At 43.9% G+C, this 288,358-nt stretch overlaps 2 protein-coding genes across 2 annotated transcripts; one reads left to right on the top strand and one right to left on the bottom strand.

Moving 5' to 3' along the window:
- Positions 1 to 51,211: 51,211 nt before the first annotated feature.
- Positions 51,212 to 172,517, top strand: LOC141132845 (aldo-keto reductase family 1 member C1-like). Its single transcript, XM_073621766.1, has 9 exons — positions 51,212 to 51,369; positions 65,017 to 65,184; positions 138,655 to 138,771; positions 144,513 to 144,593; positions 148,619 to 148,741; positions 149,273 to 149,382; positions 156,448 to 156,613; positions 157,190 to 157,272; positions 172,258 to 172,517. The coding sequence occupies exons 1-9, from the start codon at positions 51,283 to 51,285 to the stop codon at positions 172,298 to 172,300; spliced, it is 978 nt and encodes a 325-aa protein (XP_073477867.1). The 5' UTR covers positions 51,212 to 51,282; the 3' UTR covers positions 172,301 to 172,517.
- A 46,518-nt stretch (positions 172,518 to 219,035) lies between these two features.
- On the bottom strand, positions 219,036 to 286,441 carry LOC141132844 (aldo-keto reductase family 1 member D1-like). The gene is made up of 9 exons (XM_073621765.1): positions 286,258 to 286,441; positions 257,446 to 257,613; positions 247,580 to 247,696; positions 240,199 to 240,276; positions 235,833 to 235,955; positions 234,326 to 234,435; positions 231,355 to 231,520; positions 222,714 to 222,796; positions 219,036 to 219,260 (listed from the first exon to the last, which is right to left on the bottom strand). The coding sequence occupies exons 1-9, from the start codon at positions 286,348 to 286,350 to the stop codon at positions 219,218 to 219,220; spliced, it is 981 nt and encodes a 326-aa protein (XP_073477866.1). The 5' UTR covers positions 286,351 to 286,441; the 3' UTR covers positions 219,036 to 219,217.
- Between the last annotated feature and the right edge of the window lie 1,917 nt (positions 286,442 to 288,358).

Genomic DNA, 288,358 nt, shown 5'->3' with positions numbered 1-288,358 from the left:
CCACAGTTAGAATCACTTTCTAGGTAACACATTTAACCCCTTGATCGCCCCCTAGTGTTAACTCCTTCCCTGCCAGTGACATTTGTACAGTAATCAATGGCTATTTATAGCACTGATCACTGAATAAATGTCAGTGGTCCCAAAATAGTGTCAAAAGTGTCCGATCTGTCCGCCACAATGTCGCAGTCCTGATAAAAACCGCCATTACTAGTAAAAAAAAAATAATAATAAAGATGCCATAAATCAATAACCTATTTTGTAGGCACTATAACTTTTGCACAAACAAATCAATATGCGCTTATTGCCATTCTTTTTTCAAAAATATGTAGAAGCATACATATCGGCCTAAACTGAGGAAAAAATTCGTTTTTTTAGATACAAAAAAAAAAATGAGATATTTATTATAGCAAAAAGTAAAAAATATTGTGTTTTTTTCTTCAAAATTGTCGCTCTTTTTTTGGTTATAGCGCAAAAAATAAAAACCGCAGAGGTGATCAAATACCACCTAAAGAAAGCTCTATTTGTGTGAAAAAAATGATCAAAATGTCATATGGGTACAGTGTTGCATGACCGCGCAAATGTCATATAAAATGTTACAGCACTGAAAGCTGAAAATTGGCCTGGGCAGGAAGGGGGTGAAAGTGTCCACTATTGAAGTGGTTGAAGAAAGTGGTGGCTGAGACCAAGAACGAGTGTAAAGCATGTTTCTATAAGTGGCTATTAGTGTCTCATCATCATTGTCCATCAGTGCCGCCTCATTAGTGCCACCTCATCAGTGCCCATCAGTGCCGCTTTATCAGTGCCGTCAGTGCAGCCTCATCAGTGAAGGAGAAAACTTACTTATTTACAAAATTTTATAACATAAACAAAGACTTTTTTTTTCTTCCAAATTTTCGGTCTTTTTTTATTTGTTTAGCAAAAAATAAAAACCCCAGTAGTGATCAAATACCACCAAAAGAAAGCTCTATTTGTGGGAGCAAAATTATAAAAATTTTGTTTGGGTACAGCGTTGCATGACCACGCAATTTTCATTTAAAATGTGACAGCACTGAAAGCTAAAAATTGGCCTGGGCAGGAAGGGGGGAAAGTGCCCGATATTGAAGTGGTTAACCACTTAAGGACCGCCTAACGCCGATTTACGTCGGCAAAGCGGCACGGGCAGGCAAAATCACGTACATGTACGTGATTTGCCTTCCGCGGGTGGGGGGTCCGATCGGACCCCCCCCCGCCGCCCGAAGCGGTCCCGTTCTGTTCCCCGGCGATCCGAGATGAGGGGGAGGCCATCCGTTCGTGGCCCCCCCCTCGCGATCGCCGCCGGCCAATGGGAACATTCCTTTGCTGCTGTATGCTAAACAGCAGCAAAGGAAATGATGTCATCTCCCCTCAGCTCGGTATTCCGTTCCAGCGCCGAGGGGAGAAGACATCAATGTAAGTGCACAACACACTACACACACAGTAGAACATGCCAGGCATACAAAACACCCCGATCCCCCCCCCGATCGCCCCCCGATCCCCCCCCCAATCACCCCCCCCCCCCTGTCACAAACTGACACCAGCAGGTTTTTTTTTTTTTTTTTTTTTTTTTTCTGATTACTGCATGGTGTCAGTTTGTGACAGTTACAGTGTTGGGACAGTTAGTATTACCCCCCTTTAGGTCTAGGGTACCCCCCTAACCCCCCCTAATAAAGTTTTAACCCCTTGATCACCCCCTGTCACCAGTGTTGCTAAGCGATCATTTTTCTGATCGCTGTATTAGTGTCACTGGTGACGCTAGTTAGGGACGTAAATATTTAGGTTCGCCGTCAGCGTTTTATAGCGTCAGGGACCCCCATATACTATCTAATAAATGTTTTAACCCCTTGATTGCCCCCTAGTTAACCCTTTCACCACTGATCACCGTATAACCGTTACAGGTGACGCTGGTTAGTTCGTTTATTTTTTATAGTGTCAGGGCACCCGCCGTTTATTACCGAATAAAGGTTTAGCCCCCTGATCGCCCGGCGGTGATATGCGTCGCCCCAGGCAGCGTCAGATTAGCGCCAGTACCGCTAACACCCACGCACGCAGCATACGCCTCCCTTAGTGGTATAGTATCTGTACGGATCAATATCTGATCCGATCAGATCTATACTAGCGTCCCCAGCAGTTTAGGGTTCCCAAAAACGCAGTGTTAGCGGGATCAGCCCAGATACCTGCTAGCACCTGCGTTTTGCCCCTCCGCCCGGCCCACCCAAGTGCAGTATCGATCGATCACTGTCCCTTACAAAACACTAAACGCATAACTGCAGCGTTCGCAGAGTCAGGCCTGATCCCTGCGATCGCTAACAGTTTTTTTGGTAGCGTTTTGGTGAACTGGCAAGCACCAGCGGCCTAGTACACCCCGGTCGTAGTCAAACCAGCACTGCAGCAACACTTGGTGACGTGGCCAGTCCCATAAGTGCAGTTCAAGCTGGTGAGGTGGCAAGCACAAGTAGTGTCCCGCTGCCACCAAGAAGACAAACACAGGCCCGTCGTGCCCATAGTGCCCTTCCTGCTGCATTCGCCAATCCTAATTGGGAACCCACCGCTTCTGCAGCGCCCGTACTTCCCCCATTCACATCCCCAATCAAATGCAGTCGGCTGCATGAGAGGCATTTTCTTTATGTCCTCCCGAGTACCCCTACCCAACGAACCCCCAAAAAAGATGTCGTGTCTGCAGCAAGCGCGGATATAGGCGTGACACCCGCTATTATTGTCCCTCCTGTCCTGACAATCCTGGTCTTTGCATTGGTGAATGTTTTGAACGCTACCATTCACTAGTTGAGTATTAGCGTAGGGTACAGCATTGCACAGACTAGGCACACTTTCACAGGGTCTCCCAAGATGCCATCGCATTTTGAGAGACCCGAACCTGGAACCGGTTACAGTTACAAAAGTTAGTTACAAAAAAAGTGTCAAAAAAAAATATATATATATAAAATAAAAAAAAATAGTTGTCGTTTTATTGATCTCTCTCTCTCTATTCTCTCTCTATTGTTCTGCTCTTTTTTACTGTATTCTATTCTGCAATGTTTTATTGTTGTTATGTTTTATCATGTTTGCTTTTCAGGTATGCAATTTTTTATACTTTACCGTTTACTGTGCTTTATTGTTAACCATTTTTTTGTCTTCAGGTACGCTATTCACGACTTTGAGTGGTTATACCAGAATGATGCCTGCAGGTTTAGGTATCATCTTGGTATCATTCTTTTCAGCCAGCGGTCGGCTTTCATGTAAAAGCAATCCTAGCGGCTAATTACCCTCTAGACTGCTTTTACAAGCCGTGGGAGGGAATGCCCCCCCCCCACCGTCTTCCGTGTTTTTCTCTGGCTCTCCTGTCTCAACAGGGAACCTGAGAATGCAGCCGGTGACTCAGCCAGCTGACCATAGAGCTGATCAGAGACCAGAGTGGCTCCAAACATCTCTATGGCCTAAGAAACCGGAAGCTACGAGCATTTTATGACTTAGATTTCGCGGGATGTAAATAGCGCCATTGGGAAATTGGGGAAGCATTTTATCACACCGATCTTGGTGTGGTCAGATGCTTTGAGGGCAGAGGAGAGATCTAGGGTCTAATAGACCCCAATTTTTTCAAAAAAGAGTACCTGTCACTACCTATTGCTATCATAGGGGATATTTACATTCCCCGAGATAACAATAAAAATGATTAAAAAAAAAAAATATGAAAGGAACAGTTTAAAAATAAGATAAAAAAAGCAGAAAAATAATAAAGAAAAAAAAAAAAAAAAAAAAAGCACCCCTGTCGCCCCCTGCTCTCGCGCTAAGGCGAACGCAATCGGCGGTCTGTCGTCAAACGTAAACAGCAATTGCACCATGCATGTGAGGTATCACCGCGAAGGTCAGATCGAGGGCAGTAATTTTTGCAGTAGACCTCCTCTGTAGATCTAAAGTGGTAACCTGTAAAGGCTTTTAAAGGCTTTTAAAAATGTATTTATTTTGTTGCCACTGCACGTTTGTGCGCAATTTTAAAGCATGTCATGTTTGGTATCCATGTACTCGGCCTAAGATCATCTTTTTTATTTCATCAAACATTTGGGCAATATAGTGTGTTTTAGTGCATTAAAATTTAAAAAAGTGTGTTTTTTCCCCAAAAAATGCGTTTGAAAAATCGCTGCGCAAATACTGTGTGAAAAAAAAAAATGAAACACCCACCATTTTAATCTGTAGGGCATTTGCTTTAAAAAAATATATAATGTTTGGGGGTTCAAAGTAATTTTTTTGCAAAAAAAAAATAACTTTTTCATGTACAATAAGTGTCAGAAAGGGCTTTGTCTTCAAGTGGTTAGAAGAGTGGGTGATGTGTGACATAAGCTTCTAAATGTTGTGCATAAAATGCCAGGACAGTTCAAAACCCCCCCAAATGACCCCATTTTGGAAAGTAGACACCCCAAGCTATTTGCTGAGAGGCATGTCGAGTCCATGGAATATGTTATATTGCGACACAAGTTGCGGGAAAGAGACACATTTTTTTTTTTTTTTTTTTTTTTTGCACAAAGTTGTCACTAAATGTTATATTGCTCAAACATGCCATGGGAATATGTGAAATTACACCCCAAAATACATTCTGCTGCTTCTCCTGAGTACGGGGATACCACATGTGTGAGACTTTTTGGGAGCCTAGCCACGTACGGGACCCCGAAAACCAAGCACCGCCTTCAGGCTTTCTAAGGGCGTGAATTTTTGATTTCACTCTTCACTGCCTATCACAGTTTCGGAGGCCATGGAAAGCCCAGGTGGCACAAACCCCCCCCAAATGACCCCATTTTGGAAAGTAGACACCCCAAGCTATTTGCTGAGAGGTATAGTGAGTATTTTGCAGACCTCACTTTTTGTCACAAAGTTTTGAAAATTGAAAAAAGAAAAAAAAAAATGTTTTTTCTTGTCTTTCTTCATTTTCAAAAACAAATGAGAGCTGCAAAATACTCACCATGCCTCTCAGCAAATAGCTTGGGGTGTCTACTTTCCAAAATGGGGTCATTTGGGGGGGTTTTGTGCCACCTGGGCATTCCATGGCCTCCGAAACTGTGATAGGCAGTGAAGAGTGAAATCAAAAATTTTCACCCTTAGAAATCCTGAAGGCGGTGATTGGTTTTCGGGGTCCCGTACGCGGCTAGGCTCCCAAAAAGTCCCACACATGTGGTATCCCCATACTCAGGAGAAGCAGCTAAATGTATTTTGGGGTGCAATTCCACATATGCCCATGGCCTGTGTGAGCAATATATCATTTAGTGACAACTTTATGCAAAAAAAAAAAAAAAAAAGTGTCACTTTCCCACAACTTGTGTCAAAATATAAAATATTCCATGGACTCAATATGCCTCTCAGCAAATAGCTTGGGGTGTCTACTTTCCAAAATGGGGTCATTTTGGGGGGTTTTGTGCCACCTGGGCATTCCATTGCCTCCGAAACTGTGATAGGTAGTGAGGAGTAAAATCAAAAATTTACACCCTTAGAAATCCTGAAGGTGGTGATTGGTTTTCGGGGCCCCGTACGCGGCTAGGCTCCCAAAAAGTCCCACACATGTGGTATCCCCATACTCAGGAGAAGCAGCTGAATGTATTTTGGGGTGCAATTCCACATAGGCCCATGGCCTGTGTGAGCAATATATCATTTAGTGACAACTTTTTGTAAATATTTTTTTTTTTTTTTTTTTTTGTCATTATTCAATCACTTGGGACAAAAAAAATAAATATTCAATGGGTTCAACATGCCTCTCAGCAATTTCCTTGGGGTGTCTACTTTCCAAAATGGGGTCACTTGGGGGGGTTTTGTACTGCCCTGCCATTTTAGCACCTCAAGAAATGACATAGGCAGTCATAAACTAAAAGCTGTGTAAATTACAGAAAATGTACCCTAGTTTGTAGACGCTATAACTTTTGCGTAAACCAATAAATATACGCTTATTGACATTTTTTTTACCAAAGACATGTGGCCGAATACATTTTGGCCTAAATGTATGACTAAAATTTAGTTTATTGGATTTTTTTTATAACAAAAAGTAGAAAATATCATTTTTTTTCAAAATTTTCGGTCTTTTTCCGTTTATAGCGCAAAAAATAAAAACCGCAGAGGTGATCAAATACCATCAAAAGAAAGCTCTATTTGTGGGAAGAAAAGGACGCAAATTTCGTTTGGGTACAGCATTGCATGACCGCGCAATTAGCAGTTAAAGCGACGCAGTGCCAAATTGGAAAAAGACCTCTGGTCCTTAGGCAGCATAATGGTCCGGGGCTCAAGTGGTTAAAAAACACATGATTATTAAATAAGATACACACAAATAAATTATTGGTTCAAATTGACCATGGCCCTTTATTATTGGTGTCCATTTTAAACCAAACCATAAATTATATGACAATTTGTTAAATATTAGAACATGAGTTACACCATATAATGACATTTAAAGGGGTTGTAAAGGTTCCTGTTTTTATACCCTAATGCATCCTATGCATTAAGGTGAAAAACACCTGGCAGCTAGCCCCCCCGTTTTACTTACCTGAACCCCTTCATTCAGTCAGCGGGATGCGCTGTCATTCTCTCAACGGCTCCCGCCTCTTGATTGGATAGATTGATAGCAGCGCAGCCATTGGCTCCCGTGCCTATAGACGCAAATGCTGGATTTGGGAGCGCGCCCGCAAAGTAACCCCCTCAGGGAAGCTCTTCTCCGAGGGGGTTATCAGATGTGGGGAGGAGCCGCGAGAGCCGCCGCGGGACCCCAGAAGAGCAGGTTCGGGGCCACTCTGTGCAAAACAAGCTGCACAGTGGAGGTAAGTATGACATGTTTGTTATTTTTTTAAAAAAAGGCCTTTACAGTCACTTTAAAGCGGAGTTCCACACAAAAATGGAACTTCCGCTTTTCGGAACCCTCCCCCCCTCCGGTGTCACATTTGGCACCTTTCAGGGGGGAGGGGGGTGCAGATACCTGTCTAAGACAGGTATTTGCACCCACTTCCGGCATAGACTCCCATGGGAGTCTATGCCTCTTCCTGTCTCTCCGCGCTGTCTCCTGGGAAACACACAGCTCCCAGGAGAGAGCGGGGACCACTTACGATGCGCAGCGCGACTCGCGCATGCGCAGTAGGGAACCGGGAAGTGAAGCCGCTTCACTTCCTGATTCCCTCACCTAGAATGGCGGCGGCAGCTGCCGAGAACCGAGCGGGTGCTCAACGTCGCCTGCCGACATCGCTGGACCCTGGGACAGGTAAGTGGCCATGTATTAAAAGTCAGCAGCTGCAGTATTTGTAGCTGCTGGCTTTTAATATTTTTTTTTTTTGACCCCCGCTTTAAGCCAGTTCTGTTCTTCTTGAAATCCAGCTCTGACTGACAATAATGACACGCAGTTCTTTTGTTTTGCAGGTCGAGCAAAACCATTATTTCACAACATGTGACCATCAAAGCAGTCAATTACAGGTAAGTATGCAAATTACTCTTAACCACTTAAGGACCGGAAGGATTTGCCCCCTTAATGACCAGAACACTTTTTACAATTTGCTACTGCACTGCTTTAACTGGTGATTGCGTGGTAATGAAATGTTGTGCCCAAACAGAATTTGTGTCCTTTTTTTCCCACAAATAGAGCTTTCTTTTGGTGGTATTACTTCTGGGATTTTTATTTTTTGCGAAATTGAACGAAAAAAAACAAAAATTATGAAAAAAATTATATTTTCTACTTTTTGTTATAAAAAAAATCCAATAAACTCAATTTAGTCATACTTTTAGGCCAAAATGTATTCAGCCACATGTCTTGGGTAAAAAAAAAAAATCAATAAGCGTATATTTATTGGTTTGTGCAAAAAGCGTCTACAAACTATGGTGCATTTTCTGGAATGTACGCAGCTTTTAGTTTATGACTACCTAGCTCATTACTTGAGGTGCTAAAATGGCAGGGCAGTACAAACCCCCCCCAAATGAGCCCATTTTGGAAAGTAGACACCCCAAGAGGCTGAGAGGCATGTTGAACCCATTGAATATTTTTTTTTCTCACAAGTGATTAAAACATGACAAAAAAAATAAAAAATTTACACAAAGTTGTCACTAAAATAAAATATTGCTCACATGCCGTGGGTATATGTGAAATTACACCCCAGAATACATTCTGTTGCCTCATCTGGGTACGTACTATGGGGATACCATATGTGTGAGACTCTTTGGGAGCCTTGCTGCATATTGGACCCCGAAAACCAATCACCGCCCTCAGGATTTCTCAGGGCGTAAATTTTTTATTTCACTCACTACCTATCACAGTTTTGGAGGCCATGAAATGGCAAGATATCACAAACCTCAACAAATGACCCCTTTTTGGAAAGTAGACACCCCAAGCTATTTGCTGAGGGGCATGTTGAGTATTTTGCAGATCTCGCTTTTCGTCACAAAGTTTTGAAAATTGGAAAAAAAAAATGTTCCTTTTATTTCTTCATTTTCAAAAACAAATGAGAGCTGCAAAATACTCACCATGCCTCTTAGCAAATACCTTGGGGTGTCTACTTTCCAAAATGAGGTAATTTGGGGGGGGGGGGTGTGCTTATCTTGACATTTCAGGGCCTCCGAAACTATGATAGGTAGTGAGGAGTAAAATTACCATTTTTTACGACCTTAGAAAGCCTGAAGGCAGGGATTGGTTTTCGGGGGTCCTGTACGCAGCTAGGCTCCCAAAAAATCTCACACATGCTCAGTCTGAGGCTGTGGAACTCAGTGTAAGTGGAACTGGTATAAGTGGTGAGTTAAAAACCAGAGGAAGAGTGAACAAGTCTCGCTTTTTGTTTGCTGGGGTGGATTTTTGGGGCTTTTCCTTTTAGTTTTTCAATCACCTTTTCTGTCACTTTTTAAATAGCTTTTTTTTTTTTTTTTCCTCTGGTTCCTTCAGGCTATTAATTAAGGGGGGTGGTTAATTGCTCACAGGTGCCTATATAACTGTGTGTAGAACTCATTCTGAGCATGCTCAGTCTGAGGCTGTGGAACTGGTATAAGTGGTGAGTTAAAAACCAGAGTTTAAAACAGGAGGTTATAACAACTGAGTGTTGTCTGAGTAGTGTGTGTGGATCGTTAGTACTTGTGTATTGTGTACTGTATACTTGAGTATTGCGAGTGCACGTAGGTCTGCGACTGTTCTGCGATTGCACGTAGGTCTGTGAGTACCTGGGTATTGTCTTGTTGTGTACCTGTGTATTGTCTTGAGTATTAGTGCCAGGAAGCTAACTGTTAGGTAATTTGGACAGGGTAAAATCCCCAAATCCTCACTAAATTTAATAGGTACGATGCCCGGCGGGTGTGGAGAGGCGACTCGGTGTACATCTTGCTGCATGTATGCGTTCCTTGATCATCCGAACGAGGACGAATACTGCTGTGCAAAATGTAAGCACATTGTTTCCCTGGAAGCCCAGGTTCTGAATCTGGGGAAGCAACTGTCAGCACTGAGAAGTCCCTCCATACTGAAGGAGAGCCAGGAACGTACACGGCAGGTGCCGGCAGGGGCCAGCACAGAGGCGGGTGGATACAAAGAGGTGCAGGCACTAGCAAAGAGTAGATGGGTGACAGTCAGGAGGGGTAGAGGGGGAAGTGCCAGGGAGGCCGATCCAGGACTGGAGCATCAAAATAAGTACGCTCCATTGAGTGACATTGGTGAAACCAGTCAGGGACCAGCACTGCTGGAGCTGAGGGACTCTCCTAGCTGCCAGGGGAAGAACTCCTCAGTGAGAGTGGGGGGGCAGCAAAGGGAAAGGAAAGACAGATTCTGGTGGTAGGGCACTCAATTCTTAGAAGGACAGAGAGAGCAATCTGTAACCAAGACCTGAAGCACCGAACAGTATGTTGTCTACCGAGCGCTCGGGTTCGGCACATCACGGATCTTGTGGACAGATTACTGGGAGGGGCTGGGGAAGACCCGGCTGTCATGGTGCACGTTGGCACCAATGACAAAGTCAGAGGCAGATGGAGTGTCCTAAAGAACGATTTTAGGGACTTAGGAGCTAAATTGAGGAAAAGGAAAAGGCAGAGGGAGATTAGGGAAGTAAACAAGTGGCTGAAGAGCTGGTGTAGTAAGGAGGGGTTTGGGTTCCTGGAGGACTGGGCCGACTTCTCAGTCGGTAACCGGTACTATAGAAGGGATGGACTGCACCTAAATGAGGAGGGTGCAGATCTGCTGGGAAGGAAGATGGCCAAAAAGTTAGAGGGGTTTTTAAACTAGGCGATAGGGGGGAGGGTCCAGAGACAGAGATAGCCAGCGCGGAAGATATTCCAGAGGGTAGTTTTGGGGGCATTAGTGGTAGGTTAACCAAAGCACAAAAACACAAGGTGAGTATAGTAGCAAGTCCTAGTTACAATCTCGAAACACCCAATATGAGGACATTATGCGACCGGTCTAAACTATGTGGCATGTTCACCAATGCCAGGAGCATGGCGGACAAGATGGGTGAACTAGAGATACTGTTGTACAAGGAGGATTTGGATTTTGTGGGAATTTCAGAGACCTGGTTCAACAGCTCTCATGATTGGCTGGCAAACATTCAAGGGTATACCCTATACCGCAAGGATAGAAAGGGTAAAAAAGGGGGAGGGGTATGCCTATATATCAAGAATAATGTACAAGCGAATGCGAGAGATGACATCACTGAGGGAGCTAGAGAGGAGGTGGAATCCTTATGGGTAGAGCTCCAAAGGGATGAAGCTAAGGGGAAAATAATACTGGGAGTATGCTATAGGCCCCCTAACCTAAGGGAGGAAGTGGAGACGGATCTCCTATCACAAACTGGATTAGCAGCAAGGATGGGAAGTGTTATCATAATGGGGGATTTTAATTATCCAGACATAGACTGGGCGGAGGGAACCGCGCATTCATTTAAGGCTCGCCAGTTCCTTAATGTCTTGCAGGACAATTTTATGGGTCAGATGGTAGACGCACCAACTAGAAATAAAACATTACTGGATCTACTGATTACTAACAATACAGACCTGATCACGGATGTGGAAATACGGGGCAATTTAGGTAACAGCGATCACAGGTCAATTAGTTTCAGTATAAATCACACAAATAGGAAACATAAAGGGAACACAAAGACACTGAATTTCAAAAGAGCCAACTTCCCTAAACTACAAACCTTGCTAAAAGGCATAAATTGGGATAAAATTTTAGGAACAAAGAATACGGAGAAGAGATGGGTTTGCTTTAAGAGCATATTAAATAAGGGCATTAGCCAATGTATCTCATTGGGTAATAAATTTAAAAGAGCGAACAAAAATCCTGGATGGCTTAACTCCAATGTAAAAATGCATATAAAAGCAAAGGAGAAGGCCTTCAAAAAATACAAGATTGAGGGATCATCCTCAGCATTCAGACTTTATAAAGAATGCAACAAGAAATGTAAGGGTGCAATTAGGACGGCTAAGATAGAACATGAAAGACACATAGCGGAGGAGAGCAAAAAAAATCCCAAGAAATTCTTTAAGTATGTAAACAGTAAAAAAGGGAGGACAGACCATATTGGCCCCATAAAGAATGAGGAAGGACATCTGGTTACAAAGGATGGGGAGATGGCGAAGGTATTGAATTTATTCTTCTCCTCAGTCTTAACGAGTGAATCGGGGGGCTTCAGTAACCAAAACTGCAGTGTTTATCCTCATGACACAACACAGGAAGCACCTCTATGGTTAACAGAGGACAGAATTAAAATTAGACTTGAGAAACTTAACATTAATAAATCACCGGGACCAGATGGCTTGCATCCGAGGGTACTTAGGGAACTCAGTCAAGAGATTGCCAGACCGTTGTTCCTAATTTTTACAGACAGTCTATTGACTGGAATGGTACCAGCTGATTGGAGAAAAGCCAATGTAGCACCAATATTTAAAAAGGGCCCAAAATACATCCCTGGGAATTACAGACCAGTTAGCCTAACATCAATAGTATGTAAACTCTTGGAGGGGATGATAAGGGACTATATACAAGATTTTAGTAATAAGAACGATATCATTAGCAGTAATCAGCATGGATTCATGAAGAATCGTTCTTGCCAAACCAATCTATTAACCTTCTATGAGGAGGTGAGTTGCCATCTAGATAAAGGAAGGCCCGTAGACGTGGTGTATCTGGATTTTGCAAAAGCATTTGACACAGTTCCCCATAAACGTTTACTGTACAAAATAAGGTCCGTTGGCATGGACCATAGGGTGAGTACATGGATTGAAAACTGGCTACAAGGGCGAGTTCAGAGGGTTGTGATAAATGGGGAGTACTCAGAATGGTCAGGGGTGGGTAGTGGGGTTCCCCAGGGTTCTGTGCTGGGACCAGTCCTATTTAATTTGTTTATAAATGACCTGGAGGATGGGATAAACAGTTCAATCTCTGTATTTGCAGATGATACTAAGCTAAGCAGGGCAATAACTTCTCCGCAGGATGTGGAAACCTTGCAAAAAGACCTGAACAAATTGATGGGGTGGGCGACCACATGCCAAATGAGGTTCAATGTAGAAAAATGTAAAATAATGCATTTGGGTGGCAAAAATATGAATGCAATCTATACACTGGGGGAGAACCTCTGGGGGAATCTAGGATGGAAAAGGACCTGGGGGTCCTAGTAGATGATAGGCTCAGCAATGGCATGCAATGCCAAGCTGCTGCTAATAAAGCAAACAGAATATTGGCATGCATTAAAAGGGGGATCAACGCAAGAGATAAAACGATAATTCTCCCACTCTACAAGTCCGGCCGCACCTGGAGTATGCTGTCCAGTTCTGGGCACCAGTCCTCAGGAAGGATGTACTGGAAATGGATCGAGTACAAAGAAGGGCAACAAAGCTAATAAAGGGTCTGGAGGATCTTAGTTATGAGGAAAGGTTGCAAGCACTGAACTTATTCTCTCTGGAGAAGAGACGCTTGAGAGGGGATATGATTTCAATTTACAAATACTGTACCGGTGACCCCACAATAGGGATAAAACTTTTTCGCAGAAGAGAGTTTAATAAGACTCGTGGCCACTCATTACAATTAGAAGAAAAGAGGTTTAACCTTAAACTACGTAGAGGGTTCTTTACTGTAAGAGCGGCAAGGATGTGGAATTCCCTTCCACAGGCGGTGGTCTCAGCGGGGAGCATTGATAGCTTCAAGAAACTATTAGATAATCACCTGAATGACCGCAACATACAGGGATATACAATGTAATACTGACACATAATCACACACATAGGTTGGACTTGATGGACTTGTGTCTTTTTTCAACCTCACCTACTATATGTAACTATGTAACTATGTGGTATCCCCACAGTCAGGAGAAGCAGCAGAATGTATTTTGGGGTGTAATTTCACATATACCCATGCCGTGTTTGAGCAATATATCCTTTAGTTTGCTAGAAAATTACTTTGAACCCCCAAACATTATATATTTTTTTTAAAGCAGAGGCCCTACAGATTAAAATGGTGGGTGAATTTTTTTTTTTTAACAAAGTATTTGCGCAGCAATTTTTTTCAAAAAACACTATTTTGAATTTTCATGCACAAAAACACACTATATTGCCCAAATGTTTGGTGAAATATAAAAGATGATCTTATGCCAAGTACATAGATACCAAAAACATCATGCTTTAAAATTACGCACACCCGTGCAGCGGCGAAAAACTAGATACCTTTTTAAAAGCCTTTACAGGTTACCACTTTAGATTTACAGAGGAGGTCTACTGCTAGAATTACTGCCCTCGATCTGACGTTCGCGGTGATACCTCACATGCATGCTGCAATTACTGTTTACATATGACACGAGACCGACACTTGCATTCACCTTTGCGCACATGCATGGGGAGACAGGGTTGCTTTAATTTTTTTTATTTTTTTTTTAAATTATTCATTTTGCTTTTTATTTTATTTTTACACTGTCACTTTTTGTTATCACAGTAAATGTAAATATCCCCTATAAAAGCAATATGTCTTTTTAAAAAAAATTGGGGTCTATTAGACTCTACATCTCTCCTCAGCCGTTAAAGCATCTGACCATACCAAGATTGGTGTGATAAGATGCTTTCCCAAATTCCCAATGGCGCTGTTTATACCCGGCAAAACCGAGGTCATGAAATGCTTGTAGCTCCTGGTTTCTTAGGCCATAGAGCTGATTGGAGCCATTCTAGTCTCCGATCAGCTCTACGGTCGGCTGGGGGATCCACCGACTGCATTCTTGGGTTTGTGGGGTATCGGTGTAGTGCTATAGAATATTCAAAAAGTCCATAAATTGAACCAGAAAAATTCCAAGTGTTAGGCAATCTGAATCAGTTCATAGTAAATCTCTGTAGATGTAAGAGGAGAAAGAGCCCATCACCATCACCCAAACACACTGACCTTTACCGTCAGCAGGTGGGTTAAACAGCATAGCATTAATAGATGGTAACCACGAAGAAATGCCTCTCATTGCCCAGAGCTCCTCACTCCATTGATAAACTCAGAATTGCAGTGAATGACATGAGCAGTAGGTTAAAAGCAGATAAAGAAAGCGACCAGCGCTTCCTACCACTGAGACAGCTGCAGCTCCTCCGTCCTCTCCGATGCGTCGCTCGTCCCCAAGCTCCGCCTGACGTTTCATGACCAGCGTGCGTCATCAAGGGCGTGGTCATGACGTGCGACATTCGGAAGTTTATAGACAGACATATTCAAGAAAACAGGAAATTGCATGCATTCCAGAGGGGCGGAAATGACGATCCTATGATGTTTAGAACGCAATAACCGGAAGCAAACCTGGAAGTACAACATTATATGCGCTCCACAGGCAGGAAATAGCAAAAAATGTAATATATAAGATGATAAAAATTAGATAAAAATATCCATAACTTAACTAGAAATACATACCAAAGGAAAAAGATAAATTATGTTTAATCTAAGCTTTCAAGACTAACAAATTGTGTCTACTGTAAAGAAATTATTTTTTCATTATACAGAAGTTTAATAGAGACTTCCCATAGCGAGATAATCTCGCCAAAAAGCCACTGGATAATTAATTAAAAAAATAAGAAAAAGGGAGGACCAACTAAGCCCCAGATTCCTTTTCCAACTACTATTCATAATCGGTTTGAACCTTTAGCAAGTAGGGGTAGCCCACAACCAAATAATAGGTACATCACTGAGTAACTTGATGATTGGGGCACTGAGTATCACCAACAATATAATTATTCCCCAAGAACACCATCTAGAGGGAATTGGTGGCAGGATTCTATTCTCCCTCCAGTGTTCAACTATTCTGAAAGAGATGGCCCCGAGAGAGACTTTGGTAAAAAAAAAATTCCCGGGGTCCGGAATATCAAAAGGGGCATAGACCCAAAAGGGTTCCAGAGGGGGGAGGAGGATCCGCACAAAAAAGGAGGCGGGTCTAAGGGACTCTGGCATTTTCAACCTTAGTAAGGCCACTCTAACCAATGAGGAGAAGCATGTCCTCAACCATGGGTTGAAGTTTGCCCCCTCCAAACCCTTGAATAAGTTTGAAACATTCATTGATATTCAAAAATTCATTCGTAAAATCAATATTCAGTGCTATATTTTGGGTAATTCCTATCATTCTAGTGTCGCGATTGCAGGTAATATGGGAAATTCTGGTTTGGCTAACGCCTCACTGTTCAACCCCCTGGGCCCTATAGCCCCGGCCATTAGTGTCTTTAGAGATCTTGTTAATGAGGGCTTATATTTCCTAGAGGTAAAGAAAAACAGAAGGGAATATATGTTCAAGAAAGGCCTAGAAAAACTGAAGTACAGAGATGACATAGTAGTACACTCTGCCGATAAGAGGGGGGATAGTGGTTCTTGATAAAGAAGCTTATAATGCGGAAATGTTGCGATTATTATCAGATCGTACCACTTACCTTCCCCTACAAGGTAATCCCACTGCAAGCTACAGAAGGGAACTTGTTGGCTTAGTTGAGGATGGGTTTGAGAAAAGTATTATTTCTAAAAAAGAGAAAGCCTTCTTGATTGCTATAGTGCCAAGGGTTCCGGTGATTTACTATTTACCCAAGGTGCACAAGGATCCTGTTTGTCCCCCTGGAAGGCCAATCATTAGTGGCATTGATTCGGTTACTTCCAGGGTGGGCAAATATATTGATGACTTTTTACAGCCTCTGGTCATTAAAACTCCCTCATATTTGAGAGATTCCACTCAGGTGATCAATTTATTGCAACATATAGATTGGAAGGACACATATATATTTGCCACTGCGGATGTTTCCTCTTTATACACTGTGATTTACCATCAGCATGGGAGGGAGGCAGTGGATTTTTTTTTACAGCAGGACCTTCTTCATGACCGTCAAAGAAAGTTCATTTTGAGACTTTTGGATTTTGCGATGGAGCGGAATTATTTTTGGTATAATGGCACCTATTATGTTCAGCGTAGGGGGGTTGCCATGGGGGCAAAGTTTTACCCCAGTATGGCTAATCTTTTTATGGCCAAGTGAGAGAAGAAGGATGTCGTCTATGGAGAGCCCAGATCAGAGTTGGTGCTCTGGGTAAGGTACATAGACAACATCCTCCTCCTGTGGGATGGTACCCTGGATACACTCAATAGTTTTATTTTCAGTTTGAATCAGAATGACAGGGGCATTGTTCTGACTCATGAAGCAAATAACATGGAGATTAATTTCCTTGATTTGAGGATTAAAGTGGTAGATGGGCAGATCATTACTTCCACTTACTTCAAGGAAACCGACTGGAATTGTTTTTTTAGACATCACGAGTTGTCATCATAAATCTTGGTTGAAAGCAATTCCCAAACGCCAGTTTCTCAGGTTGAGGCGTAACTGCACGAATCATGATTATTTTGATAGTGAGGCCTCAATCCTCAGAAAGAGATTTATTGAAAAGGGCTATAACCCAGCTGAGCTGGATGAAGCTCTTTGTCTAGCTAGAGCCAGAAATAGGGAAGAACTTTTGACGGATAAGCCAAAGAAAACAGATGATTCATTTAAATTTTCTTTTATCACTGGCTATTCCACTTTGCAATAAAAAAAAAAAGATAATGCAAAAGCATTGGAAAGTGCTGAAGGCTGACCGATTTTTGGCCTTGGTTCTACTAGAACAACCACTGGTTGTGTATAGAGGTGTTCCACCATTAAAATTCCAGTGGCACCCAAAATCGTGGATCCACCTAAACAACTTTCCTTTTTCCAGAGTATGGGAGGTTTTTACCCATGCAGAAAATGCCCTATTTGCAAACTGAATAACATTAGTAATAGGAGGGTTGATTCCTTTCGGTCAACTGTGACTCAAGAAATATTTCCGATCAAACCATTTATCACATGTTCAACAAAATATGTTGTATATGTGATAAAATGCACATGCGGGAAACAATATATAGGGCGAACTAAACGCATGTTACATGTTAGGCTTAGTGAACATGTGGCCAATATTAGGCGAGGCTTTACCAAACATAGCCACTCCAAACATTTTGCCTTAAAACATAATTGAAATCCAGAAGGTACCATTTTCCTGCGCATTGATACATTTTGTGGTCATTGGAGGGGTAGCCATATGCTGAGGGAAATATCCCGCTTAGAAACCAAATGGATCTATTTAGCCCAAACATACACCCCATTTGGCATGAACATTGAGTGGGATATGAATGAATTTATCAACAATAGTTAGGTCTGTCCTTCACTACCCTTTTTAATTATCCATTTAGATTGTATTTATTACATTTGTTTAGTGTTATTGGTGTTTGATATTACCATGAGATGACGCTGCTCCCTGGTTCTCTACTATTTGAGATTCCCTCTCCCATTAGCCTAATTACCACTCCTGCTGTATTTCGCAGTTTTTTGTGTTTTTTTATTCCGTTGGGAATATATTTGTTGTAATAATTACTATTTCGTTTTTATTAATTATCCAATGGCTTTTTTGGCGAAATTATCTCGCAATAGGAAGTCTCTATTAAACTTCTGTATAATGAAAAAATAATTTATTTACAGTAGACACAATTTGTTAGTCTTGAAAGCTTAGATTAAACATAATTTATCTTTTTCCTTTGGTATGTATTTCTAGTTAAGTTATGGATATTTTAATGTAATTTTTATCATCTTATATATTACATTTTTTGCTATTTCCTGCCTGTGGTGCGCATATAATGTTGTATTCCCGGGTTTGCTTCTGGTTATTGCGTTCCAAACATCATAGGATCGTCATTTCCACCCCTCTGGAATGCATGCAATTTCCTGTTTTCTTGAATCCGCCTGTCTATAAACTTCCGAATGTCGCCTGTCATGACCACGCTTCTGATGATGCACGTTGGTGACGAAATGTCGTGGCGGAGCTTAGGGATGAGCGACGCATCGGAGAAGACGGAGGAGCTGCAGCTGTCTCAGTGGTAGGAAGCGCTGGTCGCTTTCTTTATCTGCTTTTAACCTACTGCTCATGTCATTCACTACAATTCTGAGTTTATCAATGGAGTGAGGAGCTCTGGGCAATGAGAGGCATTTCTTTGTGGTTACCATCTATTAATGCTATGCTGTTTAACCCACCTGCTGACGGTAAGGGTCAGTGTGTTTGGGTGATGGTGATGGGCTCTTTCTCCTCTTACATCTACAGAGATTTACCATGAACTGATTCAGATTGCCTAAAACCTGGAATTTTTTCTGGTTCAATTTATGGACTTTTTGAATATTCTATAGTGCTACACCGATACCCCACATATTTTTTATTGCTTCCAACAATATTGTGTTAGCTGCTCATATTTACTATTTCCATTATAGCGCAACAAATTTGATTTGTGCATTCTTGGGTTCCCCGGTGGGACAGGAGAGCCAGAGAAAACCATGGAAGATGGCAGGAGGGGGTGATGTTCCTTCCCACTGCTTGTAAAAGTAGTCCAGCGGCTAATTAGCTGCTAGGATTGCTTTTACATGAAAGCCAATTGCTGGCTGAAAAAAATGATACCAAAATGATACCTAAACCTGCAGGCATCATTCTGATATAACCACTCAAAGTCCAGCAACATACCAGTACGTCGCTGGTCCTTGTTGGGTATATATTGTAATGTTCTTTTTTTTCATGCAGCCTGTGGGTTAAATGAAAAAAGAGAACGAGATTCCTCCATTCACATCGATCAGTGGTATGTCCACCATTAGAATACCACCTGCATCCACCCACTTCTAATGATGGGCATGCATGCACTATTCTTTTTTTTCATTCAGCCCATGGGCTGAGCAAAAAAAAAAAAGAACCCAACAGATTCCTCCATTCACATTGATCAATGTGGATGAAGAAATCTCTGCCAAGAAAGGTAAATAAAAATATATGCCGAAGTGTAGGGGCAATCCGCCCCTGGCCACATGATTCGGCATATATGCTCTTTTTTTTTAACTGTGGTTGTGAAATCACCTCCTATAGTGCTGGAGTGAGAGCAAACCCTGTTGCTATCAAAATAAATAAACCCGTTTTACTGGCAGCCAGATTATCTATCCTAAGACATTGGAGTTGAGTGACTGTCCCTACAATGTCGGAAATCATACAAACCACACACACTAACGCAGTGGTTGTCAACTCCTGTCCTCAAGACCCACTAACAGGCCAGATTTTAAGTATTGTCTTGGGGAGATGCAGACCAGAATACTGCAATCACTGAGCAGCAAATTATATCACCTGTGATGTATTCTGGTTATCTTGCAAACCTGGCCTGTTGGTGGGTCCTGAGGACAGGAGTTGAGAACCACTGCACTAACGGATCATACGAAGTACTACATGCATCAGCTACAGGAAATTATGAAATGGTGAAAAAACAATGGGATCCATGGAAAGAATGGTACAATCAGAGAGTTTAAAATTGATATAGTATGTGGAAGGTACATTATCCTAGTTCACAAATGGATTGAATAGATATCACCTTGACTGTTCTATGTTTATGGATAAGTTGATTTTACTTCTTTACAGTTATGTTGACTAGTTCACGTTATCAGTTCCATATTATAAACGACTGATAGCTAAATAGTGAGGGGTTGACAAAATCAACTACGGTAGTGGAATGTCCACGGCGACAAAGTAGAGTGATCGCAAATGGGTATTCATTGAAACCTTGTGCTACAACACAAGGATAGTACACTACCTCTTACCTAATACTTTGACTACTGATACTAGTGTAAGGAAAATAATGCACTCGAAAACAAGGAACGTTAATATTAATATTAATGCCATTGTTTACAATGTACTGTACATTTTGTTGATTTTCTGTTTCTGTCAACTAAACTCTATAAAAATTATTGATACAAAAAAATAAATAAATAAACCCGTGCTGCAGCTGAATGGCGTACCTGCAGAGCAAATAATAGTTAACAATAAAACACTGTAACATTACAGTATAACAGTAGGACATACCTGCAAACCAAACACGATAAAACACAGTAACAATAAAACATTACAGTTGAGCATAAAATACAGTAAAACAGAGGAGAACAATAGAGAGAGAAGAACAATAAAATGACAACTATTTTTGGCTTTTTTATTTTATTTTATTTATTTATTTTAGTTTTTTTGGTTTTTTTTTACACTTTTATTGCAACTATAAACGTTCCAGGTTAGGGTCTATCAAAATGCGATGGCCATCTAACATCGTTCGAGACCCTGTGTTAGTGTGTCCTAGGACTGTGCCGTGCTGTACCCTTTGCTAATACTCAACTAGTGTATGGTAGCGATGGAAACAGTCACCAATGCAGAGACCAGGTTGGTCAGGACAGGAGGGACAATAAAAGCGGGTATCACGCCGCATTTTCTACAGACACGACATCTTCTTTGGGGTGTTCTTTGAGTAGAGGTACCACGGAGAACATCTGGAAAATGCCTCTCATACAGCCGGCTCACTGCATTTGCATTGGGAAGTTGGACCACAGTGCCGCCTGGAAACAGATAGGCTGCAATGATCTCTTCCTGGAATTTTATGAAGGATCCAGTTAGTCCTGACGCTTTGTATAGCACATAACCGTTCAGCAGAGCCAATTGAAATAAGTATACAGACACTTTTTATACCAGCGTCTGGCCTTACGGGCAACTAAGTATGGCGCCATTGTCTGGTCGTTGAAGTCCACCCCTCCCATGTTAAGGTTATATTGGTAGACACAGAGGTACTTCTCAACAACACCAGTCGCCGTTGGAATTTGGACTGTCGTATCTGCGTGAATGGAGGACAGAATGAAAACATTCCGTGTGTCCCTCCACTTAACTGCGAGCAATTTATTACACTTCAAGCATGTTCTCATGTCAGGACTCTACAAGCTGTTGGGGGAAGCCCCAGGGATTAGATCCCATGGTGCCAAATGCACCAATTCCAGAAGCAAAAAAGGTGACTAAAAAGTGTCACGCTTGTGTAATAATTGTCCACGTACAAGTGGTACCCCTTTCCGAATAAGGGTGACACCAAATCCCAAGCAATCTTACCACTGCTCCCTATGTAGTATGGGCAGTTGGGGGGCTACACGCTGCTATCTTTTCCCTCATAAACCAGAAAACTATATGTATAACCTCTGGCCCTGTCACAGAGCTTATACATCTTGACCTCATTTCTGGCATGCTTGCTGGGGAGATACTGTTTGAAATCAAGGCGGCCAGAAAACTTAATCAGGGACTCATTAACAACTTGACCGGGAATAAACAAGGCTGTTGGTTAAAGTGGTTTACGAGGGGCCGAATTTTGTGGAGCCGATTGTATTCAGGGTTACCCCCAGGACAACAGAGTTCATTGTCATTGAAATGCATGAACCGCAAGATTTGCTTGTATCTAGTCCTGGTCATGGAAGCAGAGAACGCGGGCATATGGTGAATTGGGTCAGTGGACCAATATGACCGCAACTCACACTTTTTAGTAATGCCAATGAGGAGGGATAGACCCAGAAAGGTCTTAAATTTGGGAACCGTTATAGATTTCCAGGCAAATTCTCTGGCAAGGGTCAAATTTGGATTTGCGGTGATAAATTGACCAGCGTATAAATTGCTTTGGTCCACAATAGATCTGTACAGATCTTCCGTGGAAAACAGCTTGTAAAAGTCAAGGGTACTGTGATGGGAGTCACTTTGGGCGGGGGGTGGGGAGAACCCAGAATCCCTTGGGGAGGTTTCAGCTCTGCATGCATCTCCTATGTCTGTCACCCTGTGTCTCTAATAGGGGCACAGGGTGACTGAGAAATCTAGTCTGATCTGTACTAATCGGACTCACTGTACAACCACACTGGAATGTTGTGTGTATATATATATATATATATATATATATATATATATATATATATATATATATTAGCATATTGTCTCATTTTGTTGTGTACTCTTTGCTGGGTCATTTGGGGTGTGGCTGTATTCCATTGTTCTATTGTGTTTGTCTGCCTAAGGTACATTGGTGGCAAGCAGTGGGACGCTTCCTGCTTCCTGACACTTCCTGTAGTCTGGGACTACAGGACCTCCACCTGGATCCAAGATCAGGACAGCAGACTTTGGTCACTCCAGCAGAGATATGGATGTGGCATTAGAGTTCCCGGGGCTGCTGCGGATCGTCCTTTCAGCATACTCCAGGACTGTATCTGCAGATGAATACCTGGAGCTCAGGCAGCAGATTTGGGTATTACTCTGGATCGGAGCCCTCCAGGTCACTGGCATGCAACAAGGCAAGTGCTTTCAAACCCCAGAGCAACGGGCCAGTGACCAGCGGGCATTGCGGATGGCATTCCCAGGTGATCAGCCCCAGGAGCAATGGGTGACTGAGTTGGACAGGCTGGTCCAGCAGGAGATAAAGCTGGACAATCTGTATCGGGCTCTACAATGGCACGCAGAGCAAGGATATTTAGGGGAGACAAAAAGAGAGCACAGATGCGAATCCCGCCTATTTTAAGATAGTAGCACTCACCGAATGAATTTCAGGAGGTGTGATCAAAAATTAGACTACATCAACACTGAAAAAATAAAAAAACAAAAAGATTTCCACACACCTGCATGAGTTAAACTGTTTATTAAAAAAAAAAAAAGCATAACACATAGAAAAAACACCAATCCCTATGTCCCCCTACAATTTGGCCAGAGGGAAACCCCCCCAAAAAAAGAGAGAAAAGGGGGGTTCTCCCCTATAGTCTACCCCTGCCCAACAACTAAAAACACACAAACTGCGTAAGTGATGTGAATGGAAAAGACCGCCTCACAAAAGAGGGGGGGGGGGACCCATGAATCACAGAGTCTGCATACCCAATCCTTCCCCTAATATAAAAACACCCCCTTTATATATACCTAAAAAACACATAGATCACCCATAGGACCAAGGTCATGCTAATAATTCCTAATGTGGGGCAGTGTGTTCCCGGAAAAGCGGGTTGTATGTCACTGTCCCACACTGAAATAGGGCACAGCCTGAGATACACCGGATGATGTCCACCCGAAAGACTCCCCGTCGTCCGTCAGTCAAGTAGTTGAATGCATGTATGATACATCCTGCTAATAGTCTTATGCCGCGTACACACGGGCGGACTTTTTGACCGGACTGGTCTGACGGACTTTCGACAGACTTTTGAAAGACTTCCGACGGACTTTTGAATGAACGGACTTGCCTACACACGATCACACCAAAGTCCAACAGATTCGTACGTGATGACATACGACCGGACTGAAATAAGGAAGTTGATAGCCGGTAGCCAATAGCTGCCCTAGTGTGGGTTTTCGTCCGTTGGACTAGCATACAGACCAGCGGATTTTTCAACCGGACTCAAGTCCGTCGGACAAATTTAAAACATGCTCCAAATCTAAAGTCCGTCAGATTTTTGACCGAAAAAGTCCGCTGCAGGTCTGATGGAGCCCACACACGGTTGGATTGTCTGCCGGATTCGGTCCGTCGGATCAGTCTGGTCGAAAAGTCCGCCCGTGTGTACACAGCACTATCCTGCTGAGTAGTGTGTAGTTGAAGAAGAGGACGCGTATTCAAATACTCCAAGGGCTGTATGCAATGACAAGCTATTTAATTATCAGCAGTAGTACTAATTGCCTATTTTATAAATCTGAGACTATTCCCACAGCCTGCAGGTAATTCTCACGATTAATCCTTAGTGCACACATATAGCTTGTATAGTAGCTTGACAGTCACTGATTTATACAACTTTTCTCAAGATTAGATTGAAGTCCATCTGTCAGTGTATGGCCAATCATCTCCAATTCCCAGCCAAAATGATAGTAATCCTTGGTATTTCAATATACATCTGTATATGTAATATTGGCTTCTGCTCTCCCACATTGAAAACGAACTGAGCAAAACACTGTGCAGCAATCTCAGAGTATTACTAGCTATGAAACAATGTTCGTAAATATTTAAATAAGAATGGAACAGTCCTCACAGATACATTGAATGTAACCACAAACAGGGTTCCTGCAGCTTGTAGTTAATCTCTTAGTATGGGTCACTCATTGATCCGGTAAGGGGAGATTTAGGGGAGACAACAGAATGCTCTCTCCGAGGGATATGACTTTGGCGGCCCTGGATTGTTGTGGGAGAGCCTTACAGATCTTTTTGTGTTTGGCGATGAAGGGGAACCTACCCTTGAGGACCTGCGAGAAAACAGAGAGGCTATGCTCGGTCTTGCAGGGGTCTTACAGTTTAAACCTGTTCTGGACTATTTGCTAAGTAAAGAACAGTATCTGGAAAGGGCATACAGGAAACTGCTAGAACACGTTCAGCAGCATGCTAGAGAATTGGCAGTGGAAACTGTGGAGATTGCCATCTCCAAAGCTGAAGTGCTGACAACAGGGCAGAGTTCTGCTAGCCTCTGCCCAGCATCAACAGCAGCTTCAGCCTCCCAGAGAGAAGAGGCAGTCAGCCTTTTTCCCACAAGAAGGGCCAGTCTGCACTTCTCCCCAGCGGCGGGTATGTTCTCTGAGAGAAGCAGAGGATGGTTGGATGAGTAATGCTATGTTTGGGACAATTTATTTGGGGTACTGTGTGGATACCGGCATTGGGAGACTGGAACTACTGACTAACTTCGGAGTCAACCCGTCTGGGGTCTCCTCCTGTGTTAGTCTGCTGCCGAAAGGAGAGAGATATGACGGGAGTCACTTTGGGCGGGGGGGCCCGTAAAACCCAGAATCCCTTGGGGAGGTTGGAAACCCTTGTTTCAGCCCTCGGTGCATCTCCTAGGTCTAAGTCACCCTGTGTCTCTAATAGGGGCACAGGGTGAACGAGAAAACCAGTCTGATCTGTACTAATCGGACTCGCTGTACAACCACACTGGAATGTTGTATGTATATATATATATATATATATATATATATATATATATATATATATGTAGCGCTGGTAGATTTGTGATCTACCATATGCTAGGTAAATTTAGTAACTTGTTCGTTAGGAAGGTTAGGTTTGCCTCTGTTCCAGCTTGGCTGACGTTGTGTGTGTTTCCAGACTGGTAGGTGTCGCTGTCAGGGACGATCCTGGCCGGGGTGCACGGGGTGCACCGCACCCCAGCGCTGTCATTTTGTTCAGAAGAGGGGCGCCGAGCAGCCCGAGCTAGAATCGCCGCCCCAGCATTCAGAGCGCGCCGCGGCCGCCCCAGCATTCCTTGCGCCGCCTCCGCGGCTAGTACAGAAGCTGAGAGAGCTGAGAGCCCACCTCAGCCATCTTCTCAGACAGCGTGAGCGCTCAGCGTGGCTAAGAGGGGAGCGGAGCGGAGCTGAGCCGGAACGGAGTAGACTAGTGCCTGGCTCTGGCTGGCTGGTCTGAAGACAGAGAGAAGAGCATATCTGCGGCTGCCTGCCTCCCTGTCCCTGCACTGCACTGCACCAGGCAGCGTCCAGGCCGGTCAAGGAAGGAAGTTGGAACTTGTAAGTAGTAGTAGTCTGACTGTGATGCACTGCTGCCCATCAAACACACAGCTACTGTTGTGCCCATCAAAAGCTGCCACTCTGCCTATAAAAAGCTGCCACTCTGCCCAAACACAGCCACACTGTGCCCATCAAAAACTGCCACTCTGCCCATCAAAAGCTGCCACTCTGCCCATCAAAAGCTGCCACTCTGCCCAAACACAGCCACACTGTGCCCATCAAAAACTGCCACTCTGCCCATCAAAAGCTGCCACTCTGCCCATCAAAAGCTGCCACTCTGCCCAAACAGCCACTGTGCCCATCAAAAGCTGCCACTCTGTCCAAACACAGCCACTGTGCCCATCAAAAACTGCCACTCTGCCCATCAAAAGCTGCCACTCTGCCCATCAGACACATCCACTCTTGTGCCCATCAAAATCTGCCACTGCCCAAACACAGCCACTGAGCCATAAAACGCAGCCACTGTGCCCATCAAACGCCCACCGTGCCCATAAAAAGCTGCCACTGTGCCCATCAAAAGCTGACACTGTGCCCATCAAAAGCTGACACACTGTGCCCATCAAACACAGCCACTGTGCCCATCAGACACAGCCACTGTTGTGCCCATCAAAAGCTGCTACTCTGCCCATCAAAAGCTTCCACTGTGCCCAAACACAGCCACTGTGCCCATCAAAACCTGACACTGTGCCCATCAAACGCAGCCAATGTGCCATTAAACGCAGCCACTATGCCATAAAACGCAGACAATGTGGCATAAAACGTAGCCACTGTGCCCATCAAATGCCCCCTGTGCCCATCAAAAGCTGACACTGCCCATCAAACGCCGCCATTGTGCCCATCAAACGCAGCCACTGTGCCCATCAAAAGCTGACACTGTGCCCATCAAACACAGCCACTGTGCCCATCAAACACAGCCACTGTGCCCATCAGACACAGCCACTGTTGTGCCCATCAAAAGCTGCTACTCTGCCCATCAAAAGCTTCCACTGTGCCCAAACACAGCCACTGTGCCCATCAAAACCTGACACTGTGCCCATCAAACGCAGCCAATGTGCCATTAAACGCAGCCACTGTGCCATAAAACACAGACAATGTGGCATAAAATGTAGCCACTGTGCCCATCAAATGCCCCCTGTGCCCATCAAAAGCTGACACTGCCCATCAAACGCCGCAATTGTGCCATCAAACGCAGCCACTGTGCCCATCAAAAGCTGCCACTGTGCCCATCAAAAGCTGACACTGTGCCCATCAAAAGCTGCCACTCTGCCCATCAGACACAGCCACTGTTGTGCCCATCAAAAACTGCCACTCTGCCCATCAAAAGCTGCCACTGCCCAAACACAGCCACTGAGCCATAAAACGCAGCCACTGTGCCCATCAAACGCCCACCGTGCCCATCAAAAGCTGACACTGTGCCCATCAAAAGCTGACATTGTGCCCATCAAAAGCTGACACTGTGCTCATCAAAAGCTGACACTGTGCCCATCAAACACAGCCACTGTGCCCATCAGACACAGCCACTGTTGTGCCCATCAAAAGCTGCCACTCTGCCCATCAAAAGCTTCCACTGTGCCCAAACACAGCCACTGTGCCCATCAAACGCAGCCAATGTGCCATTAAACGCAGCCACTGTGCCATAAAACGCAGACAATGTGGCATAAAACGTAGCCACTGTACCCATCAAATGCCCCCTGTGCCCATCAAAAGCTGACACTGCCCATCAAATGCAGCCACTGTGCCCATCAAAAGCTGCCACTGTGCCCATCAAAAGCTGCCACTGTGCCCATCAAACACAGCCACTGTGCCCATCAGACACAGCCACTGTTGTACCCATCAAAAGCTGCCACTCTGCCCATCAAAAGCTTCCACTGTGCCCAAACACAGCCACTCTGCCCATCTAAAGCTAACACTGTGCCCATCAAATTGTGCCACTATGACAGCCCACTTGCCGTCTGCCCGGCACTTACCCTGTCTTGGTGGTGGCGGGTGACGGCGGTGAGCGGGGGGACCTTGCAGCATGTCAGACAGTGACTCCTTTGCATGCAAAGTAGACCCCCGTGCTGGAGGACAACGTACAGGATGGGCACGCAGCATGCTTCTAAACCACAGCAGCTTCAATCATGTATATATACACACATGACTGAGCCTGCATGTGCTGCCCCGCTGCAGTATATCTTTTTGGGGACCAGTGGCACTAATACAGTGATTGTTGGTAATAATGTGCACTGTCACTGTACTAATGACACTGGCTGGGAAAGGGTTAAAAAAAGGGGCGATTAAAGGGTTAACTGTGTGCCTAGCTGTTTCTTGTGCACTGTGTGGGAAGTGCTTTTTTGACCCCAGGTCTCATATTTAAGAGGGAAGTGCTTTTACTAGGGGAAGGAATGGATCCTGTGTTCTTGCAAACAGACATAATGGCGGTCTGCCTTGTTTGCATATGCAGAACGCCATTCTGGCTCTCTGCCTAATGATAGCCGGTTTCTGGTGGACATCAAGTCTGCGGTACCCACAGATCAGCTCCCACTGCGTGTAATCACAGCGGGAGAGGGTTGCCGGCGGTGCGTATGTACTCCCCAGACCCGGGAGTGTCAGATCATATAATACATAGATCTCTCCCCTCCCCCTCTCGTTCCCATACTCCGTGTTGTATGTTGCATAGTCCTAACCAAAGTGTTCATTCTCTCAACAATTACTGATTGTAAAGAAGATCTTCTGTAAGGTAGGCTCAGACAAAGGGATATCATTCTTTGTGCAAATGTTATTGAAAATTAAAATGTTTTAAAAAATGATTGTGTAGCCCTAGGTGTATGTGTAGCTGTGAGGCTGTCAGTTGTGGTCAGTAATTAGGAGAATTTTGTGGGTAAATAGACTGGGGCATAGGAGTGCAGTGCATAAAGTGACTAGGCCCAACTTCTGACCATAATAACGCTTTTTCACAGTGTGCTATATCACTACAAACTGTATGATTGAATCGGTTCTGATATCAATGTTTTACTAACCTAACAGATTATTATTCTAAAGAGGAAACCTTTATTTTGTTTGCAAATATTAAAGATTTACTACCAGGAAGAATGAGTCCTTACATTAAAAGAGCACCTGTCATTTCAGATCCATCATGGCAGTGCCTGTTAGCGGCCTCCACTCACCTGCTGCCGCCACGTCCCTCACCTTGTTGTGTCACTGCCACATCACCAGCCGTCCCATTTAAATGAATGGGACTGTCGGTGAGTCAACAGCGAGTCAGAGGAGAAGCTGGTGGGGGACAGAGATGACAGCTGCTCTTTAAAAATTATGATTTCTATCGAGTGGATTTAAATCAACCCTTTTTACTAGTGATTTAAATCCAATCCACCCTGCATTGCATGCTATTATTAAGCTTATGATATACCAGATCCTTTACCACCATTGATCCCCCAGCTGATCTCCTAGTATTTATGATACATGCATATTCTTAGACCCAAGTGCATAACTGTACATTTATCAACATGAAACCTCATTTTGCCACATAGTTTCCCAATAAAACAGTGCATTGAGGTTGGGTTGTAAGTTGGAGACGTCCTGTAAGGACGTTATTCCGCTGCAAGAGCTGCTCAAGTTCAGTTACATTTGATGCTGACCGTTTGTGGACTGCAGTCTTCATGTCATTCCACCGATTTTCAATGGCGTTTAAGTCTGAGCTCTGACTGGGCCATGCAAGGGCACTCACCTTTTTCTCCTTCAATTACTATGTGCTCATTGTTCTGTGTGCTTTGGGTCATTGTCATGTTGGAAGGTAAACCTTCTTCCCATTGACAACCTTCTGGCAGTGGGCAGCAGATTTTCCACTGCAGAGAAATACCCCCATACCAGGATCTTACCACCCCCATACCAGGATCTTACCACCCCCATACCAGGATCTTACCACCCCCATACCAGGATATTATCACCCCCATACCAGGATATTACCACCCCCATACCAGGATCTTACCACCCCCATACCAGGATATTACCACCCCCATACCAGGATATTATCACCCCCATACCAGGATATTACCACCCCCATACCAGGATATTACCACCCCCATACCAGGATCTTACCACCCCCATACCAGGATATTACCACCCCCATACCAGGATATTATCACCCCCATACCAGGATATTACCACCCCCATACCAGAATATTATCACCTCCGTGGTTTACTATAAGAATGGTGTTATGTGGATGGTGAACTGTATTTAGATTTCTGCCAGACATATTGTTTGGTATTGAGGCCAAATAATTCAATTTTAGTCCCATTGGACCATAACACCTTTTTCCATGTGGCCTCAGAATCTTCAAGGTGTGTTTTGACAAAGCTCAAGTAAATGCAGGTGGTTTTTCTTGAGGAGTGTTATTTTTTTCTTGCAACCCTCCCATACAAGCCACATTTGTGTAGAATGTGTGATATTGTTGTCACATGCACACAATGACCACGCTTTGTTCTTTTAAATCAGGGATATGCAATTAGCGGACCTCCAGCTGTTGCAGAACTACAAGTCCCATGAGGCAGAACAAGACAAGCATGACACCCAGAGGCAGAGGCATGATGGGACTTGTAGTTTTGCAACAGCTGGAGGTCCGCTAATTGCATATCCCTGTTTTACATGTAGTCTTTCATGGGGCCTGGAGGGGACTTTTTCTATAAGAGACTCTCCAATGGTCACAGAGAGGGCCTATGTTAGAGAGCCCCCTCCAGGATCCATTGGACCCCATTGTAGTTTGTAATGGGGCCTGGTGGGGGCTTAGCGGGAGATCTGTCCGTTGATCTCCGCTGAGCCGGCGGATGACAGGTCCCTCTCTGCTCACTGAGTGGGGAGGGGCTTGTCAGGGGCCGCTGTCGCCTATGGAGGGATCGGATGAAAACGGACAGCATGTCAGTTTTCGTCAGATCTCACCCGATCCGATCCGCCAGTGACGGACCTGGACGTAGGGCCATCCGTCTGCTTTTAGCGGATCGGACCGGGTCAGATGTCAGCGGACATGTCTCCGCTGACATCCGTCGCTTCATAGGCTAACATGGAGCGCCTGTTCAGGTCCGCCGTCAAAACTGACAGTCGGACCTAAACGGTCCGATCGTGTGAAAGGGGCCTAATGGACACGAAGAGGGCCTCTGGTAGAGAGACCCCCCCTCCAGATCCAATTAGACCCATTGTAGTTGCCTAATATATCCGACACCTTGACAGGTGCCATTGTAATGATATAATCAATGATATTCACTTCACCTGTCAGTGGTTTTAATGTTGTGGCTGATCAGTGTAGTGTACATTTGCTTTTCCCCTTAGATGGCTAGCAAAAAACCAAAGTTGTCAGGACATCAAAACAAGCTACAGCGGATAAGAAAGGAAGAAGCTTTGAATTACTTCTCCCATCACAAGCTTCTTACAGCCACAGTCTTTATTAAGCAGTGGTCAAGATTCCCTTTGCACAGATGCATCCACATCAAGCAAAGAGTTAAGGTCCAGTGTCACAGACATTTCACATGGTGGAGAAGGTGAAAAAAATACAGATTTAGAAGAGTCATCAGAATGTGATGATGATCTGGTCCCCGTGGATCCTGAGTGTGTCACTGAGCGAATAACAACTGAAGATGTAACTTCAGGTTACATTGTTTCAGCAGCAGAGCATTTTGACATTGAAGAGGAAGATGTATCTGAGGTTTCCTCTAATTCAGACACTGAGTCTATTGTACTTATGGATGAGGAAATGGAAATGGAACTTGAACAGCCATCAACATCAAGTGGAATCTCAAGTGATCCTGCTTTCTGGCCTGAAAATATAGATGACCAACACAGACTAACTTTGATAAAAATTGGTCCTGTTCAAGAAAAGTTATCTACGTTCCCAAAAGATGATACCAGCAGGAGCTTTTCTGTCTCTTACTACCAAAGAGTACTGGATAATGGAGAGAAGATACAAAGAAATTGGTTGATTTATTCCATATCTACTAATTCAGTCCAGTGCTTTGCTTGCCGGCTATTCAACAGTGACAATATGGCTTTGGCCTCAAAACAAGGCTTTAATGATTGGCAGCATCTGTCAAGACATTTAAGCCGACATGAAAAAAACACAATCCATGTCACAAATTATAAGAAATGGATGGATCTTTCAAGAGCTCTGGAAAAGGGAACAACCATTGATCATGTCAATCAAAAGATCATTAAACAAGAAGAGAAACTCTGGTATTCTGTCATACAGCGAATAATCTACATTATCCAATATTTAGCAGGACAAAATCTGGCGCTTCGTGGCTGTGATGCCCGTTTGTTTCAAAACAATAATGGTAACTTCCTGAAATTGGTTGAAATGATAGGGAAATTTGATCCCATCATTTCTGAGCACATTCAGAGAATTCAGTGCTCCATTTCACAGCATTCACAAATGCCACATTATCTTGGTTACAAGATTGAGAATGAGATAATTGCCATAGTTGGAACCAAAATACGAGAAAAAATTATACGAAGCCTGAATGAGTCCAAATATTTCTCCATTATCCTGGATTGTACTCCTGATGTGAGCCACAGAGAGCAGATTAGCATTGTTGTTCGATTTGTTGTTCTAGATCAAAGTGAAAAAAAAATTGAAATCCGAGAACACTTCCTGGATTTCTGCCCAGTATACAATACAACATCTGAAGGACTGACATCCTTTTTACTGGCCTACTTAAAGAACAATCAGATTGCAATTGAGAATATGCGTGGCCAAGGCTATGACAATGGCGCAAATATGAAAGGAAAACATAATGGTTTGCAGCAAAAAATACTCAATATCAACCCAAGAGCCTTTTTTGTTCCATGCAGTGCACATACTCTCAACTTGGTTGTGAATGACGCTGCAAAGATTTCATACCTGACAATAGATTTTTTTGGCATCATTCAAGAACTTTATGTGTTCTTTGTCTCATCCACCCAACGATGGCAAGTACTCAAGGAGCATGTTACAAATCTAACTTTAAAACCACTCTCCAATACCAGATGGGAAAGCAGAGTTGCAGCAAATAAAACCCTTGCGTTATTTCTTACCTGAGGTATTTGATGCACTGCATGACATCTCAGATGATGACAACAGGGATATTAACACCAAACATCAGGCTCAATCCTTGGCAACGAAAATTAAATCATTCAAATTCATTTGTTCCATTGTCATTTGGTATGAATTATTATCAAAGGTGAACGTAATCAGCAAAATACTACAGCAAACAACATTAACCACTTGACGACCGCCTCACGCCGATGTACGTCGGCAAGGTGGCACAGACAGGTAAAATCACGTACATATACGTGATTTGCCTTCTGCGGGTGGGGGGTCCGATCGGACCCCCCCCCCGGTGCCCGAGGCGGTCGTCTTTTGTCCCACGGCGATCGGAGGTGAGGGGGAGGCCATCCGTTCGTGGCCCCCCCCTCGCGATCGCCGCCGGCCAATCGAATCATTCCTTTGCTGCTGTATGCTAAACAGCAGCAAAGGAAATGATGTCATCTCTCCTCGGCTCGGTAATTTCCCGAGGAGAGAAGACAGGTATGTGAGTGCACAACACTACACACACACAGTAGAACATGCCAGGCACACAAAACACCCCGATCCCCCCCCCGATCGCCCCCCGATCCCCCCCCAATCACCCCCCCCCCCTGTCACAAACTGACACCAGCAGTTTTTTTTTTTTTTCTGATTACTGCATTGGTGTCAGTTTGTGACAGTTACAGTGTTGGGACAGTTAGTATTAGCCCCCTGTAGGTCTAGGATACCCCCCTAACCCCCCCTAATAAAGTTTTAACCCCTTGATCACCCCCTGTCACCAGTGTCGCTAAGCGATCATTTTTCTGATCGCTGTATTAGTGTCGCTGGTGACGCTAGTTAGGGACCTAAATATTTAGGTTCGCCGTCAGCGTTTTATAGCGACAGGGACCCCCATATACTACCTAATAAATGTTTTAACCCCTTGATGGCCCCCTAGTTAACCCTTTCACCACTGATCACCGTATAACTGTTACGGGTGACGCTGGTTAGTTTGTTTATTTTTTATAGTGTCAGGGCACCCGCCGTTTATTACCGAATAAAGGTTTAGCCCCCTGATCGCCCGGCGGTGATATGCGTCGCCCCAGGCAGCGTCAGATTAGCGCCAGTACCGCTAACACCCACGCACGCAGCATACGCCTCCCTTAGTGGTATAGTATCTGATCGGATCAATATCTGATCCGATCAGATCTATACTAGCGTCCCCAGCAGTTTAGGGTTCCCAAAAACGCAGTGTTAGCGGGATCAGCCCAGATACCTGCTAGCACCTGCGTTTTGCCCCTCCGCCCAGCCCACCCAAGTGCAGTATCGATCGATCACTGTCACTTACAAGGCACTAAACGCATAACTGCAGCGTTCGCAGAGTCAGGCCTGATCCCTGCGATCGCTAACAGTTTTTTTGGTAGCATTTTGGTGAACTGGCAAGCACCAGCCCCAGGCAGCGTCAGGTTAGCGCCAGTAGCGCTAACACCCACGCACGCACCGTACACCTCCCTTAGTGGTATAGTATCTGAACGGATCAATATCTGGTCCGATCAGATCTATACTAGCGTCCCCAGCAGTTTAGGGTTTCCAAAAACGCAGTGTTAGCGGGATCAGCCCAGATACCTGCTAGCACCTGCGTTTTGCCCCTCCGCCCAGCCCAGCCCAGCCCACCCAAGTGCAGTATCGATCGATCACTGTCACTTACAAAACACTAAGCGCATAACTGCAGCGTTCGCAGAGTCAGGCCTGATCCCTGCGATCGCTAACAGTTTTTTTGGTAGTATTTTAGTGAACTGGCAAGCACCAGCCCCAAGCAGCGTCAGATTAGCGCCAGTACCGCTAACACCCACGCACGCAGCATACGCCTCCCTTAGTGGTATAGTATCTGAACGGATCAATATCTGATCCGATCAGATCTATACTGGCGTCCCCAGCAGTTTAGGGTTCCCAAAAACGCAGTGTTAGCGGGATCAGCCCAGATACCTGCTAGCACCTGCATTTTGCCCCTCCGCCCGGCCCAGCCCACCCAAGTGCAGTATCGATCGATCACTGTCACTTACAAAACACTTAACGCATAACTGCAGCGTTCGCAGAGTCAGGCCTGATCCCTGCGATCGCTAACAGTTTTTTTGGTAGCTTTTTATTGAACTGGCAAGCGTCAGCGGCCTAGTACACCCCGGTCGTAGTCAAACCAGCACTGCAGTAACACTTGGTGACGTGGAGAGTCCCATAAGTGCAGTTCAAGCTGGTGAGGTGGCAAGCACAAGTAGTGTCGCGCTGCCACCAAGAAGACAAACACAGGCCCGTCGTGCCCATAGTGCCCTTCCTGCTGCATTCGCCAATCCTAATTGGGAACCCACCGCTTCTGCAGCGCCCGTACTTCCCCCATTCACATCCCCAACCAAATGCAGTCGGCTGCATGAGAGGCATTTTCTTTATGTCCTCCCGAGTACCCCTACCCAACGAACCCCCCCCAAAAAAGATGTTGTGTCTGTAGCAAGCGCGGATATAGGCGTGACACCCTCTATTATTGTCCCTCCTGTCCTGACAATCCTGGTCTTTGCATTGGTGAATGTTTTGAACGCTACCATTCATTAGTTGAGTATTAGCGTAGGGTACAGCATTGCACAGACTAGGCACACTTTCACAGGGTCTCCCAAGATGCCATCACATTTTGAGAGACCCGAACCTGGAACCGGTTACCGTTATAAAAGTTAGTTACAAAAAAAGTGTAAAAAAAAAAAAATATATAAAATAAAAAAAAATAGTTGTCGTTTCATTGTTCTCTCTCTCTCTATTCTCTCTCTCTATTGTTCTGCTCTTTTTTTACTGTATTCTATTCTGCAATGTTTTATTGTTATTATGTTTTATCATGTTTGCTTTTCAGGTATGCAATTTTTTATACTTTACCGTTTACTGTGCTTTATTGTTAACCATTTTTTTGTCTTCAGGTACGCCATTCACGACTTTGAATGGTTATACCAGAATGATGCCTGCAGGTTTAGGTATCATCTTGGTATCATTCTTTTCAGCCAGCGGTCGGCTTTCATGTAAAAGCAATCCTAGCGGCTAATTAGCCTCTAGACTGCTTTTACAAGCCGTGGGAGGGAATGCCCCCCCCCCCCACCGTCTTCCGTGTTTTTCTCTGGCTCTCCTGTCTCGACAGGGAACCTGAGAATGCAGCCGGTGATTCAGCCAGCTGACCATAGAATTGATCAGAGACCAGAGTGGCTCCAAACATCTCTATGGCCTAAGAAACCGGAAGCTACGAGCATTTTATGACTTAGATTTCGCCGGATGTAAATAGCGCCATTGGGAAATTGGGGAAGCATTTTATCACACCGATCTTGGTGTCGTCAGATGCTTTGAGGGCAGAGGAGAGATCTAGGGTCTAATAGACCCCAATTTTTTCAAAAAAGAGTACCTGTCACTACCTATTGCTATCATAGGGGATATTTACATTCCCCGAGATAACAATAAAAATGATTAAAAAAAAAAAATGAAAGGAACAGTTTAAAAATAAGATAAAAAAGCAAAAAAATAATAAAGAAAAAAAAAAAAAAAAAAAAAAAAAAAGCACCCCTGTCGCCCCCTGCTCTCGCGCTAAGGCGAACGCAAGCGGCGGTCTGTCGTCAAACGTAAACAGCAATTGCACCATGCATGTGAGGTATCACCGCGAAGGTCAGATCGATGGGCAGTAATTTTTGCAGTAGACCTCCTCTGTAAATCTAAAGTGGTAACCTGTAAAGGCTTTTAAAGGCTTTTAAGAATGTATTTATTTTGTTGCCACTGCACGTTTGTGCGCAATTTTAAAGCATGTCATGTTTGGTATCCATGTACTCGGCCTAAGATCATCTTTTTTATTTCATCAAACATTTGGGCAATATAGTGTGTTTTAGTGCATTAAAATTTAAAAAAGTGTGTTTTTTCCCCAAAAAATGCGTTTGAAAAATCGCTGCGCAAATACTGTGTGAAAAAAAAAATGAAACACCCACCATTTTAATCTGTAGGGCATTTGCTTTAAAAAAAAATATAATTTTTGGGGGTTCAAAGTAATTTTTTTGCAAAAAAAAAATAACTTTTTCATGTAAACAATGAGTGTCAGAAAGGGCTTTGTCTTCAAGTGGTTAGAAGAGTGAGTGATGTGTGACATAAGCTTCTAAATGTTGTGCATAAAATGCCAGGACAGTTCAAACCCCCCCCAAATGACCCCATTTTGGAAAGTAGACACCCCAAGCTATTTGCTGAGAGGCATGTCGAGTCCATGGAATATTTTATATTGCGACACAAGTTGCGGGAAAGAGACAATTTTTTTTTTTGCACAAAGTTGTCACTAAATGATATATTGCTCAAACATGCCATGGGAATATGTGAAATTACACCCCAAAATACATTCTGCTGCTTCTCCTGAGTACGGGGATACCACATGTGTGAGACTTTTTGGGAGCCTAGCCGCGTACGGGACCCCGAAAACCAAGCACCGCCTTCAGGCTTTCTAAGGGCGTGAATTTTTGATTTCACTCTTCACTGCCTATCACAGTTTCGGAGGCCATGGAAAGCCCAGGTGGCACAAAACCCCCCCAAATGACCCCATTTTGGAAAGTAGACACCCAAAGCTATTTGCTGAGAGGTATAGTGAGTATTTTGCAGACCTCACTTTTTGTCACAAAGTTTTGAAAATTGAAAAAAGAAAAAAAAAAATGTTTTTTCTTGTCTTTCTTCATTTTCAAAAACAAATGAGAGCTGCAAAATACTCACCATGCCTCTCAGCAAATAGCTTGGGGTGTCTACTTTCCAAAATGGGGTCATTTGGGGGGGTTTTGTGCCACCTGGGCATTCCATGGCCTCCGAAACTGTGATAGGCAGTGAAGAGTGAAATCAAAAATTTTCACCCTTAGAAATCCTGAAGGCGGTGATTGGATTTCGGGGCCCCGTACGTGGCTAGGCTCCCAAAAAGTTCCACACATATGGTATCCCCATACTCAGGAGAAGCAGCTAAATGTATTTTGGGGTGCAATTCCACATATGCCCATGGCCTGTGTGAGCAATATATCATTTAGTGACAACTTTGTGCAAAAAAAAAAAAAGTGTCACTTTCCCGCAACTTGTGTCAAAATATAAAATATTCCATGGACTCAATATGCCTCTCAGCAAATAGCTTGGGGTGTCTACTTTCCAAAATGGGGTCATTTGGGGGGGTTTTGTGCCACCTGGGCATTCCATGGCCTCCGAAACTGTGATAGGCAGTGAAGAGTGAAATCAAAAATTTACACCCTTAGAAATCCTGAAGGCGGTGCTTGGTTTTCGGGGCCCCGTACGCGGCTAAGCTCCCAAAAAGTCCCACACATGTGGTATCCCCATACTCAGGAGAAGCAGCTGAATGTATTTTGGGGTGCAATTTCACATAGGCCCATGGCCTGTGTGAGCAATATATAATTTAGTGACAACTTTTTGTAAATATTTTTTTTTTTTTTTGGCATTATTCAATCACTTGGGACAAAAAAAATAAATATTCAATGGGTTAAACATGCCTCTCAGCAATTTCCTTGGGGTGTCTACTTTCCAAAATGGGGTCATTTGGGGGGGTTTTGTACTGCCCTGCCATTTTAGCACCTCAAGAAATGACATAGGCAGTCATACACTAAAAGCTGTGTAAATTACAGAAAATGTACCCTAGTTTGTAGACGCTATAACTTTTGCGCAAACCAATAAATATACGCTTATTGACATTTTTTTTACCAAAGACATGTGGCCGAATACATTTTGGCCTAAATGTATGACTAAAATTTAGTTTATTGGATTTTTTTTATAACAAAAAGTAGAAAATATCATTTTTTTTCAAAATTTTCGGTCTTTTTCCGTTTATAGCGCAAAAAATAAAAACTGCAGAGGTGATCAAATACCATCAAAAGAAAGCTCTATTTTTGGGAAGAAAAGGACGCAAATTTCGTTTGGGTACAGCATTGCATGACCGCGCAATTAGCAGTTAAAGCGACGCAGTGCCAAATTGGAAAAAGACCTCTGGTCCTTAGGCAGCATAATGGTCCGGGGCTCAAGTGGTTAAACCTATCAGGCTGTGTACAGAAACTGGAAAAGTTGATCAAGCACTTGGTGGAATACAGATCTGATGAAGGCTTTGAGAATGTGCTATCTGATGCCAAAGAAATAGCTGAAAAGCTTGATTGTGAAGCGCGATTTCCTGATGCCGTTACAATTAGACCTCGACGGAGAAAGAAGATGTTTGACTATGAACATGAAGATGAGTCTCTTGCAGACCCAGCACAATATTTTAAAGTGAATTTTTTCTTTGCCGTTTTGGACACATCCATCCAGTCCATAAATGAGAGATTTACGCTACATCAGAGCCACTGTGACACATTTGCGTTTTTATATGAAATCCCAAAACTTGAAATGGACAGAAATTATATATTGAAGTGTTGCATGGATCTGCAAAACAAGTTAACTGACAGCCAGTTATCCCACTCTGACATTAGTGGAATAGATCTTTGTGATGAACTGGACACCATTAGACCTTTTCTAACTCAGGAGATGACAGTCACCAACATCTTGCAGTATCTAGTGGAGAATACCTTGACCAACACATTCCCCAACCTTTCTATTTCACTGAGAATATTGATGACACTTCCTGTAAGTGTAGCTGCTGGGGAACGTTCATTTTCAAAACTAAAGCTGATAAAAAATTATCTCCGTTCCACAATGTCCCAGGCAAGACTTTCCAACTTATCCATAATATCCATTGAAAAATCCTTCTGTGAAGACTTGGATATACATGATGTGATTAGAAATTTTGCTGTTTCCAAGGCTCGAAGAGTTAGTTTTGTTTGATTAAATAATCAAACAATGTGTACACACTGCATCCTTCCCTAGTGTCTCACAACTTGAAGGTAATGTACCAAAAATTTTTGGGAGACTGCAGATGTGTTTTTGCAATATTTTTGCTGAGTACCCCATAACCCAGACATATGAATAATACGGGAGATTATTGTCACATGTAGCACAGCCAGATATTCCTGCAGCTCCTTTAATGTTCCTGTAGGCCTCTTGGCAGCCTCCCTGACCAGTTTTCTTCTCGTCTTTTCATCAATTTTAGAGTGACGTCCAGTTCTTGGTAATGTCACTGTTGTGCCATATTTTCTACACTTCATGATGACTGTGTTCACTGTGTTCCATGGTATATCTAATGCCTTGGAAATTCTTTTGTACCCTTCTCCTGACTGATACCTTTTAACAACGGAATCCCTCTGATTCTTTGGAAGCTCTCTGTGGACCATGACTTTTGCTGTAGGATGCGACTAAGAAAATGTCAGGAAAGAACAGCTGAACTTTATTTGGGGTTAATCAGAGCACGCCGAGGCTAGGTTCACATGTATGCTGTTGCGCTTGATGCATTTTTCAGGCACATTTTGCACTTTTAAACCCTTGTTTTTGCATGCAGTTTTCATGCATTTTGCGGGTTTTTTTCTCTTTAAACACACTGTATATGGCTGGTTGCTAAGGAGGATGGGAAGCCAGCCGCTTTAACGTTATTTAATTGATATTTGCACTGTTTTGTGATTGTATGCATTATGCAAATCTGTTATTTGCACTTTAGTGATTGTATTTATTGAAAATATAAAAAGTACAGAATCAATCTATCTTGCATATTTTACATCTGTAGTTATATATTTTCTGCTACCTCATTTTCTGTTCAAAAGTTTAATATTGTTCAGTTCATATTTATATTCCAAGTTTTTTTTTCTGATATACACTTTTTGATTTACATGCACTTGACACAGAATTGTCAATAAATAAAACATTTATTTTGACTTGTCAAAGCCGTTAACCAAGTTATTGTCAAAGCAAAGTGGTGGGGCTTACAGATGGAGAGGTGGAGTTGTTGCCATAGAAACATTAGTAAAGGGGAGGAGTTAGTAAGATGACCACGCCCATGTGGGGGCGCCAGACATATTTCTGCACCCAGGCGCCTGTGACCCTAGGATCGGCCCTGGTCGCTGTTATCACTGGTCAGGGTTGGAAAGGCAACGTGTCGAAGCGTATGGATGCTCTTCTGTCCCGGAGACAACTCGCTGGAGGTGGTCCTCCGAGTTGCATTCTGGGCGAGGGTATTTATGGGACAGACGCCATATTGTGGGGTTCGTTTTACAGCCACCTGCTGGCCCTCCTGGCCGACAGGTATGCGTTAGAGAGCAATCTCGTGGTCCTCCGTTCCGGAGGCCCACGTCGCTGCGGCGCATGGGTGGGCCCAGAAGCTTGTCTGGGGCCTACCACAGCAGCCGAGGAATGGTCCTGAGCTGTCTTTCCAGAGTGAAGAAGCTGGACAACCGAGGAGATCCCAGGGGAGGACCCGTCATGGAAGGATCACACAGCGTGCTGGTCTGGAGAGGGGCCTGGTGACTCGGTTGGAGGACGTATCCTAAAGTAACTATACAGCATAGCGTTGCCGGGTTGGCTTAAAGTTTCAAGCACTGTGACTGACGTTCATCGCATAAAGACCAATACATCCTGTGGCAGAAGATAGTACAGGTTTGTCCCAAACAAGTCGGTGGCAGAGACTTTGGTTTGTGCTACGTACTGGCTGCTAGGCAAGTAAGAGAGGCCTATCCAGGCGAGCAAAGAGTGTGTCCCACGAGGGGAGCGCATTCCATTGTAATATCCAAATTCTACCAGGACATTTGTCAAGAATCTTACAAGAAGATATTTGAGTTTCTTCTGCAGTTTCCCTTCTGCCTCTTTCTTGCTACTTCCTTAGTAAATTGTTTAATAAAGCATTGAAAACGTACTCAAGTGTTGGTGCGTGTATCGTCCAGAGGTAAACTCAACGGAACCCTAGACCCGGTGCCGGTAAAACAGAGGGAAGGAGAGTGAAGGTAACAAGCCCGCTTAACCACTTAAGGACGACGATGTACGTCCAAACTTTGAATGGGGATATCGTTGTTATGGCAGCAGCTAGCTGCCATAACCCCGGTATCCCTGTTTTCGTGCGGCGGACGGCTTTCAGATAAAAGTGGTCCCTGCGGCGGATTCGCCACGAGATCACATTTATCGGTGGCGGGAGAGGGCCCCCCCTCCCGCCGCGATCCGGTGCCCTCCGCCGCTTACCGGAGCCGTCGGTAGCGGCGGAGGCGATCGCGTCCTTCCCTGTGATGTGTCTGGAGACGAGTGAGGCTAAAATGGTGCCCACTCGTCTCCATGACACTTCTGGGCGGAAGCGACGTCAAAACGTCACTTCCGTCCACGCCTCTTAAAGGCACATTTTTTCAAATGTCATTTTTCTAAATGACTTTTTTTTTTTTTTTTTTTATTGCATTTTAGTGTAAATATGAGATCTGAGGTCTTTTTGACCCCAGATCTCATATTTAAGAGGTCCTGCCATGCTTTTTTTCTATTACAAGGGATGTTTACATTCCTTGTATTAGGAATAAAAGTGACACCATTTTTTTTTTTTAAAACAGTGTAAAAATAAATAATAAAAATAAAAACATTTTTAAAACCCCCCCATCCCGACGAGCTCGTGCGCAGAAGCGAACGCATACGCGAGTAGCGCCCGCATATGAAAACGGTGGTCAAACCACACATGTGAGGTATCGCAGCGACCGGTAGAGCGAGAGCAATAATTCTAGCCCTAGACCTCCTTTGTACCGCAAAATATGCAACCTGTAGAATTTTTTAAACGTCGCCTATGGATATTTTTTAGGGTAAAAGTTTGACGCCATTCCACGAGCGGGCGCAATTTTCAAGCGTGACATGTTGGGTATCAATTTACTTGGCATAACATTATATTTCACAATATAAAAAAAAATTGGGCTAACTTTACTGTTGTCTTATTTTTTTATTCAAAAAAAGTGCGCTTTTAAGACCGCTGCGCAAATACGGTGCAAAAAAAAGTATTGCAACATCTGCCATTTTATTCTCTAGGATGTTAGAAGAAAAACCGTATATAATGTTTGGGCGTTCTAAGTAATTTTCTAGCAGAAAAACCTGTTTTAAACATGTAAACACCTGAAATCCAAAACGAGGCTGGTCCTTAAGTGGTTAAACCTGCAGCTTAGGGTTGCCACCTGTACGGGATTCACCCGGACAGTCCGGGTTCTGAATCATCTGCCCGGTTTTCAGACTGCCTGAAACCCGGACAGACCATTCTGGCAGAGGGGGACCTTCATTAACATACTTGTCACTGTGGAGTCAGTCACAGCAGCAGTGTCATTGCTTCTCTCTAAATACACACACTGTGCTGGTGTGTGTGTTGGGAATCTGAAGCTGCCTTCTGTCTCCCCCCTCCAGGCTCCTGCAGTCTCTGTTATCTCGGATCCCCCCTCTCCAATCACTAGTGCCTTGTTCTGAGAGAAGAGGGGGGCGGAGCTGAGGAGATCACTGGAGCTGCTGTCGGGCTGGCTGCTGCTCACTAGGAGGTGAGCTGATTTATTTTTTTTTTCTAAGGAAAGTTTCCTAGGGTGCAAAGTTCCAGGAGGATTTCTTTTGCATTGCATTGAAGGGTTATGATAAGGAGAATCAGAAGAGACAGCAAGTGAGTGTGTGTGGGGAGGTGGGGGAAAAGTCTGCAGCCAGATCACAGCCCACTCACAGTATCTCCCAAGCAGCACACTTATCTACAGATACAAACATCCCCCATCCTCTGTCCAGATTATGTGATGTAATTTATGACCATTCACTTAACCCTGTGTGTATGTGGTGAGTCTACACCTCTGATTGTCCAGACTCAGAGCCTGGATAACACGGGGTTATATCAATGGTCATCAATTACCTTCACATCATCTGGACATACAGAGTTCTGGGGGGAGCATCTTATAACAGATTGTTTTCATTGAGTATTATTGTTGTATATTTTAGTAGATGACCACAATAGCTTTTTTTTATTATAGACATCACTATCTGACCACTTCTCAGCCCCCAACTCCCCCCAGCTTACATCAGACCACTTCATACAGACATCACTCAGAGCTGCTTCCTACCCCCCAGCTGAGGGACATTATTCCATGGTCACCCCACAGACACTGCAAGAAATCCCTCCCAATTCTGCCCCCATCACACCCTCCGCACTCTTCTCCTGTACATACTGCCCCCGTCACATCCTCCGCTCTCCTCTCCTGTACATAGTGCCCCCGTCAAACCCTCCACACTCCTATCCTGTACATAGTGCCCACTGTCAACCCTCCGCACTCCTCTCCTGTACATACTGCCCCCGTCACACCCTCCGCACTCCTCTCCTGTACATAGTGCCCACTGTCAACCCTCCACACTCCTCTCCTGTACATACTGCCCCCGTCACACCCTCTGCACTCCTCTCCTGTACATACTGCCCCCGTCACACCACCCGCACTCCTCTCCTGTACATAGTGCCCACTGTCAACATTCCGCACTCCTCTCCTGTACATACTGCCCCGTCACACCCGCCACACTCCTCTCCTGTACATACTGCCCCCGTCATACCCTCCGCACTCCTCTCCTTTACATACTGCCCCCGTCACACCCTCCACACTCTTCTCCTGTACATACTGCCCTGTCACACCCTCCGCACTCCTCTCCTGTACATACTGCCCCGTCACACCCTCCACACTCGTCTCCTGTACATACTGCCCCCGTCACACCCTCCACACTCTTCTCCTGTACATACTGCCCCCGTCACACCCTCCGCACTCATCTCCTGTACATACTGCCCCGTCACACCCTCCAAACTCCTCTCCTGTACATAGTGCCCACTGTCAACCCTCCACACTCCTCTCCTGTACATACTGCCTCCGTCACACCCTCTGCACTCCTGTCCTGTACATAGTGCCCACTGTCAACATTCCGCACTCCTCTCCTGTACATACTGCCCCCGTCACACCCGCCACACTCCTCTCCTGTACATGCTGCCCCCGTCATACCCTCCACACTCCTCTCCTGTACATACTGCCCCGTCACACCCTCCGCACTCCTCTCCTGTACATACTGCCCCCATCACACCCGCCACACTCCTCTCCTGTACATACTGCCCCCGTCAAATCCTCCGCACTCCTCTCCTTTACATACTGCCCCCGTCACACCCTCCACACTCCTCTCCTGTACATACTGCCCCCGTCACACCCTCCACACTCTTCTCCTGTACATACTGCCCCGTCACACCCTCCACACTCTTCTCCTGTACATACTGCCCCCGTCACACCCTCCGCACTCCTCTCCTGTACATACTGCCCCCGTCACACCCTCCACACTCCTCTCCTGTACATAGTGCCCACTGTCAACCCTCCACACTCCTCTCCTGTACATACTGCCCCCGTCACACCCTCTGCACTCCTCTCCTGTACATACTGCCCCCAGTCACACCCTCCACACTCCTCTCCTGTACATAGTGCCCCCATCATACCCTCCGTACTCCTCTCCTGTACATACTGCCCCCGTCACACCCTCCGCACTCCTCTCCTGTACATACTGCCCCGTCACACCCTCCCCACTGCTCTCCTGTACATAGTGCCCCCGTCACACTCCTCTCCTGTACATAGTGCCCCCCGTCACACCCTCCGCACTCCTCTCCTGTACATACTGCCCCCGTCATACCCTCCAGAAATGTTATTTAATCACAAAACTATATATATAGTGTATACTACATAAAAAAATTGCCGTTCATTGCATTGTACAGAGGTAATGAATTTAATGTGCTACAAAAAAAAAAATTTGCCGTGCCCTGCTAAAGTGTTTGGGTTTGGCTTGATGAAAAGGTGGCAACCCTACAGCAGCTCCATCGAGAGTTATTGCTACATACATTTTATATATATATATATATATATATATATATATATATATATATATATATATATATATATTCTATATTGTCTTATTTTGTTTTGGGGTGTGGCTGTATTCCATTGTTCTTTGTGTCTGTCTGCCTTAGGTATTATGGGATGTGTAAGCGTGTTTGCTGTGAGGAGGGGGGGTTCCTCCAACAGCTTTCCCTGCTGATTGGACAGTCTACCCTGCCCGGAATGCAAAGGGGGGGATTGTCCCGAGTATTACCTGTGTACCTGTGTTTCAATAAACAGTACATGTTGAGCAACCAAACGAGTACTGCCTTGTTTGTGTTTGTCAGCAGTTGGAATATCTGATATCTATTCAGACTTGGAGGAAGCAGTATGTGATGAAAGCACTCAAGCGGAGTTTTTGGACGTTTCGTTACAGGTACTAAAATCCACTGTTTCCACCTGAATTCTGGGCTGGCCAGTGAATGGGGGAATTAGGGGCACTGCAGAAGTGGTGGGCTGACAATCAGGATTAGCAAACACAGCCGGAAGGACACTATGGGCTCTATGGGCCTGTCTTTGAATTCTTGGTGGCTCTACTTATGCTAGCCACCGCACCAGCTTGAACTGCACTTATGGGACTCGCCACATCACCAAGTGATACTGCAGCGCTGGTTTGTCTGTGACCAGGATGTACTAGGCCGCTGGGGCTTGCCAGTCCACCAGAAGGTTGAGCGGCACTAGAAATGGCTCTCTGCTCCATACGAGAACCATGCGGTTGTTCCACCTCAACAGAAGAACGGGGTCGGGTACGCCTGACCTTAGCAGTGACCACTACTCAGTCGTCAGAGCTATCTGTCAGGGTGCAGCTGCTCTCTACGGGTTCATATACTGAGCCTGAATCTGACAGTGAGGCTTCCCCTCCACTCTCATCTGTCATGCTCAGCAACGTGTAGGCCTCTTCACTACTGTACCTCTGTTTGGACATTTTGGCCACTAAATTTATAGGTACAGCTAGTGCGACTCACAGGTAAAAGAGCAACTGGTTGTCAGCGACTGCTTGAATCGCTACCAAAAAAATTAACTGTTAGCGTTAGCAGGGATCAGGCGTGACTCTGCTAATGCTGCAATTTTGTGTGCTGTGTTTTGTAAGTGACAGTGATCTATTGATACTGCACTTGGGTGGGCTGGGCTGGGCGGAGGGGCTAAACGCAGGTGCTGGCAGGTGTCTGGGTTGATCCTGCTAACACTGCATTTTTGGGAGCACTATACTACTGGGGATGCTAGTATAGATCTGATCAGATCAAAGATATTGATCTGTTCAAACACTATACTAGTAAGGGAGGTGTATGGTGTGTGTTAGCGCTACTGGCAATCAAAGGGTTAAAATCTGACGCTGTCTCGGATTGAAGCTAACTGAAGCTGACACCTAACTGATGCTAACTCGCTAACCCGTGACACTTATATGGTGAACAGAAAAAATATCTATACACTATACTATGCCACAGTGACAGGGAGTGAAAGGGTTAACTGGGGGTGATCAAGGGGTTAAACCTTTATTAGGGACTATATGACAGGTACAATAAACCTATCTGCAACTGCCGCTAACTGCCCTAATTCTGTTTAGAGTCATAAGTGACACAAATACAGTGATCAGAAAAGAGATCTGTACACTATACTAATGCCACTATGACAGAGGGTGAAAGGGTTAACTGGGGGGTGATCAAGGGGTTAAAACCTTTACTTTGGAATATATGGGGTTACCTTAAACCTACCTGGGCCTACCACTAACTGCCCTGCCACAAGTGACACCAGTACAGTGATCAGTGAAAATTCTGAAAACTGCACTTGGTGGCACAGTGACAAGGAGTGAAAGGGTTAACTGGGGGTGCTATCAGGGATCGATTGGGGGGTTAAAAGTGTGCCTATGTGTCCTGGCATTAGTGTAGTGTTCGGTGTACTCACAGAAGAGGTCTTCTCCTCTCGCACTGGAACCGAAAAGGGCTCCACAAGGGGAGGTGACATCACTTCATCTGCCTGTGTTTACATTACATAGACAGGGGAGGCCTTTCAGCAGGACCAGACCAGAAATTATTGGCCTGGGCCTGTAGACTGATCAGTTCTGTAACTAATCCGATCATCGCGGGGGACGGCGGGTGCACATGCGCGACCTCCGTACACCTACAGTGATTTGCGCAGCAGTGCCAAACTGCTGCAGTATAATGACAGCAGCTGGTCTGCAACCGGTTAAAGTGTATGTTAACCCGAAAAAAAAATTCTGATCCTGGTCCCTTAAAGCAGATTAAACAACACAGTGCTTGTGATGTGTAATCTGCCCCCTCTAAATTGTAAAAAACCTGGCTAATCCGGCCACTTCCTGTATCCCACTCTCTGTGCTGACCACGATAATCAGGGCTGCTCAGCCCTGACCACCGTGGTCAGCATACTTTCCTCTGTCATCCGCAGCTGTCCTCTCTGCTTTCCTCTCCCCCCCTCACCCCCTCCTCCCTGCATGTCAGCTCTGTGTCTGTGTCTGTCTCCGCCGCACCCCCCTTCCTCCGTTATTATTAAAAATAAAAAAATTTACAATGGTCACTGCCAGCCCCTCTATTATAGGCAGGCATACCACACTAAGTTTTTTCTAAAAAACAAGGACTGTAAATACATTTTTAGTGCTATCTTCAGGCCGGTCACGTGACTCGCTTTACATGTCCGAGACAGGACTTCTGCAGAAGGGGCTGAGCGGCCATGTGACCTCCCTGGCTGACGTGAGAGGGAGATCTCGGCCCCTTCTGCAGTATCCATGTATCAGAGTTGTAAAGCAGCCGCGAGTCACGTGACCAGCCTGAAGATCGCCCTGAACAGGTATTTACAATCCTCGTTTTCATAAAAGACTGTGTGGTATGCTTGTCTATAATAGAGGGGTTGGCAGTGAGTTATAATTTTGAGTTAACAAACACTTTAAATGTCAAACTTTATTTAATTTAAAAGGGTCTGCATAGATCCCATAGGTGGGCCTTGGTGGACAATTTTTTGCCCCACCCACTTTCATTACATATACACATAAACCCACATCATATTCTCAATATCACAAAATAACAATCAAAAACTTTATGCACAAACAACCATAAATGCCAGAAAAAAGTTAAAAAAAATCATTCGCTTTCAGTGCTGTTCCATACATGCATAAGAAGGATAGTGATCCCAAATGCCCAGTGCTGAAAAACACTCTTCCACACTCTGGGCACCTGGAATCACTATCTATCTTATGCATGGATGGATTAGCACTGAGGCTGCATTCACACCTCAGCATTTTGAGCAGATTTGCAGCAATTTCAAAACGCCCAGGTATGAATGACAAATCGCAGAACGCACATTTGAGATGCCTTTGATTTGAAAGGCACTTAAAGTTGTGGTGCGGTTCTGCCACGATTATCGCGCAATAAATTGCACAGCAATCGTGGAAAACTGCATCGGGTAAAGCTTGATGCTCAAAAGAAGCTCCTGAACTTTTTGGGCAACAAGCTTCACGTGATGTGGTTTGCCATGATTGCAACGCGACTTATCACACGACAATCGTGGCAGGACCGCACCACTATTTTAGGTGCCATTCAAATGAATGGCATCTCAAATGTGTGTTTGGTGATTTGTCATTCATACATGGGCATTTTGGAATTGAGGGCAGAATTGCAGCAAATCTGCCCGTGATTCAAAATGCCAAGGTGTGAATGCAGCCTGAAAGTGGATGAAGTTTTTGAACTTTTTTTCTCGCATTTATGGATGCATGTACAAAGCTTTTTGATTGTTATTTTGTGATATTGAGCATTTTATGTGGATTTATGTTTAAGTGTAATTACTAAGAAAAACAAGGTGGGGAGGATTTTTTATTTTATATATTTTTTTTTGTTTAGTTTTCTCAGCAGTGCTACACATTTGTTTATGAAAAATTGCTATTGGTAGTGAACTTACATTAGGTGGTTTGCAGCCTATTTGCACATTTAGGATGGGTTCACACTAATGCTAATTGGATGCGGGTTTCGCCGGATTCAATTCGCATGACAGGAGACTGTGACCGTCTCTCAATGGAGCCGGTTCACACATCTCTGGGGCAGCCGCAAAGCGCATTGGAGAAGAGTCCGGTGCGTCTTTGGCTCCATTTCAGATCCGAATTCAGGCAAAAATTTCGGACCTAATTCGCCCCTGAAACGGAGAACAGGGACACACCAGACCCCCTGCTGCGAGCCCCTCCACATATAGTGTGAACCCGGCCTAAGGCCCCTTTCACACCTGAGCGATTTTCTGCTGGAAGCTTGTAGCTCTAAAGCACTCAACAAGCCAAATCCCATTCATTTCAAAGGTCCCTGTTCACATCTGAGTGTTCTGTCGCCTGAAGCAAAATGGCTGTCGCTCAAAAAAGTACATGAGCTTCTTTGTGGCAGATTACACGCGATTGTGGCCCCATGAACTTCAATAGAAACACCTGACTCGAGCGATTTACAAGTGTTTTGTCACTCGTTTTCTGCTCAAACGGCAGCTCTAACGCTTAATTTCCTCTCCCTCTCTTCCCCTTAGTCATTTTGATTTCTAAACAGAAACGCTTGAAGCTGTAAAATACTTCTAAAAATACTTTAAAAATGCTTGTAAAATATTCTGCTCGTTTATACTTTATGTATTCATGTTTTTGTCATGGTGACAACTCAAGAACTGGCTTTTGTTTAGACGATATCTCTGTCACTACCAGATCTTTTCAATATAAAAAAAAAATATTAAAAAAATGCTTGAAAAAAAGCGGCAAAAACACTTTAAAAAAAATGCCCGAAAAACGCCAGTAAATCGCTACGCTCAGGTGTGCATGGAGCCTAATGCCCCGTACACACGATTGGAATTTCCGTCAGAAAAACTTTGGATGGTTTTTCCGACGGAATTCCGCTCAAGCTTGCCTTGCATACACACGGTCACACAAAAGTTCCCTGAACTTTCGACCGCCAAGAACGCGGTGACGTACAACACTACGACGAGCCGAGAGAATGAAGTTCAATGCTTCCGAGCATGCGTCGAATTGTTTCCGAGCACGTGTAGGAATTTTGCGCGTTGGAATTGCTACAGATGATTGGAATTTCCGATAGGAACTCTTTCTGTCTGAAAAATAGAGAACCTGCTCTCAATTTTTTGCTGGCAGGAAATTCCGCCAGCAAAAGTCCGATGGAGCATACACACGGTCGGAACTTCCGACCAAAAGCTCACATCGGACTTTTGCTGGCAGAATTTCCTGTGTGTACGGGGCATAAGGGTATTTATTCCGTGGCATTGTATAAGTGTTTTTGATTTAATTATTCTGATATGTAATATGTCAACAATGAGCAAGTACAAGAAATAACAAGTCTGACGCCACTCAACAAACGCCACAGTGCCTCATACACCAGTCAGATCAAAACCTGCCCTGTAAGTTTAAATCATATTGGCATTATTGTCTTATTTCTCCTGATTTAGCAATGAAACATTCTTTTATAAGTATAATCTGTGGTAGGTAGAAATGGTGTTGGTGCAGGTATTACACTCCCAGGATTCCTTCTGTTCATATTCTTATGTATATTTGACCTCACCCCGTGTAGCTATACAGACACTCCTCCTTGCTGTGAACATTCAGTATTCTTTGACACACATTGCTCTATATCAGTGTGACTCAGCTTCAGCCATGGCAGATCATTCTCATCCCACTCTTCTAATGAATGATGGCAGCAAGATTCCAGTTATTGGGTTTGGGACGTACGCTCCAGAATATGTGAGTACAGACAGGCATGTAGAACATTGAAATGTTTAGGGATTATAGGAATTTATGCAATGTGAGACATGCAAACCTTCTGAGAGATCAGAAGAGGCTCAGGGCAGGCCCTTGCACACTGTGAGGCCCCACATGAATGGGAAAGGGGCTAAAAAAAAGAACTTGGCGTCAAGAACATCTTGTAACAAAAACTTTATCACAGAACGTGCTAGAACAACAATTTATTTATCTTTAGACAATTCAACCCGATTACTTTGAGTCAGACAAATCCACGTACATCTGTGTCAACACACTTCTTCCTTTTATCAGTTATGAAGTTTTCCACTGTACAACAGTCCTATAAAAAGAAACTGCCTATTACTAAGGATAAGACGAATTTACCTGGGTTCAGTTTATGGGACAATCACCAACTGCTCTTAAATTCTGAATGATAATCTGAACCCCATCAAAGCCATTGGGAACCAAATCTTTAAAATCAATTTGGTTGATTTTCAGCCCTGGTTCACATTGGAGCGATTTGGCATGCAATTTGACATGTCAAATTGCATGCCAAATTGCCGGCAATGGCACCGTCTGAATCGGTGCGACACCGCATCGATTCCCATAAGTCGTTTCTGTACTACTTTTCGCGATTTCGGGGTGCGATTTCCATTGACATCTATGCAGCAACCCACACAGATGTCTTTGAAATCGCCCACGAAGTCGCGACTGACATGCGGGAATGAAATAGTGCGAGTTCAGCTGAACTTGCACAATTTAAGTCTCGCTGTCAGTGTGAACCTGGGCTTAAAACCAAAAGGCAAGGGATTGTCAAACAATGGACTGGCACAAAAATAGTAAAAAAAAATATATTAAAAAAAAAAAAAATGTAGTTGTATATTTGTTGCTATTACCATAATCTATCACCAAAGAACAACCAAAAATAAATTCTCCTGCTCATGACAATTGCAGCGATACCACATGTGTATGTTGTTTGTTGTTTGTATGGGTGGTACGGCCCAGAAACAACAATGCACATTTAGTTTTTTTTTTTTATCCTACCTAAAACACACTGATATTGACATTAACTGACACTGATACGAAATCAGAACCTAAATACCTAAAATACACTGACCCTGACCTTTGACCCCAACTCTAACACTGACCTAGATCAAACCCTGATTTAATATTATTATTTATTTAATAATTAATATTATTTATTTATTTATTTTTTAGTTTACAATTTTCTCCTCTAGCTAGTAGAAAAAGATACAATGCATCTTTTTCTCTATTCAACAGGAGAAAAAAAAAAACTGGTGTTCTGTCGAATAGTGCCCTCTATCAAAAAATGCCCGCTCTGGGTTGCGCATGCACAACACGGAATGGCACAACAGCTGATTTACCAATCAGCTGCTGTGACGGCACATGTGCAGTGCATTGGACACAATAGCCGACGAGCACCGATGGACAGAATTATTCTCCGATTCTGCCTCGCATTTGCGGGGCGTGTTCATTGTTGTGAAGGGCAGTTTTTTTTTGTGTTAATGGGTGGGTACAGTGCTGCAAAGGGACAATGCTATTCTCCGATTCTGTACACAATGTATGCAGCACTGAAGCCGCCCATCAACACAAAAAAACCTGCCCTTCACAACACTGAACACTCCCCGCAAGTGCGAGGCAGAGATTAGTTCTGTCCCTCTGCGCTCGTCGGCTATTGTGTCCGACGCACTGCGCATGCGCTGTCATGTTATCACAACAGCTGATCGGTAAATCGGCTGTTGTGCCGTTCCGTACTGCGCATGTGTAGCCCAGAGCGGGCATTTTTTGATAGCGGGCACTATTCGTCAGAACACCGGGACAGGCTGTACAGTGACTGATCATCGTGATAGCCAGAGTCTATCGCAACGATCAGGTAATCAGGAACCGGTCCTCGCGGCTCCACTGACAGCTTGGTCTCTGTGCTGGGAGCGCACTCTCAGCGCAAACAAAGCAGCCCATATATGCAGCCCCATAGATAAATAACCACTTCCTTGAGGCCACATACATACATAGCCTTGGTGGGAAGGGGTTAAATGATATGCTTGGTGGATGCCCTAAACCTGCCAATGAAGTGATGCATCTGTACAATGTATATAATATGGTGCAGCAAAAAACAATATTTATAAAGAAAAAATCAATTCTAGACCTTTAAATGAGCATGCAGCCTGGCTGGATAAGAGAAGAGGGGGGCAGTAAGCAAACCCTTGCCACTCCTCCTGAATCAGCCATTTGCCCTCAACATGAGGAGGGTACCTTGCCAGGGAGGACCCCCTGTTAAGCACCTTGTCCCCATGTTGATGAGGGCAAGGGCCTCCTACACACTACCCTTGCTTTGTTTTTGTGGGGGTCTGGGAAAGACTTAACAGATTCTGGAATCCCTCTTAAAACAAGGAGGCCTCCAGATACTGGCTTCCCCCCCCCATGTAAATTAGTAAGGGATACACAGTAGTCTTAGTTACTCATTATGCAGTTGTTGGATTCCTAGCAACCAGGAGCCCTGAGCAAGAAGCTGTCGCATTTAGCAGCAATAGTAATACCATTGCAAAATGAACAACTTCTTATTGTGGCTGAAAGATCGGCTTGACGGACAGATAAACTTCCTATTTAGTTTGCATATTGCAGACAGTCAAAGTTCAGATCATATCTTACATCCGTCCATACTCGAACCTCGTTCCTACTGACTGGCTTTCGTCAAATGGACCTGTTGGAGAGCCTAGTTCAATTAGCCACTTGCAGCCAATTGGCTGCAGTGCTGATCAGTGTATCCTCATACAGCAGAGGAGTCCCTGTTGTCAGAATACAATGTCCCATCAGGGGGGATACCTGCATCCACATCAGTTGTGCAGATGCAGGAATGGGCTGACAGTGTGTACCCAGCTAAAAGCTGGCCATACACTTTAAACTCTGACTGTACAATTGCCAACAAAAACGTGTAGGTGGGGTGTAGCATAGTGCAGGGTCAAAAATTCACATAGGCAGGTGCAAAAACTTGTATTGTAGAAATGCAGCAACAGTTCACAACAAACCCGGGGGGACAGCCACCCAGCTGAGCATACTCACAGTTCAGTAGCGCAACAGGAGTAGATTCCAGCTAGAATGACAGTGTCTGTTGAGAGGGGACTGAATGCGGCCTGGTCATCTGGTCCCTAATCGGAAGAATGTCCAGAAGAGATGGAACCCTACTCTTACCCTCCTCATCAGGAACCCTTCCCTATCATTATTACTGTCCCTTACAGATGGGGTACCTGTCCCTACTCTGTCCACTCGCCAAAGTGCACCAAAACTTTGGAGCCAGGACCTTAAAGTGGACCTTCAGTCATTTTTTCAGCTTTCCATCTATTAAATCTTCTGCCCTTGTTGTTTTAACTTTGTAACTTTCGATAGTAAAACATTTTTTTCTGCCAGTAAATACCTTATACAGCCCAAGTCCTGTTTCTTGTCTGGTAAAAAGCCTAGGCTTATGACATCTCACAGCTCTCTCTCACTCTCGTGAGAGTTTGTCAGGAAGGAAGGGGAGATGAGTCAAAAGAGGGTGAATGAGAGCTGCAGACCTGGATGTATGCCTCTGTGTGTCTGTCTAAATCCAGGAAGTGAACAGGCAGCAGCTTCAGCTGCCCACTGTTAAAATGGTTGCAGCCAGACTCAGTGGAGGGAAATTTCTACAGCATATTTGGCAAGTGCAGAATCACAGTATATATAAAATAATATGCAAAGTGGTCGAAGGGAAGCTTCAGAATGGCAAAGATGTTTTTATTACAAATTATGTGAGCAGACTGCAGTTCCTCTTTAACAAGGCTCTGCCTGACCCAAGATGGCTGCTTGAGTCATGTGGGGAGGCAGTGTCCAATAGTATAGCTTCCCCAGTGACCCAGGAAACTAGAGGAACCTTGTTCCTCCTGACTTCCTCTACAGCAACAGGACCGCTGCGGAAGAGTGCCACCTGCCATGGAGAAAGTAGACTGCACCTGCCAACACCCCCCCCCTTCCTTAACAGATGCTGTCCTTAGCATCACAACAACATGAAACAGTTGCCCACGGTTAGACCACAAAGGGCATTGGGTCTTCTGACTCTCAATGGAGTCACTTAGCAAAGGTTCATCAGCAGGGGGCCTCGGGTGGCAAGGGGTTAGGTGTGTCTTCTACTCTCTTATCACCTGAGCCTGCAGGGGAATCCTCTATCGCGTCAGTACAGTCCATGGAACTGGATGGGGTGGATGGGCCCTCTGGGCTACTGTCAGCAAAATTATCAGGTTCTGGGACCTGGGAGGCCAGAGACTTGAGTATGATAGGTGGTAGAATATGACAAATGTTCACCTTACTCTTATTTGCTTAATTACATGGCAGTTAAAAATGCATTTATACTCCCCCTTATCATGGAGTCTCTATCCCAACGATTCAGCTCCGGGGGCAGAGTGAAACACGTTGGGGTATGGCTTGGCTGAAGCACTGGTTGAAGCTGTCATTTGACATATCACTGGGTCTTGCAGTGATGTGCAGTACATAGCACCTATTTTGTCTGTTGTATCATTGGAGCTGGGATGAGCTCTGTCCTTGCCAATACTCACACAGTGGCGTACTACAGGAGAGGACCCAGATGGAGCCTTGACCGACACCCCCTATATGTTGTCTGGTCACAGGTGGTAGAAACCATTCAGTCGGAGGAAGGTCTGCAGGGCTAAACGCCTCCTGGCTGTCAGTGGATCTTTGAGGGCAGCTGCCACCCAACACACAGGGCCTCAGCATGTTCCGATGCAGTCTCCTTTGAATGGGACTGGGCCCTTTGAAAATCAAATCATAGATTGGAGTAGGTGGGAAGAGCTGACCCACTGTTTGGTAGGTGGTGTGTTACCATTTGGGTTCCAGCTTGCTCTCTCTAGCATGCTTGGTGTTTTTGACCAACAGCCGGTCCAGATGTAGTACGTGTTTCTCGAATGTCTTTGAGAAAATAATGTCGTCAAGGTGCACTAGCACAGTCTCCAAGTGGAAATACCTGAGACTCCATTATCCGCTGGAGGATGCTAAGGGCATTTGATTGAACTCGAAGAGGCCCAGGGCAGCATCCACTATTACTGTCCCTCACAGATGGGGTACCTATCCAATTGCCAAAGCATGCCACAACTCGGGAGTCAGGGCCTTAAAAAGGCTTTGCCTGATCCAAAATTGCTGCTTGAGTCACATGGGGCGGCAGCATCCAATAGGATGGCTTCCCCAGTGACCCAGAAAATCATAAAGGAACCCTGTTCCTCCTGACTTCCTCTCCAGCAATAGGGCCACTGCAAAAGAGCATCACCTGCCATGGAGAATGTAGAGTGTACCTTGTAAGGGTTAATTCTGTCAGAGCTCTGGAAGCATTCAATGCACAAGAAAAAATAGCCATTTCAATGAATGCTTAGTTTATTGGCAGCGTGGGCTGTACCTTTATACAAAATATGGACAAAGAATATTGCACAACTTAAAGAGAAAGGAGGGAAGGAGGGAGGAAGGACAAAGTTCATCACATGAGACATAACATTTCAGACTTATTTAAAATATTTAATGCTGACGTTTTGACTTTGAAGACATAATTTCAAAACCAGATCTTACCAGACCTTATCTATCCTGTGGTCATTGTGACAAATAGGACCCTAAAATAAGGATATTCCCCTGTCAGCTACTGTCAATGTCTCAGTTTGTTAACGCTTTCTCACCTAACGCTTTCTCACCCTTCAATCCCCCCTTAGATCACAAAGTGATTTCACCATGATCACTGTTCTCTGTGTGGGGTAATTTAATTGCGTATAATTACAGATACATTGAATAAGCTTGAACAATATATATATATATATATATATATAACAAAGATAAAAACCAGGCACATTACAATTAAAATCCCTGCCTGTCGGAACCAAGAGAAAATGGAACCAAAAAAATCACTGAAACCTCCTAGTTCCTTAAAGGAGCTCCACCCATCTTTGGCAATATCTCTGGCTTCAGCTTGGAGGTTCGACACCTCCTTTTGGTTTTTATCAATTATATCATAATAATCGGGTATTTCAGTACTGATGTTATGAATCCATGTGCAGCATTCATAGTCCTCCAATACTTCACAGAGCCCAGTCAGAGCAACACTTATGGATTTGATAGCTACTTTGTGCATATCTAGTTGTTTATGAATAGCCCTTTGTTCAATACTTAACAGTTTGATGTCTACAGAAATCTTTTCCATAATTTCATCCATAACTTTGGAGTAGTTATTCAATCTTTTCATCAGTTCTATTCCCCATCCTCTCCATGAGGGAAACCATGCCCAGGCCTGATCCTTTTCAAGAAATATCTCTCTTTTCTCTATGTGTTTAAGGTGGTACTTGGGGTATGCACTAGCTTTAAAAAGATGTTGGTGCTTTCCTTTTTCATCCCCTATGATTCTCATCACTGTAATCAATGAGGCCAAATAACACCACCCAAGGGTACCAACCGGTATCCATGGATTGCATTCCTTACATACAACATACATATACACTATCCCCTAGGGAAAATGATCGTTGGCTTATAGTATCCTTAAAACTTTCAGAAATGGCGGCCATGGTCAACTGGTTCAAAATGAAACTCACAGGGTTGTTGGTACCCACTCCCCTATTCAAGACGGTATTTAAATTTGTATTATGTTCTGGGTTATTGGTGTGAAACATGGAGGACAAATCTCTGTTTAAAGAGATATTAAACTGTGATCTTCGGAATATCTTTTGACCTTTTATTTAAGGAATTACCTAAGTTAAAACACCAATGTGGAGAGTGGCTTCTACCAATTATCGGGAAGGAAATTGTGTAATTTGCATGTATGGCCGATATTTTGGTTATAGTCACATGAGTACCATTCAAAAACTGAGTTATATTTACAGGGCCAGCTAAGAGAGGAATTTGGAGTGTGCTTGGATGCAATTTACTACATACCCAACATTTGTCATAACCTGACTTCTGAGCATAAGAATACTTATACTGAAGTAACAACATTTTATCAGTAGGGGGGTATGAGTCCTTTGGGCCCTCCACGTTGGATTCCCTCCTTTGTCTAGTTACTGTTCCATTAGAAGGGGGGCTGCATATGGCTTTTAGGGCACCCAAGTCCTCAGGGTGATGAATACAGTTAGTGATGATCCATATGGGCAGAAATACTATCAGTGTCAGCATAAAGAGTAGGCACAAGGCTTTCCCAAATGTCTGAGGGGAGAGAAGTGAGGTCATCTTTTTCAGAGTCTTTTATCACCTGTTTCACTCGCTCTTCGAGGATTTGCATCACCTGCTTGACCTCCTTTATGTGCATCTTGCTTCTGGGTCCTTTGTGGTATTTATTTATCCTCTCGTCGTGGATCCAGGCCCAGGATTGTTCCGTAAGGACAGCGGTTCTGGTCACTGCAACTACGCTAGTGGGCAGACCAAAAGGCTAATCTTGCTTCTTGGTCCGGTTCAGCTGGTGAATTACGACCACATCTCTAGGTTGGAACTCGTGTTTGGTTCTTGTGAGGATAATGGAAAAGAAGAGAATACTTTACCGTAGATGCCATTCAGCTTCATAATCAAGTTTCTACAATATTCGTCCTGTATCAAACTCAGATCTCCCTGCTCTATTACCAAGGGTTTCTTAATCCAGGGCGTGGGAAAAGGTCGACCCATCAGGATCTCAAAAGGGGACAAGTGATTGGTCTTGGAAGGGGTCATTCTTATTTCTGCTAAAACTGCAGGCAGCACAGTTTTCTATTTGGCAAATGTGCCACCCGTAGCCTTCCTTATTTTATCTTTAATCGTTTGGTTTATTCTTTCCACTTTACCTGAACTCTGTGGGTGATATGGAATGTGGAATTTTCACTCTGTTTGCAAAGTCTTATGTTAACATTTCAGCTGTAGCTTTCCATCCTTTATGCCATGGTACTGTGAGATGAATAAAGGTGGACAATTTGCAATTTGTCCATTAAGTCACCTGCTTGAGTACAGTTTTTAAAAATATAGTAAATTACCTTAAAAAATATATAATAATTATTTGTATATTACTTACTTATGGTAATTAACCCCTTGCCACAGGCCAATTCTGACACTTCTCTCCTACATGTAAAAGTCATAATTTTTTGGTTAGAAAATTACTCAGACCCCCCCAAACATTATATATGTTATTTTAGCAGACACCCTAGGAAATACAATGGTGGTCATTGCAACTTTTTATGTTACATGGTATTTCATGGTATAAAGTTAGCTGTATACTATGAAAGATGATGTTACGCCGAGTAAATAGATACCTAACATGTCATGCTTTAAAATTGCGCACACTTGTGGATTGGCATCTGTGACATTTGTGGAACCCAGCTTGCCTTGGAGAGCACTGGAAGCTCATGGTCCAGCTCCTATGGCCCCTCCTTTGTGTAAGTCACCCTGTCCATTCGGGGGACAGGGTGAACGAGAACCCCTGTCTGATCTGTACTAATCGGACTCACTGTATAACCACACTGGAATGTTTTGTATATATTATATTGTCCCATACTGTTATGGACTGTTTGCTAGGTCGTTTGGGGTGTGTCTGTATTCCATTGTTCTATTGTTTGTGTCTGCCTTGTGAGCAAAGTATTATGGGATGTATGTCTATGTGCATAAGCTGTGAGAGGGGAGGGGTATTCCTCCAGCAGCCCCTTCCAAAGACAGTCTACTATTGGATAGTTGAATACCTGTGTGTCATGCTACTGGAGGAGGTAAAGTTTACCCCGCCCTGAATGCAAAAGTGTAGGGGGGGGGGGTTGTCTCGAGTGTTTCCTCTGTGTACCTGTGTTTAAATAAACAGTTTTCATGTTTAGCAACCAAAACGAGTACTGTCTAGTTATTGCTTGTCAACGGTTTGGAATATCTGATATCTATATTCAGACTGGGAGGAAGTGGCATATGACGAAAGCACTCAAGCGGAGTGTGGGCTGTTTCATTACAGAGCCAAACTTCAGTACTTAAAAATCTCCATAGGTGACGCTTTAAACATTTTTACAGGTTACATGTTTAGAGTTACAGAGGAGGTCTAGTGCTAGAATTATTGTTCTCACTCTAACGTTCACGACGTATGTAACCTGTGTGTATCTGGCTCTGATACTAGCCAGTGCCTCACCAGCCACTGGCCTCACCGCACGTCCCTGTTCTGAGAGTCAGGTGAACCGTACCTATGCAAAAAGGTGGACAATTTGCAAAGTAAAATATATCAGGAAATGTCAATAGCTAATACCTAATTAGCTTTGATTGACAGTGCTAGTCTCTGGCACCAGGAGCTTGCCTGAGAACATTGTCTGCACTTACAATGCTGTGAAAAAGTATTCATACCCCATGACATTTTCCACATTTTGTCATGTTACAACTAAAAACGTAAATGTATTTTATTGCGATTTTATGTGACAGAACAACACAAAGTGGCACATAATTGTGAAGTGGAAGGAAAATGATAAATGGTTTTCAACATGTTTTACAAATAAATATGTGAAAAGTGTGGCGTGCATTTGTATTCAGCCCCCCTGAGTCAATACTTTGTAGAAAAACCTTTGAATGCAATTACAGCTGCAAGTCTTTTTGGGGATGTCTCTACCAGCTTTCCACATCTAGAGAGTGACATTTTAGCCCATTCTTCTTTGCACAATAGCTCAAGCTTTGTCAGGTTGGATGGAGAGCGTCTGCAACAGCAATTTCTGAGTCTTGCCACAGATTCTCAATTGGATTTGCAGTGTTAGTTTTTTGCCACACAAAGCATTTTGCTTTTAGGCCAAAAAGTACAATTTTGGTCACATCTGATCAGAGCTCCTTCTTCCACTTGTTTGCTGTGTCCCCCACATGGCTTCTCGCAAACTGCAAACGGGACTTCTTTTGGCTTTCTTTTAACAATGGCTTTCTTCTTGCCACTCTTCCATAAAGGCAATGTTTGTGGAGTACACGACTAGTAGTTTTCCTATAGACAGATTCTCCCACCTGAGCTGTGGATCTCTGCAGCTCCTCCAGAGTTACCATCTCCTTACAGTTTAGGACAACGGGCATGTCTTGGTAGGTTTGCAGTTGTGTCATACTCCTTCCATTTTCAGATCATGGATTGAACAGTGCTCTGTATGATATTCAAAGCTTTGGATATTTTTTTATAACCTATCCCTACTTTAACCGCTTCAATACAGGGCATTTTCACCCCCTTCCTGCCCAAACCAATTTTTAGTTTTCAGCGCTGTCGCACTTTGAATGACAATTGCACGGTCATGCAACACTGTACCCAAATTAATTTTATGGGGTTTTTTTCCCCACAAATAGAGCTTTCTTTTGGTGGTATTTGATCACCTCTGCAGTTTTTATTTTTTGCGCTATAAACAAAATAATTTTGAAAAAAAACACAATATTTTTTACTTTTTGCTATAATAAATATTGATTTTTTTTTTTAAATAATTTTTTCCTCAGTTTAGGCCAATATGTATTCTTCTACAGATTTTTGGTAAAAAATATTGATTGGTTTGCGCAAAAGTTATAGTGTCTACAAAATACGGGATAGATTTATGGCATTTTTTTTTTTTTTTTTTACTAGTAATGGAGGCAATCTGCGTTTTTTTTCGTGACATTGCGACGGACATATCGCACACTTGACACATTTTTGGGACCATTCACATTTATACAGTGATCAGTGCTATAAAAAATTCACTGATTACTGTGTAAATGTGACTGGCAGGGAAGGGGTTAACACTAGGGGGTGATCAAGGGGTTAATTATGTTTCCTAGGGAGTGATTCTAACTTTAGGGGGCGGGGACTCACAAGGGGAGTCCCAGCTAAGTGATTCTAACTGTAGGGGGTGGGGACTCACAACGGGAGTCCCGGCCGTCTAGGGGATGCGCGCCCCCCATAGACGGTCGGGAAGCCCAGGACGTCATATGACGCCCACCCAGGATGGGAGATCCCTCCTGCGGATGTCATATTACTATAGCCGGGTAATGAAGTGGTTAAACTTTTCCACAACTTTATTCCTGACCTGTCTGGTGTGTTTCTTGGCCATTATGATGTGTTTGTTCACTAAGGTTCTCTAACGAACCCCTGAGTGCTTCACAGAACAGTTCTATTTATACTGAGATTAAATTACACGCAGGTAGACTCTATTTACTGGGTGACTTCTGAAAGCAATTGGTTCCACTAGATTTTAATTAGGGGTATCAGAGTAAAGGGGGCTGAATACAAATGCACGCCACACTTTTCAGATAATTATTTGTAAAAAAAAATTTGAAAACCATTTATCATTTTCCTTCCACTTCATAATTATGTGCCACTTTGTGTTGGTCTATCACATAAAATCCCAATAAAATACAGTTACTTTTTGGTTGTAACATGACAAAATATGGAAAATGTCAAGGGGTATGAATACCTTTTCAAGGCACTATATTATTTTATTTTATATTTATAAAGGATTTATATTTTTGTTTAGTTGGTTTTATTGACCATGCAAGGAAAACATTATTTTTTTCAGCCTGTTATATACTGTTTTGCTATGAAATGCTTGTACTTTAAATAACCCTCAATGTCAGGAGCTCAGATTACACACAAAGCCCAGTGAGTGAGGAGATGGACACTCCCCTTCCTTTGCTCTATATATACTCCTCCTCCTCACTTAGATTTTAAAGTGGTTGTAAACCCTTACACACCACTTTTACCTACAGGTAAGCCTATAATAAGGCTTACCTGTAGGTACTGGAAATATCTCCTGAACCTGCATGGTCTAGGAGATATTTACCATATAAGCTTGCGCCAACGTCATCGGCGCATGCGCACTGAAGAAAGGGCACGATCGTGCCGTTTCTATAGGGCCTGTGCTGTGACTGTCGGCTCCCGTGTGCATGCAATCTGATTGTGTATTCAGGGAGAAGGGTGATCACGGATTGCATTTCATTTAAAAAATGTGCACCTGGGAGTAGGTGGGTGGATGATGCAGGGTGTGTGCTAATCAGGTCAGCTGGTCAACTCCTTCCCGTGTCATGACCTACAGTATGTAAGGAAGAAAGATATTACTAATTGAAACGTCTGGAAACATGGATTAGGACAAGAAAAGTAAGTGACTGTAGATTTAATGGAAAGCTTTGATATTTTTGCAAAAACAGTACATGAATGCTATATTGGTGCATAGGGAAGCTGGAATTTAGAAAAAAAAAGTGTACAAAGGTTACCTTACCTTTTAATTAGACTGAAACAGTCAGAAAGTAAAAAGGTATGCTTTCTTTTTTTTGGAAAGCCCAGAATTCTCTTAAAATCAGTGTTAAGTATGCACCCCCATTTAAAAGATTATGTGCAAATTTATAAAAATAATAAAGTGTCTGCTACCAACCTTAAATCTTAAAGATGACCATATGTGTTACACAATCTGACTGTATAATCTCCATTAGATCTAGGCCAAATTTAGTTTTGGTGGCCATACACAGTGCAATAATATTGAAAAGTCAATGTCCAATTCAACGGAATGAGCAAATCGAACATTGGTTTAACAAGACAAAAATGGCATGGCTAAGGGATGAGCAACAGAGAGTGACAGTTTAGATTGACCCAAGTCAAATAGTTGTAATGGAAAGAAAACAGTAGTACAGGGTAGATCTATGGCATTTTTTGCAGCCTTACATGCAGATCACTTGTAAGCAACTCACAAGGGTGAGAAAAATGCCATCTATTGAACCATGATAGATTATTTTTTGCCACAACTGGTTGACTTGGGTAAACTGAAACCAAAGCTTGGCCATGCCATTTTGGCCTTGTTTGATTAATGTCTATTCCAGATTTTTATTTGAATAAAACTTTGATTGTTCAGTCTTTTTGCACCGTTTATGGTCACCATATATGCTGCAATTTGACCATACAATTTCTGTACAAATAACTTTACACCTTCTAAAATTATCCAATGTGAGGAGCTACCTAAACTATCCAAACAATTTATATCCAATCAGGCAGCCCCTTGCGCGACATACATTCTTGGTAAATCTAAAGGAAATTGTAAAATCAGATTGTAACGTTTGCGGTGAGAAGAGGTTTCTACAGAGAGTGCACAATCAGACTGAACTTTGGATAGGTGGCTTTATTAAACTGAAAATCATGATAAAATGATGATATATTAAAAAATATTTTTGGCGACTACTGTGAGTTGTATAATTTTGACACATAAATGCAGAGGATGAGTAATGTCCATCAGTGTGGCACGGGGGCTTGTAAGAACTTACATAGGAAAGATATTAGTAGGAAACCAATTGTATTTCAACAGAAACGCCAATGGGAAATGGTGGAATATTTCACACATATGTAAGACTGCTAGTATAAACAGAAAAGTCAGTTGTACTATCCATACACCACATAGATAGCAGAGCTCCCAGGTGCTCGATCCACAGTCGCTGGCTGAGTAGAGTAATGTAGAAAAAATGATCCGCACTCCAGTTGTTGCTCTTAAAATTTCTTCATTTTATTGAATAGCTACAGTGAACAAACGCTGATTAATTCAGTTCTAAGACTGCTATGAAGCCTTTAAATTGGCTATTATTTTAGGCTTAACTCTTACAAATTGTATTTAGCCATTAATGGAAATATGCTATGTTTTTTTACACTAATTAACAATTTACATATGGCTGCTTGTGCTCTAGATCCCGGTCTCCCTCAGTGAACAAGCCACCGAAGTTGCCATTGAGGTTGGCTTCCGCCATATTGATGGAGCGCACCTGTATCAGAATGAAAAAGAAGTAGGTCGGGCCATCCAGAAGAAGATTGCAGATGGCACTGTAAAAAGGGAAGATCTCTTCTACACAGGAAAGGTGAGGACATACTATAGTTCTGTGGCTTAGAGGGCTGCACTGGGTCCAATGACTGGTAGATGCAGTGTTTACATGTGTTCTTATCATGTTTCTTGTGTTTTTTCTTTAACCACTTAAGCTCTGGAAGATTTTGCCCCTTCATGACCAGGCCATTTTTTGCTATTTAGCACTGCACCACTTTAAATGGCAATTGCGTGATCGTGTGTGTAAAATATATATTTGCTTAATAATAATAATATATATATATATATAAATAAAGGTGAAGCTGCTGCTTATGATAGCCTAAATACTCAGCTAATGATACATATAGAAAAAATATAAGCGCACAATCCAAATATGAACAATATTGTGATACAAATTATGTAAATTCAAAGTCAATATGTTTCCATAACAAAGACAAAAGTTATTTGAAACAAAAAGGTGTAAAAATTTCACCCGGTGCTTCTTTTCACATATAATCAGCGCCACTTACCAGAACAGCTGGATCTCAAGTTATAGAGATTGTAAACGCCACATTTTGTAAAATGAATAAAGAAAAGGAAATTTTTTTTTCCTTTTTTCAAAACTTTGTGACACAAAGTGATATCTGCAAAATACTCAACATGCCTCTCAGCAAATAGCTTGGGGTGTCTACTTTCCGAAAAGGGGTAATTTTGGGGGGGGGGGGGGGGGGGGTTGTGCCATCTTGGCATTTTTGGCTCCCAAAAAGTCCCACACATGTGGTATCCCTGTACTCAGGAGAAGCAGCAGAATGTATTTTGGGGTGTAATTCCACATATACCCATGCCATGTGTGAGCAATATGTCATTTAGTGACAACTTTGTGTAAAAAAAAAAGAAAAAAAAAGAAAAAAAAAATGCCATTCTCCTGAAACTTGTTGCAAAATATTAAAGCGGAGGCCCGCCCACCACTGCAAAAAATAAAAGCCAGCAGTTGCACATACTGCAGCTGCTGACTTTTAATAATCGGACACATACCTGTTTTGGAGTCCAGCGATATCGGCACCGCAGCTGATGTTTCTATCAGCTGTTGGGTGTTGTCGCCTCCATTGCAAGTAAGGGAATCTGGCAGTGTAGCCTTACGGCTTCACGCTGGGGAATCCTACTACGCATGCCCGAAACGCCGCTCCTCTCTCCTACTGGCTCGGCTGCCAAGGAAGGAGGAGGGAGCCCCGCAGTGACATCAATACCTGCGGCTGAGGCTCCCAGAAGTGGGGACAGCATACCTGTGAAAGACAAGTATCCTGCCCTCCCTCCCTCCCAAAAGGTGCCAAATGTGGCACCGGAGGGGGGAAGGAGTACAATGAGCCGAAGTTCCACTTTTGGGTGTAACTTTGCTTTAAATATTCCATGGACTCAACATGCCTCTCATCAAATAGCTTGGGGTGTTTACTTTATAAAATTGGGTCATTTGGGGGGGTTTGTGCTATCTTGGCATTTCATGGCCTCTGGAACTGTGATAGGTAATGAGAAGTAAAATAAAAAATTTACGCCCTTGAAATCCTGAAGGCGGTGATTGGTTTTCGGGGTCCTGTACGCAGCTAGGCTCTCAAAAAGTCTCACAAATGTGGTATCCCCATATTCAGGAGAAGCAGCAGAATGTATTTTGGGGTGTAATTCCACATATACCCATGGCATGTGTGAGCAATATATCATTTAATTGACAACTTTGTGTAAAAAAAAAATGTTTTTGTAAATTTTCAATCACTTGTGACAACAAAATAAAATATTCAATGAGCTCAACATGCCTCTCAGCAAATTCCTTGGGGTATCTACTTTCCAAAAAAGAAAAAAAAAATTGGAGAGATTTTGTACTGCCCTGCCATTTTAGCACCTCAAGAAATTATATAGGCAGTCATAAACTTAAAGTTGCTTAAAGTCCAGAAAATGTACCGTAGTTTGTAGACGCTATAACTTTTGAGCAAACCAATAAATATACGCTTATTTATTTATTTTTTGCCCAGGACATGTGGCTGAATACATTTTGGCCTAAGTGTATGACTAAAATTGAATTTATTGGATTTTTTTAATAATAAAAAGTAGGGGGCGCATGCGCGGCATTCGATGATGGCAGATGTGTGATTCCTCCGCTCCTATCCCTGCCGCCTTCCATTGCTCCTGCAAAGCGATCGCGAGCTCCTCCAGCCACGGGAGACCTCATACTGAACCATCGAACCTCTCAGGCAACCCATGGTGAAGTACGGGCTAAAGCAAATGGCTCTATCACTCACTCCGGAGCTGCAGCCTTCACAGACACTGGACTGCTTCCTGCGTAGGCCCGAATCCCCGGCCTTCGGATCCCGCATACGTGCACAAGGAGGTAGGAGACATTCCCCTGCTGTTTGCACCCACATGTACCATCACCAGAGAAGTGGGGAAACTTGCTCAAGAACTGAGGGGGGAGATAACACACATAGGTGAACGTACTGACACTTTAGAAACTAAGTTTGACGATTTAATACAGTATGTCCATGTTTTGGAGGAAGACAATGCGGGCCTGAAACAATCTATTTCCCAGGTCCAATCCCAGCAAGAAGATTTAGAAAATAGGGAACGCCGCCAAAATCTGCATATCAGGGGCATCCCTGAATTTGTAGGAGACCGAGAGATTCATACCTACCTATTAAGCCTCTTTAACCACTTCACTACCCAGCCATAGTCAAATGACGTCCACAGATGGGATCTCCCATCCTGGGTGGACGTCATATGACAGCCTGGGCTTCCCGGCCGTCTGGGAGGCGCACGCCCGCCGCGTTACTCGGGACCCGGTGCTTGTGCCCGGCGGCCGCGATATCCGCTGGGCACCCGCGATTGCCCGTTAACCGGGCCGGACCGTGGATCTGTGTGTGTAAACACACAGATCCACATCCTGTCACTTGAGAGGCGACCGATCTGTGTTCCCAGTACAGAGGAACACTGATCGGTCTCCTCCCCTTGTACGTCCCCGCCCCCTACAGTTATAATCACTCCCCTAGGAAACATTTAACCCCTTGTCTCCCCCTAGTGGTTAACCCCTTCCCTGCCTGTCACATTTATACAGTAATCAATGCAATTTTATAGCATTGATCGCTGTATAAATGTGAATGGTCCCAAAAATGTGTCAAAAGTGTCCGATGTGTCCGCCATAATGTTCAGTCACGAAAAAAAAAATTGCGATCGCCGCTATTACTAGTAAAAAAAATAAATAAATAATTTTTAAAAAAAATGCCATAAATCTATCCCGTATTTTGTAGACGCTATAACTTTTGCGCAAACCAATCAATATACGCTTATTGCGATTTTTTTTACCAAAAATATGTAGAAGAATACGTATCGGCCGAAACTGAGGAAAAAATTAGTTTTTTTTTTTTTAAAAATGGGATATTTATTATAGCAAAAAGTAAAAAATATTGTGTTTTTTTCAAAATTGTCGCTCTTCTTTTGTTTATAGCGCAAAAAATAAAAACCGCAGAGGTGATCAAATACCACCAAAAGAAAGCTCTATTTGTGGGGAAAAAAAGGACGTAAATTTTGTTTGGGTACAACGTCGCACGACCGCGCAATTGTCGTTTAAAATGCGACAGTGCTGAAAACCAAAAATTGGTCTGGGAAGGAAGGGGGTGAAAATGCCCTGTATTGAACCGGTTAATACCATAGCCCCTCTTATCCCTGACAGACCGGTAACTGGACAGGGCACACAGATCACTGGCCCCTAAGCCCTCTGCAGGGGAAAATCCCAGGGATATCATACCCTGTTTCCCCGAAAATAAGACCTAGTGTGATTGTCGGTGATGGCTGCAATATAAGCCCTACCCCCCAAATAAGCCCTAGTTAAAGTCCTTGTAGGTCTTATTTTCAGGGTAGGGCTTATTTTCGGGGAAACAGGGTAGGGCTTATTTGGGGGGTAGGGCTTATATTGCAGCCATCACTGACAATCACGCTAGGTCTTATTTTCGGGGAAACAGGGTAGTATGCTTTCACTATTATGATAGCAAGGTAGCCCTCACTATGGCCACCTGCAATTAAACACGGCTGGAATTCAAGGGTGCTAAAATCCAATTTTTTAGCGATTTATCACCTATAACCCTCGCTATGCGTCGCAGTTTCCACCCGGTGACCACACACCTGCAAAATCATCAAATCACGTACCGTTTGGGCTTTCCCTTTTGTTTGTCTGCGTCACGAGATGGCACAAAATTCTCCATGAGGGATCTTCAGGAAATCGAAGAGTTCATATGTAATCTTGGTCTTCCGCCGCTACCAGATGAGGACCCTGTGCCACTTCCTGCAACACCTAAACCTGCATCCAACCCAGGTCGGATCTGGACCACTGCTCGCCAGAAATCACAGAGGGCCTTTTCTACACCTCAGCGATACCCTTTTCCCAGGATCGCAGCTTGAGAGCCCTCTTAAAAACACTTGGTTTAATCCTGCCTTGGACCGCACACTACCGAGTTCCCCTTAATTTGGGAAGTTTTCACCCATACCCATGGGTTGACTTTATAGTTGGCTACAATTCAAACTTTTTATTGGCTTTCCTTTTTTTCGCTGGAAGACGGCGGAGATCACTCCAGACAGGTTGGAGCCCCCTATGCCCCTCATTTTGACCCACGGCTGTGGAATCCTGAGTGGTCCTGACCCCTCAGGCTATAGTTCACAGAATTTGTGTTTTTATAGGTCCTTTTTTGACCTATTTTTCACTTTTTGCTTACTCTGTTTAGACCTCTTTTCAATTCTGAATCTCAATGTTGTTACATGCTACCCTATTCTTTCCCTCCACAGGATACACCATGGACTTTTTTGTGTTTTTTTTTTTTGCTTTTTGTTTTTGATTTTTTATCGATAGCTACAGCATAACTATGTTTCGTTATAATGGCTTTACGGATGCTCACTTATAAATGTGAAGGGTTTGAACTCCATTCATAAACGATGGTTAGCCTTGAAGGAGTTCAAATCATCAGCCGCTGACATGATTCTAGTCCAGGAGACTCACTTCCGCTCTAGGGGATGCTTTAAATTCGCTACAAAACATTTCCCTGTCTCATTTATAGCCTCTGACCCCTCTGGTAAAGCAGGAGTTGCCATATCGCTAACAAAATCTTGCCCCCTGAGAGTAAAATCATATGGACCCCCATGGTAGATATATTTTCCTGGACTGCGATTATCTATCATGCTCTTTTACTCTGGTTAACATTTACGCTTCCTGGTGAAATCCAGTTTCTCACTGATGTGCTTGGGAAACTCAGAAAATACGCTCAGCCCTTTATGATTGTTGGGGAGGGATTTTAATATGACTATGTCACCTAGAAGAGACAGACGCACATTATTTTCATCAAATCCTTTGGCTAAAGTGGAACGCCAATCCACCTCTTTCCATAGACTCATCAGATCTCACAATTTACTAGACATATGGTGGATAAAACACCCTACACATAAACAATTTACATTCTATTCCCCTCCCCACAAGATGTATTCTAGATTAGATTATCTCTTTGTAACATCCCCGCTATTGACATCCACAGTTGCTTCAGAATTAAACCCCATTACCTGGTCGGACCATTCCTCTGTTCAGCTTGATCTCACACTCTCGTCTACAACTAGAACCTGTCATTGACGACTTAACGACTCCCTTCTCTACAACCCTATTATTAGAACTCAACTGTCTCAAGAACTATCCGAGTTCTTCCAACTAAATGAACACACTGTGGCAGACTTTTCTACCCTATGGGAGGCACATAAGGCCTACTTTAGAGGCCAGTGTATTTCAGCTGGCTCCCGCCTAAAGAGAGACTCTGCTGCACAGAGACTTGATATCCTTTCCCTTGCTACCTAAAGCTGAAAGATTGCTGCTCACCTCCCCTACGGTGACACGCCTGCATACAGTCAACTCCCTACGCGAACGTTTGAAATCCATTGATATGAACAAATGCTCCAAATCCCTTCTTTGGGCCAAACAGAAATTCTATGAGTATGCTAATAAGCCTCATAGAATGCTAGTAAACAAGCTTAAACCCCACCCATTCCATTCCTACCCTGAGTTTCTTACACAAGCTGATGGTACTCCAACTCATTGTCCACAAACAATGTCTAAGGTATTTGGGGATTTCTATAAAAAGTTATATAATTGCTTAAACACAGACCCTAAACACCTCTTTTCCCAAGACTAATTCAATTCCTTCTTTGACCCTTTAAAACTACCCAAATTGTCATCATCCCAAATATCCACGCTTAACGCTGCTATCACGCCAGAAGAGCTAGCTGGAGTAGTTAAAGATCTACCACTACACAAATCTCCAGGCCCAGATGGTTTATCCTATTTTTATTATAAAACCTTCCTCCCAATTTAATAGATCTTTGTGCCTCCTTACAGAAGGGTATCATCCCTCATCCTCAATTCCTGCATGCCCACATTACAGTTCTTCTGAAACCCGGGAAGCCCCTGTCGCTACCAGACAACTGTAGACCCATAGCCCTACTCAACTCAGATTATAAATGCTTTACAAAAATTCTAGCCAATAGACTCACCTCTATAATCCCTAAACTTATTCACAATGACCAGGTAGGTTTTGCTTCCTATAGACATGCTGGAGATAATACCAGACGCACCACTGACCTGATAGACCTACTCTATAAGACTTCCCGCCCAGCCCTTATGCTGAGTTTAGACGCTCAGAAGGCCTTTGACAGGCTTGGCTGGCCATATATGTTTGCCACTCTCTCACGTTTTAGATTTACGGGTCCATTCATGTCAGCTCGCCAGGCCTTATACTCTCGCCTTACTTCCCAAGTACAATTGGCGTCATGTCTCCATCCTTCTCCCATAGCAATGGTACAAGACAAGGGTGCCCCCTATCCCCTTTACTGTTTATACTGTGCCTTGAACCTCTAGCTGAAGCCATACATACACACCCTGACATAAGTGGAGTCTCTTTACGGCAAAGGGAATACAAATTGTCTCTCTTTGCAGACAACATACCTTTAACATTAACAAAGCCCCATATTTCTCTCCCCCAACTCCATACTTTATTAAATATCTTTGGCAAACTCTGCCTATACATATCCCCCCTACACACCTCACTACATTACAAAACAACTTTCCCTATCACTGGTGTCCCTCCTCCCTTAAATATCTGGGAATACATTTAACTGCATCTTACTCCACTCTGTATCAAGCTTACTACCCTTCTTTAATATTGGAAACACACCGTCTGTTACGTCAGTGGGAGGAATGTCCTTTGTCTCTTCTGGGTAGGATAAATGTCCTTAAGATATCTATACTCCCGAAACTTTTGTACCTTTTTGAAACCTTGCCAATTGCAGTTGCCATGACACAACTTTGAAACATTCAAAGGTTCTTTACTAAATTTATTTGGGGTAATAAAGCACATAGGATTGCTAGCACTGTGGTATTTGCCCCTCGCTCTCATGGAGGGCTGGGAGCCCCTGACATTATTAAATACTACTATGCTACCCATCTTACAGCGATTATGACCTGGTCAACATGATTTGCAACAAACAGATGGGCAGAATTGGAGTTGAGCATAACCAGCCCTGTGCATCTCTGTTCCATGCTCTGGTCCGATCTAACTACCTCTATAGCCAAGTTAAGAAATATATGTTTGGGACCAATGTTATTTACTTTCTCCATTTGGAAAAAAATGCTACAAAAGGTTCTCTCTCTCTTCTCCATGCCCACCTCTCCTAAACACAATTTTTTAACCTGGATATTCTGGATAGCCTATCCTACAGCAACATGTACCCATGGTCACAGGCGGGTATTTTCTAGCTCCGTCACCTAGTACATCCCGTGACTCGTAAACTGCTCTCGTTTCAGGAGCCCCAAAACAAATTTGAGATCTCCAAAAAGCTATTTTTTCTTACCTTCAGTTTAAACATTTTCACGCTATATCACCTTCTTTATCCTTAGAAACGCCTAATGCCTTTGAAATATTATGTGCCCAGGGCCCCTACCAACCTGGCCTCATATCTGCTATATACAAAATCCTTCATGACTCGAACCCAACTAAGATACACTCATGTCTATATGCGGAAATGGGCCAAAATAATCCAGACTCCTATTTCTCTTCCTCATGGGCAAAAGAACTGGGACTCCATATCGAAAGCCTCCAGATGCATGGATCAGAGAGAGACAGCTTATAAGGTCCTCATGTTCTGGTATAAGACCCCAGAAGCTATAAGTATGACCCCTCTGTATCCCAGAATTGTTGGAGATGCCTTCAAGACGTAGGAACACAATATCATATCTTCTGGGAATGCCCGATAATCCTACCTTTATGGATCTTGGTCCAATACTTACTCCAGACAGTGTTAGGGATGGATTTCCCATTAGACCCGATCCATTATTTATTGGAAATTGAAATTGGAAAGAAATTGATGTCTTATATCCCATTGGCTGCCAAAAGAGTTATTCCCACCTATTGGCTATCCTTGAATCCTCCTACGCAGCCTCAATTGAGGCCATATGACAACAGTGATCCATGATTCCCTACCTCAATTCTCAAAGGTATGGGATCCCTGGGATAACTCTCAATTCAACTTAGAGGCAACTTCCCATACCTCTGATCAAATACCATACACATAGTCAGTTCTTACCCATTCAAATGGTCTAATCCTGTTCCCATTAATGTGTACATGCAACGTTGAAACCCATGGTGTACCTCTCCCCCCCCCTCTTTTCTCCCCCCCCCTTGTTTCTTTTTTCCACTGATTTTCTTTTATTTTGTTAACTCGCAATGCCTTAGCCCATCTTTAGGTTACACTCCACGGGCCTACAATGGAGCTGTAACAGAACTAGGAGAGGTTCCTGTGGCTACATTACTCTTCTACATGGGCCTTAACCTTAACCTCGATAACATTTCTTTTGAATGTTATACAAGTTTCTTATAAGACTGACTGTACCTCTTCTCTAGAGCCTATCATATGTATGTGTTCTCATTTGCTAAGACAAGCTTTTCTTCTTTGTATAAGATTTGTTACAACATCTCTGTATTGTTTTACAAAACAAAAATAAATAAATATACAATTATAACAAAAAGTAGAAAATATAATTTTTTTTCAAAATATTTGGTCTTTTTTCATTTATATCGCAAAAAATAAAACTCCCAGAGGTGATCAAATACCACCAAAATAAAGCTCTATTTGTGGGGGGAAAAGGACACAAAATTTAGTTTGTGTACAGCATTGCATGACTGAGCAATTACTAGTTAAAGCAGCACAGTGCCAAATTGCAAAAAGTGCTCTGGTCATGAAAAATACAAAAAAAAAAATTCTTCAAAAATTTTAGGCCAAAATGTTTTCTGCTACATGTCTTTAGTAAAAAAAAAAAAAAAAAATATCCCAATAAGCGTATATTGATTGGTTTGCATGAAAGTTATAGCATCTACAAACTTTATTTATTCTTCTTTTATACTAGCAATGGTGGTGATCCGCGGATTATAATGAGACTGCAGTAGTGCGGTGGGAAATCTGACACTAAATGACACTGGGGGGGGAAACTGACTGACTGCCACTGCCACCAATTAAGTGATCAGTGCTAATGCTATACACTATCCCTGTACTAATGACACTGGCTGGGAAGGGGTTAACATCTAGGTTGATCAAAGGGTTAACTGTGTCCCTAACAAGTGTTAATGTGTGCTGTTTTTACTCTGCTTTGCAGGAAAAAAAAAATGGCACATCGCTGCTCTCTGTAGAGGCAGCTCTGTGTTGTTTACAGAGGGCTCTCTTCTGTCATTTGCACAGCCGATCAGTAGGTTCCAGCCATGTAGATTTTGTGGAAGCAATGATGAATAGTCAGATGAATCTTGTAGAGAACTTGTTTATTCCCAGCCAGCAGTGAACAGCATGTGAACCTTTTCTTAGTTTAACTTTATAACTTTCTACTTCCTGTTCCAACCCCCAGGTCCTCACACATACATAATCTACATATTTCCCCTTTTAAAAAAAAAAGATATGCATATATAAATAAAGTGTAATATAGAACCAACAAGGAGTGCAGCATAGCAAGGAACAATAACAAACTACAATTTTAAACAAAATACTGGGTAAGAGTCAGTGTGTGATAAAGTCTTGGAACTTTGGATTGGGTTTACACACCTCGTCCAGATCGAGTAACAACTTGTGGGACTTGCGAGTCTGAAACTTCTTGCCTGTCGCCGTCATAATTTTGTTGTGGTTTTGTGTTACATCCATGGCAGTACAATATGATTCAGGTACCTGTAGGAGGTGACAGTGGTTCCTTACATAAGTCCTACCATCAGAATGGACAATATAGCTGTTTGGTTGGCAGGCCTTACCATGAACCGTGGCCAGTTTGTCAAACGCACGGGTTGTCTCCATCCTTACCACCTGCCCAGGCTCCAGAGGAGAAAGCCGTCTGGCTGATTTGTCATGGCTTATCTTTCCTTTGTGCCTGAGAGTAAATAAAGCAGCCTGGGCATCAGTCTCAACTCTTAGCAGGCGCTGGGAGGGGACCATGGAAATCAGAATCCTGGTTCGTTGTGATAGTAAACGTTGTGCCGGAGAACGCATGCCATCCCTAGGTGTCTTGCGGAGGTTGAGTAGGGCTGCATAAACATCAGAACCATCACGTGCACAGTTCTGTAGGAGATGCTTGGCCGACCTTACACTACGCTCTGCAAGACCATTGGATCTAGGGTAATTGGGACTGCTAGTGACATGCTGAAAACCCCACTGGTGAGCAAAGTTCTTGAATTCTCTACTTAAAAATGATGTTGCATTGTCAGTCATCAATTGATAGGGAATTCCATGTGTGGAGAATATCCTCTTTAATGTCCTGATAACTGTGTTACTGGAAGTGTTTAGGAGGACATCAAACTCCCACCACCCACCAGTACGAATCTACCAAGACTAGGTAATCCTTGTTTGACCACTCAAATATGTCAGCTGCTGTGATAGACCATGGTCTGTCAGGTATTTGGTGAAGAGTTAAAGGTTCTCTCATCTGGTGCTGTCATTGCATGGGGCACATCTGGAAACTTCTCTTTCAATGTCAGTATGTATATATGTATATAGTGGGCCAAAACATGGCTTCACGCACCCTTCGCTTAGTGGAATGAATGCCAGGATGACCTTGACGGAGCTGTGTCAAGTAGTATTTTTGGAGAGAGTGAGGGATGACATATCTCTGACCACGCAGGATCAATCCATCATCCGCTGTCAATTCATCATTCATAAAGTAGAATGGTCAGATATTATGTGGGATTTCCTTAACCGCTAAGCCACCGCCCACCGTCATATGACGGCTGGACGAGGCTTCTGTTGTTCTGGGAGGACGTCATATGACGTCCTCGCCCTCCCGAGCCACTAGGGGGCGCGCACCGCCGGCGGCGCGCGCGCGTGCCCGCTGCGTCACTCGGGACCCGGTGCTCGTGCCTGGCGGCCGCGATGTCCGCCGGGCACCCGCGATTGCCGGGTAACAGAGCAGGAGCGTGGATCTGTGCATGTAAACACAGATCCACGTCCTGTCAGAGAGGAGAGGAGACCGATGGCGTGTCCCTTGTACATAGGGACAGCGATCGGTCACCTCCCCCAGTCAGTCCCCTCCCCCCACAGTTAGAATCACCTCCTTAGGTCATACATTAACCCCTCGAGCGCCCCCTAGTGTTAACCCCTTCCCTGCCAGTCACATTTACACAGTAATCAATGCAATTTTATAGCATTGATCGCTGTATAAATGTGAATGGTCCCAAAAATGTGTCAAAAGTGTCCGATGTGTCCGCCGCAATATCGCAGTCACAATAAAAATTGCAGATCGCCGCCATTACTAGTAAAAAATAAATAAATAATAAAAATGCTATAAATCTATGCCCTATTTTGTAGACGCTATAACTTTTGCGCAAACCAATCAATATACGCTTATCGCAATTTTTTTTTACCAAAAATATGTAGAAGAATACGTATCGGCCTAAACTGAGGAAAAAATTTGTGAAAAAAAAAAAAAAAATTGGATATTTATTATAGCAAAAAGTAAAAAATATTGTGTTTTTTCAAAATTGTCCCTCTTCTTTTGTTTATAGCACAATAAATAAAAACCGCAGAGGTGATCAAATACCACCAAAAGAAAGCTCTATTTGTGGGGAAAAAAATGATAAAAATTTAATTAAGGTGCAGTGTAACATGACCGCGCAATTGTCATTCAAAATGCGACAGCGCTGAAAACTGAAAAATGGCTTGGGCAGGAAGGGGGTGTAAGTGCCCTGTATTGAGGTGGTTAAAGGAGCCAGGCCACCCATTGAGAATGATGTCCATGAGGCGCTGACAGGTGGCATCCGCCTGTGTTTCTTGCTTTAGTTCCTGAATCCTTCTAGATGACAAAACCCCAGAGCCAACACATCATAATCCTCAATAGCTTCAGCGTTATCAGAAGTGGGGAGGTGTGCATGTGAAAGAGCATCCGCAACAAAGAGTTAACGGCCTCATTTATAGATTACATTAAGGTTGTAGCGTTGAGGCTTTAGCATTATTCGCTGGATGCGCGCAGATGCTGTGTGCAGGGGTTTTCTCAATATAGTAATGAGTGGCTGATGATCTGTCTCCACAGTCACAGGGCGGCCATAGATATAATCATGGAATTTTACATAGACAAATACTAGTCCCAATAATTCCTTCTCAATTTGAGCCTAGCGTGCTTTAGTCTCAGTGAGGGCTCTTGATGCAAAAGCCAAAGGCCTCCCATCTTGAAGACAGACTGCGCCAAGACCATGCTGGGAAGCATCAGCAGACAATACCACCGTCTTATGCACGTCAAAATACTGCAGGACAGGTGGACTGGTTAATTGTCCTTTCAATGTATCTACAGCAACAGCATGTTGTCCAGTCCAACACCAGTCGGCATCTTGGAGCAGAAGCTGACAGAGTAGCGATGTTATCTCACTGTAGTGATAAATGAACTTCGAGAGATAATTGGTCATGCCAAAAAACCTTTGCAATACACGTTTTTCCTCTGGGGCAGGCATTTGATGGATGGCTTTGGTTTTTTCTGGGTCAGGCTTGACACCTTTGTCCGTGAGAAGGTGTCCAATATATGGCACCTCTGAGACCCTGAAGCGACATTTGGTAGGATTGAGGTGCATTTTGATGGCTCTGACACGGTTTAGTACGCATTTAAGTCGTTTGTCATGTTCCTCAATAGAAGATCCCCAAATCAAGATACCATCCACGACTATTTCACATGGCTGTCCAGCAAACAGCTGTTCCATACATCTCTAAAAGACTTTGCTTCCAGTCGAAATTCCATATGGCATCCGTAAGCATTTGTATCTCCCATATGTGGTCATAAATGTTGTGAGCAATGACGATTCCTCATCCAAAGAGATTTGCCAGAATCCATATTTTGCATCTACAATGCTGAACACCTTTGCCTCTGGCATATCAGTGATCACTTGCTCTACAGTTTTTAATGGGTGATAAGGCCTCAGGGGAGCCTTATTCAAGTGCACAGAATCAATGCATATGCGCACACTGCCATCTTTCTTGACTACTGCTGCCATGGTAGACACCCAGGGAGTAGCCTCCTGCACTGGCGCAATGATGCCCAGTCTAGTCATCCTTTCCAACTCTTGCAAGACTTTGTCTTTTAAAGCCAGTGGGATCCTTCGAGGGGCACACACATGTTAGGCTGTACCGTTTCATCGTCAAAACGTCACTTCCGCCCATAGCTCTTAAAGGGCCTTTTTTTTTTTTTTTTTTTTTTTTTTTAAATGACAAATTTTTTTTAATTGAATTTTAGTGTAAATATGAGATGTGAGGTCTTTTTGACCCCAGATCTCATATTTAAGAGGTCCTGTCATTTTGTTTTTCTATTACAAGGGATGTTTACATTCCTTGTAATAGGAATAAGTGACAGATTATTATTTTTTTTTTTTAAAGAACAGTGTAAAAAACGCGTTCCGTCCTGCCGAGATTGCGTGTAGAAGTGAACGCATACGTGAGTAGCGCCTGCATATGAAAACGGTGTTCAAACCACACATGTGAGGTATTGCCACGATCAGTAGAGCAATAGCAATAATTCTAGCCCTAGACCTCTGTAACTCAAAACATGCAACCTGTAGAATTTTTTTAAACGTCACCTATGGAGATTTTTGAGAGTAAAAGTTTGTCGCCATTCGACGAGCGGGCGCAATTTTGAAGCGTGACATGTTGGGTATCAATTTACTAATAATGTTTGGGGGTTCTAAGTAATTTTCTAGCAAAAAAAAAACAAAACAGTTTTTAACTTGTAAACAACAAATCTCAAAATGATTAAGTGGTTAATACATCAGGATCCTCTCTGTCCTCATTGTCATGAAAATGAAATGACTCATATCTATCTAGTGTATATGAACCAGCAAAATTGAGACGAGTGTAAGCTTTTTTGACTTGTCTGAGAGTCCTGCTTTGCTGTACACATCCCATCCTCTTTTGAATTTCAGCCAGTTGTTAGCAATGCCATTATCAAAGATTAGGGGTTGTATGCCACAAGGATTCTGAGCTATGATGTTTCAGCTATCTTACTTCTGTCACCATGTAGATTTTTGGAAGCAATTATGAATAGTCAGATGAACCTTGTAGAGAACTTGTTCATTCCCAGCCAGCAGTGAACAGTATGTGAACCTTTTCTTAGTTTCACTTTATAACTTCCTACTTCCTGTTCCCACCCCAGGTCCTCACACATACATATTCTACAAGTTATAACCCTAGGTTCCCATCTGTATGTGTTTGTGGAGCGCATTTGCACGGACACGGCAGCCCTTTCATTTCAATGGGCTGCCATGCCTGCGTTTCCACAAAAAAAAGGGGGGGTATGAATACTTTTTCAAAGCACTATAAGTCTAATACCTACCCTTTACTGCCAACTCACAGGCTGGGGGTAGAGAGGAGACCTGTAAAGGTTACTTATGGTGGCCATATACACTTTGATAAAGAAATTATTTATTTTCTGGGCAACCTTTTCTGATAGGAATAATCAATCTACATTTGACAACCTATTTGACTGATATGCCATTCAAGGGAAAGTGGATTTTAAGTGACAGTTGAAGTGGAATTCCAGGCTTATTGCTAACTATGCTTAAACTTGCTCCCACCCCCTTCTTAATCCTATTCTAATTATTCTGTTAAAGAAAGATACTTATACCGAGCACTCTGGTCCATTCACGTGATTGTCTCCCAGCGCTGGCTTCAGGGAAAAGAAGGGACAGCTGACAACTGATGCCCCATAGTAAACCTATGGGTGACGCCACCACCCAGGCATTACAGCCGTTGTCGGAGATCTCTCCTCTCCCCTGAAGCGGCCGTTGGGTTCACATGACCAGACCGGAGCACACTCAGAATAGGTAAGTATAGGCATCTTCCTTTTACAGGATAGTTAAAATAGGATTGCAAGGGAGTGGGAGGTGGGAGGTGGGAGTGTGGGGGGGGGGGGGGCTGTTAGTTATTGATGGCATCTCAGTTTGCACCCTGTAATTTCCTAATCTGATTAACTGAAAAAACAATTGTATTCCTGAATAAAAGTATCTACTGCTGATAGAAAATTATTGATCATTTTTTGCCCTGGCCTATTGACTCCGTTCGATGGAGTTGAATCTTTTTTTTTTTTTTTAATTTCAACTTTATTTTTATTTTTTTTCCAATAAACACAACAATATTTTCAATACAGAAAACCATAAAAAGCAGTACAAACACTACATATTCATCCCACCCCCTCATTCCCAGTTTCCCGCCTCCTCTAAAAGTTTGTTTCCAATATATACTTTCTAAAAATGTATCATCTCAGGCATCAGTCCTGGCATTTCTAGCCATACTTTCTGTAATGAAACATCTCACACTCGGCTTGAGTGCTTTTGCCATATACCACTTCCTCCCAGTCTGAATATAGATATCAGATATTCTAACCGCTGACAACCACAAACTAGACAGTACTCGTTTGGTTGCTCAACATGAACTGTTCAAACACATGTTAGTCATATGACGTCCGCAGTCCTCGGTTTCTCGCCACTCCTGAGCGCAGCGATCAGGGATGAGGTGTGTCCCTCGGACAAAACCCATCCCAGATCTGTGTAAAGAGCCAATAAAAAATGGCTCTTTACCACGTGACCGGCTGTGTCCAATCACAGCCGGTCACATGTACTGTCTACGTGAACGGCGCTCATGCACGCCCCTACGGCGCGCGCAGAGCGGCGATCGGGGACGAGGCTTGTCACCCTGACACAGCCCAACCCCGATCACAGTAAAGAGCCAATGAAATTGGCTCTTTACCATGTGACCGGCTGTGTCCAATCACAGCCGGTCACAGAATGTCAACAAACCGTGGTAACGAGATGTTACCTGGTTCTCCTCCTCACTCACCGATCAGAGTACCTGTCACCACCCATCAAAGTACCTGTCACCAGCCATCAAAGTACCCGAGTACCTGTCAGTCCATCTGAGTACCCGAGTACCTGAGTACCTGTCACAGCCCATCTGAGTACCCGAGTACCTGTCACATTTCATCTGAGTACCCGAGTACCTGAGTACCTGTCACAGCCCATCTGAATACCCAAGTACTTGTCACAGTCCATCTGAGTACCCGAGTACCTGAGTACCTGTCACAGCCCATCTGAATACCCAAGTACCTGTCACAGTCCATCTGAGTACCCGAGTACCTGTCACAGCCCATCTGAGTACTTGAGTACCTGTCACATTTCATCTGAGTACCCGAGTACCTGTCACATTTCATCTGAGTACCCGAGTACCTGTCACAGCCCATCTGAGTACCCAAGTACCTGTCACAGTCCATCTGAGTACCCGAGTACCTGAGTACCTGTCACAGGCATCTGAGTACCCGAGTACCTGTCATAGTCCATCTGAGTACCTGTCACAGTTTATCTGAGTACCCGAGTACCTGAGTACCTGTCACAGTTCATCTGAGTACATGAGTTTGTGAGTACCTGTCACAGCCCATCTGAGTATCTGTCACAGTTCATCTGAGTACCTGAGTACCTGTCACAGTCCGAGTACCTGTCACCAGCCCATCAGAGTACCCGAGTACCTATATGTAGCCCATCAGAGTACTCGAGTACCTGTCACCAGACCATCAGAGTACCCAAGTACCTGTCACCAGGCCATCAGAGTACCCAAGTACCTGTCACCAGTCCATCAGAGTACCCGAGTACCTGTCAGCAGCCCATCAGAGTAACCAAGTACCTGTCACCAGCCCATCAGAGTAACCGAGTACCTAGCTGCAGCCCATGCCTCAGAATATACGTTGGGGTGTTTGCTTTCAAAAATGGTGTCATTTTGTGGGTAATTCCACTGTCCTGGTGCTCAAGGACCTTCAAAAGTGTGATAGGTAGGAATGAAATGAGATGTGTAATTTATGCTCCTAGAAAGCCTGAAGGTACTACTTCAATGTTGGGCCTCTGTATGTGGCCAGGCTGTGTAAAAGTCTCACACGTGGTATCGCCATACTTAGGATGAGTAACAGAATGTGTTTTGGGGTGTAATTTTTGCTATATACATGCTAAGTGTTAGAAATATCTTATAAATTGACAACTTTGTGTAAAAAAAAAGATTTTAATTTTCTTTCCACGTTTTCTGAAGACTTGTTTAAAAAAATTAACCGTTCAAAAGACTCATAATGCTTCATAGAATATATGTTAGGGTGTTTGTTTTCGAAAATGGGGTCATTTTGTGGGTAATTCCATTGTCCTGGTGTTCCAGGGCCTTCAAAAGTGTAATAGGTTGTTAGGAAATTAGAGGTGTAATTTATGCTCCTAGAACGCCTGACAGCGCTCCCTGCATGTTGGGCCTCTGTATGTGGCCAGGCTGTGTAAAAGTCTAATACATGTGGTATCGCCATACACGGGAGGAGTAGCAGAATGTATTTTGGGGTGTAATTGGAAGTATGCATATGCTGTGTGTGAGAAATAACTTGTTATTATGATAATTTTGTGAAAAAAAAATTCTTAATTTTTCCAAGAATTGTGGGAAAAAATTACAACTTCAAAAATCTCACCATGCCTCTTACTAAATACCTTTGACTGTCTACTTTTCAAAAAGGGTTCATTTGGGGGGTATTTGTACTTTCCTGACATTTCAGAGCCTCAAGAAATGAGACAGACCGTCAGTGCATCAGGTGTGATCAATTTTCAATGATTTGCACCTTAGCTTGTAGACTCTATAACTTTCACAGAGACTAAATAATATCCACTAATTTAGGTTATTTTTACCAAAGAGATGTAGCAGTATAACCTTTTGCCCAAATTTATGAACAAAAATGACTTATTTGCAAATTGTTATCATAGAAACTAAAAAAAAAAGTGTTTTTTTTTCCCAAAATTTTCGCTTTTTTCACTCATGTCGCAAAAAATAAAAAACCCAGTGGTGATTAAATACCACGAAAAGAAAGCTCTATTTGTATGAAAAAAATTATAAAAATTGTTTGGGTACAGTGTTGCATGACTGAATAATTGGCATTCAAATTGTGAGAGCGCTGAAAGCTAAAAATTGGTCTGGGCAGGAAGGGTGTATAAATGCCCTGTATTGAAGTGGTTAAAAAAAAAAAAAAAATCTATTTTTTCCTCAGTTTAGGCCAATATGTATTCTACATGTTTTTGGTAAAAAAAAAAAAAAAAAAAAAAAAAATCGCAATAATCGTATATTGATTGGTTTGCGCAAAAATTATAGCGCCTACAAAATAGGTTATTGATTTATGACATTTTTATTATTTATTTTTTTTACTAGTAATGGCGGCGATCTGCGATTTTTATCGGGACTTCGATATTGCGACAGACACTTTTTTGAAACCATTGATATTTATACACCGATCAGTGCTATAAAAAGCCACAGATTACTGCACAAATGTCACTGGCAGGGAAGAAGTTAACACTAGGGGGAGATCAAGGGGTTAAATGTGTTCCCTCACTGTGTGCTCTAACTGTGGGGGGTGGGACTGACTGGGGGAGGAGACCGATCGGTGTTCCTATATACTAGGAACACACGATCTGTCTCCTCTACCCTGACAGAACATGGATGTGTGTGTTTGCACACACACATCCACGTTCCTACTCTGTCAAGAGCAATTGCGGGTGCCTGGGGGACATCGCGGATCAGTCCATTTAGCTAAGTTGTCTGGCAATGGGTCTTCTACATATATTTGTCACTTTTCCCATTATTTCTAACTCCCAGTCCTTGGTAGACTTCTTCCTCCTAGAAATCTGCTGGATTAGGATTCCTCTCAGATAGTCTTTAAGGGTGTCCCATACCATACCCTGTGTTGCTGAAGTTCTATTAAGATCCAGGAAATCCCGGAGCATAGCTAGCATATATTCTCTGGGGAGTAATTAAATGCAACTAAAAAGGATTAATTCTCCATTCTCTCCCACCCTGCCGTTTTTCCATTCCTAATGCCAGGACTAAAGGGGAGTGGTCTGATAATCCTCTAGCCTCATATCTAATATTTGTTACCAATGTACTAAGAGTGTCATTCCCTATTGCCATATTAATTTTAGAAAGTGAGGAATGTGTCTCAGAATTGAATCTATATCAAGTCTACCTTGATCGGAAGGAAAGTTATGGCTCAATCGTTTCCATCGAATCACACATCAGTCGGATAATAAAATTAAGGTGTGTGTGGCCTCCATTAAATGCAGCATAGAGATATTAGGTCTCCTGTCCTGCAAGACAGTATGCTGTGTAACAGAGGCTTGTAAAAGTCAGGACCGGATGGACAAAATTACAAATCTTTTTGCAGTAAAACAGCTCCCATATAACATAGTTACCAACATTGTAAAAAAAATTATAGTGACACTTTTTTTGGCTGTAGGCGGAGTCTTATTATAATTAGGGGGGGCATGCATTTGTAGGCGTGACATAGCAAAAAAAGAAAAATGCGGTGCCGCGCCGAAAACTTGGCGTGGTTTATGTGAAATAGCTTAAATGGGTGCGGTTCAAATGGGGTTGTGGTTAGCGTCTGAGATGAATGAGAGATGGAGAAAGAAAGGGGAAAAGAGGGAGGGAGAGAGAAAGAAGGAAAGAAGGAGGGAAGGAGAGAGAAGGAAGGAAAGAGGGATGGAGGGACAGCAGGCTCAGATCCTACACCATAATAGAGATGTGTATTCCAGAGTTTAACAAATCAGCAGATAAAGATACTCCAAACACCTGGTGTTAGCGCTTCAATCATCCCAGCACCATGGTTGTTGTGGTGTCAGAATGATTGAAGCGCATTATTACTATTATTACATTGTAATATAAAATGAAATCATTCAACTCATCATAATCCAGAATCAGTGGGACGGCTGAGCATGTCACCTGCCATGTCGCCTGCCACCAGATGACATCAGGTGCCCCCAGCAGAGTCTGTCCTTGCATCAGGTGCCCCCAGCAGAGTCCGTCCTTGCATCAGGTGCCCCCAGCAGAGTCTGTCCTTGCATCAGGTGCCCCCAGCAGAGTCTGTCCTTGCATCAGGTGCCCCCAGCAGTCCGTCCTTACATCAGGTGCCCCCAGAAGCAGAGCCCCTCCTTACAGATCTGTGTCCCTGGCAGCGGAGCCCCTCCTTACATTTGGCGTTCCCAGCAGAGCCCCTCCTTACATCTGGCGTCCCCAGCAGAGCCCCTCCTTACATCTGGCGTCCCCAGCGGAGCCCCTCCTTACATCTGGTGTCCCCAGCGGAGCCCCTCCTTACATCCGGTGTGCCTGCAGCGCCGTTTCCACCGCCATTACCGTACAATTTTAGTAACAGGCCGAAGTAATCAAGGTAGAGGCGGAACTGGGCGAGTGGCTACAATAGAAATTGAGCTGCGGCGCCGCCCACCCCCCATCCCTTACCACAACAGGTCACAAACAGACCGGCAGCGCGGCGGGGGGTGGGCGGTGCCGCAGCTCAATTTCTATTGTCAGCCACCCGGCCGGCTCTGCCTCTTGTTCTTGGTAAAATGGTAAAATTGGTAAAATTGCGGCCGATTTCCCGATTTCCCTGCTTAATCACTTAAAGAGTAACTCCATTTTTGTTGTGAAAAAAACATTCCCCTCTGGGTGATCTGTATACATTGCAAGGATTATAACAACCTTTGTTGCAGATTCTACCTTTTATTATTCTGAAGTAATCCCTGTATGTTCCTCTGAGCCTCGGTGATGAGTGGGTCTAATGGCTGTGGTTTCATAATTATCTATCAGGTGTACACCTGCAGGGAACTAATGAGGAAATCTGCTAGGCCTGCATCCCTTTAGACATGTTCCTACCTCAAAGTGTCTTAGCAAAAATGAAATTTTTGTTGCAGGGGATGCCTGAAATCTGACTTGCATCTTAGGCAGACTTCTGGGAAAATTGGTGAGCCAATATCACAAGCAGGAAATTATGTTTATGTGGGTGGTCAGTACACACTCTGTATACAGAACAACTGCCGGTAGCCATATTGCAATGCATTCAAAATTGCAGTGGCTGCAGATTGAAAATGACAGGTAATTTTGAATAACATTTATTTACAATATGACTTGTGTCGCAATTGTATACGCTATATTATTTTTTATTTGCCATTTTTGTTTCCCCACGAAAGTGGAGTTACCCTTTAATGTGAAATTGTAGTGAAGGTGCTCTCTTTGCGCTTGAATATGGTCTTAGGGTATCTGGTCCACAAGGATGAAGTGGGTTTCATACTGAAACGGCAAGCTCAAGATAATACATGCAGAATAACATTGTTACTCCATCTCCTGCATTCACTCTGCATTCCTGCTTATCTTTTGTCTTTAGACATACACAAAGCATTTGACTCTGTCTCATGGTCCTACCCAAGATACATCCTTACCTGTTGGGGCTTCGACCCAAATTTTTTACAGTGGACATTTGCAATGTACGAGAACCCCAGGTAGGGTTGCCACCTGTCTGGGTTTCACCCGGACAGTTCGGGTTTGGAATCATGCGCTTGGGTTTCAGACTGCCTGAAACCCAGACACATTATTCAGACTGGACTATGGCTTCCCAGCAGGTTTGCTGGCTGCAGTTGGCTAAGCTGAGATTGTCTGTTACACTCTTTTTTGCGCTGCCCAAAGCCAGCACTAACAATACTAACAATTCCCCCCCACACACACACACACCAACGGGAGAGGAGAGAGGGCTCAATCTGCACCTCTTTCTCCCACCCCCTACCTCTCTTTGTCTGCCCACACTCCAATCCCCGGCACTGTGCCTCAGAAAAGGATAGTGGGGGCCAAAAATTGGAAGTCTAGCAGCCTCAGATACATCTGAATGAGAGGTGCTGACTGCCAAGGGGTGAGTGAGCTCAACATCCATCCCTGCCTGTGACTGAAGTCTCCCCTCCTTCTCTCTCCTGCCTATGAGTTAGTACACTAAAGAAAATCAGGGTTCCCAGAACACCCCTTACATCAGAGTCCCCCTTTACACCAAAGGCCACAGTGTTCCCACTTACAGCAGAGTCCTCTCCGTACATCAGAGTGTCAGTGTTCCCCCTTAAATCAGGATTTTCAGAGCATTCTTTAGAGTCCCCAGAGTTCTCCCTTATATCAGAGTCTGCAGAGTCCCCCCTTACAGTGAATGGGAACTCTGCGCAGTTCAGATGTAAAAGGGGAACTCTGTGGATTCAGATATAAAAGGGGAACTTTGTGGACTCTGATGTAAAGGGGGACTCTTGTTATTAATGTCATATGATTAGAAATGTTATTTAATAGCAAAATATATGTATAGTTTATACTATTTAATACAAAATTGCTGTGCACCGCTAAAGTGTTCGGGTTTGATTTGAAGAAAAGGTGGCAACCCTAACCCCAGGGCTTATCTCCAATTATGCAGGCTTTAAATTTTCTGGGGTTTTTTTCAGTAGTTAGGGGAACGAGACAAGGGTGTCCTCTCTCTTCCCTGCTATTCGCATTAGAAATTGAACCTCTAGTGCATCTGATACGCAATGACACAAATACACGTGGGATAGGGCCATCTTTAACCGCTTCAGTCCCGGAAGATTTTACCCCCTTCCTGACCAGAGCACTTTTTGCGATTCAGCACTGGTTCGCTTTAACTGACAATTGCGCGGTCGTGCGATGTTGCACCCAAACAAAATGACGTCCATTTTTTCCCACAAATAAAGCTTTCTTTTGGTGGTATTTGATCACCGCTGCGGTTTTTATTTTTTGCGCTATAAACAAAAAAAGAGCCATAATTTTGAAAAAAAAACAAAAAACGCAATAAGCGTATATTGATTGATAAGGAAAGAAAGGTGCACTAAAATAGCCACGTCCGAAATATTGAGGAAACAAAGAAAAAGGTACTACAAAGTATTACCAGAAGGGCGGACTTTATAGGCTAAGGCATGCAGTAATTTTCTGTCTCCCAGGGGCATGCTTTTTACATGAACTGTGAGGCTTTATTTAGCTACTAGCACTGCTGAAGCTTAATCAAGGTCTTATACACTGTGGACGCCATTGTGATCTGTTGGCCTCTTCCAGACCTGGAATACAAGCCCTCTTCTGCCCCTGCTTACAGACTTAGCCAACATGATTTATTCATACTTGCGAAACTCACCGTTCATCTGATATTGGGTATATTTGATAGTGTAATCCAACCAAGATAGAGAAATATGCTCTCTTATCTGTTTTGTCTTTGAACCTTGGCCGTGTCCTGAAGAAGCCTAACGGCGAAACGCGTAGACATACAAGGGCTCACTGCACATAAATACAGATGCATATATGCTATGTTTTTTATCCCCTTTTGATTATTCTATATTATGTAAATTCTAATAAACTTCATTATTTATACCACTTTTCCTCTCTATCGTATATTGATTGGTTTGCATAAAAATTATAGTGTCTACAAAATAGGGGATAGTTTTATGGCATTATTATTATTTTTTTTTTTTTTTACTAGTAATGGCAGCGATCTGCGATTTTTTTCAGGACTACGATATTATGGCGGACAATTTTGACACATTTTTGGAACCATTGGCATTTATACAGCGAGCAGTGCTATAAAAATGCATTGATTACTGTAAAAATGTCACTGGCAGGGAAGGGGTTAACACTAGGGGACGATCAAGGGGTTAATTGTGTTCCCTAGTGTGTGTTCTAACTGAAGGGGAGAGGGGACTGTGTAGGGGAGATGACAGACCACTGTTCATACTCTGTATGAACAGACAATCTATCTTTTCTCCCCTCAGAGAACCAGAAACTGTGTTTTTTTACACACACTGATCCCGATTCTCGGTGTGCCACGAGAGATCGCGGGAGCCTGGCGGTGATCGCGACCGCCGGGCGAGCAGGGGGCGCGCAGGCATGCCCCTAGTGACCACAGGGCGAAGCAACGTTACATAACGTACAAATGCGGCGGCTGGTTGGCAAGTGGTTAACGAGCGGCAAAAGGGACAGCTGCCCTGGGCCCAGTCATTGTTGTGGGGCCTGAGTGTGATACTGTTTAAGTATCGGTTGTCAGTAAATTTTCCAGGTTTTTTCAGTAAAAAAAAAGAGAAGTTGGCAACCCTTGTATCCAGTGACAGCAGCGGTGTGCAGTGGTATGCTAGCAGGTACCTGGAGGAATCATGGAGTGACCAGACAACTCAATCTGTGATGGTTTCATTGGGCTGGTGCACCCCGGAGTTGAAGATCTATGTGCGAAGAGTGCCAGGTCTCAATACTTGGAGGTGGTGAGTGGATTTATACACAACAAGAGTGACAGCATTTTATTTTATTCTGGAGTAAGCTCTATCTGCTCCTCCCTTGCTTGGCTGCTTTCTGCTTAAAATATGCCATACATGTGGACTAATTGCTTCATTAATATGGTGCTTTACTTGCTCAATTATCTGTGATTGCTCCACTGCTCCACTGTAACCTCTAGCAACCAGTGAGCAGTAATGATAAGCAGTAATCTATAGCAACCAATCAGTGAACAGTAATAATGTGCAGTAACCTCTACCAACCAATCAGTGATCGGTAATGATGTGCAGTAACCTCTAGCAATGAATCAGCAAGCAAAAATGATGTGTTGTAACCTCTAGCAACTAATCAGTGAGCCCTAATGTTTGCTGTAACCTCTAGAAACCAGTCATTGAGCGGTAATATGCTGCAACCAATCGCTATTGCTGCCTGATCTGCTGCAGTAAACTCATTTTGAGTCTTCTTGCTATTTGTTATATGTCTAAGAGCAGGTGGGGGCCTCAAGAAAATGTTTGCTCAGGGTCCAATCAATATTAACCACTTGCCGACCAGCCGCCATCATTATACTGCTGTAGGTCCGCTCGTTCCCGCGAATCACCGTAGCTGTACGTCGGCCCTTTAAACAGCTCTAGCAGGTGCGTGCACCCACTGCACGATGGGGGACCCGATGCACATGGGCGGAAGCCCCCATATGCGCCGGCCATGCGCAATTGCGGGCACGAGAGCCAGAACAAGGATGTGTGTGTGTAAACACGCACACACACATCCCCATTCTGTCAGGAGAGACAGATCGTCAGGAACAGCGATACCTCTCTTCCTTTAGTCCAGTGGTTCTCAACCTTTCTAGTGCCATGACCCCTTGATAAAATTTCCCAAGTTGTGGGGACCCCGAACAGTAAAATTATTTTCGGAGCGTGGGTTGTCAGCACCCAAGGCAAGACAAGTAATTTGCGCCCCTAACCCATGGAAATTTAGTGCTCCCTGAGTCCCTTCCACTCGTAAAGTATTAAAACCCCTTATGGTACATTTTAGGTTGTACCACTCTCTCTCTTTGTTCTCCTTGCTCCTTGGTGGGGGGAAGCTGGGGGGGGTCTGATCAGCCAACTTAGGTGCTCTTAATCAAGATCATCTGCTGATCTGAGAACTGTAGTGGGGACTGATTGCTGTATAAATGTCAATGGTCCCAAAAATGTGTCAAAAGTGTCCGATCTGTTCGCCGCAATGTCGCAGTCTTGCAAAAAAAAAAAAATCGCAGATCGCCGCCATTACTAGTAAAAAAAATAAATAAAAATGCCATAAATCTGTTCCCTATTTTGTAGACACAATAACTTTTGCGCAAACCAATCAATATACGCTTATTGCGATTTATTTTTTTTTTTACCAAAAGTTTTTTTGGGGGGATATTTATTATAGCAAAAAGTATAAACTATTGGGGGTTTTTCAAAATTGTCGCTTTTTTTGTTTATTGCGCAAAAAACGCAGACCTGATCGAATACCACCAAAAGAAAGCTCTATTTGTGGGGATAAAAGGATGTAAATTTTGTTTGGGTACAGCGTTGCACGACCGCGCAATTGTCAGTTAAAGCGATGCAGTGCTGTATCGCAAAAAATGGCCTGGTCATTAAGGGGGAAATTCTTCTGGTCCTTAAGTAGTTAAAGATGGCCCTGACAGGGGGGGCTCAAGGTTGTAGGTATTACTCAATAACTCTGTATGTTTTCCGACAATGTGTTACTATTTGTTCTGTCGCCCCTCATCTCTACTCTGACTCTCCTCAACTTTTTTGCGCTTATCTTTGGTCTAGAAGTCAACCAAAATAAATCAAAAGCTCTGAAACTTACATTATCGGCAGACGGGTGTCAAATATTACAGGCAGGACCGTTTTTAAGGCAGGGCAAAAGGGGCAGCTGCCCCGGGCCCCATCATTGTAGTGGGGCCCAAAGCAGTTGCCTCATACTTGCCAACTATCCCAGTTTCAATTCCCTTATCCCTTGAAGTTTTAGTCCCGTGTTGTGTCCCGATATCTCAGTGTAAAATTCTGCTGCTGCTGCTGCCCAGCTTTATGTAAATAGTCGTCGACTGCGGCATTGATATGTAAATAGAGGTGGCATTCATATGTATATCATGTCCCCCTGAGGTCACATCCACCATCACTTCTTCTGAATGCTGCCCACTGGGGAGGTAAAGGATCATGCTTGAAAGTCTAGCCTACAACTGTGGTCATTAAGCCTAACACCAGCCTGTTCTGCAAAAGTAAGCAAATTGGAGGTGGAACCCTTCTTCAGAATAACAGGGTGCCACAGCACCCTGAATTTTGGTGCATGTGAATACGCAGGCAGGCAGTGAGGAGATGATGTGCTGTAACTTTTAGCAACCAATCAGTGAGCGGTAATGCTGTGTACTAACCTCTTGCAACCAATCAGTGAGCAGTAATAATGTGCAGTAACCTCTAGCAATCAGTGAGCAGTATTGATGTACAGTAATCTGTAGCAACCAATCAACAAGCAGAAGTCATGTGCTAGAAAATAACAGTGAGCCATAATGTGTGCTGTAACCTCTAGCAGCCAGTCAGTGAGCGGTAATGATACATTGTAACCTCTGGCAACAAATCGCAATCGCTGCCTGATTTGATTCAGTAAAGTGATTTTGAGTCTAGCTGCTATTTATTGTATGTCTCAAAGCATGTGGAGAGCGAAATTGCGTGGAAGAGGGGGCCCAAGAAAATGTTTGTCCAGGGTCAAATCAATATTAAAGATGGCCCTGATTACAGATGTCCTTTTAATGATCCTCTCGCTCCCTGAAGCACTTAGGAGTATATCTCACAAGTCACCCTAGCTCTCTCTGTAGAGCAAATTACCCCCCAGTGCTGATTCACTTGTATAACATAATGTCTAAATGGTCAGCTCTAACAATATCCTGGTTAGCTAAAATATCCGCAGTTAGGATGATTTTTCTACGTACTACCAGGCTGCCAAATTGGCCCCCTCCTTAAATATCATGCCACTCATAAAACCCCGCTTTGGGTGGGACCCTGTTGGACAGAGTGAAACATAAGGTGAATATAATCTCCCTGCACAGCCTATTGCTGTCCTTTCTCCCTAATTTGAATTTTTACCTGTGGCGATCTCACCTTCCTCATTCCATGATTGGACACATCTACGACTAACCCAATTACATCACCTAGTTACATCCCAGGGCTTTAAATCATTCCCGATCTTACAAAGCCAATATAAACTCCCCAGCTCTAAAATCTTTAGATGTCTCCAAATAAAATATTTTTACTCCGCAACATTATTATCTGGTGTACAGTTTAGCACTATATCTATGTATGAAAGATTATATACATCAGATCCACATACAAAAGGAGTGGAGGCGTGGTCTAATTCCGGTCCAAGATGGACGTATAGCCGAGCTCTCCCGCACATAGAAGCAGCAGATTTCAGCCACAGGTCCCCCAATCAGCCTGTCAAGCATGGGGAAGGGAGATAAGAGCTCCCCCACCGCTTGCAACCCACAGATGTCCGCACAGCCACCGAACACTATCCCTGCGATGTTCCGGTCATCGCAGGGAGAAGGCCTCATAGCCTTGGCCTCGTCACAGCCATCCATCCCACTCGGCAGCTCCTGCCCCATAATGGACGGCGGACATAACACTGCAACACAGCCAGCACACAGCTTATGCCTCTCTGACCTCCATGCAGTGGCTGCAGACATTAAATTATCATTGTCTGCAGCCCTGTCTGCAGCGATTACAGAGCTAAAAACAGAGCTTAAAACAGATATACAAGCAGTGGCTGCCAGGATGGGAAGAGTGGAGCAGGTCACAGCAAGACACACAGACGCCATCAGACAGGTACAGAAATCTTCTGATATGCACCTCTCACATGTTATAGAAATGCACCGCCACTTAGAAGATTTGGATAATCGTGGCCGATGCCATAATATTCGCATCAGAGGTGTCCCAGAACTTGCGGACCAAAATCCAATCGAACAAACCACCTCAGCTATATTCAATGATCTATTGGAAAGATCCCCAGACTCACGATCGAATTCGAAAGGATTCACAGAGCCCTCAGATCAAGAGGAAGAGACAATGATCCCCCCAGAGACATAATATGTTGTTTGGTCAACTTCCCACTGAAGGAAGCTATCCTTAAAAAAGCAAGAGAAAAAAAACAGAATTATCTTCAACGGTGACAAAATTAAACTATACCAAGACTTATCGAATATCACGCTACAGCATCGCAGAGCTTTACACCCGATTTTAAACCAGCTGCAAACCAGAGGAATTCCATACCGATGGAAGTTTCCATTTTGCCTTTCAGCCACATGGAGAGGTCATACAGCACTGTTACGTATGCCTGATGACCTTCACGCATTCTGCGAAACATTGAACATGCCATTGGTCGAGGTGCCTGAATGGTATAACTCCTTCATGATAAACAACACATGGATCGAAGTAACCAACAAACTACACTCCAAGAGCCCAGGGAAACAAAGACCGCCGACGCAGATCCCCCTCATCGCAACATAACAAGAGGAGAAGAACAAGGCAGCCCAAGGAATGTCACCTCCTCGCCGCAGAGATCGCATGGACCACCCGGATCACATGGACACTTGAAATTCAGATGAACTGATATCTATAACCTTAACATCAAGCTTTACAAAAATCCATAAATGATGTACAGCTATCTAATATCAGATCAGCAGTGGAAACATCAAATCCTTTAAAGGGCATATAAGTGATCACACAGTTAAAAGTTTGGCTCTCAAATTAACTATGTGTTATGTCCCCTCCTTCTGTTTTTTCTTTTTTCCCCCCGTATTATGTTCATAATGCTAAGAACGCAAGACTTATGTTTCTTCTATAAAAGAGGCGAGAAATATCGCCACAGCCTGGACTGATGGATCAGCTATGAAAAGGATAAGGGGTAAAACAACTGTGAGTATAACATATGCTGTAATTCAACATATGGGTATTAACGCAGGAGGAGCAAGGCTCATTTTACACTAAGCCCTATGTTCCGTAATATATACTGATGTAGCATAAGGAGCTTTATGATCCCTTCAATATAAGTACAATCCATACTTGGTAGTTATGTCTCAATATTACATCTTAGAGTCTGAACAGAACTCCACAGGCGTCTGTCAGAAGTAAAACGTAAAACAATATGTAATGTCCTAGTAAAGAGGCCATACTATGCAAAACGCACAGGATCTGTGAATGACTCAAGGCCATATTCAATATAGGCCAGAAGCTAGGAGACTGTTTCTAGATTTAAAGTTTTTTCTAAGTTGTTGATTGAATTATAGATAAGGATGTGTTGATTATCCATCAAAATCATATGGTAAAGTGTGCACTGTAAACGTCCACACGTGAGAGGCATACTTATGGAACAAAATTTAATTAATACAAACATTTAAAGGAAAATTTTTAAAAAATCCCACGTTGAACCACAGATAGATGTATAGATTATACATATATATTGTCTACCAGGATCCTTATCACTTGCACTGTTTTCTCTCTTAATAAGCGCCTCACTAAGGACTTATGGTATAAACACTCAATTTCCATTTATTCAGATGACAACCGAAAATTACACAAATTCAGATAGGTGACTAAATAACCCCACCATTCACATTATTCACTACTCCTTTTATACAATATCGCCCTCTACTGGTAAAAGTCCAATTAACACATAGTTATACTTACCAAAAAATTTGATCGTCACATGTACCTCGTGGGTACTTTTCTCATGGTCTTTCACATACATAGCCCCCTCAAAAACTAATACAACTTTAAAAGACAAATTACAATACCCCTTTTAACAATAAGATTTTGGCACATTAACACCATCCTCAAGATATCCCCTTCCCAATCACACATCTAATTACATTAACCTTGGACCTTTATATAGTATATTATAGCCTGCTGCTCCAAAGTGCTAGGCTTAGGAAAAAAAAACCTTGAACCCACACAGAGGGTATTTCCCTGAGAGATCTCTTTTTTTTCTCTCTCTCTCTCTCTCTCTCTCTCCTTCTCTCTCCCCCCTCTCTCTCTCTCCCCCTTCTCTCGCTCTCTCTACCCCCTCTCTCCCCCCTCTCTCCCTCTCCCCCCCTCTCTCTCTCTCCCCCCTTTCTCCCCCCCTCTCTCTCTCCCCTGTCTCTCTCTCCCCCCTCTCTTTCTCCCCCTCTGCCCCCCCTCTCTTCCCCCTCTCTCTCCCCCTCCTCTCTCTCTCCCCCTCCTCTCTCTCTCTCTCTCTCTCTCCGCCCTCTCTCTCCCCCCTCCCCTCTCTCTCCCCCCTCCCCCTTCTCTCCCCCCCTCTCTCCCCTCCCTCCCCCTCTCTCTCCCTCTCCCCCCTCTCTCTCTCTCTCCTCTCTCTCCCTCCCCATCCCCCTCTCCCCCCTCTCCTCTCTCTCTCTCCCCCCTCTCTCTCCCCCTCTCTCCCCTCTCCCCCCTCTCCCTCCCCTCTCTCCCCCTCCTCTCTCTCCCCCCTCTCTCCCTTCTCTCTCTCCCCCCTTTCCCCCCTCTCTCTCCCTTCTCTCTCTCCCCCTCTCTCTCTCCTCTCTCCCTCCCCTCTCTCTCTCCCCCCTCTCCCCCTCTTTCCCCCTCTCTCTCCTCCCCTCTCCTCCTCCTCTCTCTCCTCCCCTCTCCCCCTCTCTCCTCTCTCTCCCCCTCTCCTCTCCTCTCTCTCTCCCCCTCTCTCTCCTCCCCCCTCTCTCTCTCCCCCCTCCTCTCTCTCTCCCCCTCTCTCTCCTCCCCCCTCTCTCTCTCCCCCCTCCTCTCTCTCCCCCCTCTCTCTCTCCCCCCTCTCTCTCCTCCCCCCTCTCTCTCCCCCCCCCTCTCCCCCCTCTCTCTCCCCTCCTCTCTCCCCCCCCTCTCTCTCCCCTCCTCTCTCCCCCCTCTCTCTCTCCCCCTCTCTCCCCTCCTCTCTCCCCCCTCTCTCCTCCCCCCTCTCTCTCCTCCCCCCTCCTCTCTCTCCCCCCTCTCCCTCTCCCCCCTCTCTCCCCCCCCCTCTCTCTCCCCCCTCTCTCTCTCCCCCCTCTCTCTCCCCTCCTCTCTCTCCCCTCCTCTCTCCCTCTCCCCTCCTCTCTCCCCCCTCTCCCTCTCTCCCCCCCCTCTCTCTCTCTCTCCCTCTCTCCCCCTCTCTCTCTCACTCCCCCCTCTCTCTCTCTCTCTCTCTCCTCGGCAGCGGGTGTGTGTGACCCCCTGGATGGGTTCACCACACACAATCAGGCACAGCAGACAGCATTGCAGGTGGAAAAAAAAACAAAGGTGTGGTTTATGTATGCTATATGCAGTGAAAAATATAACAGCAAAACAAAAAGAAACATGAAAAGAAATCCTGGTCAGTTTGACCGCTTACTACACACGTAGATTCCCTATCTAACTGGGTGCAGCCTTGTGCTGCCCCAGTCCCTATCTCTCTTTTAGAAGTTTGCCACACAGGCATTAACTCACCGCACAGGACAGGACAGGACAGGACAGGACAGGACAGGACAGATACCACACTCCCCAGTCTACACACACAGAACTGGTTCCAGGATGGAGCATCTCCCTAAGCATTCTAGGGTTTTTTGTATAGGTCTTAATGAGCCCACTTACTTCAGCTGGGCTCATTAACTCTTCCCCTGCAGGACTCCCAGCACTCCCCCTAGTGGTATAAGTCAGCATAAAGCCTGAACCTAGGGCATACATATTTTCCATCATGGATGCAACCAGGTGATTTTACATGCCTGCTGGTAGATAGATAGATAGATAGATAGATAGATAGATAGATAGATAGATAGATAGATAGATAGATAGATAGATAGATAGATAGATAGATAGATAGATAGATAGATAGATAGATAGAGAGATAGAGAGATAGATAGATAGATAGATAGATAGATAGATAGATAGATAGATAGATAGATAGATAGATAGATAGATCTATATAGATATATACAATGGGAAGCACACAAATGCATCATAAAAGGGGAATTCATTGCCAAGCTTGCAAAACCCAAGAAGGAACACCAGCTAGAACACAATTATCAGAAGAATTGAACATGAAAACAAAAAGACAATACATTTTAAGACATAAAATTTACTACTAAAGCAGTACAGAACAAAAAAAACAGCATCCACGGTTCATCAAATAAGGGATAAACTTGGCACGCCACACTCATCCAATGAGGAGATCGCTAATCAGTTTGAAATATACTACCAAACCTTATATAATATTCCATCCAACCCCAAATGTCCCCAAAACTCAGAAAAAGAAAGAAGCTCACAAGATTTCCTTCAAAAATATAGCCCACCCCAAATTGCTGCAAATACGGCCCCAAAACTAGAAACCCCTATCTCTGCCCCGGAATTTGATAAAGCAATCAAAGATATGAAAGTAAGCAAAGCCCCAGGACGGCCTACTCCTACAATATTGTAAAACTTTTTCAAGTATACTAAAACCAAGATTTTTGAAAGTCTTCCACTCGCTTCAGTCAGAACAATATCCCCCTAAACAATTATTAGAAGCCCACATAACGGTAATTCCTAAAGAAGGCAAAGATGAAACACAGGTCACCAATTACAGACCAATTCCTCTGATTAATGTAGACGTAAAGATATATGCTAAGATCCTAGCAAACAGACTTCTCCCCCTATTATCATCTCTTATATCCCTTGACCAAGTCGGCTTCATCCCAGTGAGAGAAGGACGTAATAATACAATTAAAGCTCTCAATATACACCATTGGCTTACATCTAAAAAAAAGCAGGGTTTTCTTCTCTCTCTGGACGTTGAGAAGGCGTTTGACAGAGTGGCCTGGGACTACATAGATGCAGTTCTTAGCAATATTGGTCTTTTGCCTCTATTGAGAGCATACATTCGAGCACTATACTCTAACCCAACAGCAAGAGTGCAAGTCAATGGCCATCTGTTGAACCCCTTTAATCTCCTCAACAGAACAAGGCAGGGATGGCCTTTATCCCACTTGCTGTTGGTCCTTACACTAGAACCACTACTAAAGAGATTATGCTCTAATCCAGATATCAAGGTAATTAAAGTCCAAAACCAAACGTACAATTGCAGCGTCTGCCGACGACATGCTTCTTTTTTTATCAGGACCGCATATACCCATACCCTGAAAATAAACCATTCCAAATCAAACGCTATCAATATTACAATTTCCCCGGTCTCAGTAACACTTTGCGAAAAAAACTTTCCATTTTCTTGGGCCCAAAACAATATAACATACTTAGGAATAGAAATCCCCTCTAACTTGAAGGACCTGTTCAAACTCAATTACACACCCATTCTAAAAGAAACACAGAAGACCTAAAAAAATCGAACGCCTTAAATATCTCATGGTTTGGTAGAGCCTCACTAATCAAGATGACTATTCTTCATCGCTTCCTATATGCCATGCAAACTAAACCCATCCGATTACCAACGTCATTCTTCTCATCTTTCCAACGTGCCTGCTCAGCATTCATCTGGAGGGGTAAACCTCCTAGGATTAAGTATACAAGAACTAATCTACTTAAAATTAAGGGGGGAATTGCACTCCCTGACTTACGTAAATACCACCAGGCAGCACATTTAGCAAGAACTGGACTGGAATATTCATCAATCGGTCAAAGACTAGGTAACATTACAGCACTTACAAACTCCCTTACAAGTACGATCCCTACCGTGGATACATCCTAAACATCACCCAACCACCATTAAAGCTCACCCTCCCATAGGCCCCACATTAGAAATTTTTTGTAATATCTCTAAAACCAAAAATCCCTCACCCTGGCTGGGTCCACTCACCCCACTTAGAGAATGCAGACTTTCCCCCAGGACTAGAACAAAACTTCCTCTCAACAATGTGGCCACACAAAGACATCCTGACTAAACATTTCTGCAAGAGAGGAACACTATTATCTAGAGACGAAATAGACAAAGATCTCGAACCATACTTGATCCCACATTGGAAGTACATGCAAAAAAATACAAAAATAAAATAAAATAAAATAAAAAAATACAAAAAAATCACCACAAAGACATCTCATTTCCATCCTATACACCTCACTCTTTGAAGATATAAAAGATTTCTCCAGTACATCATGTCAGACATGGGAACAAGACCTAACTATTAAACTAACAGAAAATGACTGGGAAAATATTTATTCATACGCACACAAAGGCTTGTTGAATGTTGCCACTCAAGAGTGCGGGTACAAGATCATCACAAGGTGGTATAGAACTCCTACCTTACTAAATAAATTTTCTCCCCAAATATCCGACAGATGCTGGAGATGCAAACAGGAGGAAGGCTCTGTGCTACATATCTGGTGGGCATGCCCTGAGATCCAGAAGTTCTGGAAAGTGGTACATGAAAATACCACCTCAATCATTTCCGAAAACTTAAGGTTCACCCCAGCACAATACCTTTTGCATCACAACATGATTCCCAAGAAACAATACCCAAAGTCCTTATCTAAGTTTCTGATAAATGCAGCAAGACACTGGAGGTTATTTACGAAAGGCAAACCCACTTTGCACTGCAAGTGCACTTGAAAGTGTACTGAAAGTGCACTTGGAAGTGCAGTCACTCTAAATCTAAGGTGTAGATCTGAAATGAGTGGAAGCTCTGCTGATTTTATTATCCAATCATCTGCAAGCTAAAATGCTGTTTTTTATTTTCCCTGCATGTCCCTCGCGGATCTACAGCGACTTTACTTCCTAGTGCACTTGAAAGTGCACTTGCAGTGCAAAGTGGATTTTCCTTTAGTAAATAACCCCCACTGTAATCCCTGCTAGTGGCGTTCAAATGTCACCCCAACGAAAAAAGAATGGTTTCATAGGATAAATAACAGAAAAGATAAAAGAGCTCATTAGCATATCGCAGGAAAAAATAACCTCATTCACTTCAACATGGCACAACTGGATAGAATTCAAACAATCCTCTTCCTATAAAGCAGTAAATGGATAAAAATAAAGCTCACACTCTACAGATAAAACATCTAAGACTCAAGAGGGTAATATGAGCACAAATCGACCCCAACCCTTCCTTCCCCAACACCCACGTTAGATTTTTTAAATGTATTTATTTATTTTTTCCCCCATCTAAAATACAATTCTTGTTTGTTAAAAATGTATTACTCAGATGTTAAGCGTACTACCTCTATAATGACTTATTATCGTGAATGTTATACCACTACAATGTTATGTATTATTTTCTTCTTTCAATCAATAAAAAATTGTGAAACAAAAGAAAAACAAAAGGAATGATTTCTAAACTCTATACAGCCTTGCTGTCTACCCCCATAACCTCCTAACCACCCCCCCCCCCCTTCACATATGTAGCCAAATGGACGACTGACCAAACTTTATACCCGAAGACTGGTTGGATATTTGACAGGGGGAAGTGCAAGGTATCCCAAAATGTTGCAGTGTTGGAAACATCCTAAAAAGTACTATCAAGATGGTATTTAGTACCATATAGGATAGCAAAGTATGTTCTGGGTTATCTGTTTAGGGACTTTGTACATGGATACATACATGGTGGACCTGTCCCCGAGTGCAGTCTTTCTGGCCTGAAATTTTTTTTCTATCCTATCCAACTCATTGACAAGGCTATCCATCCTGATTCCCATATAGCTTTGTTAAATGTCACACCCACAGAGCTGACCAGAAAGTAATCTCGTCTTTTATGCCACAACTGCCACAAAACAAACCATCCCCAGATCCTGGAAGTCACCGATACTTTGCGCAATCATAGGTAAAAACCAGGAGATTATACACGCTAAAATTGAGGCGACAGTCCAGGATAGGGTGAGGCGGTACACTAAAGTCTGGCAGCCCTGAATTGAAAAATACTTGACTCCTGATCCTGCACCCTCAGATGATTGCCAGTGTCGTCCCTGGAACCACCCCCCCCTTCCCTTTCCCCCTCTCTTTCTTCCTTCCCTTTAACTACCAGACATTTACAGCCTATTTTCCCGACATTGTTTGGCTGCCTACTACTCCCGAGCTGCAGCTGGGGCAGACCAGTCGGTCCTTTATCTTTTTTCTTCTCCACTGTCCTTAAAAAATTGTTGATGTGATCGCCAAGGCCAGACTGGGAATAAAAACCACACCTGGAAATAATTTCATACCACCCCCATAGCATTATTGTACCAGCCCAACAGCATAATGTCATTATTTTCTTGTTCATAAAAGGGAAAAACATGCATTTGAAGAGTGTATTTTATATAGATAAGACAGATATGAAAGCTCATAGGGCTATATATATATATATATATATATATATATATATATATATATATATATATATATATAAATATATATATATATATATATATATATAAATATAAAAGTATATATGAGCAAATTCTGGTTAAAAGTGGTAAAAGTGGAGCAATCATCAAGGGGGACCCAAGGAACTCTGGGAATGTGGAGGGGGGGGGAAGAAAGAACACACTAATGTAAGGGGGGCTACTGATATAAGGGGGAAATCTTCAGGGCCGCTATTAGGGGGGTACAGGCAGTACTCCTGTAAAGGGCCCGAGTGTCCCAAGGGGCCCGGCTGGCCGGGCCCGCTCCCCCTTCAGCAGCACATGAAATGAAACTGTGATTTGCGCAGCCACTGGCCCGTGTGGCGCCTGCTATAGAGAAGGAGAGAGAAGCCTAGTGAAAGGCGCCGCTGTCACTGACCTCACTGACCTCCTCTCAGGTGCTTCGTGCAGGGCTCAGTCAGCTCTAGCTTGGTGGCTCTGGTTTTATCCCATAGTCTCCACTCAACCATCCACACACGTCTGACTTCTTCCATGACCCCCATCCCAGCGGCAATCCCACTCTTGACTCCTCTTTAGACTCCCCCCCTCAGAGTCTGCAGACATAACAGACAAGAGATGGCCAGAGGTTGCAGACATGATACAAGAGATGGTCAGAGGCTGTGGACATGATGCAGGAGATGTCAGAGGCTGCAGACATGGTATAGGAGATGTCAGAGGTTTCAGACATAGTATAGGAGATGTCAGAGGCTGCCGACATGCTACAGGAGATGTCAGAGACTGCCGACATGGTACAGGAGATGTCAGAGGCTGCCGGCATGGTACAGGAGATTGATTCAGAGGCTGCTGACATGGTACAGGAGATGTCAGAGGCGGCGGACATGGTACAGGAGATGGTTAGAGGCTGAGGACATGATACAAGAGATGGTCAGAGACTGCAGACATGATACAAGAGATGGTCAGAGACTACAGACATGATAGAAGAGATGGTCAGAGACTGGGGACATGATACAAGAGATGGTCAGAGACTTCGGACATGATATAAGAAATCAATGCATCAATGCAGCCTCACCAGTGCCCATCAAATGCAGCCTCACCAGTGCCCATCAAATGCAGCTTATCAGTGCCCACCAAATGCAGCCTACCAGTGCCCCCCAAATGCAGCCTACCAGTGCCCCCCAAATGCAGCCTACCAGTGCCCCCAAAATGCAGCCTCATCAGTTCCCCCAAATGCAGCCTCATCAGAGCCCCCCAAATGCAGCCTCATCAGTGCCCATCAAATGCAGCCTACCAGTGCCCATCAAATGCAGCCTACCAGTGCCCATCAAATGCAGCTTATCAGTGCCCACCAAATGCAGCCTTGTCAGTGCCCATCAAATGCAGTTTACAGGTGCCCATCAAATGCAGCTCACCAGTGCCCATCAAATGCAGCCTACCAGTGCCCACCAAATGCAGCCTTATCAGTGCCCACCAAATGCAGCCTACCAGTGCCCCCCAAATGCAGCCTACCAGTGCCCACCAAATGCAGCCTTATCAGTGACCACCAAATGCAGCCTACCAATGCCCACCAAATGCAGCCTTATCAGTGCCCCCCAAATGCAGCCTACCAGTGCCTGGATCACACAGAGCGGGGATCTTCCGCTGTGTCACGGAGTTAGGATTTGAATTTGCCAGGCAGCCACTGTAACAAAGTCCTAGACTCCTACACTGTCTCCTATGATACATGTCACACTGATTCGATTTCCCATCATTGGATCAGTGTTATCACAGGAGCCGGTCTAAGAGGCGGGACTTTGTTACAGCAGCCACCGGACATTTCAGACCCAAGCTCCGTGACACAGTGGGAGATCCTGCTGTGTGAGATGTAGACAAGGAGAGAAGGAGGGAGGGGTGGACTCTGGCACTTGCACTTCAGCGCCCACCCCCCTGCCTCAGCTCACAATGCCTGAGCTCAGTGCACCCTGTGCACCCATCCAGGATTGGCCCTGGGTGCCGCTGCAGCCACAGCTCAAAGCGACCCAAGGGCAGGCGGTCTTCTGGGAAATTTCCCGCTATGCCAGTATGCCAGTCCGGCCCTGGTCATCGCCCACCAAATCTATATGGACCTTAAAGTGCCTATCCCCCTCTAAGACTGTAAACTATAAACATCAAACGTGACTCTTCCTGTATGAGTGATATTTAGTATTTTTCATGTGTACAACTTTGTACGAGATGGCATGTTTTATATTTAATACAAAAGTTTGAACAAGGAAAAATGGTAGATGGAATCTTACCCTTTAGCCCAGTTTTATGGGGATGTTACAAAACCTTGGCTAACATTACTTCATTTCACCTTCCAACCTCCCTGAGGTGATGAATTAGGTGGCCCCTCGTTTACTGGCGAACTCTAGCTGTCAAGATGTTTTTTGGATTCAAAGTGACAAACACATGTGGTTGGATTAAGTGGTTTATTTCTCAAGGGGCAATTTTAACATTTTGATGTTACTGTTTGTAATAACAGAGTACATCCAAAGCCAATGTATTATTATTAGGTCAGATATTTGGAACGAGACAGGAGAGTCTGGTCCAATTTGGGTCCCTCCAGAGGTGGCGGCGGCTTCAGGGCCATACTGGGACAGAGGCCTATTGGGTTAAACCTGGAGGAGTTCTTCCTCGACTGGCCCAGATCTACCATACATTTGCCAGTATTCACCAGCAGCATTTTCTGGTTACTCAGCAAATGTTTAGCATTGATATTATTTTTCAACAGGATTTATATAGCACCAACAGTTTGCACACTGCAAAAAGGAAACAGTACAGTTACAATTCTACTCAGGACAAGAGGATTATAATAGCCCTGCTCATGAGAGCTTTCAATCTAAAAGGCAGGAACAAGGGATACATAATGTAATATCTGCATGGGGACCACCTGTTCCAGAATTACAATTTCTGTTGTTAGGTGGGGGCAGGGTAGGCTTCCATGAAGAGATGAGTTTTCAGGGATCACCTAAAGGTAGACAGAGTAGGCGACAGCCGGACACATTAGGGTAGGGAGTTCCAGAGGATTTAGTTCTGGGAAATGCATTGAGTCAAGTCTCCATCCCTTTGTCTAATCTCCTGTACTACTATAAAAATCAATAATTGATATTGGAATGTATGAGGTTACTATATACATAAGACATACAGAGGTTTTTGAATAGAAATAGATACAGGTTGGGGATGTTTTTAAACAAGGAGGCAATATGGTTATTATTACTGTGAGCAATTTTTTTTAATGCATTTTTTAACCAATTGTAACGTTAATAAAAGTAAATAGGTTTTTACATTTAGACTGCATTGAGTACCTTAAAAGTCTGTCCTTTGTTTTGGTGATGTGTTCTCTATAATAATTGGGATGTGGTATCCCATATTGGATCAGCCCATTGATTTCATATTATAATGGAGTTCCAATGGATGGGAGAGGCTCTGGAGAAATCCAGGAGGTGAGCATAGGAGAAGTGATAAAGGATCTTAATGTCTGGCAGAGCTTCTGATCTATGCAAATTCTCTTATCCATTGGAGAGATATGTGTTAGAAATCAGCAATGCATATAGAAGGAAAACAAGCTGCCAGATCACACTATATTTCTGAGGAGGCTGAGGTTTAACATGCACCCACGCCACCCTTCTATCTTGCACCATCAATACTGAATTTGTAGGCAGGCACACAACAGTTTTTATTAATTGGAACTTTTGTAGGCATGGTTGGCAATTGAGTATACTGGAACAGGAGAAACACCATCACATACCAACCTGGCGCAAAAGGTGAATCAACAAGAAGGCTTCAACCTGACTCCACTCAGGCCACACCCTCCATGCATGTCACCCCTGCCTACACTATAAGAAGAAACAAATATACACACATATATATATATATATATATACACAGTATCTCACAAAAGTGAGTACACCCCTCACATTTTTGTAAATATTTTATTATATCTTTTCATGTGACAACACTGAAGAAATGACACTTTGCTACAATGTAAAGTAGTGAGTGTACAGCTTGTATAACAGTGTAAATTTGCTGTCCCCTCAAAATAACTCAACACACAGCCATTAATGTCTAAACCGCTGGCAACAAAAGTGAGTACACCCCTAAGTGAAAATATGCAAATTGGGCCCAAAGTGTCAAAAATCTAATTTACTATAGCTCCCTGAAATCAAATAGCGCCCAAACCCTTACTCTGCTAAAACCCGGAGTAGTTCACATGGAAATAATGTTTAGAGCATGACATAATTGCCTAAATGGTACTGAAATATGCAATAAAGATAATATGCTTTGTGTGAAAAAATTATTTCTACTCTGAAATATCTTTAAAAGTCTGAGAAGAGATAAATTCCCCGTTTCTGTACAATTAGGTGCCAGCACAACTGAGCATGATCAGACCTGCATACTACTCTCATTTTAACTCCCATGGCTTTTTTATAGGGCGCTATAGTAAATACCAATATTAGCGATGGGCTAAAATGCATTTTTTGAGAGTGAAAATCGGTGCTATATAGTCCAATGCAAGTTTCAGCCATTGAGTCTAATGGTACAATTGTAACTTCCCCACATAAATATTTTTAATGTTAAGATGAAATGTGTCTCTTTCTGAAATAAATTTTCCTTGCAACAATGTTGCTTCTACTTCATCTATTTTGTTGTTAAGAATGCTAGAATGTGGAATGTTTTGATGTTTTGGTAAAATATATTTTTCTCTGTCACTTTCACTTGTTACTCTCCATCTCACAAAAATCTTTACCCAAACTCACACAGGTGTCTTTGACAAACCACAAACAATACCATTGCTGATGCAAATTTAAAATGAGTCACAATTTTGTGTGTTTTTTATTATTTCCAAATAATCATAGTTTGAGCTCAAAAAATGTGATATGTGTACCAACATCAGAAATCAAAATGTAATTCCCAAAAATTAGAGGGTAACATCACTATTCTACACTCACCCACCAAGAACCACCAAATATCACAGAATAAATCAGAATAAATCAAGAAGAATAACTCTTGAGTAATATAACTCCACCACCTATATGTCCAAAGAAATGCAGTATATATGTATTTTTATGTGTAGGAAGTTTTCATATGTGGCAGCTCTGTGGCTTAGAGGTTTGAACTTCTGCTTAGCATCTCTGAGGGTCTGGGTTTGAATCCCAAACATGCTGCTTCATGTAGAGAAGTTGTCTCATCTCCCTATGTTGTTAAACAAAACTCCTGTCCTAAAAATATGTGTAAATGTAGTATTTATGTGTAGGAGGGTTCCACAACCATTGTAAATCTTGCCAGATACACTATCTAGCCAAAAGTATTGGGACACCTGCATTTACACACACACACAAACTTTACTGGGCGCCCAGTCTTAGTCCGTAGGCATGCGATTTGACATGTCAAATCGGTGGCAATTGCACAGTTCTGATTGGTGCGGCGCCACAATTTCCAAAATGTCTCTGAAATTCGACCCCCCCCACAGTCGGGACTGACATGCGGGAATGAAATCGTGTGAGTTCAGCTGAACTCGCACAATTTCCTTCCGCTCTCAGTGTGAACCAGGGCTCAAACTGGGCCTTTGTCTTTAATTCACCTACTGCAATCCCAGGGACACCATTTCTTATCAAACACCCTTAGTTTGCCTTCAAATATCGTTCTATGTAGAAATACAGATATTGCATACATAAGAAAAAATTCTAATCATGGTTGCGATATATATATATATATATATATATATATATATATATATATATATATATCGTTACATATCTGAATGCGCATCCCCCACTTACATCAGGGTCCCCAGGGATCCACCACCTACATCAGGGTCCCCAGAGACCCCCCCCCTTACATCAGGGTCCTTAGAGAGCCTCCCCCTATATTAGGGTCCCCAGAGAGCCTCCCTCCTTACATAAGGGTCCCCAGGGATCCCCCCCTTACATCAGGGTACCCAGAGAGCCCCACTTACATCAGGGTTCCCAGGGAGCCCCTCCTTACATCAGGGTCCCCAGAGAGCCCCCCCTTACATCGGGGTCCCCAGAGAGCCTCCCCTTACATCAGGGTCCTTAGAGAGATTCCCCCTATATTATGGTCCCCAGAGATCCTTCCCTTACATCAGGGTCCCCAGGGAGCCCTCCTTACATCAGTGTCCCCAGAGAGCCCCCCCTACATTAGGGTCCCTAGAGAGCCTCCCCTTACATCAGGGTCCCAAGAGAGCCTCCCTACTTATATTAGGGTCCTCAGAGCCCCCCTCATTACATCAGGGTCCCCAGAGAGCTCCCCTTAACATCAAGGTCCCCAGAGAGCCCCTCCTTACATCAGGGTCCCCAGAGAGCCTCCCCCTACATTAGGGTCCCTAGAAAGCTTACCCTTACCCCCAAGGTAAGAACTTATCAGGTGGTGGAGGGAAGCGCTGGGGATGAGGGCTTCCAGTCAGACCCTTTCACTTATGTGTGACTCCCTCCACCTGAGTCCATCTCTCCACCTGGCTACACCCCCCCTCCTATCCACTTGGCTACACCCCACCACCTGGCTACACCCCCCTCCTGTCCACCTGGCTACACCCCCCTCCTGTCCACCTGGCTCCACCCCACCACCTGGCTACACCCCCCCTATCCACCTGGCTACACCCCACCACCTGGCTACACCCCCCTCCTGTCCACCTGGCTATACCCCCCTCCTGTCCACCTGGCTTCACCCCACCACCTGGCTACACCCCGCCTCCTATCCACCTGGCTACACCCCACCACCTGGCTACACCCCCTCCTGTCCACCTGGCTCCACCCCACCACCTGGCTACACCCCCCTCCTATCCACCTGGCTCCACCCCACCACTGGCTACACCCCACCACCTGGCTACACCCCCCTCCTGTCCACCTAGCTACACCTCCCTCCTGTCCACCTAGCTACACCCCCCTCCTGTCCACCTGGCTCCACCCCACCACCTGGCTACACCCCCCTCCTATCCACCTGACTCCACCCCACCACCTGGCTACACCCCCCTCCTGTCCACCTGGCTACACCCCCCTCCTGTCCACCTGGCTCCACCCCACCACCTGGCTACACCCCCCCTCCTATCCACCTGGCTCCCTCCCTCCACCTGGCTACACCCCCCTCCTATCCACCTGGCTCCATCCCTCCACCTGGCTACACCCCCCTCCTGTCCACCTGGCTACACCCCCCTTCTGTCCACCTGGCTACACGCCCCTCCTGTCCACCTGGCTACACGCCCCTCCTGTCCACCTGGCTACATGCCCCTCCTGTCCACCTGGCTACATGCCCCTCCTATCCACCTGGCTACACGCCCCTCCTGTCCACCTGGCTACACGCCACTCCTATCCACCTGGCTACACACCCCTCCTATCCACCTGGCTACACCCCCCTCCTATCCACCTGGCTCCACCCCACCACCTGGCTACACCCCCTCCTATCCACCTGGCTCCATTCCTCCACCTGGCTCCACCCCCCTCCTGTCCACCTGGCTCCATCCTCCCCCCACCTGGCTGCACCCCCTCTCCTGTCCACATGGCTCCATCCCTCCACCTGGCTCCATCCTCCCTCCACCTGGCTGCCCCCCTCTCCTGTCCACCTGGCTGCACCTCCTCTCCTGTCCATCTGGCTCCATCCCTCCGCCTGACTGCACCCCCCCTCTTGTCCACCTGGCTCCATTCCTCCACCCGTCTGCACCCCCCTCCTGTTCACCTGGCTGCATCCCCCTCCTGTCCACCTGGCTGCATCCTCCCCCACCTGGCTGCACCCCCTCCTGTCCACCTGGCTGCACCCCCCTCTCCCGTCCACCCTGCTCCACCTCATTACCTGGCTGAACCCCCCTCTCCTGTCCACCTGGCTCCATCACTCCACCAGGAGTTCTGGTGCTAAAATTATTGAATTCATTTTGATTTTTTTTTTTTTTTTTTTTGGGGGGGGGGCGCAAGTAGCTGGTCTCGCCTAGGGTGCAAAATAGTCTTGCACCGGCCCTGTGTACTACTTTGGTGTGAAAAAGAGGCCTTAGGGCCAGTTCACACTGCTGTGCTGTCCGACATCAGATGTGATTTGCCCCGCACCGCAAATCACATGCGATGTCTGTGTGATGCGAACTCAGCCATACAGATTGTATGGCTGAATTTGCATCGCATTCAGACCAAACTTGCACAGGACCCTTTTTTTGGTCTGCAGCAGAATCGGATCGCATGGATGTTCACACCCATGCAATCCGATTCCTGTCTGAATTTGCAGTTCACTCTGCAATATGCAAACTGATTTGGGGGTGTCATTAGCATTCTACTGACACTCCCGACAGTTCGCATATGGCAGTGTGAACTGCCTGCGAATTGTATTCCGCACTGGAATCCCAAGGTTCCCGCATCGCTCCAGTATGAACCGGCCCTGACCCTAGATTTACACCTTTGATTTTTTTTGTCCATTTTGCAGTTTGCAGAAACGCTCTACAGTCCATTTAACATGGTTTCCTATGGCACTAGTTCACATCTGTGTGTTTTGCGGCCAGTGTGTTTTTGGAAATGATCGGGGACTTTTTTCCTACGATTTGCGGGCAATAGATTTCAATGGAACCGCACCAGAAACGCAACTGTTGCGTTTGTGATGCGATTTTTGATGTCTTTTGTGGTTCTCATTTTAACACTGTATATAGCTGGTTGCCAAACGGAGAGCCAGGAAGCCAGCCGCTGTGTCCTTAACAACCGACGAGTCATCAGCTGTCAGTGGCTTCCCCACTGAAAGTAAAAAAAAAGGCGGCAAAAAAATTTGCAAAAAAAAAAAACTGCATGGGGTTCCCCCCAGGTCTATGCCAGGCCCTTTGGTTATAGTATGGATATTAAGGGGAACCCTGCGTCAATTTGTTTTTTAGAAACGTTGAGTATAAGGAGGTGGAAGCATCTGCCAGGTATAGCAGGGAGTCATTCGCATATAAAGATAGCTTTTCCTCCAATTAACCCACCTGTAAGCCCCGGACTCCCGAGTCCATCCAAAGGAGAACGGCAAGCGGTTCTAAAGCCAAGACAAACAATGCCGATGACAGTGGGCAGCCCTGACGTGTCCCTCTCCTCAAGGAAAAGAGTTCTGACAAGTTCCCATTAGTGCATATGCGCGCACTAGGGTGGGCATACAGCATCTGCAGCCAGGTCAGGAATCGGGGCCCAAAACCAAACCTAGAGAGGAAGGCCCATAATTACCCCCATTCGACCGAATCGAAGGCCTTCTTGGCATCGAGAGAGGCCACCACTCCAGGATGTTTATGTCTGTACCACCACCCGGCATGAAGCCTGTCTGATCGGGATGGATCAAGGCCGTGATGACAGTATTCAATCGGTTGGTGAGGATCTTAGAGAGTATTTTGGTGTCAACATTTAGGAGAGAAATAGGGCGGTAAGAGGAACACAGAGTAGGGTCCATCCCAGGTTTGGGGATGACCACTATCACTATCGCTCATTGTGTCCGCGAGCACCCTTGACTCTAACGCCTGAGTCAGTAATGCTTGGAACTTGGGAGCTAGCTCCTCTGCATACATTTTATAAAATTCAACCGGGAAACCATCTGGTCCCGGTGTCTTACCCACTTGCATCATCTTCAAAGCCTTTTTTATCTCTTCTACCTTAATGGGGGCATCTAGTTTATTTGCAGAGGCAGAGGTGAGGACTGGGATGTCAATATTCTCTAGGTAGTTAGTCAGATCTTAGGTCATAAGTCGCTCGGGAGCTATATAAATATTGGTAATGGGTAGCGAAGCACCAGTTAATTTTCACAGGGGCAGAAAGGAGGACCCCATCAGGACCAAGGATCTGTGCAATGGTCATCACTCCCATCTGCTCCCTGGACAACCAGGCCAGCAGGCGCCCAGTTTTTTCCCCCTGCTCAAAAATGCATTGTGATTGATGAAGCAGTTTCTTTTGCGTCAGGGTTGTCCGTAAAAGAAGAACCTCCTTAGTCAGAAATTGTAAGCAGGCATAATGTTGGGGCTCCTGGGTTCTGATATATAGGGATTCCTGTCTGGTTGCCTCAACTTCTCCTCTGGTAAGTTCTGCCCTGCGCTTCCTCCGAACCCTAGCAATAATGGACGGATGCTGTCCCCTAGAGTAGGCCTTAAAGGCATCCCACACAGAGGCCAGAGAGGCTGAACCTGGGTTAACTCTCCAGTATGTGTCCATTTCACTCCTTTTCCGAGACCCAGAACCTGGAAAGCCTCCAAAGCCTGTCAGAAGGATCGTCTGTCAGGTCCAGGGTCAAGAGCAGCAGGGCATGGTCTGAAATGCCTCTAGGAAGAATAGTAATGTCACAGACCCAGGACAGGTGTCCCCACATAGGCCAAGTCTATGCTTAAAAAGGATTTATGGGATGCAGAGCGACAGGTGAAGGCCCGAGACAGGGGGTTCTTCCACCTCCACGCATCAGTGAAACCATAGGTGTCAGTCCAAATTGCCAGTCCCTGACAAGTGGCACCAGCAGCTGCACATCTGTCCAGGTCAGAGTCTGGGACAAGGTTAAAGTCCCCCATTAACACCACATTATCAGTGGGGAATTCTGCTAACTTGGCAGTAATCTGATTTAGCAATCTAAGGTACGCAGGGGGTGGCAGATAGAGGCCTACAATGACCCACGGTAGATTTTGGATTTGTGCATAAATCATCACATACCTGCCCTCCGGGTCTAATGCCAGGTCAAGGAGTTTAAAGGGGAGCGTCTTAAGTACAAGAACACTCACCCCTCTAGCAAAGTTGGAGTAGGTGGAATGGTAATGATGGCCCACCCACTCTTTCTTAAGGCTAAGTGTCTTGCCCCCAATCAGATGCGTCTCTTGGAGCACACAAACATGAGGACTATGCGTTTTTATAAACTAGAACACTGAGGATCGTTTGATTGAGGAGTTCAATCCGCATGTGTTCCAGGAGAGAACTTTAAGGGAAGACACAGAGATATACTGGCAATATGGGGAATTAATAAACTGAACCATCAGACCCGGAAAAGGCAGAGCAAGGAACCACACATCCAAAGCAGGACAGACATAGTGGCATAAAATATTACTGTCATGCAATTTAACACATAAACCTGAGAGCCAGCAAAGGTGGCCCAACTTAACCAACCACCAATGGAGGAGGGTCTGCAACTCCAAACGAACACCAACCCTGTGCCCGGACATGAAGGCAAATGTGCAAGAGGTGGCTAGCCCCTTTCAATAGAAACAGTCAAAGACACATAAGGTACTCTGGCAAGGAGTGTTGGTGCAGAGCACCCGAAGCCCCGGGGGCACAAAACTTAGACGGACAGTCAAGTGTGAAAAAAAAAGGCACAAAGTATAGTAACATCAAATAGTTTGTAAGATGTAGGACCAAAGTTTTCAGGGCCATAGCATGGGAGTTAGAACTCATGTTGCAGCCACATACCTGGATAGAGGCCGCAACTGTGTATGGAAGTGTTCACTTGGTAAGACTTGGATCCCCGGCAATACAGCACGCGGTGAGGCACTTGGATCGTTGCTCACGTGAGAAGGCAGTCAATGGGTACATCAGACAGCAGCGCCCCATGTCCAAGTCTCCAGGAAGGGAAGGAAAAAAGAACACAAGTGGGCTGCAAGGAAGCAGCCTCTGCAATACCCCAACAGTACAATTCGGATGGAGGGGGGCTGGCGACAGCCATCACCAGAGCTCCGACAGGAATGACAGGATTATAGCGTCCAGGTTTCCCGGGCATAGTCCCGTAACTAAGGGGCCCAAGCGGTGTACACGGCAGCCAAAGTGGGTCACCGCCAACAGATGGTAGGATAGGGCTCCCGGGGATCCAGAGCATCTGGAGCACCACAGCCCACGAGTCACAGTCAATGCGGTCTATGATTGCGGATAGGCCCTGCAGTGAGAGTCACAAAGGCACGTTCAGGAAGAAAAACTGTGAGGCCATCAATGTTGTATGGTACCAGCCCACGCAGCAGCCTCCCTGGGGGAGGTGAAGAACTGCACATGGTCACTATCTTGAACACACAGCTTGGCGGGGAAAAGCATGCTGTACTTAACCCCCTTCTCCCGCAGCATGGCACGGACATGGTCAAAGAACTTACGCTGCCTCTACGTTTCCACAGAATAGTCTGGAAAAATAAGTAGTTTGACATTGTCGAATTTCAATTCTCCTTGTAGGCGAGCAGCACTAAGCACCATACCTCTGTCTCTGTAATAAAGGAGTTTAAAGATGAACGTGCGTGGCAGAGCCCCTGCGGTCCTCTGTTTGCCAACATGTGAAGGGGCACATTCAATTGAGAAATGTGGGGAGAATTTCACCCTTGGGAGCAAGGAGGGGAGTAAGTGTTCAATGAAGGCCACAAGGTCTGCGCCCTCAGCACCCTCAGGCAACCCCAGGACTCGCAAATTATTACGGCAGTTCCGATTTTCAGAGTCTTCTGCCCTGGCCTCTAGTTGTTTAACCTTGGTTTTAAGGATCTGCAGGTCCGCATGTATATCCTGTGCAGTGGATACTCGTCTCTCCACCTCGGTCACCCAGTCCCTGATATTGTCCATGTCTCGGCGAATAAGGGCCGTCGCCATCTGGACATGGTCAATCTTCACCGTGAGGGTAGATTGGCAGGTAGAAATGTCCAACATCAGGGCATCAAAAGCTGCTGAGTCGGCCTGAATACTGCCATCAGACGGGGAATCAGTCTGAGTCTCCATGTGGCTGGCCGAGGATGAGGTAGGCCTAGGCTTATGCGGTATACTCACTGCATCCGATACTCGCTTCCTCTGACTCCCCTGTTTGCCTTTTGTCATTGGCCAGGACTCCAGGAGGCAGCCTGCAGGGTGGTAAGTCGAAATGTAATAGTTCTACACGAGGATGAGAGAAGGATTATAGTCCAGAATGGGAGCTCCACTACCTCAAAGCACCCTCCCCATGTTGAGGGCATGTGGCCTGGTATGGTTCAGGAGGGGGGGCGCTCTCTTGCCCCCCTTTTCCTGTGGCCTGCCAGGTTGCATGCTCGGATAAGGGTCTGGTATGGATTTTGGGGGGGACCCCCACGCCAGGTATCAGCCCACGCAGCAGCCTCCCTGGGGGAGGTGAAGAACTGCACATGGTCACCATCTTGAACACGCAGCTTGGCGAGGAAAAGCATGCTGTACTTAACCCCCTTCTCCCGCAGCATGGCACGGACATGGTCAAAGAACTTACGCTGCCTCTACATTTCCACAGAATAGTCTGGAAAAATAAGTAGTTTGACATTGTCGAATTTCAGTTCTCCTTGTAGGCGAGCAGCACTAAGCACCATACCTCTGTCTCTGTAATAAAGGAGTTTAAAGATGAACGTGCGTGGCAGAGCCCCTGCGGTCCTCTGTTTGCCAACATGTGAAGGGGCACATTCAATTGAGAAATGTGGGGAGAATTTCACCCTTGGGAGCAAGGAGGGGAGTAAGTGTTCCATGAAGGCCACAAGGTCTGCGCCCTCAGCACCTTCAGGCAACCCCAGGACTCGCAAATTATTACGGCAGTTCCGATTTTCAGAGTCTTCTGCCCTGGCCTCTAGTTGTTTAACCTTGGTTTTAAGGATCTGCAGGTCCGCATGTATATCCTGTGCAGTGGATACTCGTCTCTCCACCTCGGTCACCCAGTCCCTGATATTGTCCATGTCTCGGCGAATGAGGGCCGTCGCCATCTGGACATGGTCAATCTTCACCGTGAGGGTAGATTGGCAGGTAGAAATGTCCAACATCAGGGCATCAAAAGCTGCTGAGTCGGCCTGGATACTGCCATCAGACGGGGAATCAGTCTGAGTCTCCATGTGGCTGGCCGAGGATGAGGTAGGCCTAGGCTTATGCGGTATACTCACTGCATCCGATACTCGCTTCCTCTGACTCCCCTGTTTGCCTTTTGTCATTGGCCAGGACTCCAGGAGGCAGCCTGCAGGGTGGTAAGTCGAAATGTAGTAGTTCTACACGAGGATGAGAGAAGGATTATGGTCCAGAATGGGAGCTCCACTACCTCAAAGCACCCTCCCCATGTTGAGGGCATGTCGCCTGGTATGGTTCAGGAGGGGGGGCGCTCTCTTGCCCCCCTTTTCCTGCGGCCTGCCAGGTTGCATGCTCGGATAAGGGTCTGGTATAGATTTTGGGGGGGACCCCCACGCCAGGTTTTTTTTTACATTTTGGCGTGGGGTTCCCCTTAAAATCCACACCAGACCTGAAGGGCCTGTTATGGATTTTGGGGGGACCCCATGTCATATTTTAAATAAAAATTGGCGCAGGGCTCCCCTTAAAATCTATATATATATATATATTGCGCAAACCTAAACCACATACAGTGTTAATAATATAAACCTTGTAAAGCACATGAAGAACCATAAAAGTGATACTGATCAATCAATCGGTGGGCATCGATTAATAAAATTTATTTTTAAAAAAGTGTTGTTTTGCTGTGTTATTTTGAAGGTCCCAAAAACAAAACTTAAATAAAGTGATGATAAGTGTTCATATCAACTTCTGATGCAGCGCTTGGATATCTACAATATTAGCCAGTAAGTGCTTTTATATCCCAGCGGAGAAAAACAAAGCCAGATGGCCTCTTACCAGACAAGATGGACCCCAAATTATAGGGGTCAAACACGCTTCATATGCACAGTGATCACCTGTGATGTTCCACTCGGTCTGCTCCAAACCTTAACCACTCTCCTCCGCCAGAGACAAAAGGGGTGATTAAAGAATTCCAAACCTTCCAGTCAATCTGCCTTGTATTTCTCCAGTCTATGTGAAATTCAGAAAATAAGAAACTTCATAGTGCAGTAGAAATGGTTGTTTATTCCAAGTATTGTACATAAACAGGGAAGAAATTGATACAAACACAGCCGCAAGCTTTCAAACAGCCAGCTGCCAGTTGTGACGTCACTGCCAGGTGACATCACAACAAGTCTCTCCAACAGACGCGTTTCCCTGTAACAAGCATCGTCTGGGAATGGAGGTAACCCTGGGACGTCACTGAAGTAAAATGGTACAATAAATATTATTGTACCTGTGTGTTAATTTGTCTAATCCCTATAGTTAGTCTATTAAAACTCTGACCACATGTTACTGTTGATATCACAATAATGGTATACACTAGGGGGCGCTATAGACCTCAAATAATAAAGTGATGATAATTGCTAAATAGTTATAAACATATACACACAATTCACATCAATGATAGTGAACCACAATATGTTAATATGCTAGAAACAAATTGCTCAAAAATCTTGATATATATTGATTCAAAATATAGAGTCCTTAATTGAAAAGTGAGTTGAATATATTCGTGATAATTAATTGTCCCACTCCAGTGAAGAGATTAGAGCAAAAATAGTGAAACCCAAAACCAAGGAAAACAGCATAGATCTTCATAAATGCAACAAATTCTTATCGATGATAAAAGATTCCGTCACCAAAGAGGAAGAGATCACCTTGGAATAATAGATATCTGCTTACCAGATACCAATGACTCCTTTAACTAAAAAGAGAGTCATTAGCGCTTGTACAGGATTGTGCCTGTTCACATAAAGGCTGGAAGGCTGGGTGGTACTCTAGGCATAGATCCCTCCCATCCCATTCATTCAGGATAGGAAATATAGGAAACAAAGAGGAGTCTCCATAGCGTAAAACTGTTTATTAAGTATAAAAAAACAATAAAATAGCCAAATGGCCGCTTACATTGAACGGTGCCTACCCGGCACTGGGACTGCTTGCATGTCAGGGTAAATGGTGTCCAAGACCCATCACATCACATCATGTGCGGCGTGCGTTCCACCCAGTGCGCATAGTCAGCCAGATGAATCGGATGTTGGTAGAAGGAAAAGGGACACGTGACCACATACCGCTCCGACGTACGTTTCGTTATGAACGTCCTCAGGGAAGCGTACATTGGTCACTAAGATACCGGTTTTTATGGGGAATGTGGGCGGGTAAATTGGCTTGGTACAAGGACTCCGCCTACTTGCCAATAAAGTTTATTTGCCGAACATTAAGCACGGACTGACCAGGGGGATAATAGCTCCCTCTGGTGGCCACGTGTCTCAATAGCCCGGATAATTGAAAAAGTATTAGTATCTCTCATATAGTCACATTGCTTGATGGTGCTCCCCCTGTCGGTCAATTAGGAGACAGGCGAGAGTATATTACAACAAATGAAGAAAATTAGTTGCATAAGGGACCTTGATGTTAACAATGGGAATATTGAATATTAAGTCATGATTAATGTAGAGGGAAATTAATATATTAAACTTAATGTCCTGTCATTCTAAGCAGTCTCAGTCTCGGTTTAACAGTATACCAAATTGTGAAATCAATCACTAATAATTGATAAGCACACCTATCAACCTCCAATAGAAACAAATACCATTAAAAGTAGGGAATTCAGCCACCAAAATTAAGACATACGTATTGGAATGTCCATGTTCCTTACAGTACGTGGGCAGAACCACACGCCAACTCAAAGTAAGAATCAACGAACATCTTGCGAATATAAAAAATGGTTATCCCAACCATAGTGTCTCTAGACATTTTAAACTGTACCATAATAGTGATCCATCACTATGTACGTTTTATGGGATTGATAAAGTAATAAGGGATTGGAGGGGTACTCATATGAAAAGGATAGTATCCAGAAACGAAACATATTGGCTCTACAAGCTACAAAGTATACAACCGCATGGGATGAATATAGACATAGACCTGAATTGTTTTTTAACTAATGATTAGCATAAGACTTATCAATATGCATCTATGAATTTTACTAATACTAGGGTCTACTGTATTTAAGAAGGTTCAAATTTGAGGTTTATCCATTGAATCTATTTATCAGTTTTTCATGTCGGTTTTAATTTTAATTCTTAATTTTGGTGGCTGAATTCCCTACTTTTAATGGTATTTGTTTCTATTGGAGGTTGATAGGTGTGCTTATCAATTATTAGTGATTGATTTCACAATTTGGTATACTGTTAAACCGAGACTGAGACTGCTTAGAATGACAGGACATTAAGTTTAATATATTAATTTCCCTCTACATTAATCATGACTTAATATTCAATATTCCCATTGTTAACATCAAGGTCCCTTATGCAACTAATTTTCTTCATTTGTTGTAATATACTCTCGCCTGTCTCCTAATTGAACGACAGGGGGAGCACCATCAAGCAATGTGACTATATGAGAGATACTAATACTTTTTCAATTATCCGGGCTATTGAGACACGTGGCCACCAGAGGGAGCTATTATCCCCTGGTCAGTCCGTGCTTAATGTTCGGCAAATAAACTTTATTGGCAAGTAGGCGGAGTCCTCGTACCAAGCCAATTTACCCGCCCACATTCCCCATAAAAACCGGTATCTTAGTGACCAATGTACGCTTCCCTGAGGACGTTCATAACGAAACGTACGTTGGAGCGGTACGTGGTCACGTGTCCCTTTTCCTTCTACCAACATCCGGTTCATCTGGCTGACTATGCGCACTGGGTGGAACGCACGCCGCACATGATGTGATGTGATGGGTCTTGGACACCATTTACCCTGACATGCAAGCAGTCCCAGTGCCGGGTAGGCACCGTTCAATGTAAGCGGCCATTTGGCTATTTTATTGTTTTTTTATACTTAATAAACGGTTTTACGCTATGGAGACTCCTCTTTGTTTCCTATATTTCCTATCCTGAATGAATGGGACGGGAGGGATCTATGCCTAGAGTACCACCCAGCCTTCCAGCCTTTATGTGAACAGGCACAATCCTGTACAAGCGCTAATGACTCTCTTTTTAGTTAAAGGAGTCATTGGTATCTGGTAAGCAGATATCTATTATTCCAAGGTGATCTCTTCCTCTTTGGTGACGGAATCTTTTATCATCGATAAGAATTTGTTGCATTTATGAAGATCTATGCTGTTTTCCTTGGTTTTGGTTTTCACTATTTTTGCTCTAATCTCTTCACTGGAGTGGGACAATTAATTATCACGAATATATTCAACTCACTTTTCAATTAAGGACTCTATATTTTGAATCAATATATATCAAGATTTTTGAGCAATTTGTTTCTAGCATATTAACATATTGTGGTTCACTATCATTGATGTGAATTGTGTGTATATGTTTATAACTATTTAGCAATTATCATCACTTTATTATTTGAGGTCTATAGTGCCCCCTAGTGTATACCATTTCTAGATTTGATTTTCTCATTCAAATTAAGGGGAGCAGCTTGTCATTTGTTTTTGGGATTTTTTGTAACAATTGATCATCCACGGGTGATTCATCTTTTTGCTATTTTTCAATTTTTTTTCATTTGTTTTTTCTATTGGTTTAATCTTTTTTTGACACCATTGGCGGGCAAGTATTTTTTACCTATTGCTTCAGCTCAATTATTGTGGTTGTTTGAGCGTGTTCACTTTACGCAGCCATGGATGTGTTCAATTTTATGCAAAACAGACAGTTCAATGTAGAGGAGATTTTTCACCAAACACCTAGTATTAATGTGGATCTAGAGAAAGGATTCAAACAATTAAAATATGACACTGAAAAACAAATTAGGCTGTGGTGGGCTATTGCATCCTTGGAGATGTACATAGGTAAAAACCTAACTCCCAGGAGTTTAAGATGGGATATTAGTCCGAATGACGGGGTTGAAGACCTGAGGCTACTCGATGAGTGGTATCAATTCTTCAACGCCTGTGAACAGAAATTAATGCAAATGATGGTTAGAAGGCGTGAAGCCAAAAAAGTTGTCTTGGAATCTAAAATCAAGGAACTCAGGACAACTATGGAACCATTCATGTCTTCCAAAGAGTATTCAGATAAGGCTAAGGAACTGAGTATGCATCTAGCCAAATATGATGGGGAAATCAAGGACAAAAAACTCAAAAAATACTTTAGAGACATTAAGGACTATCAAGAAAATAAGGTGTATAAATGGCAGGATAACCTACAAACAAGCCCCCCCCCAGGAATCACCAGCAGAGAGGGAAATTGAAGTACACAATACTGTAGCAAACTTGGCACCAAATATGAAAAGGGATCCCGGCACACCCCAGAGGGCCCACAAAAAAGAAGGTCACAGTCAAAACAATTCATTCAAGGCCCATCCCCATACTTATCCATTAACCTACCATTCCCCCTACAGGGGTCAAAATTACAACAGACCCGCCCCCATAGATTACAGACCTCCTGACTATGGTTATTATACCCACAACCGCAACCAATACCCCTACAGACCCCCAAGGGGACACCCAAGGGGCAACCTTAGGGGTAGACCAGGGTATAATAGTTACCCACCACAGGGAGGGGGGGAATGGAGGGACTGGAAAGAACCATACAGAATCCTAACCAATCCCCAGCAGAACTATATAGAGCAAGTAGAAAGAGAGGAAGAAGGGGCAGAGGGAGAAAGAAAAAGGAAGAGAAACAACTGAAATCTGGGCTATTTAACCTAACCAATTTAGAATTTTCTGAGTCAGAATTGGAAGTCCTATCACAGGGACTGAAATTTGCACCAAATAAAAATATAGACAAGTTCAACTTGTTTATAGATATTGAAAAATATATAAGAAAATTAAATATAAAGAAACATTTTTCAGGTCATAAAAGTAACCCTACCAATAAGGAGATGGAGGATCCATTTGTACATAGCACGTTGAAAAATAATTCTGTCTTTAATCCTAAAAAAGGCTCAAACCATTACATTGAAGTATTTAGGAATATGGTTCAGGATGAGGTACGCCTAATAGAAACATCTAAACATCAAAACAACCAAAAAATATGGGAGGGTATCAAAAAACTGGAAGAGAATAAACAGATAGTGGTAAGACCCGCAGATAAGGGGGGAGGACTGGTAGTATTAACCAAAGAAAATTATAATAAAGAATTAGAAAGATTGCTGAACGAAGCTACGACATATAAAAAACTAAAATCTAACCCTACTACAAAATTAAAAAAGGACTTATCAATATGGATCAACAAAGGAATCACCAAAGAAATATTAAACCAGAAAGAAGCAGAATATCTTGATCTCACTACACCCAGAATCGAAGTACTATATATAGTGCCAAAGATACACAAAAACAAGGAGAATCCACCAGGCCGCCCAATAGTGAGTGGGATTGGCTCTCTGTACTCTAGGGTGCTGGAATATCTGGACATTTTCCTCCAGCCTCTTGTCCCACAGAGCCAATCCTATCTCAAAGACAGCAGGGAGTTAATTACCTTGCTACAATCTGTGGTTGTCACTGATCAAACCCTATTAGTGACAATAGACATTGGGTCGCTGTATACAAACTTACGTCAGACAGACGTGTTGGAAGCAGTAAGGTGGGCCTTCACAAGTAAATCCACCATAAAACAATCACAAATTAAATTTTTGTTAGAAGGACTATCGATGGCTATGGGGAACAATTATTTTTGGGCGCTTAATGAGTACTACAACCAAATAGGTGGAGTTGCCATGGGAGCTCGTTACGCTCCAAGCGTGGCAAATATTATGCTAAATAAATGGGAATCAGAAACCATTTACAACAACAGACCCAAATCACTTTTACTGTACAAAAGGTACATCGACGATGTTATTATTTTGTGGGAGGGAACAAAGGAAAGTTTTGGGAAATTCATGGAATATATGAATCATAACAAATACAATTTAAAATTCACAGCAGAATTCCATTTATCAACAGTGAATTATTTAGATTTAACACTTTTCAAACAGGGTTCCACTATAAGTACAAAAACTTTTTTTAAAGAAACAGACCGTAACGCCTATGTCTCTACACACAGTTGCCACCACCCGCAATGGATTGGGGCTGTACCCAAAGGGCAGTATATGCGCATACGGCGAAACTGTGAAAATGATATGGATTTTTTTACACAAGCAGAAACTCTTACCACTAGATTTTTGGAAAAAGGCTACCCTGCCCATGTTTTGGAAAAATTGGTTGTCCAGGTGTCAAACATGGACAGGCAATCCTTGTTAGTTCCCAAACCAAAAAAAGAATATAAAGATGAATGCGCATTTTTATCGGATTTTCATCGACAATACAGAACAGTGGAAGGTATTTTTAAGAAATTCTGGCCAATTCTGTTAAAAGACAAAGATTTACAGTCCTCTTTGCCAAACAAACCAAAATTTATATATCGCAGGGCCCCTACCCTCAGGAATCGACTAGCTCCCAATGTACTGGATCCACCGAAGAAACCACCTACTTTTTTGGATGGAGCGTTTTTTTTTTACTGCACTAGATGTAATGCGTGCAAAATAACAAGGAAACCGGGCTCTAAGAAAAAGAAGTCCCAATTTAAGTCTGTGGTAATCCAGCAACAATTTAATATCAAACCCTTGATTACGTGTGATTCTGACTACGTGACATACGTATTGGAATGTCCATGTTCCCTACAGTACGTGGGCAGAACCACACGCCAACTCAAAGTAAGAATCAACGAACATCTTGCGAATATAAAAAATGGTTATCCCAACCATAGTGTCTCTAGACATTTTAAACTGTACCATAATAGTGATCCATCACTATGTACGTTTTATGGGATTGATAAAGTAATAAGGGATTGGAGGGGTACTCATATGAAAAGGATAGTATCCAGAAACGAAACATATTGGCTCTACAAGCTACAAAGTATACAACTGCATGGGATGAATATAGACATAGACCTGAATTGTTTTTTAACTAATGATTAGCATAAGACTTATTAATGTGCATCTATGAATTTTACTAATACTAGGGTCTACTGTATTTAAGAAGGTTCAAATTTGAGGTTTATCCATTGAATCTATTTATCAGTTTTTCATGTCGGTTTTAATTTTAATTCTTAATTTTGGTGGCTGAATTCCCTACTTTTAATGGTATTTGTTTCTATTGGAGGTTGATAGGTGTGCTTATCAATTATTAGTGATTGATTTCACAATTTGGTATACTGTTAAACCGAGACTGAGACTGCTTAGAATGACAGGACATTAAGTTTAATATATTAATTTCCCTCTACATTAATCATGACTTAATATTCAATATTCCCATTGTTAACATCAAGGTCCCTTATGCAACTAATTTTCTTCATTTGTTGTAATATACTCTCGCCTGTCTCCTAATTGACCGACAGGGGGAGCACCATCAAGCAATGTGACTATATGAGAGATACTAATACTTTTTCAATTATCCGGGCTATTGAGACACGTGGCCACCAGAGGGAGCTATTATCCCCTGGTCAGTCCGTGCTTAATGTTCGGCAAATAAACTTTATTGGCAAGTAGGCGGAGTCCTCGTACCAAGCCAATTTACCCGCCCACATTCCCCATAAAAACCGGTATCTTAGTGACCAATGTACGCTTCCCTGAGGACGTTCATAACGAAACGTATGTCGGAGCGGTACGTGGTCACGTGTCCCTTTTCCTTCTACCAACATCCGGTTCATCTGGCTGACTATGCGCACTGGGTGGAACGCACGCCACACATGATGTGATGTGATGGGTCTTGGACATCATTTACCCTGACATGCAAGCAGTCCCAGTGCCGGGTAGGCACCGTTCAATGTAAGCGGCCATTTGGCTATTTTATTGTTTTTTTATACTTAATAAACGGTTTTACGCTATGGAGACTCCTCTTTGTTTCCTATATTTCCTATCCTGAATGAATGGGACGGGAGGGATCTATGCCTAGAGTACCACCCAGCCTTCCAGCCTTTATGTGAACAGGCACAATCCTGTACAAGCGCTAATGACTCTCTTTTTAGTTAAAGGAGTCATTGGTATCTGGTAAGCAGATATCTATTATTCCAAGGTGATCTCTTCCTCTTTGGTGACGGAATCTTTTATCATCGATAAGAATTTGTTGCATTTATGAAGATCTATGCTGTTTTCCTTGGTTTTGGTTTTCACTATTTTTGCTCTAATCTCTTCACTGGAGTGGGACAATTAATTATCACGAATATATTCAACTCACTTTTCAATTAAGGACTCTATATTTTGAATCAATATATATCAAGATTTTTGAGCAATTTGTTTCTAGCATATTAACATATTGTGGTTCACTATCATTGATGTGAATTGTGTGTATATGTTTATAACTATTTAGCAATTATCATCACTTTATTATTTGAGGTCTATAGTGCCCCCTAGTGTATACCATTTCTAGATTTGATTTTCTCATTCAAATTAAGGGGAGCAGCTTGTCATTTGTTTTTGGGATTTTTTGTAACAATTGATCATCCACGGGTGATTCATCTTTTTGCTATTTTTCAATTTTTTTTCATTTGTTTTTTCTATTGGTTTAATCTATTTTTGACACCATTGGCGCGGAAGTATTTTTTACCTATTGATATCACAATAATACAAGGTTAGCTATGAAAACCAAGCACACAGTTTATAAGTACTAAAGTCTTATTTATTTCCCAAGGAAATAAGAAAACGCTAACATGAAAGTATTAAAAGATATTACAATATTACAAAGCTTACAATCAGAACATATAACACAAGAACATCAAGGATACTTATCACAAGGCTCTCCGTCAGGCTTTGTTTCTTCCATCTATGCTCAGATGACCAAGAGAGGGCCAGAGCCATGAGGCTTAGGCTCAAGCCATGATCCAAAGGGAAAGGGGGACAAATTGCCTGTGTGTGCTCCTTTTTACTCAAACATACACGCCCACTCATAGCCACCCCCACTTGCCTCCTCCCCATAGATATTGCCAAGGGGTATTCCTAATATCTATCCATTCTCCAGGAAGCATGCTGTATTGTCCACTAGGGGGCAGCGCTTGTCCATGAATCGCCACTGTCCGACCTGTGTCAAATCTTCGCTTGTCATGCAGAGTTAGGCTTAATTGGCTACATTCCAACTTGGGGGCTATATGTCAGTCCTACAGAGAGTGAGAATATCCTTACCCTTTAAAACCTTTGCAGCCTGGCTGATTTTGGGAATAGGAAACAGATATGTAGAAAATCCAGAAATATGACATTGGACATGTTTTCTTCTAACATATGCCGCTTTGCGCCTAAAGGGTGCATATCACCCTTCTTCAGACACGGCTCCTATTGAACAGTCCATAAATGTCTTGACGCGTGTCGCTTCCCAAAATGTGTTTCCGAACCAGTACCTATGGAACAGTCCTTAACTGTCTTAATGTGCTGCATTTTCCAACATGTGCTTCGGAAACAGCTCCTATGGAACAGTCCATAACGCTCTTAATGTGCTATGCTTCCCAACATGTGCCGCCTTGCTGCTGGGTGACACACCAACATCATTCTTCCGTGACAGCTTCCATGTCACCATTTTGTGTCTTATGTATCTTCTCCTTTCCGATATCTTCAGGACGAGTGCAGTACAGGCAAGGGGTGTCCATTCACTCACCATTCACCAGCACACACTCAGAGCAGCATATTAACCAGCTTTCAGGTACAGAGTCTCGAGGAGGGCCTTACTCACCCATATTACTAACCTAAAATACACATAGGTCACACTATACCATAACATAAATCAACCCATTACCATAATATATACATATATATGTGACACATCTACTTATGCATCCCGCTCCCAACCTCCCATAACCCTTTACTGTAAATATGGGTCGGGATTAGTCAGGCTTGCTCACAATGGTCTTTCCTATCGCAAATAGGCATGTCTGCTGTACTTCAGGGCTCTGAATTGGCAGCAAAGTCTCTAACTTGTACGAAGAGACCTTACCGTCAATTCGTCCCTCAGCTTGCATAGATAAGTGCGAGACCCTTCAATATAAGTTTTGAGTCTAACAACACATATAAATCTGAAACAATGACAAAACCCAGAAAATTCCATCCCTGTGCCTGGATTTCAGTAACCATGCCCAGGGTATATCATGCACCTCTACCTCCTGTTAGGTTCAAGAAACACCCTAGTTCCATGACTTTCGGTATCCTTTAGGACAAAGAAAAAACCTTGTCTATGTCCCAAATAATAGCCAGGTGCTTTCTTCACAGCAATGATCTCTCCATCCAGAACACAGAGTGAAATATCTAAATATCTTCCCAACATTTTTCGTTCACCACCATGTATTGAGCTGGCATACAAAGGACGTCATGGTCATGCTTCCGACAGAGGGAATGATCAACCTGCCTCCAGCTTGAGGTTGGCCGATACTTCCGCCCGCCCCTGCGTGCACGCCAGAGCCCATGACAAATTTCTGTGCTGTACCATCACACTCTCTACCAACCTCTCGAAATGGTTGACAAAATATGGAGCCACTTTAACCTGGGTGTTTATGTGACTTTGTTGAATGTTATTAAGGATGCCACCAATCTCTCTGAGTAACAAAGCCCCGCTTAAGATATGGCTGAGAGTTTGCTCCTCAGGATACCTATGTCCACTCCATTAACAACACCCATCCCAGCTCCTATTCCCCCCAATATAGTGCTGAATACATCCCTTCTCTTCCGGTTACTCCTCAGAAATAAGCGTCCTGCATGAACCTCATCCTATGTCCGCACATCTCTGGGAGTAAGCCACTGGTACAATGACCGCACTTGATTCAGTGTATACTCAGCACATATAGGGTAATAGGTTTTTATAAACCACTGTGAGATGTTGCAGCGCCATGTGGTGAAGGCATACCCTGGTAGCCATCGTTTGTTCCCTTTATTTAACGGAGCATGCTCCTGTGTGTGGTTACTGGCATTACCTGTGCAGGGTTTCAACCCCTCAGGTGAGACATCAACCAGGCGTATCTCCCCCATGCAAGGAAATTTTCACCCCATTGATGTGTCACCTGGCCAACCTCTAGTGTGGCCAAAAGACACCTTATTATGCATAAGTGCCAGCCTCCTTATATTAATTCCGTTATGTCAATACATTTCACACCTTAAAAACCTTTTCTTCTTTCAATTCCTCCCTCCAACAAAAAAAAAAAAAAAACATATATTTTACAATTCATGTTCTGATGGATTGGATGTGTTATATTCCTTCCCCAACCTCCAACCCATTGCACGTGTTTTAATAGCACGTTTGCATTCATCAGTGACAGGAGAGACTCCGGCAAAAATGTTTCACAAGTCTTGTTGATAGGCACAGTCTCAGATTCAGCATTAGCACTAAATTGTCCATAAGAAAAAGACAAGTAATAATCTGAATCTTTTCGTTTGTCCCTTCTCTCCTGAATGTTTATCAGAACAAATTTGCGGTGTGGTATGGCACAGACAAACTGCCAACCAGATGATCATATGTCATCCATGTTCCAGAGACCTCTCCAATCTCGCTCCACCAGGACTCTGGAAGTGAAAAACAAGAGCAGAATCAAATTCTTATCCATAATATCGGCTTGCTATGTTTATTTATAGTTCCATCCTTGGAACCCAAGAACTTAGTATTCCTGGCTTCTGCAACTCTGACCAAACTATCAAAACAACCATGACCTCTTTAGGCTGAACCCACTCTAAAATGGATCCCCATGGTATGATCAAAAATTTAAAAACAAAACGAACGTCATTGTTGCTTCTCAAAAATTCTCAATTCAAACACTAAAAAAAACAATGCATTTATCTGTATCTTAAGACCTATGCACTAACTCTCCTTTCAGGTGGACAAAGCGTAAACCTTTTGGAACTCTTTCCACCTGAATGAAAATAAAAACAAAGGAAAAAAAAACGAACTCCCACAGCTAGAATGGCTTCCTACCAACTCTTGTCTTAAACAAAATGTATCCAGTTGGAGGACATATGCCATGACCATCTATTCAGCTGCTAATTGAGGGTATATCCAATTACCCCCCCTTCAGGTGGACTAAACATAATAATTTTTCCACCTGAACAAAACAAAAATAAAATAAATGAATACAAATAACAAAACAAAAAAAATTAAAAAAGGAAAAAAAATTTAAATTCTTTAACCACTTCAGCCCCGGAAGGATTTACCCCCTTCCTGACCAGAGCACTTTTTACAATTTGGCACTGCGTCGCTTTAACTGCTAATTGCGCGGTCATGCAATGCTGTACCCAAACGAAATTTGCGTCCTTTTCTTCCCACAAATAGAGCTTTCTTTTGATGGTATTTGATAACCTCTGCCGTTTTTATTTTTTGCGCTATAAACGGAAAAAGACCGAAAATTTTGAAAAAAAATGATATTTTCTACTTTTTGTTATAAAAAAAATCCAATAAACTCAATTTTAGTCATACATTTAGGCCAAAATATATTCAGCCACATGTCTTTGGTAAAAAAAATGTCAATAAGCTTATATTTATTGGTTTGCGCAAAAGTTATAGCGTCTACAAACTAGGGTACATTTTCTGGAATTTACACAGCTTTTAGTTTATGACTGCCTATTTCATTTCTTGAGGTGCTAAAATGGCAGGGCAGTACAACCCCCCCCCCCCAAATGACCCCATTTTGGAAAGTAGACACCCCAAGGAAATTGCTGAGATGCATGTTGAGCCCATCGAAAATTCATTTTTTTTGTCCCAAGTGATTGAATAATGACAAAAAAAAAATTACAAAAAGTTGTCACTAAATGATATATTGCTCACACAGGCCATGAGCATATGTGGAATTGCACCCCAAAATACATTTAGCTGCTTCTCCTGAGTATGGGAATACCACGTGTGGGACTTTTTGGGAGCCTAGCTGCGTACGGGGCCCCGAAAACCAAGCACCGCCTTCAGGATTCCTAAGGGCGTACATTTTTGATTTCACTCCTCACTACCTATCACAGTTTTAAAGGCCATAAAATGCCCAGATGGCACAAAACCCCCCCAAATGACCCCATTTTGGAAAGTAGACACCCCAAGCTATTTGCTGAGAGGCATGTTGAGTCCATGGAATATTTTATATTTTGACACAAGTTGCGGGAAAATTACAAACTTTTTTTTTTTGCACAAAGTTGTCACTAAATGATATATTGCTCAAACATGCCATGGGCATATGTGGAATTACACCCCAAAATACATTCTGCTGCTTCTCTTGAGTACGGGGATACCACATGTGTGGGACTTTTTGGGAGCCTAGCCGCGTACGGGGCCCCAAAATCAAGCACCGCCTTCAGGATTTCTAAGGGCATACATTTTTGATTTCACTCCTCACTACCTATTACAGTTTTGAAGGCCATAAAATGCCAAGATGGCACAAAACTCCCCCAAATGACCCCATTTTGGAAAATAGATGCTCCAAGCTATTTGTTGAGAGGCATGTTGAGTCCATTGAATATTTTATATTTTTTGCAGGAAAATGACAAACTTTTTTTTTTTTTGCACAAAGTTGTCACTAAATGATATATTGCTCACACAGGCCATGGGCATATGTGGAATTGCACCCCAAAATACATTCTGTTGATTTTCCTGAGTACAGGGATACCACATGTGTGGGACTTTTTGGGAGCCTAGCCGCATACGGGGCCCCGAAAACCAAGCACCGCCTTCAGGATTTCTAAGGGCATAAAGTTTTGATTTCACTCCTCACTACCTATCACAGTTTTGAAGGCCATAAAATGCCCAGATGGCACAACCCCCCCCAAATGACCCAATTTTGGAAAGTAGACATCCCAAGCTATTTGCTGAGAGGCATGTTGAGTCCATGGAATATTTTATATTTTGACACAAGTTGCGGGAAAATTACAAACTTTTTTTTTTTGCACAAAGTTGTCACTAAATGATATATTGCTCAAACATGCCATGGGCATATGTGGAATTACACCCCAAAATACATTCTGCTGCTTCTCTTGAGTACGGGGATACCACATGCCCAGATGGCACAACCCCCCCCAAATGACCCAATTTTGGAAAGTAGACATCCCAAGCTATTTGCTGAGAGGCATGTTGAGTCCATGGAATATTTTTATATTTTGACACAAGTTGCAGGAAAGTGACCAATTTTTTTTTTTTTTGCAATGCCAAGATAGCACAACCCCCCCCCCCCCAAATGACCCCATTTTGGAAAGTGGACACCCCAAGCTATTTGCTGAGAGGCATGGTGAGTATTATGCAGCTCTCATTTGTTTTTGAAAATGAAGAAAGACAAGAAAAAAATTTTTTTTTCTTTTTTTAATTTTCAAAACTTTGTGAAAAAAAGTGAGGTCTGCAAAATACTCACTATACCTCTCAGCAAATAGCTTGGGGTGTCTACTTTCCAAAATAGGGTAATTTGGGGGGGGTTTGTGCCACCTGGGCATTCCATGGCCTCCGAAACTGTGATAGGCAGTGAAGAGTGAAATCAAAAATTTACGCCCTTAGAAAGCCTGAAGGCTTTGCTTGGTTTTCGGGGTCCCGTACGCGGCTAGGCTCCCAAAAAGTCTCACACATGTGGTATCCCCGTACTCAGGAGAAGCAACAGAATGTATTTTTGGGTGTAATTTCACATATTCCCATGGCATGTTTGAGCAATATATCATTTAGTGACAACTTTGTGCAAAAAAAAAAAAAAAAAAATTTGTCTTTTTCCCGCAACTTGTGTCACAATATAAAATATACCATGGACTCGACATGCCTCTCAGCAAATAGCTTGGGGTGTCTACTTTCCAAAATTGGGTCATTTGGTGGGGGGTTTGAACTGTCCTGGCATTTTATGCACAACATTTAGAAGCTTATGTCACACATCACCCACTCTTCTAACCACTTGAAGACAAAGCCCTTTCTGACACTTTGTTTACATGAAAAAATTATTTTTTTTTGCAAGAAAATTACTTTGAACCCCCAAACATTATATATTTTTTAAAGCAAATGCCCTACAGATTAAAATGGTGGGTGTTTCATTTTTTTTTTCACACAGTATTTGCGCAGCGATTTTTCAAACGCATTTTTTTGGGAAAAAACACACTTTTTAAAATTTTAATGCACACACTATATTGCCCAAATGTTTGATGAAATAAAAAAGATGATCTTAGGCCGAGTACATGGATACCAAACATGACATGCTTTAAAATTGCGCACAAACGTGCAGTGGCGACAAACTAAATACGTTTTTAAAAGCCTTTAAAAGCCTTTACAGGTTACCACTTTAGATTTACAGAGGAGGTCTACTGCTAAAATTACTGCCCTCGATCTGACCTCCGCGGTGATACCTCACATGCATGGTGCAATTGCTGTTTACATTTGACGCCAGACCGACGCTTGCGTTCGCCTTTGCGTGAGAGCAGGGGGGGACAGGGGTGCTTTTTTTTTTTTTCTTTATTATTTTTTTGCTTTTTTATCTTATTTTTAAACTGTTCCGTTCATTTTTTAATTTTTTTAATCATTTTTATTGTTATCTCAGGGAATGTAAATATCCCCTATGACAGCAATAGGTAGTGACAGGTATTCTTTTTTGAAAAAATTGGGGTCTATTAGAACCTAGATCTCTCCTCTGCCCTCAAAGCATCTGACCACACCAAGATCGGTGTGATAAAATGCTTTCCCAATTTCCCAATGGCGCTGTTTACATCCGGCGAAATCTAAGTCATGAAATGCTCGTAGCTTCCGGTTTCTTAGGCCATAGAGATGATTGGAGCCATTCTGGTCTCGCATCAGCTCTATGGTCAGCTGGCCGAATCACCGGCTGCATTCTCAGGTTCCCTGTTGGGACAGGAGAGCCAGAGAAAAACATGGAAGATGGTGGGGGGGGGGCATTCCCTCCCACTGCTTGCAAAAGCAGTCTAGAGGCTAATTAGCCGCTAGGATTGCTTTTACATGAAAGCCGACCGCTGGCTGAAAAGAATGATACCAAGATGATACCTAAACCTGCAGGCATCATTCTGGTATAACCACCAGGGCATATAGTGTAAACTTTTTTTTCATGCAGCCTGTAGGCTGAACGAAAAAAAGATATTGATCGGTGGGTATGCCCACCATTAGAATACCTCCCTTCATCCACCCACTTCTAATGATGGGCATACATGCGCCGTTTATATATGCCAAAGCATGGGGGCATCCTCCCGCAAAAGGCAGGAGCAAATCGCTCCTCTACCCACTGCTGCCCCCATGCTTCGGCATATATGCTGAGGTATGTAACTGTGGTGGTGAAATCACCTCCGACAGCGCTGGAGTCACGGCTTTATGTATCGTGGGAGCAAACGCTGTTGCTGTCAAGATAAATAAATCCGCTCTGCAGCTGAATGGCGTACCTGCTAAGCAAATGATGGTTAACAATAAAACAAAGTAGCGTTACAGTATAACAGTAAGACTTACCATACCTGCAAAGCAAATACAAAAAAAATAGCAAAAAATAAAACATTTAAACGCAACCTGTGCCTAAAATATATATATGCCAAAGCATGGGGGCATCTTCCCACAAAAGGCAGGAGCATATCGCTCCTCCACCCACTGCTGCCCCCACGCTTCGGCATATATGCTGAAGTATGTAACTGTGGTGGTGAAATCACCTCCGATAGCGCTGGAGTCACGGCTTTATGTATCGTGGGAGCAAACGCTGTTGCTGTCAAGATAAATAAATCCGCTCTCCAGCTGAATGGCGTACCTGAAAACAAAAAAATGGTTACCAAACATGATAAAAACATAACAACAGTAAAACATTGCAGAATAGAATACAGTAAAAAAGAGCAGAACAATAGAGAGAGAAAAGAGAGAAACGACAACTATTTTTGGTTTTTATTATTTTATTTTTTTTTGTGTTTTTTTTTTGTAACTTTAACTTTTGTAACTGGTACCAGGTTTGGGTCTCTCAAAATGTGATGGCATCTTGGGAGACCCTGTGAAAGTGTGTCCTAGTCTGTGCAGTGCTGTACCCTACGCTAATACTCAACTAGTGTATGGTAGTGTTCAAAACATTCACCAATGCAAAGACCAGGATTGTCAGGACAGAAGGGACAATAATACCGGGTGTCACGCCTAAATCCGCGCTTGCTGCAGACACGACATCTTTTTTGGGGGGCTCGTTGGGTAGGGGTACTCGGGAGGATATAAAGAAAATGCCTCTCATGCAGACGGCTTACTGCATTTGGTTGGGAAAGGTGAGGTGGAGCACCGTCTGGAAACAGAAGGGCTCTGACGATCTCTTCCTGGAATTTAAGGAAGGATCCAGTCCGTCCTGAAGCTCTGTATAGCACATAAGCGTTCAGCAAAGCCAATTGAAATAAATAAACAGACACTTTTTTGTACCAGCGTCTGGCCTTACGGGCAACAAGGTACCCCTTTCTGAATAAGGGTGACACCAAGTCCCACACTATCTTGCCAGCACTTCCTATGTAGTGAGGGCACTTTGTCGGCTCTACGTGACTATCTTTGCCCTCGTAAACCATAAAACTACATGTATAGCCTGTGGCCCTGTCACAGAGATTATACATCTTGACCCCGTATCTGGCACGCTTGCTGGGAAGGTACTGTTTGAATGACAAGCGGCCAGAAAACTTAATCAGGGACTCATCAACGCAGACAACTTGATGGGGAGTAAACAAGTCTGCAAAACACTGGTTGAAGTGGTTTACGAGGGGCCGAATTTTGTAGAGCCGATCGTATTCAGGGTCTCCACAAGGACGACAGAGTTCATTGTTGTTGAAGTGCATGAACCGCAAAATCTGCTCGTATCGTGCCTTGGTCATGGAGGCAGAGAACACGGACATATGGTAAATTGGGTCAGTAGACCAATATGACCGCAACTCACTCTTTTTATTTATGCCCATGTTGAGGGAAAGGCCCAGAAAGATCTTAAATTCGGAGACCGTAATTGGTAACCAATCTCTGGCAAGGGAGGACTGGGGAATAGTGGCGATGTGTTGACCAGCGTATAAATTGCTTTGGTCCACAATAGATCTATAGAGATCTTCGGTGAAAAACAGCGAATAAAAATCCAGTGGCGTAAAATCAACTGTTTCCACCTGAATTCCGGGTTGGCCAGTGAATGGGGGAAGTACGGGTGCTGCAGAAGTGGTGGGTACCCAATTCGGATTGGCGAATGCAGCAGGAAGGGCACTATGGGCACGACGGGCCTGTGTTCGTCTTCTTGGTGGCAGCGGGACACTACTTGTGCTTGCCACCTCGCCAGCTTGAACTACACTTATGGGACTCGCCACATCACCACGTGATACTGCAGTGCTGGATGTACGACCAGGGTGTACTAGGCCGCTGGTGCTTGCCAGTTCACCAGAAGTATTAGCGGTGCTAATACTACTCTGCTCCATACGAGGGACCTGTGGTTCTTGCACTTCAAGGACAGAAGAAGAAGATCGGGGTATGGTACGCCTGACCTTGGCAGGGACCACAACTCCGTCGTCAGAGCTATCTGTCATGGAGCCGCTGTCGTCTACAGGATCGTATTCTAAGCCTGAATCTGACAGATGAGTGACTTCCTCTTCACTATCTGTCATGCTCAGAAACGTGTAGGCCTCTTCACTAGTGTACCTTGGATTTGCCATTTTGGGCTCTAAATTTAGGGGTACACTAGTGAGACTCATAGGCAAAAAAGCTCCTGACTGTTAGCGACTGATTCAAAACGCTATCAAAAAACTGTTAGCGATCGCAGGGATCATGCCTGACTCTGCGAACGCTTCAGTTATGTGTGCTTAGTGTTTTGTAAGTGTCAGAGATCGATCGATACTGCACTTAGGTGGTCTGGGCAGGGCTGGGCCGAGGGGAAAAACGCAGGTGCTAGCAGGTATCTGGGGTGATCCCGCTAACACTGTGTTTTTGGGAACCCTAAACTGCTGGGGACGCTAGTATAGATCTGATCGGATCAGATATCGATCCGTTCAGATACTATAGCACTAAGGGAGGTGTATGCTGTGTGCGTGGGTGTTAGCGGTACTGGCGCTAAACTGACGCTGCCTGGGGCGACGCAGACCTTATCTGACCCCAAAAACGTAACTTATATCACCACCGGGCAATTAGGGGGTTAAACCTTTATAAGGTAATAAACGGCGGGTGCCCTAAAACTATAATAAACTATAAAAAACAAACTAACTAACCAGCGTCACCCGTAACACTTATACGGTGATCACTGGTGAAAGGGTTAACTAGGGGGCAATCAGGGGGTTAAAACCTTTAGTAGGTAGTATATGGGGGTCCCTGTCGCTATAAAACGCTGACGGCGAACCTATATACTTACCTCCCTAACTAGTGTCACCTGTGTCACTAATACAGCGATCAGAAAAACGATCGCTTAGTGACACTGGCGACAGGGGGTGATCAAGGGGTTAACCTTTATTAGGGGGGGTTAGGGGGGTACCCTAACTGCCCTAACACTTATAACTGTCACAAACTGACACCAATGCAAAAAAAAAAAATGCTATTGGTGTCACTGTGACAGGGGGTACAGGGGGGTGACTGGGGGGTGAAAAGTGTGCCTGCGTGTTCTACTGTACATGTAGTGTTGTGCAAACTCACATTGATGTCTTCTCTCCTCGGCGCCGGAACGAAAAAGACCAACTCGAGGAGAGATGACATCACTTCCTCTGCCTCTGTTTACATTACAGAGGCAGAGGAAGGATTTCATTCGTCGGGAGCGATCGCGAGGGGGTGGCCACGAATGGATGGCCTCCCCCTCACCTCTGATTGCCCGGGAACAAATGTCGGCCGCCTCTGGCACCGGGGGGGGGGTCTGATCGTACCCCCCGCCCGCGGGAGGCAGATCACGTACCAGGTAGGTGATTTTGCCTGCCCGTGCCATTCTGCCGCAGTATATCTGCGTGAGGCAGTCGGCAAGTGGTTAAAAAAAAAAATAAAAAACAAATGTTTAATGTTTTTAAAAAACAAATGTTTAAAAGTTAAATTAAAAACAAAAAATTCATAAAAAAATTAAAAATAAGAGAAGAGAAAAAAAAACAATAATCATAACAGAAAAATGTTTTTAGAAAAAAAAAATAATAATTCAGAGTCTTATCCTTGAAAATACTAAAAATATATCAAGGTCCTCTATTATATTTAAAACATGAAGCTCACATCTAAACTATTATTGTACCTGTGTATTAATTTGTCTAATCCCTATAGATGGTTAGTCTATTAAAACTCTGACCACGTGTTACAGTTGATGATATCACAATAATACAAGGTTAGCTATGAGAACCAAGCACACGGTTTATAAGTAATAAAGTCTTATTTATTTCCCAAGGAAATAAGAAAACGCTAACATGAAAGTATTAAAATATATTACTATATTACAAAGCTTACAATCAGAACATATAATACAAGAACATCAAGGATACTTATCACAAGGCTCTCCGCGAGGCTGTGTTTCTTCCAGCTATGCTCAGATGACCAAGAGAGGGCCAGAGCCATGAGGCTTAGGCCCAAGCCATGATTCAAAGGGAAAGGGGGACAAATTGCCTGTGTGTGCTCCTTTTTACTCAAACATACACACCCACTCATAGCCACCCCCACTTGCCTCCTCCCCATAGATATTGCCAAGGGGTATTCCTAATATCTATCCATTGTCCAGGAAGCATGCTGTATTGTCCACTAGGGGGCAGCGCTTGTCCATGAATCGCCACTGTCCGACCTGGGTCAAATCTTAGCTTAACCCATGAGTCATCTTGGCAGCAGTGGCACTCTTTGAAGATTGCTTGCAGAGCAGTTAATCAGGAATTCTCATAGACAGATCGGAGTCAGTATTGTCATGCAGAGTTAGGCTTAATTGGCTACATTCCAACTTGGGGGCTATATGTCAGTCCTACAGAGAGTGAGAATATCCTTACCCTTTAAAACCTTTGCAGCCTGGCTGATTTTGGGAATAGGAAACAGATATGTAGAAAATCCAGAAATATGGCATTGGACATGTTGCCTTCTAACAGTCACTAACCACATTCTTTATACTAGGCAGGGGAGAAACCGGAAGTTTGGAATTACTCGTCCTTCCCTCCCCTGAAGGGCCTGATATGGATTTTGGGGGGACCCCGACGCCACTTTTTTTTTTTTGGCGCAGCGTTCCCCTTAACCACTTAATACACAATACACTGTGTTAGATAAACTACACTGCCTGCATTGACTGAATAGAGTCTACATATATATATATATATATATATATATATATATATATATATATATATATATATTAGACTGTATATATATATATATATATATATATATATCAAATACACTGCCACTAACTAACCTGTCTGGCTAATCTAGCTCAGACTATCTCCGTCCACACACTATACACAGGCGCTATGTAAGCAGCCTTATATAGTGTGGGGCGTGGACTTAGTCCCCCTGAGCCATGATTGGCCAAAGGCACCCTGCCTGTGGCCAGTTATGGCTCTCTCAGCAGAGCGCGCTGTCATTGGCCAAAGCATGCAGGTCAGATGCATGCTTTGGCCAATCATCATACAGCAATGCACTGCGATCTCTTGCATTATGTGCATTATGGGGGCGTTTTGCGCCACTCGAATTTCCTGCAAATGCCCCATATGTTCGGTTCGTTTTAGAACAAACGAACACCCAATGTTCGAATCAAACTTACGTTTAACTCGAACCACAGGCTCATTTCTAGAGGTTAATGATGCCATTCATCAGACTGAGAGTGCTTAACAGCAGAATAACTGTAAGGGACAGCTCTGAAATTTGGATGAATTTTGCAAAACAGGTTTTGTTGTTTTAATTTTATTGGGCTTTTTATTTCAATCTTGTTAGTTTTACTTTGAAGCCTGTTTAATATTTGGTGCACAGAGCGAAGGGCATTTAAACTATGCTTCTATTTTTCAGTTGTGGTCGACATTTCACTCACCAGATCTGGTAGAACCTAATGTGAGGCAATCCCTGAAGACTCTCCAACTGGATTATATGGACCTCTTCCTCATCCACTGGCCATTTTCACTTAAGGTACTGTCAGCATCTGCATTTAGCTTATAACCACTTACATACCGTTCTTTTATGTCTATAGTTCTAGCTGTATCTACCTGTTTTGGATCAGGCCCAGCTTTACTGTGGCGACTGTTATCACTACACCTTACACGTAAGTGTTGGTCATCCCACTCATTCCAGCTGGATCAGTTGTCTTAAGCAGGCTGTGACTTACATATTTTTAATGTGTCCCTCAAGATTAGAGCAGGGTGGGTCAGGAACTTGTAAACTAAAAATCGCAACAATGCCTTAAAGAACAAAGAAATATGGCACTTCTATCCCTTATCCCCAAATAAAACATTTTCTCATATTCTACAGTGCCTTGAAAACGTATTCAAACCCTTTAAAATGTTCCATATTTTGTCATGTTACAACCAAAAACTTAAATGTAGTGTAAATGTATTTTATTGTGATTTTATGTGATAGATCAACACAAGGTGGCACATAAATGTGAAGTGGAAAGAAAATGATAAATTGTTTTCAAAATTTTTTACAAATAAATATCTGAAAAGTGTGGTGTGCATTTGTATTCAGCCCCCCTGAGTCAATACTTTGTAGAACCAACTTTTGCTGCAATTACAGCTGCAAGTCTTTTTGGGTATTTCTCTACCAGCTTTACACATCTAGAGAGTGACATTTTTGCCTATACTTTTTTGCAAAATAGCTCAAGCTCTGTCAGATTGAACGGAGAGCGTCCAAACTTCTCCTCAACTTTATCCCTGACCTGTCTGGTGTGTTCCATTGCCTTCATGATGCTGTTTGTTCGCTAAGATTCTCTAACAAACCGCTGAGTGCTTCACAGAACAGCTCTATTCATACTGAGATTAAATTGCACACAGGTGGACTCTATTTACTAATTAGGTGCCTTCTGAAGGCAATTGGTTCCACTAGATTTTAGTTAGGGGTATCAGAGTAAAGGGGACTGAATACAAATACACACCACACTTTTCAGATATTTATATGTAAAAAATTTTGAAAAGCATTTATCATTTTCCTTCCATTTCACAATTATGTGATACTTTGTGTTGGTCTATCACATAAAATCCCCCCCCAAAAAAATTTACTTTTTTGGTTGTAACATGACAAAATGAGGAAAATTTCAAGGGGTATGAATACTTTTTTTTAAGGAACTGTATATTTGTTCCCCAACACTTCGTTGAGATAGAAAATTGTAAAGAAGTATATGGGTTGAGTCACCCTAGGACAGTGGTTCTCAACCTTCCTAGTGCCGTGACCCCTTGATAAAATTTCCCAAGTTGTGGGGACCCCTAACAGTAAAATTATTTTTGCTGGTCGCGTTTGCTGGCACAGTGGCGGCGTTTGCTGGCACAGTGGCAACAATTGATGGGCACAGTGGCTGCACAGTGGGACGTTTGCTGGCACAGTGGCTGCGTTTGGCACAGTGGTAACAATTAAAGGGCACAGTGGCTGCGTTTGATGGCACAGGTGGCAACGTTTGCTGGCACCATGGCGACAATTTATGGGCACAGTGGCTGCGTTTGGCACAGTGGCAACAATTAAAGGGGTCAGTGGCTGCATTTGATGGCACAGTAGCTGCGTTTGCTGGCACAGTGGCAACGTTTGCTGGCACAGTGGCAACGTTTGCTGGCACAGTGGCGACAATTGATGGGCACAGTGGCTGCCCTTGGCACAGTGGCAACAATTAAAGGGCACAGTGGCGGCATTTGCTGGCACAGTGGCGACAATTGTTGGGCACAGTGGCTGTGTTTGATGGCACAGTGGCGACAATTGATGGGCACAGTGGTGACGTTTGCTGGCACAGTGGCGACAATTAATGGGCACAGTGGCTGCGTTTGGCACAGTGGCAACAATTAAAGGGCACAGTTCCTGCGTTTGATGGCACAGTGGAAGCGTTTGCTGGCACAGTGGCGACAATTGATGGGCACAGTGGCTGCATTTGATGGCACAGTGGCGGCGTTTGCTGGCACAGTGGCGACAATTGATGGGCACAATGGCTGCATTTGATGGCACAGTGGCGGCGTTTGCTGGCACAGTGGCGACAATTGATGGGCACAGTGGCTGCATTTGATGGCACAGTTGCAGCGTTTTAATGGGGGTTTTTTTCTGATTGTTTCAGTTTGTTTGCGCCCCCACCACTGATTTATATATAAACGTTGCGGTTGATTCCTCAAAAGTGGTTATTCCGTGCCAGTGCTAGATACACAAAGTGTATAGCTTCCAAACATGTATCTAGCACTGGCACGGAATAACTACTTTTGAGGAACCAACTGGGACGTATATATATATATATATATACTACGTATATATATAAGAACACCTGTGACTTCTGGTAAGTCAGACACACAGGAAAAGCTGACAAGACAACATTTTTTTTATTATGGAGATATATATATATATATATATATATATATATCTCCATAATAAAAAAAATTTTGTCTTGTCAGCTTTTCCTGTGTGTCTGACTTACCAGAAGTCACAGGTGTTCTTATATATATACGTCGTATATATATATATACGTCCCAGTTGGTTCCTCAAAAGTAGTTATTCCGTGCCAGTGCTAGATACATGTTTGGAAGCTATACACTTTGTGTATCTAGCACTGGCACGGAATAACCACTTTTGAGGAATCAACCGCAACGTTTATATATAAATCAGTGGTGGGGGCGCAAACAAACTGAAACAATCAGAAAAAAACCCCCATTAAAACGCTGCAACTGTGCCATCAAATGCAGCCACTGTGCCCATCAATATATATATATATATATATATATATATATATATATATATATATATATATATATATATATATATCTCCATAATAAAAAAAATGTTGTCTTGTCAGCTTTTCCTGTGTGTCTGACTTACCAGAAGTCACAGGTGTTCTTCTTCTTCAGCAAGTTTCGTTGCCTCCCTCTTGGTACACTCGTCCGCAGCAAGCGGATTTCGGTGGGTGTACAAAGATGTCCGCTTGCCGACTTCTAAGTCTAAGCCTTACTGCGGACGAGAGTACCAAGATGGCGGCGACGGAACGTCACTTCCGTGTAGTCCCTCCTCTCCAGGAAGTGACATCTCGCTGGCCGAGACGGACGGACTCAGGCAGTAACTTCGGGTCTGTCTCGGCCAGCATTCGCGACCCCCTGGAGAATGGGCAATCGACCCCCCAGGGGGTCGCGACCCCCAGGTTGAGAACCGCTGCCCTAGGAGAATGGAAGCAATTCATTGTTTTTCTTTTATATCTAGAAAATCATTTGCAATGTGTTAAAAATATACCTGTAGTAAATATATCAGTGTGTTAGCATTGAGAACCAATAAACCCGAGACTGCTGCTCAAAGCTTCATCAAAATTGGCCAATTCCAACCCTGCCCAGTGCTGACTTCTCAAGGGTCCATATTGCCTGGTCATCAATTCTGAGCACAAATAAATATAAGTGCTGCCCAGTTGTATGTGTGTCAGAAAGGCTTCAGGTTTGCCACGTCACAAACCACACAAACCACCTCACAAACCCCTCTGTGTTAGAGATTAGACATGTGCAGAACAGAAAGATGTATGCGATCAAAGACAGCTGTCGTCTGAATCTGTGTCTCAGGAGTGCAGAACTAAGGGCACTCCTGTAACCCACAGGAGAAGTTTGTCCAAAAGAGCTTTGGCCATACTTCTCCTTTAACCCCTTAGCACCTGCGCCTCCTGGCCCTTTAGGAGGTTTGGCCATGAGGCAAAGGTAGGCATTTCAGTCATGTGACCGTTGTGATTGGCTGTCACAGTTGTCACATGATTGGTAAGTTTCTGATCACAAGTAGCGATCAGGAGCTTTGCGTTACCCCCTGCGTGCTCCCGCACAGCATTGTTTACATTTTAGTTACACATATATGCGGCCTCTTGGTGTTAAGGCCCACCCGCTGAGAAGCTGCATATATGTGTACGGCCTGTGTAAAGAGGTTAAAAAAGCAGCCTGTAGAACATGTAAAAAAGCGACAAGAGCTCCATCTGCTGGCAGTAAATGAGAATGCAAAATACTGATAAACTCTTATTTCATATTTACAGGACAAAACCAAACCAAAACAAATCATATATGCTAAATTATTACACATTCCCTTTAAAGCTTCAGTTACTCTAATTATCGATCTGTATTTCACATTCCCAGATTAGAACTGATAGGTATCAGTAGGACTTCAAGACAGCTGCTAGACGCTTTCTGAATGCTTTTTAAATGCACCCTGAACACGTTGTCCTTTAGACTAGCACTTGCAGGATAAAATAAGGACTGTGTGTACTTAAAGCAGTTGTATACCCCTTTAGCACATTTTTACCTACAGGTAAGCCTATAATAAGGCTTACCTGTAGGTCAAATGAATATCTCCTAAACCTGTACGGTTTAGGAGACATTCACCTTGCATGCAGCCGCTGCCATCAGCGGCTCCTTGCCGGAAAGAAGACTCATGTGGGCATGCGTGGGAGTGCGGTGCATACTAGCTCAGTATGCCTTTGCCTTATAGGTTTTTTTTTTTCTTCTGGGCATACAACCCCTTTAAAGTGAAATATTAGTTTCACTTTTAAAGCAGCCCCCCTGAATAAATATGGCACTGTCGCCCTGGTGAGAAAATCAAATGAAGGCATTGTCAGGGGGAATACTGTGACCTCTGGGAGAGGGGATAAATACCTGGAGGTGTTAGACTTTCTGCAGTTTAAATGAAATGATATACAAGATGCTAGGTTCTATTAAACTGCTCTGTCATCTCAAGAACAATACAGGGTAAACACTCTCGCTCATGTTCAGGGAAGGGGTCCTGAAGGTACAAAACACTTGACCTAGACACTAGTCTGGGGATTTGAAACAAAGGTATGGGAACAATGTAAAAGCAATATAGTAAAAACAATGTAAAAATATAAAAAAATATATAAACATAAAAGACCATAAGAGAAGACCAGGGGAGAACCCTGAGACTCCAATGTAGGACCTGGATAGTGCCTCTCAGTAGAAGGGATGAAATCCATGAGTGTGTATATATATATATATATATATATATATATATATATATATATTTTCATTACTCCTCATATATGTATAAGTGTCTATATATACAGTCATAAAAGATGGGCATTAATGAGACACAGCAGTGGGGGTCCATATACCAGCACTATAGGCAGCCAGTGTGAAGGAGCCAGAAGGGGACTCTGCAGCCAACAGAGAGGAAAAAGCACAGCGCCTCTAAGTGCAGTTTTAAAAATCACAGCCGAATATCGGATGCCACCGTATCAGCCGCCAACGGGATCCCAGGGACACAGACATTCAGTGACTTCCCCGGGATCCATACCACAGGATTCCATGATTACAATGCATCTTATTTCTATTCCCTTGTGAGTAGATCACCTGTATATTCATTTTTATGAAATGGTTTTAATACTGCACTTAGAGGCGCTGTGCTTTTTGCTTTCTATCTCAAGAACAATAGGTAATAGTCTTCATAGACTTAGTATAGCATTCAGTGATTTCAACAATTCTTCACAAAAAACGTTGATTTGTTCTTTTTAGCATCTTCTACACACTTCATAAACTTTTTTAAGTATTGGCAGCTGAAGGACAGCTCTTGATATTAAATAGAAATAAGCCCTTTGGCTCAGTGGACTTGCTGGAAACTTGCCATTTGGAGCAAAAGTTGGGGTTGTGGTCCAACAGCTGACACTCGCTGACTGTGTCTTGGAAATGTGCAAGATTTGACAATCTGTTCTTGTTCTATAGCCCGGAGGAGATCTAATCCCCATGGACAAAAATGGAAAAGCTCAACTCGATACCACAACAGACCTGTGCGCTGTATGGGAGGTAGGATATGGTATTTGATTGGCTCAGCTAGAGCAGTGGTAATTGGTAACACATAATGGCAGATTGGATGTGTTCAAAATAAAATGCTGTTTTTAGTTCATGCAGTCGTACAGGCTAAAATATGTACTTTATATTTGTGTATTATATTAAACCTCAAATTAAGCCAAACAGATAAATGAAGAAACCATCAGGCCCCTTGCACATGGTAAGAAATGTAAATGATTCCGCGCAAAAGGAATAAGTACTACCCTGTTTCCCCCAAAATAAGACCTAGCGTGATTGTCGTTGATGGCTGCAATATAAGCCCTACCCCCCAAATAAGCCCTAGTAGGTCGGTGTAGGCAGGGTAGGGCTTATATTCAGGGAAACAGGGTAGGGCTTATTTGGGGGGTAGGGCTTATATTGCAGCCATCACCGACAATCACGCTAGGTCTTATTTTCGGGGAAACAGGGTAGTAAAGAAAAGACAATTTAAAAGAACTGCTGCCTCTACTGGTTACTGCCACTAGGTGGAGTACGTAAATGAAAGGAAAGTGAAGTCGATGTGGCGCTGTTCTATTGTGCACCTATCCTTAATAAGCCAAAGATCTGCTGATGTATACAGAATGAATAAAATTGGATAAATAAAATTGTGAATGTGCACTAATACATGAATGTGCATAAAGGTGCATTACCATATTTAGTACATAACTTCAGATATGTGCTTCTAAACAAAGAAAGAAGAAAAACTAAATTTCAAAAATAAAAAGAAACAGGTGAATATATAATATCAGTGCAAATATGCAATCCCAAATATTGAATAGATAACGGGACTAGATTAGTGCCAATACTTCCATTGAGATATATGCATTAAAAGACACATATATATATATATATATATATATATATATATATATATATATATATATATATATATAGTCACATTGATAAATATACAAAGAAAGTGCTTAAATATATGCATTTAAAAAATAAATAAATAAATAAAAATAGTCCCATCAATGAATGTACAAAATGAAGTGCTTCTGTGCTGGTGAAAACAATTTTTATATTGATAATGTCCACTTTTCAAAGGTGATCATAGCATGCGTGCCTTATCCGTGCTCTTATTGCACATGGGGCCATCTAAGTGCAATGCACCTCTGTTTTCTGTGTATTTATTCCTGTTCCGTGTGTATGGCAGCCTGTCTGACAGAACCTGGCCGAACGTCTGGCTTCTGTGAAGGGGCATGTCCGAAAAACATCTGCAGATCGGCATCTGATCAGCGGTCTCAGCCCATGGCTGTGAATGCTGACCAGTGTGTTCTGGCGGGGGGGGGGGAGCAACCCACCTGTCAGAACACAAAAGCACAACAGGGAGATTGCTGTACTAACATTGGATAGTTAGTACAGCAAGTTCCTCTCGAGCTCCTCAGTTTTTTTTTTCGTTCAGCTCGCTGGGTTGAACGAAGAAAAACTGATAGTGTGTACCTAGTATAAGTCCGGCTACCACTCGGTACAATGTCAAGCCCCACCCAGCTACAGTTTGCCATAGACTTTGCCAGGCTGCCTGCCTTCCACTGCGCTTCTTCTTGCCTGATCTTGATACTATTTTTGTTTATGCTGAGATTTTTCACTCCTGTAAGGCCACTAAATTACCTCCTTCCCATCTAATTGCTTACAGAGCAGCCAAAAATTTGTCAAGCCAAAACTTTTTTTTTTATAATTTTGGATAGAGTATAAAGGGTAATAACTGCTGTCTTATTTTTATTGGAGTCTGGGACTTGAAGCTGTTTTAATACATTTACCTGAAGTTCTACCTTATTACAACAGTTCTCTGCTGCTTAAAGTGGTTATAAAGCTTTGTTTTTTTTTTTCTAAAAAAAATAACAAACATGCCTAATCTTCTTCTGGGGTCCACCGCCAGCGCTCCAGTCCCCTCCTCTTCATCAGGTGCCCCCAGGGAAAGACGCTTTTCCTGGGGGCACCCGTGCATGCTCGCTCCTGAGTCCTGCTCCCATGTATGTCACCTGATTTGATTTACAGCAGCGTAAGCCAATCGATCTCATTGCTATCAATCTGTCCAATGAGGAGAAACACAGTGGCGGGAGCCACTGCGCTCGTGCACATCGCTGGATCGGATGGGCTTAGGTAAGGGAAGGGGAGGGGGGGGGGGTTGGGGGGCAGCTGCAGCACAGAACATTTTTCATCTTACTTAATGAATAGAATGCATTAAGGTGAAAAACCTTAAAGTGTTTGTTAACCTAAAAAAAAAAAAATCCTGTTCCTTTAAAGCATGTTACACAGCACTGTGCTTGTGCTGTGCCATTTGGCCCCCTGTATCACCTGAAATACCTGTATGATCCTGCCTGGTTCTGCCCTCCACTTTTTAAACTGACCACGGTGTATCATGGCTGCTGAGCCCTGACAATATGGTCAGTTTACATGTCTCCGTCATCCGCTCTCTCCTCTGTCCTCCTCTGTCCTCTCCCCACTCCCTGCCTGTTAACTCCGTGCCCGCCCCCCTCTCCTCCTGCTGCTGAAATTAGGGTTAAATTTACACTATCCTCTCGGTTTATTCATGTAATGTGCCCCTGTGTCTGTGCCCTAAAAAAAAAATGCAGCTATATACCTGTTTTCAGAGCGCTGATTGGCACTCACGTGATCCACCGCCTCTCTCCTCTCCTCCTCCCCTCCTGACTGACGTCAGCAGGGGATCCTCGGCCCCGCCCGCTGCAGCTGGCAGGCCGAGAGAGGAGCGCCAATTGGCAATCTGAAAACAAGTATATAGCTGCATTTTTTTATAAGGCACAGACACAAGGCACATTACATGAATAAACCGAGAGGATAGTGTAAATTTTACTTAGCGGTTTAACAACCACTTTAAGGCTTTAGAACCACTTTAATGTGGACCTTTCAGTAAATTTACATGTCTGAAAGAAAAAATTTACAGCATACAAGAACAGCATATTTTCTGAAAAAGTTTCACTGTTTTACATTAAAAAGACATCCCTAAAGTGATTTTAAACTCAAAAAAATGTATTATATTGCAACTTAAAAATTCTTTTCTTTTTTTTCCCTTTTTTTTTACCTGGTGAACTTCCTTTACCAGACCAAGTTGTCCAGATAAAGTGGCACTTAGGGGGTTGAGACAAACCATTTAACACTGACAGGGTTGCTTACATTGGTCAGCTTTAATTTATTTATGTAAAACCTTTATCCTAAAAAAGGAAAAAAAACTGTTTCTGTAACTGCCTAATAAGTGTTAGCTGGAGTTGGACTGGACTGACAATACTGCTGCCCAATGGTATGTCCATTGCTCCTCCATCCAGAGTGTAGCCACCCTCGGAGAAGAAGTGTGTTAATGAACAGATTACCAGGTGAAAATCAAGGGAAAAAAACTGCCAACAAGAAAATAATGTAGCCACCTTATTAAAGTGATTCTAAACGTATTTTTTTTCTTAAAATAACAGACATGTCCTACTTACCTGCCCTGTGCAATATTTTTGCACAAAGCAGTCCTGATCCTCCCCTTCTCAGGTGCCCTGCTGGCGCTCGTGGCTCCTCCTCCCTGCACCTGTGCGTGCTCACTCCTGCTAGACACATAGAGCGCTTATCGGCTCCCTCCTTACTGGCTGTGAGTGACAGCAGCGGGAGTCAATCAGGAGAGAGAGAGCCTCAGCTCTCGTGCACATCGCTGAATCAAGATCAGGCTCAGGTAAGTATTTAGGGAGGGCCGGGGGGAACAGCATCCTAAAGGTTTTTTCCCTGAATGCATTTAAAGTAAACAACCTTCAGGCTTTAGAACGACTTTAAAGATTTGTAAGCTGGTAACTATTTAAATTTTAGTTTTGGGGTTTAAAATCACTTAAAGCTCCAATCCAGTAACTTTGCAGAGGTTGAGATGATGTCGTCAGTCTGCTGCAGGCATGAGGAAGAGTTTCTTCTGTCTCTAGTGATCAGACTTCAACATTGTAATGTTATAGCAAAGGCTAAAAGTGGACATTCCCATAGTTCATTTTTCACCACTATGCTTCTGACACTCACAGGCCATGGAAAGATGTAAGGATGCTGGTCTAGTGAAATCTATTGGAGTCTCCAACTTTAACCGTCGGCAGATAGAGAAGATTCTAAACAAGCATGGACTAAAGTATAAGCCTGTGTGCAACCAGGTAATTAGAAATTATTAATAGTTATTAATAAATGTTGTAATTTGTACTATATACTGTAGTAGGTTTGTAATAATAATGCAGTACATAAACTTCAACTTTATACATACACACTTTTACATTTTTGGATGTATGTGTGAAAAGCTTTTTGGTACCCATTGCAATCAATTGGGGATCTTTGTTCAAGTTTTCAACTCTGCACTACAAAAATGGCAGTGTATTGGGTAATGCTGGCCATTAGAAATTGTCTTGCTTCAGGATCTCCCTGTGTTGTAGCGCGCAACTCAAGCCTTAGCGCAAAATTGTTAGTGAAGTTCCAAGTACATTGCTCCAGTTTATACCACCTGCTGGCTTTTCTGCAAAGGATTTTAGAGGTCAGATGTTGGCCTCTGAGCTTCAAGTTCCACTCATCTGTCACATTTCTTACTCTTTCATGCAGCAAAACCAAATAAGGATATTACAATGGAAACACCTTTTAAAAATGAAAGTACAATTGGACTTAAAGCATTGCCATTGACTTTCCATGTTTTGCAGGTTGAATGTCACCCATATCTGAATCAAAGCAAACTGCTAGAGTTCTGCAAAGCAAAAGACATCCTGCTGACTGCATACAGCGTCCTGGGCTCACACAGACACAAGGACTGGTATGACCTAGGGTTGGGGCTGCTTCAGCTGTTCATATTACAAGGTTTTATTATTTATTTGACTCTTTTAGAAAGCTTTTCTGCTGCACTCTACAGAAAGCACTGATCACCTCATCTCTTGTCTCCCAAAGAGCTTACCCTTCTTACCACAGCTAGTCATAAACAAACATTTACAGGCAGAGTTGTCAGCCAGGGGAAAAATGTTGTTGGTTGACAAGGGGAGGGTTTAATTGCAAATACGCACTTTCACAGTTGGCCTGCTACACTGTGTGTATCAGGGGCTGCTGTTAATTCTCCTGATACAGGACGGGTTGCTGTCACAATGAGAGAGGAGTTCCAATGATAGCATCTGTAGAGCCATCTCCATGTAATCAGCAGGGCTGGGCTGTCATTTGGACAGCCTGGTCCTGCATCTTCCATAGACTCCCTAGCAAGGGTCAATGTAGGGGCAGAAGAAGTTCCTGTTAAATCTATGCAAACCCACCATATTGCCTAAGGTGGGAGCTTCTCTAGCCTCCACATTGGCCAGGTTTTGCTTAGAAATCTCCAGGACATCTTCTGAGACTGCAGGAGCTTTGATTAAAGCAACAGGAAACTAGTGTGAAAACTGGGTGTCCCCTGAGATTCTGTGGGTGTTCACAGCATTGGAGCAGAGGATTGGGGATGATGGGTGTGCTGGTGGTATGCAGGAAGGACAGGAGGGGCCAGAAACAGAAGAGAGGGGGAAAGGAAGTGCTGGCGTGTCAGAGGTGGGGAGAGCTTTAGATGCAATGGGGAAAGCATGTAGGCAGGTCGATCCTAGGGTCACAGACGCCTGGGTGCAGAAATATTTCTGGCGCCCCCACATGGGCGTGGTCATCTTACCAACTCCTCCCCTTTACAAATGATTCTATGGCAACGACTCAAATACAGAGCTGCTCCCCTAAGAAGTCTTTGTTACCCTGAAATCCTCCCATGATCTCTTAATAATAAAGAAAATACAGGAAGAGAGAACACTAATGAGACCTGGAGGGAAGTCTCTCTGATGCACACAGAGAGGGCTTCTGTTAGAAAGAGTCCCCAGACATAATACAGGATACGGTCAAAGACTGCAGACATGATACCAGAGATGGTCAGAGACTGCAGACATGATACAAGAGATGATCAGAGACTGCAGACATGATACAGGAGATGATCAACATGATACAGGAGATGATCAGAGACTGCAGACATGATACAGGAGATGATCAGAGACTGCAGACATGGTACAGGAGATGATCAGAGACTGCAGACATGATACAGGAGATGATCAGAGACTGCAGACATAGTACAGGAGATGATCAGAGACTGCAGACATAATACAGGAGATGATCAGAGACTGCAGACATACTACAGGGGATGATCAGAGACTGCAGACATGGTACAGGAGATGATCACAGACTGCAGCCATAATACAGGAGATAATCAGAGACTGCAGACATAGTACAGGAGATGATCAGAGACTGCAGACATGGTACAGGAGATGATCAGAGACTGCAGACATGGCACAGGAGATGATCAGAGACTGCAGACATAATACAGGAGATGATCAGAGACTGTAGACACAGTACAGGAGATGATCAGAGACTGCAGACATGGTACAAGAGATGATCAGAGACTGCAGACATAGTACAGGAGATGGTCAGAGACTGCATACATAGTACAGGAGATGGTCAGAGACTGTAGACATGATACAAGAGACAGTCAGAGACTGCAGACATAGTACAGGAGATGATCAGAGACTGCAGACATGATACAAGAGATGGTCAGAGACTGCAGACATAGTACAGGAGATGGTCAGAGACTGCAGACATAGTACAGGAGATGGTCAGAGACTGCAGACATGATACAAGAGATGGTCAGAAACTGCAGACATAATACAGGAGATGGTCGGAGACTACAGACAAGATAGAATAGATGGTCAGAGACTGCAGACATGATACAAGAGACAGTTAGACACTGCAGACATAATACAGGAGATGGTCAGAGACTGCAGACATGGTACAGGAGTTGGTCAGAGACTGCAGACATAATACAGGAGATGATCAGAGACTGCAGACATAATACAGGAGATGATCAGAGACTGCAGACATAATACAGGAGATGATCAGAGACTGCAGACATGGTACAGGAGATTGTCAGAGACTGCAGACATAGTACAGGAGATGATCAGAGACTGCAGACATGGTACAGGAGATGATCAGAGACTGCAGACATAGTACAGGAGATGATCAGAGACTGCAGACATGGTACAGGAGATGATCAGAGACTGTAGACATGATACAAGAGATGGTCAGAGACTGCAGACATAATACAGGAGATGGTCGGAGACTACAGACAAGATAGAATAGATGGTCAGAGACTGCAGACATGATACAAGAGACAGTCAGACACTGCAGACATGGTACAGAAGCTGGTCAGAGATTGCAGACATGATACAAGAGATGATCAGAGACTGCAGACATAGTACAGGAGATGATCAGAGACTGCAGACATAGTACAGGAGATGATCAGAGACTGCAGACATAATACAGGAGATGATCAGAGACTGCAGACATGGTACAGGAGATTGTCAGAGACTGCAGACATAGTACAGGAGATGATCAGAGACTGCAGACATGGTACAGGAGATGATCAGAGACTGCAGACATGGTACAGGAGATGATCAGAGACTGCAGACATAGTACAGGAGATGATCAGAGACTGCAGACATGGTACAGGAGATGATCAGAGACTGTAGACATGATACAAGAGATGGTCAGAGACTACAGATATAGTACAGGAGATGGTCAGAGACTGCCGACATGATACAAGAGATGGTCAGAGACTGCAGACATAATACAGGAGATGGTCGGAGACTACAGACAAGATAGAATAGATGGTCAGAGACTGCAGACATGATACAAGAGACAGTCAGACACTGCAGACATGGTACAGAAGCTGGTCAGAGATTGCAGACATGATACAAGAGATGGTCAGAGACTGCAGACATAGTACAGGAGATGATCAGAGACTGCAGACATGGTACAGGAGATGATCAGAGACTGTAGACATGATACAAGAGACAGTCAGAGACTGCAGACATAGTACAGGAGATGGTCAGAGACTGCAGACATGGTACAGGAGATGATCAGAGACTGCAGAGATAGTACAGGAGATGATCAGAGACTGTAGACATGATACAAGAGACAGTCAGAGACTGCAGACATAGTACAGGAGATGGTCAGAGACTGCAGACATGGTACAGGAGATGATCAGAGACTGCAGACATGGTACAAGAGATGGTCAGAGACTGCAGACATAATACAGGAGATGGTCAGAGACTACAGACAAGATAGGATAGACGGTCAGAGACTGTAGACATGATACAAGAGACAGTCAGACACTGCAGACATGGTACAGAAGCTGGTCAGAGATTGCAGACATGATACAAGAGATGGTCAGATACTGCAAATATGATACAAGAGATGGTCAGAGACTGCAGACATGATACAAGAGATGGTCAGAGACTGCAGACATGATACAGGAGATGGTCGGAGACTGCAGACATGATGCAAGAGATGGTCAGAGACTGCAGACATGATACAAGAGAAGGTCAGAGACTGAAGACATGATACAATAGAAGGTCAGAGACTGCAGACATGATACAGGAGATGGTCAAAGACTGCAGACATGATACAACAGAAGGTCAAAGACTGAAGACACGATACAAGAGAAGGTCAGAGACTGCAGACATTATACAAGAGATGGTCAGAGACTGCAGATATAATACAGGAGATGGTCAGAGACTGCAGTTCCTATGGACGTTAGTAGATAATGGCCGATCGGCCCTCTCACCTGGCCCAGCGATGGTTCCTCTGATCAGGAGTCAGCTCACTCTGAATTGCCCGTGGCGACTCCGCTGGGTAGCACCCAGATCTGTATTCTGGCAGTGACTCCATTCCTTTCTCCGCCAGGGATGGCGCTAGGCTGTGTGTCTTTCCCTCTGGTGGCGCAGGGCAGTGGGGTTTCCTCTCTGATGGTGTTCCCTCAGCACTGCCCTCTCCCTCTGGAGTCCTGGGTGTACTTCCCTGAAAGCTTTCCCAGGCTCCTGTATCTCTCTCTCTCTCCCATTCAGCTGAGCCTGCTGTGTGGGCTGCAGTTTCCGTGTTACAGTGGGGCTGCCAGTCCTCGGGACTACGTGTCCCACAATCCTCTTCTCTGCTCCTTTTTCTATTCTATTTTTTCCCTGGCTGATATGAAGGCGGGGGAAGAAACATAGTGGGAGGCTGTGCTGGCCAGCACCGCTCACTAGTATAGCAGTGCACGTGCGGAGGAGAGGGAGAGGGAGGGGAAGGGGCGAAAGAAGACCCGCAGCTGCAGTGACGTCACTAGGGTTGGTGTCACCAGGTGCGGTATAACATGGTGTCACCCCCCTTCCACCAACTTTAGTCGCCCCTCAGTACAGACCCCCCTCCACTAAGTATAGACCCCCCTTCATCAGTGCAGGCCCCCCACTAAGTATAAACCCCTCTTTTAGTACAGACCCCCCCTTCATCAGTATAGACCCCCCAGGACAAACCACCCCCCCTCCATTAGTAGACCCCCACCAGGACAACCCCCCCTCCATTAGTACAGATCCCCCCAGGACAAAGCCCCCTCCATTAGTACAGACCCCCAGGACAACCCCCCTCCATTAGTACAGACCCCCAGGACAAACCCCCCTCCATTAGTACAGACCCCCCACCAGGACAAACCCCCCACCATTAGTACAGACCCCCCCAGGACACCCCCTCCATTAGTACAGACCCCCCGGACAAACACCCCCCCTCCATTAGTACAGACCCCCCCAGGACAAAACCCCCCTCCATTAGTACAGACCCCCCAGGACAAATCCCCCTCCATTAGTACAGACCCCCCAGGACAAATCCCCTCTCCATTAGTACAGACCCCCCAGGAGAAACCCCCCTCCATTAGTACAGACCCCCCCAGGACAAATCCCCCTCCATTAGTACAGACCCCCCCAGGACAAATCCCCCCTCCATTAGTACAGACCCCCCCCCAGGACAAATCCCCTCTCCATTAGTACAGACCCCCCCAGGAGAAACCCCCCTCCATTAGTACAGACCCCCCAGGATAAATCCCCCATTCATTAGTACAGACCCCCCAGGACAACCCCCCTTCATTAGTACAGACCCCCCAGGACAACTCCCCTCCATTAGTACAGACCCCCAGGACAAATCCCTCCATTAGTACAGACCCCCCAGGACAAACCCCTCCCCTCCATTAGTACAGACCCCCAGGACAACTCCCCCTCCATTAGTACAGACCCCCCAGGACAACTCCCCTCCATTAGTACAGACCCCCAGGACAAATCCCTCCATTAGTACAGACCCCCCAGGACAAACCCCTCCCCTCCATTAGTACAGACCCCCAGGACAACTCCCCCCCCATTAGTACAGACCCCCCCAGGACAACCCCCCCATTAGTACAGACCCCCCAGGACAAACCCCTCCCCTCCATTAGTACAGACCCCGCAGGACAAACTCCTCCCCTCCATTAGTACAGACCCCCCAGGACAAACCCCTCCCCTCCATTAGTACAGACCCCCCAGTACAACCCCCCCATTAGTACAGACCCCCCCAGGACAACCCCCCATTAGTACAGACCCCCCAGGACAAACCCCTCCCCTCCATTAGTACAGACTCCCCAGGACAAACCCCTCCCCTCCATTAGTACAGACCCCCCAGGGACAAACCTCCCTCTATCAGTACAGACCCCCCAGGACAACCCCCCCTTTAGTACAGACCCCCCAGGACAACCATCCCCCCCATTAGTACAGACCCCCAGGGACAAACCTCCCTCTATCAGCACAGACACATTAACACCCGGGCGGCAGCTAGAGAGGACAGTGTGCAGCCGCGCCGCCCGGGTGAAGAGCAGATCGAGACAGCCAGGCAGCAGCTTAGGCGGGAGTGAGAGACAAAGCGGAGGAGAGTGGAGAGAACCTGTGTGGGCTGCAGGCACGGGCCGTCCCCCCCCTCCCCAGTGAAGTCACTGCGCGGCTGGTCTCTCTCAACACAGAGACCAGCCGCTCCGATCTCCGGCGGCTGCTCTCCTCTGACAGGAGGAGGAGGGAGGGGGGACGGGCTCTAGCAGTGTAAAGCACAGCGGCGCGGCCGCTCCGCGGCGGTGACCTGCTGCGGACAGAGCTACTTCTGCACACGGAGGGGAGGAGGAGGAGGGAGGGGAGCACTCTGGCTCTTCAGCGCCCCCACCTCTCTGGCGCCTGGGTGCACTGCACCCCATGCACCCGCCTGGGATCGGCCCTGCATGTAGGGGCTCTGTGCAAGGATTGCAGGAGGGGTCAGAGCTATGGGTCAAAAAAGGAGATATATGTCTAAGGAAAAAATAAACCTGGGTGTTCTTCTGCTGCACGGCATGTCATAGCTGAGCTGGCCTAAACCAAACGTTGATGCCTCATTGATACAATTAACACATCTCCTATTCCGCTCAGTGTAAGCTGTCCTGTCAGTCATCATGACATAGTGGTGGGGAGGGGCAAAACACAACATTTATTAGGTAAAACTGTTTATTATTTTTTAGCGAGGTCAGAAAACAGAAATCCTTGAAAATGTATCTGCAGCTAAAACCTATGTTTTTCTATGTTAGAACTTTTAAAATGCTTTGACATATTTTTACAGCTCTATGTGGCTATCCTGGGGGGATTTCTCTTCGGTTCCTGTCTCAAAGACAATGTGTGGCCAGGACATAAAGTGAGAGGACACTTCCAGAGGCACACATACAACAATAAAGTAGAAACGGAGTAGGGAAAGGCTTACACCTTTTATTGCTGTTTGAGTCCCATTGGAGGTTTTTCCCTAGCTTTCTGTCTTGGTGACACGATATTACGTATGGGGTTCAGACAGCAGTATAAAACTTGACAGGTTCTAACCTTTTCTGACTTTATCCAAAATTAAAAAAGGGATTCGGCTGCAGTTACATTTTTATTGAAAGGTCTCCTCTGGGTCGTTTTTTTTCTCTTCTCTCTTTTTTTTCTGCATTTAGGGTAGATCAGAACTCTCCAGTACTACTAGAAGATCCAGTCTTAGCCGAAATTGGCAAGAAGTACAATAAGACACCGGCAAACATCGCTATTCGCTACCAGATTCAGCGTGGAGTGGTGGCCATCACCAAAAGTTATAACCCAGATAGAATTAAGGAAAACTTCAAGGTGAATAATGCGCTCCTCTGTGTCTCCAACATTATAGCAAAAGAACCACATATTTTCACACTGTGATATTGATTCTGCCTTTTCAGAAAAAGTAACACATTCCACAGCTGCCAAAGAATCTTCTGCATCTGACACTTCCATTTTTGTGCTTGGTCCCTGCTGAACACTCCTAGCTTTTGAGATTTTTTTTTTTCTGCTTCTATAAGATAATTGTGTTGTCCTATGTGCCCATGCACAGTATTTTAGTCTAGAAGCGTTTTTGAAGTTTCAGCTTCTAGGAGCAGAAAAAACCCTTTTTTTTTTTTTTTTTTTTTGCATTTTTGGGAGTGATTTGCTGGCAGAAAAAAAAGGCTTAATGGTCCTAACTGCTGCTAAAATCTGCAAAGAAGGATACCCAAAAGTACGGGGTATTTCATGGGGCTCTGGTCATGAATCATATGGCAGTTCCTACCTTCACTTCATTCCATTTTGCCTGATTAGATCTAATGATTTGTCTTTAATGCATAAACTCATATGCATTCTATTTCATGTGAACTACAAAGAAGTATTTATAAAGGATCTTTTAACTATTTGCAGGTTTTTGACTTTGAGCTGACTCCCGAAGATATGAAAACTCTTGACGGGATGAACAGAAACCTTCGTTATGTGGATATTCCACTGTATGTTTACCATATGGAATGTTTACAACTTTTTTTAAGAGCTTGTCCACTATGTAGTGACTTTTTAAATGATTTATGTAAAGTCTCCGGCATACACAGAGCAACAAAACACACTAGAAGAATACAAGCATGAAGTGACCCCAGAGAGGTCCAGAACAGAAGATACAATACCAGTTATAGTTAACATGAACTGGCTTGTTGGACATATCCAATTCCAATATAGAGTTACCACTTTGTGGCTACAGTCTTCTGGGAAGGCTTTCCGCAAGATTTGAGTGTGTCTGTGGAAATTTTCTCCATTTGCAAGGTCAGGTACTGATTTTGGATGAGAAGACCTGGCTCACAATAAGCAATCCAATTCATCTTAAAGGTGTTTAGAAGGGTTGGGGTCAGGGCTTTGTGCAGGCCACTTGAGTTCCTCCACACAAGCTCATCAAACCATGTCTTTATAGAGCTGACTTTGTGCATAGGTGGAAGTCATGCTCGAACAGAAAAGGGCCTGCCTCTAATGCCGCGTACACACGAGCGGAATTTCTGACAGAAAAAGTCCGATGGGAGCTTTTTATCGTATATTGCCCCATCTGACTTTTTACATCGAAAATTCAGACAGACTTAGATAGAGAACATGTTTTATATTTTTCCGACGGAAAAAATTCCTGTCGCGAAAAACCGCTTGTCTGTATGCTGTTCTGACATACCAAAAGTTACGCATGCTCTGAAGCAAGTATGAGACATTGTACGTGTTGTCCCGTCATACGTGTTGTACATCACCGCATTCTTGATGGTCAGAATTTGGTGTGACCGTGTGTATGCAAGACAGCTTGAGCAGAATTCTGTCGGAGATACCTTCATGCCCTGTACACACGACCGGTTTTGCCGTCGGAATAAACTCTGAAGGTTCTTACGATGGAGTTCCGACGGAATTCCGCTCAAGCTGTCTTGCATACACACGGTCACACCAAATTCCAACCGTCCAGAACGAGGTGACGTACAACACTTACGACGGGACTAGAAAACGGAAGTTTAATAGCCAGTAGCCAATAGCTTCCGTCTCATACTTGCTTCTGAGCATGCCTCGTTTTTGGTACGTCGGAACAGCATACAGATGAGCGTTTTTTCCAATAGTAATTTGTTCTGTCGGAAAAATATAGAACATGTTCTCTATCTAAGTCCGTCTGAATTTTCAACAGAGAAAGTCCAATGGGGCATACACACAGTAGGAATATACGATAAAAAGCTCCCATCGGACTCTTTCTGTCAGAAATTCCGCTCGTGTGTACACAGTATCAGAGTTTATTCAGACGGCAAAAATGGTCGTGTGTACAGGGCATAACTGTTGTCAGAATGTTAGAAGTGGACAATTATCAAATATGTTTTTTGTGTGCTGTAGCATTAGCAGTACCTTTCACTGAAAACATATGAACTCAATTACTTGGAAGGGTGTCCACATGCTTTTGGCCATATAGTTTACCCTCTGCTGAAAAAAAATCTGACATTTAATTTTTAGAACCCCATGAAGGAGGGTAATGATATAGGGGTAAAATGGGAACTTCCAATGTGTGGAAGGAAGTGCAGGGCCATTTCCCCTGAAGTAATATGATTCTGTAGATCTTAGTATGCTTTGGCTACCAATGTTTAATAAGTATGAATGCTTGCACTTGACATCAATTCATCAGGTCATTTAGCTGGAAAAGGGAAAGTGCCATGTAGGAGCAGTCAATGGATTGGGCATGATGGCTAACAAGAATCATTTAGCTTGCCATATTTTTCTGGTGATGGTTTTTTTTTTCCATAATTTTTATTGAACAAATTTATATTTGAGAGCAATTTTTCACTTGAGCAGTAGAATTTTTTGGTAGGATTTTTTGTAATGGATAGCTTATTTATTTGAGCAGTTTGAGATTCTTAGTTCCTATTCACTACACTCAAATGATTATCACACAGGATGACCTAATCTTGCAGCATCTAAAAACAAATTGTCACACATTAATCTATAAAGTAGATCTAAACCTTAACTGCTTAAAATAGTAGTAAACTCTTTTCTGCTACTTATACCTACAGGTAAGTTTATAATAAAGCTTACCTGTGGGTAAAATGAATATCTCCTAAACATCCACCGTTTAGGAGAAATTCCAGTGAGCAACAGGCGTGATGTCAACAGCGCATGCGCTCTGAAGGGACGACATCACAGGAGAGCGACTGGGAGAGAGTTGTCACCCTATAACAGGAAGTGCCTGAACAATGCCCTTCGTGGCATCACCAGGTATTATTTTAACAAAAGAAATATTTTTGAATTCCATTTATCATGACACAGTTTATATTTGAGATTCATTGTGTTCATGTCACTTTAAATGAAGAGATTTAAGGGTTACTAAACCCTTGTTTGTTTGTTTTTTTAAGTAACAAACATATCATACTTACCTTATCTGTGCAGTTGGTTTTGCTCAGATTGGCCCCAATCCTCCTCTTTTGGGGTCCCTCAGTGGCTCTGGTGTATCCTCCTCTTCTCGAGTGCCCCGTCGCAGAAGCGCTCTCCTTCAGGACACCCGTGCGGGCGAGCTCCCCAGTCCTGCTACTGCGTCTATTGACACCAACAGCAGGACCCGGACCCGCCCCTCAGCGCCCGCGTTATTGGTTTTGATTGACAGCAGCTGGAGCCGATGATTGCGCTGCTATCAATCTATCCAATCAAGACACAAGACACCAACTGGAGCTGGTGTATTCATTCCCGTCGCGTAAATTACAGGGTTCAGGTAAGTAAAAAGGGGGGCTTGGGGGGCTGCTGCATGACAGGAGGTTTTTTGCCTTAATGCATAGAATGCATTAAGGTAAAAAACCTTGAGGGTTTACAACCCCTTTAAGTTGTCTGTTATCTGTCACAGCTAAGACTTTCAGATGCTGCCATAGACCAGCTCTCAAAAAGTTTTGCTAGTTTTGGATCTGAACATACTCTACATGTCTATTCCCTAGAGGCAGTAGAGGAGAAGACCCCTTTTACACTGAGGCAGTTTTCAGGCATTTTAGCGCTAAAAATAGCGCCTGTAAAGTGCCTGAAAACTGCCTCTCATGCCTCCCCCATGTGAAAGCCAGAGTGCTTTCACACTGAGGCGGTGCACATGCGGGACGGGAAAAAAAGTCCTGCAAGCAGTATCTTTGGGGCGGTGTAGGAGTGCCATATACAGCACTCCTACACCGCCCCTACCCATTTAAATGAATGGGCAGCACTGCCGAAGTGCCTGAAACGCGCTTGTGAAGCGCCGCAACACAGGTGCTTTTAACCCCTTGTTAACCCCTTCCTGGGGGTTAAAAGCGCCCCCGCTAGTGACCGAAAAGGGCTGCTTAAACAGAGGTAAAGCACCGCTAAAACTAGCGGCGCTTTACCGCAAACAGACCCGTAGTGTGAAAGGTTTCTAAAGCAGAACTCGAGGCATCAAAATAATCATTTCCCCCAGGCCTCTCCACTACTCCTGTACAATGTACACTGTTTATTTAAAATGTCAACCTAAACACCTTTTCTTTAGCAATATAATGTAGCAGTCATTTGACTGCTCTAGTCCCAGTCTTCTTTCTGTAGTATGGTTGTTGGCAGAAAACAGCGGTGACACAAGGGACTGCATGTCCCAGAAGTATGTGCAGTTTGTCTAGCAGCTGCATCATTACGTCACCCGTGTAGTACTGAGAACTACAGCAGGAGTTAAAATGACAGATGCTGAGGCTCAGTTTCGTGCAGTTGGAAGTCCCCTAGAAGCATTTGACAGAGGAGAGTACACAAATGTGCCCTGTATGTAGACCATGGAGCTGTAATGTACAGTTGGGGGCCTCGCTGCAGCAAAGATATGGAAAAAAAAATCCAAACTGGAATTCTGCTTTAAGATGTGTTACACACGTGGCCAAAAATGCCCCATGTGTTGCAGAGATTGAGGCTGTAGTTTTGGACTATACATGAGTTAAATGGCTGTTATAGCTATACTTTTCCCCATGGCCCAAATTGTTGGATTGCCAAATGCCCAAAACACTCACATGTCTGATTGTTAAAATAAATAGACCTGATTTAAAACATTCATTTCCCGTTGGCCACAATTTGTAAAAGATACAATATGTAACTGGGATTTGAGGTATACCAAACTCACAATAAGCATTGCCAAAGTATAACTGCATAACCATTACTCCACATGACTATTAACTGTAAACATACTAAGTGCAGCATCCATTAATGATGATATATATAGAGAAGTATAATACAGAAATGGCCTCCAGGGAAAAGTTTGGCAGGAGATGTACGAGTCTGGAGTCTGCGAACAATGAATTCTATCTGATAATGCAAACAAGTAACAAAGAGCTTTTTGTATTGTTTTCAAATGTTAAGGAGAAATTATTAAGCAACACATGGGCTTACTTAAAACTGAACTCTGTGCATATAAACTTTTATTTAAATACACTCACAATAGCCACAAGGGATAAAAATACATTTTGTATGCACCAAATGCATTTACAAATCCAGTTATTACCGTGCGTAGCAGTGACATCACCACTGCGCTGTACATGTACAGCCTGTGCACAGAGCAAAGTTGTAGGAAACACCCAGCAGGCTCCATCCACTACACAGGCTTGAAAGCAGGGTTCAGGTAGGGATATGAAGGAAAACAGTGTACAATGTAAACTGTTAAATTTGGTGCAAACAAATAAGTGGCACAAAAAATAAACAAAAAGGAGGAATGCTTGGATAAACAGACCTATACACAGTGAAAACATTGAGTGTCCAAAAGGATATACATGATTGTATATTGTCCAAAGATGTGTATAAATGTGATACATTTGTATTGAAAAATGTGTAAGAGAAACAAAGTCCCAAAAAGATTCCTTTGAATAATCCAATAAAGATTATATTTAAAAATTCCTCCTTCGTGGGTCAAAGTTAAGCATGGATGTACACTCACCAGATGTAGTAGATCCCCCTGCCTTGTGACAGGAAGGATTATAGAAGGCTAATGGGGTCTCGCCGACCTCCTTGCGTCTTTTAAGTGAATCCTCCATTATCCTCAGCATCCAAATAGGGCGTAACTTCAAACGGGATGTCACCAGAGGTATGGGTAAGAGAAAAGAGAGGACGAACTCCTCAACCGCAATGAACAGTGGAGGCTGTGGAAAACCACTTTTTGCGATTCGGCACTGCGTCGCTTTAACTGACAATTGCACGGTCGTGCGACGTGGCTCCCAAACAAATTGATGTCCTTTTTTCCCCATAAATAGAACTTTCTTTTGGTGGTATTTGATCACCTCTGCGTATTTAATTTTTTTAAAACAAAAGCGACAATTTTGAAAAAAACGCATTATTTTTTACTTATATATAAATATAAATATCCCCCAAAAATATATTAAAAAAAACTATTTTCTTCCTCAGTTTAGGCAGATATGTATTCTACATATTTTTGGTGAAAAAAAAACGCAGTAGGCGTATATTGATTGGTTTGCGCAAAAGTTATAGTTATAGCATCTATAAAATAGGGGATAGATTTATAGCATTTTTATTATTAATTTTTTTTTTTTTACTAGTAATGGCAGCGATCTGCATTTTTTATCATGACTGCGACATTATGGCGGACAAGTCGGACAATTTTGACACATTTTTGGGACCATTGGCATTAATACAGCGATCAGTGCGATTAAAAATGCATTGATTACTGTAAAAATGTCACTGGCAGTGAAGGGGTTAACACAAGGGGGCAGTGAAGGGGTTAAGTGTGTCCTAGTTTGTGTTCTAACTGAAGGGGGGAGTGGACTGTGCAGGAAAGATAACAGATCATTTCTTCATACTCTGTATGAACAGACGATCTGTCACTTCTCCCCTCAGAGAACCGGAAACTGTGTGTTTACACACACAGTTTCCGGTTCTCCGTATCTCAGCAGCGATCGCGGGAGAACTGCGGTGATCGAGACCGCCAGGCACTTGCATCGGCTCGGGGGGCGAGCGGGGGGGGGGAGGGGGGGTTGGCGCGTGCGCCCCCTAGTGGCCACAGGGTGAAGCGACGTTACATAACATCATTTCGCCCAGCCGTGCCACTCTGCCGCAGTACAACCGCGGTGGCTGGTCGGCATGTGGTTAAAAGCCGGACACTTGTTTGTTGCGCTCAGTAGCTTGTTCACTACCACAGCTGCTGCATTGCCTTTTGTTCTGTTGCACCACAAACACTTCTGCTTCTCTTTTCATTTCCTTAGTGACCCTTTCAGAATGTTCAAACAACATACATATTCTGATGGCTGAGTCCAGTTTTAACCCTTTCATGACTAAGCCTATTTTTGAAATTTGGTGTTTACAAGTTAAAATCCGTATTTTTTGCTAGAAAATGACTTAGAACCCCCAAACATTATATATATTTTTTTAGCAGAGAATCTAGAGAATAAAATGGCGATTGTTGCAATATTTTTTATCACACGGTATTTGTGCAGCGGTGTTTTAAACGCAGATTTTTGGAAAAGTGACACTTTCATGTATTTTAAAAAATCCAAACAGTAAAGTTACCCCAATTTTTTTGTATAATGTGAAAGATGATGTTACGCCGAGTAAATAGATACCAAACATGTCACCCTTTATAATTGCACGCACTCGTGGAATGGCGACGAACTACGGTACCTTTGAATTTCCATAGGCGACGATTTAAAAATTTTTTACGGTTACCAGGTTTGAGCTACAGAGGAGGTCTAGGGCTAGAATTATTGCTCTCGCTCTGACGATCGCGGCGATACCTCACATGTGTGGTTTGAACACCGTTTACATATGCGGGCGCGACTTCCGTATGCGTTTTCTTCGCTGCGCGAGCTCGCGGGGACAGGGGCACTTTAAAAAATTTTTTTTTTTTTTTTTTTATTTAATTTATTTATTTTTGTACTTTATAAATTGTGTTTAAATTTTTTTTTTTTTTTTTTTTACTTTTATTGCTGTCACAAGCAATGTAAACATCCCTTGTGACAGTAATATGTGGTGACAGGTACTCTTTATGGAGGGATCCCTCCTTTACACTTCAAAGTATTCAGATCGCCGAAAACGGCGATTCTGAATACTGTGCACTTTTTTAAATTCGGCGCCATTGGCAGCCGAGTAAAGGGGAAGTGACGTCATGACGTCGCTTCTGCATTTACAAGAAGAAGGCTGGAACGAAGCCGCTCGCAGCTTCGTTCCAGTCCGCCCCCAGCCGCCGAAGGCAGCGGAACGGACACCGGGCCTCCCGATCGCACGGGAGGCCCGGTAACAGCGGCGGGAGGGGGGGATGTCCCCTCCCGCTCCTCCGGTATAACAACCGAGCGGCTTTTAGCCGCATCGGTTGTTATATTCGGGTAGCCGATCGCCCGCTGAAAACAACGGTACCGGGATGATGCCTGCAGCTGCGGGCATCATCCCGGTATAACCCCGGAAAGCCGAGTACGCATATATGCGTTCGGTCGGCGGGAAGGGGTTAAATCTTTCTCCCTGAACAACTGAGCACTAACTGCATAGATGTAGATACCACATACAATCCACATCCACACATACAATCCTGTCAAGTTCATCTGTTAGTGCGCCAAATTCAATTTTTTTAGCCAGCAGTCTCAGTGTGGCTACACAGGATTGTATACCTTCATCATGTTTCTGAGCCATCATGTTAAATGTATGTCAGTCTATTATCACATTACGTTGTCGTAAGCATATCTCATCAAGTTTCATGATTAGGACATCAGGATCCTTTCTGTCCTCATTGTCATGAAAATGAAATGACTCATATTTATCTAGTGCATCTAAACCAGCAAAATTGAGAAGAGTTAAAGCTTGTACCTTTTTTGACTTGTCTGAGAGTCCTGCTTTGCTGTACACATCCCATTCTCTTTTGAATTTCAGCCAGTTGTTAGCAATGTCATTATCAAAGATTAGGGGTTGTATGCCACAAAGATTCTGAGACATGATGTTTCAGAGATCTCACTTCTGTCACCATGTAGATTTTGTGGAAGCAATGATGAATAGTCAGAAGAATCTGGTAGAGAACTTGTTTATTCCCAGCCAGGAGTGAACAGCATGTGAATCTTTTCTTAGTTTCACTTCATAACTAAGGATGAGCTCCGGCGTGTTCGCAAACAGCACGTGCAGAGCCCGCCAGGAAGTCGGCTCTGCACAGTGCTAATCACAAGCAGTGAGACATTGTCCCGATGTGCGGCTGCAGAGATCGGGAAATGTCTCACTGCTTGTAATTAGCGATCCCAGTGCTGACCTCCTGGCGGGCTCTGCACGTGCTGTTTGCGAACACACCTGAGCTCATCCTTATACATAACTTCCTACTTCTGGTTCCCACCCCCAGGTCCTCACACATACATATTCTACACGGACCAACTGCCCACAATGTACTGTGGATAGCGGCCTGTGCAAGCAAAGCAAAGTACCTGTACATTGTTGCCTGCTTCCATGTTTAGGGCCCCCCACCCCCCGCAAATAGGGATAATAAACAAAGAGTTCTAAAGATCAGCATGCATTACACATTGTTAAGTACACATTAAACCCCTTGATTGCCCTAGATAGTAACCCCTTCCTAGCCAGTGTCATTAGTACAGTGACAGTGTATATTTTTGGCACTGATCACTGTATTAGTGTCACTGGTGATGTTATTGGCAGTTAGTCAGTTCCCCCCAGCATCAGTTAGTGTCAGATTGCCTGCTGCGCTATGGCAGCCCCATTATAAGTCGTTGATCACTGCCATTAGTAGTATAAAAAAACAAAATTCCAGTATACACTTATCTGGATTTTTTTTTATCAAAGACAAAATTTATGAATTTATGTATTTATTTATTTATTTTTATTGGATTTGTTTTACTGGAAGTAAAAAAATCTTGTTTTTTTTTTTTTTCAAAATTTCCAGTCTTTTTTTGTTTATATCGCAAAAAAAAAAAATCCACTGGAGATCAAATACCACCAAAGCATTATTTGTTACTAAGGGGCCCAAAGTGTGCCAAGCAAATTATCCCCCACACCATTACACCACCACCATCATCCTGAACCATTGATGGATCCATGCTTTCATGTTGTTTACGTCAAAATCTGACCCTACCATATGAATGTTGCAGCTGAATTCTAAACTCATCAGACCAGGCAAAGTTTTTCCAATCTTCTATTGTCCAAATTTGGTGAGCCTGTGCAAATTGTATCCTCAGTTTCCTGTTCTTAGCTGACAGAAGTGGCACCTGGTGTGGTCTTCTGCTTCTGTAGCCCATCTGTTTCAAGGTTTGATGTGTTGTGCATTCAGAGATGGTATTCTGCATACCTTGGTTGTAACAAGTGGTTATTTGAATTAATGTTGCCTTTCTATCATCTCAAACTAGTCTGCCCATTCTCCTCTGACCTCTGACATCAAGAAGGCATTTTCATTGTCGCCCCCCCGCCCCCGCCGCTCTCCGGTGCCCTCCGCCGCCGCAAATGACATTTCATTTTTTTTCATTGCATTTTAGTGTAAATATGAGATCTGAGGTCTATTTGACCTCAGATCTCATATTTAAGAGGACCTGTCATGCTTTTTTTCTATTACAAGGGATGTTTACATTCCTTGTAATAGGAATACTTGATTTGATTGTAGCCGTATTAGTGCAATTGTGACAGAGAAAATTGAGTACTGTCCGTGATACTTTTTTTATTTGCACTAACATACAATTTTTCAGGACAAGCTTTCGGGGTATGTCCCCTTCTTCAAGGTCCAAGCAGTACTGCTTGGACCTTGAAGAAGGGGACATACCCCGAAAACTTGTCCTGAAAAATTGTATGTTAGTGCAAATAAAAAAAGTATCACGGACAGTACTCAATTTTCTCTTGTAATAGGAATAAAAGTGAAACTTTTTTAAAAAAAAGAACAGTGTAAAACTAAAAAATAAAAGGTAAAATAAATAAGGAAAAACTATTTTTTAAAACTCGTCCCGCCGAGCTCGCGTGCAGAAGCAAACTTATACGTGAGTAGCGCCCGCATATGAAAACGGTGTTCAAACTACACATGTGAGGTATCGCAGCGATCGGTAGAGCAAGAGCAATAATTCTATCTCTAGACCTCCTCTGTAACTTAAAACATGCAACCTGTAGAATTTTTTTTTTAAATTTAGATTTTTAAGGGTAAAAGTTTGTAGCCATTCCTCGAGCGTGCGCAATTTTGAAGCGTGACATGTTGTGTATCAATTTACTCGGCGTAACATTATCTTTCACAATATAAAAACATGGGCTAACTTTACTGTTGTCTTATTTTTTAATTAAAAAAAAGTGTATTTTTTCCCAAAAAAGTGCGCTTGTAAGACCGCTGCGCAAATACAGTGTGACAGAAAGTATTGCAATGACCGCCATTTTATTCTCGGGTGTTAGAAAAAAAATGTATAATGTTTGGGGGTTCTAAGTAATTTTCTAGCAAAAAAAACCTGTTTTTAACTTGTAAACAACACATCTCGAAAAGAGGCTCGGTCCTTAAGTGGTTAATCAAATTCCAGGTGCTTGCACCATCCCTCCACTTCATATTGAAAACACACTCTCCCTTTCTTTTTATTACCTTTTTATCATGGAAAGGCAAACAAGCTTTATATATTTCTGTGGTAATATCTTAAATTTCAAACACGTTACCCTTTGATGGTACATCTCCTCCATTTTAGTACCACTTTAGAACCAGAGATAAAAGCATTAATGTGAAATCCTATATTTAATGGTATATAAAGTCATAACACATAACAACTCACATGTTCAACACGTATTCATACAGCACGTCAATCCTACCAGGAAATTCAACCAGCTGCGAGAATGAAAAGAAAGATTAAAAAAAGGGTGTTTTCAATTTGAGTTGGAAAGATGGTAAAAGCACCTGGAATTGGAATAATGAAATCAGAAAAATGCATTCTTGAGAAGGATGGTTCATAGATGTTGCATATTTTCTGACAAATTGAAATTTATTTTACATTATATTAGTTTGTCACTAAGGAGATTTTTCACTGTATGTTTGTTTATACAGTATATGAGTAATTTATTCTTGCAATTTATACCAAGTAAAAACTTAAGAGTGTATTTCCACTTTTGAAGCCAAATTGTGATAACACCTACTTTATATTTATAATATGTTCTCATTCAAATAGCAAAACTTTTAAAAAAAGTTTTAAAATTGTTCTAACATTTTACTTGTTTGTTTCTGAAAGCTAATTCTAATAACTTAAAGTATATTTCCCTTTTGCAGCCAAACTGGAATAACGCCTACAGTATATACAGTATCTCACAAAAGTGAGTACACCCCTCACATTTTTGTAAATATGATTGGGGAGCAGATGTGTTAAATTTGGTGTTATCGCTCTCACTCTCTCATACTGGTCACTGGAAGTTCAACATGGCACCTCATGACAAAGTACTCTCTGAGGATCTGAAAAAAAAGAATTGTTGCTCTACATAAAGATGGCCTAGGCTATAAGAAGATTGCCAAGACCCTGAAACTGAGCTGCAGTATGGTGGCCAAGACCATACAGCGGTTTAACAGGACAGGTTCCACTCAGAACAGGCCTCACCATGGTTGACCAAAGAAGTTGAGTGCACGTGCTCAGCGTCATATCCAGAGGTTGTCTTTGGGAAATAGACATATGAGTGCTGCCAGCATTGCTGCAGAGGTTGAAGGGGTGGGGGGTCAGCCTGTCAGTGCTCAGACCATACGCCACACACTGCATCAAATGCATGCCTGTTATCCCAGAAGGAAGCCTCTTTTAAAGATGACGCACAAGAAATTCCACATGCAGTTTGCTGAAGACAAGTAGACTAAGGACATGGGTTACTGGAACCATGTCCTGTGGTCTGATGAGACCAAGATAAATGTATTTGGTTCTGATGGTGTCATGCGTGTGGCGGCAACCAGGTGATAAGTACAAAGACAAGTGTGTCTTGCCTACAGTCAAGCATGATGGTGGGAGTGTCATGGTCTGGGGCTGCATCAGTGCTGCCGGCACTGGGGAGCTACAGTTCATTGAGAGAACCATGAATGCCAACGTGTACTGTGACATACTGAAGCAAAGCAAGATCCCCTCCCTTCAGAGACTGAGCCACAGGGCAGTATTCCAACATGATAACGACCCCAAACACACCTACAAGACAACCACTGCCTTGCTAAAGAAGCTGAGGGTAAAGAGGATGGACTGGTCAAGCATGTTTTCAGACCTAAAGCCTATTGAGCATCTGTGGGGCATCCTCAAATGGAAGGTGGAAGAGCGCAAGGTCTCTAACATCCACCAGCTCCGTGATGTCATCATGGAGGAGTGGAAGAGGAATCCAGTGGCAACCTGTGAAGCTCTGGTGAACTCCATGCCCAAGAGGGTTAAGGCAGTGCTTGAAAATAATGGGGGCCACACAAAATATTAACACCATATTAACACCTTGGACCCAATTTGGACATTTTCACTTAGGGGTGTACTCACTTTTGTTGCCAGCGGTTTAGACATTAATGGCTGTGTGTTGAGTTATTTTGAGGGGACAGCAAATTTACACTGTTATACAAGCTGTACACTCACTACTTTACATTGTAGCAAAGTGTCATTTCTTCAGTGTTGTGACATGAAAAAATATAGTAAAATATTTACAAAAATGTGAGGGGTGTACTCACTTTTGTGAGATACTGTATGTTATATGTTCTCATTCAAATATAACTTTAAAAAAAGTTTTAGAATTGTTTGTACATTTTACTTGCATTTTTCTGAAAACTCTAAAATTTAAGTTTTTCTCTCTTTCATTTTGGGGGAATTTTTAAGGGATGGTTGTAAAGCTGTCAGTTTTTTGTTTTTGCCATATATGTCCCATTGTGGAGATTTCCCTTCACTTCATGTCCCATAGCCAAAACAATGAGAGGAAATACCTGCAAATTGAAGGAATCCCTGGGTATCACCAGGGGCACTAGAACCAGTGTCCCCATTGGAAGAATTTCCCTCTATTCCTGTTCTGGTGTCAGCCCAAAATTTGTGATTTCCTTTCATTTTCACTTTCAAAGACAGTAAACAGGACAAATAGGGGTTGATTTACTAAAGGCCAATAGACAGTGCACCTTGGAAAGTGCAATTGCACTCTGCAAGTGCAGCTGCTCCAGAGCTTAGTAAATGAGGTAAAGCTTCACTTTGCAAAGAATACCCAATCACATTCAAGGAAAATAAAAAAACAGCATTTTTGCTTGCACATGATTGGTTAATGAAAGTCAGCAGAGCTTCTGCTCATTTACTAAGCTCTGGAGCAACTGCTCTTGCAGTGTGCAACTGCACTTTCCAAAGTGCACAGTCTTTTTGCCTTTAGTAAATCAACCCCATAGACTCAATCTCCCTAATGGGGGAACAGACTGCAATGAAAGCACAACAGGAGTTCTAATCCCTCTCCACTCTATCCAAAACTAAAAAAAAAAATTGCCTTTTAGATTTCATTATCAGCTGTAAGCTACATTTGAACACATACAGAGGAATTAACTAAGGTTCATGTGCCATTATAATGTAATTTAATGTAATTTAAAACCGTCAGCAGTGGACCTGTGTACCTGTTTCAGGTCTATCAGCGCCAGTTTTTATTTCAGAGTGAAACAGAGATTTTTGAAAAATAATAAAGAGAATAATTTTTTTTTTAAACTGCCACAGATTCGCGCCAAGTGTGAGCTGTTGTATGGGATGTGAGCTGTCAGGAGACAGCTCAGCTTGAAAGGAAAGGGCTATAAGACTGAAGGTAAGGCTGGAGTTCAGCTTAACTACTTCAGCTTCAGCGACGTATCGGTACATCGCTGGACTTTTGAGTGGTTATACCGGGATGATGCAGCTGCAGGCATCATCCCAGTAATGTTTTTTTTTTTAGAGCCGACAGTCAGCTTTCTTGTAAAAGCAATCATAGTGGCTGATTAGCCACTGGATTGTTTTCATAAGCAGCGAGTCTGTGTCTCAGTAAATCAGGAGGAGTGTCCCGGACAGCTTAGACATTCGTGGACATCGCTGGAGAAAGAAGGGGCTCAGGTAAGTAATTAGGGGGTGCTGGGGAGGTTGCTACACACAGAAGGTTTTTTTATCTTAATGCATAGAATGCATTAAGATAAAAAACCTTCTGCCTTTACAACTCCTTTAAGGGCAGAGGAGACATCTGGGGTCTAATAGGCCCCAGATCCCCCCATAAATAGTACACTTTGCTGCCTATTGCTGTCACAGGGGACATTTATATTCCCTGTGATAACAATAAAAGTGATTAAAAACATTTGAATGACGGTGTAAAAATAATAAAAAAATTATAAAAAATAATAATAATCAAAAAAAAATTTAAGGCGCCCCCTGTCCCCCCCATGCTCGCACGCAAAGGTGAATGCATGTGACAGTCCCACACAATGCGCAAGGAGCACTTATCCCACTCGAGAGGTATCTCCGCAAACATCAGATTGTGGGCAGTAATGCCAGCACCAGACCTCCTCTGTAAATCTAAAGTGGTAATGTAAAGGCTTTTAAAGCTTTGCCTATGGATAGTAAAATTTTGCCGTTTGTCGCCGTTGCATGAGCATGGGCAATTTTAAAGCATGACATGTTTGTTATCTATTTACTTGCCATAACATCATCTTTTATATCTTACCAAACAAGTGGGCATTATATTGTGTTTTTGTGCATTAAAATTCCAAAAAGTGTATATTTTTTCAAAAACAATTGCATTTGAAAAACCGCTGCACAAATACTGTGCGACATAAAAAATGCAACACCCACCATTTTATTCTCTAGAGCCTCTGCTTTAAAATAATGTATAATGTTTGGGGGTTCTAAGTCATTTTCTAGCAACAAATACAGATGTTTTCATGTAAACAAAAAGTGCCGGAAAAGTCCTGTTGTTAAAGTGGACCACAAATACCACAATCACATTGTTCAATCACATTTAAAATTACTACTAACAGCTATCTAATATAAGGTCCTATGTGATTGGATTTCATTGATGGTTACATGACTTTCTCACAGTTCTTATAACTTTCTTTACAGATTTTCCGACCATCCGGAGTACCCCCTGCATGATGAGTATTAAAGAGAAATTTTGACAACCAATATCTACCGCTCTGGGCAAGATCTGTAACAGAACAATTGTAAAAAAAAAAAAAAAGTGTCATAGGAAATACTGCCATGTCTAATGTGATACTAGAATCTGTTCCTAAAAAGCCTTTGCTATTCTATAAAGCAAGTACACTGTATTCAGATGTTTTATACAAATTTTCACCCTGTAATAAAAAAATAATTAGTAGAAACTTTTTTGTATTTAAAGTCATATCATCACAGCTACAATCATAGTTAAAGCCTGACTCTGGGCACAGTCTATGATATATTTCTAGTGTCTCTTTTATATCATCATTACTGTTATGAAAATCCTTCAAACTACAAAGGGGAAAAATCCTCTTCTCAGTCTTCTTGGTTATTCTGGCTGCTAGAGGTTACAGCACACATTACACAGTCTGATGAAGGTGCCGCACATGCTCTGAAACGCGTTACCGCCCCCTTCTCTCCACTTTAACCATCAGCTATGTGTGTCCCGCAGTGAATACAGGCTTCCCTGCTGCCTCCTCTCTCCAACACGTATGAGAACGCTTTACAGCTGCTGGACGGCTCTACACTGCTCTCTACAACCATGCTGAGGATGGACACATGCCACAGATGAGGACTCCTGATTTTATCATGTCTTTTAACACTCAGTGATCTCGTAAGTGCTTTTAACCCTTTGTGCACTTTATTAAATTTTGCATACTGCACTTAGAGGCGCCTTTCTTTTACTTTTTTATATCTTCAGAGTAGCTTCTCCTGTAACCAAAGTGCTGTCAGAAGTGCCATCTCATCACTATCATCCCTCTGACCAGCTACCCACCTCCACCAGAGCGCCCTTATCTCCTCTCTGTTTTATACAGCACGCATTATGGCTCACTGTTATTTTCTAAAGGTTACAGCACATGACTTCTGCTTGTTGATTGGTTGCTAGAGATTATTGTACATCAATACTGCTCACTTATTGAATGCTAGAGGTTACTGAACATGTATACCACTCACGAATTGGTTGTTAGAGGTTATTACTGCACATTATTACTGCTCACTGATTGGTTGCAAGAGGTTAGTGCACAGCATTACTGCTCACTAATTGGTTACTAAAGGTTACAGCACATCATCTCCTCACTGCCTGCCTGCGTATTCACATGCACCAAAATTCAGGGTGCTGTGGCACCATGTTATTTTAAAGAAGGGTTCCACCTCCAATTTGCTTACTTTTGCAGAACATGATGTTAGGCTTAATGACCACAATTGTAGGCAGGACTTTCAAGCATGCTCCTTTACCTCCCCAGTAGGCAGAATTCAGTAGAAGTGATGGTGGATGTGACCTCAGGGAGACATGATATACATATGAATGCCGCCTCTATTTAAATATCAATGCCGCGGTCCACGGCTATTTACATATTAATGTTGCCACTATTTACATATCAATGCAGGTTATTTACATGTAAACACAGGGTCTGCAGGTGAGTCATCTGTACATGGCAATAGGGCAGAACTGGGCAGCAGCAGCAGAAGTTTACACTGAGATATCAGGACGCAGCACGGGACTAAAACTTCAAGGGATAAGGCAATTTAAACTGGGATAGTTGGCAAGTATGAAGCAGCTGCTTTGGACCCCACTACAATTATGGGGCCCAGGGCAGCTGCCCCTTTTGCCCTGCCTTAAAAACAGTGCTGGTTGTATTGTATGTGTAGCAAATCTGGATGAAGAATTAGAGCCAGAGGGGACGCAGAAGCATAAAACTTGCTAGTCTTCCTGCCAGCACTAATTACCACCATGTGAGCTATTTACCTTCTCAAGTGATCCGTGGAAATTTTCACGCATTTATGATTTTCAAGCTCCATTGAGGCTCCTTTTCTAGATTCCTCATATGTGAGAAATGTGTTGCAATACAGAATAATTTAAAAGAAGCACTGAGGAACAGTACACATCTCTCTATAATAATAATTCATCTGTGACTAAAAGTTTATTAACATGGATTTGTTGCCTTCTGTACTGTAATGACTAACTTAGCTATTTAAAGTCATGTCTCAATAACTTAAAAGTCAGCTTGCATATAGTCTGAAAATTGTTAAAATACTGTATATAATGTAGCATACCTCCCGGCTTTTGAACTTGAGAATGAGGGACACTTCAGGGAGACAGTGACCTGTGGGGCGCTAGCAAAAAGTGGGTGTGGCCAAACATGATCATAGGAGGGGCTTAAAGGCCATGGTTAAACAAATTTGGGCTTTCTTGTACCTATAAAATATGCTTTGATTGCTGTGCCACAAGCTGGAGTCTCAGGGATACATATAAACCTCAATACAATCATTTAGAAAATTACTTCCAATACATCTGGTTTTGTATATACTGAAAACAGATAGAGTGCTTAAAATAGAGGATTACTGAGGAACCCCTGGGATGGAGCCAAAGAATAAGTACTGCAGTGTGAACCAGCCCTTAGAGAGAGAGAGAGAGGGAAGGATCACTATGGTATATGGAAAAAAGGAAGGGGGATCACTATGGTACATGGAAGAAAGGAAGGAGGGATCACTATGGTACATGTAAGGCAGGAAGAAAGGATCACTATGGTACATGGACGGAGGGATCACTATGGTACATGGAAGAAAAGACGGATCACTGATAAACATGGTATGGCACATGGAAGGCAGAAAGGATCACTGTGCCACATGGAAGGCAGGAAAGATCAATATGGCGCATGGAAGGCAGGATAGATAACTATGGCACCTGGAAGGCAGGAAGGATCACTATGACACCTGGAAGGCAGGAAGGATCACTATGGCACCTGGCAGGCAGGAATGGTAACTATGGCACATGGAAGGGTTACTATGGCATATGGAAGGCAGGAAGGAAGGATCACTATGGCACAAGGAAAGCAGGAAAGATCACTATGGCACATGGAAGGCAGGAAGGAACACTATGGCACATGGAAGGAAGGATCACTATGGTACATGGAAGGCAGGAAGGAAGGATCACTATGGTACATGGGAGGCAGAAAGGAGAGCTTACTATGGCACATGGAAGAATCACTATGATACATGGAAGGCAGGAAGATTATGGCACATGGAAGGAAGAGAGAGAGAGGGGAGAGTTCACTCATGAGGCTGTATTGTCTTCAGAGGCTCAGGGAAACATCAGGACAGGAGCACTGTATGCTTTGAAATCTGTGGGTGGGCACAGGGGGACATGGAGAGGAGGTGGGGCAGACCTAGCCTACCTTCATCTCCCTCCTGTTATGGGATATACAGCGGGCGGGGGATTATAGCAGGCAGGGGATGTGCATTGGGTAAGCCGGCGGGCGGGTGAGTGGGCAGGGGAGGTGGAGGGACTGTGTTGCTTGGCACTGAGCGAGGCTCAGCCTCAGCATGGTGCACACCGGACAGGGGGAGTAGTGGAGTCCATTGCCCGAACATGTTCCGGCATCGGGCTCCGCTGCAGGACTTAGCCCGGATTTGCGGGACACCGGGAATAACTTAAAATCCTGGGACAGTCCTGCCGAATCTGGGACAGTTGGGAGGTATGCTGTAGCAACAGTGTATTTTTCATAAAAGCTCTACCTTTTATCATTAAAAAGCCATCATTGAGTTCTAGTCAGTGACTTCACTTAAAGGATAAGTTCACCTTTAGGACATGTTACATGCTCCAGCTCTTTCCTCCTCTCCCCCCACAACCCCCAAAAGGCGGGGCTACTGTAAGCCACCCCGTTTCCTCATGAGACCACCCCTACAGATGTAGCCTTGCTACAATATATATATCTTTAAGCCCTGCACAGATACGTGCTTCCCTGTTCCTTGTGTTTTCCCAATACGCATGCTTTATCCATGTCCACTTCTTATACCATCATTTTTTCACCATTTTTTTGCCTTTCTCTACCTATTTATTTATTTATTTATTATTATTATTATTTTTTTTCTATATCTATTATTATTCTTATTTTTATTCTTAATTCTATTTTTTTTAATTATTATTAATATTTTTATTATAATATTTTTATTTTTGTTCCCACTTTCATATTTATTTTTATTATATATATATATTTATATATATATATATATATATATATATATATATATATACACACAGGTAAAAGCCAGCAAATTAGAATATTTTGAAAAACTTGATTTATTTCAGTAATTGCATTCAAAAGGTGTAACTTGTACATTATATTTATTCATTGCACACAGACTGATGCATTCAAATGTTTATTTCATTTAATTTTGATGATTTGAAGTGGCAACAAATGAAAATCTAAAATTCCGTGTGTCACAAAATTCGAATATTACTTAAGGCTAATACAAAAAAGGGATTTTTTAGAAATGTTGGCCAACTGAAAAGTATGAAAATGAAAAATATGAGCATGTACAATACTCAATACTTGGTTGGAGCTCCTTTTGCCTCAATTACTGCATTAATGCGGCGTGGCATGGAGTCGATGAGTTTCTGGCACTGCTCAGGTGTTATGAGAGCCCAGGTTGCTCTGATAGTGGCCTTCAACTCTTCTGCGTTGTTGGGTCTGGCATTCTGCATCTTCCTTTTCACAATACCCCACAGATTTTCTATGGGGCTAAGGTCAGGGGAGTTGGCTGGCCAATTTAGAACAGAAATACCATGGTCCGTAAACCAGGCACGGGTAGATTTTGCGCTGTGTGCAGGCGCCAAGTCCTGTTGGAACCTGAAATCTCCATCTCCATAGAGCAGGTCAGCAGCAGGAAGCATGAAGTGCTCTAAAACTTGCTGGTAGACGGCTGCGTTGACCCTGGATCTCAGGAAACAGAGTGGACCGACACCAGCAGATGACATGGCACCCCAAACCATCACTGATGGTGGAAACTTTACACTAGACTTCAGGCAACGTGGATCCTGTGCCTCTCCTGTCTTCCTCCAGACTCTGGGACCTCGATTTCCAAAGGAAATGCAAAATTTGCTTTCGTCAGAAAACATGACTTTGGACCACTCAGCAGCAGTCCAGCTCTTTTTTTCCTTAGCCCAGGTGAGACGCTTTTCGCGCTGTTTCTTGGTCAACAGTGGCTTGACACGAGGTATGCGGCAGTTGAAACCCATGTCTTTCAAGCGTCTCTTGGTGGTGGATCTTGAAGCACTGACTCCAGCAGCTGTCCACTCCTTGTGAATCTCCCCCACATTTTTGAATGGGTTTTTTTTCACAATCTTGACTAGGGCGCGGTGATCCCTATCGCTTGTACACTTTTTCTGACCACAGTTTTTCCTTCCCTTTGCCTCTCTATTAATGTGTTTGGACAGAGAGCTCTGAGAACAGCCAGCCTCTTCAGCAATAACCTTTTGTGTCTTTCCCTCCTTGTGCAATGTGTCGATGGTCGCCTTTTGGACAGCTGTCAAATCTGAAGTCTTCCCCATGTTTGTGTAGGCTTCAGAACTGGACTGAGAGACCATTTAAAGCCCTTTGCAGGTGTTTTGAGTTAATCAGCTGATTAGTTTGTGGCACCAGGTGTCTTCAAAATTTAACCCTTACACAATATTCGAATTTTGTGACACACGGAATTTTGGATTTTCATTTGTTGCCACTTCAAATCATCAAAATTAAATGAAATAAACATTTGAATGCATCAGTCTGTGTGCAATGAATAAATATAATGTACAAGTTACACCTTTTGAATGCAATTACTGAAATAAATCAAGTTTTTCAAAATATTCTAATTTACTGGCTTTTACCTGTATATATATGGCGCTGTGCTTTCTTTTGACAGATGCTGGGACCTGTTGTCCCACAGCACTGCCATATAAAAGCACATTGCAGACACCTCCTATTTAGGCCTATTGAAGGAGCAGCGGCTCCGAGGGCGTAGCCTTCTCTCAACATCCCTGCAAGCCCTCCTCTCTGGACGATCCCTCCCCTGGATAATGAACCCGGAAGCGGATGGACGACCTGTCCGTCACGCATGCTCCACGCCGGCCCCTAGTCTCTTCCTGATGGCCACAGAAGGAGCTCCCGGCTGGTAATCCACCTTCTGCAGCCCAGCATCCTTGCAGCGTCACCACCACAGGATCAGAGGGAACACCGAGGACCACATACCTATACAGATGAGCCTTTTATATGTTTTTATCCTGTAAGTGTGTTTTTACCTGGTGTCATTGAACATCATTTGTTAATACTACACTCAAAAGGCGGGGGGCAGATCCTGTCAGAATTTAAAAACAACACAGCCCACGTATCTACAATTAGCCTCCGCGCCTGACAGCTTCTAGATCTTAATGAACTGCAAGGGCGTTGGTGAGTGTTCTTGTAGTTCATTCATTCTTCCAGCCATTCAGTAACTGCCTGCCTGCTGACCGCTGGTGTCAATGCTTTACATATAACAGAGTAAACAAATAACAAATGCACATTTTTTTATCTGCAAAACGATGTGCATTTATTATTATTATTTTTTTAAATCAAAGGTGAACTTCGCCTTTAAGCTGACATGATGCAATCAGTGTGCTGCAGGCAGGAGTTAATCCTGGTACACACTGCTAGTTTACTTTTTGTTCAACCTAGTGGGCTGAACAAAAAAAAACCTGACAGGTCAGGTCGGATACGCTGTACTAACAATCTGATGTTAGTACAGCAATCTCCCCTACTGTGCTATTGTGTTCCCACAGGGGGGCGGCCCCCCCGCCAGAACACTCTGGTCAGCGCTCACAGCCATTGGCTAAGAGCGCTGATCGGGAGCAGTTCGGTAGAAGTTTTTCGGGCTTGCCAAATGTCGGTCAGTTTCTATTGAACCGGCCGATGCCGCCCGACATTCGACCTCTGTGTACAGGGCTTTAGGATCTCCTCAGTCTTCTCTCTGCAACATTGTAGCAAATCACAAGATGAGAGACATTAACAGGGTCTAATCTGTCAGATATTTGTGAACACAGCCAAGAACTGTCATTTCTGAGATGCCATCTCAGTCCTCAGAAGTAAATCATGACCCTGTATGAGAGAAGATCATAGTTTGTTTCTCCAAAATGTCAGCAAAAATTATAGATTTTGCTATTTTAGCCAAATGTATTGGACTCAATGGGCATAGTAGGATTGAGGCTGGGTTAACACAGCAGCACGCTCCGGCTCACAGTATTAGTCCCTTGTGTCTCCATTCACCATTTCAGGTCCGATTTTGGTCTGAATTCAGAGCTGAAATGTACCAAAAGACCCACAGGGCTCCTGTTCAATTCATACCAGAGCCGCCCTGGAGATGTGTGAACCGGCTCCATAGAGAGCTGGTCACAATCTCCTGCTATGCGAATTGGATGCAGGGAAATCCGCATCCAATTCACAATAGTGTAAACCTAGCCTTAAGCAGTATTAAACCCAAAACCAAAAATGTAATATATTGCAGCTTACCATTCCTTAGAGGTGATGGATGCATTAGTTTTCACTTTTAAGATTTTTTTACTCTGCAACCAGTGAAGGGTGCCTGGCCATGCACCTAGTGATGCTGGGATTCAGCTGGTTCTGTACCTGAGGCGATGAGCGTGACACCCAACAGTCATTCGGCTGACAGGGGACTGGCAATGGTAGATCTGCTCACTTACTCACTGGATACTCTCCGTCTAGGCCGCCATTTTTAAGAAGACCAGGAACACCAGGAACACGGCTGGGCGGCTAGACGGAGCTCCTGTGTCACCGCCCACCCCCGCCCTGCTCCACCCCACCTACCCCCCGCCCCGCTCCGACCACCCCCCGCCCCACTCCACCCCGCTGCCGGTCTGTTATGGAAAGGGGTGGGGGTTCTATTGTAACCACGCGGCCGGCGGAGACCTACTAGGAAACCTGATGTAAGGGGGGGCTCCGCTGGGGACACCTGATTTAAGGGGGGGCTCCGTTGGGGACACCTGATGTAAGGGGGGGCTCCGCTGGAGACATCTGATGTAAGGGGGGGCTCCGCTGGGGACATCTGATGTAAGGGGGGCTCCGCTGGGGACATCTGATGTAAGGGGGGCTCCGCTGGGGACATCTGATGTAAGGGGGGCTCCGCTGGGGACACCTGATGTAAGGGGGGGCTCCGCTGGGGACATCTGATGTAAGGGGGGCATTGCTGGGGACACCTGATGTAAGGAAGGGGGGCACCGCTGCGGACACCTGATGTAATGGGGGGACCCGCTGGGGACATCTGATGTAGGGGGGGCTCTGCTGGTGACACCTGATGTAAGGGGGGGCACCGCTGGGGACACCTGATGTAAGGGGGGCACCGCTGGGGACATCTGATGTAAGAGGGGGCTCCGCTGGGGACACCTGATGTAAGAGGGGGCTCCGCTGGGGACACCTGATGTAAGGGGGGCTCCGCTGGGGACATCTGATGTAAGAGTGGCTCCGCTGGGGACACCTGATGTAAGGGGGGACTACACTGGGGACACCTGATGTAAGGGGGGCTCTGCTGGGGACACCTGATGTAAGGGGGGGCTCCGCTGGGGACACCTGATGTAAGGGGGGGCTCCGCTGGGGACATCTGATGTAAGGGGGGGCTCCGCTAGGGACATCTGATGTAAGAGGGGCCCTGCTAGGGACATCTGATGTAAGGGGGGCCCTGCTAGGGACATCTGATGTAAGGGGGGCTCCGCTGGTGACATCTGATGTAAGGGGGGCTCCACTGGGGGCACCTGATGCAAGGACGGACTCTGCTGGGACACCTGATGCAAGGACGGACTCTGTTGGGGGCACCTGATGCAAGGACGGACGGCTAGTGGCAGGTGACACGCTCAGGAATCCCACTGATTCGCATTATGGTGAGTTGAATGATTTCATTTTATATTACAATGTAATAATAGAAATAATGCACTTCAATCATCCTGACACCATAACAACCATGGTGCCGGGATGATTGAAGAGCTAATACCAGGTGTTTGGAGTATCTTTATCTGCTGATTGTTAAACTTTCTGGAATACACATATTTCTATTGTTGTGTAGGATATGGGGCTGCTGTCCCTCCATCCCTCCCCCCCCCCTTTTCCTCTCCATCCCTTTTTCATCTCAGACTCTAACCACACACCCTTTGAGCCACGCCCATTTAAGACTTTCCCACTGTTTTGCGTAAACCACGCCCATTTTCGCAGCGGTGCGAGCCGCATTTTTACTTACCCCCCCATGCCACACCTACAAACGCATGCCCCGCCACCTAATTATAATAAGACTCCGCCTACAGCCAAAAAAGTGTCCCTAATTTTTTTTTTACAATGTTGGCAACTATGCCTATGCAACATTGAGATTTGCATCAGATGGGGACATCAGCTATTCTGCTGGCTCTGGTTTGTAGCAGCAATCTCTCTGAACTAAGTCATGGGCAGCCCCACTAAGGAGAGCTGTGAAAAACAGGGAGAGGAGACAGTCCACCTAAGCCATTGCTGCTGCTACAGAATGGAGGAGACAGGGGCACCAGGGACAACAAGCAGCAGTACAGGCCCAGGAAAGTCCAGAACTTACATCAGCATGAAGTGCACCAGCAGCTGCAGCATTCACTTCAGATAGGATGGGACAAGCTGTACTTGGATTAGAAAGGCAGAGAAGGAAGCCAAAAAAGCCAGAAAGATCATAGATCAAGTGCTAAAAAAAGCAAAGTAGTGAATATACATGTAATGATTTCTAATGGCATCCCTGGATGCAGGAGTGCTGGGTAGTAAGATACAGGGATTTGGAGTTCTGGGTCTTATTATTCTCCCAGCATACAAGCCATAAACCTTGACTTGACACCCACTTTATTGGCCACACTCCTAGGTGTTCTGGGGGGAGGGGATGCATTTAAAGTGTTAAAAATAGGGGCGTGAATTTATTTGTGTGGCTACAAATGAGGGTGTGATTTTTTTTTTTTTTTGGTGTGTGTGTGTTGGTAAAAGAGAGCTTGGTCAGCAAGGTGTACCTGAATTTCATTTTTTTTAAATCAGGTACCCTTACAACAGCAGTTCTCAACCCTGTCCTCAAGTACCCCCAACAGGCCATGTTTTGGGATTTTCTCTTACATAAAAGAGCTGTCCAAAATGCCAAGCCATTGACTCCGACTTAAAGCACCTGTGCAAGATGAAGGAAAGCATGCAAACATGGCCTGTTGGGGGTACTTGAGGACAGGGCTGAGAATCACTGCCTTACAACATGGTACACCATCTTCAGAATTTGTCAGTAAACTGAAGTTAGAGCCAAAAGAGACAATGGTGTCTTATGATGTCATATCACCTTTGTACCACCAGCAGAGACTGTTGAGAAACATTTGAAAGACTCTTACCAGTGGAACAGAACTCAGGCCAGTCAGTGGCGTCGATAGGGGGTTGGGGATCGCACCCGGGTGACACCCAGGGCCGTCTTTAACTTGGGGTAAAAGCCCGCACCAGTGGCAGAACTCCCAGCATGTCCAAGTCCCGCCTGTCAAAATAGTGCATGGAGGCCCCGGTGTCCTGTCAGAAAGCCGCTCCCCATCAGAAAATGCAACGGAAGTGACATTCCGTCGTGGCCATCTTGGTACATCCGCACTTGTCCGCAGTAAGTCTGCAGTCAGAAGAAGGCAAGTGGACATCTTTTTACACCCACCGAAGCTTTGGATTTCACACTTATTTTTACTATTAAACTCAGCTAATATAGTGAAATACAGTATTTGGAAGTCCGTGACATTGTTTAGATCAGATCTGCTGATCTGACAGGTTTGCTAATCTGACAAAACACTGCAAACAAAGTAAGGTGGATTGAGCGCACTCTGGGTGAGGATGCAGCTGATCAACCAGCACATAAATGATTTAAATAAAGTCAATTTGTCCATAAGATCAATAAAAACTAGTAGGAAGGAAGGCTGCCTGCTTGCAGATAGAAGTTGATCTGAAACGAAGTGAGGGAAGAAAGCGGCGCCTTCTACAGTAAGCGTAGTATATTAAAAATTTAATGGATTCAATGTAAAAAAATAGCGAATACACTCACAAACAGATGAGAGAGACAGGCATGTATAATGGGTCTCATCCGCACTTATCCAGAGGATGCAGGGCTGGGACCGGTGTGTACAGAGAAGCCGTCCTCGTAGCGAATGCAGTGGTGGAGTCCAATGCCTTCAGTAGGGGGAAGGAATCCGTGAACACCGGAACGTCCTGCTGCAATGTCGTCACTTCCGGATTAAAGTTCAGCGGGAGGGTGCGCGCGTTCGAAGCATGCATGCTTCTTCCTCAGCCTACCAAGGACGGCTTCTCGGTACACACCGATCCCAGCCCTGCATCCTCTGGATAAGTGCGGATGACACCCATTATACATGCCTGTCTCTCTCATCTGTTTGTGAGTGCATTGGCTATTTTTTTACATTGAATCCATTAAATTTTAATATACTACGCTTAGAAGATGCCGCTTTCTTTCCCTCAATCTGGCAAAAGACCACTGATTTTAAAATTCAACATCAAAACAGTTTGACGGATTTTCAAAATACTGTATTTCACTATATAAGATGAGTTCACTGGTAAAAATAAGTGTGAAAGGCAAGACTTTGGTGGGTGTAAAAAGATGTCCGCTTACCGCCTTCTGCCCCATTGATTGAAATCAATGGGGCAGAGCGGCTATACCGCCGGCATAGCGCTGCTGCAGCGGCACTTTGCAGGCAGTTTTAATCCTTTTTCGGCCGATAGCGGGGGTTAAAACAGCCCCGCTAGCGGCCGAATAGCGCCTCTAAAACGACGGTAATGCGGCGCTAAATATAGCGCTGCTTTACCACCGACGCCGCCCCAGTGTGAAAGGGGCCTAACTCTTTATGAAAGCAAGAATTGGCCTTGCTGTCAAAAATGTAGATGATACAGTGCATCCGAAAAGAAGTTTGTTTGAAATCTTTGCAAATGTATTAAAAAAAAAAAAATCACATGTACATAAGTATTCACAGCTTTTGCTAAATACTTTGTTGAGGCACCTTTGGCACCAATTACAGCCTTAAAGAGTTTGTTAACCCACATGTGCAAATCACTGCCAGACTCTCTATTAAAGGTAGGCATAGCCCACTCTATAAGTCTTTTATAAAAACGAGCGTTGTAAATACCGATTAAGGGTGATCTTCAGGCCGGTCACATAACTCGCAGCCGCTGTATACCTCCGATATATGGCTTCTGCAGGAGGGGCCGAGATCTCCCTCTGACATCAACTGGGGAGATCATATGGCCGCTCAGACCCTCCCGCAGTAGCCCTGGTGACCGTCCGCGAATCGCGTGACCAGCCTGAAGATCGCGCCAAAACTATTTATAATGCTCATTTGTAAAAAAACACTTATACAGTGTGCTATGCCTGCCTACAATAGAGGGACTGGCAGTGACATTTTGTAAAAATTTATTTATACTAATAGCGGGATGGGGGTGGGCGGAGACAGGGACACAGAGCTAACAGGCAGGGAGGAGGGGGTGAGGGGGAGAGAGGAGAGCTGAGAGCAGGGCTGCGGATGACAGAGGGATGTACACTGACCACGATGGTCAGGGCTCAGCAGCCCTGATTTTGTGGTCAGCGCAGAGAGGGGGATACAGGAAGTGGAAGGTTCCGGGAGGTTTTTTACAGTTTAGAGAGAAGCAGATTACAGAGCACAAGCACTGTGCTGTTTAATCTTCTTTAAGGGACCAGGATCTGCATTAAAAAAAAATTGGGGTTAACAATCACTTTAAGTCTTTTTGAGTATGATGCTACAAGCTTGGCACACCTATTTTTGGGCAGTCTCTCCCATTCTCCTGTGCAGGACCTCTCAAGCTCCATCAGGTTGGATGGGGAGCGTCGGTGCACAGATATTTTTTGATCGCTCCAGAGATGTTAAATTGGGTTTAAGTCTGGGCTCTGGCTGGGCCACTCAAGGACATTCACAGAGTTGTCCCATAACCACTCCTTTGTTATTTTAGCTGTGTGCTTAGGGTCATTGTCCTATTGGAAGATGAACCTTCTCCCCAGTCTGAGGTCTAGAGCGCTCTGAAGCAGGTTTTCATCAAGGATGTCTCTGTACATTGCTGCATTCATCTTTCTTTCGATCCTGACTAGTCTTCCAGTTCCTGCCACTGAAAAACATCCCCACAGCATGATGCTTCCACCACCATGCTTCACTGTAGGGATGGTATTGACCAGGTCATGAGCGATGCCTGGTTTCCTCCAGACATGACGCTTGTCATTCAGGCCAAAGAGTTCAATCTTTGTTTCATCAGACCAGAGAATTTAGTTTCTCATGGCCTGAGAGTCCTTCAGGTGCCTTTTTGGCAAACTCCAGGTGGACTGTCATGTGCCTTTTACTGAGGAGAGGCTTCCGTCTGGCCACTCTATAATATAGGCCTGATTGGTGGAGTGCTGCAGAGATGGTTGTTCTTCTAGAAGGTTCTCCTGTCTCCACAGAGAAACGCTGGAGCTCTGTCAGAGTGATCGTCGGGTTCTTGGTCACCTTCCTGACTAAGGCCCCCCCCCCCCAATCGCTCAGTTTGGCTGGGCGGCCCGCTCTAGGAAGAGTCCTGGTAGTTCCAAACTGCTTCCATTTACAGATGATGGAGGCCACTGTGCTAATTGTGACCTTCAATGCTGCAGAAAGTTTGCTGTACCCTTCCCCAGATCTGTGTCTCAATCCATTCCTGTCTTGGAGGTCTACAGATAATTCCTTGGACTTCGTGGCTTGGTTTGTGCTCTGACATGCACTGTGGGACCTTATATAGACAGGTGTGTGCCTGTCCAAATCATGTCCAATCAACTGAATTTACCACAGGTGGACTCAAATCAAGTTGTAGAAACATCTCAAGGATGATCAATGGAAACAGGATGCACCAGAGCTCAATTTTGAGTGTCATGGCAAATGTACTTATGTACGTGTTTTTTTTTTCTTTTTTTTTTTCATAAATATGCAACGATTTCAAACAAACTTCTTTCACATTGTTAATATGGGGCATTGTTTGTAGAATTTTGAGGAAAATAATGAATTTAATCCATTTTGGAATAAGGCTGTAACATAACAAACTGTGGAAAAAGTAAAGCGCTGTAGATACTTTCCGAATGCACTGTATGCCCCGTTCAAACAGTAGCAAAAAAATTGGGCTTTGGGTGTTGGTGGTGCCTTCACACCATAACCCTATAGAGGTACTCTTGATGAAAGCTAGAATTGGCCTTGCTGTCAAAAATTTTAATTATATGCACCTGTCAAACAGGTGTGGAAAAATTGGTCCTTGGGTGTTAATTGTGCCCATGAAACCTATGGCAAAAAATATATTCCAGATAAAATCAACACCCAAAAAAGCTAGGTAGCATAGACAGTCTTGCAGAGATTCCAGATCCAGAAAACAATTAATCGGCATCATAGGCATGTCGGGGGCTTGATAGCTGATGCTAATCCGTGACTGATTCATTTTGATAAATGTCAGCCAGTTAATGGAGTCTGTGGACAGATACACTCTTTTATCTGTCACAAAACCTCCGGCAGCACTGAATGCCCGTTCGGAGAGCACGCTGTATGCAGGGCAGCCAACAGCTCAATTGCATACTTGGCAAGTTCTGGCCAGTGGTCTATTCTCATGACCCAGTAACCCAGTGGGTGTCAACTGGAAAGCTCTCCATGTCTGTATTTGCCCCTAGATAATCTCCCACCATATGATACAGACACTGCCGATGGGATGTGAAAGCTGACAGCCCTGGGAGGCGAGGACCAAAAATTTTTTAAATGCAGTACTGAGGCGGCCCTCTTCTCCACCGCTCCTCTCTTGGCCAACAGAAGCCTCAAAACTAAATTTTCCACAAGACTGTAACCTACCAGAGTAGGAAAAGGCATTACATAAACTCCTCTTTAAGGTGTTCTCAAGATATTCCATCCTCTTCTCCCTCTGTGGGGACGGGATGAGTTCCGAAACTTTCCTCTTGTAACGATGGTCAAGGAGGGTGCAGTAGTGAGCCTTCTCCTTGATGCCACGAATTCTGAGGTCATTTTGCAGGCTTTGAAGAATGAGGGAGGTCATGCCCTGCAAGTTTGGGGAGGCATGAGAAGCTGAGTCCTCTGGGTCACTGAGGAATACAGTATTTGGAACTGCCTTCTCTCAGCCATGTACTACTCCCAAAGGTTCTGGGGACAGAAAACCATCTCTTAAGGTTTGACATATGTCTTCCTCTGCTTCAATGCCTCCAAAACTGCCAGAATCCTCATCCACCTTTTGTATGTTCTGTGGTGTCCCGCTGCTTTGCCTTGAGTGCCCTGTCTATATTGCCAAGCAGAGTCTGCTCTAGCAGGAACACAACAGGGATTGTGTCACTGATGCACACATTGTCATGGCTCACCGTTCTTGTCACCTCCTCAAATGGTGACAGTACAGTGCATGCATCCTTTATCAGCAGCCATTGGCGTTGGGAAAAAAGCAGAGCTGGCCTGAGCCTGTCGTTGTGCCATACTTACACAGGTACTCATTGACGGCCCTCTGCTGCATGTGCAGCTGCTGCAGCATTACCTAAGCTAAGTTCCACCTGGTAGGCATGTCACAAATCAGGCAGTTTATGGGCAGGTGAATTCCTGCTGAATTTCAGCCAACTGAGCACTGGCTGTGTATGACCACTAGAAATGGCTACAGACTCTTCTGGCCTGCTTTAGCATTTTAAAAAATGCTGCACCATCAAAGTGAGGACATGTGCCAGGCATGGCACATGTGTCAACTTTCTCTGTCTAAGGGCGGACAGGAGGTTATTGCCATTATCGCATTATGTCCCCTAGATAGACCAGCTGAAGCACTGCATGGCATCTTTGAATAGCCCATACTGCAGCACTGAGCCCTGTCCTGCATCCTTCTGAATTGCAAGCAAAGTTAACCAGTGTGCTGTCAATTAAATATATAGTTTCTGGCCATGCTTGCTGTACCACGTTACAGCAGTAACGTGGACCTTGCGGCTGACTGCCTTGCCCAACGATGCCACAACATTGTCTTCCACATGATGGTACAGAGCTGGAATGGCCTTATGTGAACAGAAATAGTGACTTGGAATCTGCCATTGTGGTACAGCACATTCTGCAAATTCACGGAAGGGGGCAGAATCCACCAGATGGAAAGGCAGGAGTTGCAAAGCCAGCAGCTTTAACAAGCTTGAATTTAGACGCAGGGCATGTGAGTGGCAGTGACTGTATTTCCTTTTCCGCTGCAGCAGCTGTGGAAGAGAAATTTGCCTGCTATAGTTTACAGCTGGTGGTGTGCTGCTGGCAGACGTGCTGCAAGGACCTGTGACACCCTTCACTATACCATCATCCCTGTCAATGGAGGCTGCTGAGAGGTCATTAGATATAGCGAGGGTAGACCTGAATGGTGAGGAGTGAGGAGAAGCAGAACTGCGTCACTTTTATATGGCTTTCAGGTGCTCTTGCCAATGGGCTGAGTGGTGGGAGGTTAAATGCCTTGTCAAGTATGTGGTACCTAAATGCCTGGTGTTTTTGCCACGCTTAATCTGCCTGAGGCAAAGTTTGCAAATTGCAACAGTGTGATTGGCTGCACATGTGATAAAAAAATGCCCAGACAGCTGAGCTATGGAAAGTAGGCAGGAGGATAATAGCTCCACAATGTGATGGAATAGGGTGGCTGCTCTCTACTCTTCCATGATGGCTGCCTTGTTGGGCTTGTGCCTCACCCTCACTTTCCTCCTCTGCTCTATCCGGCATCCAAGTTGCGTCAGTGAACTCATCATCATCATCCCCTCCATCATTATCACTGGAGACAACTTGGCAATATGCTGCGGCTGGGGAACATGACTGCCAATCTGTTGTTTACCAGTGTTCTCCCCTCTCTGTTGGCTCATGTTCCTACTTTCCTCAACCTCAGAACTAATATTAGAATCAAATAGTGCCTATGCATCATTAAAAAGAAAGTGGCTGACGCTGACTCCTCCATGCATGATGCTGGGCCTATGGCAGGAGTAGATGTGGACAGGGAGACAGATAAGGCCACTCTGGCAGCTGCGGTGGACTACGCACTAGTCTCTTCTTGGGTGATAGAGGATGGGGGTGTTATAGTAAACCAGTCCACCACCTCCTCTGCATGCTGTGGCTGGATAGCATGGGTAACATCGCTAAAAAGAGGAAATGGTGCCCTGCCTGAAGACAGACCATGTCCACCTTTGCCTGTGGACACATACACTGCTGGCCCCCTCAAAGTGCCATGGGAACGTCTACCTCTCCTTGTTGGCCTCCCAGACATGATGGGGGGGCTTATTATCAAAATGTAATAGAGACAAGGAAATACTTGGGATGCACTTTAATCAATGGATAGTGGTGTTTGGTGAACCTTAACTTGAGTACTCACTACACAGACACACTCCACTGACACTCTACAATATACTGCAGTAAAAGTGCACCAGCTGACTTCAATATACTGCAGTAAAAGTGCTCTAGCGCACTTCAATATACTGCTGTAAAAGTGCTCTAGCACACTTTAATATACTGCTGTAAAAGTGCACTAGCGCACTTCAATATACTGCCGGAAAAGTGCACTAATGCACTTCATTATACTGCCAAAGAAGTGCACTAGCGCACTTCAATATACTGCTGTAAACGTGCACTAGCATGCTTCAATATGCTTCAGTAAAAGTTCCCTGACACACTACAATATACTGCAGTTAACATGCCCTGAAGCACTTCAATGTACTGCGGTAAACGTGCACTTCAATATACTGCCATATTTTACTGCAGTAAAAATACCCTGACACACTACAATATACTGTATACTGCAGTTAACATGTCCTGATGCACTTCACTTCATGTACTGCTGTAAACGTGCACTAACGCACTTCAATATATTGCCATAAAAGTACCCTGTTACACTTTAATATATTGCAGTAAACATGCACAAACGCACTTCAATATACTGCAGTAAACAAGCAGTAATGCACTTCAATATACTGCCGTAAAAGTGCACTAACGCACTTCATTATACTGCCATAAAAGAGCACTAGCGCACTTCAGTATACTGCTGTAAACGTGCACTAGCATGCTTCAATATATTGCAGTAAAAGTGCACTAGTGCACTTCAGTATACTGCTGTAAACGTGCACTAGCGTGCTTCAATCTACTGCAGTAAAAGTACCCTGACACACTACAATATACTGCAGTTAACATGCCCTGATGCACTTCAATGTACTGCGGTAAACGTGCACTAACGCACTTCAATATACTGCCATAAAAGTACCCTGCTGCACTTTAATATATTGCAGTAAACATGCACAAATGCACTACAATATACTGCAGTAAACAAGCAGTAACGCACTTCAATATACTGCAGTAAAAGTGCACTAACGCACTACTATACTGCAGTAAAACTGCCCTGATGCACTACAATATACTGCAGTAAAACTGCCCTGGCACTCTACACTGACATAATCCAATATACTGCAGTAAACCTGCCCTGGCACACTAAACTGACACTACAGTTAAAATAAACAGTCGCAATACACTCACGCTGCACTATCACTATCACTAGACACTACACTGATATTTCACACTCACAATAGAATCACAATAGCACACTATAGCACACTATAGCACACCAACTTGCTAGTAGCAATGAACATAGCCCTGTTCTATCTATCTCCACTCCACTATCACACTGAAAATGGCCGCTCTGGGAAGGATCCTTTTATAGTGTGGGGTGGGACTATGCGCAATGAGCCATGATTGGGCACAGTCATCATTACTTTCTCCAATAATGGCTTTTAGTGCTATGTGCCCTGATTGGGCAAAGCCTTCAGTGCTTCAGCCAATCAGGGCTTTCAATGCACTGTGCGGGGTGCGCAGTGTATTGTGGGGCATTCGGTGGGCCGAACAAACTGTCAAACTCCCCGACAATTTAGGTGTTTGCTGAAGGGGCGAACAACCAATGCTCGGCCCAACCTCATGCTTGGTCTAAACTGTTCACCCAACACTATTTTTCATTAATATAAAAAAATATATTTGATGTAGGTTTGCTTTAAGGTAAAACCACAGATCAATGTGTATGCAACTTTTTTGTTCTCTACAGATCCCATTAAACATTGTGCAATATTATGAGTTTGGCTGTCCATTGACATAAGACTGAAACTGTGCCTTATGTTTCATAATCTGCCTAAAGTGATACTGCAATCCCAGCAGTGTGTATTGGAAGAGAAAAATGTTTGTCACAAGTTTATCAGATGTCTTGGACAGAGGCCATATCCAGCTGCAAGTGGCTAAATACCCATGAGTCTTTTCATTTCCTCTCGATTTCAGGCATTAGAGTAACGTAAGGATGCTGGTCTAGTCTAATTCATTTGAGTCTCCAATATTGTCTACCCACAGCTGGAATTGATCCTGAATAAACCGGACTGAAATAGATGCCAGTCTGCAATACGGTATATGCAGTGTTGGATTTCCATCCCTGGAGCCTATAGGCAACAAACTAGGGTCACCTGTTTCCAGGGCCGTCTTTATTACTGATTGGACCCTGGGTAAATATTTTCTTGGGCCCCCCTCCATTCTGAGATATAAAACAAAATAGCAGGTAGACTCAAAATCAATTTACTGCAGAAGATCACGCAGCAATTGCAATCGGTTGCCAGAGTTTATAGCCTATCATTACCGATCACTGACTGGTTACTAGAGGTTACAGCAGATCACTACTGTTCACTGATTGGTTGCTACAGGTTACTCCACATCATTACCACTCACTGAGTAGAAGAGCAATCCCAAATAATTTAGCAAGTAAAGCGGCACATTAATACACATACTACAGGAGAGGGTCAGAGATTGCAGACATACTACAGGAGAGGGTTAAAGACTGAAAACTTACTACAGGAGAGGGTCAGAGACTGCAGACATAATGCAGGAGATGACCAGAGCCTGCAGACATACTACAGGAGGCTGTCAGAGACTGCGGACATACTGCAGGAGATGACCCGAGACTGCGGACTTACTACAGAAGGCTGTCAGAGACTGCAGACATACTGCAGGAGAGTGTCAGGCTGCAGACATTCTACAAAAGATGACCAGAGACTGTGGACATGCTACAAAAGATGACCAGAGACTGTGGACATGCTACAGGAGATGACCAGAGACTGTGGACATGCTACAGGAGATGACCAGAGACTGCGGACATGCTACAAGAGATGACCAGAAACTGCGGACATGTTACAGGAGATGACCAGAAACTACTGACATGCTACTGGAGATGACCAGAGACGGCGGACATGTTACAGATGACCAGAGCTTGTGAACATGCTACAGGAGTTGACGATAGACTACAGACATGCTACTGGAGATGACCAGAGACAGCGGACATGCTACAGATGACCAAAGATTGCGAACATGCTACAGGAGATGACCAGAGACTGCAAACATGCTACAGGAGACGGTCAGAGACTGCAGACATACTACAGGAAGATGACCAGAGAACTTTCAGCAATGCACAGATTTACAATTGAATAACACAGCTCAGAGTTTCAGGATAGCAGTCAGGTATTCTATGGGGGGGAGGAGTAAGGATATACCTGGACAGCCAGGCTCATACAGTTTCAGGGTCCAGGGGGCTCCCACTCCAATCTCTGCTCTTTCTGCAGCCGCTCCCTCCTAAGCATACATGATGCATGGGGCGGGGTCAGAGCATTAGTGGCCCCCTCTCTACTGGCTGGGGCATACAGAGGTCTGGGGGTGGGTCTCCCACTCCGATTCCTGATTTTACTTCAGCCACTCTCTCCTGAACATACAGGCTGCATGGGGTGGGGTCAGAATGTCAGTTGCCCCCTCTCTGCCGGCTGGCTATAGAATACAGCTCTGCCTCCCGTGTCCTCCATGTAGCGTGCGCTCTGCAATGCCATCATCGGGGCCCCAATTCAAGGGCAGTGCGGGGCCAAGCAGCAGCTGCTTTGGGCCCCCCAATGAAGATTGGGCCCGGGGCAGCTGTGTTAAAGACGGCCCTGCCTGTTTCACACAGAACATGTTCTTGTCTTACTGATCTTAACCTGGCTAAGAATATTTTAAAAATGTGTAAATAGGTTTATGTGAGGTGATTGCATTTTTGCTGATGATGAAAAGAATGTGATAATAACTGTATGGGGAAAAGTTGCCTTTTTGCCACTGCAGCCAATAACGTAGTTCTAAAGCCTAAATATTTTTTTACCTTAATGCATTTTTTGAATTAAAGAGGTTACAAACCTCAGAGAAAAACAAAAAAGACAAAAAACCCTGCAAGACAAAAGACATAATGAGCTACTATGCATCACATACCATACTAGCTCATTATAAAAAAAAATTACCTTAGAACAAAGCTGTTGCAGCAGTCCCCGCACATCGCTGACATGACCAACATCTTCCCTGGAGTTTCTTCTGGGTTTACGGGCTCCGGCGCTGTAATTAGCAGGAGCCACTGGAGCTGGAGCTGCCATTCACGGCACAGGGCTCCTAAAGAGCGCATGCGCCAGTGATGTCACTGGCTGCATGCAATATAAATATCTCCTAAACTGTACAGGTTTAGGAGATATTTTCACTACCTATAGGTAAGCCTTATTATTGGCAGCAGAAGAAGTTTACTACCTCTTTAAGGTAAAAAAAGTTTAGGCATCAGCATCTCCCCCCCCCCCTTTTATTTATTTGGGCCCTCATTTGATCCAACTCTGTGCACATCTGCAGCTCATCTCTACCCTAAAATCATGGTCTCACTGGTGTTGCTAAGGGTGCGGGAGCTATTAGCTCCCACTGCTGTCAATCAAAGCCAGTAACAATGGAGTGGGGGCAGGGCTGATTCCTGCTGCCTGTGTCAATAGACCTAGACAGCAAGGCTTGAGATTGAGCCTGCACAAGTTCCGATCGTCTGAGGAGCCAGTGGCGCTGCTGAAGCTTTACAACAAATTTGGATACAGGCCTACAGTACCTATTGGTAAATTTGGCCTTGGGTAGATGTGTGCTCAATTAATGTTTTAAGAACCCTTTACTAATACTGGGTAGGGCCTCACAAACATTCCTGTGAGATTTGTTACATGTGGACAATTTTGTCAGATATACATTCAAACTCCAAATGTACCACATCTCAAAGGTGTTCAATTAGATTCAGATTTGGTAACTGGCCATCTGTGTGCCTCAGCAGAAGCTGAGATACATCAAACCAGGCTACATTTTTCTAGGCTTTGGTGATTCTGTGCCCACTGCAGCCTCAGCTTTCTGTTCTTGGCTGCCAGATGTAAAACCTGATGTGTTCTTTTGCTGTTGTAGCCCATAAGCCTCAAGGTTTGACTTGTTGGGCATTCTATGATACTTTTCTTCTCATCACAGTTGTGAAGAATGGTTATATGAGTTTCTGCAGTCTTTCTGTTATATCCAACCAGCTTGGCCCTTCTCTCCTGACTACGCTCATCAACAAGGCATTATTTCTGCAGATCTCCCACTTACTGGATGTTTTTTTGTTTTCTCACCATTCTGGGTAAACTCTAGAGACTACCGTGTGTGAAAATCCCAGGAGATATCGAACCAGCTCATCTGACACCAACGATTTGCTACGGTCAGCTACAGTCAATTACCAAGATCACATTTTTCCCCATTCTATTGTTCCTGACTTGTATGATTTTATGCATTATGCTGTCTGCTGATTAGATAACTGCAGGAAAAAGCAGGTGTACAGGTGTTCCTAATAAATAAATTCTTCCACATCATCTTTATTGTTGCATCACAAAATACCATACTATTTGTTACCTACTGTATGTGTGGGTCAATGCAGCGGTAATAACAGACACAGTCCAGATGCAATTGAAAAAACTTGTATTGAATTGAAAGTAGAACAGCTCACAAATGACAGCAGCGTGTAGTGGAGCAGGTTTCAGCCGAGCTCACAGCATCTGTCTTGAGGGGTGGAATGCAGCCTGGCCAGTCTGAGTCCAAGTGGGAAGGTTTCCAGGAAGAGTAGCAGATCCCTATGCCTTCCCAACTCATCGGGAACCCTTCCCTGCTGCTAATACTGTCCCTGACAGATGGCTGACCTATCCCTACCCTATCCACACGCTAAATGCATGCCAAACACAGGACCCAGGGTCTTAAATATACTCTGCCTGACCCAAGATGGCCGCCAGAGTCACATGGGCTGCCAGCATCCACCCGGATCGTTGCCCCAGTGACCCAGGAAACCATAGAGCAACCATGTTTCTCCTGACTTCCTCTCCCTCTGCACTGCCGTTGCGGTTGGAGAAAATAGACCTGCAGTGGAGAAAATAGACTGCACCTGCCTATATGTGTAGTATGATAGCAAGACCAGTTGTGATATATGCCACCATCTTGAAGGCCTTTAGAGGCTGTCTGGTTGTGGGTGGTGTAACCTGGGGGACAGGTAGCAGGTACAAAGCTCCCTGGGATGAGCAGTCTTTCAGGCACAGATACCAAATCCAGTGAAATAGTGACAAACAGTGCGGTGTTTATTTGTGATATATACATGTCTATATACAGGTGCTGTACAGTGTTCCAAAAAACAAATAGGAACAAAAATAGCCAAAACAAAACCTAGCCGTGTCTCGGCACTAACTAAACAATATTTACCGATCCTAACTTCCAGGCTGAGCAAGCCTACAGCTTGTCAGCTTCCACATACCTTTTTGCTCTCCTACACAGAAGTTGTCTGAGTATCCTAGGCCAAGAGCAAAGGATGTCTGCTCAGGTGAGCTTAAATTAGCCTGGGGGAGAGGACCAAGACCTGAACTGGACCATGGATCAGAGATCCCTGAACGTGTATGAGAGGAGCCTGGGAGATGTATAAACCCCGAACAGGACTTTTCCTGGCTCTCTCTGGGACGCTCTGCTACATATCCTCCCCCCTTGTTTCAACCCCAGGGTTGGAACACCTGTAGCCCAACAGGAGTGAACTTGGGACAGGGCATCTACATTCCCCATCTCAACACCTGGCCTGTGTTTTACAGTGAATGAGTAATCCTGTAGAGCCAAAAACCACCGGTTCACCTGTCTATTAGTCTCCTTCTTTTGGGCCATCCATTTCAGAGGAGCATGGTCAGTTATTAACTCAAACTGGCGCCCTAACAAATAGTACCTGAGTGCGTCCACGGCCCACTTTATGGCTAAACACTCCTTTTCAATGACTGCATACCTTTGCATGGTCATTGAGCTTTCTGCTTAGGTACACCACAGGGTGTTCTTCCCCATTGTGTACCTGTGATAGTACTGCCCCGATACCAACATCAGACGCATCCATCTGAACCAAAAAAATCTTTGGAGAAATCGGGGGAGTACAGTACTGCTTGAGCACAAAGAGCCTTCTTCAGGACTTGGAAAGACTCCTCTGCTACTGAGGACCATTTCACCATTACAGAGTCTTTCCCTTTCGTAAGGTCTGTCAGTGGGGCAGCTATAGTTGCAAAATTTGGGATAAATCTTCTATAATACCCCACAATGCCAAGAAAGGCCCTGACCTGCTTCTTGTTTGCAGGACGTGGCCATTCCTGGATGGCTTCTATTTTATTCACTTGAGGTTTTATGACCCCACGCCCAATAGTGTAGCCCAAATACTTGGCTTCCTCTAGACCAATGGCACATTTTTTTGGATTTGCTGTAAAACCTTCTTTGAGGAGGGAATCAAGAGCAGCCTGGACACGGGGCAAGTGAGACTCCCAGTCAGTGCTATGTACCACTATGTCATCTAGATATGCTGCTGCATATTGTCGGTGGGGTCTTAGAGTCCTGTCCATGGCCCTCTGAAATGTCGCGGGGGCATTTTGCAACCCAAAAGGCATTTTTTTGTGTTGAAAGGAACCCTCCGGGGTCACAAATGCGGTCTTCTCTTTGGCGCTACCAATCAGGGGTATTTGCCAATAACCTTTTGTCAAGTCCAAAGTGGTCAGATAGCGAGCCTTGCCAAGCCGGTCTATAAGTTCATCCACTCTGGGCATTGGGTACGTGTCAAACTTTGTCACTGCATTAAGCTTCCCGAAGTCATTACAGAACCTCCAAGTGCCATCCGGTTTTGGGACTAACACGATGGGGCTAGACCAGTCACTATTGGATTCCTCAATGACATCTAGCTCCAGCATTCTTTTAACTTCCTCGCTGATGTCCTTTCTCCTTGCTTCAGGAATTCGGTACGGTTTGAGCTTGACACGGACCCCAGGTTCAGTAACAATATCATGCTGAACTGCTGTAGTCGTGCCAGGTAACTCTGAAAATTTCTCTCTATTTCTTACCAGGAATTCTCTAGTTTCCTGCTTTTGGGAATATGACAGGGTGTCTGGAATAGTGACCTCGGGGATCAGAAGGGACTCAGCACCCTTAGGCATTACCGGGAGGGACCTCGCAGTTAACGCGAGTCTATCCTTCCAGGGCTTTAACAGGTTTATATGGTAAATCTGTTCGGGCTTCCTTTTCCCTGGTTGATATACCTTGTAATTGACCTCCCCAACTCTTTCAATTACTTCAAAAGGACCCTGCCACTTAGCCAGGAACTTGCTCTCAACAGTGGGAACTAACACCAGGACCCTGTCACCAAGTGAGAAAACACGGAGTTGGGCCCCCCTGTTGTATATCCTGTGTTGGGCTGCTTGGGCCTGCAGTAAGTGTTCTTTTACCATCGGCATAATTGCTGCAATCCTGTCCTGCATTTGAGCGATATGCTCAATGACACTTTTATGGGGTGTCTGCTCCCCCTCCCAAGTTTCTTTGGCTATGTCTAAGAGTCCCCGAGGGTGTCTCCCATAAAGCAACTCAAATGGGGAGTACCCCGTGGAGGACTGGGGAACCTCCCTGATGGCAAACATCAAGTATGGTATCAGGAAGTCCCAGTTTTTCCCATCCTTGTCAACAACCTTTTTTAACATGCTCTTTAATGTCTTATTGAAGCGTTCCACCAAGCCATCCGTTTGAGGATGGTACACCGAGGTTCGCAATTGCGACACCTTAAATAACTTGCACAGCTCTCTAGTTATTCGTGACATAAATGGGGTGCCCTGGTCTGTAAGGACTTCTTTAGGGATTCCAACACGACTGAACGCCATAAACAGCTCTTTGGCAATGTTTTTAGCAGACGCGGTGCGTAAGGGAATGGCCTCGGGGTAACAGGTACATGCCTGTCAGGGGTATTAGAGTAGTGGTACTGGGGATAGTATGAATGTTTTTTAGTTTACTAAGGGCGATTTTATTTTTTAGGTTGGGGGCTTTGCGGTAAGTGACTCTAGGTATCGGTGGAAGGATGGTTCAAGAACGAATTACCAGCAGTTGGCTTGGTATAGTTTTTTGCGATGATGGTGTCACTTACATGGCCTTGTTCAAGATCAAGGAAAGCAAGGCTGGTGGGATCCAAAACATGGGTGAAGGACAGACCATAGGGGTTATGATTGCAGTGGTTTACAAAAGGTAGAATAGGATCAAGGGGACCATCCCAAATCACGTCATGTCATGTCATCAATATAGCACCCAAAAAAGATATTGGAAAAAAATGGGTTGTGTTGCCAAATATAGTTGTTTTCCCAGTAGCCCATGGCTAAATTTGCATTTGATGGGGGAAAATTGGCACCCATAGCAGTTTCTTGTACCTGCAGGTAGAACTCGACGTCAAAGTCAAAGTAATTATGCGAAAGGCAAAAGTTTGTAGCCTCCAGAATAAACGCAGCTTGCCTGGGATTAATGAGTGGGTCTTGGGCGAGAAAGGATTCTAATGCTAATAGGCCAAAGGAGTGGGGAATAGAGGTATATAGGGAGGTGACATCTAGAGAGAGCCACATATAGGATAATTCCCATTTATATGGTTGGAGTAATTCCAAGAGATGCGAACCATCTCTGATATAGGATTGTAAATGTTGAACAAGTGGTTGTAGATATTGATCTACATATATTTATTATTATTATAATTATACAGGATTTATATAGCACCAACAGTTTGTGCAGCGCTTTACAACATGAGGGCAGACAGTACACTTACAATACAAATCAATACAAGAGGGATCAGATTGAAACCAGTGGTCACGCTATCCATGGCAGCCATAATGAGTCTACCAGGAGGAGATGTGATATTTTTATGGATTTTTGGTAAGTGGTAAAAATATTGAATCTGATAAAAGTTTTTCCGGAAAAATTAAGCTTCTATTTTACTGATAACACCGTTGTCATGGGCTGATTTGACCAAACCATCGACCTCGTGAGCAAGTCAGTGGTGGGATCTTTGGTCAATTTTTTTATGTAGTCCTATCTGAAAGGAGTCTATGGGCTTCTTGAATATAATCTACTCTGTTTCGTAGAACTATTCCCCCCCTTTATCAGCAGATTTTATGATAACATCTCAATGAGCCATCTTTTTCAGTAAGAGATTTCAAAGTATCAATGATGTCGCCATCATATTCAAAGGAGCTGGGGGGAAGCGTGGGTGGAAGTGGATCCCCACAAGAGGTGGTGGGTTTGTTTTGTTTAGACAAGACTCACCTATTTTTCTTCCCCATATTTACCATTGGACTATTATGGACTACATTTTGTCATTTTTCGGTATCTGAGCATTGCGTCTTTTTACTTGTCAAATATTCCCTTTCACCTCTGACCACTGACAGATTCTCCAACCCGTGACAAATTCTCCAGCCAGCAGAACCGTCACTTTTGGTTGGACTGCAAGCCGCAGTTCCCAACCCCGCGCTGCCCTCTTACTTCTGGATAGGCCCTCACACAGCCTGGCAGCCTGATGCCCCCTGGGATAGGCCCAATCTCCGGCCTAGCAGCCCGGGGTGTACGACACACGTCCACACAGACTGGGTCTGGGTGGCACACAAGAACACGGATCACCTGACCTCACCCGAATATATAGACTCTCCCAGCAGGCCAAGAGATTCAACAAAATCCCTGCCCAATGGCTGAGTTACCCCACATACCCATAACCTGACCCTGAGTTGTCCTTCTCAACCTAAAACCTCCAAGTGCCCGGCCACCTGGTGGTAGAAGAGGAAAGTACAACCAGGCCAAACTTAGGGAGAAATCAATGGATCCTTAGTAATTAACTACAGTAGCTACTCCTGACAAGGAATTTGGTGAGAAGCTCCCTGACTAAACCCCAGGGTGCTACATCCTCCCCCTGCCCAAGAAACTATGTCTCGGAGTTTGCATAAAAAAATTAATAATTTGAGCTCCCAAGCCTGAGAGTGGATGTCCTGGCAAAAACTGGAATGGGTAGGGAAACAGGAAAGGGTTAACAGTATAACAAGATAACAAGTATATGTGGCGTACCACATGAATAAACATTATCATCAACATAAAGTAGTTACGTATGACATTTAGATATCAAAAATAACTATTGACATTTCATGGCAGTGAAGCAATAGCACTGCTCCCTGACTATCTAATATATACAACTATAACAATGTACAAATGGTTAGTGTTGTGATCCGGCTAAATCCCTATCTCTCCTTAGCCAAGGAAGATGCACCGACTCAACAACACCTAAAAGAGAGAAACAAACAATGCAAAAGCGTCCTCAGCCGAGAGCAGCCTGAAATGTAGGAACATCCTATATGTGTCTACATCATTTATAATATTGAAAGTGGGGCCCCATTCTCTGTAAGAATGCCACCTCTTTCATCATCAGTACAAAACTATAAAACTTTCAGCATTATTTCAGTAAAGCCAGGCCAAACTTAGGGAGAGGTCAGTGGATCCTTAGTACAGTAATTAACTACAGTAGCTTCTCCTGACAAGGAATTTGGTGAGGAGCTCCCTGACTAAACCCCAGGGCGCTACATCAGGATAGAAGCACCACTCCATATATGAAAGTCCAGAGTGATATATATAAAATCACCAGGGAAAGGTCCATACATTTTGGGAGTTGCAAACTTTTCTCTCTTCAGGCCTATTGTTGGAAGGCCCTGAGGAACTAAACCTTGCTTTAGTTTGGCAGCATGATTAAGATTCCCAAAGGGACTGGCAGCAAAAGCCCAGAAGAAGGGGGATTTTACAACTCACAAATTGCTTTGGCTTTTCTCAGGTACAGTATGTTTAAATACAATTTCACATTGAACTTTCATATATGGAATGGAGCTTCTATACATCATTCTATATGCAGGTATTTATTGCTGTGTCTCTACCCCTCTATAGTTGTGTTGGTGACCACTGTCCCTAAAACAGACTCTCCCTTCCTGCTGTGTCTGTTGTTCAGGAAATGATGGGAAATCTCCCTGAAAGGTTGCAGACAGCAAAAAAGAAATAACAAGGAATTTAACAATTCCCTACAAGCAAAAGGGTACAAGTTAATATATCTATCAGAAAAGGAAGAACAAGGACACAGAAAAAAGGGAAATCATTAGTGTGCGATATATTTATATGGTATTTATCACTGCATTTTTTAGAAACCCAAAACCTTTTTCTTTTTAATAAGGTCTTTGATTTCAGCCTTGGTAAAGAGGATATGGAAGCCATCAACAATCTCAACCAAAATGCTCGTTACTGGAAAAGTCAATGGTAAGTTCTAAAGCTCCAATGCACAAAATACAATAATCAGTACCAACCAATCCAAACCAATGTTATAATACAATAAAATAAAATCGTATTGGTTTTTGGGCCAAAGTCAACACAGCCAGCAAATCAAAAGCCATCATTCAGCAGTTACTCCTGCTTAGAGAGTGTTTGAATGAGTTATTCAAATTAAATAATGTTTTTGAGATGGGGAAATTGGGATACAACAGAAAGAGCACTATTTTTTTTATTTCATCACTGTTATGCCCCGTACACTAGGTCGGACTTTGTTCGGACATTCCGACAACAAAATCCTAGGATTTTTTCCGACGGATGTTGGCTCAAACTTGTCTTGCATACACACGGTCACACAAAGTTGTCGGAAAATCCGATCGTTCTAAACGCGGTGACGTAAAACACGTACGTCGGGACTATAAACGGGGCAGTAGCCAATAGCTTTCATCTCTGTATTTATTCTGAGCATGCGTGGCACTTTGTCCGTCGGATTTGTGTACACACGATCGGAATTTCCGACAACGGATTTTGTTGTCGGAAAATTTTATATCCTGCTCTCAAACTTTGTGAGTCGGAAAATCCGATGGAAAATGTGTGATGGAGCCTACACATGGTCGGAATTTCCGACAACAAGGTCCTATCACACATTTTCCGTCGGAAAATCCGACCGTGTGTACGGGGCATTAGAATTACAGATGAAAGAGGTCTAAAGCTGGAGGGGAAGGCTGTGTCTGGTCTAGGCCAATTTAAGCTGGGTACAAGGAAATGAAAACAGTGCAACACGCAATGACAGCAGACGCTTTTAGGTTTAGAAAGCTCGTTCCTTTAAAACAAATTATTTTAATAGATTTTTTTTAGCTAATTCTTGCACTGGTCACTTGACCGCCAATCCCTCTACACTCCCACAGCTCGAAGAGCTGGGGGCGGAGCCTGCAAAAGATGCTCAGCGCTTCTACCAGCATCATACAAGGAGCTCCCTAAACTACTATGCAGACCAGTGTTAATTTCGTCAATGAAAGCATTTTCGTCAGCAGCGCTTTTACTGTGATGAAAACAAAACGAAAAGTACAGTACGTTATCGTCCATTGACGAAAATCAGATCCATTTTTGTTAACGAACAAAAACAAGATGAAAATGTGAGGCAGGGACATTTACTCTCGTGAACTTCCGGTTTTTCACGGAGCTCCACATGCTTCCGCAGTCCGCTTCCACCAAGCAAGCAAATTCAACTGTGTGCACTGTGAGGACTGCCAGAGATCAGAGAGAGGCAGAGCAGCACTGTGCATTACAGGCCAGACCAGGCTGAGGCCCCCCGAGTCCCAACGAGCCTGAGTCTGTCTCACTCCCTGAGTCTGTCTCACTCCTGGAGTCCCGACATACGAGACGACCGCGCCGCCAAGTGCCCAGAGCAGAGCAGACTGTGTAAGTGTGTACAGTAACAGTTGTGTAGTACATTACAATTACAGGCCTGAAGCCTCCCCTCAGAACACCGTCCATCCAGAGCACTGTGTGTGCATTACAGGTCTCTTCTGACCACTGGCAGTGGCATCCAGGGCACTGTAATGGCATTACAGCCATCCCCCAGGCCACCATCCAGCACTGTGCAGCATTATATAACAGCCAAATCTGTGTCTGTGTAGTGTGTTCTAACCATAAATAATAACATGATATTAGGTGTTTTTTTTTACTCTAGGAGTGTATAATAGAGTTTTGAAATTCTAGAGAAATGCTTAAATAATGTATTATTTAACTAAACACATTCGATTTTGGTCGACTAAAATGTACTGGAAATTTGGTCGACTAAAACTAAAACACTTGCAGAAGACTAAATTGGGACTAAAATTAAAATGCCATTTTGGTCCTAAGACTAAAACTAAATTGAAATTTGCTGCCAAAATTAACACAATGATGCAGACATAATGGGGTTGATTTACTAAAGGCAAATAGACTGTGCACTTTTGCATGGGCAGTTGCACTCTGCAAGGGCAGTTGCTCCAAAGCTTAGTAAATGGGCTTTAGCTTTAATTTACAAAGAATATCCAATCACATGCAAGGAAAATTAAAGAAAATCATTTTTTGTCATACTTACCTGTAAAATCCTTTTCTTTGAGTACATCATGGGACAGAGAGTTAGGCTATTATTCATTACCTGCTGGGTTATACGCCATCTCTAGGTGAATGGACACTGGTAGACAAAGTCTTAAACAGGAAGTGATCCCCTATATAACCCCTCCCATACAGGAAGTACATCAGTTTTGTAGCAAGCACTGAATCCTCAAAAAAGAGGGGAGGGACATCTGTGTCCCATGATGTACTCAAAGAAAAGATTTTACAGGTAAGTATGATGAAAAAATCCTATTTTCTTTTTCATACATCATGGGACACAGAGTTAGGCAAATATTCATTACCTACTGGGACGTCCCAGAGCAATAGCCTTGAGGGGAGGGAGACACCCTGCCAAACAATAGCCATCAGACCTTATACGGCAACCTGCAGTACACTGCGGCCGAAAGCGGAATCCTCGGTTGCTCGAACATCCACTTGATAACATTTAACCTTACAAATCTGAGCCACAGATACCTGATGGCAAAAAGCCCAGGAGGTTCCTACACCCCTGGTAGAATGAGCTCTCACCCTAAAGGGAGACGGAGCCAATTGGCAATGAAAGCTCTGGAAGATGCCTGCCCCTTCTTGGGTCCTTTTGGGAAAACAAAAAATGAGTCTGATCCTCGGATCTCCGCAGATCTAGACAAATAAACCTTGACTGCCCGGACAAGGAATGCAGTCGTCTCTCTTCCGCCGAACAAGGCTGAGAGGGAAAAGACAAAATAATATCCTGATTTAAATGAAAGGCTGACACCACTTTTGGCAAAAAGGATGGAACAGGTCATAACACGACCCTGTCGTTGTGAGGGATCAAGTACGGTTCACTGCATGAAAGGGCCGCCAACTCCAACACCCTTCTAGCCAAGTCTGATGGCCACCAGGAAAGCTAGCTTGCGTGACAGCAAGTCTAATTTTCTTGATAGGCTCAAATGGTTGTTTCTGTAACACAGACAGCACAAAGTTCAAGTCCCAAGGACACATAGGTGACCTAATGGGGGGAAGCATAAAGGTTTGGACCAGCGAATGAGAGGCTAAGGGCCTTTGGAATAATACTGACAGGGCCGAAATCTGACCTCTGATTGTATTGAAAGCCAATCTGATTTCCACAGCTGACTGTAGAAAAGAGAGAATTCTCCCAATTACGTATTTCGGAGGATGCCATTTTCTGGCTTCACACCAAGCACTATAAATCTTCCAGAACTTATGATAGATCTTCCTAGTGACAGCTTTTCTAGCATTCACTAGAGTAGACACCACTGGTCCCAAGATGCCATGGTCCTTCAACACCCTGGCTTTAATAGCCATGCCATCAAATTTAGAGACTGTAAATTGGGGTGGAATATAGGACCTTAAGACAGTAGATCGGGGCGGCCATGGCCCGTCTATTGCCAGTGTCACAATCTCCAGGAACCAGGGCTTTCTGGGCCAGGCTGGTGCCATCAGATTGACTGGAACCCCCTCTCTCTGAATCCTGAGCAACAAATGTGGAAGGAGAGGGATCGGGGGGGGGAAAGCATAAACCAGGGAGTACTGGCTCCATGGAACTACCAGAGCATCTGCTCCGATTGCCAGAGGATTCCTTGTTCAGGACCCAAACTGCTGTAGCTTGTTGTTGAACCTGGATGCCAATAGGTCAACCTCTGGCCATCCCCAACGCTGGCAAATTTCCTGGAACACCCCTGGGTGTAGGGACCATTCCCCCGGGCAGATCTGCTGATGGCTGAGATGATCTGCCTTCCAGTTCTCTACTCCCGGAATATGGACTGCTGATAGAATCGGCACATGTCCTTCTGCCCAGGCTAGTATGTGGTTCACCTCCTTCAGAGCTGAACAACTTCTGGTACCGCCTTGGTTGTCTATATAGACCACTGCAGTGGCATTGTCGGACTGAAACCTGATAGGGCAGTCCTGAAGCTCCACCTTCCAGGACTGTAGGGTCAGACATACTGCCCGTAACTCCAGAATGTTGATGGGCAGGTTTTGTTCTGTCCCTGACCATCGCTCCTGAGCTGTGAGCCCCTCTAGGCTCCTAAGAGACTGGCATCTGTGGTCAGTACTCTCCAAGTTACCGGGAGGAAGGATCTTCCCTTTCGCAGGTTCTGATCCTGCAACCACCAGCTTAGGCTTAAGCGCACCCGAGGAGATAAGAACATTGGATAATTCAGGGCTTGTTCTCTCCTGTTCCAAGCCAACAAGATGTCTTGTTGTATAGGCCTAGAATGGAACTGGGCATAGGGCACTGCCTCAAAGGAGACTCGTACAGAGCCAAATGGAGGGTTGTCTGGTGCCCCTTATCTGACGCACCTGATCATTCAGGGCACAGATCTTTACGGGTGGCAAAAATACCCTTGCTTGGACCGTATCTAGGATCAGACCTAAATACTTCAGACTTTGAGCTGGTCTCAAGGCTGACTTTTCGGTATTTAAGACCCAGCCTAAGCTTTCCAAACACTACACTGTGCAGGCTATGCTCTGTTCTAGAGCCTGTAGTGAGTGATCTCTGAGCAGGAGGTCATCCTGATACCCAAGCACCTAGATCCCTTGGGCCCTTAAAAGACCCAGCACTGGTGCTAGGACCTTTGCAAACACCTGGGGAGCTGTGGGAAGCCCGAAGGGTAAAGCCACAAACTGAAAATGATGTTCCTCTACTGTAAATCGCAGAAACCTCTGATGAGGCTGAAAGATAGGTACGTGTAAATACGCGTCCTTTATATTGATGGAGGCTAGAAAGTCTCCCATCTGGAGTGAGGCTACAACTGAGCGGACAGACTCCATCCGAAAGGACTGGATTAGTAGATATTGGTTCACGGATCTTAGATCCAAAATAGGTCTTGTGTCCCCGTTTGGTTTTTGAACCGTAAACAGGTTAGGAAAAAAAACTGCGCCTCTTTCAGCTACAAAAAACCTGTACAATCACTCCTTGATGCACTAAATGATGTAGTGCCTGAAACAGTAAATTTCTTTTTGGAGGATCCGAGTGAAGGCTGGATCTTAGAAACCTCTGAAGGGGAACCCCTCCGTAATTCCAGCCTCCGTAATATAGTTGAGGTGACCCACTCGTCATGAATCACTGTTCTCCAGATGTCTGCAAAGTGCAGCAGCCTTCCCCCCCACCAGATAGAGTGGGGGCAGCCCCTCAAAAAGAGGGCTTGGGGCCAGGTTTAGAAGTGTTTTGGACCCAGGGTTTTTTCTGGCTCTGGCCCTGCGGCTTGCCCCTGACTCTAGCGCCCTGTTGGCAGCAGAACTGCCTTGACGCTGAGACACCTGAGGAAGCAGTCTCTGAGGGTTTCGCCTGGTGCTTCTCTTCACAGGAAGTATAGAACTCTTCCCTCCGGAAATCTTTTGGATATATTTGTCCAAATCGTCACCAAACAAACGTTCCCCATGAAAGGGGAATCCTGCCAATAAATTCTTACAGGGAAGCTCGGCTGACCAGTTCTTAAGCCACAAAAATCTGCGCATATGTACAGACAAGAGAGCCAAACGAGAAACCTGCTGTATTGAATCTTTTAAGGCATCAACAGCAAAACACAGCACTCGAGGAATATCTGTCTTATTTTCAGCAAGATCATCCTCCTGGTTAGGCCTGTCAGGCCGTCTGACCTGATCCTTTAAGGACTGGCAGATACCAATTGCTGCAACAGCTGGCTGAATAGCTGAACTAGCCAAAGAAAAGGAAGCCTTTAATAATGGCTCCAGTTTCTTGTGAACAGGGTCTTTCAAGCCCTGTGCGTTATCCACCGGACAAGTCAAGTTCTTGTTTAAGGAAAAAACTGCTGCATCTATGGCTGGCATGCTCCACTTCTTAACACACTTTCCATGGGATATAAAAGGGAAAACCTCTTATGCCGCGTACACACGGTCGGACTTTCTATCCTACTTGGTCCGGCACACTTTCCGACGGACTTTGTCCGCCAGGTGCGCCGGACTTTAAAACGGACGGACTTGCCCACACACGCCCGGACTTTCCGGCGGGCTAAGTCCGCCCGTCTTTCCGACGGACTTTCGCCGGAGTTCCGGCGGACTTTCAGAATGAACGGACTTGCCCACACACGGACAAGTCCGTTCATTTTGAACGTGACTCAGGTGCGACGGGACTAGAAAAGGATGTCAATCTTGCCGCTTTTATCGGCGAGATTGACACCTTGCGAGCCCCGTCGCGGGGCATACCAGGCCCTTAGGTCTGGTATGGATTATAAAGGGAACCCCCTACACCGAAAAAAGGCGTGGGTTCCCCCCTAAAATCCATACCAGACCCCGATCCGAGCACGCAGCCTGCCCGGTCAGGAAGAGGGGTGGGGACGAGCGAGCGCCCCCCCCCCCCTCCTGAACCGTACCAGGCCACATGCCCTCAACATGGGGGGTGGGTGCTTTGGGGGAGGGGGGCCGCCCTGCGGGCCCCCCCCACCCCAAAGCACCTTGTCCCCATGTTGATGAGGACAAGGGCCTCTTCCCGACAACCCTGGCCGTTGGTTGTCGGGGTCTGCGGGCGGGGGCTTATCGGAATCTGGGAGCCCCCTTTAATAAGGGGGCCCCCAGATCCCGGCCCCCCACCCTATGTGAATGAGTATGGGGTACATGGTACCCCTACCCATTCACCTAGGGAAAAAGTGTAAGTAATAAAACACACTACACAGGTTTTTAAAATATTTTATTAAACAGCTCCGGGGGGGGATCTTCCTCCGGCTTCGGGGGTCTTCTTCCGGCTTCGGGGGTCCCTCCGCTTCATCTTCTCCCAGCGTCCGGTTGGTTCTTCTCCGCTCTCTTCTCTCCAGTTCTTCGGCCGGCTCCTCTGCTGTCTTCAGGTAGCTCTCTTGCCAGCAGAGGTCCGGATTTCTTGTCTTCTTCTCTTCTCCAGATGTTGACACGACGCTCTCTCCGGCTGGACTGCTCTCCGAGGGCTGCGTTGTGACTTATATAGGCGGAGACCCCGCCCCCTTTTGATGTCACAGTCCCTGGGCATGCTGGGACTGTGACGTTTTAGGGGGCGTGGTCACTGGGTGATGTTGGAAAAGTCCGCCAGCGCCCACACACGGGCGGATTGTCCGGCACACTCTGGTCCGCCGGACCAAGTATGCCGGAAAGTCCGACCGTGTGTACGCGGCATTATGCTGTGTACACACGACTGACCGACATGACTTTTCGACAGCAAAGGCCTGACGGAACGATTCTGTCGGACAATTCGATCATGTGTGGGCTTCATCAGACCTTTTCTGTCGAAAAATCTGACGGACTTTAGAAATAGAACATGTTTCAAATCTTTTCGATGGACTTGAGTCCGGTCGTACGTCATCACGTTCGAATTAGTCGGACTTTGGTATGATCGTGTGTAGGCAAGCTTGTTTCGTTGGAACTCTGTCAGAACTCCATCTAAAAGCCCTTCGGAGTTCAGTCCGTTGAAAAGTCCACTCGTGTGTACGCAGCATTAGGAGGAACAAAAATCCTATCAGGATGTTCCCAATCAGTATACACTGCTTGTTCCAACAGTGAGTGTAAGGGGAAGACCTGTGCGGCCTGAAAAGGCCTCAGGGACCCCAAAGAGGACCCAGGAGCTCAGTAACCTCTGAGGCAACTTAAAGGCAGAACGAACCATTTCGGTAAGAGTCTGGATTAAACGTCTCTGCGACTGAGAGGCAGACACCAACTGGATATCTTCTAGTCCAGATTGCTCAGAAGCAGACTCATTCGCCAGGCTCTCCACAGAATCTTGAGCTCTTAGCTCTTCCCCATCCTCAACCCAATGCTGCTCCAAAGTAGGAGGCTTAGGGGAGGGGGAGCTGTCACGCTTCTTGGCACCCTGCGGGATGGAGGCAATCAGGCCAGCAATTCTGTGCTCTATCCCGGCTAGGGCTGAGGACAGTTCATCCTTGGTGATAAAGGGTGAAGCAACAGCATTGACTGTAGGCACAATACCAGATAGGCGCAGTGGCTCAAGTTGCCCGGAAGCCTCCGGTCTTTCAGGAGATAAAACACTAGGGATATGACTAGATTCGTCAGGAGCTACTGATGACATAGGTGTGCCCTTCCCTGTAGTGTTAGTCCCGCTCCTCTTTTTTGAAGACATTACAAGCCACAAAAGGGAGTACCTGGGTGTAGTATTATCACACCTCAGAAGGGAGACCCTTTAATAGGGCTCACCAAGCCCCTATGCAACAATCCTGCTAAGCACATTAGCCTGCCAAGCAACACCCGGTGACTGATGTGACCCGGGTAAGGAGAATTGAACCGCTGAAAATGCCTGGTTCAGAGCCTGCTCATGTCCCACAGCTGCCTTCTGGAAGCACTGCATGCCTGGTAGACACAGCCTAAATAAGCTGGCTGTGCCCCGGGACGTTCTGTGACTGCATGTGCACGCACGTGTGTGCAAGGTCCCGGCAAATGTGCATGGCTGTATTCGAATATGACGCAAATCTTTGTGCGCCCAGATTAGGCTACGGCGCATTTGCAGCTCCGAGTGCGCACATGTTCCTGTCACTTGAGGACCTTCAAGGACTGGGTACCCTTTTCATGTTTAGGGTCCACTCACTTGGACCTGTACAGCACCCTGCAGGAATGTCTTAGCTCTGTGGTGTACAGGATTCCACTTTGCAGGGTCCAGCGCTCAGAGGTCGCATTACAGGCAAAACCTCGCAGGATCTTGTGTCTTCTTTGCGAGGCCATTTATCTAAGCATATTGAGCCTGTGTCAAATGGATCCGATCAGTCAATCCCTTGATTCATTTAAGAACCGTTTGTGGGACTAGAGACCTGGAGCTCAGAGAGCTCAGACAAACGTGCCCATCCCCCTTGCAGACACTGATAAAAAACTGATGTACTTCCTGTATGGGAGGGGTTATATAAGGGATCACTTCCTGTCTAAGACTTTGTCTACCAGTGTCCCTTCACCTAGAGATGGCGTATAACCCAGTACGTAATGAATTATAGCCTAACCCTGTGTCCCATGATGTATGAAAAAGAAAACGGCATTTTTGCTTGCACATGATTGGATGATGGAAGTCAGCAGAGCTCTCCCTCATTTACTAATCTCTGGAGCAACTGCTCTTGCAGAGTGCAACTGCATTTGCAAAAGAGCACAGTCTATTTGCCTATAGTAAATCAACCCTATTGGTTCCGCCATCTGTCACTCACACTGTGGAGGGCCAGCAGTTGAAACTGACTATGGGACTACAGGTACTCTGTATATGGACATGGCGTCATGTAGCGCCCAAGTCAGGATAAAAGACGCAAAATTACAACTCTAGGACAGCCCTGCTTCTGAGCCTAGAGTGATCAGTTTTAGGACAATCAAGTTAAGCGGACAGGATCACCAGGTGTTTAGTAAAGACATAGGAAATACAAATTTACAGGCTACATTTAATAGGAACCAAATGTATAACACAGCACATATATGTCATTTTATTTTTTGGGGCAACATATCCTTTAGGCATTAGGGCTACTTTCACACTGAGGTGCTTTACAGGTATTTTAGCGCTAAAAATAGCGCCTGTAAAGCGCCTCTCCTGTCACTCCAGTGTGAAAGCCCGAGTACTTTCACACTGGAGCGATGCACTTGCGGGACATTAAAAAAAAAGTCCTGCAAGCAGCATCTTTGGGGCGCTTTAGGAGCGGTGTATACACTGCTCCTAAAGCGCCCCTGCCTATTGAAATCAATGGGCAGCGCAGCCGAAGCACCTGCAAATCGCTTCGGCAGCAGCGCTTGTGGGCGCTATTAACCCCTTCGTCGGCTGGTAGCAGGGGGTTAAAAGCACCACTAAAACCATGGTAAAGTGCTGCTAAAAATAGCGGCGCTTTACCGCCGACGTCCCCCCGCCCCAGTGTGAAAGTGTCCTAAATCTGTTTCTTCCAAAATTACTGTATTTGTACTATAGACAATCTTTTCCAGATGTAAAATTGGCCACTGGGGCACAACGAAATGATTTGCATAGTTCCACACACCACCCCAAAAGCAAACCTTTATTTAAAATGTTAACTTAAAGCTACGTTATTGGTCTTGCTGGAAAAATTGAGAAAAAATATTTAGAGGGGCTTACAGGGATACTAAGAGATATTCATATTCTCCAAAAATAATCCATATGCATCCACTACTTAATGGTACTTTAATCTATTTTTCAATGAAGCTTTTCTTACTGTGTTTTTCTCTTGAACCTCTCCTTTCCCCTCACATATGTTTGTACATCGGCAGTACACATTAGTTGTAGTCATGTGCACTATGTACACAGTCCCACAGTTCATAGTCCATCTCTATGAGCCCTTGCACACTGGGGCGGGGGGCGGCGTCGGCGGTAAAACGCCGCCATTATTAGCGGCGTTTTACCGTCGGTATGCGGCCGCTAGCGGGGCGGTTTTACCCCCCGCTAGCGGCCGAGAAAGGGTTAAATACCACCGCAAAGCGCCTCTGCAGAGGCGCTTTGCCGGCGGTATAGCTGCGCCGTCCCATTGATTTCAATGGGCAGGAGCAGTAAAGGAGCGGCATACACACCGCTCCTTCACCGCTCCGAAGATGCTGCTGGCAGGACTTTTTTTACCGTCCTGCCAGCGCATCGCTCCAGTGTTCAAGCCCTCGGGGCTTTCACACTGGAATGAAAGCAGCGGCACTTTCGGGGCGGTTTGCAGGCGCTATTATTAGCGCAATAGCGCCTGCAAACCGCCCCAGTGTGCAAGGGCTCTAAAATGAGCAAAAAAAAAAAAATGGTGGCGACTTTCCAGCATTGAATGGGACCATGGAGAATGAAGATAGCTACTTTTTAACAGGAAGTCAGATCACATCAGCAAAGAAAGGGAATGTGGAGGAGACCAAGAGCAACAGAAAGTACTTTTTTGTGTTAAGAATACATACTTGAATTTTTTAAACCAGAGTTCTATTTTCACGAGTAGAATTTAAACCATAGCTCTGTGGTGTCCAGGATTCCACTTTGCAGGGTCCAGCGCCCAGAAGTCGCATTACAGGCAAAACCTCGCAGAATCTTGTGTCTTCTTTGTGAGGCCATTTATCTAAGCATATTGAGCCTGTGTCAAATGGATCTGATCGGTCAATCCCTTGATTCATTTAAGAACCGTTTGTGGGACTAGAGACCTGGAGCTCAGAGAGCTCAAACAAATGTGCCCATCCACCTTGCAGACACTGGTAAAAAACTGATGTACTTCCTGTATGGGAGGGATTATATAGGAGATCACTTCCTGTCTAAGACTTTGTCTACCAGTGTCCATTCACCTAGAGATGGCTTATAACCCAGTACGTAATGAATATTAGCCTAACTCTGTGTCCCATGATGTATGAAAAAGAAAACGGCATTTTTGCTTGCACATGATTGGATGATAGAAGTCAGCAGAGCTCTCCCTCATTTACTAATCTCTGGAGCAACTGCTCTTGCAGAGTGCAACTGCATTTGCAAAAGAGCACAGTCTATTTGCCTATAGTAAATCAACCCCATTGGTTCCTCCATCTGTCACTCACACTGTGGAGGGCCAGCAGTTGGGACTACAGGTACTCTGTATATGGACATGGCGTCATGTAGTGCCCAAGTCAGGATAAAAGATGCAAAATTACAACTCTAGGACAGACCTGCTTCTGAGCCTAGAGTGATCAGTTTTAGAACAATCAAGTCAAGCGGACAGGATCACCAGGTGTTTAGTAAAGACATAGGAAATGCAAATTTACAGGCTACACTTAATAGGAACCAAATGTATAACACAACACATATATGTCATTTTATTTTTTGGGGCAACATACCCTTTAGGCATTAACCACTTCAGCCCCGGAAGGATTTACCCCCTTAATGACCAGAGCACTTTTTACAATTTGGCACTGCGTCGCTTTAACTGCTAATTGCGCGGTCATGCAATGCTGTACCCAAACGAAATTTGCGTCCTTTTCTTCCCACAAATAGAGCTTTCTTTTGATGGTATTTGATAACCTCTGCCGTTTTTATTTTTTGCGCTATAAATGGAAAAAGACCGAAAATTTTGAAAAAAAATGATATTTTCTACTTTTTGTTATAAAAAAAATCCAATAAACTCAATTTTAGTCATACATTTAGGCCAAAATGTATTCGGCCACATGTCTTTGGTAAAAAAAATGTCAATAAGTGTATATTTATTGGTTTGCGCAAAAGTTATAGCGCCTACAAACTAGGGTACATTTTCTGGAATTTACACAGCCTTTAATTTATGACTGTCTATGTCATTTCTTGAGGTGCTAAAATGGCAGGGCAGTACAAAACCCCCACAAATGACCCCATTTTGGAAAGTAGACACCCCAAGGAAATTGCTGAGAGGCATGTTGAGCCCATTGAATATTAATTTTTTTTGTCCCAAGTGATTGAATAATGACTAAAAAAAAAAAAAAAAATTACAAAAAGTTGTCACTAAATGATATATTGCTGCTGCTTCTCCTGAGTATGGGGATACCACATGTGTGGGACTTTTTGGGAGCTTAGCCGCGTACGGGGCCCCAAAAACCAATCACTGCCTTCAGGATTTCTAAGGGCGTAAATTTTTGATTTTACTCCTCACTACCTATCACAGTTTTGAAGGCCATAAAATGCCCAGATGGCATAAACCCCCCCCCCAAATGACCCCATTTTGGAAAGTAGGGTGGGTTAGTGGGGTACCCTAGACCTAAAGGGGGCTAACAATAACTGCCCTACCACACTAACTGTCACAAACTGACACCATGCAGTAATCAGAAAAAAAAAAACTGCTTGGTGTTAGTGTGACGGGGGGGGGGGGGGGGGTAAAGGGGGGTGTAAAGTGTGCCTGGCATGTTCTACTGTATGTGTGTGTGTTGTGCACTCACATTACAGTCTTCTCTCCTCGGCGCCGGAACGGAAACTGCCGAGCCGAGGAGAGATGACATCACATCCTCTGCCTCTGTGTACTACACAGAGGCAGGGGAAGATTCCGATTGGCTGGGAGCGATCACGAGGGGGGGGCCACGAATAGATGGCCCCCCCTCATCTCTGATCGCTGCCAGACCAAAGCCGACCGCCTCTGGCACCGGGGGGGGCGATCGGACCCCCGCCCGCGGGAAGGCAATCACGTACCAGGTACGTGATTTTGCCTGCCCGTGCCATTCTGCGTATGTTGTCGTTAGGCGGTCGGCAAGTGGTTAAGGATACTTTCACACTGAGGCACTTTACAGGTATTTTAGGGCTAAAATAGCAAATGCAAAGCACCTATAAAGCGCCTCTCCTGTCACTGGAGCGGTGCACTTGCGGGACGTTAAAAAAAGTCCTGCAAGCAGCATCTTTGGGGCGCTTTAGGAGCGGTGTATACACCGCTCCTTAATCACCCCTGCCCATTGAAATCAATGGGCAGCGCAGCCGAAGCGCCTGCAAATCGCTTCGGCAGCGGCGCTTTGTGGGTGCTATTAACCCCTTCATTGGCTGCTAGCGGGGGGTTAAAAGCACTGCTAAAACCACGGTAAAGTGCTGCTAAAACTAGCAGCGCTTTACCTCCTACGCCCCCCCCCGTCCCAGTGTAAAAGTGCCCTAAATTTGTCTGTTCCAAAATTACTGTATCTGTACAATAGACATGCTTTTCCAGATGTAAAGTTGGTCACTGGGGCACAACAAAATGATTTGCATAGCTCCACACACCACCCCAAAAGCAAACCTTTATTTAAAATGTTGACTTAAAGCTACGTTATTGGTCGTGCTGGAAAAATTGAGAAAAAATAATAGAGGGGCTTACAGGGATACTAAGAGATATTCATATTCTCCAAAAATAATCCATATGCATCCACTACTTAATGGTACTTTAATCTATTTTTCAATGAAGCTTTTCTTACTGTGTTTTTCTCTTGAACCTCTCCTTTCCCCTCACATATGTTTGTAAATCGGCAGTACACATTAGTTGTAGTCATGTGCACTATGTACACAGTCCCACAGTTCATAGTCCATCTCTACAATGAGCAAAAAAAATGATGGCGACTTTCCAGCATTCAATGGGACCATGGAGAATGAAGATAGCTACCTTCTAACAGGAAGTCAGATCACATCAGCAAAGAAAAGGAATGTGGAGGAGACCAAGAGCAACAGAATGTACTTTTTTGAGTTAAGAATACATACTTGAATAGAATTATTTTTAAAACACAGTTTTATTTTCACAAGTAGAATTTAAACCAGAGTTTAGTGTCACTTTGTACCTGTCCTGGTGAAAAAGTTGCTCCAGGCTCCTCTGATTTCTTGTCATGAGAGCAACTTGATCACCTGATCTTGGCTAAAGGAGATAATCCATATTTAGACCCTTCTCTATTAGCAAAGCTCATGTGACCCAACACCTGGGGTTTTGTTCATGGTACTGAAACCGGAGCAGTATATTCTCAGTGAAAGTTAAATGATCTTTTCTGTCCTCCCTGTTTATTTACCCAAGCAACGTATGTATATTTCTTCTGTTTTAGATATGTATTCAATTTACACTGCCTTTTCTTTTGACAAACATGGCCACCCATGAGTTTTAGCAAAGTCACAGTTCTCAAGTAAATATATTTATTTGCAGGAATGGTTGAGTTGTTTGTAGCTGTATTACACACAATTATTATTATTTTTAAATGATGGTTTCTTTTGTTAGCTATTTTTCATTATGTATCTTTTTTTCACTTGAAGTATACTGGTAAATAATCTTCTCTGTGCTTCATCCCCATGGTCATTTCCGATCTGTGTTTGTCTGGTGTAGGTGGGAGCGTCATCCAGAGTATCCTTTTAAGAATGGAGACTAAACACAAAGCAACAGCAATAAGGACTGTATATATCATGACCTCTGTGTTCGTTCTTCAGTGGATACTCGACTAAAAAAAGTATCATTGATAATCATGAGTCCTTCTGCTATTTCTACTTGTTTCTTTCCCCACAGTATTTTCTATGATCACATTTACAATTAACATCGCATTAATAAAGATTTTACATGCTTGGCACTATGGGGTTGATTTACTAAAGGCCAATAGACTGTGCACCTTGGAAAGTGCAATTGCACTCTGCAAGTGCAGTTGCTCCAGAGCTTAGTAAATGAGGTAAAGCTTCACTTTGCAAAGAATACCCAATCACATGCAAGGAAAATAAAAAAAAACAGCATTTTTGCTTGCACATGATTGGTTGATGAAAGTCAGCTGAGCCTCTGCTCATTTACTAAACTCTGGTGCAACTGCTCTTGCCGTGTGCAACTGCACTTTCCAAAGTGCACAGTCTTTTTGCCTTTAGTAAATCAACCCCTATGAGTCACTCATATGTATAATTAAAGAACAATCATGGTCCTTCATAGCATTAGAGACCAATTTCCTCTGGAAGGTGATTTGGACTGAAGTGCATTGTGTATAAAGTAGAATATTGTCTGAAATGCATGGTAGCCATGCATTGCTGGAAGCAGGTTTTATTTTCTACCTAAACACCTCCTGCTGCATTTCTCAGTGTCTGTGACACTGATAACACATGACAGTAGTTAACACTTCAGTATGTAGAAATTGGACTTCTGCAGCTAAGATGTTAGGATGTGACAGCACTGTGTGTTCTGCCTTGGGCAGACATTCACATGGGCGATTTGGCCCGGTGTGAATGACAGTGGCAGGAATCTACTGTTTGAATCATGCAGCTGTTTTTGCAACCTGTGAGCGGTTTGCTGCAGCCACCGAGCTCATACACTTTAATGACAGGTCAGCGAGGGTCACAGCTTGAGTCTCACAGGTGGCAAAAACAGCTGCCTTTGCACCAGGCTGGATCAAGTGAATGTAGTCTTAAGTCCTCATGCACACGGACGTTTTTACAGCTGCTTTTTTGAGCTTTTTTTTGCAGCTTAAAAAGGCCTGTCTATGTTAGTCTATGGCTTCATGCCCACCTAGGCGTTTTTGAGCTGCAAGTGGCATAGGCGTTTTTAAGCTGTAAAAAAAACCCAGGACCAGTGGGTTCTGAAAGACGTTTTTCAGCTGTAAAAACGCTCTAACGCTGAAAAACGCTCAAAAACGTCATTCACCAACATTTTTTAATGTTTTTGATCCATTGAAAAAAAAAAAAAAAAAAAAATTTTGAAAAAAAAAAACCGCTAAAAAACGCTAACGCGGAAAAACGCTCAAAAACGCTAAAAAACACTATTGCAAAAACTCTGAAAAAAGCTGAAAAAAAAATCACTGCAAAGATACTGGCGTTTTCATAACGTTATTTTAACAGCCTGTGTGCATGAGGGCTAAATGTTAATTTATGCAAAAGTTGTACATACTGAGACTCAGTCTATAGTCCTATAGTAGGGTTGCCACCTTTTCTTCATGTCAAACCCGAACACTTTAGCGGCACACAGCAATTTTTTATTTTTTAATAGTATAAACTATACACATATTTTGCCATTAAAAAACAATTCTAATCATATGAAGTTAATAACAAGAGTCCCTCTTTACATCAGAGTCCACAGAGTTCCCCTTTTACACATGAATTTGCAGAGTTCCCATTCACTGTAAGGGGGGACTCTGCAGCCTCTAATGTAAGGGAGAACTCTGGGAACTCTGACATAAGGGATGCTCTAGGAACCCTGATTTAAGGGGGAACACTGAGAACTCCGATGTGTGGAGAGGACTCTGATGTAAGGGGTAATACTGTGGCCTCTGGTGTATATGGGTGCTCTGAGAACCCTGAATTACCTTAGTGTACTCATGCAGAGGCAGAAGAGAGAAGGAAAGAGACTTCAGTCACAGACAGGGATGGATGGTGAGCTCATGCACCCCTTGGCAGTCAGCACCTCTCATCCAGATGTATCTGGAAGTCATAGTCCGGTCTGAATAAAGTGTCCGGATTTCAGGCAGTGTGAAACCTGGACGCATGATTCCAAACCCGAACTGTCCGGGTGAATCCCGGACAGGTGGCAACCCTATCCTATAGTCCTAGGTTGACAATGTTGCTCTTTCATAAGAACAATATAGTGAGTGAGCCTAGGACATGAAAGTGTGTTACTGGCAGGAAACTAATGGAACCGCCACATCTAAGGACTGGTAAACTGCAGTATATTACATTTCTGTTCTTGGGTTTAGATACGCTTGTTCATGTTTTGCTGAATATTTAGGAGTAAATTATTAAATATTAAATATTATTAAATTATTAAGTAAATTGTTTTTTTATACTAGAAAGTGCATCTCCAGCTCTAATTAGCAGGATTCAGCAAAAGATCTTCTACTCATCATTTCATGTCTGTAGAAAATAACGAACCTTCACAATGATCACAATGGAAATTGTAACAGCGAATATATATTTAAATGCAGTTAGATCAAAGCAGCTTAAAAGGAGGAAAACACCAAACACTTTTTGTTAAAAAAAAAACTGTTTTATTTGTGTTTAATATGAAAAACTCTGTCCTTGGGATGTTCATGTATATATTCTGTCTTTGGTTATCTGATAAAGATGGGAAGATCATGAAGAGTGTCCACTCCAGAAGAGTGGTTTATCGTTGACTGATGGCAGAGAGGACTTTCTATACCTTGACCTCAGTATTCATCCTTAAAAGGATATTCTGGGTGATCACTCCACCTAAAAAATAGAAAAAACTGGTCAAGGCTTCTGTTTATTGATTACTATATACTGTATAATGGCTACTGAAGGATTATTTGCACAGCATAACAAATACATTGTCATTGCCCTTTCTTGGTGCGACTTTTTAAGAAATAGAGTTTCTTTTTGTATATTTAAAGTAAACAGGGATTCTATGAAGCAGCAGTGGGATACAACCCATACCATTAGGTACTGGAACAAACTGCCAATTGTTCATATATATCTCCCTGGACAAAGGATTCCTGTCGTATGCAAAGGCTGACTTTATACCAATCAGTTATAATACTGCTAGCATCCAGGGCGCATGATAAATTGTGGCACAATAATTAAGATGCAAAGTTGGGGGGGGGGTAAATAAGAAGATGCAGGTTATTGAGTGACCATTACATGGTCTGGAGTTGAAAGATCATCTTAATTTTAACCTCTTCATTTAGTATTTATTGTTGGTAAGGAAAGCCAGCAAAAAGGACCGTTTAACACCTTCTTATATACTACCGCTCTTAACACATAACTGACACTTATAAGCTGAAAAATTAAATCTGTTCATTCAGACTGTTTTAAAGAAGAGCTCTACCTGAAAATAACAAGATACAAATGAATAGCCCATTACAATATATATAAATATCTTAATGGTGATTCCAACATTGGGATGAAACTTTTCAGTCTCAGGCCACTAAAGAAAACATGTGAAAACTCAATGAAGTTGGACGAGAAGTGGTTTAACCTTAAACTGTGTAAGAGGTTCTTTACTGCTAGAGCGGTAAGGATGTGGCACTCCCTTCCACAATTGGTGGTTTCAGCGGGAAGTGTCACTGATTAAGAAAAAAAAAAAACTTTTAGATGGGCATCCTATAGAACACATTATACAGGATTATGCAAAGTGGTAGAGACAAATACACACCCACACAGGTTGAACAAGATGGACTGGTGTCTTTATTCAAGCTTACCAACTATGAAACTAAAATAACTAAAATCAGACTTTGCTTTATTTTCAGCTCCACTGCAGAGATTTTGCCTGCAGTACTTTTTTATGCTGCTAGCTTTCCTCAGTCTGATGGTTACCATTATTTAACCCACTTCCTCTGCACCCAGGTTGTTCTGAACCCACCCATAGCCTGTGACTGGACAGTGACTGTCAGAACATGAACTGATTTGCTCCTTTTGCTTCCACCCCCCCCCCCCCCCCCCCGTCCCAGTCAGTGTTCTGCTGTACAGAGACTGCAACAGGCTGATGCCAGGTCACATTTTAGGTATTTAAACAATTTCATTAAAAAGAATAAAGCTGAACTTAAGGCTAAAAAAAAATGTGCTGGCAGCTGGATCCTGGAGAAACTTTCAATGCAGGGATGCCTGTCTTGTTCCTGGCGCTGACCTTCCAGCACTACAGAGCGTGGGCGTGGCAGAGAGCAGACGTAACCGGAAGTCAGTAAGGAGGCGCCTCAGACGCCGCTCTTGTGAACGCTTCATGCTGTTTATGCTGTTTTTAACCATTTTAAATGTAAGAGACCACATGAATCACTTAATAAATGTACTTTTATTCAAAATTACTACACCATTGGAGACCTGTCTCTCTCCCTTCCCCGTTCATTCCACCGGATGGGTGGAGCCCAGGTGGGCAACCCCTCCTCTATTTTAATAGGTATCTGTATACCGGGAGGATTATCCAGCTATTAGAGAAACCCCACCAGAAGAACTGATAAGCTATACCATACAGCATCTACTAAAGAAACTGTTGGATGCCTATATCTGCTTTTCTTAAGGTGAGAGTTTAGAGAGCCCGGTTTCACCGGATCCCTCCATATTAAGAATATCACCATCATTCCCCCTCATATTTGATCCCAGCGGATGTGACACAATATTATGAACTTTCTTTTTGATTTATGAATAAATTATCTATGTACATTAGCACACTTGGATTATTTTACTTTCATTGTTTGTACACATTCACAGATCACACCCACATTTTTACAGCTACCATAGTTGCACGCACCAGATCACATCAATGTCAGTTTATGTATTTATGTGATAGATTTGAAGCGCAAAATCTTTTTATTGTCATTATTATGTTGAGTGTATGTGAACACTTCTGATTTTGCTGCAGTCCACAGAGACATCATCACTACTTACCCACGTTGACACTATTTTTACTGTTTTTCAACACTGAGTTATTTTATTGACACATTCCTTATACTCAACATAGCGCGAGGGACAACACCATATTGATTTTCTTCCAGCACTACAATTTTATGTCTGTTCTGCTTGAAGACCTGAAGCTGTTAACCACTTCTGGGCTAAAAGTTTAGAGACAGGAGGAGGACAGGCATCTCTGCAGTGAAGATTTCTCCAAGATCCAGCTGCCTGCACAACGTGGAACATATTTCATTACCCGTAATTGAGAATTAAAGCTGTTCTTACTAAACCTCAGCTTTCAAGGATGTATTAGTAATTACAGAGTGGCATTAATTGGTGTCTTTTATATCAGCCTGGAGGTCAGCTAGAGCCTGGCGTTAGAAAGGCTATGAAATTTCATTGAAGGTTGTAGTATGGTTTTGTGCCTGAAGGTGGCACTGCTAGGCTGGGTATCTTAGTCCTGTTTACCCATCAAATGGCAAATCAAGAGTCATGACAAGAAGGAGTTTGAAATTAACCAAAATGACAAACAAATGAATAAATGTCTTGGGTCTGAAATAAACATTGCAACTCTGCAGACAATAGATTATCTCTAATGTAGCCGTGTTTGAGTTGCACAGCATCTCAACGGTATCAATTCTAACAAATAAATGGGGAACTAGGCATTTATTGTAGAGCTATACAAAATTATTTTTTTTACATTATTCTGCCCAAACATACACATGAAATACAAGTTTTATACAGTTAGTTAAAAAGCATATAAAACATCAATTTCTCAATCAAACTGGTACATTTAGAAGAATGTGGAAAATAAAACCTGACCAAAAACCATTAGGGCCCATTCACACTTGCCAGACCTTCTCTATGTGTGGTGACATTTATTGTGTCTGGCACTCCAATGTATTATACAAGGCAGTCCAACTCACAACGCACTGCAGCACATCACAACACATACGGTATACTGTCCATTGTGGTATGCTGAGTTGCTAAAAGTGTCATGTATATTTTTTCACCTGTTGTGTGTTGGCAGCCCATTTTTAATAAATAGGCTGCCTCAATGCAATACATACATAGTTACACAGAAGGTGAGGTTGAAAAAAGACACAAGTCCATCAAGTCCAACCTGTGTGTGTGATTATGTGTCAGTATTACATTGTCTGTCCCTGTATGTTGGTCGTTCATATACCATAATGTGTGATAAGTCGCGTGCATTATGGCGACACAACAGAGCACTTAGGTGTGAACGGGCGCTCATAGTTCCTGTTCCAATGTTTTGGCGCTTTGACCCATATAAGTACTCACATTAACAGTTCCACATAGCGAATGTTCTTATTCAGAACTTCAATTTTCTTCATTTCCTGGTCAGTGAGTGAGAAGTCAAAAATCTGCATTTATCAAGAAAAAAAAACAAGCAAAGTAAGGCCCTGTTACACCACACGGATCAGGGATTCACTAATACACAGAGCTTCTTTAAACATTTGGAGACTTTTAGCCCCTTGCTCTTCAGATTTGGGCTACACACAAGCCAGATGGCAAGAAACCCTTGGCTATCATTGCTCTATAGGGCAAACCTGAAAAAAGATGAGTAGGCAGCATGTGCCACAATACCACCTGAGCGACCTATTAAATGGAATGTACAGTGGTTGGGGCATATTTTGAGTGGTTCTTTTCAAAGACGATATCCATATTTTTTTGTATGATTTCTCTTCCATATTTTTATTACATGCAGGGTCTACGATTTACCTTTGCTGTCCATCTACCTTGCCAAAGCACAGTAAATAAAACTGTACAGAAATACCCGTAGAGAATTTTTTTTTTTAATTACTTTCCTCCGGATTCTCTTGTGCAGGGGGTTATGATATCCTCCAATGAGGTTCCAAGAAATCTCATTAGAGAAACAGAGGGGTGCACTATACCCACGCACCAAACCCACTATGACCTAAAACTTCACTTTTATTCATAACTGTCTAAGGCTCCATGCAAACTAGCATTTGTTTAAGCTCCTAGATGCTGTTATTAGGATTTTTTCTGCTCCTAGAAGCTAAATAGCGTTATCCTATGTGTCCAGGCTATTCGCGTTTTTTGAGCTTTAGCGTCTAGGAGCAGAAAAAAATATGTTTTTGTTGCAGCGTGTTTGCACTTTATTTCGCTGAGCAGAACATGTGCTTAACCATTTGGAATGCTGAAGGAGATGAATGGGCTTTGGAGTGAATGTGGCAGTTGACAAAAAATAAATCCTTCATATTTTGGACCTGCGTATCTAGCTGTTTGGGACTACAAATAATATTCCCTTTAAAAGTTTCAAAAGTTAAGACTGCTACAGCCACATCACAATGTTCAGTGGTAATCTTGTTTGTTACTGTAATCCCATACATTTTTCGTTTAGATCATAATAAAGTTGTATTTCAAATACCCCAAAAATAAAAAAAATATGTTTTTGTGGAGTTTTTGGGAGCGTTTTTCCCAGCAGAAAAACAGCTAAACATGCATTGCATTATTTTCTCCATTAGCTCATCCCCCACAGCTATTACCCTTTTGTATAACTTGACCCTCCCTCCTAGATTGTAAGCTCTAACGAGCAGGGCCCTCTGATTCCTCCTGTATTGAATTGTATTGTACTTGTACTGTCTGCCCTAATGTTGTTGTAAAGCGCTGCGTAAACTGTCGGCGCTATATAAATCCTGTATAATAATAATAATAATAATAATAAACGCTACTAAAAAACTTCTAACAACTTTTTGTAAGCAGTTTTTTCTTTCTTCGTGCATTGTAAAAACACGAACGCTCCTAAAAGCGTCTAAAATGCTACTAGAAGCTGGCACAAAAACGCTATTATCAGAGTTTTTCATCCAGCATTTTTTTCTAGCATTTTTTGAGCTTATAAAAACAGCTGGCGTGCGTGGAACCTTAAACTCACAATGTAGAAAGGAACTCATAAGAATCCCAGGTATAGAACCTTATAGGGCGGTACGGAATTAGTGCAAAAATACAAAATGATGGAACAGACATACAGTGGGTATAGAAAAGAATGATGTGGCCTCAGAATCTTCAAAGTGCATTTAAGGTGGTCAGATGAGACCAAAATGTAGTTATTTGGCCTCACTACCAAACAATATGTCGGGCAGAAATCCAATACAGCTCACCATTCAAATAACACCATTCCTACAGTAAAGCATGAAGGTGGTAATATCGTGTTATGGGGTTTTTCTCTGCAGCAGCGACTGGAGCACTTGTCAGGATAGAAGAAAAAATTTATTTTTTTGCTGCCCTTACACTGAAGGCTATAATTAAAGCAAAATGTGGTCCAACAAAATACAGACATAAGGGGGTGATCCTTTTTCCAACTCAGTAATTCTGTTTTTGATTTGTTTTTGATTTTTTTTTTTTTTTGACATGTTGGTGTCATATCTTTCACTTGAATGTTATAAGTTGCACTAGTAAATACAGCTATATAAAACAATAACTGCTGTCCTAATTTCAGGCTGCAAAGCAACAAAATTTGATTATTTTTAAAGGGGGGGCGATACTTTTCTATGCCCACTGTATAACTTCATTATAGGGAGATAACAACCAGACAGCAAATATGCCTTTAGCTGCCATTGGTCAATATTTCTATCTGAGTAGAGATGTGTATAGAGTAGGGTCAGTATCCTGGCCACATACCGTAACCCAAAAGGCATGGATTGTTACGGAGGGTCACTGTGGTTAACAAAAGGCTCAGCTGCCCAGCCTGGGAAAAGAAAGCACTCTCAACCCACTATATCCACCAGTTCTTTTTCTTCCTGCAACTAAACCAAACCTTGCCGCAATAAATCTAAGTGCCAATAATGAAAAATAAAGAGAACGTATTAAAAAAACACACAAAAAAAATGTTTCTTTCTAAAAACAAGGCTTTATCGGGGGTGTACAGTGCAAAAACTGTAATAAATCTCAGGACAAGACACTAGAGCACAGTTCTGGGAGTGTTTTACCAGTGGGATTTGGAGGGCTCTACATTCCCCAAATATTGTCAGGAGGAGGATAACGTCACCCTTGAAGGATAGAGGGTAGAAATTTAATAAGCAGACTTTGATTTTATGGTGGAAGGTACACTTTTTAAGTTTAGATATTTAGAGATTAGTCACTAGATGCAAAGTAGATTAGCAAAAACACTTATTCTCTGCTTAAAGTGTATCTAAATAAAACAAAAATGTAACATATTGCTGCTTGCCAGTCCTTAGATGAGGTGGTTACATTAGATTTTTGTGTTGTTCAGTCTTTTCTGCTCCCTTTCGCCTTGCCATTACCATATTTTTTGTTATAGGGTGGCTATGCTCACTCCTCCCCTGTGGTCATGGGGTCAGCTATGGTTGCCACCCAGGCTGGATTTCAAACATCCTTTGTCTCCAATTTTTTAGGAAATGAAAGACAAAGTTCTCCCAGTGCCTATACCAAACACAATGGGGTTGATTTACTAAAACTGGAGAGTGCAAAACCTGGTGCAGCTGAGCACAGTAGCCAATCAGCTTCTAACTTCAGCTTGTTCAATTAAGGTTTGACAGAAAAACTGGCAGCTGATTGGTTTCTTTGCACAGCTGCACCAGATTTTGCACTCCCCAGTTTTAGTAAATCAACCCATTGTTTTGAACATAGAAACAATGGGGTTGATTTACTAAAGGCAAATTCACTCTGCACTAAAAGTGCACTGCAAGTGCACATGGAAGTGCAGTTGCTGTAAATCTGAGGGGAAGATCTGAAATCAGGGGAAGATCTGCTGATTTTATCATCCAATCATGTACAAGCAAAAAAGCTGTTTGTTTATTTTCCTTGCATGTTCCCCTCGGATCTACAGCAACTGCACTTCCAAGAGCACTTGCAGTGCAAAGTGGATTTGCCTTTAGTAAATAAACCCCAGTAGAACAAACCTGGGCTGAAGCCGGCTTGACACTGATACAGGATAAGTTGAATATCCTCGCATCCTTGTTAAAGTACAATAAGCTTGCTGTGTATATATCATTAGGATACAAGAAGGAGTAGGCCATTGTGGGTGTTGGAAGTTTTGTTAGATCAAACCCCATTTTCTCCAGGGTTACAAAATAAATGACACCCTGGGAAACCCAGCTATCCCAGGGGCAAAGGCTGGATTACACTGCAATAAAGCCTCATCGTCTGGGGTGACACAGCCAGCTCACATCCTCTGCTGACCATCCAGCCCCACAAAGAGAACCTGTCTATGCCTGCTGTATCTCCTGGCCACCTTAAGCCAGACCTAGACAATCTCACCAAGAACTAGAACACAGGACTACACAACCCACATAGCACTATGTAGGTAGCTGGAAGCTATATAGGTAAGTGTAGCACCTTCCTAGATAGGCTGCTGGTTCCTGTAGCTCTCCTGTAATCAGTTGAGCAGCTTGTGATTATTTTGGGCTGTTCTGTGCCTCACTGTTTGCAGATTTGACTGCTTCCCCCTGCCTTCTGGAATGGTCTATAGTGGGCTGGGAGAGACAAATAAGCAGCCAATCCCTGGTAAATGTGCCCAGTAGGTAGCTGGGGGTGAATAAATAGTGGCTTGGAATAGCAGGGTTCTTATCCAGGAGAAGTTCCCAGCCTGAAGGGCTGCTGCTCCTTTGGACATTCCAGCTGTGCTTCTAACACTTCATTAGGGCCCCAGCTGTGTTAAAGCAGGGCTGCCTATCCTACCAAGCTTTGCTGGAACTGACTGAGTTATTCTACTGAGGATCTGGTCTGGAGATTTCACAGTAGCGATGTCTGGCTGATATTGAAAGGAGACATTCAAGTATCCAGGGACATTTGTGAGTGCAGGCCTGTGTGAGCGATCCTAGTGACAGCATGCCGCTATTATCCCTCCTGAGTCAGTGTCAGCTATTACTCTAAATGTGGACATTTCCTATGGTGTCTCAGTGTAATTCAGTTCCCTAGTTGCTGCTGTAATAACTGTACTAAGAAACTTGAGGAAGCTTGAGAAGTGTCCTCATGTTACTGGGGTTTTTTGTGCCACTGGAGTATCTTACAGCTCCCTACACCTTGTCCAAATTTAACTTTAATAAAAACATCAAGAAAAGACAACTTTAGACCAGGGGTCCTCAAGCTACGGCCCAGGGGACAAATACAGCCTACCAAGATCATTTAACCAGGCCACCCCCAGGGGCGTACTGACCATTCAGGCACTGGAGCCCCCACAACGAGCGGTCTGCACTCAGCTGCCTGGAGCTGGACTCTGAAGTTACTGAGCTGCAGAGATCCCCTCAGACCCTGCCCCATAGGGGGAAACCGGACCAATCTTTGGCATTTTCCAGGGTGGGGGCAGAGACACAGAGAGCCTGCTCAGGCATCTAACAATGTAGCGCGGGAAAGCTACACAAGGGGAGCCAGCTCTTAGGCCTTCTCGTGGCTGTCTTTGTGCCTGTTGACAGCGGTATGTCCCCAGGAATTATTAAAACTGGAAGTCCCTCACAGGCTACCATTACCAGCAGCTTTGTGTGGTCCGGCGGCGCTCCTCTCTCTAATCCCCATGCACCGGTGAGGCTGTGCTAATGAGCACTGATCAGGCTGCATTGATGGGCACTTTTGAGGCTGCACTGATGGGCACTTATGAGGCTACACTGATGGGCACTTATGAGGCTGCACTGATGGGCACCGGTGAGCCTGCATTGATGGGCACTAATAAGGCTGCACTGAGGGTCACTGGTGAGGCTGCACTGATGGGGACTATGGAAGGACCGAACATCCCCCCAGTACGGTTCGCACCAGAACACCTCAAACAGGCTCATTTTAAAGGCTTATATGCAAGTTATTGCCATAAAAAGTGTATGGGGACCTGGGTACTGCCCTAAGAGACATGTATCAATGTAAAAAAAAGTTTTTTAAATAATTGTTTTTTCAGGAGCAGTGATTTTAATGATGCTTAAAAATGAAATATTCCTTTAAATATCATGCCTGGGGGGTCCCCTTAATCTGCCTTTAAAGGGGCACATATGTGCGATGTGTCAAACATGCCGCAGCAATAATGACATGTGGGGTGTGGACTTGAGCCATGATTGGCCAAAGGCACCCTACCTTTGCCCAATCATGGCTCTCACAGCACATCGTGCTGTGATTGGCCAAAGCATGCAGGTCAGGTGCATGCTTTGGCCAATCAGCAGCCGTCAATGCACCGCGCTCTCGCAGTGCATTATGGGGCGCTCCACGGTGGGCGATCTTGCAGCGAGAGCTCCATATCAAACATCAAGCCCATCCCTAATGGGCACTGGTGAGGCTGCGCTGATGGGCAGTGGTGAGGCTGTACTACAAAAAAGATTTGTGCAGTGTGCATAGGAATTTGTTCATATTTTTTTCAAACTATAATCCAGCCCCCCAACAGTCTGAGGGACAGTTTAAAAATTGTGAGGACCCCTGCTTTAGATTGTTCATTGAGCCAGAAGAGAGCCTGAGACTGTGTATTTGGCTGCTAATACAGTAGTTTGGAGAAAAGATCCTTGGGACTACTCGGCGGGCCCCTTAGGGGGTGAGTGCTACATAAGCAACAATTCTTGTTCTGTTATCATTAACAGAGAAACTAAAACATAACAAATATTTAAACATTAACAGCACCTACAAGTAATCTGTTTGACCTAAAAAAAAACAAACAACAGAGTCTAACAAAATGTGAGTGTGACTAGAATTGCGAAAGACACAGGGTAACTGGGGACACAGCAGAAATTATGAGAGAGAGAGAGAGAGAGAGAGAGAGGGAGAGAGAGAGAGGGAGAGAGAGAGAGAGAGAGAGAGAGAGAGAGAGAGAGAGAGAGAGAGAGAGAGAATGAATATATATATAGTGTAGCTAGATCCGTTCCTGTTATTATCTTCCTACTGACAGGCAGGCTTGTGTTGTTACAGTATTTGGTATATGGTGTTCTTCTGATCCTATTAGTACCACAGTCAGGCAGCTAGACTATTTACAGTTAGTGTATTGCGTCCTCCTCACAGTGTTCACCTAAAGCTACAAAGTTAGTTTAGTGCGACCTCTGCACAGTATACAATACAATTCAGTGCATGGGCAGCAAGCATTTGGTGTCATTTTAAATCACCCACCCACCCCACCTCCTCCACAAGCTCAGCATGCAGGATCTGACTGCATGCATAGAGGTTGTACAGTGGGTGGACACTATTGTCACCAATACTGTCAGCCCATAGTAAAACCAGAAATATGTGTAGTGAGCACATAGTGGACCCCATTCCCCTTGAGTCCCATGGGCTCACGCACTGCACAAAGTAACAATACACCACTGGTTATGGGGAGATTAGCAGTTCACAGAAGTTAGACAGCATTCTTTTATACTAGTTTAAATGAACAGCAAGTGAAAAGGAAGTTGTATTCCTTGCAGGATCAACAGGTGGTTTTTGTACTTACTGAAATTATTTTAGCCCAAAAAAAAAAAGAAAACTAGTGGAGCCATCACATCTAAGCATTGGTTATCTACACTATATTACATTTTTGCATTTAGGTTTAGATATCCTTTCAAAGCAGTTATATTAGCCTCTTAGGGAGTGCATTGTTTTCATTGAGTCAGCTGGCTCACAGACCTTTATTGTGAGCAGTGGCGGCCTGTCCGTAAGGGGCACAGGGGCGCCACCCCCTAATCCATATGCAGGGCGCCGGATGCATGGATTTCAATGTGTTTTTTTTTTTTTTGAAACACATGATTAGAGCCCGAGACTCTAATTGGCTTAAGAAAAGGGTGGGCTTGGGGCGCAGAGCACTGCGCCCTGAGCCCACCCAGTTGTGTGACCATAGCAAATTAATATTTGCTATTGTCTTCCTGATTCTCCTCCCGGCCAATCAGGAAGTAGGTCCTTAGATCCGGTTGGCCAGGAAGTCTTAGGAAGAAGAAAGAAATGACTGCACATTCAGAACTTCCAATTGCCTTTTCTTTTGCTTCACAAAGATAACACCAGAGACACCAAACTGTGGTCACGTAGATGCGTTTCATACATCTTGTGCTTAATCATTAGGTAATTGGGTTTTGGGTATTGGGTAATGATTAAGCACAAGATGTATGTGTGAAAGTTCTGGATGTGCAGCCATTTCTTTCTTCTTTCCAAGTTTCCCACGGAGGTGGGCCGGGGCTAGCACTCTGCAATATACTTCAATCAGCCTTATCTTTATACACCATGAGCAGCGGTTCTTTTTCTTGTATACAGGGAGTCTTAGGACTCTCAGCCAATCGGGTCTCAGGACCCACTTCCTGTTCGGCCGGGAGGAGAAGCAACGGCCCAGAAGCGAGGAGTAGCAGGAGCAAGGAGCAGTAGCCCTACCCCAGATCTTCCTCATCTGCCTCCTAAGGTAAGGAGGCCTCTGATCACCACCTTCCTGTCCATCTTTTGTGAGGGGAAAAAAATCGCTGCCTTCCTGCCCATTTCACGCCGGAGGAGGGGGGGGGGGGTTGGCATTGGTTTGCCGCCCTCCCAAAATATTGAACACCAGCGGCCACTGATTGTGAGAAGTAGCAGTTACGTCAGTGCAACCATTGTGTAACACTACACAGCAAGATGCAGAGCCTGCATATGTAAAAAACAAATAATGACTGCCTCCGTGCACACCTACATATATAATTGTAGACTATATCTAGAAAGAAAAACATTTTTTATAACACTACCCACATTGATAGAATTATTTATGTAAAAAAAAAAATTAAATTAAAAAAACACACACACCAGCACATTTAGAAACCACAGTGGCATGATTTACAAATGTGCATTTTTAAAGAATGGCAAAACGTGCTAAAAAGGGAATGAGCCTGATCACATGACCTGATGACCTGACAAAGTCATGTGTCTGGCCGTTCATCCTATCACAGCATGTTTTCTACAAATATATGTAGAAAACACTCCAAAGAACACAGCCTGCATGTCATAAATGACAAAGTTGGCACTTAGTTCATGAGGAGCTGCACATCCTTACCTGGAAGTTTTCTCTGATCCGATCTGGATTAAAGCTCTTTGGAATGACTACAACACCTCTCTGGACATTGAATCGTAATGCAACTTGGGCAGCTGACTTGTTGTACTTTTTGCCTATTGCATTCAAGGTAGCATCTTCCAGGAGGGGCGGAGAGGACACGTTCACCCTGCATAAATAAATAAAAAATGCTTCACTGTACGCTTCCTATAGGTTAAACATTATTAGTTATACAAAGTAGAAGTAAAGTCGGGAAATAAGAAATTGCTTGGAAGTAGCGGTTTTTTTGGCAGAATAGGCATGCAAAGTCTCAATTTTGTTATTTTTGTGCACACCAAGATGCTGAGAATGGAGACTGGTGCTGAGACAAGGGTACTGTCTAGTCTCAATAGCAGAAGAGAAGGGGCATCAAACCATGGCTGGTCAGAGGGACTGGCAGGGTGCTGTACATAGTTTCCTGAAAACATCACAGCACCCTGCCCAAGTACTCCTCTCGAGAACCCTCAGGCCTGATGCAAGCAGTAGGTTTGATCTTGGGAGGAGTTATGCAAATACAGTTTCAAATTTTTTGATAACTGGATGTCAGTTTGGAGGTATGGGCATGCCTAGGTTGGCTGCAGGGCCGGTGCAAGGATTTTTGACACCCTAGGTGAATCCCCATTTTGTCGCCCCCTATGGGTCCACCCCCTTTGACAGTGTTAAATGATTTGATTCAAACCTCTAACTGCCACATCTGCAAGACAGCGCGTTCTTTTGAAAAACAACAGACTTACTAGAAGGATCACCAGGTGAATATAAAAGAGAAAACCTAAAAACAACAAAAAAAACTAATGCAGCCACTCATCTAAGAATCGGTAAGCTGCAGTATAATAAATATTTTGCTTTGCTTTAAGAGGATAAAGTTAATCAAGTAATTCTGTTATACATCAATGTATAGGCAGATGATGGTAAGGGAGGAGTTAAAACAGGAGATAAACAGACTGGAGTAAAGCTACTTCCAGTGCTGGCAAGTAAAGAGAGAGAGAGAGGGGATCAGGGAGAGAGAGAAAGGGGATCAGGCAGAGAGAGAGGGGGGATCAGGCAGAGAGAGAGGGGGTGGATCAGGGAGAGAGAAAGGGAGGGGATCAGGGAGAGAGAGAGAGGGGGGATCAGGGAGAGAGAGAGGGGGGGGATCAGAGAGAGACAGAGGGGGGATCAGGCAGAGAGAGAGGGGGGGGATCAGAGAGAGACAGAGGGGGGATCAGGCAGAGAGAGAGGGGGGGGATCAGGCAGAGAGAGAGGGGGGGATCAGGCAGAGAGAGAGGGGGGATCAGGGAGAGAGTGAGGGATCAGGCAGAGAGAGATGGGGGATCAGGCAGAGAGAGAGGGGGGATCAGGCAGAGAGAGAGGGGGGATCAGGGAGAGAGTGAGGGATCAGGCAGAGAGGGGGGATCAGGGAGAGAGGGGGGATCAGGGAGAGAGAGGGGGGATCAGGGAGAGAGAGAGGGGGGATCAGGGAGAGAGAGAGGGGGGATCAGGCAGAGAGAGAGGGGGGATCAGGCAGAGAGAGAGGGGGGATCAGGGAGAGAGGGGGGATCAGGGAGAGAGAGGGGATCAGGGAGAGAGAGGGGGGATCAGGGAGAGAGAGAGGGGGGATCAGGGAGAGAGAGAGGGGGGATCAGAGAGGGGGGATCAGGGAGAGAGAGAGAGGGGGGATCAGGGAGAGAGAGAGGGGGGATCAGGGAGAGAGGGGGGATCAGGGAGAGAGGGGGGATCAGGGAGAGAGAGGGGGGATCAGGGAGAGAGAGAGGGGGGATCAGGGAGAGAGAGAGGGGGGATCAGAGAGGGGGGATCAGGGAGAGAGAGAGAGGGGGGATCAGGGAGAGAGAGAGGGGGGATCAGGGAGAGAGAGGGGGGGTCAGGGAAAGAGAGGGGGGGGATCAGGGAGAGAGAGGGAGGATCGGGGAGAGAGAGGGGATCGGGGAGAGAGAGAGGGGGGATCGGGGAGAGAGAGAGGGGATCAGGGAGAGAGAGGAGGGGATCAGGGAGAGAGAGAGGGGGGGGATCAGAGAGAGAGGGGGGGGGATCAGGGAGAGAGAGAGGGGGGATCAGAGAGGGGGGATCAGGGAGAGAGAGGGGGGGGGATCAGGGAGAGAGAGAGGGGGGATCAGAGAGGGGGGGTCAGGGAGAGAGAGGGGGGGATCAGGGAGAGAGAGAGGGGGATCAGGGAGAGAGAGAGGGGGGATCAGGGAGAGGGAGGGGGATCAGGGAGAGAGAGGGGGGGGGATCAGGGAGAGAGAGGGGGGGTCAGGGAGAGAGAGAGAGGGGATCAGGGAGAGAGAGAGGGGGGTCAGGGAGAGGGGATCAGGGAGAGAGAGGGGGATCAGGGAGAGAGGGGGGGATCATGGGAGAGGGGGGGGATCAGGGAGAGAGGGGGGGATCAGAGAGACAGAGGGGGGTCAGAGAGACAGAGGGGGATCAGGGAGAGAGAGAGAGAAGGGAGCAGTCTGGTCAGTGAAAGAGCTCACTCACGCACCGGTGCTAGGAGGGGAGTCCATTATAGTCATACCGCCCAACTTTTTGAGATGGGAACGAGGGACATCAATTAGCAAAAGCATGTAGGCATGGAAACAACCTCTGCTATGCCCCCCTAAAGGTGCTTTTATTTACCACTACTACTCCTTTATATTGGCTTTTGAAATTTACAAATGCGGCAATTTAGAAATTGGATGAAAGATTTAGCACTGGGAAACACTTTTTTGAAAGATAAAAAGTACATTTAATATACAACTATGTAGATCAGACCAAAATGAGGGACAAATAATGGAGGAAAGAAGGACAGAGGGACATTGCTCCAAATCAGGGACAGTCCCCTGAAATCAGGGACAGTTGGGAGATATGATTATAGTAACTATTTCGTTAAGGCTGGAGTTCCAGATTCAGGTCTATAATGTGGATAGAGGTGGGACTTTTTCTTTCCCTTGTTGACACATACCACATTGCATCGCGACAAGTTCCTAGAGGACTATAGCCCACGATGACAATCTCATGTTGTTTGCAGAACTCCAATAATTTTGGCTGGGTGAAATAAGGATGGCATTCGACCTGTACAAAAGCAGATTTAAATTACAATATTACATTCTATAGCACCAGGACTATATGCAGTAAAGCATGCTTGTTATACTCACTGTGGAATCTAAGGGGTTAATCCTCTGCATTGTGTAAAAAGGCTGTTCTATCCTGTCTCCTCTGATATTTCCTTCTTCCACTGACTCAAATATATTTCCTGATATTTACAGAGCTAGGGGACAAGCTGCACGTGCTCAGTTTGGTGTGTATTGCCAGAGAGTTTTTTTTTTTTCTTGGGAGATTGCATGTGATCAGCACAGAACCAATCAGCACTGTCCAGACAGAGGGTTAGGGGTCCTGCATTCTCATAGGACAATCGTGGGAGAATGAAAACTCCTCCAACAAGTTTTAACCAGACACAAGTAGAAGCAACAAGACTGCTCTAACTGCTGATGAAAAAAAGGCATTTAGCAGTTTATATTTACTAAATTAATTGCATTTCCATGTTCTGTGTACTGTGGGAGACCAGATATAGTGAATGCAGGGTCCTGGGTTTAGTAAACACTTTAAGGAAAAAAACCTTCTGAAACCAGTTACCCTCCCAGAGGAAAGGGCATGGGTGGGGCCAAGCCAAGCTCTGTGTGTAAATGGACAGGGATTGAGCCTGCATGAGTGCCCCCATAGCAAGCGGTTTGCTATGGGGGAACTCAGAAGGAGGGAGGAGCCAGGAGCGCCGTAGGGAACCCTAAAAGAAGAGAATTGGGGCTGCTCTGTGCAAAACCATTGTACAGAGCAGGTAAGTATCACATGTTTGTTATTTTAAAAAAAATATGTTTTTCCTTTATAATCACTTTAACTGCTCATTTAGGTCTAAGGGAGAATAAAAGCACCTTTCTTAACCCACAGAGCTGCACAAAAACTAAACACCTAACTGTACAAAAAAGTGCATGTGAAAAACACACACACACAAAAAAGTACACTTAAGGGCATTTCTCTAGTCCACCTCCTGAAGAACTGGGACTCTACCCTGACCCTCCATCAGGGTGCAAGGCTCCTAACAGGGCCAAGTTTTAACAAGACGCACTGGATACCTTCGCTGCCATTGTGCTATTGCTGGGTGTCCAGTGCATCCCTGTACCTTTAAGGAGGGGTGGGCTCCCTCCATGCATACCCGCCCTTAATCTATCCATTATTATATATGTGCTACAACTTGGGAGACTCTCAAAATTAGAGTTAGGACTCCAGTACACTAGGGTGCCATGACTTGGCCACTGCAGCTTGTGTTTGCAAATGTGTGTAAACTAAACCCCTTGGTTTTAATGTGAACTGTTAGACAGGGTCAATTCGGTTTGTTGCAGGCTGGCAAGTGAGCTAGGAATTTTTGTTTGTTTTTTTTGACTGACTGTACAGCTGTATATTGCCTGTGGTCTCACCTGGTTGGATGTGGGCTTGTGCTTGAGTCCCGGTTTGTTCAAGATCAGTTCTAGTTGCCTGCGGTTGAAGTTGGACACTCCCAGGGATTTGCAAAGTCCTGCATCTTTACATTCCTCCAAAGCCTGCAGAATACAGACAAAATTTAGTTTCAAAATTCTATTGGCTGCAATGAATTTACGCAGCACCCAATCCTAGGGATTCCACAAAGGAAAGAAAACTTTATAGACTTAAGGAGAAAGCAAAATGGCCTTTGGTTACTTTTTTATATATATTTCTAAAGATTTACTGTACATATTTTCAAGCTTATATTTTTCTTTATCTGCATATAATCTTTGTTTTACAAATAGATATATAATACACATGGTACCCTGAAAATCATGCTAAACTTGTGAATAGGAAAGCCCAGCACTAGGTTTATGCTTTCTGGCAAATGGTGTTAATTCACCAGTCAAAATGCTGCTACCAACCACTCAGGTCACTGTTTAAAACATAATATAAAAGAAAAAAAAAAAAAAAGAGGGAATCATAAAAACTTCCCGCAAATCATGGGTTAAACACCGTCTCACGGAATGGGTGGGGTCCTTAAAACAACACAATACATGTATTACAAAAACTGAGGGTCATGACAACCACTCAAAAGGGCGTTTTATTTAGAACCAACCACGGTATAGTGGATAATAGAAAAAATACTTACAAAATCATATTATGCAAAAGAATATATGTTTCAATGCAGGCAATCCCCGAGTTCCGAACACCCGAGTTCCGAACTACTCCTACTTACGAATGGCCTCAAATGCCGGCCACTTGTGCTCCACGCGGGTCCTGGATACCTTTCGAGCACTTCCGAACACATCCCACACTGCCGTACTACACCACAGATAACATAACAAGTGCCCAGAACATTCCACATCGATGCACAGGCGGCAGTTACACTTACGAATGCAGTGTTCCCACCGGAAGTTACACTTACAAATGTAGTGTTGCGACTTACGAACAACTTCGACTTACAAACAAACTTATAGTCCCTATTGTGTTCGTAACTTGGGGACTGCCTGTATCAATACTGAGTACACGGTATGGTGAGAGCCTGCGAGCAGCCTATCTTACTACTCATAATACATCCACAAGAAGTGAGTTTTTTTGTCACCGGAATTGAAAAACAGTATTTCCGGGTGGCCCAAGTGCCAATCCACTCTGTCTGCAGTCACAATTGGACACATGTCCCCATGCCCAATCCGGGTCTACTACTGTCCACCGCCCTGTGTGGTGCTAGCACTTTTCCATCGCTGCACAAGCTGTGACGATATTCAAAAGTGACTATAAAAGTGACTGTGACTATATTCAAAAGTTTTCAGGAAAGCCTGTCACGTCTACAACGGATCTTCTACCACTTCCATCGACTCATTCCTCACAGTTACAACCTTTTGTACCACCTGCCCCACCCTATTAGATTGTAAGCTCTTCTGAGCAGGGCCCTCTTAATCCTCTTGTATTTTATTGTATTGTAACTGTATTGTCTCCTTTTTATATTGTAAAGCGCTGTGTAAACTGTTGGCGCTATATAAATCCTGTATTATAATAATAATCTCTGTGGAGTCAGTCAGGATATCCTGCAGCTGCAGTAACCATGCAAGAGTTATGCAATTGCTTACACACGTTTGGTGGGAAAGCTGAGACTGTTGGATTTCCATTTGTCGATTTACTGCTCTCCATGCGGCTGAACAGAGACCGATTAGCTGTAACATTTCATCTCAGTATTAAGCACTCAAGAATTGTGTTGCCGTTTCTTTCCATCATCCTGGACACTCCATATGTCATCTGAACGACATTGGGTCCCACTTAACAGTGTGGTCACTGAGTCAACTAGACTATCCTGTGATTACTGTCCATAATTTCATGGCCTGCTGGGATATACTTACTGTTCATTTGGAGGTATTTGTGTGCATCTGTTGAGCATTGCTCGACATTCAGAGTATGATTGGCTGTTGTCTGCTTGATTCAGAGCTCGAGCTGTGTGTGAATTTTAATGTTGTGACAACTTTGTCTCATTTTTAATGTTTTTTTTTTTTTGAGGGTTGCTGCATATTGCCCAGCAGTCTGTTTGATATAGAAACACATATTTTTTTGTATAATAAAATATTTTTTCTATTAACCACTATACCGTGGTTGGTTCTGAATAAAACATCCTTTTGAGTGGTTGTCATGACCCTCGGTTTTTGTAATACATACAGGGATTTATTTACTAAAGAGAAATCCACTTTGCACTGCTAGTGCACTTGAAAGTGCACTTGGAAGTAAAGTCGCTGTAGATCCGAGGGGGACATGCGAGAAAAATAAAAAACGTCATTTTAGCTTGCACATGATTGGATGATAAAATCAGCAGAGCTTCCACTCATTTCAGATCTACCCCTTAGATTTAGAGCGACTGCATTTCCAAGTGCACTTGCAGTGCAAAGTGGATTTGCCTTTCGTAAATGACCCCCACACTGTTTAAAACAGCTGCCCTCTGGCAATTGCTTAGCAAAGGTAATTATACAATGTAGAATACTCATATGTACAGTGCCTTGAAAAAGTATTCATATCCCTTGAAATTTTCCACATGTTGTCATGTTACAACCAAAAATGTAAATGTACTTTTTTGGGATTTTATGTGATAGACCAACACAAAGTGGCACATAATTGTGAAGTGGAAGGAAAATGAAAAATAGGTTTAAAAATTTTTACAAATAAATATATGAAAAGTGTGGCGTGCATTTGTACTCAATACTTGTCAAAGTCAATACTTTGTAGAACCATCTTTCACTGCAATTACAGCTGCAAGCTTTGTGAACAGCAATTTTCAAGTCTTGTCACAGATTCTAAACTGGATTTAGGTCTGGACTTGGACTGGGCTATTCTAACACATGAATATGCTTTGATCTAAACAATCCCATTGTAGCTCTGGCTGTATGTTTAGGGTCATTGTCCTGCTGGAAGGTGAACCTCCACCCCAGTCTCAAGTCTTTTGCAGACTCTAACAGGTTTTCTTCTAAGATTGCCCTGTACTGTATTTGGCTCCATCCATCTTTCCAACAATTGCTGAAGAAAAGCATCCCCACAACATGATGCTGCCACCACCATGTTTCACGGTGGGGATGGTGTGTTCAGGGTGATGTGCAATGTTAGTTTTCCACCACACATAGCATTTTGCTTTTAGGCCAAAAGGTTCCATTTTGATCTCATCTGACCAGAGCACCTTCTTCCACATGTTTGCTGTGTCCCCCACATGGCTTCTCGCAAACTGCAAACGGGACTTCTTATGGCTCTCTTTCAACAATGGCTTTCTTCTTGCCACTCTTCCATAAAGGCCAGGTTTGTGGAGTGCACAACTAATAGTTGTCCTGTGGACAGATTCTCCCACCTGAGCTGTGGATCTCTGCAGCTCCTCCAGAGTTACCGTGGGCCTCTTGGCTGCTTCTCTGATTAATGCTCTCTTTGCCAGGCCTGTCAGTTTAGGTGGATGGCCATGTCTAGGTTTTCAGTTGTGCCATACTCTTTCCATTTTCAGATGATGGATTGAACAGTGCTCCGTGAGATGTTCAAAGCTTGGGAAACATTTTTATAACCTAATCCTGCTTAAAACTTCTCTGCAACTATGTCCCTGACCTGTCCGGTGGGTTCCTTGGCCTTCATGATGCTGTTTGTTCACTAAAGTTCTCCAACAAACTTCTGATGGCTTCACAGAACAGCTGTTTTTATACTGAGCTTAAATTACCACAGGTGGACTCTATTTAATAATCAGCTGACTTCTGAAGGCAATTGGTTCCACTAGATTTTAGTTAGGGGCATCAGAGTAAAGGGGGCTGAATCCAAATCAACACCACACTTTTCAGATATAAATTTAGATTTTTTTTTAAAACCATTTATCATTTTCCTTTCACTTCAAAATTATGTGCCACTTTGTGTTGGTCGATCACATAAAATTCCAATAAAATACATTTACTTTTTTGGTTGCAACAGGACAAAATGTGGAAACTTTCAAGACATGAATGCCCAATACTTCATTTGATTAAAAAGGAAATTTAAAAAATGGTATATAGAATTTTTTTAGCACTGAAAATATTAAATAAAATATATAAAACATCACTATAGATGGCCCTTTAAGATTTCACAGCAGACGCATCTTTGAATATGAAAGGACTCAGAAGCCTACATCAAAAGGCATGAATTGGCCTAAATGTGGCCAATTATCTTACGTGCTAGAAAGGGAACCCTTTGTGTTTGTTTCTTCCACCAGTATGTCCTGTTCTGGTAGTGACAGGTTGCCTTTATGATGGAGAGCATGTCCATGTTTTCAATCAATTCCAGAAGTTTCCATAGCCTTACCTCCCATGTAGCACAGAGGTCTGTCTCATGGTAAAGAAATTTTCCATTTTCATCCCTTGGGTAGATTTCATCCCCCGGCTAAAAACAAATATACATAAATAAAAGCAGACATCATATGAAGCTATAACTTATGCTAGCTGGTTTGAGTCCTCATTATTACTCTAAAGATCCCAGAGGACTCCATAGACCTACATTGATCTATTGTGACAGGCAATTGGGCATTACAATTCAGACTCAGCTGATCCCTGTTGAATCAGCCGAATTTTGATCCATTTATGGCTGGCTTAAAAAGTCTGATATTATCATGACTTGCATCTCAAAAAGACCCAATACAGCAAATAATAGCGATTATGACAACACAATAATCAATAAACCGTATTGCACTTTAAAACTGAACTCCAGGCAGATATACAAGACACAAAATAAAGAGGTTGTAAAGGAAACAAACATAGTCTACTTACCTGCTTTGTGCAGTGGTTTTGCACAGAGCAGCTTCAATCTTCCTCTTCTCGGGTCTCCTGTTGGTGCTCCTCCCTCCTTCTGAGTGCCCCCATAGCAAGTTATTTGCTATAGTGGTAGTGGCACTCGTGCAGGTTCAATCTCGAGCCAGACTGTGTGTGTTCACTGATACACACAGCATAGCTCAGCCTGCCCCTGCTCCCTCTTCACAGGCTGTGACTGACAGCCAATGGCTCCTGCTGTTACCGCCATGTCCAGTGAGGAGGGAGAGAGCAGAAAGAGCTGCTGCTCTCGTGTACAGCGCTGGATTGATATCATGCTCAGGTAATGCAATAACCCTCCATGGCGGTATTCCCAAGTGTGGCTCAGGGTTACATTTCAGTAGCATTAGCAGTAACCCCGAGCCACACTCGGGATTGCATTGCAGAATCCTGGTACAGGTTACTTACCTTGTCCCCAAGATCCTGCGATTTCCCCCTGCTGTATCCCCTGCCAGATCTGTGTGCCCAATGCTCTGTGTGCCGGGCTCCGTTCCCTGCGAGCGTCGGGACCAGGCCCGGATTTACTCCCTTTGACGCCCCAAGGCCGGGTCCTTCAATGCCGCCCCCCCCATCAGTGTCCTCTGCCCCTTAAGACACACATTAGACTGCCTTACCGAGAGCCATTTAGAGCCAGGAAATGTGGGAGCCGGAGTTTGGGGGCGGAGCAAAGCTGCTCTACTGTAATGCTATTTTCCTTCTTTCCTTCTATTGTGCGGAGGGGCTTAGAGAAAAGGCAAAGTAGAGGCAGGCGCTGCATCGCTGTGCCCAGTGTCGGCAGTAAACACAGGAATCAAAACACATCCGAACTTGTGCACTCACTCACAGGGCCGCTGTTAGGAATCATGGGGCCCTCGCCCCCTAAGGGGGTAGAAGAGGTGGGGGAGGGAGGTGAGAAAGGGTGAGAAGAGGAGGTATGGGGGTGAGGAGGCAGAAGAGAGAGGGGGTGAGAAAGAGAGAGGGGGAGGGGATTGGGGTTGTGAGGGGGAGTGGGGTGAGAGAGAGGAGGGGTGGGAGAGAGAAGGGGGCTGAGAGGGAGGAGGGGTGAGAGAGAAAGTTGGTAAGAGAGGGGGGTAGCTGACAGAGAGGGGGGGTAGCTGACAGAGGGGGGAATAGCTGACAGAGGGGGGAATAGCTGACAGAGGGGGAGTGTAGCTGACAGAGGGGGAGTGTAGCTGACAGAGGGGGAGATTAGCTGACGGGGGGGGGGGTAGCTGACAGGGGAGAGAGTAGCTGACAGAGGGGGGAATAGCTGACAGAGGGGGAGAGTAGCTGACAGAGGGGGAGAGTAGCTGACAGAGGGGAGAGTAGCCGACAGAGGGGAGAGTAGCCGACAGAGGGGGAGAGTAACTGACAGAGGGGAGAGTAGCTGACAGAGGGGAGAGTAGCTGACAGAGGGGGAGAGTAGCTGACAGAGGGGAGAGTAGCTGACAGAGGGGGGAATAGCTGACAGAGGGGAGAGTAGCTGACAGAGGGGAGAGTAGCCGACAGAGGGGGAGAGTAGCCGACAGAGGGGAGAGTAGCCGACAGAGGGGAGAGTAGCCGACAGAGGGGGAGAGTAGCCGACAGAGGGTGAGAGTAGCTGACAGAGGGGAGAGTAGCTGACAGAGGGGAGAGTAGCTGACAGAGGGGGGAATAGCTGACAGAGGGGAGAGTAGCTGACAGAGGGGGGAGTAGCTGACAGAGAGGGGAGAGGCGGACAGAGAAGGTGTAGCTGACAGCAGAGGGGGGGGTAACTGACACAGGGGGGGTAACTGACACGGGGGGGTAACTGACAGAGGGGGGTAACTGACAGAGGGGGATAACTGACAGAGGGGGGGTAACTGACAGAGGGGGGGTAACTGACAGAGGGGGGTAGCTGACAGGGGAGCTGACAGAAGGGGAGTGGCTTACAGAGGGGGAGTGGCTTACAGAGAGTTAGATGCTGACAGAGGGGTCGATAGGGCAGATGAGAAAGATACCTCAGTGAGGACTCCAGGAGACACAGCAAAGCACACACCAGACAAGGAGGCGGGACTCCGGGCGGCCGCAATCACCCACAGTCCAGCCCCGCCTCCACATGTGAGCAATCACAGACTCTCATGTCCGCCGCCCGCACGTGACCTATTCAGCCAATCACAGGCTGAATAGGTACGCCCGCTGCCCACTGAGCTCGGTTCGGATGCGGAGCGCACAGGCAGTAATAAATGTGTAACAGTGATGGCACGGGAATCGGGATGCTGAACTGCTGCTATATGTGCCCGGATTTCAGGCGGCTTGAAAACCGGGCACATGTGTCCAAAACCGGACAGGTGGCAATCCTAGCGGCACCGCCCCTGCACCACTGCCGCCCCGAGGCCTGGCCACAGTGGCCTTTTGGGAAAACCGGCCCTGGTCGGGACGTATGGGGGTGGAGCCCGGCTGTGAATTCAAAAAGTACAAAATACATAACACATACAGTATACTGTAATCTGTATGATTACATTACTGTATCAAATCATTTCACATCCCTTTTGTCCCTAGTGCTTTGTCCAATGCCCTGCATGCACTTTTAGTTTATATACCGTGTACTGTTCCTTCTGCCTGGAAACTTGAGATTGTCCATGGCAACCAAAAAGTGTCCCTTTACGTCAAAAGTGGTTTTAGACCAGCTAGAAACCAGTGATAGTAAATTAGAACACTTGCAGAATTGAGCAATAGTGAATCATGGGGAAATTAATTTTATTATTATTATATTATTTCTTATAATTATATATTATATTTTATGATTTTGTGTTGCAAACTTTATTATACCCGGGATGTCTACTAGACTCTTGTTTGGACAGGTTTAAGTGTGTTGTTACTAAGAACTACAGACCTACAATATAAAAACGCCAAATTTCTATGCAAAACAATGTACCGCTTTGAAATCTGACATAATCATACCGCCAGGGAGGCTACGGTAAAAAACCTTATGCCTTTACAACCACTTGAATGTAGCTGTGTATTCACCAATGCATCATTAAATTTATTTTTCTTTTCATTTAAAAATGAAATCTCCTTCAACTGCCCTACACAAAAAAGAGCATTGACCATTGCAACGTAGGGAAGGGAGGGCTGCTGCAAGCGTACCTTTGGATTTTCCCTAAAGTTCAGCTTTAAAGTGGTATATAACTCAAAATGTATTATATTGCAGCTTACCAATCATTAGACATGTGTTAGTTTTCCTTTTTTTTTAAACTTTTTTTATCTGGCCAGTAACAGGCCTCCTGTATTAGCGTGCCCCCACATGTACTAGCAGATTTAGAGCACTAATTTGATAGTTTTTTTCGAATGTGGTAGAATTTTTTCGAATTTGATAATTTTTTTTCAAATGTGGTAGAATTTTTTCGAATTTGACAGTTTTTTTCGAATGTGGTAGAATTTTTTCGAATTTGATAGTTTTTTTTCAAATGTGGTAGAATTTTTTCGAATTTGAGTTTTTTCGAATGTGGTAGAATTTTTTTGAATTTAAGACAGTTTTTTTCGAATGTGGTAGAATTTTATGGAATTTGATAGTTTTTCCGAATACGGTCGAATTTTTTCGAATGCGGTCGAATTTTTTCGAATTAGAATACGAAACGAAACGAATTCCGAAAACGAATGTAACGAATGCAATGAATTTAACTAAACGAATTTAGTTAAATAACAAATCGAAACTAAACTAAACAAATTTTTTCATCCTGCACATATCTACCCCTCGCACTGTACCGATCGGTACACAGAGGGGAGGGAGGTACGTGACGCCGGTTTGTTTACATGTGATCGCTCCGTCATTTGACGGAACGATCACGTGGTAAACGGCCACGATCAGCGGCTATTTACTGTAATCCTTGATGCGATGGTCATGGATGTTCCTGGGTGTGCGCTCCAGGGGGCGCGCGGGAGCAACATTCTGGAATGACGTCCCACGGATGTCAACCCAGAATAAGCCGACCGTGCTGTTGCCGTCTTTCAGCAATGGCCCGGTCGGCAAGTGGTTAAACCACTTCCCGCCAAGAGGCACCTACAGGCATCATTCTGGTATGTATCTCTTTAGTGATTCTTTTTCATGCAGAAGTGATCCGGGTGGCTATTTAGCCACTTGATCACTTCTGTGGGTGGCGGAAAGGGGTCCCACTCCCCCTCCCACGACCACCGCGCCAATGCCAATGCCACATCACTCCCGAGCTCCGGAACTGGACAGTAGAACCCAGGAGTGATGCGGCCTGCGGCACTGGCTGCCCTGAACAGAGAGAGAGGAACTGACGTTGTTCCTCTCTCTCTCTCTGTAATCCCAGAAACCTTGTGCAACGAGTATGTCGTCACTTCTGGTTCCGCCTCTTTGTTTACCTGGCCTCCAACAGCCAGGAAAGCAGCCGATCAGACTGATCTGTGTCTGATCGGCTGCATGGGAGGCTAGAGGAAAGATACGGAGCCTAATACCCCAGATTTCTCCATAAAGAGGACCTGTCACGGCCCATGCTGTCACAAGGGATGATGCCATCTCTGGATGTTTTTGCAGTCAGTCTTCAAGAGGTACGTAAATGGCCTACACCTATAGCAAGGACAATATTTATCTTTGGTCCAAGCTGCACAGTTGGTTTTTAACTATAGGCATGTCTTAGCTGCATAGGCAGTTTTTTGGTAAAAGTGAACTAACCCTTTAAGCAATTAGGAGACTAGAGAACTAGAAGGCCAGGAACCACTGCAAGTTATATCCTATTAAAAGAGAGCGGCACCTCTCTGAAATGCTTTGATTGACAGCTGAAGGCAGGACTGGACTGGGAAAAAAATGTGGCCCCGGACTTCATCCAGACTGGCCCACTTTAATTTTACAAACACGCACAAAAACAGTATATAAAAGCTATACGCAATTGCGCAAAAAAAACAAAAACATTCCACTATTAGGCATAGGTCAGAACTAATATCTGTCCAAGTTTTAACACATTTTCATACAAAAAAATAAATGTTGTAACTTAAAATATACTCCAACTCCTCACTCACCTCTTTTATTATTTCACTTATTCTCCTCTTTATTTTTCTCCTTCTCACATCACTGGGTGAAGTAGGAGGTCCAACATCATGCAGGAACATTGCTACAGCCTCATTGGCTGAAATATCCAAAACCGGCATTGCTGCACAGCCATTGGCTGCCTTTCAGCAATGCAGCCTGTGCTGAGGCTGAGCCGGGTTGCGCACTATGAAGTGAGGTGATGGGCAGTGTGAATGACAGGTCTCTCCCATACCGGCAGGCTGGACAAACCCCCCCCCCGGTTGGGTGCCCCACCCTGAAAGCCACCCAAGCCACCCCCCCTTCATTGGCCATTAGCCATTCTACTTTATTTCTCTTATAGGCAGGGGCATACCTAGAGCATTTGGCACCCGGGGCGGATCTTATATCTGGCACCCCCCAAAACTAACGCAGTTGCAGTGAGGTGGTGCAGGTTTTTAAGTATAAAATGAGATGATGAGGAGGCAGTATAATGCTTCCTTATCACCTGTTAAACACCCTCTGAAAAGTGATCCACTGTGATTCACTCTTCAGAGTACAGCACTAGTGTACCCTAATCTACAGCAATGCCTCTCACAGGGCCAATCCTAGGGTCACAGGCCCCTAGGTGCAGAAATATTTCTGGCGCCCCCACATGGGAGTGGTCATCTTACTAACTACTCCCCTTTACAAATGTTTCTATGGCAATGACTGCAGCCTCATCAGTGCCCATCAATGCAGCCTCATCAGTGCCCATCAGCGCAGCCACACCAGTGCCCATTAATGCAGCCTGATAGTGCCCATCAGCGCAGCCTCATAAGTGGCCATCAATGTTAGTCCCCTCCAGTACTTGGTCTGCACAGCTTCTTCTAACTAGGTCCTGGGTGCAGTGCTTGTCCTGCAGGTGGTTCCTCTGGAGCTGGGAGCCCGGGACCAGCTGTGCACTGCTGGTACATCTGGTCCTCTCCCTTCCTCCTGAGCACCACAGAGCTGGGTAACTAGGGCTAGAGGAAACTGGGGGGGGGGGGCGCGAGATAAGCAGACAGGGACTCCCAAATCCTGTCTACCAATCAGCTAATCTCCCAATTTCCGCTGTGTAGCCGTTTAGAAAAAAAAACTTCTCCAGGTCCCCCCCATGTTTAGTGGGGGTCGGGGGACAGAAAGCGGACTATTTCATCACTTTCGGCTTTAGGCAGATTAATCTGCAGCAGCGCTCCTGGCTGGCTCCTGTGTACTGATAAAGCACAGGCTGGCCTTTAACTGTGTAGTACGCTGCTGCGGATTAATCCGCCCAAAGGCTAAAGTAATGAAATAGTCCGCTTTCTGTCCCCCGGCCCCCACTGAACGCAGGGGGCCCAGAGAAGTTTTTTTTATAAACAGCTGCACAGCGGGAGATTAGCTTATTGGTGGACAGGGTTTGGGAATCCCCACCCACTCTACCTCCGCTGTCACTGAATCCAGGCACTGAGCCATCAGCCCACTGGGAAACTACGGGTATTCCCGATGGCCAGTACATGCCTGGCTGTAGGTCTCAATGCAGTGACACATCCCAACTCACGAGCTTGCCAAAAACAAGCAATGTCTTACCAGCAAACAGACTTGATGTAAACTCTGCAATTTAGTTCCGATCGGACTAGTTGACAGAGGATTTCTATTAAAGAATCATTATGATTGTTTTATACCAGCACAACAAAAGCTTCAATTTGGACAGGAAACCAATCATTGTGGATACATTGTGTATATTGTTTATCTTCCTGCGAACATACTGTTCTTTCCTGGTGATTGCAGCTGCCTCATTTGTTTTAGATTGGAAATACAAATCCTTTGGCAGATAAGACCGTGCCCATACATAGCTGTTTGTCTGGAGTTCAGTTTTATGTGCTACTATAAATACAAATATCTTAGAGGATTGTACCTTAAAGGCCATTGGCAATTCGATAATATATAAATCTACGTAATCCAATCCCAAGGTCTCCAGGGTCTTCTCTAACGTTGGACGAACGCGTTCTGGTGGGTGACACGTATTCCACAACTAAAAAAGATTTTAAAAATGCACACCATTTTTATCTCACCAAGAAATGCCTGCATGAAGTTTGTAAGTGCAACTTCTCACTCAGTATCAGCAAATGATTTACTGTTGATGGGCCTCTATTTTCACCTCAGCAACCGGTGTTCCCAGATCAACAGGTTACTAATCAAAGGGGCAACACAGTAGATTAGTGGATAGCACTTCTGTCTTGCAGCACTGGGATCTTGCATACATGAAAGGAGCAGTTGCCCCACTTTTTCACAGTGGGGCAAAAAAATATTTAGTCAGCCACCAATTGTGCAAGTTCTCCAACTTAAAAAGATGAGAGAGGCCTGTAATTGTCATCATAGGTATACCTCAACTATGAGAGACAAAATGTGGAAACAAATCCAGACAATCACATTGTCTGATTTTTGAAAGAATTTATTTGCAAATTATGGTGGAAAATAAGTATTTTGTCAATATCAAAAGTTCACCTCAATACTTTGTTATCTATTCTTTGTTGGCAATGACAGAGGTCAAACGTTTTCTGTAAGTCTTCACAAGGTTGTCACACACTCTTGCTGGTATGTTGGTTCATTCCTCCATGCAGATCTCCTCCAGAGCAGTGATGTTTTGGGGCTGTCGCTGGGCAACAAGGACTTTCAACTCCCTCCAAAGGTTTTCTATGGGGTTGAGATCTGGAGACTGGCTAGGCCACTCCAGGACCTTGAAATGCTTCTTACGAAGCCACTCCTTCAATACCCGGGTGGTGTGTTTGGGATCATTGTCATGCTAAAATACCCAGCCACGTTTCATCTTCAATGCCCTTGCTGATGGGAGGAGGTTTGCACTCAAAATCTCACGATACATGGCCCCATTCATTCTTTCATGTACACAGATCAGTCGTCTTGTTCTCTTCGCAGAGAAACAGCCCCAAAGCATGATGTTGCCACCCCCATGCTTCACAGTAAGTATGGTGTTCTTTGGTTGCAACTCAGCAGTCTCTCTCCTCTAAACACGACGAGTTGTGTTTCTACCAAACAGTTATACTTTGGTTTCATCTGACCATATGACATTCTCCCAATCCTCTTCTGGATCATCCAAATGCTCTCTAGCAAACCTCAGACGGGCCCGGACATGTACTGGCTTAAGCAGGGGGACACGTCTGGCACTGCAGGATCTGAGTCCCTGGAGGCGTAGTGAGTTACTGATGGTAGCCTTTGTTACGTTGGTCCCAGCTCTCTGCAGGTCATTCACTAGGTCCCCCCGTGTGGTTCTGGGATTTTTGCTCACCGTTCTTGTGATTATTTTGACCCCACGGGGTGAGATCTTGCGTGGAGCCCCAGATCGAGGGAGATTATCAGTGGTCTTGTATGTCTTCCATTTTCTAATTATTGCTCCCACAGTTGATTTCTTCACACCAAGCTGCTTGCCTATTGCAGATTCAGTCTTCCCAGCCTGGTGCAGGTCTACAATTTTGTTTCTGGTGTCCTTCGACAGCTCTTTGGTCTTCACCATAGTGGAGTTTGGAGTGTGACTGTTTGAGGTTGTGGACAGGTGTCTTTTATACTGATAACAAGTTCAAACAGGTGCCATTAATACAGGTAATGAGTGGAGGACAGAGGAGCCTCTTAAAGAAGAAGATACAGGTCTGTGAGAGCCAGAAATCTTGCTTATTTGTAGGTGACCAAATACTTATTTTCCACCATAATTTGCAAATAAATTCTTTCAAAAATCAGACAATGTGATTGTCTGGATTTGTTTCCACATTTTGTCTCTCATAGTTGAGGTACACCTATAATGACAATTATAGGCCTCTCTATTCTTTTTAAGTGGGAGAACTTGCACAATTGGTGGCTGACTAAATACTTTTTTGCCCCACTGTATTGTGCTAAGACAACCAACATGTTTCGGTGGTCAAAAGGAACTCCTCCTTTATCAGGGCTTCAGTTAAACATGAAAACCTTGAATGGACTCAAAATAAGGCTTTCCTATGTGAATCTATGCAGGGAAGCGAATTGCTGGATTAAAAGAATTAAGCTGGCCAAGTGTCCATAGACGCTTCGAAGATCAGGCAAAGATTTGAACCAAGTATGATCAGGCTGATTGTACCCAAGTTAATCGATCAGTCAACTTGGATTCAACCAGCCTGTTGGGATTTTCATGCGATTATTGCCAGCATCCATAGCCGCTAGCAATAATCACTGTGTGTTCTTTCGGAAAGGACAGCTCCTCCGTCGGGAAAACACAATAGCTCCACAGGACCAACACAGACTTTGGTTGCACCTGTGGTTTCAGGAAAGAAAATTGCTCCATTTGGCCTGTCTTTTCTTGACCCGCAGTATCTGCATGAGCAATCAAGACAAGAAGGATAAGAAGTGCCTCTTGGTTGCCTTTTTTTTCATTGAAGTCAAATTCTGGTCAGGACACCAATTGCATAGGGTTTGCATGTTCTCCCAGTGCGTGGCTTGCATTTTCTGCAACACTTCAAAGACATGCTGGTAGGTTAATCGTCATAGTATATTTGTGTATGTATGTGAGATAGGGGACATAGATTGTAAGCTCCCTGGGGACAGGGACTGATATAAATGTACAATATGTAAAGTACTGTGTAAATGCCTATAATAAATAAAGGGAAAGGGGTGACTTGTGTTCTATTGGGTAGATTGTATCTGTATGCACCCCAAGGCTAAAATTTTTAATTTTAAAGTAGATTTGAGGCCTAACTCCGGCCTCCAAACTTTTTATTGCATAAGTTCATATCAAAGATATGTGCACAAGTTCCAGTACAATAATTCCATGTCAATTCCTCTTACTTACACCATTCAATATAACCTTAGTACAATTCCAAAGTTATTACCTTATGTCACCCTCAGTCCAAAATTACATTCTTTCAATTTATTTTATATTTACTTTACATTAATTTCTTTTTTCTTCAAATAATTCAGTTAGATTTATATTTCTTTTTAATCCAAAGTCATTGGGGAGCTACACCACATATCCCATATTTTAATAATACTTGTTAGGTACCCCTCTATGTTCATACATAATCTTCTCATACGATATTATTTGGTTAACTGCTCTAATCCATTTGTTTATAGTTGGGGCCAATGGTTGCATCTATCTAAATGCTATTTGTTTACGTGCCATAAATAAAGTTTATTGTAGCATAATCCTATTGTATTCCAACCACTCTTCCACCTCTAGTAATTCTAATACACATACTCCAATTATATATGGTACTTTCCTGCTAATAATACTAGTTAATTTATCTACCACTTGCTGAAAAATAATTGGCCATTTCTGAACATGACCACATTAAATGTATAAAATCTGCCTCTGGATGATGGCATCGTTTACAATCAGATGAGGGCATTCTTCCAATTCTATGCATTTTTTGAGGGTTAAGATATGTTTGATAAATAATATACACTTGGATTTGTTTATTATTAATAGTGGGAGAAACTCCCACATGTGAGGAGCAGATCCTGCTCCATTTCTCCTTCATCACATCAGGGAGCACATCCCGCCATCTCTCTTATTTTAAGTGGCATTCCACTTAACTTAGCCCTCAACTGGAAATATAGAAAAGATATTAAACCTTTTGGTCCCTGTGATCGTAATATACCTATTAAAGGATACTTGGATACTTTGGGATCTTGACGACCAAACTGGGCCTGAAGCATATGTCTTAACTGTAAGTATTTATAAAAAAACTTATGGGGTATATCATATTGTTGATTCCTATGGTCATATCTGTTTTAGTGAGACTATTCCTTTTTTCCTCCAAAATTCACTATCGGGAGACAACCTTAAGTGTTCTAGAGAGGGGTTATTCCACATGGGGGTCTCTAGGGGGGTATCTTCAAAGCCTGTTTGTTTTTTGACCTCTCTCCATACTGCTCTAGCCAATGTAACTATAACTAAAACTTTATTTTATTTCATTTTGGATAGAATGGAGAAGAGTCAGGGCCTCCCGTCAATATTTTACCACCATCTGTGTTCTTATGATGACTCCATCCTTCTGAAGAGAAATGCAGACAAAGGCATTGTCAGGGAGAGTACTGTAATCTCTGTGATAAGGCAATAAATACCTGTAAGTGTTACACTAAAGTCGGCCATAGACGGTTCTTGCTGAACCGGCCGAGATTTAAACCATGCATGGGCAGGCTGATTGTACCAAAGGTGATCAATCAACTTGGGTACAACCAGCATGTCGGATTTTTCATGCGATTATTGCCAGGGGCTATGGCCGCTAGACGTTAGCAATAATCACTGTGTGTTTTCCCAACAAGGAGGGCTACCCATGCTCCTTCTTCTTGGAAGAACACAATAGCTCCACAGGAGGGATTCCCCCATCAACGCTGACTGTGTTGATGGGTGGGTGGGGGGGGGGAATCAAGCAATTTTCTTTCCTGCAACCGCAAGTCATTTCATCTATGGCCAGCTTTACACATTACTCAGAATGCATGCACTTAATCTGAAAAAAACTAATGCTAGGTGCTAGGCCTACTTTATTTTTATAATAGTGTTCCTTTAAATCCTCTAAGGCCTGGTTAATTGAAGGGTATAATATTATGTCAGTGAGACTGGAACAAAACTGAGTTCTTGGAAGAACATTGTATATAAGCTTCACAGTTATTTCTGTGTGTGGACAGAAGCCATGGAACAGAGCCAGGAGAAATCTGGTGGGTCCTGAAGTTCCTGGAAGTGAAGAAGAACCTGCCATTGACTGGAGGGACCAGCCAGGAAAGAACTGACATACTCCTTGTACATTTTAAACAAGCCGAGACATCTACTGACGCTAGAAGTTCTACAGAGAATATTAGATTACCCATCCATTCCCTGGAACATCGAAAGCCTTCAAAATACCAGAAGTCCTTCCTGAATGAAAGAGAAGTTCTCTCAGCCAAGAACAAATTTATTTTAGTATTTTGGGATACTAATGAGTTGGAAGGAGAGAACATCTCCCCTGTGTTGCACTGAATTGTAAATAAAGGAAAAAGCTACAAAAGTAGCTGTACATGGAGTACATGGATATTGGCCCAAGGGAGCTCCATGTAATTCCTTAAAGTGGACCTGTCATATTTTTTCATGTCAAGTGCATACATGCTAAGTAACATTTAAGTGCATCACTGCCAGGTATTTATTACCTCTCACAGAGATCACAGTACTCCCAATGGCAATGCTTCCATCTACTTTTCTCTCCAGAAGAATGGAGTCACCTTTGTTCAGGCATCATCCTTGATTACCATCTTGTTCCTGTACTGAGATGTAAATCTTGGGACATGTGCAGGTCTTTGCAGTGTACACAGATATCTGACAAAGATCAGGTCCTGCTGCAGCCTCTCAGGTTGTGACATGTTATGCCCCATACACACGGTCGGATTTTCCGATGGAAAATGTCCGATCGGAGCGTGTTGTCGGAAATTCCGACCGTGTGTGGGCTCCATCGGACATTTTCCCTCTGATTTTCCGACACACAAAGTTGGAGAGCAGGAGATAAAATTTTCCGACAACAAAATCCGTTGTCGGAAATTCTGATCGTGTGTACACAAATCTGACGGACAAAGTGCCACGCATGCTCAGAATAAATAAAGAGATGAAAGCTATTGGCCACTGCCCCGTTTATAGTCCCGACGTCCGTGTTTTATGTCACCCCGTTTAGAACGATCGGATTTTCCGACAACTTTGTGTGACTGTGTGTATGCAAGACAAGTTTGAGCCAACATCCGTCGGAAAAAATCCTAGGATTTTGTTGTCGGAATGTCCGAACAAAGTCCGACCGTGTGTACGCCCTATTAGAGATGTGATGTTGCAGTCTGATCAATAAGGGGGGGGGACTGGGTAAATGCTTCCTCCTGCCTGCAGCAGACTGATTACATCACCTCAGCCTAGGCAAAGGCACTAACCAGAGTTTAAATATGGAAAATGTAAGAGCGGTGTGGCAACTTCTCCCCTGAATGTACCATAGCTGTGTTTGTTGGAGCAGGGCACAGACACAGCATGCCTCCCACTGAATACAAATGGCCTAGCTGTAGGCTGGGCACAGACAACAAATCGGGTATCTGCTAAAGAGATCACTGGCATATAGTAACCCTGTTCGGCATCGATTGTTGTTTCTAATTACAGAAATGTCTAAAACCTGAGTGTAGCAATGGTGGGAGAGGGAAACATACTGCGGAATGTACTTCTATTGGAACATTTTGCCAGGGGGCATGTATGGTCTTATAAGGAGCTTTTAACTTTTTCACTGCTTTGAGTAGAACAGGGCAGACTTTATCTCCAGCCAGGACTCATGAAGGAAAATGTCCCACACACCAGTAACACACTGAACTTTTCTGCTTGGTCGTGTTACCATAGTCAACATCCAAAGAGAGTTCTCTATACATAATTATGGCCACAACTTTGTGAACACCTGCCTATCACTCCTACGTGAGCTTGCTTGACACTCCATTCTAAAATTATCAGCTTTATAATAAAGTATTGCGCTCCCACTCCCACCCCCCTTTAGGCTCCCACTCCCATCCCCCTTTAGAAAGACCTTCCACAGGATTTGGGGAATTTGTGCCCATTCGGCCATAAGAACATTTATTAGGTCAGGGACAGATGATGAGTGAAAGGACCTGGCTGCAATACAATTCTTCCCAACGTTGTTCAGTAGGGTTGAGGTCAGGGCTCTGCACAGGATACTCAAGTTCCACACAAAACTGGTCAAACCATGGAGCGAGATTTGTGCACAGGGACAAAGTCATAATGAAACAGAAAATAAATAAATAAATTGTGTTTTCCCAAACTGTTACCACAGAGTTGAAAAAGCACAATTGTTTAAAATGTCTTTGTATACTGTAGAATTAACAGAACCCTTCACTGAAAGCAAATTAACTTATTTGGAGAGGTCTCCACCTATTTTTGGCCATGGGTTGATATGATGGTCAAGTATCCCAAACCAGCGGTCATATAAACGTAAATTCCTATGGCGGGGGTGCAGAGCACCAAGGTTCTACATCTTGTGATGTTTGAAGACTTGACAAGGGTGAGCAGTGGCTCACCTAGAAAGCCAAACTCAGTCTGTCAAAGCTGTAGTGGATTTGAGGGTAAATCTGCCCATTAGCGTCTCGAAGAGCAACAAAAGCAATGGTGGGAACTGCCCAGCATAGCTCACGAAAACATCATTCTCCTAAAATACAAAAATAATTTAATGGTGTCAGTAACTTCTTTCCAGGAACATGTTTCAGTAATTTTCTACTTTCCAGAAACATGTTCAGTAATTTTCATTTTAAATCCCATGTGGCAATTTCTCAGCATATCATAGCTAAGTAGGTCCAAACCAGGAAAACATATTAGCTCCCTTGGTATCATATAGAGTTAGGTCCATATACTGTATATTTGGACACAGGCACACTTTTCATACTTTTGGCTCTGTATGCCACCAGAATACAATTAAAACAAAACAATCCAAATACATTTGAAGTGCAGACTTTCAGCTTTAATTCAAGGGGCTGAACATAAATATCAAGTACAAATTTTAGGAACTGCAACCATTTTTATACACAGACCCCCATTTTCAGGGGCTCAAATATAATTGGACAAATTAATATAATCATAAATAAAATGTTCATTTTTAACATTTTGTTGAGAATCCTTTACTGGCAATGACTGCCTGAAGTCTGGAACCCATGGACATTTACCAAAAACTAGGTTTCCTTTCTGATGCTTTGCCAGGCTCTAACTGCAGTTTTCTTTGTTTGTGGGTCTTTCTGTCTTTATTTTTGCCTTCAGCAAGTTAAATGCATGCTCAATTGGGTGGAGATCAGGTGATTGGCACGGCCATTGCAGAATATTCCACTTCTTTTCCTTCAAAAACTCCTGGGTTGCTTTTGCAGTGCGTTTTGGATCATTGTCCATCTGTACTGTGAAGCACCATCCAATCAACTTTGCTGCATTTGGCTGAATCTGAGCTGACAGTATATCTCTAAACACTACAGAATTCATCCGGCTGCTTCTGTCTTTTGTCACATCATCAATAAACATCAATGGCCCAGTGCCACTGGAAGCCATGCATGCCCATGTCATCACACTGCCTCCACCATGTTTTATAGATGACGTTGTGTGCTTTGGATGATGAGCTGTTCCAAGCCTTCTCCACACTTTTTTCTTCCCATCATTTTGGTACAGATTAATCTTAGTTTCATCCGTCCAAAGAATGCTTTTCCAGAACTGGTCTGGCTTTTTTTTTGTTTTTTGGCAAAGTCTAATCTGGCTTTTCTATTCTTCAGGCTTATGAATGGTTTGCACCTTGTGGTGAACCCTCTGAATTTGCTCTCGTGAAGTCTTCTCTGGTTTGTAGACTTTGACAATGATACGGCCACCTCCTGGTGAGTGTCCTTCAATTGTCTGGATTTTGTGATTGGGTTTTTCTTTATCATAGAAAGGATTCTGCGATCATCCACCACTGTTGTCTTCCGTGGACGTCCAGGCCTTTTTATGTTGTTGAGCTCCCCAGTGCGTTCTTCTTTCCTCAGAATGTACCAAACTGTTGATTTGGCCACTCCTAATGTTGCTGCTATCTCTCTGATGGATTTATTTAGTTTTGAAGCCTTACAATGGACTGTTTCACTTGCATGGATAGCTCCTTTGAATGCATGATGTAGGTTCACAGCAATAGACTTCAATGCAAATACGACACCTAGAATCAACTCCAGACCTTTTACCTGCTTAATGAAGGAGTAGCTCACACCTGGCCATGAAACAGCTTTTGATTCAAGTGTCCAATTACTTTTGGTCCCTTAAAAAAAAGGGGGGGGGGGGTGGCTATTCTTAAAGTGATTGTAAAGGTTTTTAAAAAAAATAACAAACATGTTATACTTACCTGCTCTGTGCAAGGGTTTTGCACAGAGCTGCCCCAAACCTCCTTTTCTGGGATCCCCCGGCGGCACTCCTGGCACCTCCATTTCATCAGGTGCCCCCTCGGAGATGCGCTTTCTATGGGGGCACCCGTGCGGGCGCGCTCCTGAGTCCTGCTACTGCTCCATTGACACAGACAGCAGGACTCAGCCCTGACCCCTGTGTCACTGGATTTGAATGACAGCAGCGGGAGCCAATGGCTCCTGCTGCTATCAATCTATCCAATGATGACCCAACACAGCGGCTGGAGCTGCTGGGCTCTTCCTCAACTCTGGAATGATTGGGCTCAGGTAAGAAAAAGGGAGGCTCTGGGGGGCTGCTGCAGCACAGAAGGTTTTTTCATAGAATGCATTAAGGTGAAAAACCTTGAGACTTTTTTCAACTCCTTTAAGAGCTGTAATTCCTAAACTCTTCCTCTGATTTGGATGTACATACCCACAAATTAAACCTGAGAGTGTGCACTTTCTACCCATATCCATTACAGAACTAAAGCTTGAATATGTTTTGGTAAATACCTGGAAAAATCTAAAATTGTGCCTGTGTCCAAATATTTATGGACCTAACTGTAAGTATACTCTGCCCCTGTATAAGATGAGCTATGCAGTCCATCAGGTGTAGCACAGATAAAGGGGGGTAGCAAATTGTATGTAACAAAGTTGGCAAATTAGGTCTTTGTTAAGCCATATTACAACATTATTGGGATGATGACATACAGGTCCTTTTTCAAGTCATTATTCTATCCCATTTAGTTGACCCCTTACTGGCGACTATTCTCTTTTGAATTACCCACTTGGGTGAGTCGGGTATTACTTTCCTGGTGCTGTAGCTACAACAAAGATTATCCTACTGAATATTGTACTTACTTTCCCGCAGTAAAAGATATCTTCTCTCTTAATCTTGCCCTCTGCGATCTTCTCACGGATGGCTTGTCCCACCTCATGCTCATTATAATAGACAAAGGCCCCATCAATATGTCTGTATCCGATATCTATAGCCAATTTAACTGATTCCAAACAGGTTCCTTTTGGGGTCTGAAAGAGAAAAAGAGGTAATCAAAGGGGTAAGTCCATTCGCCTTGATACTATACTAGGGGTGGCTGGCAGAACCCATTCATGGCACTAGCAGCCAAACTTTGCATCAACCTCAGATTTCAGAAGATTTACTGAATTATTCTGAATTACCGTATTTACTTAATTAACCAGAAAAAATATTCAGTATTGCCTTGACTCTGCCCAAAATGATGGACCTATATAACAAATGGCAGGCTGACATTCCCATATGGGACTGTCCCTGATTTGGAACAAAGTTCATCTGTCTCTTTCCTCCACATTTGTTCCTCATTTTGGTCTGATCTATATAGCTGTATTAAAAAAAAAAAAAAAATCACTACTTATCTTTCAAAAAGTTGTTTACAGTGCTAAACCTTTCATCCAATTTCTGAATTGCTGCATTTGTAAATTCCAAAAGCCAATATAAAAGAATAGTAGTGGTAAAAAAAAAAAAAAACACTTGTAGGTTTAAACAATCCTTTTTTTTTTTTGTACAATTCTTTTTTAAGGGCGGTGTGCCAGGGGGCGTGTCTTATGACTAAATACCATTGCTAATAGGTGTCCCTCATTCCCATCTCAGAAAGTTGGGAGGTATGCATTCATACTTTGGCGGAAGATGACTGGGAAGACTGCGTACTTCAATTCTTGAAAATTATGATTTCCTCCACAGATCGGTTCCTTCAACTGAAATTCCAACAATCGTGTTTATTATACACCCCAATGACTGTCTCATATACCCTGGGACTTCAGATACTTGCCTTAATAGTGGCATGGAGGTGGGTACTTCTTTTCAAGTCTTTTGGTCGTACCCGGCTATACAACACTATTGGCATGAAGAGGTAGCTAAAGTTAAATTATGTGCATAATGTCTCTCTTCCCTTGGACCCAGTTGTTTGGCTACTGGGTCTAGTGGAAGGGGTGGTACCTGCCAAACATACATGACTCTTTGTGTTCTACTCTGCCTACTATGCACAATTCTCTTGCGCTGATCTGCAAATATTTAGTTGGCCCCTAAGCTCCAATTCAGGCTGACAATTTATGACCTTTGCTGTATCAAAATCTCAAGTAGTGTTGAACACAACCCCCATCCTCATATGATATGGAGATGAGGAGAGAGAGGAGGCCTGTAGTCCAGGAGGTAAGGCTGCCAACGCACCTTAGATTCTCAGTGCAAAAACAAGAAGGTGTTGTCAGCTCAAAGAGGAAACTAGGAGCTTACTTGATTTCTTTCAGAATTCAAAAAGGTATTTTTCTGTACCTGTAATGTTTTTAAAGGAATACAACATAGAAAAATGTGCAAATAATACAGAGATGTACTTAAAGGGGTTGTAAAGGTTTGTGTTTTAGGATACATTAAGGTGAAAAAACACCTGACAATGATGGCCCCCCTAGCCCCCCCGTTTACTTACCTGAGCCCGTTCACCTGCTGTGCGCGTCCTCCGGCGTCCTCATCTCCACAGAGTCTGGCCTTAGTTTGGATAGATAGGATAGATTGATAGCAGCGCAGCCATTGGCTTGCGCTGCTGTCAATCACATCCAATGACGCGGCCGCCGGGGGACGGGACCAAGTCATACACTCTGTGTCTATGGACGCAGCGTGTACAACAGGGAGCGTGCCCGCAAGCTAACCCCCTCAGGATAGAGCTTCCCAAAGGGGGGTTAACTATTGCGGGGAGGAGCCGAGACAGACGCTGAGGGACCCCAGAACAGGAGAATCGGGGCCACTCTGTGCAAAACAAACTGCACGGTGGAGGCAAGTATAACATGTTTGTTATTTAAAAAAAAAAATTTCAAAAACTCATACAACCCTACACTTCCATAGTCTATACTCCAAAAACAAAAAATGGCATTAGATATATTATAAATAGCCTGTCACCAGAGACATAGAGGCTACAAATGCTATCATCTTCTGAAAATGCTAGTTGACTTCCTGCTATTCTGATCTTTCTGATCCATTCACATCTCGGCATTTTGAATCGCGGGTAGATTTGCGGCGATTCTGCCTGCGATTTCAAAGTGGCGAGGTGTGAATGACAAATCGCAGAAAGCACATTTGATGTGCTATTCATTTGAATGGCACCTAAAATCGCGGTGCGGTTCTGCCGCAATAAATCATGATACAACTGCGGCAACCCGCATCGCGTGAAGCATTTCACCCAAAAGTAGCTCCTTAACTTTTTTTGGGCAACAAGCTTCATGGAATGCAGGTTGCCACGATTTATTGTACGACAATCACGGCAGAACCGCACCGCGACAATAGGTGCCATTCAAATTAATGGCATGTCAAATGTGCTTCCTGCTGTTTGTCATTCACATTTCGCTTCATTGAAATAGCAACCTCGATTAGCTGTGAGTAGGCAGCGCCTTACTGAAAGCAATGGGAAGCTGCAAGCTTTTCCAGCTAATAGCGACCACTCATGTAATAACTCATGCTGCGATCACAAGCAAGCAGGCAGTCTGTGTCCAGGGCCGATTGTTCACTTTTAATTGCTACATTAGCTGCAACATGTGTGAATGCACCCTAACTAGGAACAGGACTGGGAACATAAATGCGAATCAATTAAGCGAAAGAAATTGAAGTGCTTATCTCTACGCTGACTTCTAGGTCAGTGATTCAAAGTAGGCCGAAAGTGCACATGGAAGCCAAGGCGCTAGCAATTTTTCAGAAGAAGGGTTTAGTGATTACATTTCTCTCTTATGACATGTATTCTTAACTGTTAACATAATTGTCTCAAGACACTTGAAAAAGGAGCGCGCATGCCCAGAGGGTACTTCGTGCATGCTCTGAAACGCGTTGTGGTCCTCTCTACTCCGGTGACGTCACGCGCCCACGAGCGCCCTCGTTGGATTACGGAACGTCCATCTAGCGCAGCGGTTTGCTCTCTCCTTGCGGGGGACTGCGGCCATCCCTTCAGACTCACTCTGCTGTATCTACGCCATGGACGCCGGGACTGATCCAGGAGCTGTTCCCTTTGGTAGCTGGTTTCTCCTTACTCGCTTGTAAGTGTGAATAACTTGCAAATTGTTATTATTAAATACCTGCACTCAGAGGCGCTTTTCTTTGGTTTTTTTCTCATGCGGCCTCAGATGGTCGACCTGAGGGCCGGAGCTGCAACCCAGATGTCCTGTAGAGCTGACTAGGAGGTAGACGCGTCAAGAAGGATCTGTTTCTGACTACTGTGAGTACAGATCTGCGTCTAGGGGCCTATTCTGTGAGAACCATCCCTTCCGGCTAGTGAAGTCAGTGGACGGGTGTCAGCCAAATGGGATACTGGTGAGTCTCCTGAAGAAGAGAGGTGCATAGAGTCTTCTGCCAAAGCAAGCAAAGCTAAAGTGTGGCCCAGCAGGGAGTCTGCTATCCAATTCAATTTAATGGGGTCAAGTGAGAGTTGTCCTCGTCTGTGCATAGTTCAAGTTGGAGTATCCCAATAATTCCCTTCTCCTATCCAAGTTCTACCAATAAACACCAAAAAAAACAAATACCCTAGACTGATCATTGGATAACGAGCTGAAGAGTTGTGGGTGATAGTGTGAAAATACCCAAGTGTCTGGCTGCAGGATAATCAGAGGGAGGCCCAGGAAGACTATACCCTGCAACCCCTACGTGGGCAGTTCTACATATGGATGATGGAAGTCAGCAGAGCTTCTCCTCATTTACTAAGCTCTGGAGCAAATTCCCCTGCAAAGTGCACAGTCTATTTTGTAATGACCAGATATAGTTGCATACACTCACAAATTACATATCAAATAAATATATTAAATGATCAGAGTAGTGTAGGAAGATTCCAGTGACAATGGTTAACTAGGCAAATAGTGAGAGTGAATTTCGCCAGGTGAGACAGCAATAAAAAAACCTGACCAGGGTTTTTTTAATCTTTCCACACTTTATCTAAAACTATAAAGAAAGTTTCGACTTAACAAATACTTTAGGCTGATCTCCTTCATATGCAGGAAACATCAAGGGCTTAGTAACACTGGTACGCTATGGCAACATGCACTAAAATGTACATGATAATGCACATTGCCAAAACACATGGGAAGGTGCTTGCTCTATGTGTGCTGAATTGTGGTGCCATCTGTTGTACATGACACCCTAACATGTTGTACAATGTAGCATGCCACAACACATATACTGTGCATTGTTGCATTTTGAAAAAAGAATTATGCACATTTATCCATTTTGGTGTGCTTGCATCCCTTTGGCCTTAATGCAATGTGTTAGCATGTTATAAAGCATGTTAGTGCATGCCCATTAATGCGCCATAAGCAAAAACTTTCATATGAATGGCCCCTATATGTTAACAGTTTAAGGCTAGGGTCTTGTTGTTCCAGTGTGATTTCCACTCGGCAGAAATATACCCACAGGATAATAAGGAGACCTGATAAAAATAATAATGTGACAATATAAAGCATCCAATGTAAGGTCCCCCCCCGGATGAAATGAAGCATCATGTGGGTTAAAGTCAAAGAAGGTCAGAGTGCTCGCTCATACTGCCATTGTGCAATCTTATAATGCCGCTATTGTTACAGAGAGCTTTAGAAGGATTGGTGCCATCCTCAGCTGCTTAGTACATGATAACATTGATTTAAAGATGTAAGCTTTAGCCAAAAAAGGCCTTCAGGTTTTATTTTTCAAAGCACGCCCTTCTTCACACCCCTTTTAAACTTTTTAAAACTCAACTGAACTTTTAGTTTAAGGGTTTTTTCACACCGGGTGATCTGAGTCGCGTTGATCAATGAAAGCTCAGTGAAAAAAAAATTGTTCACTCCATGCCCTGTTCATACCATACTTGTGTGCTGTGTGGAGCACCAGAGTGCATCCCAACGCTTGGTTGTGCACAGAGCTGACATCTTTTTATCACACTTCAATAAAAGTAAAAAAAAAACAACAAAAAAAACGCTGAGATGCTTTGTAACAATGTGGTCATTTTGAATAACAGAATTATTGTCCCTTCAGGGGTACATTTAAGTAGGCGTAGAGCTACATACAGTGTGAAAAGCTATCTGCTCACGTGGCCGGATCTAAGGGGGGCGGCTGCCCCCCCAGATTCTAGTTGTGCCCCCTCAGGTCTGTCTGCGCCTGCCCACTGAGTGTCTTCCCCCCATCCCCGCAGGGACAAGGGGAGAGAAGCCTGGAGCAGTGAAGTCTGCAAAAGTGAAATGACAGAGGAGAGAGCTGGGAGGTGCGGGCTGTGCTCTCCTCCTCCTGTCAACAGAGCGATCCTTCATAAAACACAGGGGGGATTTGTGCTAGAAGAGGGGATTGGGGGGGGGATTTGTGCTAGGGGCAGTGGCAGAACAACATTGTGGGGGGGGGGGGTGGCACCATGTTTTACCGCACCAGGTGACACTTACCCTAGTGACGCCACTGGTGGAAGCTGCCTGTTCCTGCACCTGTCTAATAAGGTTAGGTTGTTCCTCTGGGATCTTTACTGGCTTCCGAGGCAGCCGGAGTTGGTGGGTGTGGCTGCCTCCTCCACCCCCCACAGACTCCTTCACTCAGGCTGATCTCACAAAAGGTAAAAGAGGAGGAGCCCGGGCGCCTTCATCTCCAGCCATGCTGTAAGTGAGCACACTGTCCCTACATACAGCCTTAGCCTGCCACTATACACACTATACTGCTCTAACCTGACACTATAATGCTCTAACCTGACACTATACTGCCCTAACCTGACACTATACTGCCACCATACTGCCATAATATGCCAATATACTGCTCTAACTTGCCACTATACTGCCCTAACCTGACACTATACTGCCCTAACCTGACACTATACTGCCACCATACTGTCATAATATGCCACTATACTGCTCTAACTTGCCACTATACTGCCCTAACCTGCCCCAGCCTGCAACTTTACTGCCCTAGCCGGCCATAATACTGCCACTATACTGCCAAAATATGACACTATACTGCCTTAACCGGCCATAGTACTGTCACTATACTGCCCTAACCTGCCCCAGCCTGCAACTTTACTGCCCTAACCGGCCATAATACTGCTACTATACTGCCACAATATGACACTATACTGCCTTAACCGGCCATAATACTGCCACTATACTGCCAAGATATGCCACTATACTGCTCTAACTTGCCACTATACTGCCCTAACCTGCCCCAGTCTGCCACTATACTGCCCTAACCGGCCATAATACTGCCACTATACTGCTATAATATGCCACTATACTGCCCTAACCTGCCCCAGTCTGCCACTATACTGCCCTAACCGTCCATAATACTGCCACTATACTGCTTTAATATGCCACTATACTGCTCTAACTTGCCACTATACTGCCCTAACCTGCCCCAGTCTGCAACTATAATGCTCTAACGTGCCAGTATTTTCCCAATATGCTGCCCCAGGCTGCCACTATACTGCTCTAACCTGCCACTATACTACCCTAACCTGCCACTATACTACAACTTGCAGTTGAAGTTCTGACCTGTGAAATTACCTGGTCAGAAGGGCAATGCAGGTGCAATAGCCAGCTACCCTCTCTGCAATTTGTGGCTGTGTGTAAGGAAATCCAAGCTCAGCTATGTGTAGTGTGTGGGGAGTAGATGATTTTCTGCTTGTGATCAGGCTGTGTGTGGTGCAGGAATAGGACAAGGAGCTCTGCTGAGTGCTATGCCAACAGTGACCCCTATCCTCTGCCAACAGTGACCCCTGTCCTCTGCCCTGTGAACAGTGACCCCTGTCTTCTGCCCTGCTGACCCCTGTCCTCAGATCTGCTGACCACTGTACACTGCCCTACAAGTTAATGGCTTCTGAACACTGCCCTACAAATCACTGACCCCATTGTCTGCCCTGCTGACCTCCTGTACACTGCCCTGCTGACCTCCCACCTTCCGTCCCCTGACATTTTTAACTGCATCCCCACATTAGACAAGTTAGATCTGGCCCTGTCTGCTTATCTTTTTGGACTCACGTGGAGATGTGTGCAGGCAGAGGATTATAAGAGAATGGAGATATGGTGACCATGTGGCAGGGGTCTTTCACCAGTCCTTGCATACCTGTAAAAGTGGGCAAGTCTGTACAGCTGCTGTGTCCCTGCAAGCAGCGCCCTATTAGTCCAAAAAAGTTACTCAAATGGTTTTTCACACTGTACAGGGATCTGCGTCCATGTGAATGAGCCCTAAGCAACACCACTGTAGCTCCCTGATGTTTAGGTAGGGTTGCTAGTAAGTTTATTTGCCAAGTGATAGTTGCCTTGGCCAATTGATAGGAGGTCAATTGATTTCACCCCAATTCTGGAATTGCTGCACTTCTCTCTTCTGTCACTAGATGGCTGGGTATCTGGTGGCATCTAAGACAAGGGCATTGCAAGGACAGATTAGGAATGAATGGGGTGTCTCAGCCAATGGGCAGGGATTTTCTTACGTCCCTTGGCCTGCTGGGAGAGCCTATTTATTTGGGTGGAGTCAGGTAATCGGGGTTCTGTGCCACCTGGATGGCTGTCTGGGTGGACGTGTGTTGTGTTGCCCCGGGCTGCTAGGCCAGAGACCTAAGGCCTATCCTGGGGACATCTGGCTGCTAGGCTGTCTGAGGGCCTATCCAGAAGCAGGAGAGCAGCGTAGGGTTGGGACATCGGCTTGCAGTCCAACCAGAAGTAATGGTTCTGCCGGCCGGAAAACCTGTCGTGGTCTGAGGTAGACGGGAAACTGTCGCCACTGAGGGACCATCCATCTTATTACTGGGGACCACTGTGAGTAGCTGAAGCAAGAACCAGAGCAGTATTCTCACCTACCGGGGACGGTGAAGAATTGGGAAACTTCAGCCGATGTCAAGCCAGGGACCCAGCCAGTGGAGTTGACGCTTGCAGAGCATTATTGTGCGCCAAAGCCAGGGACCAAGCAGGCCAGTGGGGTGACGCTTGAAGAGTATCTGTGAGTGCTAAGCTAGGGATCCAGCAGGGATGACGCTTGAGGAAGATACTGAGATTGAAAAAAAAGATTGAAAGAGCTCAGGGGATCCAGTGGCAGTGGATCAGCAAGTCTAAGTGACTGGGAGCTCAGCTGAGTGAAGATCTACAATAGGAGATTGTAGAAGTGGAGGAGTTCATTACAAACTTTGTTAGAAACTGTTTAAGATTGTTGCCATAAGAGACAGCGGTCCTACCCATGCAAATCTGGTGTCTAGCTGGATGCCTTTCCCTGCATGGCTATCTGCCTATAGAAGTCTTGAAATCTGCTAATCAACATTGCATCTACTTAAGGGTGGCCTGCCCCCAACCCTCTCTCCCACAGTTCTGTTTAATAAATCTCTTTGCATTCAAGAAGTGTCTGGTGCCCATTAATCCACCGTGCATCACACCTACCATGCCTTGTAACCCACTCTACAATTAAGGATGTCACCTGTCCCTAACTCTGGAGGTCACCATTAGGCCTCTGGGGGCCTGGGACTTGACTACATGTTGTAGATCCTCACTCAGCTGAGCTCCCAGTCTATCACTTAGACTTGCTGATCCACTGCCATTGGAACCCTAAGCTCTTCCAATCTTCTTACTCAGTATCTTCCTCAAGCGTCACCCCCATGTCCCTGCTGGGTCCCTAGATGGACACTCACAGATACTCTTCAAGCGTCACCCCACTGGCCTGCTTGGGCCCTGGCTTGGCACACAATAATGCTCTACAAGCGTCACCTCCACTGGCTGGGTCCCTGGCTTGATATCTGCTGAAGTTTCCCAATAATTCACCGTCCCCAGTTCGTGAGAATACTGCTCTGGTACAGTTTCCCCTCTACCTCCGACCACGACAGGTTCTCCGGCCGGCAGAACCATTACTTCTGGTTGGACTGCAAGCCACAGTCCCAACCCTACTGGCATCTTGGCATTTAGGTTTGAATCACATCTGGCTTTGAAAGGGTTAAAAGACTCTGAGACACCAATGATTGACAGTAATGGATACACGCTAGGCGAGATAACTCCTTTAATCTCCTTAGCGGTAATCCTGAGTGTGGCTTGGGGTGGATTTTCAGTACCAAAAGCGGTAACCCCGAGCCACACACGGGATCGCATCGCAGGATCCAGGCAAAGTTACTTACCTTCTCCACAGGATCCTGCGATGTCTCCCCACTGCGTGTGCGAGCCGTGTCCTTCACCAGATCTATCACTGTGCTGAGCTCCGTTCCCTGCAAGTGTTGGGACTCACAGGGACAGAGAACGGTGTCAAATTCAAAAAGTAAAAAACACAATACACATACAGTACACTTTAATCTTACAGATTACATTACTGTATCAATTTATTCTACCTCCCTTTTGTCCCTAGTGGTTTGTCCAGTGGCCTGCATGCAGTTTTATATTATAAACACTGTTATTTCTGCCTGGAAACTGGAGATTGTCCATAGCAACCAAAAAGTGTCCCTTTACATCAAAAGCGGTTTTAGACCAGCTAGAAAACAGCGATAATAAATTAGAATCACTTGCAGAATTGAGCGATAGTGATTTGTGGGGAAATCCGTCATCAAACACTGAAAGTAATGACAGCGACAATTCTGCAACTGAGCAAATTTCAGTGTTTTTGATTTGATTACATTATTGAATATTTTTTTATTAATATATTATTATGTTATAATTTAATAAATAACTGTGAATAATTATAAGTTATGATGTGTTTCAAACTTTATCATACCCGGGATGTCTACTAGACTCTTGTTTGGATAGATTTAAGTGAGTTATTCCTAAGAATTACAGGCCTACAATGTAGAAAGCCAAATTTCCATGCAAAACATTGTACAGCTTTGAGCATCAAAAATCTGAAAAAATCATACCGCCAGGGAGGTTAAAGAACATTTTGATATGACATATCTGCCACACACAAATTTGTTAATGATTATATGGTATGAAAAAAACAAAAAAACAAACACAAGATCCGAAGATTGACCTATGAACTGTGAGCTAGCGATGGAACATTACATGATTTTTTTTTTTTTTTTTAACAGATCAGTACACAAATATCAAAACTGGACTTGTATACATTGGCATCCAGCCACGACTTATCCACCTACTCCTGGGTTACCCAATAACAGGCACGTTTTTAATTACAAACATATACCTATCAGATTCAGCAGTCACTAAAACAGACTTTCACTTCTGAAGGTCTATAAATGCTTGAGAATGTTTGTGAAAGGTCAGGATATACAGCCTAACTTAAATTATTTTTCTCACGTGTATCATTTTTCAACACAGCAACACAATAGCTGGGGACAGAAAATAATTCCTAATGGGACTCTGTCCATTTATATTTACTCTCACCACAATTTGCACATTACTTAGAAGTCTATACTTACTGATTTATTTCTGTTATAAGTAAATTGGCAACAGCACACAAAACCTAGCTCAGCCTTCTCTCTCTCCACCCCCAAGTCCCAACCTTTATGCATAGCTCCCAATGGTCCCTGATTTGGAGGGACTGTCCCTGATTTGGAACAGAGTCCCTTTGTCCCTCATTCCTCCTCCTTTGTCCCTCATTTTGGTCTGATCTACAGAGTTATATATAACATGCACTTTTTATCTTTCAAAAAGTGTTTCTCGGTGCTAAACCTTTCATCCTATTTCTAAATTGCTGCATTTGTAAATTTCAAAAGCCAATATAAAGGAATAGTAGTGGTAAAAAATGCCCTTGTGGGTTTGACTAACCATTTTCTTTTTCTTTTTTTGGAATTCCCTTTTTTAGGTGGCGTGGCAGGGGGTGTGTCCTATGACTATATACTTTTGCTAATAGGCGTCCCTCATTCCTATCTCAAAAAGTTGGGAGGCAAGTTTATGGCCCCTTGGAGTCAATCTTACTATCTTACTTCAGGCCTTCCTTAAAACAGACATAGGCATGCACACAGGGTGTGTCAGGACATCCTAATCACCCCATGCGGCGCAGATTTCTCCTACTGTCCCAAGACCCACCGCATAGCTCTGCCGGCTTCCCTCCTTTTCTGTCAGCTGTAGGCCCACCGGGGGGGATGTTTTAGGATGGATAGCAGGGCATGGGGCCACTAAATATGTCATTTCCTGGCCCCTTCCTTTTCTAGATGAACACGGATCAGTTATAGTAACAATCACACTGTGTTCATTCATAACTGAAGCATAGCAAACTGTGATTACTCTACTTCAGTTTGTGAATGAACAGGAAGCCGCTCAGCACCGTCCAGTGCAGCTGAAGCTGTAGAGAAAGGGACTGGGGGATTACTGTCCTCAGTCCCTTTCTCTGTCTCAAAAGTGAGACATCAGGGGTTTGCAATTTACCAAAGCCTCCCAATTGTAAAAAATAACTAAAAATAAAAAACTACTAACACTATCCACTGCCCTGCTGACACCGTCCATGTTTGAAAACATTTTAAAATGTTTGTTTACATTTGTTTATAACGGCCCGTACACAAGATCCGAAAATTATATGAAAAATACCGCTTTCGCCATCGATCGTACGATAATCGGATTGTTAGTACAGAGCTTTCGAGAGCCGAGTAACGACAGTTCATCCGATATTTTTAGATCGGACAAGCACGAAAATTATTCTCATACAATACCAGATCGTATAATTTTGGTTTAATCAGTACAGTTCAAAAAAACAACACAAAAACACTACAACACAGGACATCAGCATAGAAAAACAACCTCATAATGGGACTTTAGCCGCAGTGGGTAAATGGAGTAAGTAAGTAAATGGAAAGCGTCTTAGAAAGGATTGTTAAAAGTTTACAAAAATTCTTTAATGTTACAAAATTACAAAATGACAGTACATGTTAAAATTTAATTGGATAATTTTCTGGACAAAGTGTACTCAAAAAGGGAATCACCAAAGGGTGAAGATGGAAAACAGCCGATGCGTTTGGAAAACGGTTTTCTTCTTCAGGGGTGTATGAACATTAGAGAGAGAAGATTGCCTTCTTTTGAAAAGAGAGTAGTACATCTAGAAATAACCAGGATTAAAAATTGGGCTGCATTTTGTCCACTGAACATCGCCAAGAAGCATCTAAAAAATGCCCAGCCAGTGATCCACTGGGGTCGGATGGTTCACCGTCACAGAAATGTTAATGTGTTTACTAAATCTGGAGCGTTCATGAGGAGCCAACAGCGTTTTGATTCACTTGATTTAACCAAAGTTGAGAAAGTGCTGTGTTAGATAGCATTTCAATTGTGTTGCATGATCTATAAAACACAAATGAATGTACAGCAAGATATTTTTGCTTGGATAGGGAATGAATTTCTAAAAAAAAAAAAAAAAAAAAAGAAGAAAGAAGAAGGGGGAGAAGTTGATATATATCTCAAAGAACATACCTGTATATTTAAACCATACATTTAGGCATTATAAATTGGTCATGATATATTTGTCCAAAGGAATATAGTCAGTGTATGGATAAGAAGGTCAGTGGAGAGGGAGCTATCCCAAAGTCATACCTCCAGAAACTGGAGTTCCAGAGTACATCTGTGTAGTTGGTTGTGTGGTCGCAGAAACTGACACCACTTCCAATTTTTTATTCTGTCATACAAGAATTTTTGTAACTTTAGTTAACTCTTCATGTTTGATATGCGACTAGCATGCGAAAAAAAAAAAAACTGACGATCTATCGTCCGATTTTCAGATCGTGTGTACAATATACAGTATCTCACAAAAGTGAGTACACCCCTCACATTTTTGTAAATATTTTATTCTATATTTTCATGTGACAACACTGAGGAAATAACACTTTGCTGCAATGTAAAGTAGTGAGTGTACAGCTTGTATAACAGTGTAAATTTGTGGTCCCCTCAAAATAACTCAACACACAGCCATTAATGTCTAAACCGCTGGCAACAAAAGTGAGTACACCCCTAAGTGAAAATGTCCAAATTGGGCCCAAAGCGTCAATATTGTGTGGCCACCATTATTTTCCAGCACTGCCTTAACCCTCTTGGGCATGGAGTTCACCAGAGCTTCACAGGTTGCCACTGGAGTCCTCTTCCATTCCTCCATGATGACATCACGTAGGCGGTGAATGTTAGAGAAGTTCCGCTCCTCCACCTTCCATTTAAGAATGCCCCACAGATGCTCAATAGGGTTTAGGTCTGGAGACATGCTTGGCCAGTCCATCCCCTCTATCCTCAGCTTCTTTAGCAAGGCAGTGGTTGTCTTGGAGGTGTGTTTGGGGTCATTACCATGCTGGAATACTGTCCTGCGGCCCAGTCTCTGAAGGGGGATCATGCTCTGCTTCAGTATGTCACAGTACATGTTGGCATTCATGGTTCCCTCAATGAATTGTAGCTCCCCAGTGCCGGCAGCTCTCATGCAGCTCCAGACCATGACACTCCCACCACCATGCTTGACTGTAGGCAAGACACACTTGTCTTTGTACTCCTCACCTGGTTGCCGCCACACATGCTTGACACCATCTGAACCAAATAAGTTTATTTTGGTCTCTTTAGACCACAGGTCATGGTTCTAGTAATCCATGTCCTTTGTCTGCTTGTCTTCAGCAGACTTTCTTGTGCATCATCTTTAGAAGAGGCTTCCTTCTGGGACGGCAGCCGTGCAGACCAATTTGATGCAGTGTGCGGCGTATGGTCTGAGCACTGACAGGCTGACCCCCCCCCCTTAAACCTCTGCAGCAATGCTGGCAGCACTCATACGTGTATTTCCCAAAGACAACCTCTGGATATGACACTGAGCTTGTGCACTCAACTTCTTTGGTCGACCATGCCGAGGCCTGTTCTGAGTGGAACCTGTCCTGTTAAGCCGCTGTATGGTCTTGGCCACCGTGCTGCAGCTCAGTTTCAGGGTCTTGGCAATCTTCTTATAGCCTAGGCCATCTTTATGTAGAGCAACAATTCTTTTTTCAGATCCTCAGAGAGTTCTTTGCCATGTTGAACTTCCAGTGACCAGTATGAGAGAGTGAGAGTGATAACACCAAATGTAACACACCTGCTCCCCATTCACACCTGAGACCTTGTAACACTAACGAGTCACATGACACCGGGGAGGGAAAATGGCTAATTGGGCCCAATTCGGACATTTTCACTTAGGGGTGTACTCACTTTTGTTGCCAGAGGTTTAGACATTAATGGCTGTGTGTTGAGTTATTTTGAGGGGACAGCAAATTTACACTGTTGCATAAGCTGTACACTCACTACTTTACATTGTAGTGAAGTGTCATTTCTTCAGTGTTGTCACATGAAAAGATATAATAAAATATTTACAAAAATGTGAGGTGTGTACTTACTTTTGTGAGAAAAAAAAAAAAAAAATATATATATATATATATATATATATATATATATATATATATATATATATATATATATATATACACACACATACAATATATACTAACAGATAGTCTGCCACTGCTTTTCAAAACTGAATTTTATACTGGTTCATAGAAGATTTGCTTTGCCTTCCATTCCCATAGCTCTTGGCAGTGAATGTGTTAAAGTTGAACTGCCTTTACCCCGGCTTAAGTGTCCTGGCTGCAAGGCTCTTAGGAACTTTGAGGGATTCCTCAAACATAAAGGGAGACGGCAGCCAATTTCCAACAACACGGAAAAGCAAATAAATGTACAACGCTGCACATTTTTCCTCCTCACCCGTTATTATGGGAAGAGCTGGAGAACATTCAGCTTGTTGTGGGCCATGTGGCTTAGTAAAATATGCTTAAAGGGAACCTAAACTATTTTCAGACATTATTACTGCTTGAAAGTACATATTTACCTAGCTTTTTGTGCTTTTAATTATTTGATGTTCCATATTTTAATTATTTGATTATTCTGGTACAGATCTGTAAATGCTCCCTCTAGTGGTCATCTGCATGAAAGAGAATGTGAATTGCATTTACAAGTCTGCATGAATAAAAAGGAAGTACTGTGGTCTTGGTAAGAAGTAATTCATAAAGGGAAATGTTACTCTTTACATATTTATTTCAGAAAGCTGCACCTTTCATTGATAGTTCTCAAACATTTTTGGCAACCTGGCACAGAACTAAATTTACTGTGCTTGACTCCTCCAAGCAATAGGTGCTATAGCCCCTGGCAGTGATCATTGTAATCTCACGACAGGGAAACCTCCCGCTGTCAGAATACAATAGTGCAGCAGGAGGGATTCCTTCATCCACACTGATTATGTGAATAGGGGAATCAAGCCATTGTTTTTCCCTTTAACCCATGGTGGAAGGAAAGAAAATTCTATACCAGACAAATTTCAATCCATGTATGGGCACCCTGGTTGTACACAAGTCAATCCATTGATTGACTTTTGCACAACTAGCCTGTCACATTTTTCTTAAACAATTAGGTCCACCGGCTATAGCCGGCAACACTAATCCTTGTGTTCTGTCGGAAGGGAAGGCTCCCCGCCAGCAGAACACAATAGTGCTATGGGAGGAATAACCCCATCAACACTGACTGTGTTGTTGGGGGAATCAAGCGATTTTCTTTCCATCTACCCATGGTGGAACAAAAAGAAAATTGCATAATGTATGGCCTGCCTTAGACTTTGCACTGTTTTGAGGCACGTACATTTTTTAATGTTCAATTAAGCTTTAATGACTGAGATAAGCTTAGCGATAAGCTGTCCTACAACTGGCCATAGACAGGGGAAAGTCTTCATTATATTAAAACATTTAAAACATGTTTGGATTATTAAAGAGCATTATTTCAGTATATACTGTTGCCCTTTTGTTTTCAATTTTTTATATGACTTCTTATGACTGTTGGCCAGTCACATGAAACAAGGGCCCTTCTTCTTTGGATCTAGTGCCAGTGGTACGTGTTCTTTCTTGATGCAGAGAGCTTTCTGGATCATTACACTGAGTGCCGCGTGTCATAATGACACCGCCTAAGGAGATGGGTACTTGACATTCTGTACTCATCCTTTCAGAAAACTGAGAGCCTCGGGTAATAAAAAGAAATTACTACAGAGGACAGTACCAAAGAGGCGGTCAGAGCAGGGGCCCCCCTACCCACAGCCGCTCTGTCTATACATGCATCCGGCTCCTTTCAGGACGCCGGATGCATAAATTCCACCGGGGGGGGGTGTGTGTTTTTTTGAAGCACCCGATTAGAACCAGAGGCTCTAATAGGCTTCAAAATAGGGTGGGCTCGGGGTGCAGAGCATTGCGCTGTGAGCTCACTCAGATGTGTTACAATAGCGAATTAATATTCGCTATTAAAACACCTCCTCCTGGCCAATCAGGAAGTGAAGAGAAGCATCCGATTTTCTGCCGAGGAGGGAAGAAACAGAAGCCGCGGAGAGCAGGGGAAAGGAAAAAGGCCTGCCGGGATGCCCACGGAGAGCAGGGGGAAGGGGAAGTCGCCGCCGGGATGCCCACGGAGAGCAGGGGAAGCCGCCCTCGGGATGCCCACGGAGAGCAGGGGAAGCCGCCCTCGGGATGCCCATGGAGAGCAGGGGAAGCCGCCGGCGAAACCCGGGAGAAGCGCTGCCCGCCAATAGATGGGGTAAGTGCTCCGGACGTGGGTGGGGGGTGGGGATAATGGTGCCACTGTTTGCCGCTCCCCCTAAAAAAAAACAACGGTCAACACTGGGTCAGAGTTGTATTTGTTACCTCCTTGAAAAAAAGAAATTGACCAGAATTGGGCAATCCACTTGCAGTGAGCCCAGGCTGTCATAGACACACCCCTTGTCTAGAACCTCAATACAGTACTGCAGAGAATGGCTCTCTGCAAGACCGAAGATCGCTCACCACTGACACAGAGATAGAGGACCACGAGAAGTCATGCTACTGACCATACGACCCCTAGATTTAAAGAGACTCTGTCACATGTTAATAAAAAAACAAAAAACAAAAGGACCTACAAAAAAAAAAAAAGGAGAGGTTATGCTAATGTATTTGGCCATCCATTACTCTGATCTTCACTCTCTGGCAAGTGTGTTGTAAACTTAGCCCCCTCTTCCACACTGTGCTTTCTTCTGCCAGCCCCTATATCACTGCAGGACCCAATAGTGCCATAGGAGGCGGCAGAATGAATGACTATGCACTGCAGTGGGATGCAGGTATCCAAGACTCACGAAGAACAGGTCAGTATAAACCATTTTCTTTGGCAAATTCTTTTTATTGAATTGAAAAGGTAAACTTTCAAAGAAAAACAAAGCCTATTGGGAATACCCAGACTTAGAAAAAAAAACATAAAAACATAACTATAAGCATAACTATAAGCAAGCAATTGTGCTGCAAGTTTGAAAATGACTTGCTAAGCTATTGCTAGACTTGCCAGGCTTCACAAGTTTGTTGCACAATTGCAGCAAGTCCGCATTGTATGACTCCGGATCAACTTTCTTTGCAAACATTCTGCAAGTCTGCTGCAAGTTCTGGTTCGGTTATGTTGTGCAATAGTCCTCCCACCACAGGGGTCACTGTGGCTGAATTTTCATGCTGTAGATTTGCAGAGCTCTTGCTGTAGACTCACCACTGCAACTTTGCAAATCATTTTCAAACTTGCAGCACAATTGCTTGTTATCTGGGTGGACTCTGTCCAGATGTGCCATACCTTAGAATAACTAGGACTCTGCATTCACTATATCTGGTCTCCCACAGTACACAGAACTTCAAAATGTAATTATTTTAGTAAAAATAAACTGCCAAATACTTTTTCTCATCAGCAGTATATAGGAGTCTTGTGACTTCTATCAGTGTCCGGCCAACACTGGTTAAAGCTTTTAGGAGGAGTTTTAAAAAGAAAAAAAGAAAAAAACCCTCTCTAGCAATATACACTAAACTGAGCATGTGCAGAGTGCCCCGAAGGCTCTGTTCTACCAGCAGATGGATTGGGGACACTAAAAGGGGAGGATCAGAGAAAACAAGATCAAACAGACATTTCACACAATGTAGAGTATAACCCCTAAGTTCCACAGTGAGTATAACAAGCATGCTTTACTGCATATACAGACTGATTTTACTGTTGTGGGTTTAGTAACACTTTAAAGTGGAAGTTCAGCCTAAAACCAAATTCTCTAAGTCTGCTTGCATCCACAATTTAAAAACTAACCTATCTAGCCCTGTAAAGCAAAAATTGCTATACATACCTTTTCTGAAGCCGATCAGGTCTAGTCTCCAGTGGCGGAAGCTCTGCTGAGGAGACAGTTGACAGCGGCTGGGAAGGGACGTCACCCATAGAGTTACTATGGGGCTTCCATTGTCGGCTGCCTCTCCTGCACACTCCCACATACTGAAGCCCCCGCCTGCAGCTCAGCATGGGACTGGACCGTGTGGCTGTAGAATAGGTATGTAAAGCGATTTTTGCTTTACAGGGCTAGATAGATTAGTCTCAGATTATGGATGCAAGTAGATTTTAGTTTTAGACCGAACTTCTACTTTAACCACTTCCGGACTGCCCACCATCGTTATACGTCGGTATTTTGAAGAGGAATATCGCTGTTATGGCAGCAGCCAGCTGCCATAACCCCAGTAACCTCTTCTTCAGTGAGCGGTCCGGTTTCAGATAACAGTGGTCTCTGCGGTGGATTCGCTTTGCTTCGGTGCCCTCCGTCAGCGGCGGAGGCGATCGGATCTTCACCCTTGCTGGGCATGGAGACGAAGGAGGGGAAGATGGCCCCCAACTGTCTCCATAACAATGCAAGGCAGAAGCGACGTCAAAACGTCACTTCCGCCCATAGCTCTTAAAGGGCCTTTTTTTTTAATTTTTTTTTTTTTTTTTAAAAGACAATTTTTTTTTTATTGCATTTTAGTGTAAATATGAGATCTGAGGTCTTTTTGATCCCAGATCTCATATTTAAGAGGTCCTGTCATGCTTTTTTTCTATTACCAGGGATGTTTACATTCCTTGTAATAGGAATAAAAGTGACCCAATTTTTATTTTTTTTTAAAACAGTGTAAAAATAAAAAGTTAAAATAAGAAAGAAAAATAATTTTTTTTGTAAACGCGCCCCGTCCCGACGAGCTCGCGTGCAGAAGCGAACGCATACGTGATATCGCCTGCATATGAAAACTGTGTTCAACCACACATGTGAGGTATCACCACGATCGGTAGAGCGAGAGCTATGATTTTAGCTCTAGACCTCCTCTGTAACTCAAAACATGCAACCTGTAGAATTTTTTAAATGTCACCTATGGAGATTTTTAAGGGAAAGTTTGTCATTCCACAAGCGGCCGCAATTTTGAAGCGTGACATGTTAGGTATTAATTTACTCGTGTAACATTATCTTTCACAATATAAAAAAAAAAAATTGGGTTAACTTTACTGTTGTTTTATTTTTTAATTCAAAAAAGTGTATTTTTTCCAAAAAAAGTGCGCTTGTAAGACCGCCATTTTATTCCCTAGGGCAGTAATGGTGAACCTTGGCACCCCAGATGTTTTGGAACTACATTTCCCATGATGCTCAAGTACACTGCAGAGTGCATGAGCATCATGGGAAATGTAGTTCCAAAACATCTGGGGTGCCAAGGTTCGCCATCACTGCTCTAGGGTGTTAGAAAAAAAAAATGTATAATGTTTGTGGGTTCTAAGTAATTTTCTAGCAAAAAAACCTGTTTTGAACTTGTAAACAACAAATCTCAGAAAGAGGCTTGATCCTTAACCACTTAGCGACTGGCTGCTGTACATATACGTTGGCACTTTAAAGATGGATATCTCGGTAACGGCAGCAGCTGCTGCCTCAACCGAGGTGTCCATCTTTGCAGGAGCCGATTGTGTTTACGATAATGGTGGTCTCTGCGGCGGATTTGCGGACCTGTCATGTCTGTGGTATGGAGATGAGTGAGGGGAAGATGGCCCCCACCCGTCTCCATACCATAGGAGGGCGGAAGCGACGTCATAACGTCAGCTCCGCCCATACGTCTTAAAGGGACATTTTTTGTTGTCATTTTTCAAATGACCTTTTTTTTTTTTTTCTGCATTTAAATCCATATATGAGATCTGAGGACTTTTTGGCCCCAGATCTCATATTTAAGAAGACCTGTCATGCTTTTTTCTATTACAAGGGATGTGTACATTCATTGTAATAGGAATAAAAGTGATCCTTTTTTTTTTTTTTTTTTTTAAACAGTGAAAAAAATAAATAAAAAAAAAAAAAAAAAATAAGTAAAAAAAAAAAATTTTTTTTTAAAGTGCCCCATCCCGATGAGCTCGCGCGCAGAAGCGAACGTATCCGCATTGGTGGTCAAACCACACGTGTGAGGTATCGCTGCAATCGTTAGAGCGAGAGCAATAATTCTAGCCCTAGACCTCCTCTGTAACTCAAAACATGCAACCTGTAGAATTTTTTAAATGTCGCCTATGGAGATTTTTAAGGATAAATGTTTGCCGCCATTCCACAAGCGGGCGCAATTTTGAAGCGTGACATGTTTGGTATCAATTTACTTGGCGTAACATTATCTTTCACAATAAAGAAAAAAACTTTACCGTTTTTTTTTAATTAAAAAAAGTGAATTTTTTCCACAAAAAGTGCGCTTGTAAGACCGCAATACGGCGCGAAAAAAAATATTGCAATGACCGCCATTTTATTCTCCAGGGTGTTAGAAGAAAAATATATATTGTTTGGGGGTTCTAAGTAATTTTCTAGCAAAAAAAAACTGTTTTAAACTTGTAAACACCCAAGGCTGGTCCTTAAGTGGTTAAGGGGTACAAAAATAGCTGTTACAGAGCGGATACACCTGGAAACATCTGCCCAAAAGGACCTAATTACTGGACAGTTCCAAAACACATGCAAGAACGTTGCTGGATCCTCTGAGCAATGTCAGCGTGTAGATGCATGTAAAGGAAAGATTGTGTGTAATTATTGGGAAGTAAAATAAACTCCATGGAGAGTTTTAAATTTAATCAACCGGTCCTGGGTAGAGGCCAGTTGTTGCATAGGATATTCTCATATGTCCTCCCAGTCTTCAGAGACCAACCCCAGCACCTCCTCACACCAGCAAAATAACAAGTTGTCAAGACGGTCATGGACAGTGGGTTGAAGGGCTCTTTATATAGTGGGAAGTGGTTTCACCAGAGATTCATTGCACAGTAGAGATTAGATCCCTGAGACTGCAAAGGTGATCGATTGACTGCAAAAATTGCAAATTAAATGCATGGCATAGCTCGGTGTTTCCCAACCTTTTTTCAGTCAAGGTACCCTTTAAACTTATGGATAGTCTCGAGGACACCCCATTCTAAAATGGAAAAGACTATTCTAATAACTTTACAGAATGCAGCAACATCCACACGTAGGGCACCCGATGTTAGAGTTGATTTATTCCTCCAAAGCAAAATACACTTTTGCACACTGGTACTGACTAGTATTCCAATATTTCTCTTTTCCCTTAATTTCTCTCCATTAGCTAATGTCACCCCAGTGCTGAGGGAGAGATGCACAGGAGGGTCAAACAAGGATGCTGTGGAGGCAATAGGCATCTTCTTTATCAACTGATGACATCATTGGTTGTTAGGATGCCAGTGTCTAGAAAGTCGTAATGGTGCATAATGAAAACCCAAGACAAGAAACTAGCCAAATGACCCTGATCAAAAGTTTACATACCCTGGTGATTTTGGTCTGATAACATGCACACAAGTTGACACAAAGGGGTTTGAATGGCTATGTTCAAGTTAATCAAGAAGAAGTGGAAAATGAGGGGTTCTGTTGAAACCAAAACCACGGTCAGGTAGACCAACTAAAATTTCAGCCAACAACTGCTAGGAAAATTGTTCGAGATGCAAAGAAAATCCATGCATAACTTCAGGTGAAATACAGGACTCTCTGAAATCATGTGGTGTGGCTGTTGCAAGATGCACAATAAGGAGGCACTTGAAGAAAGATGGGTTGCATAGTCGAGTCGCCAGAAGAAAGCCATTACTACGCAAATGCCACAAAGTATCCCGCTTACAATACGCCAAACAGCACAGAGACAAGCCTCAAACCTTCTGCCACAAAGTCATTTGGAGTGATGAGACCAAAAGTGAGCTTTTTAAACACAACCATAAACACTACATTTGTAGAGGAGTCAACAAGCCCTACGATGAAAGGTACAGAGGTGGATCGCTGATGTTTTTGGGGTTTGTGAGCTACAAAGGCACAGGAAACTTGGTCAAAATTGTTGGCAAGATGAATGCAGTATGTTATCAAATAATACTGGAGGAACATTTGCATTCATCAGCCAGGAAGCTGCACATGGGATGTATTTGGACACTCCAACATGACGATCCAAAACACAAGGCCAAGTCGACCTGTCATTGGCTACAGCAGAATAAAGTGAAGGCCATCTCAGCCTCCTGACCTCAATATCATTGAGCCACTCTGTGGAGATCTCAAGTGTGCAGCTCATGCAAGACAGCCCAAGAATTTACAGGAACAGAGGCTTTTTGCCAAGAGGAACGGCAGCTTTACCATCTGAGAAGATAAAGAGCCTCATCCACAAATACCACAAAAGACTTCAAGCTGTCATTGATGTTAAAGGGAGCAATACACGGTATTAAGAACTGGGCTATGTAAACTTTTGAATCAGGGTCATTTGGGTAGTTTCTGTTGCCATTATGATTAAAAAAAAAAAGTAAACACAGTTGATTGATAATAAATGGCTTCAGCCAAACACTAACCATGAGTGAAACATAAGTTTTTGTGTCATCATTCATATTCTCTGAAAAATGGCCAAGAAATCATACATTCTGCCAGGGTATGTAAACTTATGAGCACAACTGTAGATGTTCCTGTTTTAATCATCAACCATGTGAGTTTCTAAATGTTGTACCTTCATTAAATGTAACTGTACTGCTACACTTAGAGGCGCCTCTCTTCTCTTTTATACCGAGTTGTGACAAGACGCTACTTGTAGATCAAGACATTGCTTGTATATCAAGTCAAAATTTATTTACAAATTTTGCTTGTCTTGCAAAATGCTTTCAAACCAAGTTACTTTCAAACCAACATTTTACTGTACATAAAATATGCAAAGTGGTTGGAGGGCAGCTTCAGAATGGCAAAGATGTTTTTATTACAGATTATGTGAGCAGACTGCAGTTCCTCTTTAACCATAAAAGCGTATTAGGCAGCCAATGATGAGAGAACACAGGATGTTTCAATTACCATAAACCTTCTTCTTTAGCGGGTCATTTTAAAGCGGAGTTCCACCCAAAAGTGGAACTTCCACTCATTTGTCTCCCCCCCCCTCCGGTGCCACATTTGGCACCTTTCGGAGGGGAGCGGATACCTGTTTTAGTACCCTATCCGCACTCCTGGGACACCGGGCCCATCAGAAGCTCAGCTCCCTCCTCCTTTCCCCCGCTGCTGGGCCAGTAGGAGAGCATAGCGGTGCCTCACGCATGCGCAGTATGGACCCAGCGTGAAGCCGTAATGCTTCACTACCAGACTCCCTTAGCAGCAATGGCGGCGGCAGCACTCGACAGCTGATGGAAATCATCATCAGTGGTGCCAACATCGTTGGACTCCAGGACAGGTAATTGTCCTATTATTAAAAATCATCAGCTGCAGTATTTGTAGCTGCTGGCTTTTAATTTTTGCAGGGGTGGGCGGAACTCTGCTTTAAGGAATGTAAAAAGTAAAAATAATGTTACTGCACAGGTGATAACAACCCAAGCAGGGCTGGTGCAAGGATTTTTGACACCCTAGGCGAAACCTCATTTTGCAGCCCTCCTCCTTGGCTCCACCCCTTTGCCCTGCCCATGTATACCCCACCTTTTTAATGAAGCGCCCATCAAATGCAGCCCACCAGCGCCCATCAATGCAGTCTCACCAGCACCCATCAATTAATGTTTGCTTGTTTCCATTCATTCGGGAGTCGGGACACAGTCCTCCGCCGCCGCTGCGCCTCTGACACTATGTGCAAACGGAGCGGCGGCTGCCTGCTGATGCTGAAACTTAGTTGCTTGCTGCAGAGAGAAGAGAGTAGGAACACCAGTGGCTGAGCGCCCTAGGCAGCAGTGTGCCCTAGGCGGCTGCCTAGTTTGCCTAGTGGTAGCATCGTCGTGAAAACAAGTGAAATAAAGATGCTTGCAATATTACAATAGAACCAATTGTGCAAAAAGCATACAAAATAAAAATTGCAGTGCTAAATAAATGAAGTCCAAAGTAAATCATTAAAAAAATAGTCCATATAGTGCTTGAACACTAAAGTGCATAGTGACAGATGAAAAAAAAAGTTAATTGAAGTAATATCCAAAGATTGTTTAGATGAATATCCACCTGGTGGACCTCCACCGTGATAATAAACAGGATGTGAGCTTACCAGATCTCTAGACTCCACATTATAGGAGTGTTTAGATAACGATCCAGCACTCAAAGCGAATCCTTCAGTGGTTAGACCGGAAAGGAAGGCAACATGGCTGGCCAAACAAATCCATGGTGTTCCTCAGACGTGACCAATAAGGTAGGAAAAAGGGGTCCACATAGTGTAAAACACTTTTGAGAAAAAGTTACTAAACACTTACAGCAATCCAGTGAATAGTCAGCGGTTAAAATGGTAGTTCCCAGGATAAAAACAACTTGTATACAAGTTCAATTGATGTGGTTAGTTTAGACATTGAAGATACTTTCTCCATATTAGTCATCTCTAACAAATCAAAATATCTTAAAACAAAACTACAAATGACACCCAAGACCTTGTCAACTGACACCCAGCTGGTGTTATGAATTTGAAATGACAAAAAACGCAAATGATATATATTAAATGAAATGGCTGAAAATAATATTCACATCTAGGCATACTAAAGTGAACCCGTGTTTACAAAAACCCAAATGGCCATGAAAACTTTAAAGCAGAACTTCACCCTAAAAGGGGAAGTTCTGCTTTATGCCTTCCTCCCCCTCGCCTCTTCTTCTTTTGTAACTTTTTTTTGGGGGTACCAGGTTTTGACAGGTGGTACCTGCCCCCACTTCCGGTCGGATCGCCCCCCCCCTCCCCCGACCACTTGCGCAGTGGGAAGCAGGATGTGAAACCGCAAGGAGTCACAGCCGGCTTGCCACAGTCAACCAACTTCTGTGATCTCTGGCCCCTCCTATCCAACGTCATATGAATGAATATTGGTTAGTAAAGCAGCTCATTATGGTGATGTGCCAATAGAAAGGCAAATGATGTGGGAGAGGACAGGTCCAGGTCAACGATCATGGAAGTAGAGGTAACAAAGATTCTAGTAGTACAGGTGGGATAGGACAGGAACAGACAACAGCAGTAACAAAGGTGACAGTAGTACAGGTAGGAAAGGACAGATAAGAGGAAGAGTAGTAACAGATGTTATAGTAGTATAGGTGGAATAAGGCAGCAGTAACAGAGGTGACAGTAATACAGGTGGGCTAGGACAGAGACATGGAGCAGCTATAACAAATGTGACAGTAGTACAGGTCGGATAGGAACGGTGCAGCTGTAACAGAGAGGTAATAGTAGTACAGGTGGGCTAGGACAGGAATAGGAAGCAGCAGTAACATAGGTGACAGTAGTACCGGTGGGATAGCAGGTAGGACAGGACAGGGAGCAGCAATAACCGATGACAGCAGTACACATGGGATAAGACGGGAGCAACAGAGACAGTAGCAGTCAGTACATTAGAGGGGGGAGAATATGGCAAGGTAGAAGTAGTTCATGTGGGATAGGACAGGGACTTGTAGTAGAATTCAGGAAATCATGGGATCAGCAGCAGAGGTGCAATACAGGAGGGATAGTATATGGAACTATACAGCAGTAGCAGATCTGGCATCCAGTACATGAAAAGCACCAGCAGTAATAAAAGCAACAAAAATCACTATAATTAGAGAGATCAGGAGCAGAAGTTGTAGTAGTAGTAGTGTGAGTAGGATAGGATAAAGAGAGTAACTGCAGAAAAATAGAGGAGCCAGTAGAAGGCAGTACAGTATAGAGGTTTGATGTACAGGTCGCAGTATTGCAGGTGGGAAAGGCAGGGATAGATAGAGCAGAAACAAAGGGAACCAAATGAAAAGTACAGCAGTTATAAGAGCACAAGATTTTATCAATGTATATCAATGTATTTATCAATGTATAATATGGTATATATATTGTCTTTTAAATAAAATAAAAAAAGTTTTTATTATATATATATATATATATATATACACACACACACACACGATATATTGTCAAAATGAACTTTAATGGCAACTAAGGGTCCAAGCTCAACCCCTGAAAAACAACCCCACACCATAATCCCCCCTCCACCAAATGATCTGTACCACTGCACAAAGCAAGGTCCATAAAGACATAGATGAGCAAGTTTGGGGTGGAGGAACTTGACTGGCATGCACATAATGACCTCAACCCGACAGAAAATCTTTGGGATAATTTAGAGCGGAGATTGCAAGCCAGGCCTTCTCATCCAACATCAGTGCCTGACCTCACAAATCAAATGTGCTTCTGGAAGAATGGTCAAACATTCCCATAGACACAATACTAAACCTTGTGGACAGCCTTCCCAGAAAAGTTGAAGCTGTTATAGCTGTAAAGGGTGGGCCAACTCAATATTGAACCCTACGGACTAAGACTGGGATGCCATTAAAGTTCATGTGTGTGTAAAGGCGTCTGAATACACACACACATATATATATATATATATATATATATATATATATATATATATATATATATATATTATTTTATTATTTATTTATTTCAGGTACTTATATAGCGCCGTCAATTTACGCAGCGCTTTACATATATATATTATACATTCACATCAGTCCCTATACCCTCAAGGAGCTTACAATCTAAGGTCCCTAACTCACATTCATACCTATACTAGGGCCGATTTAGACAGGATCCAGTTAACCTACCAGCATGTCTTTGGAGTGTGGGAGGAAACCGGAGTACCCGGAGGAAACCCACGCAGACACAGGGAGAACATGCAAACTCCAGGCAGGTAGTGTCGTGGTCGGGATTCGAACCAGTGACCCTTCTTACTGCTAGGCGAGAGTGCTACCCACTGCGCCACTGTGCCGCCCATTATATATATATACACACACACACATATACATAGAGATCTCTGTAGAATGCAATTAATCTTTACTTTCGAAAATCCATCTTCATGCAAAAACAATTGATCCGACATGCAACTGTACACTTTCAAGCAACACTCTGACACTCTGCTCTTTCTCGAACCATGTGTTGAGTGTTGATTGAAACCGTACTGTTGCTTTATACAGATCTCATCCTCATCTTTTGCTGTTTATCATCGGTGGATTGATTGGGAGCCCGCGGTTGATGTGATCTCAGTGTATAACAGGACAGGAGTGACTCACTCTACTTTCAGTGTGTATATTTTTTTTTTCCTGAATGTAGACATGTAGCGAGTCCATTTACGCATTAAAAGGAAGCTCGTTAAGACTGGTAGAATAGTATTGTCAGAATCTTCGTCAGTGAATTCTATTCAAATAGGTGATTGTTAATTATTTACGGTATCAAAGTGGTGTATATAGGGATCTCTCCTGTTTCGCTATTGTATTCTGATAGTGGGCACTCCCCCCCCCCCCCATCAGAATACACAGATCAGCGCTGCAGCCATTAACTTCAAGCGCTGATTGAATGTTAGTTTTCCAGCACGACCGTTCAAAAGAAGCCACATACTGAATATGGTCCGATTCCCACTGGACCGGAATTTTGGTACGTTGGGTGGTCTTAAAGCGGTTGTATACTCCGCTTGGACATTTTTATCTACAGGTAAAAATAATAAGGCTTACCTGTAGGTAAAATGAATATCTCCTAAACCATGTAGTTTTAGGAGATATTCACCCTTCACCGCTGACGTCAGAGGCGCATGCTCAGTGAAGGTCCAGCGCAGGTCCGGCGTAGCGCGCAGGAGTCCTCCGTACCGGTGCGCTATGCTGGACCTTCGCCGAGCATGCGCCTCTGATGTCAGAGGCTGCATGAAGGCGGCTCCGGCCTCTCACAATGCTGAAGCCCGCGACCCCGGAAGAAACGGCGAGGCAACATGGCAGCCACCACAGCACTGACCGGGTTGGGCTGCGGGATCTTCGTTCTAAGGTAAGCATTTCATAATGTGCTAGTATGCGATGCATGCTAGCACATTATGCGATTGTCATGCAGGTTTTATTTTTTTTCCCCCTTCAGTGGTTTACTACTGCTTTAAGTATTTAAATGTTACTTGCTAATAGTACTGCTTGGACCTTGAAGATTGGGACATACCCCGAAAGCTTGTCCTGAAAAATTTATAAAAAAAAGTATCACGGACAGTACTCAATTTTCTCTGTCACAATTGCACTAATACGGCTACAATCACATCAAGTATTGCTTATAGTAAATAGCATTATTAAGGGTAACTGATATTACCTGTGTACAAGGGTGGGAAATAATGCCATTGTGTATTAAACAATAGAAGAAGTAACCCGAAGCCAAGGGACATAGTTTGTGAACAACAAGCTCAGAAGCGTTTGCCAATCAGACACCCCTTATTCTCTAATAATCTGCATTATATAGTACAGTTGGGATATAGCCAATACAGGTGGTAATACATATGATAGAACAGATATAAATAGTTAGTACAGGACGCCCCCCCCCAACAATAATAGTAGAAGTAGGTAGATTGGGGGGATTTTAAGTGATAAAAGTTAATTGTAGAACAGAATACAGCAGTAGAGATGATAATAGTTTAGGGACAGATCCAGCAGTGATAATAATTGGGGTAGTAGTAGTTGAGTCATTATGTCCCAGTAAAGAAAGTATTATCCGGACTCACCGTACGGGGGGAAGCGTAAGTACCCAGTCCCAGCAGGGGGATGCTGTTACCATCATTGAGGGGGACATGGTGTTGCTCTCTGGATAGCTCCATGGTTCACTTCACTGGGGACATCAAGCTGTACTCAACCTAGGCAGACCAAGCAGCAGATAAGGAGCTCCTGGAGGCGGAGGGGGGAGTGGAGGAGGCTGGAGAAAGGAGGGACATGGTGGCTGATCTACAGGGATAATATTACTTTTCTAGTTCTTTTAAGGCACTCCTCTACAGATACATTGCCTGCCAAGATTTACACTACACAGCACTTTCATTTATCTGCAACATTGTACTATATAATTCTAGTGCAATCACTAGACACAGTGATCATTGGATTCAATGTGATTCCACTGTCATATGTCTGTGAATGGAGTGCTGTCCCCCAAGTACCTCTTCACACCGGGGGAATTTTGCCGCACTAAAATGCACCTTCCCAGCACGGCAAAAGTGCAGGAAAAATATTCCCCTTTAAATCCTAACTTAACTCTTTAAATCAGTTTGCTGTGCTTTTGAAAATTCCTGCTTGCTCAATCATTAGTACCCTGTTTGAAAAAACGCACCCTATGCTATAGTCAAAGCAAATGCACTGCGTTTTTTTTAAGTCTATTTTTTTTTTTTTTTTGTTACGTGTCCATTTTTTGCCAGGTGACCAGGGATGAAAAAACATGCAAAACACATTGTGCTTTGTTCAATTTTAACACTGCATTAAAAAAAAAAAAATGGCAATATTCATTCTCAAAAAGTGCATATTGCATTTTACAGTGTACCGATGTGAACTGGCCCTTGATGCGTTCCGGATGTTTTTCCACATGCACGTTTTTAATGCGTTCCAGTGCGTTTTTTATGTGGTCCAGTGCATCTTTTCTTAACCTTTAGGGCCAGTCCACACCATAGAAAAGCAGTCCGGATGCTTTTCTGCATGCACGTTTGACATATTTTTGATGCGTTCTAGTGGGTTTTTTATGCGTTCCAGTGCGGTTTTGGTGCATTTGTGATGCAGGGCCAGTTCACACCATAGAAACGTAGTCCAGATGCATTCCAGATGCTTTTCTGCATACGTGTTTGAGATATTTTTGATGCGTTCTAGTGGGTTTTTGGTACGTTTTTGACGCAGTCCAGTGAATCTTTTCCCCCTCCTTTTTTCTTAAGCTCTGGCTCACGTTGGTGCAATTTGACATGTCAAATCGGCGGCAATTGCCGGCAATAGCACCGTCCTAATCAGTGCGACGCCGCACCGATTTCAAAAAGTAGTTTATGTACTACTTTTTGCGATTTCAGGGTGCGATTTCCATTGACATTCGTGCAGAAACCCGCACGGATGTCTGTGAAATCACAGCCAAAATCTGGAGTGACATGCAGGAGTGAAATGGTGCGAGTTCAGCTGAACTTGCACAGCTTCATTCCCACAGCTCAGTGTGAACCTGGGCTAAAGAAGGACATGTGTGTTCCAGTGCGTTTTTTTAAATTTTTTTTTTAAATTTTTTTTTATTGCATTTTCAAGACAAACAATACATATACAACTTAAAAACTAAAAAGGAAAAAAAAAAAAAAAAAAAAAAAAAAAAACTGTGGTGCCTATATAAAGTATCCCACACATCACATGACAAGATATTATAATTTGTGTTATTTATCACATGATGAGTTAACCGATGGCTCGCTTCTTTTGTATCTATTTAGAGGTCACTTGAGACGTCAAGTCCTCTCTCCAATCGTAGCCAATAAGTTCTCACCACTTCCCCCCCCCGCAACCCCCATCATATTATTTGAAGACTCAACCAGCTGTTTCCACATCCTCTAACCATGTACGCCAGACTCTATCGTACTTCAGCGGGCACCCTCTATTGAAGTATGTGTCTTTATATAGAGGAAGGTTATTATTGACCAGACTTTTCCATTGTGTCAATGAAGGGGGAGTGGGCTTCTTCCATTGCATGGCAATGTTTTTCCGGGCATAGAATAGCAATAGCCCTACCAATGTGCGTTTTGCCATTGTTGGTACAAGTGTTTCAATTAACCCCAATAGACAGACTTCCATGGCATGTGGTAGTGTAGTTGATGCAACTCTATT

The sequence above is a fragment of the Aquarana catesbeiana genome, linkage group LG03 (genome assembly GCF_042186555.1).
Source record: "Aquarana catesbeiana isolate 2022-GZ linkage group LG03, ASM4218655v1, whole genome shotgun sequence".
Classification (NCBI taxonomy): domain Eukaryota; kingdom Metazoa; phylum Chordata; class Amphibia; order Anura; family Ranidae; genus Aquarana; species Aquarana catesbeiana.
This window is presented reverse-complemented; position numbering and strand designations above follow the sequence as displayed.

Bases quoted from the DNA above. Each gene is read 5' to 3' on its own strand.
- LOC141132845 (XM_073621766.1), top strand. From the start codon at position 51,283: ATGGCAGATCATTCTCATCCCACTCTTCTAATGAATGATGGCAGCAAG. The intron at 51,370-65,016 runs GTGAGTACAGAC...CTTGTGCTCTAG, and splicing joins GGACGTACGCTCCAGAATAT to ATCCCGGTCTCCCTCAGTGA. The intron at 138,772-144,512 runs GTACTGTCAGCA...CTTGTTCTATAG, and splicing joins ACTGGCCATTTTCACTTAAG to CCCGGAGGAGATCTAATCCC.
- LOC141132844 (XM_073621765.1), bottom strand. From the start codon at position 286,350: ATGGAGCTATCCAGAGAGCAACACCATGTCCCCCTCAATGATGGTAAC. The intron at 235,956-240,198 runs GTAAGGCTATGG...TGTATTCTGCAG, and splicing joins ACCTCTGTGCTACATGGGAG to GCTTTGGAGGAATGTAAAGA. The intron at 219,261-222,713 runs GTGAGTACTTAT...TCTATTTTTTAG, and splicing joins CGCTATGTGGAACTGTTAAT to GTGGAGTGATCACCCAGAAT.